At 39.7% G+C, this 288,358-nt stretch overlaps 3 protein-coding genes across 7 annotated transcripts in view; 1 reads left to right on the forward strand and 2 right to left on the reverse strand.

The window, feature by feature from the left end:
- Nucleotides 1–4,243: 4,243 nt before the first annotated feature.
- BRAF (B-Raf proto-oncogene, serine/threonine kinase) lies at nucleotides 4,244–171,037 on the reverse strand. 5 transcript variants are annotated; one of them, XM_042973734.1, is made up of 20 exons: nucleotides 170,837–171,037; nucleotides 93,442–93,543; nucleotides 78,576–78,839; nucleotides 72,255–72,358; nucleotides 71,311–71,413; nucleotides 66,427–66,575; nucleotides 65,352–65,471; nucleotides 59,267–59,426; nucleotides 51,994–52,030; nucleotides 50,463–50,582; nucleotides 48,197–48,333; nucleotides 47,832–47,949; nucleotides 45,759–45,843; nucleotides 44,734–44,910; nucleotides 26,384–26,430; nucleotides 25,442–25,560; nucleotides 21,731–21,862; nucleotides 14,732–14,866; nucleotides 10,668–10,821; nucleotides 4,244–4,364 (listed from the first exon to the last, which is right to left on the reverse strand). In XM_042973734.1, the coding sequence occupies exons 1-20, from the start codon at nucleotides 170,963–170,965 to the stop codon at nucleotides 4,342–4,344; spliced, it is 2,415 nt and encodes an 804-aa protein (XP_042829668.1). In that variant the 5' UTR covers nucleotides 170,966–171,037; the 3' UTR covers nucleotides 4,244–4,341. The 5 variants fall into 5 exon arrangements, with proteins under 5 accessions (XP_042829668.1, XP_042829647.1, XP_042829677.1 ...); XM_042973713.1 differs by lacking the exon at nucleotides 50,463–50,582 and having other exon boundaries at nucleotides 170,837–171,035; XM_042973743.1 differs by lacking the exon at nucleotides 4,244–4,364 and having other exon boundaries at nucleotides 10,330–10,821.
- A 54,185-nt stretch (nucleotides 171,038–225,222) lies between these two features.
- On the reverse strand, nucleotides 225,223–236,103 carry MRPS33 (mitochondrial ribosomal protein S33). The gene is made up of 3 exons (XM_007082616.2): nucleotides 236,064–236,103; nucleotides 230,069–230,310; nucleotides 225,223–226,238 (listed from the first exon to the last, which is right to left on the reverse strand). The coding sequence occupies exons 2-3, from the start codon at nucleotides 230,281–230,283 to the stop codon at nucleotides 226,133–226,135; spliced, it is 321 nt and encodes a 106-aa protein (XP_007082678.1). The 5' UTR covers nucleotides 230,284–230,310; nucleotides 236,064–236,103; the 3' UTR covers nucleotides 225,223–226,132.
- A 44,026-nt stretch (nucleotides 236,104–280,129) lies between these two features.
- Nucleotides 280,130–288,358, forward strand: part of TMEM178B (transmembrane protein 178B) — a 366,274-nt gene continuing 358,045 nt past the window's right edge. The window contains exon 1 of the mRNA XM_042973768.1: nucleotides 280,130–280,511. Within this exon, the coding sequence (XP_042829702.1) occupies nucleotides 280,130–280,511 (382 nt within the window). The remainder of the gene's footprint in view (nucleotides 280,512–288,358) is intronic.

Here is a 288,358-nt window from a genome sequence, read left to right on the forward strand (position 1 = left end):
TAATTTTCAACCTACTTGCTCTATGTGATAAATATATCTGACTCTACTAGGGATTACGTGCTTTAAAAAAATAATTTTGTTCACCGAAAATTTACCTGTGTGTTTTCTCATTTTTTAAATGTGATTTCGGCTATAAACCCGTGAGTGCACTGATCTTTGCGGTCTACGTTGCGCTCTACAAAATATTAACACAGCTGAGTTAGACCAGAGTGGCTGCTCTCTTCACATATCACTGATTTCTGCTAAAATTTTAGCTTTTTTATTGCATCGTGAAGGCACAGTAAAGATCATTTGGCAAATTGTCAAGGTATTTTTCTAGAGCCTCGTCTACACCGTTTCAGTGTATGACCCCTAAGCTATCTGCTGTCATACTCACAGTAAACTTTCCATGTCTGGTTACTGTTTTTGTTTTTTTGTTTTTTTAAATAGCCTTAATGGTGGGAATCTGCTAGTCCCAAGGTGCTGATATTCTAGTGCTAACGATGCCAACTCAGACAAAGAAGAGGATCAGGGGGCATCATTCCACCCTCTTCGCTGGGCAGTCTCTCTACAGGAGGATCTGTGCATGTGATGAAGCTGCGGCTAACTCTTTATGAAGATGTACTGTCTTGCCAAGCCTACTGAAAATTAAGTGTATCACTGTTAGTGAACTGTTACCGTAACTATCTAATTTCATGCAACTGACTTAAGGTTAAGATTCTGAAGCGTACCCCTAAACAGATTCTGGCACCACCTGCATTAACAATCAGAAACTCTGAGCTACATTTTTCAGTATTACTGCTGAAATGCATAATGCCCTTTAGGACAAAATGAGAGTGCTCAAATACAAGTACACATAAAAGTTAAAATCTTAAATCATCTTCATGTTCTAGAGCTCCCGACTTTTCATATTTTAAAATAAATAACTATTCATTACCTCATTCTAAGGAGGTAGTTTTTTGAAGAGGTCACCTGAACCCTGCAATGTGCTTCAAACTAAAGCTAGACGGGGTCCACACAAGGCTGGGGAGTGAGTGCACAGGAGGGGCAGTGGGGGCCTGGGAGGGGATCCAGCAGCCCCAGCACTGCCTGGTGACTCAAAGAGAACATCGTGTGCTAAGAGAGCTGGGACTGCACCAAAGGAGAATCTAGGAAATATTTACAGAGTTTCTGGTTGACAGTGTTGAAGCCTTGATTACCTCTTTAGAACTACATAATATGCTCTTTCTCTTCCAACAGCAACATAAATGTAACATACATGCTTTACATGGCATTTTATCTTCTAGGACGCTCCAGTACATCCTACAAGATCGTAAGTGCAATCAGGGACTGGATGTTCAGGAACCAGAATTTGACAGCTGGACAGAATCTTCTTTTAAGGTGCATATAAATACGAATGGTCACACTGGATTTTCTATTCACAAATCCCTTTTCTAAGTTTTTTGGTCAATTTATTTCAGTGGCAAAAGTCTAAACTCTACACTCTGGTTTGATGACAAAAAAGTCCATCAAGAATACTACATATTTTGAAACAATCTTTTACGTTTGCTCTCAAATTTTTCAGAAGGCTTCACCTTTCCTTACCCAAAATAAAATACACTATAGAAGGCACCGCAGCCACTTTACGGAAAAGACAGGTTAACTACAACCTTACAAGACAGTCAGTGAAGCAGCCACACACTATCTGTACAAAATTATTCATAAAGTGCTTTGCACAAACAAGGAGTTCTTCCTTGTATCTTCTTAGGAGCTCAACAAGTCTATCTGTAGTCTAAGCATCAAAAAGTAAGAGGAAACCCCTTTATCATGTCATTTGTAAACTAGAGATGGAAAAAAGGGAACAGAAATATTAAAATTTTATTTTTACTTTTTAAGGGCGCTATAAAAATCTCCCAAGAACACCCTGAGCCTGGCTTCTGGGCACAGCTTCATCTGAGATCAAGTCTGTTTCCTCTTTTCAAGTGAGACAGCAACCTATTCTAAATAGGATGGAAAGAAAAACGTGTATCACCTTGAATTTTATTTTGAAGATTCCAATGCTAAGCTTCCTCCATCACTAGTGCTGTGCTGGCTCCCGCCACCGGAGAGTCATGCGGCCAGGCCTCCTCCGGCGGGCTCTACCTGCTCAGCAGGACAGGCCTACTTTTCCAGCCCAGCTCTCTCCAATCTTGGTAAAGGGAACACACCAACCAGCTTAAGAGCATGGATGGGGACATATTTAAAAAGAAAAATAAACAATGCTTTTAGAAGAGAAGCAAAATTATGCACACAAGATGCTGTTCAGATCAACAAGAATCTTTGCCATTTCTGAATCTGTAAGATATTGCTCTGCTCATGTAGGACTTAAGATAAACGCATTGCTTTTCAAACTCATCAATAACTTCAGGATACTTTCCATTTTACTAGGACAACCTTCTACAAGTCTGCGGAGTTTTCAGTAGGCCTTCCCCTGAATACAGGTATTTTAGCAAAAAGCATCGAATGGCAGTGAGCTTAACAGGCTGAAAGATAGATAGTGGAGTGAGTTACAATTTGAAATGTTTAAATACCAATTTCTAATTCCCTGATTTATTTCATAAGTCCTAATTTCCGTAAGGTCCTTGGCTTCATAGCTTGGTTGTGCTAAGTATGTCTGATTTGATTTACATTCCTAAATGCTGACAAGAGATTCTAGGCTGGATTTGTCATTAATTTGCCATTAATAAATATATCCAGAATTACTTTCTTTGTTACTACTGCAATTATACCACCGTTTAGTAAAGGCCAAAGGAAGCTACGAGTAGATTATATTTTCCACTTATGCAAAGACAAAGGATGAGGTTCTTGGTACTACAGCAGCCCTTTCTATAAAAACAACTGCTGTTAGGCCTCATGCATCCTCCCCTCAGTCCCAATACACCTAAAATTGCTCTATTCTCTACTAAGGGAACTCAGCTGCCAAATTACCCGACCTTTTGAAGACCAGGCTTGGGAAAAAAAGGAAGAAGGAGAATGAATGGAGACACCACCATTTTTATTCTCGGTTGCATATTCCAGATAAAGACTGGAAAGAGGACGGAGCATGTAGTGTAGGCATAAGTTGGAGGAAAACATGAGATATTAGCAAAGATGTTAGTGTGGATCCAGCAAGTACCATTAATTTAAAAATTATAAATATCTGTCATTACGCTAAGACTCCCCATATTTAGGTAGAGAAAAGGATAACGATCTTTCTTTAAAAGTTGTTTCTATAACAAAAATACAATTTTCCAGGAATATAATTCTGGCGGGAAGTATTGTTTTATTCCGATTCAATTAAATCTGAAAATTATTTTCTTTTTAATAAAAATATAATAGAAGAAACTCAGAAATTAAAACTTGTACCTTACATTTAAATTACATAAATGTCTCACATTCAAAACCGTTATCAAGCAGTTTTGTAGGCTTTTAATTAGATAGATACCGCCATGGCATTTGTGCCCTGGACCAAGTAGCCACATAAGTACTTGATGACTGGAAGAGCTTAGGAGGAAGATATCAACTGTATTTTCCTGAGAATGTGCTACATTGTGGAGGAAAAAAAAAAAATCCTCAACACTTGTCTTCATTGCTGGACCCAGTGAGAAAAGAAGGCAATGTGTGCCAGCACGTCCCAGCCTGCGCGGTTAGGCAGACACCCTCAGTGAGCAAGGAAACAAAGGCCAGAAACCCAGTAGGTCAGGAAAAAGATGCAGCATCCCCTTTTCCTCTACACCAACACGGATCTCGTCCTCACCTCTCGTTCTCCATTTAAATAAAACAGCTTCACTTGATAAAAATGCGTCAAAGACTGGACATGCACCACACAGAAAGGCCATGCTGCATTTTTGTTCCATCCCTCAGAAATGAACGGTGGTGGCTAGGGGAAAGAGCTCCGCGACAAAATCCCAGAACAGGAAAGAGAACGATGCTTGGCGATTGCAAACTGCCCCGTCAGGTGACCAGCCACACGCGGATCTGGCGGTTAGAAGGGCAGAGCCGATCGGCAGGCTCTCCACAGCCAATCTCCCAAGCTGTAGCAGCAGCTCCTTTCCATCATGCCAGACCACCAAAAGGTCAGAACTCAGGCTCTCTCCTCTTCCTTCCTGGGAGTGGACAGACTTGTATGCACGTGGTATTTGTGTTGAAGAAGAAACACTGGCAGCAGAGAATTCTGGTTCCTAAAACATTCTTCCCTCTTTTGTTGGATGGGAAATTCCATTCTGTTCCACACCAGCTTATGCATTGAAAATTCTGTATCTTTAAAAAAAGAGTTGAGGAACAGAAGAACTGTGTTTTGATGTTAACAAACTGTACGAACACAAGACTTAAGAAATAAGAGTAGATGTTGCCATGATGGTGTGGCTACTTGAAGGCTGCAAATTCTCCTGTAGAGGGAGGACAAGAGCTAATTTTAAAAAAGTTATCTCAAATAACCTAGAGACCCAGAAAAGCCTCACTGAAAGGTGACTAGCTATCTAATACAAATCTAGCATCATCATAACTAATTTAAAAGCAAAAATGGCTGAAACCCATAAAAGAAGATAATTTACAGTATAGAGAGTAGGGTTCAGTTACATCAATTACATATCAAGTCTGCAAGTAACTTCCCAGCGGGGATGTACATGTTATGGTTCTAGTCACGCTGAAAAGCACTGCGACGAACAAAATTTCTCAGAAACTGACTGTAAAATAGTAAGTCTGATTTGTTGAATACTTTGCCCCCCAATTATCAACTCATTTCCATTTTTATAATGCCACTATTAGATTAGAAAGGAAGAAACAAGAATTCTCCCCATTTGGAAAAAAGATAAAATTAAGAGGTCAGCTGATTTGTCCACATGACACATTTGATTGAAGGAAAGAAAATCTAGACTGTCCATTTTCTAGTTCATTTCCTTTTAAACTACCAAAATATTACACATAGGCACGTGTGACTGAACATTACTGTCAGCACAAGGAATTCTTTAAACCACAAAGTCCCTTTGAGGTCCTATATTCTGTTAGCTTACCGACTTTGAGGGTTCATGCCATTATTTTTCATCTATCGTTTTGTTCATAGCTTCTACTTGTAACTAGAGTCTGGTTCTTCTTATTATATACACTGTGGTTAATTTTGGGGGGTTGGTTAATAACCGACAACCCTCGGAATTTAGCCAGCCTTAACATCGTTTCTCAGTAGTAACAGCTTGTGTGATGAGGATCCAAGCAATCACTAACATGAATACGCTATTTAATCTAGGAATAACCTATCCATCTTCTAATTGCTGTTAGATTCCAGCTGGTTACTAGAGAACACTGGTATATCCCAACAGACTGCTAATGACTGGATGGCAGAACCCTCAGACTGTAGGCTAGTAATATTAGTTGATTAGACTAATATGAGACTGTTTGAATGCCTGTTATATGCCAGGTGCATCAGTCAATACTTTACATACATTTGCATCTGAGCCTCACAATAATTATAAGGCAGGTGCTATTCCTTCTCTTAGTTTGTAGAGAAGCAAGCTGGGGGTTTAGAATAGTTAAGTAGTTTGCCTGCTATCTCACAGCTAGAAAATGGCAGAGTTAAAATGCAAGTCTGGTGGAAGAGAAGAGTCTTCACTATTAACACACCCCTAAACAATTTTCAATAATTAATCATTTGTTTTCCCATTCTGAATATTATTACTAATTGGACTGCACATAGTGAAACTGTCTTTCTATCTAAGGATTCCTTTCACCAAGGAAGTAACCACGGCATTGTGAGTCAAAAGGTCAAGGAAGGGTAAAAGAATTATTACCTCATATTTAAAGTTAAAAGGATTAGGGAGTATGGCACTAGTGAAAAAATTAGCCAAATTACTAAGACTTTGGAGAGCCAAATATAGCATAACCACAGGAGGCTGTTAACAGCGACTCTAGAAATGTATAAACATTCACACTACCTTTGCTGATAGCTTGAGTGCATTATGGTTTTAAGGTTGCTATTTTTTCCAGTATTTTAATACATTTCTTCAAAGCAATTTCCAACATTCTAATTAGTAATCACTGTATCTGGCAGAATCTAAATCTCATCGAAGGAAGCCAATGTGAAAATAGGATTTACTTAGAAATCTTTATTTTAAAAAATGGCTAAATTTTAATCTATTAAGTGAGAGAGTATCAAAAGTGACAAAATTCTAAGTTAAATCTTATATACTGCATTAAAAAATAACTTGAAAAAATCTTCAGATGTTGTCCATTAATTATGATTAGGCACTCCACTTTGTTGAAGTGTTTTACTCTACAAACTTAAAAATGTGAGCCATGAAAAAAAAAAATCACAAAACAACCGCCCAAGGACAAACTCTTACCAACAAACTGCAAATCATACGCCAGTAAAGGAAACAGTTAAGATCATTCTACCACTGTCTGCTGCTTCTAAAGGAATGGACTTCTTTACATCAACAGACTTCAGGTCCAGGAAAAAAAAAAAAAAAAAAAAAGACAAAAAGAACTCAAGAGTTTAGGGACCAATAAAACTCTTTCTATATATGACCCTGAAATCATGGAGAAATTTAAGAAAAATTGGGGGTAAGAGGCGATGGATCTGCTTTTGGGAAAAAAAAAGCATACTCCTTCTTGCGTATCTGGAAATCTCTATTATCCCATCCCCTACCCTATTTTATTTGAGGTAATAACAATTATTTGAAGTGAAACACCCAGAATACTATGTGGCTTTTTGAAATCTTGGTATATTAACTTAACTGTTGCCTGAAAAATCAGAGGCCAAAATGAAACTTTTTTTTTCATCTCTTTTCTGGCTAAGAATAACCTAAGTTCTATTTTCCATGTGACTTTAGTTAAGATTAGGGGAGAGAACACTTGGGAAGGCCCTGTGATTTTAGATACTCTAAACATCAAGATTTGTTTATTTGAAAGCTAAGGATTTTATTAACTAGTTTTAAGATATTACAAAATAATTATCTTTTAGTCCAGAATTGAATGTATTTCAGAGGCTCTCATACATATAATTTGATGTATACTTCTTAAAGATAAAATATGCTATGAAAAATATAGTGTTATTTTGCACACAAATTGATCACTGCTTTAGATGTGGGGACAGTCATCGGAAACTAAAGCAAGTCCCATTCTTTCTCTGTGGTGACCTTTAAGGAAGTTTCAAAAGTATAACATTCTGGCACGGACACACTGGACTTGTTAAATTCTTAAGAGAAATTATCACAGGAGAGATGAAGTATTTAATAAAATAAAAAGTGCTATAGAAATACTCGATAATTCTCAATCTAACAGACTGTAACTGATAAAATGTTTTAGCCATAAAGTACCCGTTTCATAATATTAAGCAACAAAGGCAGTTCATTTCCTTACATCGAGAGCGACTCACTTGAGTCAGAGGCCATTTAAGTTGCTGTGTTACATGGTCTGTATTTAAAGAGAATGATTTTTTAAGAAATATTTGTAATGTTTATTTATTTTTGAGAGAGAGAGAGAGAGAGAGAGAGAGAGAGCAAGCAGGGGAGGGGCAGAGAGAGAGGGAGACACAGAATCCGAAGCAGGCTCCAGGCTCTGAGCCGTCAGCACAGAGCCCAATGTGGGGCTCGAACCCACAAACTGTGAGATCATGACGTGAGCTGAAGTGGGACCTTTAGCCAACTGAGCCACCCAGGCGCCCCCAAGAGGATGATTTAACTAATGCTTTAGTATGTAAATGCCTAGTACAATATTAATATCTGAAAATAAACAACCTAAAGTATTTGATTAAATGTTGTGATCCCTCAACTACTTAAAAATCAAGATGAAAAATCTTAGTCCTCACCACTTGACTAGTAAAATGCCTAACATGTAAACCAAATTTTATAAAAAGGCTTGTCTGCTGAAAAAGGAAATCAACTTTAATAAAAATATCTGAGGGTTCAGGTTTTAAGAAAAAGAGCAGGTCATAAGAGAACGAATGTCCTTCTGTTTCAATTACCTAGTCAGAGAGGTGGACTCCACATACGGTTAGAAAAACGGTATTTTTCTTTATTTGGAGAAAGCATCTACAATACAGCATAAAAGAACAGAAAAGGAGACTACCATATGTCATTCTAATGCTCCCTACTCCTCTGCATCTACGCTTTCTAAACATCTCGCTCTGCCAGATTTTTCATGTTCTTCCACCACACGTCCAGGGGGCCGGGTTTGAAGACAGGAGAACTATCAGGTGACCCTTTGGAGGCACAATGGAGAGTGGGAGACAACGCTGTGGCTGGAAGAGCTCAGCAATGCCCTCTGGCAGAGGAGGCTGAATGGAGTCAAAGGCAGACAGTGGGGTTGCTGGGTAGTTTTCAGTGAAGGGGGTAGTCAGGGGTAAAAACGGTGAGCAAAGAAAAGAAAATATGAGTGAAGCAAGTATAGTGAAGAACTATAGAAAGAACTGTATCAATATAAAGATCATTTGACTCCTGTGCCTTAAAATGCTTTCCAAAGCTTTGAGCATTGAGCATTCCACAGACCAATGTAAAAACTTTATCAGCTACATTCTTGCTATTCAATTTGTGATAAATAAAACCCCATTTAGTAATTACTACTAATCACATCTTTTAAAAAAATTTTTTTTAATGTTTACTCATCATTTTTGAGAGAGAGCGAGAGAGAGCGAGCAGGGGAGGGGCTGAGAGAGGAAGACACAGATTCCGAAGCAGGCTCCAGGCTCTGAGCTGTCAGCACAGAACCCAACGTGATCATGACCTTGGCCGAAGTCGGACGCTTAACCAACAGAGCCACCCAGGCGCCCCACTACTAATCACATCTTTAATGTCACTAGAGGATTTGGAAATCCTACACTTTAATGTTTTCCAACATGCTCTATTCTTTTATGCCTTTCTCATTTTTATTTTTGAAAACGTGAGAAATGTTCTTTTCCACTACTCTTGCCTAAATTGAAAGGCATGAATCCATTTTGAATAACATGAATGGTATTACTTGTCTTAAACTGCCCAAATAAGGGGCCAAAGGTATGCCATGCTTCTCACTGGGTAGTTTTCCTGGACGAAATTTCATCCATTCAAATCAGAAAGTTATTTTATTTTAATTATTTATTTTGAGAGAGAGAGAGCGAGAGAGCACAAGTAGGGAAGGGGCAGGGGGGGGGGGGGAGAGAATCCCAAACAGGCTCCACACTGTCAGTGCAGAGCCTGACATGGGGCTCAAACTCCCGAACCGTGAGATCATGACCTGAGCCGAAATCAAGAGTCTGATGCTTAACTGACTGAGCTACCGAGGCGTCCCAAGAAAGTATTTTAAAAACTTATTTGTGGTACCTAAGAACTAAAATATCATTAAAGTCTTCCCAATTTTCTTCTTTATTGGCTTCAAAGGATGGTATTTACGCAGATGTTGTCTGTGTGCCTGCATAACCCTGAACTGTCCGTTATATTTAAAAATCATCACAGTTCCAAACCGAATAAATGAAAACGTATTTAAGAGGCTGGCTTTTGGCACTGACTCACAAGTAGAGATGGTAATCTCTTTGATAAGATGCCAGCAATACTGCCTCTTTCACTTTTGATTCCAGTAAGATTTTGGTTCACAATAAGAATATTAATGACTGCCACAATACAGCCATTTTTTACATAAGAAAATGTTAAGTATTAGCTCTAACAAATACTTCGTACCATGGGATTAAAAAAAGAATAGCATTCACTCATAAGAAGAAGAACCTTTCTGGGCAAAGAACATATGGAACACAAATTTTATGAGACACATGGATAAGGGGATTGTTAAAATAGGCATCATGAGAGGGAAGTGTAATCTGAAGTAACAATATTTAAGAAGTCTGTGACCTTGCTGTTTGGCAACTAAAGACATCTAAACAAACAAACCCAAAACTTTCACAGAATTCTGTTAAGCTTTTTTGGGGGAGGAGGAGGCAATGCATTTGTAAGGTAATTCACCTTCCATGTGTATATGACACCTTTAGTAATGAGGAAATACTACTTAGAAGGAACCTCAATTTATAACATTTGTCCACTAAAAATCCAAGCTTCAACCGTATTACTCATGTCAGACATCCACTCCTCAGCAATGTCTTTCGTTACCTGCACCCATAATTTATAAAAAGAAATTCAGTCTATTGCTAAGGTGTATAAAGGACATCCATATTTTCCAAGTTATAATAAAAAGTAGTTATAGAAAAAATACTAAGAATAAAAATAACTTATTCAACTCTCGTGGCTTCCTAAATGAGATCTGTTCGGACTGCCTTGCCTCACACGGGCGTTAAAACCTGTCATCCCCTTTCTACCTGCAAGCCCATACACGGGGGCAGTACTGCTCTTGCGAGTCCCTAAGGGACATGTGATAGCTCATAACAAAAGGTGCAGGAGAAAAGTTTAACTGAAGTTTAATAATTAGGATAAGCCAGTAAACAAAACCAATTTGTAACAGGAAGTAAAGCCTCCAGAAGAGGTACCGCAAATGTTCAGCAATGTCTGTGCATTTTGAAAACCCTTGGATATTTAAAATCCAAAGCTAAGTATACATTTTAGATCAGGAAATAATTATATCTAGTCTTTAAAAGCATACACATTCTTTGGTTCATCTTTTTTTTAAAAAAGAAGATGCTATCCAACTTAGTACAGAAGCACGCACATTTCCACCTCCTTGGCCCCGGCCCCCTGCACTCGCGCAGTCATCTAACTTATCTCAGTGGACGGGAAACGCACCATATCCCCCTGCCTGGATGGGTGTTTTTGGAGAAGCACAAGCATAGAGACTAAAATCCTCTGTCTGGAAGCCAGCCCGATTCAAGGAGGGTTCTGATGCACTGCGGTGAATTTTTGGCAATGAGCGGGCCAGCAGCTCAATAGAGGCAAGAATCTAAAAAAGGGAAAAAAAAAGAAAAAAAGAAAAAAAGAAAAAAGTAGAATGAAAATCTAGGTGGTGTTAATCTTTAATATCCGCATCATACTTAACAAGAAAGCACCTGAAATCTTACACTGTTTTGAGTATTATCCTAAACGCTTAAGAAATTGGTATTTTTTTCCTTACAAAGAAAAGATTATTACCAAACTCCATTGGCTTTAATCTCTGTAAAATAAATGGGGAAAGCAACCTATAGTTAGCTTTTATTTACATTTTAGATTATTTGCCAGCCTTGGAACAGTAAATAATACAAAATTTTAAACCAATTATATACCTATCCCACAGACCACAGTCCCTTTTGGGAAGAAGAAGGAGCATAAATCAGTAAAGCACTATATGGCTTCACAAACAGAATCATCAGAGCAACCCATTCTTTAAGAAACTCAGTAATAGGAAACGTCTTACACATACATGATTAAAAGGAGGGTCCCAATGACCCAGACTGCTAGTGGCACAGGAGTGAGAAGTGACAGGTGACAATCCAAGAGTGAAGGAGAAGACAGGAAAACAACAAATAGACACCAATCCACAAAATGTAGAAACTCAGCATATTTTAAGGTACAAAGAAACAGGTTATGACTTTGAAGGCGTACAGTACAATAACAGATGTTCATAATCATGAGACATATGTGTAAAAGGCTTGGCACAATGCCTAGAATATATAGTAAGTACTCAATAAAACTTTAGCAGCCAACACTATTATTTTTCTGAGCCACCAAAACTTTTTTAAAAGTTAAACTATAATCTGTATAATGATTAGTATAAGGCAAAGAAGCAATGTTACAAAACATTTTAAATTACAAGCATAACACACAAATAAAAATTCAAATAATACAGAAAAAGTATAAGTCCTACCTTCCAGGGGTAACCACTGTTAAAGAGTCTATACTTTCTTCTGGACCTTTCCTATGCATAAACATGCACATATGAAAACAGAGCCCATCCCCACCCTCATCACCATTTAAAGTGGTATCATTCTATACATACTTTTCTGCATTGCTTTCTTTTTTTTCCCCCTCCCTAACATCCATGCCATCTAGAGAGCTACCTTGATTTTTAATTTTTCCTAATGGTAAGCATTTTTGTCTATATCTGAACACTTGTGGAAGCAGGCTCTGTAGTATACCTTTTCAGGAGTGGAATTACCAGAGCACAAAGTATATATATTTTAAGTTTATGAATTCTAGCAAGTCCTTTCAAAAGGCCAAACCAATTTACATTCCCAACCACACTGTTAAAAAATTTACAAGGAAGGCTCTTCCTTACGTCCCAACATCGTTCCCAATGCTGGATATTGTCAATCTGAGAGAGAAAATCAAAATGTATTTCACCGTTACTCTACATTTTACTGACTGTCCCAGAACTTTTAACATCCTAAGTTCATTCGCCATTTGTATTTCTTTATGATTCACCAGTTCATATCCTTTGCTCATTTTCTATTATCTTTTACTTAACTGATTTGTAGGAGGCCTTTATATAATACCGGTATTTATACTTTATTATATACATGCTACAATTATTTTTCTATGTTTACCTTTCAATATTATTTTTATTATACAGAAGCATAAAAACTTTTATTGTAGTCAGACATGCTCATGTTTTCCTTTATAATTTCTGGATTTTGTCTCTTGCTTATAAGGAAAGCCTTTTATCTCAAGGTTATAAAAAATGACTTCCTATTTTAAGGTTTTGTTTTCTACATATAAATCTTTAGCCATTTAAAATTTATGTTTTTATATAGTGTGAAAAGAGATCCTGTAATGAAAAATTAAAAACAGTACTTAAGGTAGCCTTCAATAATCTGAAAAATTCAGATATGCATTTCATTTTCTGACATCATGCAAGGAATAAAATGTTACTTATATTCAGAAATATGAACATTTTGAAAGAAAAAAAAGAAATATGAACATTTTGTCCCTTTTAATACCACTCAGAAAGTGGGTCGGTCGCCTGGCTGGCTCAGTTGGTAGAGCATGCAACTTGATCTTGGGGTTGTTAAGTTCGAGCTCCATGTTGGGTGTAGAGGTTACTTAAAAAAAGAAAATCTTAAAAAAAAAGTGGTCCTATGGATATAATTTGCATTATTAATGTACACCAAGCAGGTTAAACAGGAAGCTCTGGCACCTGGAATATGAAATGAGAACATGGTACAGGGGGCCTGCTGACAATGGCCAACAGCACTGGTCCTTGTACTTTGATATCTTCAGCCAGTGGTTTTCCGGGTTAAAAAAAAAAAATAACTCTTCCTCAAAATAGTAACTTAGAATTCCAATACGTAAAACCTAGATCTACCCACGCTGAGGCAGCCCCTGAGAGATATGTTCAAATTATAAATTCTATCTTTAATTCTTTATTTAAAAAAAAAATTTTTTTTTAAATTTTAAGTAGGCTCCACACCCAACGTGGGGCTTGAACTAATGACCCTGAGATCAAGAGTCGCATGTTCCACCGAGACAGCCAGGTGCCCTGGTCTTTAATTCTTTTTTTTTTTTTTTAATGTTTGTTTATTTTTGAGAGGGAGACAGAGTGTGAGTGGGGAAGGAGCAGAGAGAGAGGGAGGGAGACACAGAATCCAAAGCAGGCTTCAGGCTCTGAGCTGTCAGCACAGAGCCCAACGTGGGGCCTGAACCCGCAAATTGCAAGATCATGATCCAAGCTGAAGTTGGGCACTCAACCAACTGAGTCACTCAGGTGCCCTGGGTCTTTAATTCTTTAGATGGGCATAAAAGATCCACTAGCTCCTGTAACAGTGACTTCTGTCTAAGAGACCCAGCTAGCGCTGTGCATTCAAGGGCAGAAGGTTCACAAAAGACCAACTCTGTGATTACAGTAGCTGGATAATTAAGGGAGTTAGCACTTCCCACTTGCAAACTGTATTGATTTATCAAGACCTATTTATGTGGTGCTATCAGGAACTTCCTAAGCATCATAAAAAACTCAATTTATATTATAATACCTAAACTTTCTAAGTTTGTTCAGGTACTTAGTTTCAGTTCATGAAGCTTAATGAAAGATTATGAACTTCAGGGCTGTAGCCTTATAACATGAAGAGACAAAAGTGATAATTCATTTTCTAAGAATCAGAGAAAGGCAGACAGTACGAACAGCTGCCTTTTCTTTTTGCTCCAGGTAGAAACGTTCTTCCAAAAGACCCAGTATGTAGGGAAGCTTGGAATGTGTTTATCTTACCACCAAGAAGAATTAAAGCAGTAGTTCTCAAAGTGCAGTCTGTGGGAAAACTATTTTCATAGTAACACTAAGGTATTATCTGCCTTTTTCACTGTCATTACTTTGCAAAAGTCAGCAGCGTTTTCAGAAGCTACACAGTGGAAGGTACTGCAGCATAATGGATGCAGAGAATCCAGATGTCTTCTTTTTGTAGAGATTTGCAAAAAAGGTAAAACAATGCCACTCGTCTAATTTTGTTGGTGGGGAAAATGTAGTTCTTTTTAATTTCATAAAAATGTTATTTAGCATGTAATGGTTTTATTATGCTTAAATAAACATCAACATTTTTAAAACTTAGTTTTAATTTCTAAAATGGCAATTACTACTTATATAAACAAAAGCTCTTTGGGGGGCCTTCAATAATTTTTAAGTGTGTGAGACCAAAAATTTTTGTTTGAAAACTGCTAGACCAAAGTCAAGTCTTTCTGAATACTCTGTCCTGGGATTCCAGGTTTCTAGATGTACCACTGTTCAACCTTTATAAAATCATCTCTGTGCAATTACTTCTCTGCTGCCTGCACACGATCACAAGGCATCCAAATCCATAAAACACAAAACTGTGTGCCCCTGAAAGTATTTAAAAATCTGCATCTGAGTATTAGTCTGTCCTCTTAGGTAACATCAAGCTTCTTCTTACTTGGGGAAACAGTGGCCTCTCATCTCTTTTCTTTTTTAGGCACTCTGCCATCAATCTCTTCATGGCTTTCGGACAGTTACTTCGTACCTTACTGAGATCTGGAGAAAGATATCCTCGTCCCACCATAAAAATTATCTGGGGAGGGAATAAAAAAAAAACAAATCAAACAACTGCACTGATAAACTGAATAATACTCCAACACTGAGAATTCAACAAGCTGCACATTTATGTGTACTTTTCTGCGTGTACATTTTCCCTTAATAAAAAGTTAAGAAACACAACGCTAGTAATCTGATTCTCACACATCTTATCGTGGGGACCCGACACTGCACGGGCCGTCAACTGAAAACTTCATGACCCATGGACTGTTGTAAAGGTCTCCTAATCGCTCCCCAGGTCTCTGGTCTCTCCTTCCCCAATCCGTTTCCCACTGCTAGGGTAATCAATCCTGAGACACAGATCAGGCTGTGCCTCTTTTCTACTTAAGTATTTTACTGAGTACTTCTTGGGCATCATACTGAGTCTTTTATATATATGTAGCTGGAACTAAAAATGTTAACCTTCTTAGGAGTTGTTTTGGCATCTGCGTTTTAAATTTGTTTGCTGAGGAAATGGGTGATATGGGGCGTTTAGTTATGTAGATACGAGAATCACAGCCTCCTCCAAAGAAAAGAAGGTAAACCATCTGGGAACTGAAGTTTTCTGTTTAATAAAGTAAAAAGGCTTGTCTTCCCTGGGTGCAGAGATTTATAATTTTTCCAACTTCTTAACTTTCTAATTCTCAGCTCTTTTGATAATGGGCAGAGACAGACATCAGAAGTCTTGGAGAGGGGGGGCGGGGGTTTGATCTTAGAGGGAACAGTTCCAACGGACAGCCTAGTGGCTAGGTGGACAGCCAGTAAGAGATCCCTTGTTACAGGCCGGAGCTTATCAACTTTAGAACAGTCGAGCCTGGTCTCTTAACTTGCTCTTAGTCCCTGTTCAGTGCTGTAAGAAACGGTGCTGACCCGAGAGCAGATGTGCTCGAGGACCACGTGGTGCAAGTGTGCAGCTACCCTTCCATCTCCCCTGGCAGAACTGCCCTACTCCTGCTTTGTAAAAAGCATACCTTTTTTACCCACATGAAATTTAACGATAGTACACATTGCACCAAGGTGTAAAACTGCTGGGGTACCAAAGGGACACTATTGGTATTTAACAGGGCTTTCATGAATGGGTAACAAATACCTTTGCAAGACAGCTAGTTTCCAAATCTTTGCTCTCGGTAAAATTAACTGAACCGTCAGCTGATTACAAAACTCAGTGACAAGCTATTATGCAATTTTTTGGTACATTATAGACATGAGTTTTGAGTGATATGGTGTACGGTAAAGAATTTATCTTGCCCAGAAAAAGGGATGGCCTTTGCCTTTGGTTCCTAGGAGATAATCCCTAAAAGTTTGGAATGTCCTGCCTGATGAGAGTATTTCTGTTTATTTACCTGGGGGCTTATAGAAGGGACTTTGAGTCATATAGTACCAGTTTGACTTCCAGAGGGCTTGAGAACTAAGGCCAGCCACAGAGGTAGTCAACCTTATCTACCTGACAGAGCCCCAGTGATAACTCTGGACTTAAGAGAGTCTCTGTGGTTGGCAGTGTTCTGCTGTCGGGAGAATTCAGTGCGGTCCACAGTTACACTGGGAGAAGACAACTGTGACCTCCACATGTGGAACTCTCCTGGATTCTGCCCTATGTGCCTCTTCCCTTGGCTGATTTTAATCTGTATCCTGCTGTTGCACTAAACCATAACTGTAAGCATTAACAACCTAGAGCGAGTTCTCAAACTTAATGAGCAATTGAGTCTGAGTGTGGTCTTGGGGACCAGTGAACTGTGCATGTGGGTACAACAAATTCCTGACTTTCCCATCTTTGTATCTACCTGAACAATACTGCTCAGTGCTTAATTCTTTCTCATTTCAGCAAAAGCCTATTTATCCACAAATACATGAATGAACTGAAAAGCCCCATATGTTCATTAAGACACACATTTCCAATAAAATTTTACCTTCTTTATTTCTATATACCAAAACTTACATTATTTTCATCAGTTATATATTAATACTCATTAATAGAAGCATAGTTCAGAATTTAAAAAATTAACCTTCAAAGACTAAAGTCACAGGAAAGATTTTTGTAATTCTAAATTTAAATACATATTTTTTGTTGCAGAGATGTTATTTGAATGATCAATAAAAGGCTTGAAAGTATAAAAGTATGTTTAAAAAAGAGCCATATCAAACTTTGAAAAAATATCATACAAAGGAAATCACATTCTTTGCAATTACTTAAACTTAAAGGGAAGACTCTCCAGGATATAATTCATGTACAGAAGATTTAAGTGGCACATAAAAGATAAAATCAGCAGTTCAATTTGAAATTCTGGAACTGACTGGTCATTTCCATTCTCAATCCACATTCAGCACTCCTGGCACCTCCACCCCTTGATTCATGCCTCTGTATTACTGGAGCACAATGTCTACTCGTTCTCATCACCCCCTCCCCTTGTACTGCTTCAACAGATTGGTAAACTCCACCAAAAGCATGGCCTGTGTATTATTCATCTTTGTATTCCTTTATATCCCATAGTGCTTTGCATATAGTAGGCTTTGAAAATTTCTTCTTGAAATAATTTGTGTGTAGGTAAGATACTGGTATTTATCATTTTGTATCTCTTGAGAGCTTGTGCTTAGAACCTAGCCACCAGGCTCTAACAAAGTCCACACTTTCTAGAAGACGTCCCCATAGAAAGGTCCATGTCGACAAGAACTAAAGCCCTTGGCCCTTGACCCTGACCAAGCTTCCAACAGACAGCTAGCACCACACCTTGTCAGAGGTATGAATGAGCCATTTTGGAAGTGGATCCTTTAACACCCAAATGAATGCACCCTAGGCAACACAATGTGACACAGACATAAATCTTCCTCACTGAAAGCAGTCCAAACTGCAGATTCATAATTTGCTTAAGCCACTATGTTTTGGGTGGTTTGTTATACACCAACAGTAACTGAAATAACAGACTTAAATAACAGTACTTAAAATAACAGATAAAAATTAGTTGTTATTTTCTTCTAAGATGACACAGCACTTCTACTCCAAGAAAAGAAAACCATGAGGACAGAGAGTCAATACACGTAGCCTAAATGAGCACATTATTAACCCCAACTCAGTAGAAAAGCTGCACTGGAAGAGGAAAGAGCAGGGTGATTAGAGAGCAAAATGGAAGGATAAAGAGGGGGAAAAAAATGACAGCAATGTCTTAGATTTCAGCACTAGAGTAAGGAAAGCAAAAGGCATGCTATACGATGGCCATCCCTTGAAGCGCTAAGAGAACTGCTCTAGGAAAGAATCTGATCTTTACAACCAGAATGAATTCTTTAGTGCAATTTCTTATTTTTATAACTGAAAAAAAAAAAAGACACCTGAAGAGGTAAAGTGACCAGGTCATGAGTCCAAGGTCGGCCATTACACTGAGTTTCTTAACCAGAGTCCTGCTTTAAATTTACAGGCAAAACCTGCCACCCAAGACTATGGGGGGAAGAGTACACAGGAACAGTTCCTACAGTGCGTAGTAAAGAAGGAGATGTCCTATCTCCCATGAGAAAGAAGAATATTCCTAAATTTTCAAACAGAAGTCCAATCTGAGAGCCATGGTGATGAAAGTTCTAGAGAAAAAGAAAAATCAAATCAAGGGGACAGACGGAGCAATAGCTGGGGTTACGTCACTGAAAATGACTAGAATTAGCAATTCCCAAAAGGGACTTCCATGGAAAGTCATTTGAAGAAAGCAGACAAGAAGTAATGAAATAGAATAGGGGCAAGGGATAGTGCATATATCATTCTTTGACCCCCTTTTTCTTTCTTTCTTTTAAAGTTTATTTATTTATTTTGAGGTGGGGGGCAGAGAGGGACAGACAGACAGAGAATATCCCAAGGAAGCTCCCTGCTGTCAGCAAAGAGCCCCAAGTGGGGCTCGATCTCACAAACTGCGAGATCATGACCTGAGCCGAGATCAAGAGTCAGACACTTAACTGACTGAGCCACCCAGGCGTCCTCCTTTTTCTTTATCAAATATTCAACCTGGTTTCAGACTGGCAAATTCCAGAAGGTTCTTACTACCAGACAGAATTAACCAGTAAAGGCCTTACCCTTCTGTTGGTCACTCACTTACTTCTCTTATGGAGAGTAAGCCCTTGCCACATCATTTATTATACTCCTGTGGAAGACAAAGCACCTAAAATGCCAAGAAGTGGACGAGTGCAAAACTCTGGGTTGCTTTTTATCCATATTTTGGAGATAATAATACCCATTTCCATAATGTATTATTTTATTAAAACAGAAGTATTCACTGGATTTCATCCAGATCTTAGATTCATAAATTTTTATTTGTTGTCTCTATGATAAATCAACTAAAACTAAAGTTCCCTTGTAAAGTGGATCCTTTAACACCCAAATGAATGCACCCTAGGCAACACAATGTGACACAGACATAAATCTTTTTTATGTAAATCCCTTTTCCCTTGTAGAAAAGTTATATGCAAAGGAAAAGTGAACATGGCACAGGGTATTATGTCTTATGGTTGAATTAATAGGACTGTAGGAGGCAGGGCACAGGAAGTTTGCAAATTAGAACCAACCTTGCTACTCAGATTGCCATCATCCAATCAATCATCTCAGTGATCTAGAATCTGTCACAAGTCCAATGAGTGCAATGGGTTGACTATGCTCCTTCGCTAGTAGTTTGGTCTATCTTGAATCTATGCTTCATGCAGGGCTTAAAATGTCAGGTAATTAGGAATCAGGTCACAGATTTTTTTTAACACTCAAAGGTAGTATTCAACATTCAAAAGCTATGTAGTAGTTAGAAAGACCAAACAGCAACTAACCAATTAGCTTTGTGCTGACCTTGGTAGAAACAGTCATTTAAATCACTTTTTTCATCTACATACAATCCAGAGCACTCTGGGTAAGGGGCCATCTGGTCACTCAGCAAGTATCCACAAAGTATAGGACAACTGAGACTACTTCTCTGAAATCACATACTAGCTGAAGTTCTTAGAGAGAAAGATACTCAGAGTTATTACCAAAAAGATGGAGAGTTGAACTGATGACCAACACACATACACACACACTACTTACATGAAGTTAACACATTTATAAATTAAAAACTATCATTTCACTAGATTGAGAGCTTATGATAAAACACATACCACATTCATACTGTTGGATTTTTTTTTTATTCTTTGGATTGGGGATTCTCAACTTCGGTATGTATAAAAATCACCTGGCAAACTTATTAAAAAAGCAGGTGCTTGGACTTCACTCCATGGAATCAGAATCTGCTCTAGTATCTCTATTTTTAAACAAATTACCCAGGTAATTCTTCTTCTTCTTCTTTTTAATGTTTATTTACTTATTTTGAGAGAGAGAGAGAGGTGGAGGGGGAAGGGGAAGAGAATCCCAAGCAGCTCCAAGCTGTCAGCGCAGAGCCCAATGTGGGGCTCAATCTCATGAACTGTGAGATCATGACCTGAGCTGAAATCAAGAGTTGGGTATTTAACCAATTGAAATACCCAGGAGCCCTTACTCAAGTAATACTGATGCAAACCACGGTACAAAGTATAAATATTATTTATAGTTTATATGGTCAACTATTGTTTTATTTTTATTTTTTATTTTTTTAAATGTTTATTTTTGAGAGAGAGAGAGAGAGAGAGAGAGAGAGAGAGAGAGAGAACGAGTGGGGGAGGGGCACAGAGAGAGGAAGACACAGAATGTGAAGCAGGCTCCAGGCTCTGAGTTGTCAGCACAGAGCCCTACACGGGGCTCGAACTCACGAACCGTGAGATCATGACCTGAGCTAAAGTCAAACGCTTAACTGACTGAGCCCCTGTTTTTTAATATATTAATGGTGGAACTGCTGCAATCTCTCTCTCTACACACACACACACACACACACACACACACACACACACTTTTTTACATACTGAGGTATACAAGATAATTTTAGTAAAGACAATTTCATTTTCTTGGTTAGTGTCAAAGTCCTGGTGAATTTCATGTGGCTGGGACAGAAAAGGCAAAGAGCTGCCTGAGGCTAAGTTGGGTACTGGGGGCGGGGCAGGGGTGGGGGAGGTAAAGGACAGAGAACAGGAACTTAGGAAGAAATAAGCACAAAAATTTCCTATTAGAATTCTCCTTCTAGAAAAATGGAAAGCATGAAATAAGTCTTTCCATTTACCTAGTTAACAAAAGGGAGAAACCGTACTAGTTTCACAAGAATCCGATATGAAGAACAGCACAGCCAGGCTGCTTAGCACAAGCGGTGACGGAACAGAGAGACGGCATAAAGCCCAGTTGCTGCAGCGGCAGCGCCTCCTTCTAGCCGAGCTCGGTCAAGAGATGTGACCAACACCCACCGCTGCAGCTCTAGCTTCTAGTCAGAACATCAGGAACTATACTCCATTACAACACTTAGCACTGAGCTTTCAAGGAGAGGCCTTACATGCAGCTACTATTGCTGAGAGTATACCAAAAGTTTCCAAAACTGGTAACAAAGATCAAGATATCTGTTTTTCATGCGTACCCGGACTCAACGCTTCTTTTCTTGCAAAAAACTGGAGTCTTTTTTTTTTTAATTAAAAAAATTTTTTTATTTAACTTAGAGAGAGAGAGAGAGAGAGAGAGAGAGAGAGAGAGAGAGAGAGAGAGAGAAAGAAAGAAGGTGCACAATCAGGGAAGGGGCAGAGAGAGAGAGAGGAGGAGACACAGAATCTGAAGCAGGCAGGCTCCAGACTTCAAAGCTGTCAGCACAAAGCCGGCTGCAGGGCTTGAACTCACAAACCTCCAGATCATGACCTGAGCCGAAGTCGGACACTTAACCGACTGAGCCACACAGTTGCTTCCAAACTGGACTCTTTATACATATAGTAAAATAAACCCCAAGAGATGGTAAAGATTTACCTGGTCCCTGTTGTTGATGTTTGAATAAGGTAACTGTCCAGTCATCAATTCATAGAGAACAATCCCAAATGCATATACATCTGACTGAAAGCTATATGGGTTTTTATCTTGCATTCGAATTACTTCTGGTGCCTGTCAGAACACAAAAAGACAAATATTCTTGTTTATTCTTCAACTTCAACTGAATAGACTGAAAAGCAGATTATTAAAATTCCCAGAACAATGCTTTTGTCATTAAATAATTCATCTAATATGCAATCAATTCTCTTATTAATGGGCAAAGAAGTAGAACTGATCAAGAAGAAAAATGCTTGGTAAACTCTGAAAGAGGTGGTATTACCCGAGATTCCATGTGCATTACTAAGATTTTATAATTTTATCAGCCATCCTCTTTCAGCACAAAATCCTGTCATTGCTATTTGAATCCTTCCCAGGACTAGTCCTATCAAGAATCAGTTCCCATTTCCCATTCTTGATTCAGTAAAGAAACATTAGAGCTGTGTTCATGTTTGGGAGTAGCACAACCACTATGGTAACTGCCTTAGAATTTTGGTTTTCCCCCTTGGTACAATGGTTTTCCTCGTCTCAGGGCACCTTAGAGAATACTGGTAAAACTCCTGCCTCCAAAAGCATTGTCAACATGCCGTGGATGCTTTATTAACAAAAGCAAGAGACAGCAGGTTGACTTAGAAGATGGTATAAAGAATCTTGGCTGCTTGCTTCTTGGGAAAAGCTATAGACCAAAGCATATTTGCTACATTTTTACACATTTCACTCACTGTACTCTAATACTTAATTTCTTCTTGGCTGTTTACATAAAATACAATAGATGGTCAGTTAAATATTAGCTTAAAGGAATTACTTCACCTTGCATCTTCTGTTCTGTTTCATTTGGAAGAATTGTCTCATTAGAGAAATTGCAGAGTATAAATAAAAACTCTTGTGAAAGCGTTACTTTGATACCAAAACCTGGACTGACTGCAAAAATGGCCGGAAGACCTGGAACAAGATTCCTGGTCACAGGTCAGGGTAAGGCCAGTCAGACTCTCTCAAAAGGCAGGCAATGACATTCAGCCTCACCCAAAAATCACAATCACCTGTATAGACTTTAACCTCTCAATGTCCAGACTACAATCTAGAACAGAATCTGGGGAGGGGATCCAAACACTGTTGTTTTTTTAAGTTCCCCAGATGATTTTAATGTCTAACCAAGGTTGAGAACCACTGATAGATGTGCGGAGGCCCTGATGGAAGGATGGGGGCGTAGAAGACTGTCTACTTCCTTTGGTCAAACATCTTACTAACTGCTTTTAGTAATATAGTACAAAATAAACCACATACAACTGTGCTATAGTGAACAAGCCAGAATACTGAGAGGCTGGTTATGACAGACACAATCTGAAAAGCCAGAACACAGTTTTGAGAGGAAGAGAGTAATAAATCAGTTGAGGAACTAAATGTCTTTTTAAAATTTAGTTTTACCTCACTGTTGTTGGTAGATGGCTTGATGTAAAGTTGTATGTCATCTATTTACAAGAAACGCATAATCAATCCTCAATTAATTTAGTGATTTAAGATCCTCAATTAATTTAATGATTTAATTTGTAAAAATTTTCACAAAGGTGTCTTTCCCCTCTAAGATAAATAAAACAAGGTTGAGAAGACTATTGTAAATAGTTCAGAGAATTACATAACCTTAGTCCTGACCCAACTCTTCTCTCTTGTCTACGGATGTTCCATATTTGCTTGTGAAGGCACTATCAACCCAAAAGGATTTATTCAATAATTAAGTGTACTATTGGCTACTCTTGTATTAGAACTCAGCTTGATGGAACAAAGGATGAACCAATCTACCTAGGTATCAACAGAAAAGAAATTAGAAGAAAATGTAACACTTCATGTATAATAATCTACTAACTGTATAAAACTACGGTTTTTGAAAAAAGGACAAACCTGGAGATTTAACTGAGCCTCTCTTCCACACTAGTTAAGATCAACACACCTTTAAAACATGTATTAATTGTTCCTTTTTAATATTAGGTTTTATAATTTCAGTACTTAATATCTGCCAGCCCACCCCTCCCTAGGATACACTGCCATCTTGTAACAAGGTGTATGACTTAAAGGTGCGTGAGATCCAGTTTACAATTATTAATTAGCCTCTGGTTTATAATGACTTATTAAACAATTAGAATAATCAAAGTCACAAACCTAGCTAGCTCTAATTACTGAATCTTAGACACAGAAAAGGTATTAGAAATCCACTAGTCCAACCAACATTAAAAACTGAGAGATGTGGAGGAGGTTAACAAACATGCAGGCTAAGAGTCAAATAGAGCACTTAAGTACCAATCTCCTAATTCTAAGTCCAGTGAGCTCCTTCCGCTTGCTACTTGGCCTTAACTCCAGTTATTATTACAAGAAATCATAGCCGAATTGAACCCTAAGTTTTCCTCACTGATTCAGACATCTATCTTGGAATTCCCTTCCTGGAGACTGCTATGGATAGTTCGGGGAATATACGCAAATGTGGCTTCAAGAGCCCTTGCAGCTTTTCTGTTTCCAGCATCGTGTCCCAAAGTCTTTGTGCAGATTCAATTATTTAAACCTTCAAATTGCACTAATGGCTTGGGGACATCCTATATTCAGCTGAGAGCAGCGGTTCTCAAACTTTTTTGTCTCAGGCCTCTTTTAGTCTTGAAAATTACTGAAGATCCCGAGGGCATACATAGGTATTTATCATTTTTAAACCTAAAGGGAAACTGTTAAAATAGTTAGTAATTCCATAAATAATAAAACAACAGCCATTAGATGTTAACACAGATGACCCATGTTTAATGAAAAGTGTATTTTCAAAACCAAAAACAGTTCAGCGAGAACAGTACTGCAATTCTCTTTGACTGGTTTAACAGAGTCAGCTACAGACACATATATGTTGCTGCATTCAATCTGTTGTGATGTGTCATTTCTGGTTGAAGAACATGAAACCAAATGTGGCTTTACACAGGGATGACCTTGAAGACCTCCAAAAGGGTCTCAGAGTCCCTTTTAAGAACGGCTAGCTTAGAGGTTGATTCCTATGCCTGCCCTTTTCCGAGCCTGCAGAAAGTAACTGAAGTTTTCATTCCCTTTTTTCCAACAAAGCAGAAATAGGAATAAAGCAAGAGCTATGCAGGGCAGCACATGGCTGACAGTGTTAAAAATCTACCTTTTTTTTTTTTTTTTTTTTTGTCTTTCCTCTCCCAGCTGCCCCATAATTATAGGTTCTTTCTAGTCTAACGGAAGTACTTGCCAATTTAGGCTTAAATAAGATTGTGAAACAGCCTCTCTCCCAAAAAAGAGGAGTTCTCTTAGCAAAACCTTAATAACTGCTGCAGATCATACCTGCTTAAATGGCATACTTGTTTTTTTCTTTTTGCAACAGGGTACACAGAACATTTTGAACACAAGATCTTTTAGAGAGCCAATTCTGGGTAAAATTTAAACAGTTTATAAAATACATATTTTTTGTTTGAAATGTACTGAAACTGGTATCATAATACTTTTTGTAAAGGTAAAGAAAAAGGTTAAAATCTATTTACATAAAAAATAAGATCAACATTGATTTTTGTGAATACTGGGCATTATGAAACCTTCAATGATTTTCTAGTAGTTCAGCAGCATCGCAGGGTCCACAAATTTCATTAATGGAGAAACAGCCTCAATTCTTACCATCCACAAAATGGATCCAGACAACTGTTCAAACTGATGGGACCCACTCCATCGAGATTTCACTGTGGCTAGACCAAAATCACCTATTTTTACTGTGAGGTCTTCATGAAGAAAAATATCTGAGGTGTAGTAAGTAAAGGAAAACAATAGATCTCATTTTCCTATCAAAGTAAGCATTATGAAAATTTTAGGTAAGAGATCTAATTTCTATAAGCCTGTAATAGGATTTTCTTTCCTTGGTAAAAATGATATTCCTTTAAAAAGTACAGTTCTTCCTATTTCCTCTTAAAGTTGACAAATATGTTTTAAAAAATAATTAGTTCTGTTTGGCCTATGTGGCCTGCTTTTAAGATTTTTGGGGCTTGAAATGTGGCAGGGTGAGGTGAGATGCTTTCCTGAGTTTCTGGGAAATCGTGAAAACTTTCCCATTAGATTTCAGTGACACAGATCCATTCTTTTGGCACTGCTGACAAAGACACAAAGGTTCTTCACTGGAATGAAGTTTAGTTGGCGGACAGGGTCTTGAGCTGGGTTTATGGAGGAAGAAGGAAAAATATGTCTTTCTCACCTCCTCGTTACGTAAGTTACAACTTTCAGTTACATCTGCACCACTGGGGGGCGGCGTCAGAGCACTGACAGAAATGAGTGGGCAGCTGCGCAACTCTCCGTTTTATGGAGCTGACAGAGTGGAAGCACGCAATCAAAAGAGTACTACTGTTAGGAAGACTTGGTAGATTTTTTTGATAATGTTCAAAAGTTCAGAAACCAAAAGCAGGTGGTAGTATCCTGCTTCAGTATGCTCTCATGCAAACCCGTTTATTAATTCTCTTTACAATATATTGAACTTAGCATGAAAATTGTTTTTACATAATGTGAAGACAAAATGCAGAAGAAAAAGTCAGGATGTTTTCAAACTTCGCAGACAAATTTCAGGAAGGATACTATTACTCTTGAGGTCTCTGTGGATGATTGACTTGGCGTGTAAGTAACTGAAAAACAAAACATTTCAACCTGAGTAGGGGTAAAGACTCTGGCCTCAAAATCTATAGAACATATTTAGGGGTGTAAATAAAGACTTATTCAAAATTATGATACAACTGCAAACTATACATTATGATAACCTCTTTACATAAGAATATTAAAATAAACGGTCAATGAATTTAGGATTATAGGAACATATTACTATTACGGTACAGCCAAAATCCTGTATTGTGTTAAAAGACTTTGCTTCATCTTTTACTATTTACCAATACAAACCTTTCACTCCAGCCAAGCCTATTTATCCGTGTCTTTTCAACAGACATTGATATTTAATCCCACCTCTGTGATCGATGCTCCCCTCCCAAACCCATCCCCAAATGAACTTTCATTCTATTCTCCCCCATTCATTCCTATCCTTTTAGACTGAACGTTCACTCTAACTTCTGAATGAAGCTTTCCCATGATTAACTCAACTGAAAGTGATCTTTCAGTGTTCACTCATGTAGTAATTATTTAACAGCTTGATTCGTGTATTTTTCCCTCTGTGCCTTTGGTTCACTTTCTTTTCAGAATGTAAATTCCACCAGAATATGAAGATTTGATTGATAAAACCATTTTAAAGGTAGTAGTATACATTACTAAAATACCTTTTTTTTTTTTTTTTGAAGATTTTATTTTTAAGTAATCTCCACACCCAACATGGGGCTTGAACTCATAACCTGAGATTAAGAGCCGCATGCTCCACCAACTGAACCAGCCAGGCATCCCTAAAGTACCTTCTTAAAAATACAGAGGAGCTTTACCAGACATGTTAATCTTAAATTAGCTACTAATGGCCACAGTAAATAATCCTATTGTTGATTAGTTTAAAATAGCATAGAATAAGAGAAAATTAAGTAATACAGAATAAATTTTCAAAACAGACAAAAATGGTGAGGAGGAAACGTGCTATATAACGTCCCCAGTGAGTCTATTTTAAAGCCGATGATAAATTTAAATTATCTGTTACCCCTAAAAACTGCTTGAGTTCACTGAGGGAAAGGGCTCTGCCTACTTTACTTCTGTTTAGTCTCCAGGGCCTAGCACAGTGCCTGGCATATGGTAAGTATTCAACATGTCTGTTGAGTGAACTACAATGAAATGCATATAATATTCTAGTCAAAGTTATTTTTCTTCATTTGATACTACAGAGAAAAGATACAGGAGACTTCTGAAATTTGACAATGACCATTAGGAAACAAATTTTGCCTTAAAATGACACTTTAAAGTCTAAATGGTATAATCAAAATTATGTAATAAACAGTTAAAAATGGAAGATTTACAATGATTAAGCTTTATTTATGCTTTTACATCTTCATTTAAACTTCCTCATTCTCCCAGAGATCAAGATTTTGAAACTTTCTTCTCAGACAAAATTTTCATTTCAAACTACTGTTTATACAAAGTAACCCCTTCTCTTCCAATTTCTCTCTCGTATCAGTTTACTTCCTGCATAGATTACTGCATTTTAAAGTTTTCTTGTTGTCATGACTTCTTAAACTCAATCTCACTATATCACCCGCTCTCTCTTATGTTGAAGGAAAACATGATGTCATTTATGGGTCTCATTTGCTTAAAAAGTTCTGCAGTGACAGAGAGAGGTACAGATGGAGAGAAAGGGGCCTCAATCAAATGCTTTTTCAAGATGGGGAGACCTTGTCTCCTCTTCAGAAAGAAAGGGGAACAAATGGTGATGGTGCTCAGTGGCGGAGCTTGGTGCTTTGGCCAGAGATCTGGTATTTAATGCACAGAAAAAGTGTTGGTCTTTGAAAAGAGATTGTTTTCTTTGAAATTAAAAACAACAACAAATGGGTGGTAGAAATGAACTATATGGCAGCATGATTAAGTTATAAGAGAAGATAAAGGTGTTCCTGATGTTGTCAATTTTTTCAACGAATCTGATACAAAGAAATATAGCAAGAATAAAGTAAACAGAAATGTAACCAGAGGGTTGAGGGGAGAAAAAAATTCTGACTGGGAAAGTACTAGATAATTAACAAGATATAAATACAAGTGCTGAGCTAGTGATATAACCCTAGTAGAAGGTGGACAATATAAATCTAACACAGGCCAAAGTCATATACAGCTGCAACCTGAAACAGCACCCCCTTATCCTTGGGTAATCCTTTACTGGTTGAGGGTAGGGAAGGGAACAAGAATAAATTAACTTTACTATAGATTATACAGAAGTCTATCCATTATTTAAAGCAGTCAAATTGGACTCCCTTCTTACCTTTTCAAAGATGTTAAAGAGAACCTTATAGGTTTATAAAAGTAGCAAGAAAGAAAAAACATGCTATAAACTAAATGAGTATCACATCTTCTTGATAGGTTTCCCTTGGGAGTTTCCTTCCTTGAAGCAAAAGTATCCACCTACAGAATCATTTAATCTGAAAGCTGGGCAAATCATCTAGTAAAATTTGTTCTCTATGCTACTTCTTTCAAGCTATTATCCAAGATTCAGGTTTTTAACATTCTTTTAAGAGCTTAATATGATGCCTCAAGAGTAAATACAATACTCTAGATTTGATCCGATCAACACAAACTAGAGCGACTCTCATCTTAATTTTCTCCTTGAACATAAGACCTGAAACCATAAAACTCCTAGGGAAAACAAAATAGGTAGCAAGGTCCTTGACATCAGTCTTGATAATCATTTTTTTTTTTTTATTTGACACCAAAAAACAAAGGCAACAAAAGCAAAAATAAACAACTGGGACTACGTCAAACAAAAAAGCTTCTGCACAGCAAAGGGCACAGACCACCAACAAAATGAAAAGGCAACCTACCAAATGGGAGAAAATATTTGCAAGTCATATATCTAATAAGGGGATATCCAAAAAATATAAAGAACTTGTAGAACTCAATAGCAAAAATCCCAAACTGATTAAAAAACAGACATTTTCCCAAAGAAAACATACAGATGGCCAACAGGTACATGAAAAGGTGTCCAGCATCATTCATCATCAGGGAAATGCAAATCAAAACCACAATGAGCTATCACCTCATACCTGTTAGCATGGCTATTATCAAAAAAACAAGAAACAGCATGTGGTGACAAGAATGCAGAAAAAAGGGAATTCTTTCAAGGGTACACTGTTGAAGAGAATGTAAACTGGTACAGCCACTATGGAAAACAGTATGCAAGTTCCTCAGAAAAACTTAAACATAGGATTATCATATGATCTAGTAATCCCATTTCTGGGTATATACCCAAAAGAATTTATTTTTTATTTTATTTTTTTTTTTTAATTTTTTTTTTTTTTAACGTTTATTTATTTTTGAGACAGAGAGAGACAGAGCATGAACGGGGGAGGGGCAGAGAGAGGGAGACACAGAATCTGAAACAGGCTCCAGGCTCTGAGCTGTCAGCACAGAGCCCGACGCGGGGCTTGAACTCACGGACCGCGAGGTCATGACCTGAGCCGAAGTCGGCCGCTTAACCGACTGAGCCACCCAGGCGCCCCAAGAATTTATTTAAAAAAAAAAATTTTTTTTTTTAACGCTTATTTATTTTTGAGACAGAGAGAGACACAGCATGAACGGGGAGGGCCACAGAGAGAGGGAGACACAGAATCTCAAACATGCGCCAGGCTCTGAGCTGTCAGCACAGAGCCCGACACGGGGCTCGAACCCACGGACCGTGAGACCATGACCTGAGCCGAAGTCGGACGCTTAACCGACCGAGCCACCCAGGCGCCCCGATACCCAAAAGAATTTAAACCAGGCTCTCAAAGAGACATCTGCACCCTCATGTTTACTGCAGCATTCTTCACAATAGCAAAGATACAGAAACAACTTGGTGTTCATGAGTGAATAAAGAAAATGTCACACATACACACTCACACATGAATATTATACAGCCACAAAAAAGGATATCCTGCTGTTTGCAACAACATGGATGGACCCTGAGGGCATTATCTGCAATGAAACAAGTCAGACAGGGCAATCCAAATACCATATGCTCTCACGTAGATGTGGAATCTAAAAAAACAAAACAAAATTTAATTCATCTTCATCTTCCTTATGTGGGCTAAAAAATTATATCAGCCATTATTGAGAGTGTTATGGCAGCCACAGTCACTCTACAGACTTCTATTAAAATTATATTCAGTTCCAACCCTACAGGGTTGTTCTTGCATTGCTCCTACACAACAGTTTCCCCATCCTATATTTGTATGTGTATCTTTCTTTTCTGACCTTGGGTAAGATGTCTTATCTTATAGACGTGGCCTATAATCTCAGCTGATTGAAATTTTAGTTTTCATTAAAAAATAAGTTTTAAAAGATCAGTGTGCTCTTGATGCCCTCACCTAAGTTATGTGTAAACATGCTAGTCATACTCAGGAGCTGAATGAAACAAAAGTCTCCTTCAGCTTAATAGCTTCAGGGATGATGATCGTCATACACTTATGAACCTAGTCCAATTCTCCATGCATTTACATCTCTTGATCCTCTCCTCAACGCCATCATGAGAATTATCACTCAAATGCCTTGCTGAAATGCAATCGCTAAGGCTACATCTGCTGTAGTATTTGCCTGATTTATCGGTGTTGCCTGTTTGTAACAGTCCCAAGTGTCTCTCACTGAAGTTCACTCTTCTTGTATTTTCAACTGTTTCTAAAACCAAAGAACTGGCTTCCAAGACATTAGCATTTGAATCCCGTTTCACCAAATGGTACACAATTTCAAAAATGTTCATTAGACTTCACGTAGCAAGCTGAATCTCTCCCCAGAAACCTAGGGAGGGTGCGGCAGCTGACGGGACTAATATGCATGAAGGTGGTGACAATATTTGATCCAAACAATTTCAATTACAGTGTCCCTTCTACTTCGATGCTCTCCACTCTCCTCATAACCACACTGTGCAAAGTGAGTAAGACTGAAGGGAATGAGACTCTGCTACTCCTCTGCAGTCAACAATCATTTATACTTTAAACAATCATTTATATTTTAAATAATTAAAATATCAGGCACCTGGGTGGCTCAGTCGGTTAAGCGTCTGACTTCGGCTCAGGTCATGATCTCACGGTCCGGTCCATGAGTTCGAGCCCCAAGCTGGGCTCTGTGCTGACAGCTCAGAGCCTGGAGCCTGCTTCAGATTCTATGTCTCCCTCTCTCTCTGCCCCTTCCCCACTCATACTCTGTCTCTCAAAAATGAATAAATGTTAAAAAAAATTAATAAAAAAATAAAATAATTAAAATACGTAAGAAGTGAAGTTCACACCTTTTCCAGCTGTGTTGTGCTCTGAGTGGCCTAAAATCCATTTTTATGTAGTTTTTGGTTTCTATCGCATTAAAAAAAATCAAACTTATTAAAGTATAACTTGTCTACAACACAGGATGCACCCAATTTTATGTACGGTTTGAGTTTTGCCAAATATATATATACTTGTATAATGACCAGCCACAATCAACATGAAGAATATCCATCACCCCCAAAACTTTCTTCAGGTATTTCTGCAATTAATAACACCCTCTTCAGCTCAGGCAACCACTGATAATGATTTCTGCCACTAGAGATTAGTTTTGCCTTTTCTAGAACATCACATAAACAAAATCTATGGCTTCTTTTGCTCAGCATAATGATTCTAAGATTCACACACTGGCTGCATGCAGTATTACAGAGTATGGACATACCACAACCTAACCATTTAGCCCTTGGGCATTTGGGTTGTTCCTGATTTTTGGCAATTATGAACAAGATACTATGAACATTCAAGTACAAGTCTCTGTTGTTGACTTATGCTTTCACTTCTTTTGGGTAAATAACTAAGACCAGGATTGCTCATGTGGTTTTTTTAACTTTAAAAGAAACTGCCAAAGTGGTTGTCCCATTTAAGATCCTTACCAGCAACATGTAAGAGCTCTAGCTGCTCTAGAAACCTTATCAATAATCGGAATGGCTGGTTTTGATGGTAAGAATTCTAGTGGGTGTGTAGTGAGTGGTGTCTTGGAGTTTTAATTTACCTCCCCTAATGTCTACTGATGTTGAACATCTTTGCACATGTTCATTTGCCATTCTTATGCCTTTTAAATAAAGTACTCCAATCTCTTGCCCACTTTTTTTGTTGGATACTTTGTCTTAACTACTGAGTTGTAAGAGTTCTTGTATGGTTTAGATACAAGTCTTTTAATCAGATAATGTATGTTACAAACATTTTCTTAAAATCTGTGGCTTATCTTTTCATTTTTAACAGTGTCTTCAAAAAGCAAAGGTTTAAATTTTGATGAAGTCCGATTTATGAATTTTTTCTTGTATGATCCTTACTTTTTGTATCCTAAGAAATCTTTGTCTTTCTTTAGGCTATAAAGATTTTCCCCAATGTTTCTTCTAGAACATCTAGATTTTCAACTTTTAGTCTTTAATCCATTTCAAGTTAATATTAATGTCTTGTGTTGCGTAAGGGTTAATCGTGTGTTTATTTGTTTATTTATTTATGGAAATTCATTTGTTCCAGCAATATTTGTTGACAGGACTACCTTTTCCACATGAATTGCCTTGACGTCTTGTTAAAAAAATCAACTGACCATAGACTTATGGATATATTTCTAGGCCTTCTATTCTGTTTTGTTGATTTATATGACCATTCTTATGCCAACATCACATGGCCTTGTGGCTTTATACAAAGTTCCGAAATCTGACACTAGAAGTCCTTCAACTTTGCAAAGATTTTCTTGACTATTCTAGCCATTGCATTTCCAAGTACATTTTATGATCAACTTGTTAATTTCTACAGAAAAGTCTGCTGATATTTTGACTGGGGTTAAAATGAAATCTACAGATCAATTTGGGAAGGAAGACATCTTAATAATATTGAATCTCCTAATCAATGAATATGATACTTCTATGTGTTTTTTGTTTCCTAGCTGGGACCTGCATTAGAGAGGGTATAATCCCCCTTGGAAAATCAAACCTTCTAAGTAAAACATTGGCCTAAAAATAATAAGTGGGAATGTTTTATAAACATGGAATATCATGGTACTGATGGAATAGCAAAAACCCTATTATTCTTTTTAAAAGTTCATTTCAAATACAAGTCCAAAATCAGAAGCATATTTATTTTTTTTTGTAAAAGCAAGGTAACTCAGTGGAGGAAAGGATAGTCATTTCAACAAATTCTGCTGGGATATCCATATGGAGAAAAAAAATCTTCAACCCTCATCTCATTCCAAACTCAAAAATCAATCTAAAGTGGATTTAAGACCTAAAACTAAAAGCAAAAACTGTAAAACTTCTATAAGAAAAAAATTTCTACCACCCTCATGTACACATACAGCCTTTTAAAGTTTTCAGGATATTTTTGCATCACTGCAAAAAAAACAACACTGTTTTTTGCATCACTGCAGAAAAAACAACACTTTTTTTGCATCACTGCAAAAAAAACAACACAACAAAAAAAAAACCACTTTGTGTTTCTTTGGGAGGCAAGCAAAACAGCAATAACTGCACTTATACTAATGGGAAAACCAGAGCCAAGAAGACGTAAGAGACATAACCAGAGGGACAGAGTGGAAAGGGCATGGGTTTTGAATTCCAACTGCATCACTTACTAGCCATATGACCTTGGGTACATTTACATAACCCCTTTTAGCTTTAGATTCCTAACCTAAAAAATGGAGGTAATAATGATTACCTTGAAGGGGTTCCTTCTAAAAAAAATTTGTTTATTTATTTTTGAGAGAGGGAGTATCAGTGGGGGAGGGACAGAAGGAGAGAGAGAGACAGAGAGAGAGAGAGAGAGAGAGGGAGAATCCAAAGCAGGCTCCATGCTGGCAGCACATAGTATGATGAGGGGCTTGAAACCAAGAACCGTGAGATCATGACCTGAGCCAAAGTAAGACACTTAACCAACTGAGCCAGCCAGGCACCTGTGAAGGGGTTTCTTCTTTCTTTTAACACGTGTTTATTGAAAGCCCACTATGTGCTAAGCAACAACTGTTCTAAGTCTTGAAGATAAAGCGGAAAAGCCCTACCTCAAGGTGCTTACATTTTAGTACAGAAGATGGAAAAGAAAAAAGATGTGTCAGTATTCTGTGAGTGGGGGGACAGGAAATGATGAGTTGGCAGGGGGTTGTGATTTTAGGGCAGGGAGGGCCTCTTTTCAAAGGACCTTTTGATGAAAGCCTGAAAGGAGGGGAGGGAGAGAGTCACGCAGATATGGAATAAGAGCATAGAAGGCAAAGGAACTAGCAAGGGCAAGGCCCTAAGGGAGGCATGCGCTTCCCAAATTCTAAGAGCGGCAAGAGGGCAAACTGGCTTGCAACAGAGGGAGCAAGAAGGAAGAGCAGTAAATGAATTGAGAGGTAATACGAAAGCAGAGAGATTGTGGTGGTGGTTACCTTGAGGAACTATTGTAAGGACTTTGGCTTTCTTTCTGAGTGAAATGTGAGACGCTGGGAGGCCAGAGGAGCAACATAACCTGAATTAAGTCTCAAGAAAGACTCTGGGTGCTGAACAATAATAAACTGAAGGTAGGTAAGGGTGGAAGAAGAGCACTAAGCCAGCCAAGAGTTAATGGTGGCTTGAATCAGAGTGGACGGCAGAATAGGAGATGAGAATTTGTCAGATTCTAGGTATACGTTTTTCTTTTAATTTTTCAATGTTTACTTATTTTTAAATGTTTATTTTTGACAGAGAGAGAGCGAGCGAGTGAATGCAACTGGGGGAGGGGCAGAGAGAGAGGGAGACACAGAATCCGAAGCAGGCTCCAGGCTCTGAGCTGTCAGCACAGAGCCCGACACAGGGCTTGAACTCACAGACCGCGAGATCATGACCTGAGCCGAAGTCAGACGCTCAACCGACTGAGCCACCCAGGCGCCCCTGTTTATTTCTGAGAGAGAGCACATGAGCAGGGAAGCAGCAGAGAGAGAGGGAGGCAGAGAATCCAAAACAGGCTCTGCGCTGTCAGTGCACAGCCCAACGTAGGGTCTGAACCCATGAATCGTGAGATCATGACCTGAGCTGAAGTCAGACGCTCAAATGACTGAGCCCCCCAGCTGCCCCAAAAATGAAAACAGGATTTAAAAAAAAAATTTTTTTTAATGCTTATCTTTGAGAGAGAGAGAGTGTGAGCACATGTGCGAGTAGGGGAGGGGCAGAGAGAAAGGCAGACAGGAGAATCGAAGTGGGCTCTGCGCTGAGAGCCCGATGCAGAGTTTGAATTCACGAACCATGATATCGAGACCTGAGCCAAAGTCAGACACTTAACTGACTAAGCCACCCAGGCACCCCTCTAGATATACTTTAAAGACAGAGTGAACAGGAGATAATAGGCTGGGTGTATTGTGTGCCAACAAGAGAGGAGTCAAAGATAACTACAAAATGTTGACATAAGCAGCTGACAGAACAGAGTTGCCAGTTACTGAGATGAAAGGACTGTAGGAAGAGCAGGCTTGAGGAAAAAGGTCAGGTCCTCAGTAGGAGACACGCTAAATATGAGATGTCCCTTAGACAGTCAAGCAATGTGGAGCAGACAGCTGGATAGGACAGTTTGGAGTTCGGAGGAAGTGAGTTGGATGGTGATGGGCATAGAAGTGGTAACTGAACAGTATTTTAAGCCATGAAACTGGATGAGATCACCAAGAGAATGGAGATTCCTGGAGAGTTCCAACATTCAGCGAGGTTCAAGCGTTGAGGAAGAACTAGCTACAAAGGAGAAGTAGAAGGAAAATCAGGAGAAGGGTGCTTCTCAAATTTTAATATGCATCCAAATCATTTAGGGACTTTGCTAAAATACAGTCTCTAATTCAGAAGATCTGGGGTAGCACCTAAAACTCAGCCTTTCTTTTTTTAAATGTCATTTCGCAGGGCACCTGGGTGGCTCAGTCGGTTGAGCCTCCGACTTCGGCTCAGGTCATGATCTCGTGGTTCGAGAGTTCGAGCCCCGCATCGGGCTCTGTGCTGACAGCTCAGAGCCTGGAGCCTGCTTCAGATTCTGTGTCTCCCCCTCTCTCTGACCCTCCCCCGTTCATGTTCTGTCTCTGTCTCAAGAATGAATAAACATTAAAAAAAATTTTTTTAAATGTCATTTTCACTAATACTTCTTAATGTTTATTTATTTTTAAGAGACAGAGAGAGAGACAGCATGTGAGGGGCAGCGAGGGAGACAGAATCCCAAGCAGGCTCTGCTCTGTCAGCACAGAGACTCATGGTGGGGCTTGAACTCACAACCTGTGAGATCATGACCTGAGCCTAAATCAAGAATCAGATGCTTAACTGACTGAGCCACCCAGGCACCCCTAAAGCTCAGCATTTCTAAAAGGCTCCCAAGTGGTACAGATGCTACTCAGACCAGATTCTGAGTAGCAAGGGATTAAGGATGGGTTTCATCGGAGAAGGGTATGATCAACTGCAGAATATGTTTCTGACAGTACAAACAGATGGAGACTGTAAATCTAACCACTGGACCCACTAAGAAGTAGTTCAGTGGAGTACTGGGACAAAATCCTGACCAGGTGGGATCCACAACAAAAGGGAAGAAGAGAAATTACAGAGGGAATATCAACAACTCTTTTGTCAAGTTTTACTGTAAACAGAAAAATGAGGTGATAACTTGAAGGGGAAGTAGAATCAAGGATGGGTCCTCCATAACTTTTTATTAAGAAATTTTTAAGAATTTTTAATTTTTTAATTAATTTTTTAATAAATTAAAATTTTTAATTTTAATAAATTATTAATTTAATAATTTAATAAATAATTAAATTAAATTTAAATTTAATTTTAAATTAAATTAATTTTAAATTAATTCTTAAAATTTAATTTTAAATTAAATTAATTTTTAAATTAATTTTTAAAATTTAATTTTAAATTAAATTTTAAATTAAATTTAATTTAATAAAATAAATAATTTTAACAAATTAAATTTTTAATAAAGTTGAAAGAATAGTACAATAATCACCCTACAATCTCCACCTAGATTCAACAATTGTCAACATTCTGCCAAATGTGCATTATAAGGAAGATCTTCTAAATGAAAGGAAATCCAGTAGAAAAGGCAAAGCTGAAGATGAATAGGGGAGATTTACTCCAAAGATGTCAGTGAGTAGGGGAAATAAGACGGGGATCTAGCATATGAAAAGGAAGGGCTGGCTTTCACTCCTAGTGATAAGGCAGAAAAATTGAGCACGAACACAGGCGGGTGGGCAGATGTGGTGGGTGCTTCTAATTTTCTCAATGAAATCACAGGCAAGGAAACCAGCTGACTGTTCTTGGAGGAGAGGTGTTGAAGGTTTGAGGATAGAGAAGGTAAGACACCCTCTGGGAGAAAGGAAGAACGAACAATCTTGAAAAAAAGTATGGCTGCTGTATTCCATTAAGAGCCCACTTGAGGTGTTGAAAAGACTAAGTTGGAGAAGCAGCAACGTGTAAAGGAATATACTCTGACACCAAAGTGTCAGCGCCAGGTTACTTGATCTCTCTAAACCCTAGTTTCTTTATAAGTAAATGGGGATAATAATAGGATATACCTCACAGGGCTATTGAGGATTACATGAGGTAGCATATGTAAGTACACAGAACAAAGTCTGGCACGTAGTAAGTACTTGCTAAACACATTACTGCATATATAAAAAACCAGAGAATGTAGCTGGTATAAAAAACAGAAGGAGAGGGTAAGTTACCAGTACGTAGCAGAGGTGGGGTCAAAACAGTATTTACTGATCAAGAAAGATATTTAAAATAAGAATGAAAAAAGGTAAAACCAGTGCGAGTCCATACTTGGAACAACAACATAACTCACTGTGTATACTATTAAGTACCAAATTCTGAAAGGACACACAATACACATCATAATATCAATGGTGATTATCTCTCGGCGGATTACTGGTGCTGATTTATGGTCACATTTCCTGGGTGTTCTCCAGTGACTATGTATTCCCTATAATAACTTTTATTTTGAAATTAAGAACTGCACCAAAGGCAATCACTGCAGCAATCACTCGTATTTCTCACCGTAATTAATTCTGTTAAAAATTTTCCACATTGGCCTCCCGGTTTTCACAGTTCATAAAACTTATGAAAGTAAAACACAACTATGGAGTCTTTTGTTTTAAATTAAAAGACAGAAATAATCAACGTGTTATAGATAAAACAACTGCTCTTCTCTCCCTGCTAGCTGTCCCCATGCTGATCCCTTCCACCATTCTTGCAAACCACTACTCAATTTGGTGTGTGTCTGCTAATCCTTATTTTAATACTTTTGCATACTTATGTACACCTCTCTTAAAAAAAAAAAAAAAAAACCCATATAAAAATGTTTTGTTTTTAAAATTTCAAGTGGTCTCGTGCTATAGCTTTTCTCACCTGATACTGTATCTTAAAGCTCATGCTGATACGTAATTCATTTCTGCTGTGTATTATTCTCCTGCACAGAGGTGCCAATATTCTATTTATCCAAGTCCTCTGATGGACATTTAAATTTATAATTTTTCACTGTTATATATTTTCCTGCAATACATCTCTTCCCATATAAACCTTTTATGGAACAAAAGCTGGCATCTCTTGGGGCAGGTCAGGTACTCTCCATTTTATCAGACCTTCTGGAGCACACCAGGGGTGGCCGGTTGCATCAGGTGCCAGTAAGCAATTCCCCTCATCTTTCTCAACACGCAATTCTGTCTGAATTCAGGTATTCTGCTAATCCCAGTGGGTGAAAAATAGTACTTGTTTTAGTTTTTATTTTTCTGATTACCAGTACCCTCTTTTGTATCATTGTTCTTATCCACTGGAAAATCATGCTCACTATAATTAAATATTCTTTGATCAACTGGAATTATTTTCAATCACTGATACACGTTCACCTCTTTTCAGCTTTAATTCATCCTTCCATCTTTTTTTTCAACTAGGTTTATTATCTTTTTTTAATTTTATTTTTTTAAATTTACATCCAAATTGGTTAGCATATAGTACACAACAGTGATTTCAGGAGCAGATGCCTTAGTGCCCCTCACCCATTTAGCCCATCCCCCCTCCCACAACCCCTCCAGTAACCCTGTTTGTTCTCCGTATTTATGAGTCTCTTCTGTTTTGTCCCCCTCCCTGTTTTTATATTATGTTTGTTTCCCTTCCCTTACGTTCATCTGTTTTGTCTCTTAAAGTCCTCATATGAGTGAAATCATATGCTTTTTGTCTTTCTCTGACTAATTTCACTTCGCATAATCCCCTCCAGTTCCATCCACGTAGTTGCAAATGGCAAGATTTCATTCTTTTTGATTGCTGAGTAATACTCTGTTGTACATATATATACCACATCTTCTTTATCCATCCACTGATGGACATCTGGGCTCTTGCCATACTTCGGCTATTGTTGACAGTGGTGCTATAAACTTGGGGGTGCATGTGTCCCTTCGAAACAGCACACCTGTATCCCATGGATAAATGCCTAGTAGTGCAATTGCTGGGTCGTAGGCTAGTTCTATTTTTAGTTTCTTGAGGAACCTCCACACTGTTCTCCAGAGTGGCTGCACCAGCTTGCATTCCCAAAACTAGGTTTGTTTTTAAGTAAAGAGGCATACTTTTCATTATTTTTTAAAAAAGTAAATCGTGAGGATTTACCCCCAAATTACTTTTAATTATCTTTATTCAGATTATCACACTTCTGTGGGTATAACAACAGACCACAACTTTCTCTTGATTTAACACCTAGTAAATTTTCTGATAAAGTTAAATGAAAAGTTATACAATAAATATTATACTGAAATTAAAAGTCCTGCAAAGAAATGGCATGACAGCTTGATCATTTGTGAAATTTTTTTAGTAACAACATTTTTAAAACACCTTGGCCCTAAGGTCAATGACTGTCAGGTGAGAAGATGATAAACATACTATACTAGCCCTGATTCGGGGGGAATGAGACTCTCCTTATCTACCATTACAACAACTCGGCTCTCTTCAGGTAAACCTAGCAATCAGAAATGATCCTTCACGGAGGAAAGGAGACAAAATCACACAGGAAAAATGTCACCCATCTGCTTATATTCTGTAATCCAATGAAGGGGACACATTTGAAAGTCCTAATGATTCAGTTTCCTAATTACTAACGGTTTTATCCTATGAATGACTACAGCCCCAGCACCTTGTATCCTTATTCTGCTTATACTCTCTGACTTCAAAATACATTTTGTGTGAGCAGTGGCTGACTGTATCCTTTCAAATTGGGAAGGAGTTAGGGGAAAATAATACGTTTCAGAAAGTATTCAGAAAAGATCAACAACATCTGGAAAACATTCAGGTGGCAGACTATTTTGAAACGGGGGCTTCGCAAAAGTACACTATCAATAGGGTGGCTCTTTAAACAGACTATGGACTTATCGGTTAGCTACATCTAGCTTGCTCTGTCCTTTGTGAAATGATGGTGGAGGACAGGAAAGGAGGAATCAGACATTTAAAAGTTTAAATAAGTACAAAGCATATAATTTGTGCTGGGCTACAATATCAACATTTTAACACTGCCGTTGTTGTTATTATCCAAATGTTCCTAACAAAGCATCTATTCTTGCTTCATGAATAAAAAATCTTCTTTCATCTCTGAGGAAACTGGTAGGTATTCGGGGGAGAGAGGTGTCTCTTCTCCTTGCCTTGTGTTTGTTTGTTTATTCCTTGTTGCCTCTTTAACTCCGTTTCTTTTGGTCTCTGTCATTGGCATCCCACCCTTTACCTCTGACATTTGATGATCCAGAGACAATTTGTCTTACTCAGACTAAATGAAGGTTCAAAAAACTGTCTGGAAGGTTTGAGCATATGGATGGGCTTCTTGTTTTTTAACTTCCCTGTGTAGTGATCTAAGTGGAATCCCTGATGTCCCTACCTTTGGGTCTTTTCTCTCGGTTGGTAAGATTCCTCAGAGAAGACTCTCCCAACTCCCGCCTAAAGGGGAAGGTTTGGCTGCCAGCATTTTGGCTGGGAATCTTTGAAAACAGAGTGCTGGAGAACTCTCCATTCATCCTTCCGAAAACAGTCACTCAACCCCCGTTTCTGACAAAATCTCCATGCCCATGTCCCCAGTCCAGATATAACTGATTTTCCTCTCTCCAGAGAATATAAAAGTCTACAGTAGGGCAGGGAGGGGGCAGTCACCCAGCGACCCAGAGCAGGACGCAGGATTTAGAGAAGATTTGCAGATATGCTCTCTCACTTACGTATCTCCCCTCTTCTGAAGGCAGCCGGCACTGCCAATTCCTGACACTTTTGAGGAACCTGTGGTGTCAGGTTGGCCTTTATTTCCCCATTGCCAACTAAGCCTTTAGCTTTTTTTAGGTACATGAATTCCATTACCACTTCATCTGCTTTCTGGTTTTCAAAATGTTGTTATTGTTTCCTTCCTCTCTGTTATCTCTGTCCTTATATGTTCATGCTTAAAAAAAAAAATTCCTTGATTGTAGTTTTAGTGGCGTTTCAAAACACAGCAAAACTTTGTCACCTTAACTTGAAACCCACATCTGCCAAAGCCGTTAGAAACTAAAGATGTGTTAATACATTTAACCGGGTGCATGTTACTGTCTTATAAAGAACAGAAAGAAAAAACAGGAACTGTATCTTCTTTGGTTCATTTAAAGCTGGTAATAAACTCTTGCTAGAGGGCTTAAAATTTACAGTTAAAACAAAGTTTATTTATTTTGAGAGAGAGAGAATCTCAAGCAAGCTTTGGGCTGTCACCCCTGATATGGAGCTCGATCGAACGACCCTGGGATCGTGACCTAATCCAAAATCAAGAGTCGGATGCTCAACCAACCGAGCTACCCAGGCACCCCTAAATTTTACTATTAATACTTTTTTAGTTATTAAAATCTATGATAAATTTATAGAATGATCTGAATTCATAACTAGGTATACTCATTATATAGTCAGAGTTACCTAAAAATATAACCAAAGTGTTTTGGAATAGACAGATGCAAAGGTTTATGCTTACAGAACCCAAACTGTAAAGTGATGGGATCATATTATGCCTCTTCACTGACTATTCCCCAGACTACAGAACTATTGCAATTTGATAATGTTCTCTCTACTGTACTTCTTGTCTTTATCAATAGTGGCATTCCACTGCCCCATCACTGTTCCTGCTTTTTTAATGTTTATTTATTTATTCTGAGAGAGAGAGCGAGGGAGAGAAAGACAGAGATAGAGCGCGCGGGCACGTGTGCACACGAGTAGGGGAGGGGCAGAGAGAGGGGGAGAAAGAGAATCCCAAGTAGGCTCTGCACCATCAGCACAATGCCTGATGCGGGGCTCAAACTCACAAACCGTGAGACCATGACCTGAGCTGAAACCAAGAGTCAGATGCTTAACTGACTGAGACACCCAGATGCCCTACCCATCACTGTTTCTAAAAACAATTTTTAGTACTATTCTTTGCTGCCTCTGTTTATAGCAAAAGCATTTCCCCTCTTATTCTTTTGTTATTCTCTTTGACCATTTTCTCTTTCCTTGACACTTGTTTTGATATGCTTCTCTCTCTTCCAAAAGGTAAACCAGCAATAATATGCAGTTATGTGTAATCATTCTTTCATTTTGTGTGTGTAACAGATATGTAGTGAGTACTTATCATAGGCCAGGCCCTGTTCTAGGCAATAGGGATAAAACAATGAACACAACAAAGCCCCTCATCTCATACAGCTTATATTCTAGTGGGGGTGACAGACGATAAACAAATATGTCCGATACAGCTGAGTCTCAAAAACAAAAGGACAGGGATACAAAAAGTATCATCGGTGGGGTAGGAATCTTAGTTACATAAGATGATGAGTGAGAGAAGCCTTCTTTTAAAAGGTAACATTTAAACAGAGACCTAAGGGAGAAGCTCTATGGATATTTGCGGAATGAGTATCCCAAAGAGAAAAATAACCAGTACAAAGGCTGAGGAGGGAAGATGCTTGGCTTGAAGAAACAGCAAAGACACTGGTGGGATGGGAGCAGAATAAGCTTTGTTTTGTTATCAATGTTTACTACTTTTGCCACCGTTTACTCTTTCCAAGAGTTTAATATACCTTTCAGATTTGAACAGATTCAGATTCTAACTTATATGAAAGGCTGACATTGTTTGAAGTCTAGTGGATAAGTGGGAATGTTACTGAAGAGGTAATCATTTGCTGCAATAAGCATTCTGGCTGACCACAGGCTTGTAAACAATGTAAATTACTTAAATTACTTAGATATATTACACAGTCTTGAGACAGGGAGGGTGATAGTTCAGTGGGAAGATTTAAGAGCCCAATCTGATTTTCAGTGCTGGTCCTACACTTACACACTAAGTGACCTTGAGTCAGAGCTCTAGGTACTGGTGCTTATATACACTTTTACTCTTTTATTCTAATTTTAAAATGTAAAAGTAGCATAGTGAATATGGGGAAAGAACAATGGCTTGGAAGTCAGATTCTGAGTCAAACACCTCTGCTGCTATTTATTAAATGTGCAGCTATAGACATCACTTAAAAGCCTGAGTTTCCTGACCTTTAAAAAAAAAAAAAAAAAAAAAAAAAATCTACTTTATAGCACTACAAAGATTAAATGACATAATAAAAGCCATTTGTATACTATAAAATATAAGATACATACATATTTTTAAACTACCCATAGAGCTTTTAAACTTGTATTCTACTAACTTAAAATTTTTCATCTAAGTACTTTCAAAATTCATTCTTAATTTTTACCTTTTGATTTCCTTCTTCATTTGTACTTAAGAGCTGCATGCAAAATTTATCCCTCCCAGTTGGTTCCCTATTGTGACCGATGATAAATTCTATTTAAGCAACATTTTATCTTTTAAATTACATAGCAAAATTCAACAGATATGAACAACTCAACTTGGAATCCTTAAAAAAGCATCAGAATGCAGATTTTCATTTTATTTTATTTCACTCAGATGACATTTTGTAATAAAAAATATGGGTACATGGAGAAAATAATTTGAAAGGATAACTTAATTATTTTGTATACTTCAGTAACTGTTAAAGACTTTTTTGTAGACTTTCTTGTTTTTTTGGCTTATTTTGTTTTGTTAACCTTCAATACTAAATCATTGCATGCTAAACATAAAATTGCAGTCACGTATTTGTTATCAAATATTTGATACATGTTTTTGAAGACTATACTAAAGATATACTAGAGAGACATTTTATTTCTTAATATCATATTTTTAGCCATTAGTTAAAAGTGTTCCTATGTTACTAGACAGTAATTCAAAAAGCAACCCAAAAGAATATTAGCTAAAACCTTTAAAATACCATCAGTGGTCTTCAAAAACAATTTACAAGAGATTTAACAGAATGGAACTTACTCCATGCCCTGCGCAGTCTGCCGAGCAATATCTATCAGCTTGATCATCTCGAATTTGGTCTCGATGATGTGGAGATGGTGGTATAAGCTGGAGCCCTCACACCACTGGGTGACAATAGCCAGCTGGGGCTTTGTTGAATAGCCCATGAAGAGCAGGATGTTCACATGCCGAGTTTTCCTGTAAAAGGAAGTATGTCAGTAAATAGTAAATGTCGATAAACTTCAGCAAATCTTAAAAAAGTGGACCAAAGCAGTCTGATTATCAGGAAGATGTTAGAACATAAGGAAGGATAAGTTTAGAAATTATTTTAGGAATTGTCTAGTCTAATATCCTACCCCTTGCAGAAAGATCTTAGGTTTTAATATACCTCACAACAGGCAACTGAAGTTGCTTAAATACCTTCAATTGTGCAAAGCTCTTCACTGAGACGGCAGCTTCTTTTTTCACCCTTACCCCCCTTTTGAAAGTGGTTCTAGTATTAAAAAGTTCTTTGGGGTTGAGAAAAAACTATTTCCCTACAACTTCCGCCACTGGCTGTCCTGTTCTGCTCTCTGGAATAAAACAAAGTCTGTACCTTCTTGAACATAATAGCCTTCTGTGGACCCAAATATACTCAGTTCTATCGACTGTTTTCCCCTTGTTACAGTTTCAGAATCCTCCTCATCTAAGTTGTCCCTGCCTGGATATTCTCTAGTTTGTTAATGTTCCTCAAGTCCCAGGGCTTGACACAATCTTTAAATGTGTTCTGATAAATTTAGAATTTTGAGAGTATTCTTTCCATAAGCGGAAATAGGATTTTTCATGATCAGAACATTGTATTTCCATTAATTCACCTTAGGACTAATTTTCCTATCAGTTATACCATATAATATTGTACACCACTTAAACAATACGGTTAAAGACATAGTATACTCAAACTCTGTCTTATCCACTTTTAGTAAACCTGTAAAGCCAACAGTGGCTATCAATGGAAAATAGAAGATAAAGATAACTTCTCTGGAAAACAGTAATGCACACAGGCTCACCTGAGTACTCCCACTTCATTTTTGAAGGCCTGTAACTGCTGAGGTGTGGGTGCTGTCACATTCAACATTTTCACTGCCACATCACCTAAAAAAAAAGTTGTCATTCCAAATGTCATTCCAATTTTTTAAACTTAAAAAAAAAAAAAAAAGATATATATATATATAAACCTCTTGGATATTTTCACTAATTGCCATGGCCTTAAATCCATACCATTATTAAATTGCAAATAAATGAGATCTTAACTTCTAAAATGTATTAATTTTCTAAGGATAAAAACTAAATGAACAATGACACTCCTATACTAGTATTTCAAAATACCACCTCCCCCCCAATAGCCAATGTTGTATTTCCCCTAGAAATGTAGTTTAACCAAGTAAGTACCCATGGTATTTTCCTGATTAATTAACAATACTAAACCAAATGCTTTTATTATCTGAATGTTAAAACAAACTATTGATGACAGGGCCAATGAAGCTTGGCTGAAATAGAAAACTGCAGAGCTTCTTTATCAGAGTAGTTAACATGGTTTTCAAATCCAAGGATCACTTGCTTTTGCTCAGGAAGATTAAAAAAATAATTTTATGTGAAACAGAATTCTTACACATCGCCAGTGGGTGTGTAAAATGGTGCAAGCACTTAAAACACTTTTGGCAGCATCTACTAAAACTGAACATATGTATATCCAGTGGTCCCACAATTCTTTCCTAAGTATATACCCAGCAAAAATGGAACATATGTTCTCCAAACAACATGTACTAAGAATATTCACAGCAGCAGCATTCGTAATAGCCCCAAACTGGACACTATTCAAATGTTCATCACACAGTAGAGATTGGAAAAGAAATCATGTTAGAGTCACACAATGAATTCTATTCAGAGAATGAATGACCTATAACCACATACAATAATACAGATGAATCTTGTACTTTTTTGCAGGTTTATTATACTTTGATATAATTATGGATTCTTCCTGATTATCGAAGTAATACAGTGCTCATAGTGAAAAACATTTTGAAAACAAAGAAAAAAAGTAAAATCTCCTATAATCATGCCACTCAGAAGTGATCATTGTTAACACACTGATATATAAACTTATTAGGCTTTTATATGTATGCAGTGTGAATATTTACGAATACATATGGAAAAAAATCACCTAAAAAGATACATACTAAAATGCTGACAGTCATTTTAAAAGTTTATGTTATATGTATATTTCTAGGCAGTACCATAGTATAGGATATTATACATGCTGTTCTGTAAAATTTAATATACCACACATACCTTTCTGTATCAATAAATATAGATCTACCACACTATCTCATGTCTATATAATCACATATGAAGGTTATCAATTTATCCAGTCCTCTGTTAACGAACACGTAACTTTATTTCCACTTTCTCATTAAGTCTCTAATGAATATACTTGCACACACATCTGTTTGTTTCTGCCCAATGAGTTGTAGTTCTACAAATGGAATTGTTGGCTCAACACACATATTGACAAACTGCCCCCCAGAAAATCTGTAGCAATTTATTCTCCCTCCAGCAGTGTTACAATCACAGCTCTAAACATGGCCAATTAAAAAAAAAAGCAAACAAACACAAAAACAAAAAAAAACCTATCTGTCCACTTGAGAGGCAAATAATGATTTCTAGCTTTTGAATTTGCAATTCTTTGATAATTAGTGAGGCTAAACATTTCTATATGTTCCCTGGTTGTTTCTTCCTTTGGTAAGTATAATTTTAATGTTTACCTGTGATTTATAACACAAATAAAACTATCAGCAAAAAGACTTCTAAAAGAAAAAAAAATCTTGGGGCGTAACTCACCCAGGGAATTGTCATCTTTAAAAATTATTACTGTAATGATAGGAGTCCTCCTTGCTGTGAATTGTTTTTATTTCCCATAATTTTTGTTAACCCTTTCTTTGGAGGACTCTTTAATCTGACCTATTTGCTATGATGCTATTTGCTTAGTGATTCAAACAGTGCATATTCCCTTTGATTTTTTTAAATCACAGTTATGACACGTATCCTATTATAACTTGTACGTCACTGTATTACACACGTACCATGCCACTTTCCCTTGTAGACTGTCCCAAATGACCCGGATCCAATTCTCTGTCCCACTGTGATCTGCCCATCAGGAATCTCCCAATCATCACTTGAATCCCTTCTACCAAGTGTTTTCTTCATAAAAATAGCACAGAAGTCAAGCCAAAACAAACAAAAAAGGAAGAGAGCAAAAATCAGTGTGTGGGAATGCTTTAAGCAAAAAACTATCAAGCTTTTAAATTTACTTTGTTAAGGGAATTCTGTGTCACATACTGACATCTCATACATCACTATATATCATATAATCTAAAAGGTGACATTACATTTAGCTAGCTTATAAAACAAAAGAGCTTAGAGGACAGAAGATCTCATATATTCTCACCATTCGATTCCTATCTTCTGAGGATGAAGATGATTTCCTTTCCCGCTGAGGCCCTGGAGATTTCTGTAATGCTTTTACATTAGTGAGAGAGCCCGGCAATGAGGCAGGGGGGGTGGCAGACAAGCCTGTGGTTGATCCTAAATTAGTGAAATGAAAAATGTATCTATTAAAGGAGGATTGAGTATGTTAATTTACTGGGGGAAGAGGGTGGGGAGAGATTTAGACTTCTTTTCAAAATGCAATGTATGTTTAAAGGCACATCTTTTGGAAATGATAGGACAAAAAAGGGCCTCATTTGGTGATCAGCACTGTAATTTCTTTTAGTTTTCTGGTCAATTTAATGACTTTTAAAACACCTGATTTCAGATACATACTTTGCTTATTGGTGTAGAGTCTGGAAGAAAAATAATCTTTCTAAAGTAAGAGATCAATACTAAAACAATACTCCCAAGTCTTTGTTTGGTTTAAAAAAGTAAAATCAATTTAAAAGCTTATAGAAAAAATAAACTTGTAACTATTTTATGTTACCTGAACAGCCAATCAATATAAAAACAGATGGAAACTCCCAAATGGGAACATATAATAATGGCCTTAATGTTAAAAATATCTGGCTCTATCATATTAGCCACGAGAACTTTAAAAATCCTATACTGTTTAAGAGTTAGAGATATCGGTCAGTTCAGTGGTTCCTGGATTCCTGTTCTACCAAAGACTACTTGTTACCTGTATAACAAAGTTAATACAAACAGAGCCAAACAGGTTTCTCAAGACTTTCTGAAAAATCTCTACAGGTATAAAGTGAGAGAAAAGTTAAGTGCTATGGCCTCTTGGCCAAGCTGCTACAAGTGGAAATATTCTATGAGTCAAGTGAGTCCAGTGGATACACTGAAAATAGACTCAGTAGGCAGGGCTGCATGCTTCTCTAAACACCGACTGAGCACAACTCCTAGATTCACCTAGCCGGTTTAGAGGGGTTCCGGGCAATGACTCCCAGTGGTGTCTGAATACAGTTAAGGAGAACTGAGATGTCCAGTAATATCTGCATATACAGAACAAAAAGACCTCGAAAGAATTTTTTCTTTTATAAGATTACTATTTGGGGGTAGGGAGAATAGCAATGTCTACATTTAAATGTTCAAACTGTATAGAATTTTATCATTACCACATCACACATGTCATCACATGGAGAATGTACCTGATCTGATATGCAATTTTCTAGAAGGAAATGGGGCCTGGGACGCCTGTAACTAGAGCATAATCCATTTTCTACCTTCCAACTGGTAATTTTCAACATCATAAAGCTTTAACTGCTTGCTCAGGCCTCATAGATTCTGATCTACTCAATAATGTACTGTATTACTTATTTCAGTGACACTACTCAGTACTGTAGGAATTCTAGCCCATCCTATGGTTTTTATGAGAAACAGCTGGGCTGAGACAGCAAAAATCTGAACCACCACCATCACTTTTAGAGTAAATAAGAGACACTAGCAAAAGCCAGTAAATATAATTCTTTAAAAATATTTGTAGTAAGATACCTGTCTGAATTTTGAGTTAAAACGTTAAGAGATCAGTTTAACTACAAAACAGAGTGAGATGAACTGAGAGAGTGGAACCACACTGCTATAGTGCTTCCTTCATATTAGGGTGTAAGTGAGGGTAGCAATCCTCAAATTTTCTGAAGTATGCTAAAAGTACTCCAAATATATTAAAAACCTTTCTTAAGGCTCCCTACCTCTGATATAAAATGTACATGTCCTGCATTAAAAAAAAGGACAGTGCTATTATAGAAAAATAAAGCCAAAAATCTGGCAAAATCTCCTAATTGGGGTTTCTATTTTTACTTTATTAAAAACCACAAGAGTTGATCACAAATATTAATAGTCATGAAGGCTATTATGTAAATAGATTAAGATAAAAGTTATTCTGATTGAGGCACCCCCCCATATACATTATTTATTGCCACCCACCGAGTTTAAGAAATTATCAAGACCAAAAAGTAAGTAATAGAACAAAATACAAGATGGATATCTTAGCTCAGAATTTTCTTGCTTTTAAAAATTTATGACAGACAGCATACAGAAAGCTTGTGGTAGTGAGTATGTGTGAGAAGCACATTCAGAGCATTCCAGCCAGGCCAAGCAGAAATTTAGTACTGAAAACTCTCACACTTACAAACACACGCTGTGAAGGTGAGGCACAAACAGTATCTGTAGTTTATATTGAGTTTGCTTTGGGTGAAAACAAGAAAGAAGAGCCCAACTACCTCTGAACACTGGGCCAGGCTCAAAATCAAACACTATTTCACTGGGGACAGAATGTAGGAGGGGACTGGGAGTCCGGGATTGGTATTTCCGAAGACCACGCATCAGCTGGTTCAAAGGGGCTGTTAGAAGAGAAAGAGAGGGGCAGGCAAACACAAGAAGACAGACACACAGAAGAAATGAAAGAAGTCATGGGAATAAATGAGTTGAAGCCTGCTTCACAAAATATTCTGGATGTCTAAAAAATCTGCTTGTTTTCATCAAATCCCAATGACTTTTTATAAAGTGACTCATAAAAAGGATAAGAAGTGCCATTTGATTTTTGGAACTAAGCAGGCAGTTTTTAAGATTAACTTAACTTTGTGATGCTAATATGATGGCAACACTTAAATGCTGGATGTACTGGGCAAAATTATCAGAAGCCACAGTCATTAAGACATATGAAAGTCAAACTGGCAGCAACATTAATTGGTGGATTCATGGAATAACAAATGGAAAACAACCACAACTTTTTAAACTACATGCTATAATGAATAGTAAGTCCAAGATACAATGCAGGGTTTTCACTGAGGCAGATTCACAGGTATAGAGAAACATAACACAAGATGACTTACACAATGTTTATTCAACATAAAATATCTTTGAAGTCTGGGTTTAGGTATTTTGAAGATAAAGCAGTTCACAGTGAGGAGACCAACTCTCAAAAAGGTCAACAGGTATTACAGGTCCTCTTTTTTAGAGAGAAAATACTTGAAAAAGTAAGCACTAAGGACCACCTGGAAGAAATCTTCAAGACAGTTTCAAATACCATTTCATGGAAAACATTGTATAGGGATAAAATCTTAGTTAAAAAGTAAGCAATGTTTTCATATGTCCCCAATTTTTAGAGTGCTAGAGTGAACATCTGATGAAGCGATCTCCATTCAATTTCTCATTTACTTCTTTTATTTACTGGACTAATAAGAGGACGACATGCTTTCTTTCTATAAGGGTCCATTTTGTATAAGGTACATTCCAAACCCTTCTAGAAAGCTGAAGAGGCTGACAATGTCCAACAAACGGAGATGTTGTGACAGGCAATCTAAGGGATTCTTCACAAGAATGACTTAGGAAAATCAAGTGTTAACTGACCCTAAGCTCAATCATTAAGTATGAGTGGTACTAGTTAGAGTTCCCTCCCAAAGGGAAGTTAGCACCTCTAGTTTTAGAGATAGTTAGGAATCAGTAAGGTGGGTAAGATAGTTGATGATCTGTCTTTGAGGATAACAACATTTTAAAATTGTAGATAGTACATTTAAGATTCCATTTTATGTCTTCTCTTTTTATCTACTCATCTTATAAATCAGTTAAAATTTTACCAGAGATGAATGATAAATAATAAAGAAAACTAAAAAAAAATTGGGGGGTTTTCCCTACGCATTTTTCTCTGTGTCTGTGTTTCATGAAAGAAGCAAATATAAAGGAGACAAGCAGCAAAGCAATTGCATTTTTCCCTGATTTTTTTTTTTTTTTTTAATTGAAATCACTACTTACCTCCATCACTACGAAACCCCTGGTCTCTAATCAAGTCCTACAAATAAACAGTAATGGATATTTATTCAAAGCATATGGTAAGAAAGTAATAACAACACTGAACTTTCCACTAACCATTAACAGAAAGGTTAATTCAACATAATACCTGCCATACAATTACTTCACAAAAGAATATGAAATTAGGGAACATAAGACAAACATTTTGAAGCACTTGTCAACCTAACCCCTATACTGAAGGGATTATTAGTCCTAATCAAATGTTGAAATCCCTTCCAGGCCATTCAAAACCAATGGTTACATCAATTTTTTCTTTTTTTTTTTTTAAACGTTTATTTATTTTTGAGAGAGAGGGAGACACAGAATCTGAAGCAGGCTCCAGGCTCTAAGCTGTCAGCACAGAGCCCAATGAGGGGCTCAAACTCACGAATCATGAGATCATGACCTGAGCTGAAGTCAGATGCTTAACCGACTGAGCCACCCAGGTGCCCCTGGCTATATCAATCTTAAAAAAAATTCTACTGGCACATATTAGCCATAAAATGTTCATACCCTTTGATCTTGTAATTCCACTTTTGGGAATTTTTCCTAAGGAAACAATTCAGAAGAAAAAAATGTATGCATAAAGATATGCAGTGCAGCATTATCCATCATACTAAAAAATCAGAAATAATTATTTCCCTATTATAGACATATGACATTTTAGTTAAGTAAATTATGGTGCATCAGTTTAGTAAGTATTATGCAGCTACTGAAATAAGTATGAATCTTGTATCGTGAAACATGTTTACAATATAAAAAAATATTAAATGTACACCGATTACAATCAAAATACAGATGCGTAAGGAAACACTAGAGGGGAAAAAAATCAAAATGGCTCTAACAGGGTTTTGTTAAAGTTTGTCTTTATTATTAAAACATATCTTTCTACAACAGACAATGCTGGGTGATGGGGAGGGAAAAGTCTACTGGCAATGCGATGCACTTTGGACAATGATAGGTGGAGCTTAGTATGTTTACCCAGTTTAAATAGGAGGGCCTGAACGGCCCCAAATGTCTCTAAACAGGCTCAAAGACTCTTTGCAAACAGGCAGCTTTTTGTTTCTAGTCTAGAATAAATTCTTTACAAATGCATTCCTATCATGTGTAATGTATTATATAAAGCCTTTGCCATCTTCTACAGAATAACCAACAAATATACATCTGCCAACAATGTGCTAGGTGTTAGGGGCTGCATGGCTACCAATAAATACAAAATCCTCGTGGTCTCACTAACTTTCTCTGTGTTCTTGAGGACTTGTAAACTAAGTGGAAGAAAGATGTACAAACATGGAAATGAAATGATAAAAGAGTAATAGCTTAAGAAAACAATAAAAGAGGTGCCAAAGTTGCTTAGTTAACTGCCAGACAAATAGTATGGGAGAAAAGACTCCTGGTGCCACATGAGTTCAAGGGATAAAGAACTGTAAGACCTGACTGTGGAAGCATTTCAAGAGAAGAGCTAGGAGTTGGGGGTAGATAGGAAAGCAGGGGTGGAAAGAAGCAGAGGACCACCTACATTTTTAAAGTAGGCTCCACACCCAGCTTGGAGCACAACCGCGGGGCTTGAATTCACGATCCCGCGGTCCAGACCTGAGCTGAGATCAAGAGTCTGACGCTTAACCGACTGAGCCACCCAGGTGTCCCAGAGAGGAACTTCTAGACACAAAGAACCGCAAGACAAAGGCAAACATGCCACATCCCTTTCCTTTTTGCTTCACCAACCTTGTGACTCCCCACAACCAGGGATCAGCCACCTCTGGCTTTCTCCGCTCTTACTGCTAATTAACACCATAAACTTCTATTTTTCAATCTGTTCCTAAAGCTCTTTGACAATCTTTTCACTTATTTATTCTAGGTTAAAGAGGATCTTCTAGTATTCCAATACTGGCTATTTGCAACTCTCCTTCATCTCCTGTAGCTCCTTTTGTTACTTATATCTCTTCCCTTTAGCATGATAGAGGAAACAGAAACCTGTCCCTATATTAACAAGTACTTGCACAGTAGCGTTAGCTATAATTTCTGAATTCTTACTATGTGCATAATAAACATTTTAAAACCAACAAAAGAGGTAGACACGGCTAGCTTCAAGGTTAAGGCATTTGCCCAAGGTCATACAGCCTGTAAAGAGCTGCAGAGAGAGCTATGTCCATCTCTAATTCCTCACAGCCTCTGAGGAATATCGTTTCCACATTTAGGAACTGGACTATATCCATTATCCCCTCTCTTGTTATTTTCAACCTCTCTCTTCACTTGCTTCTTCCCCTCAAGTTACAAACACGCTGAAGACTCTCACATTAAAAACAACTGTCCTTCAACCCTGTTTTAATCTATGGCCCTTACATTATTCCTTTACAGCCAATCTTCTCAAAAGTGACACTTACCCCCACACCTTCACCAGCCTTGCTCTCCTCCACTGGCCCTCTAAAACAGCTCTCAGTGAAGTCAAAGTGACATTTTAATTGTTCAGTAGTCATTTTCAGTCCTTATCACATGTGAGTCTCAGTGGCAACTAACATCAACTACTTCAGCATTCTTCAATTCCCTTTCTGCCCTTTGGGGTGACACTACTCTCTCTTACTTATGTAAAGTTAGACTTGGGAAGAGGAGCCCATAAAAGGCACAGAAAGGGACAGTCTTTGCCCGGACCTCAAAATGTTAATAATATTCAGTGGGGTTGCATATTCTACCTTCTTTTCAATTTACATGTAGTCTTTGAGTAGTATCATTTACACCCATGGTTTTAATTGAGAAATATGCTAATTATTCCAAAATCTGTTATCTCTACTCAAGGTCCTTATATTCAACTGCCACTGGACTTCTAAACCAGTGAAGTCCCTCAGACAACTTAATGTCAGTATGTCCAAAATAAAAGTTACCATTTTCATTTCTATAAGACCTGTTCTTCTTCCTTTGGTATTTCCTAGACTACTGAATGGAATGAACACTATTTACCCAAGCCAGACAAGTGTGGACATTATCTTCTAGATCTCATCTCTTTCACTTCTTTCTACTACTCTACAGAACAGTAGTTAAACATAAGCAAGAAAGACCAGGTTTTACCCCATTTCAATCATTTATCAGCAATGTGATCTTGGGTAAGTTTCTTAACCTCTTCAAATAGAATTTTCTCAACAGTAAAATAAGGATAAAAATAGTACTTAATCCATGAGTGTTTATGAGGACAGACTAAGAAAATTTATGTAGGGGAGCCTGGGTAGCTCAGTCGGTGAAGCATCCGATTCTTTGTTTCAGCGCACGTCATAATCTTATGGTTCTGTGAGTTCGAGCCCTGTGTCAGGCCCTGCACTGACAGTGTGGAGCCAGCTTGGGATTCTCTGTTTCTCTCTCTCTCTGCCCCTCCCCACTCACGCTAGCTCTGTCTCTCTCAAAATAAACAAACTTAAAAAAAAAAGAAAATTTATGTAAAGCACTCAGTATAGTACTTGGCATATAGTAAGCATTCATAAACAGTAGCCATTTTTGATACCATTCCTAACAATCTTGCCTTCTAAATCTCTCGTGAACTCAAAATACTCTTCCAAAATACAGAGCTGAGCACTTCCTCTCCCACTCAAAAGTTTTCCAGACTCCCTACTACCAGCAACCACAGAAACCTTAAAGACTTGACAATGCCTTTAGGTATGGACTCTACCTACCTAGTTTTGTCTTCTTTTTCCTACTCTTCTCCTGAACCAGAAACTCCTACAATGTGCATTATTAATTACATCCTAAGTAAAGGTACTTCCATATTTTTTGCATGTGCTATTTCCTTAACAAATGCCCTTTCTTCTTAAAACCTCCACCTAGTGAATTTAATGAACTCCTAGGCATTCATCTTTTATAATGTGGCTTAAATGTTGTCCTTTCTCTGTTAAATACAGTGATAAACTCTACCCTGTGGCATATAGGATTATCACCCTCTTCTATAAACTACCCCTATATATTTTTGCATCTATTTATATGTCTGATTCATCCATTAGACTGTGACCTCTTTGAGATCACAGACTATGTGCTAATTCATCTTTAATTCCCTATTCTGACAGTGCCTATCCCAGAGTCAGCATTGCCAAGTATGTCAAAAACAAGTTAAAAAAAACTTATTTACTAGAATAATAAATGATAAATAATGATTGGATCTGAATGACTGAAATTGAATGAAAATGCTAAAGCATTTATATATTATCTTATAATCGATGGAAGTCAATGAAAGTTTTGGAACAAGGAAACAGATGATGGCAGAGGTATAAAAAAATTATTCTGACGCTAACATAAAGAATGGAAATGGATAGAGAGAAACCAATGGCAGGAAATCCATTTAGGAGATTAATTAATTCAAATAAAGAAATATGGGCTCAGAGGGTGGTAGTAATGAGAACAAATTTGGGATGCATTACCAAAAGGAAAAGTTGACACCTTATGACTATTTGGTTAAAAGGAAGGAAGAAAAGGCAAGATATAAAGATAATACCCCAAATATTCAAGCCTCAGAGAATAGAACAGTAACACTAAGAGGAAAAGTCTAGAGGGAAACAGTCTAAAATGATGTTAGTACTGAAAGGAAAACTGGATATAACTTTTTTTTTTTTTTAATTATTTATTTTGGGGTACCTGGGTGGCTCAGTCGGTTAAGCATCCGACTTCAGCTCAGGACATCATCTTACACTTCGTGGGTTCGAGGCCAGTGTCGGGCTCTGTGCTGACAGCTCAGAGCCTGGAGCCTGCTTTGGATTCGGTGTCTCCCTCTCTCTCTGCCCCTCCCCTGCTCGTGCTCTGTCTCTCAAAAATAAACAAATGTTTAAAAAAATCGTTTAAAAATTTTTTTAAATTTATTTTGAGAGAGGGTAGGGGCAGAAAGAGGGAAGGAGGGAGAAAGAATTCCAAGCAGGGTCCATGCTGACAGCAAGCACAGAGCCTGACAGGGGGCTTGAACTCACAAACTGTGAGATCATGACCTGAGCCAAAATCCAGAGTCAAAAGCTTAACTGGACTGAGCCACCCAGGCACCCCAAGATAGCTACAATTTTGAACATAATGAGAATAGACCTAATTTAGAAATAAGATTTGGTTTCTTATTTCACAATCTCATTATTCCCATATTTCCCTCTCCTACTATTTTCTTCCTTTGTATTCAGGCCTACCTAGACCTTATTAGTTGAGAAAAATTAATATTAGGCAAAGGCCACTTAAAATAAATCCAATAAAAATAGAGAAAAAAATCTCATAGTAAAAAGTGGGAAGGATGTCTGGAATTTGGAAGTTCGTCTTGAAAAATGAAATTAAAATTTATAATAAAGATTTTCTTTTATATTTAATAAATTTTAAGTTACAATTTCAATATGCTAATTATCAGAACACAGGAATCAAGTTTTTGTTGTTCATAATATGAAAGCTATAGCACCAACTGAAATCCTCGTTTTCATATTCATCTTTTACATAGCAAGCATAATCATTTTTATAAAAATTTTAGAGGGTTTCATCAATTCCCTGAAGGGCCTCTAACAATCCTTTGATATTTAAATCATTTTCATTTGAAGAACCTATTATATTGTCATCTCTAAGGATCTTTTCTCTTCTATTGTTACCTGGACTAATTTAATTCTACTGTATCCTTATTTTTCAATGGCTTTTTATAATTTCAGTAGTTCTCCAAAGTCATCTTTCACTATCTTTATAAAATCTTTAAATCTTTTCTTTCTTTCTTTTTTTTGCCAGATTTGCAATCAATGTGCATTATATTTTCATTGAAATGTTGGATAATGATGTATGGGGGTTGGAATGCAAACTGGTATTAGATGGGGAAGGATATCTGAGTGGGGACTAATATTAAAGTAGCCTGTTAATAAGTGAATATTTTCCTGTTAGGAAAATTTTTGCTTCTCTACTCAACTTTATATAACTAGGAAGACTCACATAAGGAATGCTTGTATAATGAGAACAACTCCTATCTTCTAACACACACACAAAACCACCTCACTAATTTTAGTACCCTGTTTATGTGGGGAAATAGTTTTTTAACTTCCGTTTTAAATATAATTAGTTTCCAAGGCAAACAAGGTTGGCAGCTTTTCTGTTTTGTTGCTTATTACAGAGATTAGGAATAACTTACACTCTTTATCTGAAAGCACAAATTCTGGGAGAAATGACACCTAATTCCAAGATCAGGACCCCCATCCCACGACAGCTCAGGTAGTAAGAGCACATTATTGTCTTCTGTAACTCAATTACTGGATTATTTTGTAAATAAAGTTTTATGAGAATAAAGCCATTTGTTTATAAGGTATTATCTCTGCTTTCACACTACAATGACAAAGTTCAACAGCTGTCATCAGAAATCATATGACCCATGAGACTAAAATATTTACTTTAAGAAAAGTCTGTTGGGGCGCGTTGGTGGCTCAGTCGGTTGAGCGTCTGACTTCAGCTCAGGTTATGATCTCGTGGTTCACGAGTTCAGGTGTCTCACGAGTTTGAGCCCTGCATTGGGCTCTGTGCTAACAGCTCGAAGTCTGATCCTGCTTCGGATTGTGTGTCTCCCTCTCTCTTTGCCCCCTCCCCTGCTCACACTCTGTCTCTTTCTGTCTCTCAAAAATAAATAAATGTTTTTTTAAAAAAAAAAAAGAAAAGAAAAGAAAATAAAAGAAAAGAAAAGAAAAGAAAAGAAAAGAAAAGAGAGTTGGAGTGCCACACTGGGCTCTGCACTGACAGCATGGAGCCTGCTTAGATCCTCTGTCTCTATTTGTCTGCCCCTCCTCCACTTACCCTCTCTCTCAAAAATAAACATTTAAAAAAAAAAAGTAAGGAAGGTAAAAAGTAGCTTTGCATATCTTGTACATAAAGTAATGATTAGTCCTAAAGGGTTATTTAACTTAAAACTGTACTTTTAGAAATTTAGATACAGATTTCAAATTGATCCAAATAGAAAATCTGCAATGGTACCCTTATTTCTTTACCATGAAATGGCCAAGGGATTATCTATTAAATAAATGAAGATAAGACTTTTGCAGAAACAGTATCATAAGGCCACAAATCCGAACAACTCCACAATTTGGCATCAGTTAAGTATTAGTACCATCAGAGAAGATGACATGGTTCTTCTGATCACTAATTCATGAAGTCAATCACCTAATGACTGTGACACTTGAAAGATGGCACTTATTTCTGATCTATATTATAAATGTAGCAGAAAAAGAAATATAATTGAATTTTTTTAATTCTAATAATGCTGGATACTTACATCAATATTGACAGGTTCTATTGTATTTATATGCACATTTGGAGCTGATGAGGACCGGTCTCGCTGTCCAAATTGATTTCGATGATCTTCATCTGCTGGTCGGAAAGGCTGTGGAATTGGAATGGATTTTGAAGGAGACGGACTGGTGAGAATTTGGGGCCTGGAAAAATCAAGTCATTGAAAGATAAGATTCAGAGCAACTCTAAAGAGATAAAAACAAAAAATGGGTGATCTAAAGATTTCCTTGTTTTCGTATTCTCCAATAAAATCTTTAAAGCATTAAAAACCCAGCAGTAACGGTGTTTAAAAAACTAATATATGCCTATAATTAATACTGAAGAGCTGCTTTTGCTGAAGCAGACCCTCTAGGGACGATTAATGACAAGAACACTGATTCTTATCCAAGAACTCCAGGGAAATCTAAAAATGGCTAGAAATTACCTGTAGTTAATCAGCTAAAGAAACTCTTTAAAGTTACACAAAAATCTCTAAATACTAGAGACTGACTGAATAAAATCTATTTTTTTCTACCTTTGCCATTTCTAGATCCTAAAATGGAATTTTTATGCAAAGTATTAGGAAATTATATTTTGAAAATACACCTGTGGATTCCAGGACCTGAAAGATGTATCTGTTGCTTTACACAGAGTTAAATTAAAATCTTGAACAACAGCAAAAGACCATTTGCATATCCAAAAGATGATCCTTATAGTGTCAGCCTCTCATATTTTATCATTCTTACCGTGTCCAATAATTAAGAGATGCAAGAGAATCAAGTATTAAGCATTAAAGCAAATCTTCTTTAAAACTGCTTTTGATGAAATCATCAAAATAGGTGACAGTGATCTATTTTGTTACTGTAGATAAATAACAAATTCTACGATCTCTCATTGCCCTGAAATGAACCTCACACTCACAAAGCACACTCAAGTTTTGTGAACAGACTGTAAATACCTGTGAGTAGTCTAGGCTCCTCAGAAAGAATATCCAAGGGAGCTGGGAAGGGAGTATCGCGTGAAAGAAAAGGTATGGCTGTCCTGATGAGCTCCACCAAGACCAACGAATGATGCAGTGCTCACAGCCCCTCTACAAAGACTGGTATCATTTCACCCCATTTATTTTTTATTTTTATTTTTTTAAATGTTTGTTTATTTTTGAGAGACAGAGCACGAGTGGGGGACAGGCAGAGAGAGAGGGAGACAGAGAATCCGAAGCAGGCTCCAGGCTCTGAGCTGTCAGCACAAAGTCCAACGCAGGGCTCGAACCCACATACTGCAAGATCATGACCTGAGACAAAGTCGGATGCTTAACCGACTGAGCCATCCAGGTGCCCTCATTCCACCCCATTTAATGCAAACTCTATAACTAATCATCATTTTTTATTGTTATTAAGACACAGCCAAAATGAAAACGTGGAGGGGATAAAAAGACATTTTGTGAGGAGACAGGTTTAGGAAGGTACGGGAAGAAAAAATAGTAGAAAAGCTCTGAAAAGCCAAAGAAGCCAAATAGTGACAAAAAGATTTTTTTTCCCTAAGGTTCTGAATAAAGCATTTTAACAAAATCTGAACCCCACCCATTTATTGTTTTACTCTTTGAAGTACGCTATCAAAGGTAGGGAAAGAAATTTTGAGCTTATTTGTTCATACTCAGTCCACTTATAACTGAAATAAAAATAATAAAATATTATGTAGTTTAAAGACCTGGTTATCACCCACTGAAAATTACAGGTTAAGACTGATGGACCTGGCCTTAAGAAGATTTTTATTGTCATTATTGAGAAATTTTTAATTTGTGACAGAGCTTTCTTTAATTTTGCCTTAGGCAGCCAATATATGGCTTTTGCTAAGGGATTTTGAGAACAGGTAAAAGAATGTAAAAATGACAAATGGTTTTTAAAAAAAGTTTTGGAAAGTGTACCTACTTTTAAAAAACTATAGTCTAATTTAAAGTCTCAAGGCAATTGCATACTTTAAGTTAGGACTTAAATGTGGAAAAAGCCTGAATTAACTACAGTTGTACAGGGCATTCTAATTAACCTAATATAATGGATCAATCTAATATAATTGATCTGATGCAGGCATTAAGTGACAGCAAGTCATTTTTGAAAGTTACTGAATTAAGACTATGACTGCAACATGTAGTCTATAACAAAGCAGAAACATGTATTCAAAGGGCATTGGTTCAGAAGTAGGAGAAACGAAAACCAGGATTTAATCTGATAAATTTTATTATCTAAAAAAATGGATACATAAGAAAGTGACGATATCTGTCTATTCACAAAATGAGAAAGACTATAGTTGGCAGCTGGTATCTAACATCACCCAGTGGAGGGCATATGGTGGTCCATGAAATCAATTTACCTAGCATTGATGCCCAGTGTATTATACATAAGAAAGTGACGATCTCTGTCTATTCACAAAATGAGAAAGACTATAGTTGGCAGCTGGTATCTAACATCACCCAGTGGAGGGCATATGGTGGTCCATGAAATCAATTTACCTAGCATTGATGCCCAGTGTATTATAATTTTGTGAGAAACTTCAAGTTATTATATCTTAATGTCATTAAACATCTGAGCCATGTCCTTTTTTTTTTTTTTTTTTTTTTTAAGTTTATTTGGAGAAAAAGAAAGAGAGCACAAACGGAGAATGGGCAAAGAGAGAGAATACCAAGCAGTCTCTGCTCTGTTAGTGCAGAGCCCGAAATGGGGCTTGGTCTGACGAACTGCAAGACCGTGACCTGAGCCGAAATCAAGAGTTGGATGATTAATCAACTGAGCCACCCAGGTGCCCCTGAGCCATATGCTAATCCCATGCTTAACAAAAGCAATCTTGGATTATAATTTGGTTTCTCAAAAATATCTTCCAACAGTGGAGTGCTGGTCCATCCAACACAAGAACTCTGGTCTATACAACAGCTATATTTCTCAAAGAAATGAATTACCTAGAATTTTGATTCAGTCTTTTCTAATTCTGGTTACTGTAAACCAGTGTATCTCTAACTCTCATCATTTCTGGGGACTGATAAAATTGAATTTCCACACTAGGGCATCTTTACCCGGACCAACACAATTTATACCCAGTGAAGTATGTTGGCAGCCAGTAACTGGCTTTCTCCTAATGACACCTCTACCTATCTTGTTGCAAACCTCTTTAAAGCAGTATCAGATTAAAAATAAAAAAATTTTACCTCTAACACTCTTCAGCAAATTACCACTTAGTTTAGATCTTATTTTCAATCTGGAATATTAAAAGTTGTGGGGGGGGGGGGGGGGCGCCTGAGTGGCTCAGTGGGTTGAGCGTCCGACTTCGGCTCAGATCATGATCTCACGGTTCACAAGTTTGAGCCCCGTGTCGGGCTCTGTGCCGACGGTGTGGAGCCTGGAGCCTGCTTCAGATTCTGTCTCCCTCTCTCTCTGCCCCTCCCCTGCTCACACTCTGTCTCTCTCTCAAACATAAACAAACATTAAAAAAAAAAAAAGAATATTCAAAGTTTTGGGGCGCCTGGGTGGCTCAGTTGGTTAAATGACTGACTTCAGCTCAGGTCATGATCTCACAGTTCCTGAGCTTGAATCCAGTATCAGGCTCTCTGCTGTCAGTATAGAACATGCTTCGGATCCTCGGTCTCCTCTCTCTGCCTCCCCCAACCCCTCTCAAAAATAAACAAACGGTAAAAAAAAAAAAAAAAAAAAAAAGAATATTAAAAGTTTTGAAGCAATGTGACTCCTTCTGTTCAGCAATATGTAAATTTTATTTTTTAAAGTTTATTTATTTATTTTAAGAGAGAAAGAGTACGACCAGGGGAGAAGCAGACAGAGAGAATCCCAAGCAGGCCTCATGCTGCCAGTGCAGAGCCTGATGTGGGGCTCGACCCCACAAATTGTGAGATCATGACCTGAGCCAAAACCAAGAGTTGGTCACTTAACTGACTGAGCCACCCAGGGGCCCCAGCAATATGTAAATTTTAAAATGATGACTTTTTATACATTCACACATTCCACGGCATTTTTAAAAAGCAGAAAAGGAGGTACCTCTAACTTTTAATTCAAAACTGGGCAATGTATCACTTCTCCAATATGTCTTGGTTACATCCATTATTCTATGCGCTTCATGACCACTAGAATTATTATAAAGACTATTAACAAAATGCAAAGGAGCAGCAATACAGAAGAGGATTGGCTTCTATCTTTTCACAGGCATACACAGACACTTGTGACATAAAAGCATCAGGGAAACAAAAGTCTGAATATCTTTTTTATCATTTGCTCAAGACCAGAAGGTACTACAGTTTAGTTATACAGAAAATACTCATGGCATAGGCAAATGGTTTCTCAATTTTAAGACAGCATCCCTTCACTGAAAGGCACCTGCCCTGGATCATTACCATTATAAACCTTCAGAGAAACCAAGTTAATTTCATTATGGTGTTCTGTAACTCTGCTCATAGAACTAGGACCTGCCACTGGAAAGGCATCATGGTCTACAGAACTGTCAGGAGTAAATACCATAGCCAGAAGGTTAATTAAAAATCAAAACAAACAATAACACTTAGATCTCCTAAGGAAGACACAGGTGCAAAGAACTAATGACAGAGACAGCAGGAATAAAATGACTCCACTAGAGCAGGTAACTGTTATGACCTGACTAAATAAATAAATGGTTGCATTTTCTAGTGTTTCTAAGTAGATAAAAAATACAGTCCTTAATACAAGTCTTTAGTAAATTTTCTAGCCTATGAAACCTCTAGAAAGGTTGGCTTTGTAAAATTACAGGTCTCTTAGGATTATCCACTTACTGTCTTCTCTCTCTAGGCAGAAAAAATAGCATTACCTTGTGAAGAGAGGAAGGAAGTAGGGTTCAAACTGACAATAAATATTTCTGATCTTAACTATCTCTGGAATATTATAAGAGAGAATGCCATGTGAGGACTTTATTTTTTTTTAACCATATGCTTCCAAATATAGCATAATTTATTCTGCCTCAAACCCAACAGAGAAAGAGTATGCAGACATGTGTAAGAAATTCTCCAACAAAATACAAGTATCTATTAAACTCATCATCTTTTTTCTTTTTTTTCCTACTATGAAGCTTGAATATATGATGCCTTTATATTATCTTTAAAGTCAGTTTTTTCATTTATCCTCCACAACTAACAATACTATTAATTTTTTTCCTTACACTTTGTGCATATCCATCCCTTCTCCATACAGCCCACTTCAGGTCTTTATTGCCACTCGTTGTCTCCACTATGAACAGCATCTGAGTTGGCCTTCTTCACCCTAGACATTTCTCCATCAACCTATCTCTCCTTGCTACGTGGTGATCCTTTCCCTAAAATCATTTTGACCAGCCAGTTCTCTGCTCGAAAACTACCTTTCCCCCCTCTTGTGTTAAGTCTTAAGCCTAACTTCTAGTCTGAATTTCAGCACTCTTCATTATTTGGGTTTACGCATGTTACTTACCAACTTGATTAGCCTCTGTTCACGGTCTCTCAAATCTACCATCCCACCACCCATCACCATGCTTTTTATTCCCTGGGCTCATCCAGATTCTGGAATCCACATCCCATTTCTTCACTCAATGTTCTTGCCTATACTCACTACTCTCTCTTCTATGGTAAACATGGTAATATTTATGTCCTTCTCACATCATTTAAAATATTACGTCATAAATTGCAGACTATTTTTAAATTGTTTGCCATTGTCTCATTGGTTTAATGCTGCTTTTCTAAATGGGAATCACAGACTTCTATATTTGATATTACCTAGTAAAGTGATGAGCACAAGGCAGGAACTCTAAATGATCTGCTGCTTGATTTTTTTCCCAGGCTGGTCCTGAAAGAGTCTAAGTCAGTTTTAATCCCACGTACCTTTACCGAATTCATGTGCATTTGCCTGATGTGATAAAATTGTGTACATTTGCCTGTGTGATCATTCATTTGTCTGATGTGATAAAATAAGTTACTTGGAGAAAAATCCTTAATTTAACAGTCCAAGTGTTGGAAAGGTTTATAATTAACCAAAAGATCCAAAAGAAACCAGATCAAGTAGCATTGTTATTGAACAGCAGGAGTCAAGTCATACCCAGGAGAATCGGAGGGGGGGGCAGAAGGGGACGATCCAGACGTTAGGGCAGTCTCTGCTATGGAGGCCTCCTCCTGTGGTATTGGGTGGTGTTCAAAGAACTTGGAGACAAACAGCAAACTGTGAGGCAAAAACAAAAACAAAACAAAACAAACCTAACTTGTGCAAAACCCAGAAGCTTCACACACCAGAATACATTATAGAGTTAACAGAAATATTTGAGATCAAATTCCACTTTCAGAAATGACTGTTAAATTCAATTAGTCGTTTTTTGCCTAAAGGCTTATTTAAAAAGAATTATATTGCACTTTGAAAGGCAAGCTTATAATCTAGAACTAATTGTTCTATCCAGCAAATTTCTATATATTAGAGGGGAAAAATCATGCTTTATGGTTAAAGAATTAGAAGAAAATGTATCAACTGCTAAGTTAGATTACATCAAATGTACTTTAAAGTACAGAGTTGAATTCTCTTTGCTCAAGTGATCAAGCAAAGTAATAAGACCTTAACGGTAGTAGCAGCAGCAGCAACAACAAAAGATTACAATAGACTCAGTCTAATCTATTAGAGAAACTGTGGCATAAAGCAAATAGAAGTTTTAGAAAGATACACTGGATACAAAGATTTTATATCTTACTTTCAAATAAACTGGGCGGGGGAGGTTGAAGGAGAGAGAGAGAGACACCGAAAGAAAGAGAGAGAGAACACACATAATTTACAAAATAGTGATAGGATCAGAATCTCTGATCTGTGATCCAAAAATATAATGGTTAACTTAGTTTAAATCACACCACTGTCCTCCCAAAAACCATCTATCAGTGATGTCTATGGGCAAGGGAACTTTATTCATTAGAAGAGAATGTAACACATAAATGAAATGTACGGCTGAATCAGGATTAAATTTGGGGGAGCAGTATTGGCTACACTACATTGTATTCCCTAGCCACCTTTTTTTAATTCCCTGTAACTCTATTGGAAAGAAAATTCCCAGATTCTAAGATACTCTAGTTTCACATTAAGAAAAGTTAAATGTAAAATGGTAGATAGAAAAGAGACTTTTTTTTTTATTACTTACTCAAGTTGGTCATAATTAACACACATCAGTGGAACCTCTGTACTACAACGCTGGTGAAATTTATAACCACACGTTTGACAGCGAAAACCTTGGAAAAGCAGCTTTCGACAAAAGTCACAAAATGCTAAGGTGAAAAACGTTTTCCGTACCTGCAAAGTAAAAACATCAGAGAGCATTTTAAAAACTTGCAAGAATCTTTTTAGAAATCAGCTTATTCACTCTCTTGCTTAAAATAACAAATCTTTAATATGTTCATATCATGAGAACTGCCTTACACACAAAGATATTAAAATGAAGACCAGGGGGTTCAAGGCAATAGATGAACCATATGTACTTATCTCCCACTCAATATCCAATTTAGAAAACTCAGAAGTCAAGAAGATGGAAAGTGAATAAAAGACTGGAAACTATTTTCAACCTGACTCCATGAAAGTAAAAGTAGAGATAACAAGTACAAAGAGGGAACAGGCGTGAAAGGAAGGGTGAGGGCACACTGTAACAACTGTACCACGAAAGGAGTTAAGTGATGCTTGCTGCTGCTGACAGAACAAGAAACAATGGCATTCTATCTATCTATCTATCTATCTATCTATCTATCTATCTATCTATTTATTTATTTATTTTTACATGGTGGGGTGGGATGGTATATTATTTAAAGGGAAAGAAAAAGGTAAGGTTGTAACACTACAAATGAGCTAATTCCCTATAAAATCAGTGATCAGTAAATGATGGCCGAGGTTGATAAAGCAAGGAACTCTGGCTTAAAGTTACTGCTTAGTAATAAGAAAAAGAAAACCACCCAAAGAGCTTTAAAACAGAAACGGACTAAGATAAGGGATAGGAAAATCACCTAAAAGACAGTAAGAACCACGTTTAACAAATTATCAGTTAGAGGATTAGAACACCTAAATGGGTTTGTGAACATTCCTCTATGGGAAACTTAAGAACTCCATGTCAGAAGGCAAATGATCTACAACATGGGTCACATAATAAGAACTGCGTCAGGGAGGCTCTATCCTGATAACTACTGAAGCCAGAAATTATTTTTAGAGCATTTGTTTTACATATAGAATAAGCAGAAAATATAAGAAAGATAAATACCGAAATGTTAACAGAGGCTATTTCAGAGTGGTGAAAGCATTTTGTGCTTTCAAAGGACTCTATTTTGTCCTTTGTCTTTCCTATATACCCTTAATTCATCTCAGTGTCTCAGACAGTTTTAATCACAAACAATAGTAAGAAGTATATTTTACATCATGACCCAGGACATACCTTTATTCATGTAACAGTATTTATCCTGACCATATATAATGTACATCAGAACTTTCTATTCCATGCAAATGCTTTTCATGAGCCAGTACGTTTATTTCAATACCCACGGTATACCAAACTCTTTTCAACAAACATACATTTAGCAGGATAAAAAGATATTTAACAATAATGTCTCATCAGGAAAATGATATCTTGGCACATGATACATTCCAGCTTTTTGAGAACATTCAGGTGATTTCAAGAGTGGCTCTTGTTTTCTTCACCTAAAAAGGTCTACGTATCACTTTCTAGAGAATATAAAAGGCAACTACTTGTTTTTAGCTTTGTTACTTTTCCATTAGAAAACCTTTAACATTTATGTGGCCATTACTCGCCAACGTGAGGACTTTTTGTATTTCTCGCAGGATCTCAGAAGATAGAGCACAGAAAAATACAAAACGTGTTCACAGGAATTATTTTATAGTCACCTGATCCTCTTTGCTAACCATTTCTCACTCATCTGATAATCTGTTCAGTTTCATGAAGCCCTAATTTCTTTTTTCATTAATCTACTCACTTGCAGTCTTTCTTCCTGTTACTGACTTCTACTTGAAACCTACGTGTACCAGGCTGTTTGTGTATGTACAGAAGAAAAAAACACACAAGGCAAGAGGGGAGGAGGAAGGGAAGCAGAGAGGAATGGAAACGAGAAGCAAACGTGGGTACGCAGGAGTATAAATTGTGACATGCACTTGAAGATATGAGTACACTCTTGTCAATAAAAGTGGGCACGGGAAGGCAGATTTTCTACCTTTCCTGCCACTTCCACCGTGTCAGTTCCCAGGGATTTCTGGAACCCAGACAAATACCAAAGGAACTGCTTTTATAACGGATTCTATGGAACCAGGAGGCATAAACAGCTATCCTCCAGTAGCCAGCAAGATCCAGCAGAGAGAAGCAAAGAGAGGAATTCTTTCCCTTTCTTAAACGGAACGCAGGCTTTTCCTCTGCCTCTACATGGCACTCACAGCAACTGTTCTAAAACACAAATCCATTCCCAGGTCTCCCCTGTTTACAAGCATTCAATTTCCAATTATTTTGGAGAGAAGTCCAAGTCTTTAACATGCCTTACAAAGACTCCCACGAGCTGGACTCTTCTTACTCTAGCCCTAACTCTTGCTGCACTGTAACCACCCCCTCTCCAATTTGATTCCATACCCCCTGAACTTCTTTCAGAGCTGGTAAGTACCATGCTTTTACACTGTTCCTTCTGTTGAGAGTATTCTTCCCTCATCCATTGGGCCTTAGCTTAGATAGTTCTTCCTTTGGGAAACTTTCCTGATCCTCCAAGGCCTGGTTAGGAGTCTCTACTCTGTGCATCTACTGTACTTTATACATACACGGTAATTAAGAGTGTTTATGAAATGTTCTTATCGAATCATCTGTCTCTCTACTCTAAGGCAAGGATATTGTTTTTCTCATTCATTGTTATATCCCCAGATCAGAAACAGTGTTGGTAAATGGAAAGTTCTCAATAAATATTTACTGGCAAGTCTCCAACTGTGTTGTGAGGATTTTTATACTCTGCAGTTTGTTTTCATTATTCTCTTGTGGCAAGGACCTTCCCGAGGCACTACTTTAACATTAGATTTTTCACCTCCTCTTAACTAATTTCTAGCTAAGAAGAATAATTAAGAAAAAGAGTAGTAATCATTGTGAAATGTAAGCTCTACTGTTTTGGGATCCTAAAAACTTAAAATTATCTTCAGATTTATCCACTCCAAATTCTACAAATTAAAAAAATAATAAATAGTAATGAACTTGCTAGGTCATCATTACAAAACTACTTGCTACATAGTAAATCTGACTGACAACATTCATCAAAAAGATGCCTTATTTATTGGGGCACCTGGGTGGTTTAGTGGGTTAAGCCTCTGACTTCAGCTCAGGTCATGATCTCGTGGTCCATGAGTTCAAGCCCCACGTTGGGCTCTGAGTTGACAGCTTAGAGCCTGGAGCCTACTTCAGATTCTGTCTCTCTCTCTCTCTCTCTGCCCCTTCCCTGCTCACTGTCTGTCTGTCTGTCTCTCTCTCTCAAAAATAAGTAAACATTTGGGGTGCTTGAGTGGCTCAGTCAGTTAAAGCATCTGACTTCGGCTCTGATCATGTTCTCACGGTTTTGTGAGTTCAAGCCCCACGTCAGGCTCTGTGCTTACAGCTCAGAGCCTGGAGCCTGCTTCACATCTTGTGTCTCCCTTTCTCTCTGTCCCTCCTCCACTTGTGCGCTGTCACACTCTCTCTCTCTCTCAAGAATAAACAAGCATAAAAAAATTTTAAAATAAACATAAAAAAAAGATGTCTTATTTACTGAAGCACAAATTATTCACCACTAATGGAGCCCAGAAAGCACAAACCCCCAAGGAAATCAGCTCATCATTCATCTGTTTTAGGAGTCCGGCTGTACTGATCACCAAAGCACACGAGAAAGCACTGGATGCCCAAAGGTGAGCAATAACTATCCATCTAGAAAAAATAAACTATTGTCAAAACTCCATATACAATACAAAGTAAGAAGTGCATTCCTGCCTTACAGATCATTCTACTCTAGGCTTCTGCCTATCCTTTAGAGGGTAAGTTCTCAAACTCTGGGCACTATACCCTCATCACTAAGGTGGAGATGTCCCACATTCCAGGTCTCATGCTGGTGACACTTAGCTTTAGGCTAGGTTCCAGCAAATGCAAACCCCAGATGAAGGGAGAGGTCCTCAAGGAGCACTACTCCACTTCCATTAACTCATCCTTCAGAAACATTTACACAAGTGTATCAAGCTGTATGCAAAAATTCTGTTTAGCCCTGTACAAAATAGATTTTAAAACCCCTTATATGTCTATTAATAGAGGAGGGTTAAATATGGGCTATTATGCAATCACTATAAACACAAACCTAGGTGTACTGATGTGGCAAGGGATCTATGATACACTGTTGAATTTTTTTTTTCTTTAAGGTGAAGAATATCATACAGAATATGACTCCATCTTTCGTTTAAGGAAAGAACGGGAAGGGAAGGAAGGAAAAAAGAGAAAGGAAAAAACTTTGGGCTCACAGGTATAAGCACACATTTGTATATACAGAAAGAGTTTAGAAGAATACAAAATAACAAATGTTTACCCTCTTATTTTCATTTTTTTACTTGATATACTTCTGTACCATTCAAATTTTCTTTTTAGTTCTTTTTAAAAAAAAAATTTTTTTTTTTGAGAGAAAGAACATGCACGCGGGGGATGGGCAGAGAGGGAGGGAGAAAGCGCATCTTAAGCAGGCTCTACCTCACGACTGTGACATCATGACCGAGCTGGAATCAAGAGGTGGACGCTTAACTTACAGTCACCCAGGTGCCCCTTCTTTTTAGTTCCTTTTAAGGAAAGTCATCTATTGCTTTTTCAAGTTAAAAAGAAAGTATATGATGAAAATAAAACTCTAGTTTAAATACAAAGTTTTTAAAGAACTGATTTTAACCTAGGCCAAATATCAATCCCTAACTTACTCATCCATATTGCATATTCCTTAAATAAAAATTCATGCACAAGAACCTGAACGGTTTTGACACTCAGAAAAAATGTACAAGTACATACAAAGTTGTGAGTTGTAAGCGGAACATTTTCCAACACTTCTACATGCAATTCCTCTCCGGTGAGCCAGGAGATATCAGTGTCCCAGCCAATTGGTTTCTTCTCTCTGCAAAGTGTAGACACAGCCTTTCTTGGTTAGCGTACCTAAAAATCTTCACGTACCTCATGCTGAAGATATGAAAATTGGTTATTGAGGGGCTAGTAATGGTGAGGGAGGTTTGGCTCCCTGGTCTTCCATCGTTAGAAATTTAAATGGCAATAAATTAATTTTTAAGTTTACCCCAAATAAATGTATCACTCTTGGACAAACAGCAGGGTAAAGAGATGTACTCTTTTCTTCAAGTCAGCTCCAGAAAAGACCTACAACAGCAGAAAATTGATTGTTCCTAGGGTCCCCCCTCCAAAAAAAAAAAAAAAAAATCACAGGTACGGATTTATCTATCCATTTAAAAAAAAGTAAAAACTAAAAAAATAAAAACAGCACTCAAGGGACAACATGCCCCAAAAAGGATATTTTTTAAAAAACAGGATTCAAAATTTGGGGGATCTTGGCACAATTTTAGACACTTTTTTGAAAGAAAAACAGTTTAATATAAAATGTTAATTGTGATAAGCCTTTTGTGAAACTATGAATTTATATTAAAAATGGGCGTGGGGTAGAGTCCGTTATTCAAATAAGTCACACTCTAAATGGTTCAAAAATTTTAAGATTCTCCAACTCCAAATAAAGTCATTTGATCAGAATAACAAAATACTATAATCACACAAAATTGTCTAATGTTAACTCCTCAAAAGGCTGGCAAATTTTCTTTAGGTTTTTTTTTTTTTCTAAACTTACATTTTAACACCCTAGGTTTGGGTAAAGATGCTACAGAACACCCCAAAGTTCAATGTCTGAGGTTTTTTTGCCTTTTTAAACAAAGTTTCACATCACATACAAACCATACCCATCCTGAATTCTGTAAACAGCACAGCACTCAGGGATTAGACCTCTCATCATCAGAGCTTTCTTTAGACTGTCCCGGACTGTAACTCCACATCTTGCAGGTACCTATAGTATCAGAAATATATAGTATGAGGTAAAAGGAATAAATTATATATTTTTTCGCATCATTTCATAAAGCTCAATACCTTACCTTTATAATACCTTTAAAATGTCATACGGATTACTATGTTAGATACAACATCATTTATAGAGCTAACTTAGTATTAAAGGAAAATCATGACTCAAGTATCTATTATTCACCAACTGAAAGCAAAACTGATTTTGTTTTTTATTAAGATTATGAAATATTTTGTACATATAGAAACAGAAAGTATAACAGATTCCTATATACCCACCACTGAGAAACAAGTCAACATTTAAAGCAAAATCATTTAAAAACATTTTTTTAATTTGAATATAGCTGACACACATTACCTCAGTTTCAAGTGTACAACATAGTGATTCAACTTCTCTATACATTATGCTGTGCTCCCAAGTATAGCTTACTATCTGTCCCCATACAACATCAGAATAGTAATATTCCCTATGTCTTTCACCCCCATGACTTACTAATTCCATCAACTGGAAGTATGTCCCCCCACTTCCCTTCACCCATTTTGCCTATCCTTCTATTCTCTGGCCCTCTGGCAGCCATCAGTGTGTTCTTTGTAGTTACCGGTCTGATTATGCTTTGTGTTTATTCCTGTTTTATTTTGTAGATTCCACATGCAAGTAAAATCATATGGTATATGTCTTTCTCAGTCTGATTTATTTCTTAGCATAATACCCTCTTTGGCAAGAGCTCATCCTTTTTTTTTTTTTTTTTTTTTGTTTATTTATTTTTGAGAGAGAGAAACAGACTGCGAGCGGGAGAGGGGCAGAGAGAGAGGGAAACACAGAATCTGAAGCTGGCTCCAGGCTCCGAGCTGTCAGCACAGAGCCCGACGCAGGGCTCGAACTCAGGGACTGCAAGATTATGACACGAGCTGAAATCAGATGCTTAACCGACTGAGTCACCCAGGCACCTCAGCTCATCCATTTTTATGGTTTTGTAATATTCCTCTGTGTGTGTGTGTGTGTGTGTGTGTGTGTGTGTGTGTGTGTGTGTGTGTGTCTGCTGTGTCTAGGACTTCTACTACTACTTTGAATAAAACATGTTATTCATCCTTTCTTTCCCTTTCTTTTTTGCTTTCTTTCTTCCTTTCTTTTTTTGATAACAGCCATTCTAATGGGTGTGAGGTGGTAGCTCCTTGTAGCTTTGATTTGCACATTCCTAATGATTACTGTTGAGCATCTTTTCCCGTGTTTGTTGGCTATTTGTATATCTTCTTTGGAGAAATGTCTATTTAAGTCCTTTCCCCTTTTCTTAATCGGGTTGTTTACAGGTTTTTTGTTGTTGAGTTGTAGGAGTTTTTAAAAATACGTTCTGAATATTAACCCCTTATCATATATATGATTTGTAAATATGAAAAGAAGTTGTCTTATTCCATAAGTTGTCTTTTCACTTAGATGACTGTGTTCTGATTCACATAGTTTTGTGGGGTTTTTTAATTTAAATTCATGTTAGTTAACAGTGTAGTATTTGTTTCAGGAGTAGAATTTAGTGATTCATCACTTACATGTAACACCCAGTGCTCATCCCAATAAGTGCCCTCCTTAATGCCCATCACCTATCTAGCCCCCCCCCCCCCCACTGGCCTCCCCTCAACCTTCAGTTTGTTCTCTATAGTTAAGAGTCTCTTATGCTTTGCCTCCCTCTCTGTTATTTTATTTTTCCTTCCCTTCTCCTATGTTCATCTGTTTTGTTTCTTAAATTCCACACGAGTAAAATCATATTTGTCTTTCTCTGATTGACTTATTTCATATAGCCTAATAATCTAGTTCCATCCACATTGTTGCAAAATGGCAAGATGTCATTCTTTCTGAATGCCAAGTAATATTCCATTGTATATAAATACATCTTCTTTATCCATTCATCAGTTGACAGACATTTGGGCTCTTTCCATAATTTGGCTATTGTTAATATTACTGCTATAAACACTGGCCCCTTCAAATCAGCATTTTTGTATTCTTCAGCTAAAAATGTAGTAGTACAATTGCTGGGTCATAGGGTAGTTCTATTTTCAACTTTTGGAGAAACCTCCATACTATTTTTCAGAGTGGCTGCATCAAAGCTTCTGATTCATATAGTTTTTAATTTTGATATAGTCCTATTTCTCTATTTTTACATGTTGCCTGTACTTTTGGTGTCTTACCTAAAAAACTACTGCCAAGTCCAGTATTGTGAAGCTTTTCCTGTATGTTTTCTTCTAAGGGGTTTTATAGTTGCAGCTCTTATGTTTATGCCTTTGATCTATTTTGAGATAATCTGCATATAGTGTAAGGTAAGGGTCCAACCTCATTGTTTTGCACGTGCATATCTAGTTTTCCCAGTACCATTGTGGAAGGGTTTTTCCTCCCCGCCTCCCCCCGCAGAGGGGGCTGTGGCACCCTTGTCAAAGATCCTTTGACCACATACACGATCATTTATTTCTGGACTCTTTATTTCCTTGATCTGTATGTCTGATGTCTATGCCACTCAGTAGGCATGTAAAAAGTTCAAAGATCAGGAAGTGTGAGACCTCCAACTTTGCTCTTTCTCAAGAATGCTTGGTTATTCAGGATTCACTGAGCCTCCACATGAATTTCAGGATGGATTTTTCTTATGTCTGCAAAAAACACTGTTGGGATTTTAAAGGAACTGAATTAAATAAAACTGCCAAATTGTTTTCCAAGGTGACTGTACCATTATACATTGCCACCAGCAGTGTATAAAAATTTGTTATTCCACATAATAGCTGCCAATAGTTGGTATGACCACTCTTTCATTCCAGCCATTCTAGTAGGCGTGTAGTGACATCTTGTGCCTTTAGTTTGCATTCCCCCAATGACCAATGATGTTGAGTATATTTGCATGTGTTTATTTACTGTCTACATATCTTCTTTTGTGAAGCATCTGCTCAAATCTTTTGCCTATTTTTTGAGTTGTTTGCTTTCTTACTATTGAGTTCAAAGAGCTCTTTCTAATGCTGTGGATACATGTCTTTGATCAAATAGATGTTCTGCAAAGATTAGTCTGTGTGGTTTGTCTTTTTACTCTCTTAACACTGTGTTTCAAAGAGCAATAGGTTTTTAATTTTGATGAAGTCCAATTTATGAATATGTTCATTATGGATTTTTCTTTTGGTGTCATATTTATGCAATCATTGCCACAAATTCGAGGTCACTAAGATTTTCTCCTATGTTTTCTTCTATAAATTTGATAGTTTTAGGTTTAATTTTTACTTTTCATTCCTTCATCTGTATTCAACTTTCTAAAGTAATTTTTGAGTAGTTCCTTCAAGCAGAGCATGGGAAAGGTAAATTCCCCATCTGGAAAGGCCTTTATTAGTGAATGTACCTTCAACTCATACTTTAGCTAAGCAACTTAACAGGCACCTCTCAGCATTCTTGGTACAATATTTTATTGTCTTCTGGCTTCTCCAGCTGCTACAATCAATATTTTTTAATAATCCAATTGTAGTTTTTTATTATAGATAATTCTTTCCCTGAATGGTTTTAAAATAGTATTCTTTCATTTTGTTATGTTTAATAATTATGGACTAAAATTTGCTTATACAATTCAGGGCCTGTTTTCCCCAAATCTTTAGATTCATGTCTTTCACAAACATTAGCCATCATTTCTTTGAATTCTGCTCTACTCCTTTATTTCTATTTTCACTTTCTGGAACTCCTCTCAGGCATATAATGAAACTGTTCATTTCATCTTTCATACCTCTTATCCCCTCTTTTATATTTTCTTTGACTCTCTTTCCTTGCTTTCCACAGTTTACTAATTTTCCCTCCCTTCACTTGGCTTTAATCTACTTTTAATCTCATCCATTTAGTTTTTTAAAACAAATATTCTAATTTTTATTTAGCATTTTGACAGCTGTTCTGTAATACGCTGTAACTACTAGAGATACTGAAATTATATTTCAAGTTGCCTTGCTACTTCATCAAATCAAATGTTCATTATTTCTTTTTTTCCTTAGTGACAACTGTTTCTTTTGAACTTTCTATTTTTCCTTTGGTATATGTTTTTGCATTTTTCCAACTCTATTATGAAAATTTTCAAACACGGAAAATGAGAACGATACAATTAACATCCAAATTCTCTCTACATAGATTCTAACATTTAATATTTATTTTCTCTGACATTTGTTTTCGATCTTATCATTTGAAACTATGTTCTAAATTGATTGATTGAGATAGAAGTCAGAATAGTGGTTACTCTGGAAAATGATGACCAAATTGCAGGGGGCTTGGGAGAACCTCTTCCCAAGCATTAGAAATGGTCTGTATCTTCATCTGCATGGCAGTTACATATGCACAAAGTTACATATACATACTCAGCTGTACACCTGAGATTTGTATACTTTACTGTGCCTAAGTTTTATTTAAAAAAAGAAGGTGGACAAAGTTGTAGGTGTCATGACGATTTACCCCTAAATATTAAAAAATGTATTTCCTAAGAATAAAGATATTCTCCTACATAACTACATTCCTATTATCACACATAGGAAAATTAGTAACTCCATAATAACATATTTAATCAGCATTCACCATTTCCCATCTCAAGAATGCCTTTGATAGCTCTTCCCCATCCTAGTCCCAAACTAGGATCACACACTGCAATTGTTTACATCTCTTTAGTCTTGTTTAGTTGTAGAATAATCCCTAATCTTTTTTATCTTCTGTGACATTGAATCCAGGCCATTTGTCTTATACAATGTCCACATTCTGAATTTATCATTTCCTCATGGCACTTAACTTTTTCTTCTATTCCTCGTGTTTCTTGTAAAATGGAAGGTGTGGAAGCTTAACATTCAATAAAATCATCTTTAGCAAGAATACTTCATAGATGGGAACTGTCATCCACTGAGTTTAAAATATTAAGACCACTTAGAAGTCCTATTTGGTTCCTTCTTAGGAATCCTGCTGTTTTTAAGTCTTCTAATGTGCTGATAGGCTCTTTCCTTGTATATTTTACGACATGGGATTTTGAACTTGTCAGTGGGCATTATCTATATGAATTACATGAGACCTAGATCGGCCAAAGAGGGTTTGCATTTGCTTCTACCCAGTGCCTGAGCGCTATTATCTCTCTAGGACCATTTGTTGCGTTGACAGTTCCTGGACAGGACCCATAAGTACAAATATGAATCCCACACCATGATGAGAACAGGCCTATAATTAGGAATTCACAAGGGAAGCTTTAAACTTTATCTGGACCACTGGTGAAGACAGACAAGTTTCATTGTTATTTATGTATGCTGAGTAAGTAGATTTTCTTCTAGTTCACCCTTTTGCTGAAGATAAAGCTCCTCAAAGACTCAGCTTTATGCAAGGACCTGAGTTCCAACTACCTTTGTGACACTGGCTGAAGGCCTAGTCTTGCATCCCCACACACTGACACTCACATCTCTTTGTTGCACAAGGTGACAAATTAACCTCACTGGAGGCCACCATAGCCTCCAGGCTATAGCCTCCAAGCAACAGCCTAGTCATCAAACTTTTTCTATGAAAATCTAGCATTACTACTAATGCTGTGTGAGGGAAAAAAAACTACTTTGACTTCAGTTGTATTTGGAAATGAAAAGGTTTTTTATTAACCTCAAAAGTAACCACATGCATTTTTAAAAAGTCACGATGCATATAGATGCATTATTTAAGGCAATGACAGTACTTGTACTCAAGGATTATAGACCACCCATAAAATTGTGCAGATTTCCATTCTTTAAATGTTACTTACAGAATACTTGTTCCAATGGTAATGCTAATGATCAACAAAAGTTACACAGAGGAAAAATATCAAGCACACTAAAAATCCAACATTTGATAAGTCCAAATAGGGATTTCTCAAGGGCAAAGAACAAAGCTTACCTGACATGTGTTAGACAACAAACAAGCTCAAGTCTGGACATTCTTTTTGATTCTGAACTAGTACTTAGGCTTGAGTCTGATTCAAGTTCGGCAGATAGGTTAAAATGTCAAATCTGACACTAAACACAATACAATTTGTTCCAGTTAAGGGACACAGACATTGGCACCAATTAATTATGTCTTTTCCACTCCTTTTTGAAATGGATGCTTCCATTTGCATGACCACAGAATATGGAGTGATAACGTATTTCATTTTCAACAACTACTCTTTCTGAAAAACACAAAGAAAAAGCAATGATGATATTAAAAGTTGACTCACCACTGTCCTCTGTTTATTAGGCAGGAAGACTCTAACGATAGGTTTCTGTGGTGACTTGGGATTGCTCCGTGATACATCTGTGGGGTTTTGAAAAACTGAAAGAGATGAAGGTAGCACTGAAAGGCTAGAAGAGGAGGAAGATGTAACGGTGTCCGTGGATGCAGAGCTAGAAACAGAAAAATCAGTTCCATTCCCCAGGGATTCCAATAACTGTTGTTCTCTCTGTTGGAGGGCATCTAGCTTGCTGGTGTATTCTTCATAGGCCTATAAAATAAAGTAAACATACACTGAATCTGGACTTTTTCCTGACAGTAACAAAAGGAAATATGAAATTTAAATCTTTGATTGTAATCTCTTTATAATCTAGCTAATAGGGTTTTAAGTACAAGTTACAAAATAAGTGCTGAAAGTACTGTAAATTAATACTTCTACTTTTAAATTGATCATTTTTGTGTGTATGTGATAAGACAGTACATTGCACTGAGAAATCAACAAACATATAAATGTCTAGAATAACCCACGAATGTTAATTTTAAAATGTATTTACAATGTTCTGGTCATACTGCAATTTAAAAACAAAAATATTTTTTAATGTTTACTTATTTTAGAGACAGAGTGCAAGCAAGGGAGGGGCAGAGAGAGAGGGAGACACAGAATCTGAAGCAGGCTCCAGGTTCTGAGCTGTCAGCTCAGAGCCCGATGCAAGGCTTGAACCCACGAACCGTGAAATCATGACCTGAGCTGAAGTCGGATGCTTAACCTACTGAGCCACCCAGGCGCCCCTGGTCATATTGCAATTTAACTTCCAAAGTGCATATCCAACATAAGATAAAATACTATATGAAATCAAGGATAAGTACCCTCTCTATTAAAAAAAATTTTTTTTGAGGAAATTGTAGGCATATAAAGTTTCATACCTTTCTGCCCTCCAAAGAACAGAAAGAGAAGTTGAAAAGGAGATGCGGGGTTAAAAGAGATTTGTCAAAAAATAAGACTCAGGTACAGGGTCAGATCTCGCCATTACCACCAAAATCTTCTCAATAGGGCTTAGAAGTTATATAACTGCCACCTTCTTTCTGAAACAGGTATTAGTTAAAATACTTTATTCTCTTCACTATGGATCTCTGACGATCCCATCAAATACTGCTTAAAGAATAAAATTTTATTTGAAAAGGTGGTTTATGCCCTGCAGTCAAGAAATTCTGGTCCCATTATCTACTAGGGTGGAAACTTCTAGAAGTTTCATTTGATTAAAGCTATAAAGTCAAATGACCACATAAGATGTCATATTCTAAAAATAACAAGAATTTTGAAAACAGAGTGATATTGAGAGTAAAGGGATGGAATAAATTGGAATATATATGTCCATGGTTCTTTAGGGCAATGGAAATCACCCTCCCCCACACTATGGTCCACCATTTCTCTCTACCATCATACATAGATGTAATACCACAAACATTTATAAAAGGCTACAAGGGAGAATCAAAGATTTTAAAACTTCTCATCACTCAAGGAGTTTATTATTGGGCTGCAGAGAAGCAGGTGGATGTATTTTAGTATGCTTAAGTGTTATACATGAGAAATAAAGGACATTCTTGATATAAGGTGAGAATGAGGTAGGATTATGTTAGCATTTAGATAGACGGAGTTAAGTGGAGGAGAAGAGAGAGCTGTGTACAGGAGAAATTCTGCAACAAATAGAGAGGTAGGAAACTTTAAGGCATAGAGGGAAAACTACAGACTAGTATAGCTGCATGCAATTCAGTATCTGGGACACAACAAGGGATCAATATATGTTTGCGGAATTAAATGAAGAATAGCAATACAGGGAAACAAGTAATACAACTGGAAAAGTGGGTAAGGCACCAGCTTGTAGAGGGTGTCTATACCATGCTATGAAGCCTGAACTTCATTCTATAAGCAAAGGAGAATGATCAAAGATAGAGGAGAATGAAGAAGAAATTTCATTTCAGTAAAGACCACTGACTGTACTTGCTATGCTGGTTCTTAAAATATAATTCTGAAGATGAAAAAAAGGAAAAATAGTAAAATGAGCCATTGGGGTAAAGGGCATAAACTGCATCTAAAAGCCCTCTCCTGGGGTGCCTGGGCAGCTCCATCGGTTAAGTGTCCAACTTTGGCTCGGGTCATGATTTCATGGTTCATGGGCTCGAGCCCCGCGTCAGGCTTTGTGCTGACAGCTCAGAGCCTGGAGCCTGCTTCGGATTCTGTGTCTCCCTCTCTCTCTGTCCCTTCCCCGTTCTCGCTCTGTCTCTCTCTCTCTCTCTTTCAAAAGTAAATAAATATTTTTAAAAAATTTTTAAAAAGCCCTCTCCTTTATAACCTACTAGCTACCATACCCTGATTCTGGAAATGTTTCATAACATTTTGAGGCATTACAATCAAATCACTTCAAAATTATCTGAACTGTGTTTCGTGTTAGCTTTCAGTTCCAAGAGCTAATTACTTATGGGCATCTCTTTTAATATGATCCATTTATCCAGCCTTTAATCCGTCAGTTAGTATATACTGAGCATACATGTGTCTGGCACTGTTTGGGACTCAAACTAAAAAAATAAAGACTGACGCAATTCCTACCCTAGGAAGATCACATACATGCAGTCTGGGAGATAAAAATTCCCCCTTGCATATATCAAATCTTATTTACTATCATCTGGACAAGTACACAAAGTAAGCCTTAGGGAAATGGAATGCACTTAAACAATAAATTTTCAGAATGTTATTTCTTTATCAAAATGTTAGTCTTAATTTTTGAAAATATACTGTTCCCTCCATTGTGGATTACAAGCTATTATTTCACTGCACTTATCAATAGCTCTTTTCTTTTATTAAGTACAAAGCAGTTATTCCACCTCTCTCCATCCTCACAGCTGCAATCAAGGCTCTTGCCTGCCTTTTGTCCCTGGATTGACTCATTTCATCCCACTATCCTTGATGCATTCAGTGTGGATTACTCTTTTAACATTCCTGCCGTAAAGTTCTCTAAACTTATTTCTAAAGGTATTAATTTTCATTCTACCTTCAAGATCCAGGAGTTCCAAATGATGACAAGACCTCAATGTGGAGCCTCCCCTGTCCCTGAACACACCTTCTCAAGTTTCCATCTTACTACATTAATCTGTTTATGATATCAACATTAATCCCTTGAAGTTTCTTAGATTTGGGCCTTGACTGCCTTATTGCCCCTACTTTGCGGCTCACCATTTCAACAATACCACTAGTAACATCTCTGATTCTCTAATTCTTATTCTTTTACCAACTTGTTTGTCAAATACAAATTTGGAGTAAATTCTAACCACTCAAGTATTCCATTCTTTCTCTCAGATTACCATACACTGCTGGAGAAGATAGTAAGGTAGGTCAATTAGTTAAGGTCAGTTAATTAAGTCAAGAAGATAGAAGGAGGTCAATTAGTCCCATTATCAATTCGTGGAAATTAGTCCTTTAGGGTACTACCCAAAAATTTTTACTTATTTTTAACATATTACATTTTTCACAATACTTACTCCAACCTTTTCTATGCTTGTCTGCCTCCTTACCTTCATCACCCAATCTTCAACTCACTCAGAAAACAGCATTACATTACCTTCAAATTTACTCTGGAGGTCAAAGCCATCAAATAAAAGCTTCCTCTTCTTTCTTTGTCTAAGCAATTCTCCATGCCTTTCCCTATCTCTCTTTTCTTTTAATTCATGTTAGAGAGAGAGTGAGAGAGCACACACGAGTGGGGGAAAGGGGCAGATGGAGAGGGAAAATCTTAACCAGACTCCATGCTCAGTACGGAGCCCAATGTGGGGCTTGATCCCATGAACCCAGTATCATGACCTGCGCCAAAATCAACAGTGGGATGCTCAACCGACTGAGCTACCCAGGGGCCCGCCCCATCTCTCTTCTGTTCTCAATTTAGTAATGGCACTGAATGTTTAGGGCCTCTACAGAGGCCTTGGTACACTGTTATCCCCAATTTCTCTTATATCTTCCAACTTTTCCTCTGCTTCCTTAGTCAGCAAATATGGACAAGTCCTCCCACAAAAATGCACACCTCAGCCACCACCAGTTATCATCAACAAAATTCTTGTGGTTCGTTCTTCCAGATACTACAGATACCAGATACTTCTTCAGGATGAAGCTTTCCCAAAACCTTATTCTTTCGCATCAAAATCCTACTTATTTTTCAAAGTCCATTTAAAGCTCTGCTTGATAAAACCCCAAAGAAGTATTCTTTCTCTTCACCTCCTTTAGACTATTATCATGTTCTTCTTTATAGGACTATGTTTTTCTCATTATGAAAAAATTTCGTGAGGATTAAATGAGATAATACAAGTAAAAGAAGTTATTACAGAGGCTACCACATAGCAAAAACCCAATAAATATTCTTACTAGCAGGAATAAGTAGTACTAGCAATTCTTATGTTTATTACTGTCATCCCTGTATTACTTAGCTGAGTTCTTTAAAAAAATTTTTTTTTAACGTTTTTATTTATTTTTGAGACAGAGAGAGACAGAGCATGAACGGGGAGGGGCAGAGAGAGAGGGAGACACAGAATCGGAAGCAGGCTCCAGGCCCTGAGCCGTCAGTCAGCACAGAGCCCGACGCGGGGCTCGAACCCACAGACCGCGAGATCGTGACCTGAGCTGAAGTTGGACGCTTAACCGACTGAGCCACCCAGGCGCCCCTACTTAGCTGAGTTCTTAACATGACTCTACTAAACTGTAAACTAGTTGAAGGCACAGATCATGTCGGATGTTTTTGAATTAAATAATACAAAAACACTTAATATTATTAAGATGACAATTTTCCCTAAACTGACCTACCAATTCACTATAATCCTTCAAAATCCCAATGGCTTTTTTATAGAAATGGGCAAGCGGATGTTAAAATTCATATGGAAGCGTAATGTACTCAGAAAACCAAAATAATCTTGAACAAACTTGGAGGCTTCACATTTCTTCATTTCAAAAATTACTATAAAGGTACAGTAATCAAGACATTGGAATAAGGATACATATATAGAACATCACAGAAGACTTGAGAATCCAGAAATAAAGCCTTACATTTACAGCCAACTGATTTTTGACAATGGTGCTGGTACCACTGAATATCTACAGGCAGAAGAATGAAGTTGGAGTACTACCTAAGATTACAATAAAAAAGTAACTCAAAACGGATCATACACCTAAAACTAAGAGCTTAAACTACACAGTTCTTAGCAGAGGGGCGCCTGGGTAGCTCAGTTAACCACTTAACCAGTGTCTGACTTTGGCTCAGGTCATGATATTGCGGTTGGTGGGTTCAAGTCCCGCGTTGGGCTCTGTGCTGACGGTTCACAGCCTTGAGTCCGCTTCAGATTCTGTGTCTCCCTCTCTCTCTCTGTCCCTACTCCGCTCATGCTCTGTCTCTCTCTCTCAAAAATAAACATTAAAAAAAATTTTTAAATTCAAAGTTCTTAGAAGAAAACATAGGAGTAAATCATCATGAACCTAGATTAGGCAGTAATTTCTTAGGTATGACACGCTAAATCACACCAACCAAAGAAAAAAACAGATAAACTGCACTTCTCAAAATTAAAACTTTTATACTTCAAAAGACACTACTGGGGCGCCTGGGTGGCTCAGTCGGTCGAGCGGCCGACTTCGGCTCAGGTCATGATCTCACAGCCCGTGAGTTCGAGCCCCGCGTCGGGCTCTGTGCTGACAGCTGAGCCTGGAGCCTGTTTCGGATTCTGTGTCTCCCTCTCTCTGGCCCTCCCCCGTTTCATGCTCTGTCTCTGTCTCAAAAATAAATAAACGTTAAAAAAAAAAAATTCAAAAGACACTACCAAAAGAATCAAAAATAAATCCCACAGATTAGGAGAAAATACTTAAAAATATATATATATATCTCATAAGGATCTACTATCTAGAATATGCAAAGAATTCTCACAACTGAACAATAACCCAGCTTAAAATGTGGGCAAAAGATTTGAATTAGTATTCTCCCCAAGAATATAAACAGTTAATAAGCACATGAAAAAGATGCTTTACCATTTTTAGGTCAAAACTACAAGCATGACTGTTTAAAAAACAAACAAGAGAGTAAGTGTTGGTAACGATGGGGAGAAATGAAAACCCTCATGCATTTCTGGTGGGAATTTAAAATGGAGCAGCTAACATTGGAAAACAGTCTGGTAGTTCCTCAAAAAGTTAAAACATCAAGTTACCATACATTGGACACAGCAATTCCATCCCAAGGCATAGAACCGAGACAAGTGAAAACAGATGTTACACAGAAACTTATATATGAATGTTCATAATAGCTTTATTCATGATTGTCAAAAAGTGGAAACCCAAATGTCAACTGATAAATTGGCAAACAAAATATGATATATCTACATGAGGGAATAAAAAGGAATGAACGCTACATGCTACAACATGGATGAATTTTGAAAACATTACGCCAAATGAAAGCAGCCCGTCACAAAATGCCGTATCATGTATGATTCCATTTACACAGAGTGCCCCAAAAGGCAAATGTATAGAAATACAAAGCAGATCAGTGGTTGCCAATGGCTTATGGCAATGACTGTTAATGAGTAAAGGGTTTCTCTTTAGGGTGATGAAAATGTTTTGGAATTAAGATAGTGGTGATGACTGCACAACTTTGTGCATATACTAAAAAAACCCCACTGAATAGCACACTTTAAAAAAGTGAATCTCACGGTATGTGAATCATTTCTCAAGTAAAAGTGGGAGGGATGTCTGGCTGGCTGGGTCAGCGGGGTGTGCAACTCCATCTCAGGGTTGTGGGTTCAAGCCCCACAATGGGTGGAGAGATTACTTAAAAATAAAATTTTGGGGAAAAGTGGGAGGAAAATTATCTAAGGATCTACTTTAAACAAATGGGAAAAAGCAGTGAAATAAGCATTTTTTATCATTAGTCCATTAAATTTATTGTTAAACTTCATTTCACAAGATACAATGAAATCTTACAGATTGCCCAAAGATGGTATCTAATGGACTGCTCTGTACTCCACACGAAGGACCTTGCTGCTAGTATTCTTTTCACTTGTTTTAATAAACTATCTCTGCATCATCCTGGGTTCTACACAGATTAAAGACCAAAAAGGCTGTCAGTATCATAATAATGATATAGCAGTTAAGAGCAGATGCTGAATTCAGAATGTGTGGATTCAAACTTTGGCTACATTATTTACTAATTTTGTAGCATTAGCCATGTTATTACTAAACTCCTCTGTGCCTTAGTTTTTTCATCTATAAAATGAAAATGAGAATAGGAAGTGTAACTCAAAGGATAGGTTGAGGATTAAACGATCGACTATCTGCTTGGAACAGTGCCTGGTATATAGCAAATAATAAATGTCAGGAGCTACTACCGTTACCATGCCTCTGTCTGCAGGGCACTCTGGCATACATGTCAATTCTATGGTAGCTAGGACTCAGTGTGTAACACCAGTATGTATCACCAGCACAGTGATTCCAGAAACACTATTCCTTCTCTTCTGGAATCTAATATGTCAGGTCCAAAAAGAAGAACCTACTACTAGAGAAGCATCTACCATTTTATCTTACACACAGAAGGCATTCAAATAACTTGTTGGATGTATGGAGGGAGAAAAATTGGGTAAAAAAAAGATTTCCTGGGAAATGACTCTTCAAGGCAAACTTATCTTTTCCTCCTTTGGATGAAGATTTATGGGGCGCCTGGGTGGCTCAGGCAGTTAAACATCTGACTTCAGCTCAGGTCATGATCTCATGGTTCATGGGTTCAAGCCCCACATCGGGCTCTGTGCTGACAGCTCAGAGCCTGGCGCTTGCTTTGGATTCTCTCCCTCCCTCTCTCTCTGCCCCTCCCCCTTGTGCTCTATCTCTGTCTCTCAAAAATAAATAAATGTTAAAATAATAATAATAAATAAAAAGGGAACCAAAGACTAAAAAGCCAAATTTGAAATTCCTTAAGAGTACTATAGTTCATTTCACTGAAGTTATCATCAAGAGAATCAATATAATTTTAATTATTATTCACGTCAGTAGGAAAAAATCTAGAACAACTTAAAAGCTAGTTTTTAAATAAATTAGTACAAGGACATAAGATTTTGATGGTGACAGAACTGATTTCACTCTGTTCTGCTACAAGGAAGAGATGCAGGGATAGGTAAAGTTTTATCTTCCTGTGGAAATACCAAAAATATCAAACATAGAAAACATTATTTCCTATCTTGAAATGTTTGGAACGAAATAACTATAGCATAACTTCTAGTCACCAATGCTCAAGCTTATCTTAAAGCCAAACAGTGAACACTGGAAAAACTTCACATTTTAGCCTCTTACTTCAAGAAATATAAACATAGTCCCGGTGTAGGGATACATGTGACCCCATTCTGGTCAATGAGATATAAAGGAAAAGACGTGTAGGGGATTTGAAGGGAAAAATTTCCTCCTTGAAAGCGCGTAGGATACAAGAGAGCGTGTGTGATCCCAGCTTCCTGCTTTGAGGTGTCCTATGATGGCATACAGATCTGTGGCACTCATGACAGAAGGCCTAAAGGACTGTAGAGATCCACCCCAGCATCTGACAACTCTGAGCTGTGGAATCAATCTTAAAATAATTTACCTCCATGCTTCTTGTTACAGGAGGGGAAAATAAAACTCTTATTTGTTTGGGCAACTTGTGATTAGGTGTTTTTGATTTTCTGTAGCTAAAAGCATTTGGTATTTTTATAGCTCTCCTAGATTTATTCTCTAATTCTTATCTTTCTTCTAATACTTTCCATCTTTATTTTTATTCTGCTTTCTAGAGATTTCCTTAACTTTATCTTACAACAATTGTTTATGTATATGCACACAGACACACATACACATATGTATTTACATTTTCTGCTTACTATTTTAATTATTTTAATACCAAGAGCTCTTTCTTGTTCTCTATTAAGACTTTTGTTTCTTTAGTACAGCCATGAAATAAGAACAGATTGTCTTCTCTTATCTCTGATGTTAATTATAGTTATTTTCAGGTTCTCATCTGTTCTGTGCACTATTTCTGAGTTGCTTTGACCATTTTTGCTATTGTTTTCCTGCTATAAGCTTTCTTCCAATATTTGGTTATTCTTAGCTGTCCATTCATATTTAAGACTTATGAGCTCTAAAGATGTCAATACTACACAAAGCAATCTATGGATTCAATGCAATCCCTACCAAAATCCCCATGTGTTTCAGAAATAGCAAAATCCACCCTCAAATTCATATGAAATCTCAAAAGATAGTGAAATGCCAAAGCAATCCTTAAAAGGAAAACAAAGTTGAACATCTCATACTTCCTGACTTTAAAATCCTTACACGGCTACAGTAATCCAATCAGTACAGTGTAAACTGGCATAAAGTTGGACTATAAATGCCAACGGAAAACAAAAGAGAGCCCGCAAATAAATTCTCACATACATGGTCAAATGATTTTTGACAAGGGCATGTGTCAAAGTTTCTATTCAATGGGAAAGGACAACCTTTTCTTTTTTTTTCTTTTTTTTTATTATTTAAAAAAAAAATTTTTTTTTTAACGTTTTATTTATTTTTGAGACAGAGAGAGACAGAGCATGAACGGGGGAGGGGCAGAGAGAGAGGGAGACACAGAATCGGAAGCAGGCTCCAGGCTCTGAGCCATCAGCCCAGAGCCCGATGCGGGGCTTGAACTCACAGACTGCGAGATTGTGACCTGAGCCGAATTCGGACACCCAACCGACTGAGCCACCCAGGCGCCCCAAGGACAACCTTTTCAATAAATGGGGCTGGGAAAACTGGATATACACATGCAAAAGAATGAAGTTGAACACTTAGCTTACATCATACAGAAAAATTAACTGAAAATGGATCAAGGACCTCAACGTTAGGGCTAAAACTGTAATTACAAATCTTAGAAGAAAACAGAAAAAAAAAGGTTCATGACACTGGGTCTGGTAATGATTTCTTGGATGTGACACCAAAGGCACAGGCAACATGAGGAAAACAGGTAAATGAGACATCATCAAAATAAAAAAAAAACTTTCGCATAAAGAATATAATCAACAGAGAGAAAAGGGAACCCATGGAATGGAAGAAAATATCTGCAAATCATATATCTAATTAGGAATGATACTCAGAATATATAAAGAACTCCTACCACTCAACAAAAAACCAACCCAATTAAAAAATGTGTAGAAGACTTGAAAAGACATTTCTCCACAGAAGAATGAATGTCCAATAAATGCATGAAAAGATGTTCAACATCATAAGTCATCAGGGAAATGCAAATCAAAACCATGAGATACCATGTCACACTCATTAGGATGGCTATTAGACACACACACACACACACACACACGCGCGCGCGCACGCGCAAAGTAAGTGTTGGCAAGGATATGGAGTAACTGGAACTCCTGTATATTACTAACAGAAATGTAAAAGGCAGCTAATGTGGAAAACAGTATGGCATTTCCTTAAAAAATTAAATACACTTTCTTAAACTATTCACAAAAATAAACTCAAAATGGATGAAAGACCAAAATGTAAGACAGAAAGTCATCAAGAGCCTAGAGGAGAAAGCAGGCAAAAACCTCTTTGACCTCGGCCACAGCAACTTCTTACTCAACACGGCTCTGGAGGCAAGCAAAATAAAAGCAAAAATGAACTATTGGGACCTCATCAAAATAAAAAGCTTCTGCACAGCAAAGGAAACAATCAGCAAAACTAAAAGGCAACCGACAGAAGGGGAGAAGATATTTGCAACTACATATCAGATAAAGGGTTAGTATCCAAAATCTATAAAGAGCTTATCAAACTCAACACCCAAAAAAACAAATAATCCAGTGAAGAAATGGGCAAGACATGAATAGACACTTTTCCTAAGAAGACAACCAGATGGCTAACAGACACATGAAAAAATGCTCAACATCACTCATCATCAGGAATGAAAACCACGATGAGATACCACCTCACACCAGTCAGAATGGCTAAAATTAACAACTCAGCCAACAGATGTTGGCGAGGATGCGGAGAAAGAGGATCTCTTTTGCACTGCTGGTGGAAATGTAAACTGGTGCAGCCACTCTGGAAAACAGTATGGAGGTTCCTCAAAAAATTAAAAACAGAACTACCCTATGACCTAGCAATTGTACGAGTAGGTATTTATCCAAGGGATACAGGTGTGCTGTTTCGAGGGGCACATGCCCCCCAATGTTTCTAGCGGCGCTATCGACAATAGCCAAAGTATGGAAAGAGCCCAAAAGCCCACCAACAGATGAATGGGTAAAGAAGATGTGGTGTGTATATATATGTGTGTGTGTGTGTATACACACACACACACATATATATATGTATGTATATATGTGTGTATGTGTGTATATGTGTACATATATATGTGTACATACACACACACAATGGAGTATTACTTGGGGATCAAAAAGAATGAAATCTTGCCATCTGCAACTACGTGGATGGGACTAGAAGGGATCATGCTAGTGGATCCTGAGAAACTTAACAGAAACCCATTGGGGAGGGGAAGGGAAAAAAAAAAGAGGTTAGAGTGGGAGAGAGCGAAAGCATAAGAGACTCTTAAAAACTGAGAACAAACTGAGGGTCGATGGGGGGTGGGAGGGAGGGGAGGGTGGGGGATGGGTATTGAGGAGGGCACCTTTTGGGATGAGCACTGGGTGTTGTATGGAAACCAATTTGACAATAAATTTCTATATTGAAAAAAAAAAGAAAAAAAATATTTAGAAAAAATAAAAACTTTATTAATTAATTAATTAACTAATTTAAAAAAAAAAGAAGGGATTATGCTAGGCAACATCAGTTAGTCAGAGAAAGACAAATACCACATGACTTCACTCATATGAGGACTTTAAGATACAAAACAGATGAACATAAGGGAAGGAAAGCAAAAATAATATAGAAACAGGGAGGGGGACAAAACATAAGAGACTCTTAAACATAAAAGAACAAACAGGGTTGTTGGAGGGGTTGTGGGAGGGGGGATGGGCTAAATGGGTAAGGGGCATTAAGGAATCTACTCTTGAAATCATTGTTGCACTATGTGCTAACTTGGATGTAAATTAAAGAGAAATTAGTTAATTAAAAAAAATTAAATACAGAATTACCACATAATTCAGTAATTCCACTTCTGGTATACAGTCAAAAGGAGTAAAATCAGCATTATTCGTGGTAATGAAAAGATAGAAATGACCAACCATCAATGGTACACTGATAGATGAATGGATAAACAAAATGTGGAAACATTATTCAGCCTTAATTAGCAAGGAAATTTTGACCCATGCTACAACATGGATGGACCTTGAAGACATATGCTAAATGATATAAGCTGTCACAAAAGGCCAAATATTGTACAATTCCATTTGTTTGAGGTTCCTAGAGTAGTCAAATATGTAGGGACAGAAAGCAGAATGATGGGTCTCAGTGGCTAACCAACAAACTTGGTTTTTCACTGAAGGGCCTTCAAATATCAGTACCCAAAGGTCTTCCCACTGGCCCTCATCAACTTTCCCCAGGGAAGAATACTGTCATCTCCAGGTAGGCTCCTCTTCATAGTTTATCCAATGTTTATGTAGGTTTATTGTTTATTGCCTGTAATTCCCTCCTCTGATAAAACTATAAGCTGCTTAAAGGCACAGTTGTGTGGTTTTTTTTTTTTTTTGTGCTATATCCCCAGAGCCTAGAAAAGCATAAATGCATAAATATAAACAGGCACTTAATAAATATCTGCTGAATGAATGAATCAAAAATTTATGGGTAATCAATATGTGTGACGAATGATGCTATTTCCTAATTATAAACTTAATTAAACCTTAAGTTACTACATGTGTGACAGTATTCTCATTTTACCAATGAGGTCACGTATAATGAGATTAGGTAACCTATTTGCAGAAGCTAAGTCACAGCTAAGATTCAAACATAGGGCCTATGTGACATCAAAGTTCATCTTAATCACTATATTATATCGCCTTCTACAGAGAAATTCTGTAGTGTGTCCCTAAGAATACGAATCTACCTGCATGGGGTGCCTGGGTGGATTAGCTGGTTAAGCATCAGACTTCAGCTCAGGTCATCATCTCGTGGTTCGTGAGTTTGAGCCCCACGTCGAGCTCTGTGCTGACAGCTCAGAACCCGGAGCCTGTTTCACATTCTGTGTCTCCCTCTCTCTCTCTCTGCCTCTCCTCTGCTCACAATGTCTCTCTTTCTCTCTCTCTCTCAAAAATAAATAAACATTAAAAATTTTTTTTAAAAAAAGAATCTACATGCTAATGATATAATCTATGAGGTATGGTCTGCTTTATATTGTCCTAGTTAGATGTAATATGAACAGTGAAGAACGTGAAGAATTTCAGTGTGTGGAGGGGGCACTGAATCCCTACTATAGTCAAAAACGGTTATTGATGCAAATGTATTACGACTAAGGGTGGGGGAGAGTCTCACAAGACACAGAAATGGTTGGCAAAAACTGTTGGTTAAACTGTCTAATTCTAATTAATAAAGAATCACTATTTTCACCAGGACTCTTTGCCTCCTATGACTCCTGCACTTGCCCTCCTCAGACAGAAAAGTAAAACAGCATGGGATATTGGAAAGCACACTAACTAGTATTCAGAGGTATGAACTGTGGTCCTACTACTGGTATCTGGCAGTGTGCTCTGAGAGAAGCCATATGAAGAAGCCAACAGTTTATCAGTGGTTATTTCCAAACTTCTAAATTTATTTTAGAAATGCAAACTTACTTTCTCATGAAAATACTTGAAAGATTTAACGTCCTTTAAGTGCAACCAGATTACTGAACTAGAAATTTAGTTTAGGAGTCTACCAATCCATGCCTAAAAATGTAAGGCATTTGAAGGCACATGATCATTTGTAATTTATGGTTATATTTCTATATGATTAGTGATTACAGCTGGACCAGCTTTTACAGCGACAGGCAGTGTAGTGCAGCGGGAAGCAGTGTGGACCGTGAAGCCTGACTGCCTGGATTCCCTAACAGCTTGCTCGTCATGGAACCCGAGTGACTTACATCAGGAAACCAACAGCAAGAAAGGTTATCTGCGATTACAACAGAAACTACTACACCACAGGATTAAGAACAATGACTATAAATTTATGATGCTCAAGTCTTGATACAAAAGTCTCAAACACTAAAGCTAAGCAATTCTGAGCTATTTAAATATTATAAATTTTACCTATTAAGAAAGCAAACACCAATTTGGGGGGATTTGCTGGAAAAAAAGATATTTCACAAGGAAAAAAGATACTTCACAAAATTTGGCCCCACTTTCTAACACAGCAACTAGTTTTCTAACCTCCACAACTGAATGCTTTCTCTTTCTCTCTTTTTAAATAAGTTTTTTAACAGAGTAATATTTTGAGGTTTATACATGACTTCTCCTTTTCCAAACTACAAAATACTCTATGTTATTGTAACAAATGAAGTAAGATTAAGAAGTATAATATAATAAAGACGAAGGTAATCCACCTTCCCATATCTATTTCTCATCTTACCCCCTAGGGTAAACATTATTACTAGTACAAATGCTTTTTGTAAGTTCTTGTTTTTATTTTCCAAATCACTACAGGTGCACCTGGTGGCTCAGTCGGTTGAGCATCCAATTCTCGGTTTCAGCTAGGGTCATGATCCCAGGGTCATGGGATTGAGACCTGCACGGGGCTCCGTGCTAAGTGTGAAGCCTGCTTAAGATTCTCTCTCTCTCCTTTCTCCCCCTCTGTCCCTTTCCCCCACTTGTGTTCTCTCGCTGTCTCTAAAATAACAAAAATCAAAAATCAAAAATCACTACAGATATGATACTCAAAAGCTTACCTCTAGATATATTGATGGCGGATTATGCTCCCCACCAAATTTGTCCAATAGGGCCTCTATATGTTCCTGTGTCAACTTAATCATTTGTTTGATATTCCACACCTGAAAAATAATTTAAAAGAATGTAAATAAGAATCATTTAGGATATGAATTAGAGATATTTTAAAATTTGAAATTTAGAGCTGAGAACTGTGAGACCATTTAGCATAGCAGTTTTTCCCATCTTTTATTAAACACCTAAAAACTCTTTTCTACACTAGTAGTACAAATATTCTCAACTGTAAAAGATTCAAATAATACATGAGTATTCAGGGGCGCCATACATGACAGGGGCGCCTGATGGCTCAGTAGGTTAAGCGTCCGACTTCTGCTCAGATCATGATCTCACGGTTTGTGAGTTCGAGCCCCGCGTTGGGCTCTGGGCTGACCGCTCAGAGCCTGGACCCTGCTTCAGATTCTGTGTCTCCCTGTCTCTCTGCCCTTCCCCTGCTCGCACTCTGTCTCTCAAAAATTGTCTCAAAACTAAATAAACATTAAAAAAAAATTAAAAAAAAAAAGAATGACGAAAGTCTCTTTTCACACTTCCCCACATTCCTGGACCCTTTGCCCAAAACTCAACTGCCGTTTACAATTTGTTATACATCCTTTCCACATCTCCTTTTTATTAAAGTAAATATAATAATACATATACAAAGTATACAAATACATATAAATATTATATTTAAAAAACATTTTTAATACTTGCTTTTTTCCCTGAACAACATTCCTCAAAGTTGTTTCCATATCAATACATATGTATTTTACTGTTTTTAAATGGTGGTGTTAAGGATAGAAACATTTATTTCATAATATTGTTATGACACTGCTTATTGTCAATGGTCTTCAAACTTCAAGAGCAACCTAACAGTGGATGGTCACGGATAATTTTAGGACAATTTTCAGCTCCTTGATGTTTTTGTGTACTCCTAATTGAACTGCTTGAGAACTAGTCTCCTTTCCTCCTCTCCCTTTAAAATCACCACATTGTAATTCTCCGTTCTATACAAGAAAGGCAAAATTCTTCTCCATCTCAGATCCTACTAATGTGCAGTGTTCTAAGATGTATAAATTTTAAAGTACGGAGTCAACACGAGGGAAAAACCCCTTGAGAGAAAAGGGGTAGGGGTTAAAACCAAGACCTTATTTTATCAGTGAAATAAATTCTTGGCAGGGTTCCAAGCCTCATTCATTTATCCAGCTGGCCAGCCTAGAATTCAGAAGTTGGGTGGTTATAGTATAGGCATATATTATGTGTTTATTTTTTAAAAAGTCATTTTTTCCTTGATGAAGAATGAGTCCAATTTATCTGAGTGGTTAGAGAATGTGCTTGCAAATTACACTGTATACTAGATACTCCATAAACTGCATGATCTAAACCTGGAATTCTAAGGTGTGACCAAAAATGAACAGCATAAATATAATACACACTAGAGATTAAGGCCTTTTAAACTACTGAAAGTTGTAATTTAAAAATGTGTGGTAATTAAAAAATGTACAAGAGGGTATATAGATAGATGAACAAGGAGGGGGCTTCAGGACCCTTGGTTTATTTAATAATTCTCTTCCTAGAGGATATTCAGATTATTCCATTTTTCTCAACTTCAAACAATGCTTCAATGAATAGTTCTGAACTGCCTTTCTGGGCACAGGTTTAAGTTTCCCTTTTAGATATCAATGCATAGAATTCCTGAATTGAATGTTATGTGCACTTAAAAATTTAATAAATGTGTCAAATGGTTTTCCAATAGAAAAAAAGTCCCAAGTCATATTCCTACTAGGAGGGTATGAGTCCATGCTTTTCCCTATAATCCCACCAACACTGGGTCTTATCAAACTTTGAAACGTTTGCCAATCTGAAGGGGGAAAGGTGATCTTGTTGTTTCAATCTGTATTTCCCAGAAAACCATTTTTCATGTTTACTGGACATTTACATTTCTTTTTGGAAAATTCCCTATCCATATTCTTTCTTTCATTCTATTTTTTTTCTTGTTGATTTATAGACAGCCTATGTTCTAGATATTTTATATATTAACCCTATTCTCCTCCAAATGTTGTGGTTTTTTCATGTTTTTCACTTTATGCCTCGTTTGTCAGACAAAGTCCTGCTACTCAAAAGTGGTCCATAGACTAGCAGCAGCATAATCTTCCAGAAGCATGTTATACATGCAAAATCTCAGAATTTGAGAAGCAATGACAGAAGTTTCCTTTTCTTTCTATTGTCAGATATAGTATTATTTTCCTTTACGACTCCTTGGCTAATTTTTCATATCCCCCAAAAAGCACTGGATGTCTTTTTTCTCTAGCTATACTTATTCTCCAGGTGATCTTATCCAATCTTGTGGCTTTATATGCCAAATATGGACTGATGAAGCCCAAATTTTAAAATCCAGCTCTGTCCTCTCAACTCCAGACTTTTTGTCCAACTGCCTACTGAACATCTCCACTAAAATAACTAATAGACATTGCAAACTTAACATGTTCAAAGACTTAACTTCTGGTCTAGCCCACAATCCCCCCAAAACTTCTTTTTCCTATAGTCTCTTCATCTCAGAAAATGATAACCTCCCTCTATGTTGACTTCATTGACCACTCAGGCAGAAGTGCTTTATAGTCAGAATTTGATATCCTAAAATTGATTATGTTTTTCATGTCTATTAGGTGCTCTGAGATCAGAAACATGTTTTATTTATCTTTCGTTTCCCCATCACTTATCTTGGTGTCTTAGTCATAACAGGTATTCAATCAGTGATGAAACTAAGATTCAGGCTGTCTTTAGAATAGGGGAAGAGAGGAAAAATTAGGCCTAGTTCGGGGATTCTTTCCACTTCAGTAAATAAATGAAGATGTTATTATCCAAAGCCTTTTTTGTTGTTGTTGTTGTTGTTTTGTTTTTTTTAAAGCTCCACAGATAAAACTCATGTACAGTTAGGGTAAAGAACCACCCCCCAAGGAATGAGAGAGAGAAAGGAAAAAATTAGATTAGAAAAGGAAAATGAACATGAGGGAAATTATGGAACTGAGCTGATTAAAACTGATTAGAATAAAATTTTTGTACTGGGGAGTAGAAAATGACAGGTTTGGTGAGGTAGGGCAGGGCCAGACCATGAATGTTCTGGAATAAGATTTCTTAATTCCCGAAACAAAAGTATTTTATATCCAAAGAATGAAGAAAAATCACTATGAGCCGTCACTGAAATTAGGGAAGATGAGTCTGGTAGAAAAAATTTGCTCAGATTTCCCAGAAGAGTAAGAGAAAGAACTTTGATGATAATTATTAAATATAAATAGTTTAAAAAATAGAATAAGATATTGTAAAACTAAGAGAAGATATATAGTTTTGGCCTTAAAATGCCTTCTTGGAAAAAATGAAGAAAATCTGTTTCAACAATCCTGAAAGGGAAATGAAAGAATTACAAACAGAAGCAAAAAAATTCAAGAAAGGTACTAGATTTCCTGTCCTGTTTTGATCTCTTCAGTGGACCACAGCAATTAAAATCAGGCAATCTTAGTAAACAATCGATCATTTCTAGTGACTTTACAGATGGCAAAATTCCCTCCCCCACAAAAATGAATTTTTTTAACACCCACCTCAGAAGACGCCTATGTTAAAATATAAATTAATAAAATATAAATTCAGACCAACTGCTATGGAAGAACTGCAGGGCAGTAATGGCACAGAAAACTACAGCCACTGCCTCCCTTCCTCCCAATAAAAAGGCATCAAGTCCGGATTATTATAGGATTGGCTTCTATCAAACCTTTAAAGAAAATACAGTAAGTCATTAATATGTGAAAGCATATAAAAAAGGAAAATCTTCCAAGTTCATTTCATAAAATTAGCAAAATCCAGATATCCAAACTTGACAAAAAGAATACAAAATGAAAAAAAAAAAAAAAAAACACACACACACAGACACACACAAATAATCCAAGCTGTGGGGATAGAAAACCTCTTAAATTCTATTTTCCCTCTTCCTTTCAGTTCCCTCTCCCTCTCTCACTCTTGTTCTTTCCCTCAAATTAATGTTAGTCATTCATCAGGAATCCAGTAAAATAATACTTAACAGGTCAAAGGAGAAAATTACACGCTAGTCTAACAGATGCCCAAACAACAAATAACTATTACCAAAGGTAAAACAAATTTATGTAAACAAATTTATTTAAAATAAATAATTCAAAAAGAGAGACATGGTCCTAAAATTTCAGAAGAATTGCTAAAATAATCATGGCAGTGGAAGCATGAAGGCTAGACAATCAGTCAGTGGAAAAGATTCTGAAAAACTCCTCTAAAATAAAAAACAAATACAATCAGCTTGAGAAAGAAATCAAAGTTTATAAATTGCCAACCAAAATATCAAAGTTTCTTTTGAGATAATTCTAGAATATCTCCAAGCTTAAAGACAATACATATAAAAGGGGAGCATGAGAAAATGATAAATCACAGTCATTAAAATAAAACCTCAGCTGAAGTAAACAGATTAGAGCTAAAGAAAGAATTAAAGAACTAGAAGAGGATTCAGAGAAAATTGGCCAAAAGGCAGAGAAAAATGAAGGGAAAACAGGAAAGGCAAAGAATGGAATTAGTAAATTCAGAAGGTAAACAGACAATGGGAGACATATTTGAACAGAAGATGGGTGTAATTTTCTAAAACAATTGAAAATAAAAAATTCTCAAGAGTAGCACAAGGAGTCCTGTGTCCTGTCCATGACAGAAAAAACTAAATCCACAGCCATATAGGTCGAAGTACAAGTTCATAAAAGTTCTTAAAGTCAACCAGAGAGAAAAAAAAAAAAAATTACACTGACAGCATATTTCTTAACAACAGTATAAGAAGCCAGAGGATAATGAAATGACTTCAAGAAACAAAAGAAAATAGCTAACAACCTAAAAGGAAACAGAACCCAGAATAATGTAAAAGACAGAGCAGCATGGTAGGCTGATTAACAGCCCCCCAAATATCTACACTGTAGACCCCAGAACCTATGTTACCTTATATGACAAAAAGAATTTTGCAGATGTGATTAAGTATTCTGAATTAAGGAGATTATCTTGGATGGGCCCGAAATGTTATTCCAAGCATCCTTATAAAATGGGGAGATTTTATTACAGAGGATTAGGTAAGTGAAGACCTACCAGAGAGATCTGAAGATGCTACACTGCTGGCCTGGGTAGCTGAAAGAAGGGACCATGAATCAAGGAATTCAAGGAATGCAGTTCTACAAGCTGGGAAAGGCAAGGAAATGTGCTCTAGAGGGAGAACAGTCTTTCTGACACCTCGATTGGCCTAGTGTGAACCCCATTTTGGATCTCAGACCTTCAGAATTATTAAGGGAATACATTTGCGGTAAAACCCCAGGTTTGTGGTAATTTGATACAGCAGCCACAGGAAACTAATACAAATGGGGAACCTGGAAACTAATAAACACAAGGGTAAATCTAAATAAGCAGACTATACAAAATAACAACAAAAACAATGACAACAGTTGCTGGGGGCAAATGGGCAGCAGTAAAGCATTCTAAGACCCACTTATTATTCAAGAGGGATCCTGGAACATCTTCATGTGCCAGACAGATGTCAAAACAACACAGGAGCCAGCTTGAAGGGACTCCTACTAGCCAAACTTGGGAGATTTTCAGCAAAAAGAGTAAAAACTATAATTAATTACAACAGGTTGCATACATAAAAGATAAATAAAAACTCACTAGTCCATAAAAGTAAGAAGTTTGTTGGGAGACACTTGCCACCACTGTAGGTGACTGTTACATCTTTAGAAAAATTAAACATTAGTGGAAAAGAATTATGTATTTTATATTCTACCTTCTTGGAAAAAATTCTAGTTATTCCCATTTGATGTGGGAAGCTCTTTCTAAAAGAATGCCAGCTAATATAAAATCACTGATTCAAGAAAGGATCACAGGAGGTTGAAGCTGTTAGGTGAAAAGCTGATGAAGAACAGAATACTCCTATAGGGTCCAAGCATTTCCACACAGATTAAAGACAGAGGGAAAAACACACATCTTTATAAGGAGATGTAGCTTAGAATCATTAATAGAGGGACAACCAGACAAGTACCTCTTAATGTGATACAACATAAATGACACATTATCTATCACCCATGAAGTTTACCTGCAAAACATTAATACAGAATCTAATCAAACATTTTTTTAATTTTTTAAGTTTATTCATTTGTGTGGGGGGGGGGGGGGGGTGGTGGTGGAGAAAGAGACACCAGAGCACAAGTGGAGGAGGGCACAGAGAGAGAACAAGACACAGAATCTCCAGCCGGCTCCGGACTCTGAGCTGTCAGCCCAGAGCCCAATGTGGGGTTTGAACCCATGAACCATGAAATCATGACTTGAGTCAAAAGTCGGGCACTTGGGGCGCCTGGGTGGCTTGGTCGGTTGAGCGTCCGACTTCGGCTCAGGTCATGATCTCACGGTCCGTGAGTTCAAGCCCTGCGTCGGGCTCTGTACTGACAGCTCAGAGCCTGGAGCCTGTTTCGGATTCTTTGTCTCCCTCTCTCTCTGCTCCTCCCCTGTTCATGCTCTGTCTCTCTCTGTCTCAAAAATAAATAAACGTTAAAAAAAAAAAAATTAAAAAAAAAATTTTAAAAAAAGTCGGGCACTTAACCGACTGAGCCACCCGGGCACCCTTTAATCAAACTTTTACACTTAGCTTCAAGTTGAGAAGAAATATACAGGGTAAAAAAAAATAATGAAATAATCAGACATATACAGAATATGGGACATTCTATAAGACATTTATCTTTCTCTTTAAAAGTCAAAGCCATGACGATCCAAAATGTGGGACATTCCAGGACAAGTATCCTAGTCTCTTTAATAAATCATGTCATGGGAAACAAAACGGTGGGTGGTCTGTTCAAGACTCTAAGACAAGAACTATTAAAAGACAACAACTAATTCAACACATGCACACAAAGAAGATCTTAGTTTAGGGATGGAGAACAGCTATAAAAGACATTCTTAGGATAACTGTGGAAATTTAAACATGTACTACACATATGATTACGGAATTGTTAATCTCCCTAGACATAATTTTAGACAAGTGAAATAATTTTTCAGGACCTATTAATCTAACAAAATGTTAACAATTGTTGAAGCTATGTGGTGTAAGTGATATCAATGCAAACGTTTGTTGTACTGTTACTTCAACTTCTATGTAGGATTGAGTTTTTCTCCAAACTTTTTATCTCTTTTTCCTTTAACTCTCCCCAACAATGCTTTTTCTCTTAAAGTCTATTTTATGATACAAACCTACTTACACCAGCATTTGCCTGATATGTCTTTTCTCATCTTTGTGTTGCCTATAAATGAACTATGCAAAGTTTTTTTTTCCTTTTGCTAGCATGTTTTGTTTTAAACATATTTATGTTTTAATCAGAGAATTTAGTTCATTTACATTTTTGTACCTGATTTATTTCTAGTCTTATTGTGTGCTTTCTACTTACACTGCTTTTTTCTTGATTTTCTGACTTCTACGGAACTGATCAAGTTTTGTTATTGTTCCTTTTTTCCTCTATGTACCAGTCACATTCAAGGCCACAAAACATGTTTCATAAACACAGAAAACTGTTGTCATACAAACCCTATTTCTTTATCACGATGCAATTAATTTAAAAATCAGTAACAAAATTCGAGTGTATTTTGAAAAATTCAACATTTACTTATTTTAAAAATCTTGGAATATTAGAAATAGTGATCTTTTAACTTAATAAAGTATATCTACAGAAACCTGCAGCAAAATATCACAGTGAAAGGTCAAGCATAAGACAAGGGTGCCTGTTACCACTGATATTATATACAGGAGGTTATAGTATGGAAGGGTTATAGCATGGAGGGGTGCCTGGGTGGTTCAGTCGGTTGAGCATCTGACTGCAGCTCAGGTCGTGATCTTACAGTTTGTGAGTTTGAGGCCTGCATCTGGCTTGCAGCAGTCAGCCTGTAAGCAAGGTGCCCGCTTCAGGTCCTCTATCCTCCTCTCTTGTGCCCACCCCCCACATTCCCACTCTCTCAAAAAATAAATAAAACATTAAAACAAAAATTTTTTAAGAGTATGAAAATATAAAAACAGACATAAATAAATAATGCAAGATGGGTGGATAGAATAGTAATCCAGTGCATCAGCCAGAGCCAATTTTAAAAATATGCCCTTCAAAAATAGCAACAAAAACTATAAAGAATCTAGAAAAAGATCTTTAAGATTTTAAATTTATTTTTAAGTAATCTCTACATTCAACATGGAGCTCGAACTCACAACCCTGAGATCAAGAGTCGCATGCTCTACTTACTGAGCCAGCCAGGCGCCCCTAGGAATAAATCTAATAAAAGATTTGCAAGATCTTTGTGAAGGGAACAACAAAATAATATGCAAAGGCATAAAGGAAGACTGAGAAGAGAAACTCAAATGACTCTGGAGGTTTATTTCCTCTTCTCTTTTAGTAGCCTATCAACAAGCTGACTTAGGAGGTCTGAGTTTGCTCAATGCAAGAAAAGGCTGATGACAGCCACAGAGCTCTCCGTTCTAATAAGGCCATTCCAGCAACCTCAAAGTTCCAATTATTACTTAGGAGCCCCTTCTCTGGTATATTAGTTCTAGTTAGGTCTACCCTAAGTATATATCTGTGTGAAGATAACAGAACTCAGGGGATTCTGTGTGCTCTGGTACTTACTGTTTTCCACTAAATCTTACTTCACATTTCTGCCATGTGATGCATGTGTGTATGTGCATGTTCCACCCCTTCACTTGACAAAGACTAACATAAATGCTCTTTTATGTGAAGATTCAATATTGTAATAATCTCAAATTTTCCCCAAATTAATTCAGTGTAGTACAATAAACAAAATCCTGAGATTTTTTTTTCCCCATGGATTTGGCAAACTGATTCTAAAATTCTTACAAAAGTACTATAAAATGATACAGTCTTTTAGCTATTTTAAATAATGAGAGTAAGACTGTTATTACTATAGAGCAAGATTTATAAAGCAATAGGATAGCACAGCAATAAACAGAGCAAAGAGAACGGATATAGTTTGTGTTGGCATTATAATTTAGTGGGGGACATCATGGACCATATAATAAATAATGCTAGGGTGCCTGGGTGGCTCAGTCAGTTAAACAGCTGACTTCAGCTCAGGTCAGATCTCACAGTTCGTGGGTTCGAGCCTTGGATCGGGCTCTCTGCTGTCAGTTCATAGACTGCTTTGGATTCTGTGTCTCCTGCTCTCTGTGCCCCTCCCTTGAATGCTCACGCGCGCGCTCTCTCTCTCTCTCAAAAATAAACATTAAAAAAATAAATAAATAATGCTGGGGTAACTGGCTATCCTTTTGGAAAATGTCAAATAATCCAAAAGATAAATGGGCAAAGGATTTATGAACAAGTAGTAGATTTAAAGAGAATTCAGACTATCCAACAGATACATGATAACATGAATGACCTCATTAGCAATCAAAGAAATGCAAATTAAAATGAAAAATCATTTCACACCCATGAGACTGGCAAAAACTTTAGGTCTAACTATGTACGGCAATAGGTGCTTTTCTATTCTACATGTGGGTATGATACAGATGCATAAGAGTAAACTGAAAATATCTAGCAAAGCTGATGGTGGGCATTATACTATCATGCAGCTATTACAACATTAACATACGTACAAGAAGTATTCATTGCAGCACTGTTTTAATAGCAAAATACTAGAACCAACTAAAATACTCCCTAAGAGAAAAGGGGCAAAAAAAAAAAAAAAAAAAAAAAATTGTAAAATGGAATACTATACATAAGTCAAAATGAAGAACTAGAGCTACATTTATCATTGAGGATACGTCTCCAACACACAATATTGAATGAAACAACCAAGTTCTAAGATATATACAGCTTTAAAACATGCCATTGATATTGTTTATAGATATACACCCATGTCAAAAGTTTAGAAGCGTGAATGGTATGATGAACATTAAATTCAGGATAATGGGTACCTCTGAAGATGAACAGAGCAGGGAACAGATACAAAGGATACACTCTGATTATCTTTGATTAGCTAGAAGGTGCTTTATCTGTGTCTGTAATGTTTTGTTTAAAATATCTGAAGCAAATATGATAAAAGACATGATTCAACAACATAGGGTTATAGGTGCATGGATGATCAATATTATTCTCTGTACTTTTTTATATGCTTGGGAAAGGAAGGAAGGAGAGAATGAAGAAGGAAATGAAGGTTGTGAGTTGGTTAGCTCCCTCCATACTTTTGCTGACCTTACATTTATAATTAGGGTGGCCCTAAACCTGCCTACTCCAATCCCTGTGCCCTAGAAAAAAACAACCAATGAATACACAAAGTTCAAGAGAACCCACAATCAGACTTCCCATTTAGAACAAAGGTCTATATTTGTATAACTGCAAAGCTCTCTACCATAATCAACTTGGTCCTTTATTCATGAATATGAATCAAATACGAGGGTAAATGAAAACTTTTGTGGACATGTGAAGTCTCAAAAACTCACCTCAATAGGACTCATAGGTCTGAAAACTTTCCTATCATTTGACTTAGCAATTCCACTTCTAAGAATTTTATAAATCTCCCACAAAACTGGAAAAACACAGTAGAACCCTGGTCCTAGCACTTAAAAAGATAAGTCACCAGGTTAAAAAAAAAAAAAAATCAACTAATTTTTTTAAATGGCACTATCTTTATATACAACAAAACAAACACAAAACAAGAATGCTAATAAACTGGTCTAGAAAGCAAGCAAGCAAGCAAGCATACCCCACCAAAAGCTATGTTTGCAAGTAAAGAGCTAAAAGATACTAAAGTGTGGGTTTAGTAAGGTAAACAAGGAGAACATGAAAACAAGAGGTCAGGAACATTAAGCAAAAAGCCATGGTAAGTAGTTTGGATTTTATTCTTAGTGCAGTGAGAATCCAAACTTTCAAAACCAGGTATGTGCGTGTGTGTGACATAATCTGATTGATATTTTATTATTTCTGACAATTACCATCCCATTTTCTAGATGAGAATATCTGTGGCACAGAGGTTGTATTTCGCTCAAAGCCACAGAACTGGCAAACAACAGAGTCAGGATTTAACTCTAGATAATGGAAATCCAGAGCATAAATATTATAATGCCTCTAAATATCACTCCAGTGAAGAATGGATTATAGGGGGCAAGAGTGGATGCAAAGAAGACCAGTTGAGACTACGGTTGTAGGCTAAGCAAGAGATGACTGCCTGGACTAAGGTGGAGGCAGTGGAGGTGGAGAAAAATTGGTGCATCTGGGATATATTTTAGAGGTGGAGAAGATAAGACTTACTAATGGATTAGACATGGGGAAGGGGTGAGAAAGAAAAATAAGAGTCCAGAGCCAAAATGTCGGCGTAAGCAACAGTATGGACGGTCAAGTCATTTACTGAAGTGGGGAATCAAGAGGGAAAGAAAGCAAGCATTGTGTCCCCAACAGGTGAGGTCAATTACATGATCAAGGAGGGAAGCTGGTTATGAACTCAGGAGGAGAGAGAAGGCAGGAGACATTTAGGTGTCACAGCATACTAATGAGCAGACCTCCAAGGGAGTGTAGGCAAAGACTCAACCTTAAGGCCCACCAACATTTAGAGGACTAGTAAAACAAAACAAGACAAAACAAAAACCAGAGTCCACAAAAATGGTTGAGAAGAAACAGACACTAGGGTAAGAGAAAAACTATTCAGAGAAGAAAATTTATTGGTTAAAAAGTGGGAAAAGAATAGCAGACAGAAGACACTAAGAAGGATGTGTCTTCTATATATCTGATTACAATATCTGCATATATTTGTATATACAGCAGGGCTGGGAGATAACAGCATGTTTGGAGGCTAAAAGGAAAATCCAAAAGAGAGGGAGACATTGAGGATGTGGAAGAGAGACACGAACTGCAGGAAAGAAGCCCTAGAGACAGTAAAAAGAAGATGGAACCTGAGTCACAAGAAGAGGAATGAGACCATCAGGGAAGGTCTCTGATAATGAGTGAAAGGAAGGTAGAGAACACCAAGACCAACGCAGACAGGTTTGTAGATTCGGTGGTGAGATCAGAGCTGCATCTAACTTCTCAATGAAGACTTTGAGGTGAAGTCCAGAGATGAAAGCGGGAGCTGTGAGAAGTTCGCAGTGAGTGGACAGACAGTCTTCACCGGAAGACAGAAGGAGCAGCACTGCCAGCAGCCATTGCTGAAGACAGAGATGGAAGAGAGATGGTGTGCAGTTGCTATTTTGTTAGACTCACAAAATGAAAGGGGAGACAGACTAAAGAGTCAAGGAAATTAGTAACTGTTACAGTCATTCCTTGGTCCCGGAGTCCACGGGTTGTGAAATGAGTTTCTCTCGAGAAGGCTGAAGAAGCACAATGATCAGGGGCCAGACAGGTGTCTGGAATCTTTTTAAGGTTAAAAAAGAGGTTGAGGATTTAAGAGTTTGTTGATAATAGCTTCACAATTACTTTGTTCAAGGAGAGAGTGAGATATACAAATAGGGAAGTGGTGTTCATGAAATCAATATGCGAAAAATATCCTGACTTTTGAGTCAAACTTGGAAATTAATTTAAAATTATCCAAAATGGAAGTAAGAGGAAGAAAAAATTTTTTTCTGGCTGACAGCAGGTAAACCTTATCATTTCACGGATCCTGGAAAAACAAAACAGCATCAAAAATGAACTATTTTAAACTGTCCATAAGGTCATCCACTAAGTTTATGTAACTTTATTTTTTAATTTTTTTAAATGTTTTATTATTTATTTTTTTGAGAGAGAGATAGAACAGAGCATGAGCAGGGGAGGAGCAGAGAGAAAGGGACACACAGAATCCGAAGCAGGCTCCAGGCTCTGAGCTGTCAGCATAGAGCCCAACGCGGGGGAGGGGGGGGGGGGGCTCGAACCCACGAACCGCGAGATCATGACCTGAGCCGAGGTCGGATGCTTAACTGATTGAGTCACCCAGGCGCCCCTATGTAACTTTATTATTATTATTTTTTAACGTTTTATTTATTTTTGAGACAGAGAGAGAGACAGAGCATGAACGGGGGAGGGGCAGAAAGAGAGGGAGACACAGAATCAGAAGCAGGCTCCAGGCTCTGAGCCATCAGCCCAGAGCCCGACGCGGGGCTCCAACTCACGGACCGCGAGATCGTGACCTCAGCCGAGGTCGGACGCCCAACCGACTGAGCCACCCAGGCGCCCCAACCCCCATGTAACTTTAAAAACAAGCCACCCTCAGTTCTCCAAAGCCCTGGCACACCATTCCAGAGCACGTGTCCCATGACTCTAAAATAAAAGATGTGTGGGAAACAGAAATAAATAACTGGGGTATAATGGCCTATTAGGGCTGTAAACTCAGTGAAGTTAAGATCTATAGCACACTGATCACTGCTTTATTCCTAGCACCTAACTAAGTACACTAGTATGAAGTAGGTAGTTTACCAGTCAATGAAGCAGGAGCCACCCTAGTCAAGGTATTTTTTTCCTTCTTTTTCAAATGGAGTTCCAGGACAGAATTAAACCCTAATGCACCCAGTGTGAGTCCAAGGCATTCTCTCTGATGTATCGAGAATGATGCTTATATGACTCTCAAAAGAGACAGAGTTAAAATATGCGCTCACTAATTTAGGTATTTTTATTTTTTATTTATATTTTAAAAAGTGTATTTATTTTAAGAGAGACAGAGACAGTGTGAGTGGGGAAGGGACACAGAAAGAGCAGAGAGAGAATCCTAAGCAGGCTCCATGCTGCCAGCACAGAGCCCGACATGGGGCTCAAACCCACAAAACCGAGAGATCATGACAGAAGGCAAAACCAAGAGTCGGATGCTCAACTGACTGAGCCACCCAAGTGCCCCAATTTTAGGTATTTTTAGTAAATTCTAAAATAAAGAATATTTTGTAAAGAGCACTTCATGGTATGTGAATGTTTTCAGAATACAATGTTCCTATACACACACTGGAAAAACATCACCTATTTCCTTTGCTTTGTGGGCTTTTCCCTTCCAAAAAAGTATAGTCAAGTTTTCAACAATTTTCTCCATCAGTATAAGACCTCTCTAGCTTCTAATTCCATTTACCCTGTGCCATGTACTCGAATAACAAGTGGGTGATAGAAACATTAGACAATAATTGTACCAATCTTTTATAGTGCTTACTTTGTACCAGGCATTGTTTTCACACTTTATACATATTAAACTCGTTCAATTCTCCCAACAGCTCAAGCAGTTTGAAACTATTATTATCCTTACTTTATAGAACAGGAAACAGGTGAAAAAATAAACTTGGCCCAGGTCAGAGAGTTAATGAGTGGCAGAACGATTCTTATACACCACATGGTCTGTGTGTCTGTAAGAAGTGCAGTAGTTCCCCTGATCTACCATTTCACTTTCCACAGTTTCAGTTACCTGTGGTCAACCACAGTCTGGAATCCTAGATAATCCTCCTTCTGATATATTGTTGGAAAGTCAATAGTAGCCTAATGTTACATCACGGTGCCTACATCATCCTTCACCCCACTTCATCTCACATGTAGGCATTTTATCATCTCCCATCATCACAAGGATAAGTACAGTACAATAAGATATTCTGGGGGGGGGGGGAGGAAAAAACACATTTACAAAATTTTTATTACAGTATGTTGTTATAATTGAACTATTTTTATTATTATATTGTTATATCTCTTCCTGTACCTATAAACTAAACTTTATCACAGGTATATATGCACAGGAAAAAAAACAGAGTATATCTAGGGTTCAGTACTACCTACAGTTCCAGGCATGCGCTGGGTGTCTTGGAATGTATCCCCCAGAAAGTAGGGGTGGGGTGGGGGGTACTATTACTGACGAAAAAAAATCATCACATATTCTAACCAAGAGCAGCTGACACTTTACACAGTCCACAGTGTAACACAGGTGAGAACTTTGAGATAATTAGAATTTAAGAAAAAGTGGATCAATGTAGATTCGTTCCTTCATTTAACAACTATTTAATGAGAGTCCTGTGCCAGGGTTCTAGGCATTGACAGTGCATTTAACCAGAATCCTTGACCTCACAGAAGCTGAGGGAAGTCAAGCATAAAACAAAATACATATGTCAGACGGAGATAAAAAGTTATAAAGAAGGGGCACTTGGGTGGCTCAGGTGGTTGAGCATCCAACTTCAGCTTGGGTCATGATCTCACAGTCTGTGAGTCTGAGCCCCATGTCAGGCTGGCTGCTATTGGCGTGGAGCCCACTTTGGATCCTCTGTCTCACTCTCTTCGCCCCTCCCCGACTTGGGCGCACACGCGTGTACTCTCTCAAGAAAATGATAAATAAGCTCTTAAAACAAAGATATAAAGAAAAATCTAGCTGTAAAGCAGGAAGGAGGGGAGTGGCTATTAATTCTGTAAAGTAGTCAGAGTTGAAGGGCTCACTGATAAGATGATAAATGAACAGAGACCTGAGGGAATGAAGGAGCAAACTCACCATGCAGGTATATAAAAAGAAAACCAGATGGAAAACAAATACAAGGTATTAAGATACAAGAAGAAAGGAGGTGGTAACAGGCTGGCTGCATTCATGACCCCAATTAATGGCTTCCCTGTAGGCATACCTTCTGTTTTCTAATTTGTAGTCCCTTTCCATTCTAATCCTAGGCTTCTCCTAGTGACTTGCTTTAGGCAACAGGATATTAGCAAATATGACCCAAGGAGAAGCTTAAAATGCAAACACAAGCTTCTTCTTGCTTTCCTGCACAACTGAACTTGATTGCTAATATACTTGTGCCTTGCTAAAACACATGTTTGGGCTAGCCTCCTAGAACCAAGTTGTGTCATTCAAGGCCATCCGAGACCAGATAGCCTACCTAGAACCACCAGTTTGGTTACAGAAAAATAAGAAAGCCTAGCCAAGGCGAGCTCAGTCCAGAATAGCCTGTTCACAGACTCGCAATGGTTGTTTTAAGCACTAAGCTTTGGGGTGGTTTGTTACACCATAGATAATTAATACACTGTGTTACAAGAACAGCACAACAACATACAACAGAACATCCAAAAACTTGTACACAAGTCTTCATAGATGCATTATGCACAATAACCAAGAAGGGGAAACAATCCCAACCATTCATCAGCTAATGAATAAATAAAATGTGGTATATCCATATTCAATGGAATGTTACTTGGCAATAAAAAGAAATAAAATACTGATATATGCTAAAACATGAATAAATTTTGAAATTATACTTCGTGAAGGAAGACTGTCACAAAGGACCACATATTGCATGATTCCACTTACAGGAAATGTCCAAATTAGTGAAATCTATAGAGACAGAAATTACTGGTTGCCTGGGACTGAGGAGAATTAAGTGAATAAAGAGACTGAGGGCTGATGGCTACGGGGTGTGGGGTTTCTTTTTTGGAGTGATGAAGATATTCTAAAATTGATTTTGGTGATGATTGTTGCACAACTCTGAACCTAGGAAAAGCCAATGAACTGCACACTTTAAATGGGTAATTTGTATGGTATGTGAACTCTATCTTAATAATGATTTAAAAAAATTTTTTTTAATGTTAATTTTTGAGAGAGACAGAGTGTGAGCGGGGGTGGTGCAGAAAGAGAGGGAGACACAGAATCCGAAGCAGGCTCCAGGCTCCGAGCTGTCAGCACAGAGCCTGACACGGGGCTTGAACCCACGAATCGTGAGATCATGACCTGAGCCGAAGTCGGACGCTCAACCGACTGAGCCACTCAGGTGCCCCAATAATGATTTTTTTTTTTTTTAGAGTAACATGTTCACTCAGATCTTTTTAATAGCTGCTATACCGAAAATGAACCATAGTGGGAACAAGAGTTGATGCCAAGAACCAAGTGGGAAATGACTGACAAATGAAATAAGATGTTGCCTTTTACCACACTGACACAGGCAAAGGTGGGAAGATTCATCACAGCCTGGATATACTACAGAGTCAATAGGTTTGCTGATGAAATGAATGCAGGGTATGATAGAGGGGAGTCATCTTGGACTCTACAGTTTTTAACCTAAGTCAATTGAAGACGAAAGAGCCCCAAATCCAAAAGACTGCACAAGAAATACTGGAGGTGGGACTGAGAGACACAGCATAAAGAAATAAAAAATTTCTATTTTAAACATCCTGAGAGGCCTTTAAACAAACAGAGTAGAGAGCTGAAATAGGAGCTACATATCTTTATCTGGAATTAAATTAAGAGGTCTATGTTGGAGATATAAATTTGGAAGTTGAAAAGTAACATGTTTTTCACTCATTCTAAAAGACACCTAATTTCTTTTGCATTGTAACAGAATTTTTTCCTTCTGGTTGATTTCTAGTTTCATAGCGTTGTGGTCAGAAAAGACGCGTGGTATAACTTCAATCTTTTCGAATTTGTTGGGACTTGTTTTGTGGCCAAAATGTGATCTATTCTGAGAATATTCTGTGTGCACCCAAAAAGATTAAGCATACCTCTGTTTAAGGATAGAATGTTCTGAGTATGTTTGTTAAACCCATCTGGTCCAGTGTGTCATTCAAAGCTTCTGTTTTCTGGCTGATTTTCTGTTTGGATGATCTGCCCATTGATGTAAGCAGGGTGTTAACGTCCTCTATTATTATTGCATTACTATCAATTACTTCCTTCATGTTTGTTACTAGCTGCTCTTTGTATTTGGATGCTCTCATGTTGGATACGTAAACATTTACAATTGTTATCTTTTTGTTGGATCATCCCCTTTATTATTATGCAGTACCCCTTCTTTGTCTCTTGTTACAGTCTTGGTTTTAATGTCTATTTTGTCTAATACAAATATTGCCACCCTGGTTTTCATTTGACATCCATTTGCACGATAAATGTTTCTCCATCCCTTCAATCTGTATGTGTCTTTAGGTCTGAAATGAGTCTCTTGCAGGCAGCATATAGAAGGGTCTTGTTTTTTATTCATTCTATCACCCTATGACTTTTGGTGGGAGCTTTTAGTCCATTTACATTCCAAGTAATTATTGATAGATATGTACTTATTGCCATTTTTATACTTGTTTTGTGGTTGTTTTTGTTGTTCTTCTCTTGCCCTCTTTCATGGTTTGCTGGCTTTCTTTAGTGATAACTTTAGATTCCTTTCTCTTTACTTTTTGCATATATATTACTAGTTTTTGATTTGTGATCACCATTCGGTTTATATACAACACCTTCTGCATATAGCAGTCTATATTAAATTGACGTTTGCCTAACTTTGAATCCATTCTTTACTCTTCATCCTCGCCCCCCACCACCACACACACACCTTTTAGGTATATGGTGTCTTATTTTACATCCTTTTACTTTGTGAATCCCTTGACTGATTTTTTATTTTTACACATATACTTATTTTTACTGCTTTTGCATTCTTAGTGTTCTTACTCTTACTCATAGTCTTTCCTTTCTACTCAAAGAGTCCCCTTTAGTGTTTCTTATAGGGCTGGTTTAGTCGTCATGACTACTTTAGCTTTTGTTGTCTGAGAAACACTCTCTCTCCTCCTATTCTGAATGAAAGCCTTACTGGGTACAGCATTCTTGGCTTCAGATTTTTTTTCCTTTCAACACTTTGAATACATCAGGCCACTCCCCTGTGGCCTGCAGAGTTTCTGCTGAAAAGTCCAGGGATACCCTTATGGTGTTTCTCTTACATGTAACTGTCTTTTCTCCTGCTGCTTTTAAAATTCTCTTTATCACTGTTTTTTGTCATTTTAATTACTATGCATCTTGGTGTGGACATCCCTGGAATGACTTTGTTAGGGGAACCTCTGTGCCCCCCTGGATCTGGATATCCATTTTTGTCCCCATATTAGAGAAGTTTTCAGCATTATTTCTTCAAGTAAATTTTCTGACCCTTTTCTCTCTCTCCTTCTTCTTCTTCTGAGATCCCTATAATGTGAATGTTATTACACTTGATGGAGTCGCTCAGTTCCTTAAGTCTATCTGCATTTTGCATATTTTTTTCTCTCACCTGCTCAGCTTGATTGCTTTCCATTACTCTGTTTTTTGGTCGCTAATTTGCTCCTCTGTCTCCTCTAGCTTGCTATTTATTCCATCTGGTGTATTTTTTATTTCATTGTGTTCTTCATCTCTGCCTAGTTCTTTTTTGATCTCTGTTAAGGTTCTTACTGATGTCCTCCACTCTTTTCTCAAGTCTAGTACCTTTATGATCATTACTTCGAATTCTTTATTAGGCGTATTACTTATATCTGTTTTGTTTATTAGCTCTTTTGTTTTGATTTTGTCCTATTCTTTCATCTGGGACACAGTCTACTGTCTCCTCACTTCATCTAACTCTGTGTCTGTCTCTGTGTGTTAGAAAATCAGCTGTGTCTCCTGCTCTTGAAAGTAATGGCCTTCTGAAGAAGAGATCCTCTAGTGCCCTGCAGTACAATGTCGCCCGTTCACCAGAAACTGGCACTTCAGGGGGTGTGCTATGTGTGTTGCCCAGGCCCTTTTATGCTGGCCACTTTTTTCTTCAGTTGTCTGCAGATGTTCTCTTTGCCTGCTGCGAGCAGTGTCTGAGCCCCAGCTGAGGTGGTGAGTAGTGTTAACAAGGTGTGCACTGGTGTGTGTGGAATGAGACCTGCTGTGGCTGCCGCCTCCACCAGGACCAGGGGCTGGCCAGGGCAGATATGCAAAGCATGCCAAGCAGGTAGGGGCACAATTTTAACAAGGCGCACCCGGGGCTTCTGCATGGCCCACCACCACCACCTGCCGAGACCGAGGCCCCATAAGACATGTGGGCTGGAAGACATGGTGTTGGCAAGGTCTGGGGGAAGGGACCCGCAGTGCCAGGAATGAGGTAAGGGGACTGACATAAGCATGATTGAAAAGGGCAGATCCACTGAAAGCATGGGGTGGAGCCTGGTGTAAGCATGTTAGGTAGTGAATGTGGGAGCAATGCTGGTTCCCACAGGTGGCTGTGTGTTTATGCTGGGGGTGAGGGGAAGGAGATGGCGCCCGCCAGCTCCTCTCTCCCTAGAGAGGTCCCTCAGTGATCTTTGCCCCTTGGGGACACACTCCACGATGAGTAGCGTACTTTCCCTCCCAGTATGTCCTAGGTGTTTTTCGAACTGCTGCTTCTATGCTATAAGTCTGTGGGCTCTTTGTCTTGCTATCTCTTTAAGAGCAGGGACTCAGCTTCCAATCACCCTCTAGGCTCCCGGGGAGCCAAGCCTACTGATATTAACATTTCAGGCTTTAAGTCCTGCTGGTTTTAAGAACTCATTAATTCAGCCCCTGGTTTTCAGCACCAAATATTATGGGCATTCGTCCTCCCTCTGCAGGCTCGCTGATATTCTGCTTCTCTCCATTCCCTTAGCTGTCAGCTCCCCGGCCCTGTGGGTGGTCCAAGTTCATTTAGCTCCCCACTGCATCTCCACCCTTCCTACCCTCTTCAATGTGGCCTGTTCTCTACTTACAGTTGAGGAGATTGTTCTACTCCTCCTCAGGTCACTTTCTGGGTTATTGATTTTGATGTGTTATCTAGTTGTATCCATGGCACAAGGTGAGCTTAGGGCCCTCTTACTCTTCCACCCTCCCAGCCATCTCTGCATACTGTAGACTTTCTTCCTGTAAGTTTTTATTTAAACACCAGTTAGTTAAAAGACAGTGTAATATTAGCTTCAAGTGTACAATATAGTGATTCAATATAAACTTTTTTTTTTTTTCAACGTTTATTTATTTTTGGGACAGAGAGAGACAGAGCATGAACGGGGGAGGGGCAGAGAGAGAGGGAGACACAGAATCGGAAACAGGCTCCAGGCTCTGAGCCATCAGCCCAGAGCCTGACGCGGGGCTCGAACTCACGTACCGCGAGATCGTGACCTGGCTGAAGTTGGACGCTTAACCGACTGCGCCACCCAGGCGCCCCTCAATATAAACTTTTAAGATAACTTTATTTGATTAAAAAATTAAATTAATAATTCTTTCCTCTACATACCTAAGGTATCTATTGTGATATTCAAAAAATAACATGCTCTGTGGTCACTTCAGTAGCACATATACTACTAAAAAAACAATATGCCCTTTTCTGTGAGCTACAACATGAGAATATAAATCCTTATATTAACGTTTAAGAAAATTTAAAATAGAAACAGATTTCAAAAATACCATTCAAAACTACATTTCAAAATTGTATGCTAAATCCTTAAGGAAAAAAGCAATTCTATACTGTCTCATTAATGTTACTAATTTTAGTTTATTTTTGAGAGTCTTTAACTTTTCTTAATACTGAAAAGGCCTACCTGAAGAGAATACACAGCTCTAAGGTTCCAGATAATCTTAACACTGTAAGTCCTTACAGGCAGCTCTCTTTACTTCTGAGTCTCTGGTGAGCTTATCCTTCTGACTTGGATAACTAAAGTAAAGACTTTGGCCTATTTTTCAACTTGCCTGCTCTAAGTTTCTGCTTTCCTGAACACAGCCAAAACAAAAAAAGGAGAGATAACTGCAAAGAGCATTTCTATGCCTCAGTATGAACCTGTAAGTCTCATGTCTTAGATTAATTCTCTTAACACAATATTAAAAACACCAGGAAACAATTCAAAATTACTCTGCACAAAGAACCAGGAAAGTCCCCAACCTGCATGGAAAAGACAACCAAATGATACTAACCCCAAGATGACCCAGATGTCAAAGTCATCTAACAACTGTAATAAATATGCTTCAACAAGTGATCAAAAAATATTCTTGGGGCACTAGCTGCTCAGTTGGTACAGCAAAGACTCTTGATCTCAAGGTTGTAAGTCTGAGCCCCACATTGGGTATAGAGATTACTTAAAAATAAAATCTTAAAAGAAATAAGACTAGAGAGCCTCCACACAGTGAAGACAGAAGAATCAACAGAAACTTTACAACTGAACATTTAAATAACAGAAAATTTGAAAACTCATGGTTGGATTCCACACCAGAATGAAAATAGAAGAGTCAGTGAACATGAAGATAGATCAACAGAAATTATCCAATCTTAACAGCAGAGGGGAAAAAAAGAATTGAAAATTAAAAAAACAGAACTTCAAAGTTCTGTGAGACAACAGTAAGATCTAACAGATGTGTCACTGAACTCCAAATGGAGAGGAAAGTGAAGCAAAAAACAAAAACAAAAACAAAAAAAATTGAAGAAATAATGGTTGAAATCTTCCCAAATTTGACAAAACGTGTAAGATTCTGAAATGACAGTAAATCCCAAAATGGATAAATACACAGAAATAAACATATACTTCATTAAATGTTGAAAACCAAGACAAATTATCTTGCAAGCAGACAAATAAAAATTACCCATAAACTATAAGAAAACAACATTTCACGGGGCGCCTGGATGGCTCAGTCAGTTAAGCCTCTAACTTCAGCTCAGGTCACAATCTTGTGGTTTGTGAGTTCAAGCCCTGTGTCGTGCTCTGTGCTGACAGCTCAGAGCCTGGAGCCTGCTTCGGATTCTGTGTCTCCCTCTCACTTTGCCCCTCCCCAGCTCATGCTCTGTCTCTATGTCTTTCTCAAAAATAAAATAAAACATCAACAAAAAATTTAAAAAAAACAACAACAGAAAACAACATTTCAGATGACTACAGATTTCTCATCAGAAGTAAGTAGCATAACACTTTCAAGGGCTGAAAGAAAAGAACTGACAACCTAGAATTCTATATCCGGTAAAAATATCTTTCAGGATTAAGTAAAACAAAGATATTTTCAGATAAATGAAAACTAAGAGTATTTGTTGTCAACAGACCTGCTCTATAAGAATTGCTACCAGAAATGGCAAATGTCTAGGTAAATATAATACATGGGGACACCTGTGTGGCTCAGTCAGTTAAGCGTCTGACTTCAGCTCAGGTCATGATCTCACAGTTCATGGGTTCGAGCCCCATGTCGGACTCTGCGCTGACAGCTCAGAGGCTGGAGCCTGCTTCAGATTCTGTCTCCCCCTCTCTCTGCCACTCCCCCACTCATGCTCTCTCTCATAAACATATTTATATATATATATATATACACACACACACACACACACGCACATATATATACGTGGATTTATTATATATATATAAATATAAATACATGAATCCTCTAGTCTTACATTCTGTTTTTTTTTAAGTTTATTTACTTATTTTGAGAGAGAGAGAGGGAAGGAGAGAGAGACTCCCAAGCAGGCTTTGTGCTGTCAGCACAGAGCCTGATGTGGGGCTTGAACCCACAAAACCGTGAGATCATGACCTGAACCGAAACCAAGAGTCAGACACTTAACCGAGTGAGTCACCCAGGCACCCCGTCTTACATTCTTTAAATATGTTTAATAGTTGAAAGGAAAATTGATAACATTGCCTAATGGGGCTTTGTATGAAAACAAAGGTAACATGAAAGTTGACAGTAACAAAAGGGAGGCAGAAGGATAAAAACAGCTATATAGTGGTAACATTTCCATAATCCATCTAAGGGGATACAAAATTTATTCTAAGCAGACACTGAAAACTTTAGTATGTATATTATAATCTCCAGAGTAATCACTAAAGAAAAACTATATATAAACACAGGATTACCACACTAAGGAAATTTAAAATAGAATACTAAAAAATATACACAGAATCCAAAAGAAAGCAGGAGAGGAGAAAGAGAATAATTAAAAACAGAGAAAACTAACATAAAACAAATTACTAAACTGGTAAACCTAGATCCAAACATATCAATAATTACATTAAATGTTAATGGGTCTACAGATACAAATTAGGAGATGATGATTGTCAGAAGAGATTACAAAATATCCAACTATATGATGTCTACAAACAACTCAGGTAGGATAAAAGGATGGGGAAATATATATATCATACAAACTATTATCAAAAGAAAGCTTGGGATGTCCATTCTCGCCACTGTTATTCAACATAGTATTGGAAGTCTTAGCCTCTGCAATCAGACAACACAAAAAAATAAAAGGCATCCAAATCGGCCAGGAGGCGGTCAAACTTTCACTCTTCACAGATGACATGATACTCTATATGGAAAACCCAAAAGATTCCACCAAAAAACTGCTAGAACTTATTCTTGAATTCTACCTGCAAAGTTGCAGGATATAAAATCAATGCACAGAAATCGTTTGCATTCCTATACACCACCAATGAAGCGACAGAAAGAGAAATCAAGGAATCAATCCCATTTACAATTGCACCAAAAACCATAAAATACCTAGGAATAAATCTAACCAAAGAGGTGAAAAATCTATACACTGAAAACTATAGAAAGCTGATGAAAGAAATTGAAGAAGACATAAAGAAATGGAAAAAGATTCCATGCTCCTGGATAGGAAGAACAAATATTGTTAAAATGTTGATACTACCCAAAGCAATCTCCATATTCAACACGATCCCTATCAAAGTAACACCAGCATTCTTCACACAGCTGGAACAAATAATCCTAAAATTTGTATGCAACCAGAAAAGACCCCGAATAGCCAAAGCAATCTTGAAAAAGAAAACCAAAGCAGGAGCAAACCAAAGCACAATCCTGGACTACGGGCTATACTACAAAGCTGTAATCATCAAGACAGTATGGTACTGGCAGAACAGACACTCAGATCAAGGGAATAGAATAGAGAACCCAGAAATGGACCCACAAACGTGTGGCCAACTAATCTTTGACAAAGCAGGAAAGAGTATCCAATGGAATAAAGACAGTCTCTTCAGCAAGTGGTACTGGGAAAACTGGACAGCGACATGCAGAAGAACGAACCTGGACCACTTTCTTACACCATACACAAAAATAAACTCAAAGTGGATGAAAGACCTCAATGTAAGACAGGAAGCCATCAAAATCCTTGAGGACAAAGCAGGCAAAAACCTCTTTGATCTTGCCCGCAGCAATTTCTTACTCAACACGTCTCTGGAGGCAAGGGAAGTAAAAGCAAAAATGAACTATTGGGACCTCATCAAAATAAAAAGTTTCTGCACAGCGAAGGAAACAATCAGCAAAACTAAAAGGCAACCAACAGAATGGGAGAAGATATTTGCAAATGACATATCAGATAAAGGGTTAGTATACAAAATCTACAAAGAACTTATCAAACTCAACACCCAGAAAACAAATAATCCAGTGAAGAAATGGCAAAAGACATGAATGGACACTTCTCCAAAGAAGACATCCAGATGGCCAACCGACACATGAAAAAATGCTCAACATCACTCATCATCAGGGAAATACAAATCAAAACCACAATAAGATACCACCTTACACCTGTCAGAATGGCTAACATTAACAACTCAGGCAACAACAGATGCTGGCAAAGATGCGGAGAAAGAGGATCTCTTTTGCATTGTTGGTGGGAATGCAAGCTGGTGCAGCCACTCTGGAAAACAGTAGGGAGGTTCCTCAAAAAACTAAAAATAGAACTACCCTACAACCCAGAAATTGCACTACTAGGCATTTATCCAAGGGATACAGGTGTGCTGTTTCGAAGGGACACATGCACCCCCACGTTTATAGCAGCACTATCAACAATAGCCAAAGTATGGAAAGAGCCCAAATGTCCATCGATGGATGAATGGATAAAGAAGATGTGGTGTATATATATACAATGGATAAAGAAGATGTGGTGTATATATATATACAATTACTCAGCAATAAAAAAAAAATGAAATCTTGCCATTTGCAACCACATGGATGGAACTGGAGGGTATTAGGCTAAGTGAAATTAGTCAGAGAAAGACAAAAATCATATGACTTCACTCATATGAGGACTTTAAGAGACAAAACAGATGAACATAAGGGAAGGGAAACAAAAATAATATAAAAACAGGGAGGGGGACAAAACAAAAGAGACTCATAAATATGGAGAACAAACTGAGGATTGCTGGAGGATTGTGGGAGGGGGGATGGGCTAAATGGGTAAGGGGCATTAAGGAATCTACTGACATCATTGCTTCACTATATACTAATTTGGATGTAAATTTTAAAAAATAAAAAAAAGTTAAATCAAAAAAAAAAAGAAAGCTTTACTATGTTAATATCAGATAAAATAGACTACAAGGAAAAAAAAGGACAAAAAGTGACATCACATAGTGATAAAAGGGTCAATTCACTAAGAGACAAGTATTCCCACTAACAAAGCTTTAAAAAACATAGGGGTGCTGGGTGGCTCAGTCGGTTAAGCATCCGACTTCAGCTCAGGTCATGATCTCACAGTTCGTGAGTTCGAGTCCCGCATTGGGCTCTGTGCTGACAGCTCAAAGCCTGAAGCCTGCTTCAGGTGCTGTGTCTCCCTCTCTCTCTGCCCCTCCTCCACCCATGCTCGCTCTCTCTCTCTCAAAAATAAACATTAAAAAATTTTTTTTAAACATTAAATAAAAACTTAGAACATGAAATGAAAACAGACAAATTCACAATTGTACTTGACTTCAACACTCCTCTTTCAGCAACAGAACTAGCAGAAAGATCAGTAAGGATATAGAAAAAAATAAACAACTTCTTCAGCCCACTGGATCAAATTATCTTAAAAACATAACACTCGACTTAACAATAGCAGAATACAAATTTTTGTTAAATGCACACAGAATATTTACCAAGATACATGATATTATTCTAAATCATAAAACAAACCTTCAAAGTTTTAAAAAATACAAACTATATCTCTAACCATAACAGAATTAAACTAGAAACATAAAGATAATCAGAAAATCTCCAAACACTTGGAAATAAAACAACACACTTCTTAACAATGCCTGGGTCAAAGAGGAGGCCTCAAAACCACAAAGGAACAGCCTTCAAAAGCACAGACGCAAAAATCATTAACAATATTTTGATGAACAATCCAGTAATTATAAAAAGAAGTAAAAATGAAAATGCAACATACTGAATTTGTAAATTGCAGCTAAAGTATGACTTAAAGGTGACTTTATGCCATTAAAATTATATCATTTATTAGAAAATAAAAATGGTCTCAAATTCACCTCAAGGAACTAGAGAAAAAGCAAAATAAACCCAAAGAAAAGGAAGACAGATACAGAGGAGAAATCAGTTAAATCGTAAACAGGGAAGGAAATACTTTTAACAAATTACACTGTTAAGTAAGACAACAGGCTAAAAATGGAGTCCCTTGTGCTAAGCCCACATCCCCAAACCAAGACTTAATATCTGACATTAACTGTAGTTTTGGTCTTTCCCAGGAATGTAACCTTACCCAGTCAGCCTGGAATACCCAGTCACTAATTTGTAGACCCCTGCTGTCTCCCACAAAGAAAGTGACCTTGCCTGGAAAAAAATTAGCTCTTTGCTAGAATAGCTTCTTTGTCCTACCTCCTTCCGCCTATAAAAGTCTTCCATTGTGCATAGCTCTTTGTAGCTCCTTTCTATCTGCTAGATGCAACGCTGCCCAATTCATGAATTGTTGAATAAGGCTAATAAAATATTTCTTTATTTATTTACTTAGAGAAAGTAAGCAAGCATAAGCAGGGGAGAAGGAGTTGGGGGGGGGGGGGCGATGGAGAGGAGGAGGAGGGAGGAGGGAATCTTAAGCAGGCTCCAGGCTCAGGGTGGAACCTGACACAGGGCTTGATCCCAAAACCCTGGGATCCTCACCTGAGCTGAAATCAAGAGTCGAACACTCAACCAAGCTACCCAGATGTCCTGGCTAATAAAATCTTTAAAATGTACTCAATTGGTTTTTGCTTTTTAACAAACCAAAGCTAGTTCTTTGAAAACATAAATTTATAGATCTCTAATGAGAATGAAAAAGAAAAAGGAGAAGATATAAATTACCGGCATTAGTAATGAAAGAAAAATAAACTATAGACCCTCAAAGATATTTAGACGTTGATAATAAGAGAATACTATGAAAAATTCAAGATGTACATAAATTCCAAATCTTAGAAGAAGTCAACCAATTCCTCAAAAACCATACACACACACACACACAATATCTCCCACAAGGTGGGAGAGATCATCTTAATGTTCCTCAAACCATGAAGGAAACTAAAAAAATATTTTATAAACCTTCCTAAAAAGAAATTTCTAGATTCAAATGATTTCAGTGACAAACCCTACAAAATGTTTTAAAAAATAAAAAATGAGACTAATTCTATACAATGTTCTTCAAAAAATAGGAGGAAACCTTTTCCAACTCACTTTTTGAGGCCAGCATTACCCTTATACCATCATGAAAGACCATACTAAAAAAAAAAAAAAAAAAAAATTAACTACACACCCATATCCCTTTTGAATATAGATGTAAAGTCAAAGAAATCACAAGGCATATTAGAAAATACTTTCAGATGGGGAGCCTGGGTGGCTCAGTCGGTTAAGCATCGACTTCAGCTCAGGTCATGATCTCACGGTTTGTGAGTTCGAGCCCCATGTCGGGCTCTGTGCTGTCAGCTCAGAGCCTGGAGGCTGCTTCGGATTCTGTGTCTCCCTCTCTCTCTGCCTTTCCCCTGCTCGCTCCCTCTCTCTCTCTCTCTCTCTCTCTCAAAAATAAATAAAAAACATTAAAAAAACTCTTTAAAAAAAAAGAAAATACTTTCAGAGAAATGAAAATGAAAACAGAACATATTAATAAACCTGATGGGATACAGCAAAAGCAGTGACTCGTAGCAAATTTATACTATAAATGCCGACGCCTACCTCACATGATAGATGAAAATTAACTCAAAATGGATAAATGACCTAAACATGAGAGCTAAAACTATAAATTCTTAGAATAAAACAGGGGTAAATCTTAATGACCTTGGATTTGACAATGGATTCTTACTTATGACACCAAAGCACAAAAGAAAAACACTGGATTTCAACAAAATAAAAAATATTTGTGTAGAGGACATTATCCAGAAAGTAAAAAGACAATCTACAGAAGGGAAGAAGATATTTGCACATCTTGTGTCTGATAAAGGTCTGGTATCCAGAAGATAGAAAGAATTCAAAAACAAAGACTACTCAATTAAAAAATGGGGAAACTACTTTAAAAGATATTTCTTCAAAGATATACAAAAAAAGCCAACAAATCCATAAAAAGATGGTCAAAATCATGAATCAATAGGGAAATGCAAATCAAAATCACAATGTGTTTTCATCTCACATCTACTAGAATGCTTATTATTTAAAAGCACACACACACATAAAACAAGTGTTGGTGAGAATATGAAGAAACTGGAACCCTCATGCACTGCTGATGGGAATGTAAAATGATGCAGCTGCTGTACCAAGTTTGCTGGTTCCTCAAAACAACAACAAAAAAACAACACAGAATTACCGTGTGACCCAGCAATTCCACTCCTAGGTATACACCTACAATAAGTGAAAACAGGTACCCAAATACAAGTACACCAATATTCATAGCAGCGCTATTCACAATACCCAAAAGCTGTAAGTAATCCCCAAACATCCATCAATGGATGAATGGAAAAACAAATTGTGGTATAGGACAATGGAATGTTATTCACCCATAAAAAGGAAAGTACAATGTAGATAATCCTGGAAAACATTATGCTAAGTGAAAGAAACCAGACACAAAAGGTCATATATTTTATGATTCCATTTGTATAAAATATTAAGAATAGAGACATCCATGGTAACAGAAAGCAAACTGGTGACCTTCGGAGGTTGGGAGAGAGAAGAATGGAGAAAAATTGCTTAGTTGGTACATGGTTTTATTTTAGTGATGAATGTATTTTGAACTAGACATCAGTGGTGGTTGTACAACATGGTGAATATACTAAATGCCACTGAATTTTTCACTTTAAAGTAGCTTATGTTATGTGTATTTCACCTCAATTTACAAAAAAAAAGGGAATGGAGGACTGACACATGTGACAACATAAATGAACTTTCAAAGTATTATGTTAAGTAACTGAAGACAGACATTAAAGGGCACATATTGTATGATTCCTTTTATAGGAAATACCCAGAACAGGCAAATCTATAGACACAGAAAGAATGGTGGATGCCAGGGGACTGAAAAAGAGAGAGAACTGGAACTGACAGCTAATGGGAATAGGGGCTTTTTCTGGAGTAGCAAAAATGTTCTGGACTTAGATACTGATGATGGTTACACAACCTTGTGAGTATACTAAAATCTACTGACTTGCATACTTTAGAAGGACAATTTTTATGGCATGTGAATTACATCTCACTTAAAATAACCTTAGAATGGGGGAGGGGAGAAAGCTAAGGATCAGTAGTTAGAAAACTAATTATGTATTAGAACATATAGGAAATCTCAGGAGTGCCAATATGTAGATACTTATAGCCTTCTTCTCTAACCATAAGATAGCCAAACTGTAAATTAAGAATAAAATTACAGCAGGGGCACCTGGCTGGTTCAGTCAATAGAGCATCTGACTCTTGATCCCAGAGTCATGAATTCAAGGCCCATGCTGGGTGTGGAGCCTACTTGAAAAAAAAAAAAAAGACTGAAATTATAGCTAAAAAATAAAAATCAATCAGTCAGTCAAACAAACCTATGAATCCAGGCACTGGGAAGTTTTTTAAAAACTCAACTTCCAGGGGCGCCTGAGTGGCTCTGTCAGTTGAGCGTGAGACTTTGGCTTAGGTCATGATCTCATGGCTCATGAGTTCGAGTCCTGCATTGGGCTCTGTGCTGACAGCTCAGAACCTGAAGCCTACTTCAGATTCTGTCTCCCTCTCTCTCTGCCCATGCCCACTCACGGGCACGCGCTCTCTCTCTCTCTCTCTCTCTCTCGCGCGCGCGCGCGCGCGCACTCTCTCTCTCTGTCAAATATAAACATTAAAAATAAATAAAAAATAATATAAAACAACCAAGAGAAAACATTCAACTTCCAAATACCTCCTGACTTAAAGAAAAATCCACAACTGAAAGTACAATATTCAGAACTGATTGATAATTAAACACTGCATATCAACACTTATGGGATGGAGCCAAAGCAATATTTAAAAGAGAAAATCAATAGCCTCAAATGTACTTATTAGGGAAAAAAAAAATCAATCTGAAAATAAACTGATGTAAGATAGAACAATAATCACAACAAAAAACCCTGAGAAAAAATAAATTTAGTAACAGGAATTAACAAAAGAGCAAACAAAAATTAAGGGCATTAAGTTAAATAAACTAAGAATTCGTTGAAGAAATTAATAATATTGATCAATACCCTGAAAATCTCAAAAAGAAAATAAAATACATTAAGAATCAGAAAGGTAAAACACGTGGAGATAAAGATTAAAGACACTGAGGGCAGTATTATAAACAATCTCAATAAATTGAAAATTTGGTTGAAATAGACATTTATATAAAAATCTAAATTGCCAAAATCAACTCAAAAAGCCTTATAAAACCTAATTAGGACAGTAAGCCCGCAGAGAATCTAAAAGGTTGTCCAAGTTCTATCCAAAAGAAATACCAGGGCGCAAGGATGACAGGTGCCATCGTAACCTCCTCCAAGGTCTGCAGGTGCCAAGCAACTGGAGTTCTCTAACTTTAGTAAACAATTGGCACATATATTCAGGTAGTTTTGTACCAAACTCAGACTTAAATCCCTCTTTTGACTAAGGGAGTTAGTAAAATACCTGTATTCAGGTATTTCCTATCATACATACACACAATAACACAGAAAACAATAAACAGATGAATGAACAGATTGAGATGCCACATTTATGATTATGCCAGACTGAAAACCGTCCAACAACTTTCTCTTACTACCTGATAGAAGAGGACAAGTGTCAATGTCTCTAATAATTCAAAATATTGAAAGGGAAGGTAAATTTTTTGCTTTTTCTACTATTTATCTAGTTATTATTAAAAGTTAAAGTCAAGTGGGAATGCAAGCTGGTGCAGCCACTCTGGAAACAGTATGGAGGTTCCTCAAAAAACTATAAATAGAACTACCCTCCGACCCAGCAACTGCACTACTAGGTATTTATCCAAGGGATACAGGTGTGCTGTTTCGAAGGGACACATGCACCCCCACGTTTATAGCAGCACTATCAACAATAGCCAAAGTATGGAAAGAGCCCAAATGTCCATCGATGGATGAATGGATAAAGAAGATGTGGGGTATGTATGTATGTATACACACACACACACACACACACACACACACACACACACACTGGGGTATTACTCAGCAATCAAAAAGAATGAAACCTTACCATTTGCAACTACGTGGATGGAACTGGAGGGGATTATGCTGAGTGAAATTAGTCAGAAAAAGACAAAAATCATATGACTTCACTCATATGAGGGCTTTAAGAGACAAAACAGATGAACATAAGGGAAGGGAAACAAAAATAATATAAAAACAGGGAGGGGGACAAAACATAAGAGACTCATAAACATGGAGAACATCAGAGGGTTACTAGAGGGGGTATGGGAGGGGGAATGGGCTAAATGGGTAAGGGGCACTAGGGAATCTATCTACTCCTGAAATCATTGTTGCACTATATGCTAACTAATTTGGGTGTAAATTAAAAAAAAAAATTAAATTAAAAAAATTAAAAAAGTTTTTAAAAAGTTAAAGTCAAGGGTGCCTGGGTGGCTCAGTTGGTTAAGCATCCAACTCTTGGCTTTGGTTGAGGTCATCATCTCATGGTTCATGAGTTCAAGCCCCACATCAGGCTCTCTGCTGTCAGCACAGAGCCTGCTTCTGATCCTCTGTTCCCCCCCTTCTGCGCCTCCCACATTTGAGCTGTCTCTCTCAAAATGAATAAATAAACTTAAAAAAAAAAGTAAGTTAAATTCAAAAGTTTTCCCTAGATCAAAAATATTCTGGGCATTGATTAAATAAATGTTCTTTATTTTTTTCCAATATAAAGAATATATAATTTACATTATCAGTATAGCAAAAATATATACAATTTAAAAAGTTGACAGCAGGGTGCTTGGGTGGCTCAGTAGATTAAGCAGCTGACTCTTGGTTTCGGCTCAGGTCATGATTTCACAGTTTATGAATTCAAGCCCCACACTGGGCTCTGTGCTGACAGTGCAGAGCCTGCTTTGGATTCTCTCTCTCCCTCTGTCTCTGCCCCTCTCCTGCTCTTTCTCTCTCTCTCTCAAAACAAAAAACAAAAAACAAAAAAAAACCAAACAACTAAAAAAGGGGGCGGCAGCGGGAGGTGTCTGGGGGCTCAGTTGGTTGTGCATTCGACTCTTGATTTTTGGTTCAAGGGATCCCAAGGGATCAAGCCCGAGCTAGGCTCCATGCTCAGCATTGAGCTTGCTTAAGATTCTCTCCCCCTCTCTCCCTCTAACTCTCACATACATGCACTCTCTCTAAAATCATCATCATCATCATCAAAGTCCACCAACAGTTGGCTTTATACAGACAAACTCAGAAATAACACACAGAAACTACTGACAGTGGTTACATGTGAGAGGTAAGACTAGAGCTCTGTCAGAATGGAAATTAAAGTTGCCCTTCGGTGCATATGCTTTTGTATTTTTTTTAATTTTTTGGCAATTTTCAATAAAATACTAGCTACAAAATTTTTAAAGCGGTAATGAATCAGTACAGTCAACTCTATTAACAGTTTTTGTGGGGTTTTTTTGTTTTGTTTTTTGCATTTCAAGACCAAGTTTTATTTTTTTTTTATTTTTTATTTTTAAAAATTTTTTTTTCAACGTTTTTAATTTATTTTTGGGACAGAGAGAGACAGAGCATGAACGGGGGAGGGGCAAAGAGAGAGGGAGACACAGAATCGGAAACAGGCTCCAGGCTCCGAGCCGTCAGCCCAGAGCCTGACGCGGGGCTCGAACTCACGGACCGCGAGATCGTGACCTAGCTGAAGTCGGACGCTCAACCGACTGCGCCACCCAGGCGCCCCTCAAGACCAAGTTTTAAACTGATAAGAACAGATACTAATCAAGACCAAGTTTTAATCAGGTAAAGAATTTATCTAATTAAAGCTAAGTTTAAAATATATTCAAATGTAAAGGTTAATGATAAAATCTGCTTAACTACTGAAATTTAGTTAATTAAATAAGTAAAATTCCTAAAGTAATATTCACACATCAGATAAATCTGATTCTTACAGAACATTTTGGGGTTATTTTTGGTGGGTCCAGTGTATGTCATCCTACTTTAACATTTAAGGAGAATTTTCATTCTTTTTTTAAACTTTCACTATTTTTTAAAAATTTTCATTTATTTATTTATTTTTATTTTTGAGTGTGAGCAACCAAGTGGGGGCAGGGGGAAGGGTGAGAGGGAAGGAGGGAGAGAGAATGAATCTTAAGCAGCCTCCATGCTCTCAGCACAGAGCCTGACACAGGGCTCCATCTCATGACCTGAGATGAAATCAAGAGTCAGGTGCTCAACCAACAGAGTCACCCAGGTGCCCCTAAGGAGAATTTTCAATACTAATACACATTCATGAGTATTTTATGATCTTACACGTATTTTAGAAATAAGCCACCTAACTATGGATCACACAACAAAAAAGTAGTCCAAAATGAAGACATTTCGACATTTCTAAAGATACATCCATCAGTCTACATCTAACATTCTAAACTGGAAAGTTTTTATATTTGGCAAGCAAAACACCAATCCATTCCCATTTCGTCTACAGACTTAACAGACAGACACACAGACACACACACACCCCTTGTTCCACAAAAATCAAATAAGGACATTAAAAAAAAAATCAGTTTGTAATTTTCCCTTCCACCTTCACCCCAATCCTATGACTCTGAAGTAATCAATGTTAACACTTTGAGTCATACTCTTCCATATTTTTCTCTCTGCCTTTCTTCTGTTCTTTTTAAAAACAAAACCAAGATTATACTTTATATATTATTACTTGGCAACTATCATTGTTCTGGTAATTTTGTGTTCAAGTTTACTCAACCATGTATTGAGACATTCACATTCTGGTTGTTGGCACACTTTGCTGAGTAATGCTGCAATACACAATAGTTATACAGTTATCCATTTACCAGGGCTTTTATTTCTGTGGGATAGATTCCCTAAAGGGCAATTAATTGCTGGATCAAAGGATGGACACACATGCACACAGCTTTTCAAATCTGTAACAGACATTAACATGTACTTTTGCAAAAGGTTTTAGAAATTCTCAATCCTTATCAGTACCCGTATCTCAATCCTATCAGCACCTCAGCCCTATCATACCCAAACAGGTGCTGATAGGATGCTGAGAGATACTGAAAGGATTTTCCTATATTCCAGCTAGTACCTGATGTCATTTTTTTTTTTTTTTTGCTACCACACAGATGGAAAAACAATAATCTTGCTGTTAATACCAACTTCCTTTTCTACTACTAATGAGATTTGAGTATCTACTCAGATATTATGAAATCTGCATGTCTTCTTTTATTAATTATATAGGTTTGTATCTTTTGTCCATTTTTAATGTAGTCATTTTCTTAACAATTTGTGAGAGCTCTCTGTATAGCAGAACTGTTAATCCTGTGTTACGTGTCAGTTTTGCCATTGTATATCACATCTTTTTCTTTTATGTGCATACTATTTTCTTATAAAAATCTTAAATTTTTATATATTCAGGTGTGTCAATCTTCTCCTTTATACTTCTTGGATTTCCTAACTTGCTTAGTTCTGCTCCATCCCCCAAATTGAAGAAAGCACTAGGGCTCTGTAGCGGCTAAAAGCATGGGCTTTGTAGTCATAATACTTTGATTTAAATCTTAATTCACCACTGGGGCACCTGAGTGGATCAGTTGGTTAAGCATCTGACTTCAACTCAGGTCACGATTTCATGGTTCGTGGGTTCGAGCGCCACATCAGGCTTTGCGCTGACAGTGTGGAGCCTGTTTGGGATTCTTGCTCTCTCCTCTCTCTCTCTGTCCCTCCGCTGCTTGTGCTTTTTCTCTCTCAAAATAATTTTTTAAAAAGAGATAATTACCTCCTAAAAAAAAAATCTTAATTCACCACTAACCAGTCCTGAATACTTGGCCAAGTTTCTAAATTTCTCAACTACAAAATGGAAATAATGAGAGTACCTACTTCATAAGGTAGTTAGGGGAGAAATTAAATTAATATATGTCAAAACCTTAGAGTAAAACATACAGAATTACTTAAAATGCTTGTGTTTATTATTTTAAGTTGGATCTAGGATTAGCAATGGTCTTCAAAGTCTACCATGTACAAAATCACTAGAACAGCTGGTTAGAATATACCTTGCAGAGCCTCATGCCCAGAGTTTCTGTTTCAGTAGGTCTGCAATAGGGCCTACATTTTTTTAAAAAGACATTTCCAGGTAATGCTGCTGCCACTGGTATAGGCACCTCACTTTCAGAATCACTTATTTAGAATTAAAATAATATTTTTTAATTTCTAAAAAGTTAACATTACAGTATATTACAGTAAATTTCCACTTTTAATCATGTCTCTTTAGTGTACAGATAGTGTATATGGGGGATGTATATACTTTGGTTCCATTCTTGTCTGAAAATATCTTGGCCAGATATGGGATTCTTAAACACACTTTCTTCTCTCAGTGTTGTCAATGTTGACTTATCTTCCCTTTCTGTTCTGTCTACAAGCTTATGATCATCTCTTTTCCTGATATTCAGGAATCTCAACTGGAAATGTAACTTTTGCTTGTTATCCTATCTTTCCACATACAGATTCAAGTCTTTCTACAGCTCAGAGATACAGTCTTCTATTACTTAACTAATTTTTACTTCTCTGCTTTTTTCCTTCTAGAAATCCTTTAATTCATGTATTAGATTTCCAGAGTATGTATTCTATATTACTCACATTTTTACTCATGGATTCTGTTTCTGTGTATTTTTACTTTTTTCATTGTCAAAAACCGATTAATCACTCACGTACCCAACACTGTTCAAGGCTCTCGCCTCATAGCAGTGAACAAAATCCCCACCCTCACAGAGTATATATTCAGGTAGGAGGCCAAAACAGGAAAACAAACATATCACTTAATTTCCAACAGTGACAAGTGCTTGGAGGAAAATTCGGTCTAAGTAAGGGACAGGGGGTAGGGAAGAAACTCTTAGAAAGAGCAGTTTGCTGTTAAGAAAGGTCTCATCAAAGAGGTGGTGACATATGAACATTTGAATGAAGTGAGGAAGCTTGGAAGAATACCCTTCAGCCATAGGAAAAAATACCAGCTGCTGAAAAAAGCCCTAGGTTAGAAGGGTGCTTGGAGATTACAAAGAACAAGAAAGCCAATGTAGCTGGTGTTAAGAAAATGCTGATAGTGCAAAACAACAGTTCTCAAACTTTTTGGTCTCAGGATTGCTTTAAACTTTTTTTTTTTTTTAAGTTTATGTATTTATTTTTTGAGAGTGAGAGTGAGCAGAGGAGGGGCAGAGACAGAGGGAAAGAGAGAGAATCCCAAGCAGGCCCCATACTGTCAGCGCAGAGCCTGATGCGGGGCTCAAACTCATGAACCGTGAGATCCTGACCTGAACCAAAATCAAGAGTCAGATGCTTAACCGATATGCCCCACCCAGGCACCCCAGGATCGCTTTACACTCTTAACAATTATTGAGGATCTCTAAAAGCTTTGGTTATGTGGGCTATATCTATTAATATTTGCCACACTGGAAAATAAGACTGAGAAATTGTAAAAATATTAATTTAGTAGGAAATCCATCATGTAACACAAATTATTTTTAAAGTCCACAACAAAAAAGATTTAGTGAGAAGGATGTCAGTGTTTTACATCTTTGCAATTCTTTTTAATGACTAGCTTAATAAAAGATAGCTGGATTCTCATATGACTTTGCATTAATCTGTAGCAATAAAACACATTAATGAACAACTGGAAACTCTGAAAAATTAACATATTAGTATTTTTATAAAAAGTTTTTACAAAATATCATAATTATTTTATAAAAATAGTTTTGGCCTTGTGGATCCTCCAAAAGAGCCTTGGCGGCCTCTAGCTGTCCCTGGACTACATTTTGAGAATCACTAGTTATTTTATTTTATTAATGATATTTTTAATGTTTACTTTTGAGACAGAGAGAGAGAGCAGGGGAGGGACACAGAGAGGAGAGAGAGTATCCAAAGCAGGCTCTGCGCTGACAACACAGAACACCATGTGGGGCTCGAACTCACAAACCATGACCTGAGCTGATGTTGGATGTTTAACCAACTGAGCCACCCAGGCGCCCCGAGAATCACTAGTTTAGAAGATGAAGTGACAGAGGCTGGCAAGAGTCAGATTATATAGATCTTGAAAACCATACAAAGTCTAGGTTCCATTTTAAGTGTAGTTTCGTGAGCAAAGAAATAACATAAATTACGTTTTAAGTGATCACTCCCATTGCCATGTAGAGACCACAATGCAAGGGGGCAAGACCACTTATATATAGGTTATTGTTATTGGACAGAGGAAAGTAGCTGAGACTGACATGGTAGCAACGAAAGCAGTGAGAAATGGTATGGTTCCAGATATATTTCAAAAGTAGTGCCAATGGAATTCACTAGAAGGTTGGATCCTGGATATGAAGAAAAAAATATCTTACTCGATCTTGTAGAACAAAAATTTGGTTCGTAGCAGTGATTTCTCTTGTTCAGTTCGTCTCTGAAATTTATGCACTTGGAAATTAGTTCAAGAGAAAATTCTCTTGGATCTATGGCTGAAATATATCATGTATCAGATTACTTTGTATCACTTCCCCTGTTATCACTCTAGTCTAAGTCATCTTCATCCTTTCCCTAGAATCTCTCATGATTTGTTCACTCAACTCACAGATGATTAGAGTAAAAAGAAAACAGGTGGTTATGGATAATGCATCATAAGTATTGTTGAGACATGAAAAAACACATGGAATTCCACTCAGAGCACATTAATCAAACATTATATCAAAATATAGGTATAGGAGAATACATTTATATGTTTTAAATTAAAATGTGGGGTTTATATTTTAATATCCTTAAAATTTTTCCAGTTAAACTATCTTCAATTAACAACCAACTGCTGGCACTGACTGCATAATATAAGCATCTACTTAAATACCAAGTGTGAATAGCAACATACTTTTCACTTGCTCTTACTACAAATGACATCTCAATTTAGTCGCCTATAAATTCAAAGATCACAGCTATCGAGATAATACACATTAATAATCTATGAAAATTCAAACCTTAAGTTGATAAAAATCTTCAAACGAGAAAGAAGTTTTATGAGATAATTACACAGGTAGTTTCTGTAAAGCTTTCTAGTTGTAAAAAGAACAGAAAATCTACAGCCCTTTCTGTTTAAAATGTAAGCAAATTTGGGGCCCCTGGGTGGCTCAGTCAGTTGAGTGTCCGACTCTTGGTTTCGGCTCAGGTCATGACCTCACAGTTTCGAGGGGTCGAGCCCCACATTGGGCCCTCCGCTAGCAACACAGAACCTGCTCGGCATTCTCTTTTTCCCTCTGTCTCTCTGCCCCTCTCCTGCTCACACGTTATCTCTGTCTCTCTCAAAAAATAAGTAAATAAACTTAAAAAAATTTTTTTTAATGTAAGCAAGCTCTAGATCCAGACCTCTGTGTTGCTCTAGCCAACTTTTGTTGATTTAAAAAAAAAAATTTTTTTTCATGTTTATTCATTTTTGAGAGAGAGACAGAGCATTAGCAGGGGAGGGGCAGAGATAGAGGGAGACACAGAATCTGAAGCAGGCTCCAGGCTCTGAGCTGTCAGCAGAGCCCGACACAGGGCTCAAACTCACGGACCGTGAGATCATAACCTGAGCCGAAGTCGAAGTCGGACGCGTAACCGACTGAGTCACTCAGGCGCCCCCAACTTCTGTTGATTTTTATCTCAAATGAGGAATAACAATATTACTTTTTCTTTAATTTTTGTATTTGAGTATAGTTGACACACAATGTTACATTAGTTGCCAAGTGTACAACACAGCCATTTGACAAGTTTATACATTATGCTATATTCACAAGTGTAGCTACCATCTGTCACCACACTCTTTTTTCTTTCTTTTCAGCACAACTGAACTACCTGCTTCAAAAGAGAATATATAAAAGGATAATTTTCCTATAGCTCTCTGCCATGAAAAGCAAAGCAAAGCAGTCACTTGATCTTCCTAGCTATTTTCTTGTCATCCCTTGGCACTGTGATCATTCTGCACTGTGATCTCAAGGAGTCTACCTCTAATATAGTTAAGATTTTAATTGCTAAATTTGGAATCCACCGCAAGATGCCCTACTCTGTCCTATCTTATTAGATCCTGTTTAGTCACACTTTATAACACTTCATGTTATCCCCCAGGGCAATTCTGTTTTTCTTCCAGGTTCCTTTATTTACTTCTCCAGTTAGCCATGTGGGATATTTTGAGACCTGACCTTTAAACTATAGTACACATTTTTGCAAGGTTTCTAAAAATGTTTTTTAGTATTTCTAGCTATTTAACATTGTTTAAATATTCAGTAAATGTGAGGCACTGTTGGGGTACCAGACATATAAAACTCTGTCCCTATCCTTACAACGTACTTGGAGTTATTTTTATTTCAACTATTCTAAGCCTACATTTTGTTTCAGTTCCCTCTTCTAAAGATGAGTAACCATGCAATGGATTATTTTGGCTTTCTCTCCCTTCCTAATAAACTATTAGATGTACTCAAATGATGATTATTTAATTATATACTAATTCACCCACAGACCTCTCTGTCCACTAACTAGAACTAAGCTCAATATGCTATGTATGTAAAATAAAAAGTTACCATTTTATTGCATGTTCTGTGCCTGTCAGGTTATATACATTGGCTCATTTAATCATTACAATACAGTAATATGTACTCTATCTTACAGACGAGTGGCAAGGTTCATCAAGGTTAAGCAACTTCACACCAAGAAGGATTTGAACTCAGATCTATCTCCCACAGTAATCAGAAATAAAGATGGTATCTTCAATAAAGGCTTCAAACCAAATTCAAGAAATGAGGACCACGTACAGTAGACCTTGGCAATAAAACATTATTTAACCAACATACCCATTATATGCAAAGAAGTACAGGCTTTGGAGATATGGAGATAACCAGACTTTACTTTTTAGGTAAGAGCTTAAAATGAGACATAAGCGATCTTTTAATTCTCTAGAAGACCCCAATTTAAGTCAGGTCCCCACCACAGAGGTTCTTAAACTTGCTAGTTTCTTCTTTTGTTTTTTAAAGATTTTATTTTTACGTAATCTCTACACCCAACATAGGGCTCAAACCTGCAAAGGCAAGATCCAGTCGCATGCTCCACCGACCCAGCCGGCCAGGTGCCCCTTAAACTTCCAGGTTTCAGAATCTCTTTATAATCTTAAAAATTATTGAGGACCCCTCATAGCTCTTATTCATGCAGGTTGGAGCTTTCAATGTTTACCATATTAAAAATTATAACCAAGAAATCTGTATATTTAATTCATTTAAAAATTACACTAACCTAATTTTTATGAAAAAATAACTACATTTTCCAAAACAAAAATAATGAAAAGAGAAAGTAATATTTTTTATATTTTTTACAGTGTCATTAACATCCACCTTAACAGAAGACATCCGGATTTTCATATCATCTTCTACATTCAATCTGCTACACTATCACACATTTTATCACTGAATCCTCATGAGAGAATGAGAGTGAAAGGCAAACAATGTCTTAGTATTATTACAAAAATAGTTTTGAACTCAAGGCCCCTCCAAGGCAATCAGTCCTGTACTATTTACTAAGAACCCACAGGCATCCTTTACTATTCCTTCAGAGCACTTTTCAAGATTTATAATTACATTGGTATGCACAGATTCTGTTTACAAGGTCTGTGTTGTCTCTAGACTATAGGTTCCATAGTGACGCTCTATTTTTGTACATGAATATATCCACAATGTCTACACAAAGTGCCCAACACATATCTATGGAATTAACACACCATGACATAAAGAAACTACTGTGGTTAAAAGAGGGAAAATGGACAATGTGTGTCTGGAGACAAAGTTGGAAGGCTTCCTCTTTGATCTGGATCCTAATGTTAACTATGTAAGAGTATTCCAGCCACAGTAAACAATCATCAGTGGCATCTAGGTACAAGTTAGGTTCATAATAACTATTGTAATAGTATGGTTTAGCTACAGCATAGGTAAATAAGAGTTTAGGAGGAGATAAAGGTAATAAAGGTAGGCTAAAAAATCTTCGCTGAAGTTTGTTTTTTGTTTCAGAGACAAAAGCCAAATGGTCAACATCCATGGTTTCAATTCCTTATACCACTATTTACTGGATGGGCTTGGATATGTTCATTCCAAATCTTATTCTGCTCATACTTCACAAGGCTATGATAATGGTTTTTTGAGAGAATAATTTTATGTGTTAACTTGTTTACTGTCATTACTCTAAACTATTATCCTTTCTCCTTGAATTACTACTTACAAAGGTATCTTAACTGGTTTTCCCGTTTCTTTTGCCCTACTCCCACTCCTCTCTGATCCATTCTCCATAATCAGAGTGAATCCCTAAAACACAAATCTGATCACATCACTCTCCCTGCTTAAACCCTTTACTGGCTCCCCAGTGACTCAAAAATAAAACCTAAACTTCTTAGCACAGATTACAAGATCCTAAATGATTCTACCCCAGCCAACTTCTTGCCTTATCAGGCACTATTCTGTCTATCCCTTACTCAATAAACTCAACCACCAACGACCTTCCAGCAGGAAAGCCTTTACCCAACCTATTTTTTCTTCTTGTAAAACTCTGCCCAGTGCTTTTCCAAACAAGCACAGCTTCTCCAGGTAGAAGAGATCTTTAGGTCTCACTTCAGCGAGGCCTTTCTTGATCACTCTCCCCCAGTCTATACTAGACTCACATTCAACTCCACAGTACCTGCTATTTTTTCCTTTGGGCACATACAATTCAGAATTTATGTGTGTAATGTATTTTTTTAAATAATTTGTTTAATGGACATCTCCTGATTACAGAGACCACATCTAAGCCAGCATATATAGTAATTTTTTAAAAATTGCAGTTCTTATTGTTATAAATGGCTTTTGATCTGTTTAGACATATATTTTAGATGTTTACTCTGGCAACAATGTTCAGGTTAACTAACAAGCCAGAGAGGCACTAAAGGCCAAGAGTACCATTAAAAGCATGCCACAATTATAGGCAAGAAGTAATGAGAGTCTGAACGACTGTTGATAGATTTAATATCCTCGCAATAATCCTGTAAATTAGCAAGAAGGAAGCCAGGGTTGTTTTGAGAGAGCAAATAGCCATTCCAGAAGACAAAGTTTGAAGACTTTTTGTATAATAACGCAGCTGTGAGTTTAGATGACGAGAGAAGTAGGGTGCTGAGAGAAACTGTAATCCCAACTCCACAAAGTAAATCATCACAATTGTAATACCTAAGTGGGTGCAAAAGAAAGCCCTTTATTCAATGTAATAAAGTCTGGTGGTTGGTTAAGAGAAAAGGTTCGCTAAATCAGGGAATCATAAGCAACGGTAAAACCATAAAGATTTTATTTTACCTTAAAACTGTAACATGAACACTCATTCTCCAAACCTTGATGTAGGGTGAGGAATCTTCCTTTAAATATAACCCACATCTAATCGGACAGCATATATTTTTTTAAGTTTATTATTTTGAGAGAGAGTATACACGTGTGCAAGTTGGGGAGGGGCAGAGACAAAGGGAAAGAGAATATCCCAAGCAGTCTCGGCACTATCAGCAGAGAGCCCAATGCAGGGCTCGAATTCACGAACCACAGACCGTGACCAGAGCCAAAGCCAGATGTTTTAACCAACTGAGCCACCCAGGTGCCCTTGACAGCAAATATTTTTTTTAACAGGAACTATCAGTTAACCTGATGAGTTGGGTAGGTAGAAGTCAGTTAAGAGAACTTAAATTGTTTTCCCCTTTTGAGTTCTATAGTTGAAATGATGCCAACTCTACAGCAGTTGACAATGTGATGGCCGAACACATGATTTACACCTATAAAGGGCAAGCAAGAGACTCTTTATTAGGGCTGTAGGCAGACATTATTTAGTCATGTATTCATCTAGAAAACTAAGAAAACTTCAGGTTTTTCACTTACAGATTTTTCAGATTTACTATTTACAAAGCCACCCTCACTCAGGATTAATAGACAGGTGTGTCACACGTGGTTAAGAGGTATGCCAAAGCCCTGGCATTCCACACTGCACAGCACTTAACTAAGGGAGGAGTTCTCCCTCTTCTTTGCACATCTGTCTTACTGTGACATGCTACAGCTTAAATACACTGAGTGAAGTGAATGTACGGTTATTATCCAGCTTTACTAAATAAACCTCACAAAATAGACATGAGGCTTGAAAGGAACTCATACCAAAAAATCTCAAACCTCATACTGAAGGTAACACTACTGCTGCTAGAGAAAAAGGCAAAGCTGACACATTGCCTGCTCCTAGCACAAGCTGTTTGACAGGCACAATACAGGATTAAAACAACACTCTAACCCAGTGGTTCTCAACCAGGGGTGATTCTGCCCCCAGGAGACACTTGGCAGTGTCTTAAGTATTCTGATTGTTAGAACCGAGGGGAGGATACCTTGGCACCTAGGGGGTAGAGACCAGGGATGCTACTTAACGTCCTACAACGGAAAGGACAACATCCCCCTCCCCCCGCCAAGCCAAGAATTATCCAGGCCAAAATGCAGACAGTGTCCAATTTGAGAAATCCTGACCTAATCAGATCTGATAAGAAACTAGCCAGTTTTTAAGAATTATCCAGATTATTCAAAATATAGATTTGTACCCACTATCGTTAATGATGAACCTTGCCATAAGGGTGTAATGGCCTGAGATACTAGCTGCAGACAAAGAAAACCATCACAAGTTGTTTCATTTTTGGCTTAGCTTTTAAAAATTTATTTTCGTACAGCAGTACACACATAATTTACAAATAAAACAGACGTGCAGTGACGTTAATAAACTCAAATTTTACTGGTAAGAGTACAGAATTTTTTAAAGGCTGAAGATTCAGACAATGAAAGCTAATAGATATCAGTACACTGACATAAGCAGAGTTTATCAAAATTCTAACTTAAATTCCTAGGTAAAAGAACACAACTAAGTAAAGAAACATTTTATTCTTTAGCACAAGCAAACTCAGAGTACTAAACAGATTCAAGATAATAATCCAGGCTGAAAAACATCAGTAGAAAGCCAGTGAAGGTGCCAAAAGGTGTAACATGAGCTATCAATTGTGGTTAACAAACTCAAAAAGTATAACTGATTGTGATACAATAGGAAGTGGGGAGGCTCCAAGAGCAAGGTGGTTAAGAGCCTCTGGAATCACAAGGTCTGTGTCCAAATCCCCAGATCTTCTACTTAGGCAATGTATCCCTAGGCAAGTTGCATAACTTTTCTAAACCTACTTCTTCATCTACAAAATGGGGATTACAGTATCTAATTCTTACAACTCTTGTAAAAATTTATGGTACAGAATAGTAGAGCACAAGCTTTAAAATCAAAGAATTTCAGCCGACACTTATTTGCTCTGTAATCTTGGGCAAAGTATTTACCCTCCAAGTGTCAGTTTCTTCATCTATAAAATATCTACTTAAAGTAAATTTTATTATAGAAGTATGTAGAGAAGAGTTTATAAAATATATCTACAGTTTAAAGCATAACGGTAAAGTTAAGAAACAGCATTGCCAGTACCTTAAAACCTTCCCACATGTCCCTCCTCAATTCCATCCACTGTTTGCCATCCCTGGGGTAAACACATCACTCTTCACCTTTGTGATAATTATTCTCTTTTTTTTTTTAATTTTTTTTAAAAATTTATTTATTTTTGAGAGACAGAGAGAGCACAAGCAGGGGAGGAGCAGAGAGAGAGGGAGACACAGAATCCAAAGCAGGCTCTTGGCTCTGAGCTGCCAGCACAGAGCCCAACACGGGGCTTGAACTCGTGGACCTGAGCCGAAGTGGGCCACTCAACCAACTGAGCCACCCAGGCACCCCTGTGATAATTATTCTTGATTTTCCTTTAATTCTGTACTTCTGTTTGCATTCCTGAACAATATAGTTAACCCCATGTTTGGAACTTTTTATAAATAGCATCACGTTGCATTGAATTTTTTTGTGACTTATCTAATGTTTGACTAATATTAAGTTTATGGGACCACACATATTGGTGCAGGAGCTGTGGGTTTTTTTCCTGGTCCATTTATACTAAGTTTTTATCAAACTGGTAAGAACAGATTTTAGCCGTAAGACCGAGAAGCGATAAACTAAGTTTTTATTCCATAAGTGAATATACCATAATTTACCTATCTAATCCACTGCTGATGGACATTTGAATTTTTTTCTTTGTACTTTGGAGTTAAAATAAATAATAGTGCTATGAACAGTCTTACATTCACACGCTTCCTATTCCCCATATTCACAAATTTCGCTAGGGCAATGGTTGGTTCTCAAATTATGATTCTTGGACTAGCAGCACCAACATCACCTGGGAACTTATTAGACACACAACCTGTCAGGCTCCACCCCATTCCTACTGAATCAGAAACTTTGAGGGTGGGGCCCAGCAGTCTGTTTTAACAATCCCTCAGGGGATTTTGATGCACAATCAAGTTCGACAACCACCAGTCTAGGTTAAATGCCCAGGAGTGGTACTGCAGGTTGTAGAACACACTATTATTTTCCAAAGTGGTTCTTCTAATTTATACTCCCACCAGCAGTGGAAGAGCATATCCCTCACCAATGCTGGATGCTGTTCAAATGTTTCGTTTCTGCCAATTTAGTTTGTATAAAATGGACTCCTATGGTTTTCATTTCTATTCCTAATTGTTGATGAGGTTAATGACCTTTGCACATGTTTATTGGTCTTTTTTTTTTTTTTTTTTTTTTTTTTTTTTTTTTAACTCAAATGCCTGCTTTTTCTATTTGGTGTTCTGTCTTTGTCCTAGTGATTCATACCTGTTCTTTTTAATGTTTATTTTTGAGACAGAAAGAGAGAGAGGGCACGCATACACATGTACACAGGAATAAGCGGGGGGGGGGGGGGGGGGAGGGGCAGAAAGAAAGAGGGAGACAGAATCTGAAGCAGGCTCCAGGCTCTGAACTGTCAGCACAGAGCCGGACATGGGGCTTGAACCCACAAACCATGAAATCATGACCTGAGCCAAAGTCAGACGCTTAACCCCCAGGCGCCCCTGTGATTCATACTTCTTTACATATACACTTTGTACTAGTTGTCCATTCATTGTGATAGGTTACAAGATTAAGTTATTTGTGGCCTACATGCTGTGAACTCTCTCTCACTCTCTCCTGGATCTTTCACTCTGGAAAAAGCCAGTTGCCACTCCGTGAGGTAAGCCCTGTAAAGAGGCCCAAGTGGCTGAATTTGGAAGTGGATCTTCTGAGGCCCCTGCCACAACCCATGGGAAAGCACAAAAGGAGATCTTCTCTCAGTCCAACCTTGAGATAACTACAGGCCAGGCTGACACTTGACTTCAACCTCATGAGAGACCATAAGCCAGAGTCACCCAGCTAAGCTGCTCTCAGATTTCTGACCCACAGAAACTGTAAAATAAATGTTTACTGTTTTCAGCTGCTAAATTTTGGGATAACTTATTACACAGCAATAGGTAACTAATACATGTACGTTACAAATATCTACTATTCTGCACTTCGGTCTTTTCAGTCTCTTAAGGGGGGTCTTAATAAATCGAAGTTCCTATTTTTAGTGTAGTCAAATTTATCAATTTTTTAAAAAAGGTTTATTTATTTTGAGAGAGAGAAAGAGAGAGAGAGAGAGAGCACATGCAAGCAGGGAAGGAGCAGAGAGAATCCCAAGCAGGCTCGGCACAGAGCCCAACGCAGAGCTCAATCTCAGGGAGATCATGACCTAAGGGGAAATCAAGAGTTGGATGTTTAACCTACTGAGCCACCCAGGCATCCCAAATTTGTCAATTTTTATGATGTTTTCAGTCTTCAGAAATCATTCCCTGCTTTGAGCTCATAAAAGTATGCTGCTTTTTAGAAAAAGCTGAGTTTGTCTTTTTGTATTTAACCTTCAATCTACCAGGAATTGATTTCTGTGCACAGTAAGAGGGGGTTCAACTTTATTTAACAGGGTAAGCAAGGGGCCCCTGGGTGACCCAGTTGGTGAGGCATCAACTTTTGGTTTCAGCTCAGGTCATGATCTCATGGTTCGTGAGATCAAGCCCCATTTTGGGCTCTGTGCTAACAGTGCTGAACCTGCTTGGGATTCTCTCTCTCCCTCTCTCTCTCTCTCTGCTCCTCTCCCATGTGCAGGCACTCTCTCTCAAAATAAATAAATAAACATTAAAAAAGTAATATTACAGGGGCGCCTGGGTGGCTCGGTTGGTTGAACATCCGAATTTGGCTCAGGTCATGATTTCAGCTCGTGCGTTCGAGCCCTACATTCAAGCCTGCCTTCACATTCTGTGTCTCCCGTTTTCTCTGCTCCTCCCCTGCTCACACTCTTTCAACAATAAATAAATGTTTAAAAAAAATAATAAAAAATAATAATAACAATAATACAGTAAGCAAGTGTTCCAAACAAGTGTATCCTTTCCCAACTAATTTAGCAGCATGTATTCACCCACGTACTTCCATACAGGCATATAAAATTCATTAGCAACCTCTACCTACTTAAGTTCACCTGTCATTTTGTTATTCATCTTGCCTTTTCTTTTGTAAGTTCCCCAGACACCTGACACACAGGCTAGGCCTCGAAACCTATGCGTGTGGGACCCTCAAAGTCACCCTCCCTCGCTAACTCCCCAAGGTCGCATAATTGCTTGATACATCATTCAGCAGCAGAACCTCCCTTTCTAACAAGGCTGTAATCCAATTGACATTCTTAAGGATCTATTTAAGGTAAAACCTGCCTACTTCTGGCATCCTACAGTTAAAAGAAATTAAAACTAATAAAATGTAAAGAAAAATCTTACACAACCAGGAAAAATTTTAAATATAAAAACCATGTAATAAAATTACAGTGATAAGTTTGTTGGTAGTCCTGGCACTCACCTGATATTTCATGAAGTGGTTTATTTAAAAACCTCAGATAGGCTCTCTGCTGACAGCTCAGAGCCTGGAGCCTGTTTCAGATTCTGTGTCTCCCTCTCTCTGACCCTCCCCCATTCATGCTCTGTCTCTGTCTCAAAAATAAATAAACATTAAAAAAAAAAATTAAAAAAAAAAAAAAAAAGGGGGTGCCTGGGTGGCTCAGTCTGTTAAGTGTCCGACTTCGGCTCAGGTCATGATCTCACGGTCCATGAGTTCGAGCCCCGCGTCAGGCTCTGGGCTGATGGCTCAGAGCCTGGAGCCTGCTTCCGATTCTGTGTCTCCCTCTCTCTCTGCCCCTCCCCCATTCATGCTCTGTCTCTCTCTATCTCAAAAAATAAATAAATGTTAAAAAAAAAAAAATTAAAAAAAAAAATTAAAAAAAATTAAAAAAAAAAAAAAAAAAAAACCCTCAGATATCACCAGAAGTGAATCTGAATGTGCTTTGGGTAGGAGACATGTCTCGTGTTCACTAAGGTAATAACAAGGGTCTCACACGTAGCAAGCATTCAAATTTGTTGACTGAAAAAACAGATTAAGGAAGTCTTTTCTTACTGTTCTTTAATAGTAACTTGTCAATTCTTGCCTCTTTTTACTTCCATAGAAACTGTTAATCAAGTTGTCAAGTTCCACAGAAAAACCTACAGGCATTTGGATTTAAATACATCTACTAGTCAATTTGCAAAAAAACTGACATCTTTACCATACTCAGTCTTCAACTCATTCTCAGTACACAGTATGTACCTCCATTTATTAAGGTCTTCTTTTATGTCTCTAAATAAAGCATAATTATCCTTCTTTAAAAAGGTTTGTACATTTTAAATATTTAAAATTCACTTCATCTCCTTTGGGAAATCTTTCATCCTCCCTCCCTTAAACCCATGTTGCATTACGTGCTCCTCTTCTGTGATTTCTCTGCACCTGGAGCACACTTTGAACATAGTACACTGTCCTTAATTCTTGATTTATTTGGTTCTACCACTAGATTGTAACCTCCTTGAGGACAGAGATAATCATGTCTGTATCAAAGCACCTAGCTAACACACAACCAGCACAGAGGAGTTCAGTATTTATTCTTAAACTTTAAGCCAATGAATGAATAAATGTAATCAATGAATGTAAAGTACAAACTATTTTATAAGGAAAAGGACTACCATTTACGTGTACCTTGTATGTGTTGGGCACAATGCTACACTGAATGCTTACATGCTGTATCTAATTCTAAAAGTAAATCATCCTTTTGACACATATTTTGTAAAAGCCTAGTATTAGTATCACATGATGTACTAGGCATTAGAAATACCGTAGTGATAGTCCTTACTGACCGGGAGGTCAGAGTCTCATAAACCTCAGTAAGAACAGCAGCTGTCTTCATTTGTGTGGGCTGTTGTAAAAATAATACCATGTGGGTGTGTGGATGACTCAGTTGGTTAAACGTTCTACTCTTGATTTTGGCTCAGGTCATAATCTCATGGTCATGAGATGGAGCCTCATGTCAGGCTCCGCACCGGGTATAGAGCCTGCTTAAGCTTTCTCCTCCCCTCTCCCTCTGTCCCTCCCCTGCTCATGCCCCTTCTCTCTCTCAAAAACAAAACAAAAAACTGGGTGGCTTACAAACAAAAGAATTTTGTCACAGTTCTGGAAACTGGCAAGTCCAAGATCAAGGTGCCAGCAGATATGGTGTCTGGACCCACTTTGTGGTTCACAGACGGTGTTTCTAGCTGTAATCTTATATGCAGGAAGGGAGGAGTTGGCTCTTTGAGGTCTCGTATAAGAGCACACAAATCCCAATCATGAGGGCTTTGCTGACTGCACAGGAAAAATAAGGAGACAGGAGAAATGAAAGATGCTCTGGGGTTTCAAGAATAAACTATAATAAGTAGAGAATATTACAAGAGGGGAAGAAGTAATTTAAAGGGAAAGAGAACTGATTCAGTTTAGGACTTGCTGAACTTTGTGATGTCAGTGAGACATTAAAAGATAAAATACTCAAGACACCACCGGAAATGCAGGACTGATACACTAAATCAGAGGGTAACTTGATTGTTAAGGTTACAGAGTAGCCTCGGAAAGAATACATTCAGTTGTGCAATAAGAAATGAAAGACGGACTTTCAAGAGGTTAGGTTTAAGTGAGTACTAACACAGCCAGTGACCAGAAAGAAAAACAAATGCTCAAGGGGGTACCAGAGTCGGGGAAGGTATTTTTGGTTTTGGATAGGATGACCTGGATACAAGGGAAAGGACAGAGCAAGTAACCAGTGTCGAAGAAACGTCTAAAGGAGTGTGTATGTGCGTATCAAATAGTGAGAGAGTGGGGACGTGAGATAAAAGAGACAGCTTGTCCTGTGCTTTTCCAAAGGACTAAACTAGGATGATGTTACAACTTAGAGACAGAAGTTCAAGAAGGTATATTTGAGATTCACATTATTAGATATCTTTATTAACAATAAAGATATTTAGGGAGCCTGGGTGGCTTAGTCAGTTGAGTGTCCAACTCTTCATTTTGGCTCAGGTCATGATCCCAGAGTCATGGGACTGAACCCCATGTTGAGCTCCACACTGAGCGTGGAGCCTGCTTAAGATTCTCTCTCTTTCCCTCTGCCCCTCTTCCCTACTAATTCGCTCTCTCTTTAAAAATAAAAATAATGATAAAGATATTTAACAAAGGAAAAAACTGCCTTACTATTATGGATATTCAATTGAATGCTTAATCATTTGTCAGGGATGCTACAGAAGAAATTTTGTATTATATGAGAGTTAAGCCTAGGTTCCATCTGATACTAAATTCTGACCTTTCTCATATTAAGCAGTAACTTCCGTTCCCTCTCCTCCCAGCCCCTGTTAAGCTCTATTCTACTTCCTGTCTCTATGTACTTGCCTCTTCTAGATATTTTATATAATGACACAATAGTTGCCCTTTTGTGTCTGGCTTATTTCACTTACCATAATGTTTTTAAGGTTTCCACACGTTGTATCATGTATCAGAACTTCTTTCCTTTTTCAAATTTTTAAGTAGGCTCCCTGCCCAACTTGGGGCTTGAACTCACAACCCAGAGATCAAGAGGAGCATGCTCTACCGACTGAGCCAGCCAGACACCCCAGAACATCTTTCCTTTTTATGACTAATATTCAATCGTATGTATATACTACATTTTATACATTCATCTGTCAATGGACACTTAGGATGTTTCCACCTTTTGTTTATCATAAATAATGCTGCAATGAACATCAGTGTACGAGTATCTATTCAAGTCTGTTTTCAATTCTTATGGGTATGTACACTTGGAAGCGGAATTGTTGGGTCATATGGTAATTTTATGTTTGATTCTTGAGAAAACTCCACTAAGAATTACATAATACAAAGTCACAATGGATACCAATTCATGCCCATTAGGATAGCTAAAATCCAAAAAAAGGAAGAAAAAGAACAATAACAAGTGTTGGCAAGGATGTGCAGAAACTGGAATCCTCATGATCGCTGGAGGGAATGTAGATGGAATACTCGTGAGAAAACAGTTTGGCAGTTATTTTGATATATGTCACTTTTGATATATGGACTTTGAAAACATATCTTAGTGAAATAAGGTACAGAATGACAAATATTATACCATTTCACTTATTCAATGTACCTAAGAATAGGCAAATTCATAAAGACAGGAGGTAGAATAAAAATTACCAGGGGTTGGGAAAAGGAGAAAGAAGGAATTATTTTTTAATGGGTAGAGTTTTTGCAGGAGAGGTCAAAAAAATTAGGGATACAGATAGTAGTAATGGTTATGCAACATTCTGAATGTATGTAATGCCACTGAATTATATACTTAATAAATGGTTAAAACATGAATATAATTTACCACAATGTTTAAAAAATTTTTTTAAATGCCAAATGATTCCTTGAGCCAATAAAAATTTATCAGGACCCAATGCAGAAAAGAAAATGATATATATCACATATTTCAACCAGACAGGTATTTAATACAAGGACTAAGATGGGGGTACCTGGGTGGCTCAGCTGGCTAAGCATCAGACTTCGGCTCAGGTCATGATTTCACGGCTTGTGGGTTCGAGCCCCTAGTCGGGCTCTGTGCTGATAGCTCAATGCCTGGAGCCTGTTTCAGATTCTGTGTCTCCCCCTCTCTCTCTCTTTGTCTCTTCCTTGCTTTATTTATTTTTCAGAGAGACCGAATACAAGCAAGGGAGGGGTAGAAAGAAAGGGCAACACAGAATCCGAAGCAGACTCCAGGTTCTGAGCTGTCAGCACAGAGCCCGACGTGGGGCTTGAACCCACAAGCCGTGAGATCATGACCTGAGCTGAAGTCAGATGCCCAACCAACTGAGCCACCCAGGCGCCCTGAAAAAAAAAAAAAAATTTTTTTTTTGATTCTCAAAATTTTATTGCCTGTCACAAAACGTACTTGTGCAACACCATGGGAGTCTCTCAGGATCACACCGATTTGTGAGGGAGACAGGCCCTTCTTGGCCAGTTTGTAGATATGCTCCTTCACATCGTCGGACATCAACTTCAGCCAGGTGGGCACACTGCGGCAGTAAGGCAGAGCCGACTGGGACTGGTCCTTCCCAGGAGCGTGCATGCAACCCATGATGGCGGCCATAAGAAAAACTTTTTTAAATACAAGGACTAAGATGGTTATCATTCAAAATATGTAAGGATTAAGAATCAGGAGTAGCTACTGGAATGAGGAGATAAAGGCTACATTGCAAACCAGAGGTCTAAAAGCTACTGCCACTCCTGCCTGGAGTTGTATTAAACTGGTATTAAACACTGGAATCTCAGTCCAGACACCTCAACTGCTTCTATTCATTCAAATCCCACAACTGTGCTAACCACCCAAAGCAGCAGCAAAAACAAGTTTCCTTGTCCTCTTTGCCTTCCAAATTTTGGGATTTCATCCAGTGGAGAGAACCTAAGCTGCATCCACATTTGATGGAAGGAAGTTCAGGAAGTGCACTGTATTTCATCACTTGTGTAAGATTAAAAAAGTGAAAACTGAGTGCATTTATTTTACAGTCAATAGCATATCATGGTTATCTGGCAATATTTTATTTTAGAAATATAAAATAATGGTGAATCTTAGAATTCATGGCATCTTATATTTAACAAAAAATGTTAATTTTCACTAATAAATTCTAAAAGCTCTCTAAATAAAAATATGTTTTCATATTGTCTTCTAAAAGCTTTATATTTTTGCATTTCACATCCAGACATTTGATGTAGCCAGAATTTGTGATCACTGTGAGGTTAAGGTCCAAATTAATTTTTCCAGCCATTTATTGAAAAGGGCACTCTTCTCACTGATTACCCAGCATGTATCTGTCATATATTAAGAAACCTATATCTGTCATTCATCAAGTAACCCATAATTATAGACCTTCTTCTGTTCCACTGGTCCATCCATCTATCACTAGACAACTTATGACAATGTCTTAATTATTATTCTTTATAGTAAGTCTCAATAACTGGTAAAGTAAATCCTCCCCTACTGTCCTCTTTGAGAACATCTCAACTACTTCGGCCCTTTATTTGTTTTCCAGAGAATTTTAGAATCTGCTTTTTAAGTTCCACCTAAACAACAAAACCAAAAAAAAAAAATTAAAAAAACAACTAATGCTTTGATTGGAATTATATTAAATATCTATAACTATAAAATACTGATAGAATTATATCTACATAATATTGAGTGTTTCAATCCATGTACATGGTATTTTGCCCCATTAGGTCTTCTTTCATTTACTTCAACAAGGCTCTTTACTCTTCATTTTACCTCATACCTCAGACCTTTATCTGGAATTTTCTGCCTAAAGTACATCCTTCATAATTTCCTTTATAAAGGACTGATGCAGTTTGTCAAACTAAACTTTTAGTTTACCCTCATCCTTAAGAGTTACTTTTGCTAAGTGTAGAATTTATAAATACAAATTAGCAATTATTTTGAAAATACATATGCCGTTCTGTTGAGAAGTTAGCTGTCAGTCGATAGCTGCTCCTTTGAAAGAAATCTTTTTTTTCCTCCGGCTGCTCTTAAGATTTTTCTCTTTGTATTTGGGTTTATGCCATTTCACTGATTTGCCTGGGTGCAAATTTCTTTTCACTTATACTACTTGAAATTTACTGAGCTTCTGAAAGTCTATCAACTGGTTTCTCATTAAAACTAGAAAATGTGCAGTCAGAAATATCTTTTCAAATATTACCTCTGCATCATTCTTTCCTCTCTTTCTGGAGCTCTGATTAAAATTTGATAGATCTCATTCTATCTTCCTCATCATGTAAGCTCTCTTCAATATTTTCATTGTTTTCACTCTCTAGGTGCGGCTGGGAAAGTTTCTCCCACCTTATCCTCCAGGTAACTAATTCTTCTTCAGTTAGGTATGATATGTTCAATCTCTCCCTTAGGTATATTTGGCATAGTTTCATTTCTGCATTTTCCATGTGTGTGTGTGTGTGTATGTGTGTGTGTGTGTGTGTGTGTTTTCAAGTCTACTAAGTGTCATAGTCTCTTGTTCTCTGCTTGTCTTCAAATATGTCTTTCATTCTTGGGGTACCTGGGTGGCTCAGTTGGTTGAGTGTCCAACTTCGGCTCAGTTCATGATCTCAGTTCGTGAGTTCAAGCCCCACATCAGGCTCTCTGTGGACAGCTCAGAGCCTGGAGACTGCTTCAAGTTCTGTGTCTCCCTCTCTCTCTGCCCCTCCCCACTCACACTCTGTGTCTGTCTCTCAAAAACGAGTATTTTTTAAAAATTTAAAAATATATATGTCTTTCATTCTTTAAACATTAAGAAACAGCAATTGTTTTAAATCCATCTGATATTTGAGAATTACGTGGATCTGTTTCTTATTCACAGTGCCATTTCCAAGTAGGTTATATATTTTTTTAAAAACTTATTTTGAGGTATATGTATATAAATCAAACTACACAGTTGTCAATTATACCTCAATAAAAAAACTACACAAATCTTAAATTATATTGCTTAAAGAATTTTACATACATATATCATGTGATTTTATGTGTGGGTGTGTATATTTTTACTATGCTTGGTTACTTGTGATAGTGTACTATTAACTGCTCTTGAAAAATTATTGGTGGCAATCCTCTTCAGAATGAAGGGCCTCTCTCCAACGATAATTTGCCTTTCCTTCTGCCAAGCCTTCTGAGTACTACCAGTCTGAAACCAGGAACTAAGATAAATGGCTTGAGGGTCCCTGGACCACCCAGGCAAGAGAAATCTAAACTGCTAATTAGTGTGAGAGCTAAAACTGTGGTCACAACTTGAAGGATTTATTTTTCTTAATTTCTTTTCTCTTCCCCTGCTCCAATCAAATCCACAATCCCCTAGATATGGGAACGGGTAGACAGTCTAGTTCTGTTTCACTCTTAACCTAATGATGGAGTCCTTGGGATATCATCTTAAGAGGGAGTTATTCTTCTTTTTGACTGTCATTTTGGAAGAACTCCAGGCTTTGACTTCGAACTTCTTCATCCCATGAAGTACCCCAAAACCAAAGCTCAAATCTGAATAGGTTGGCAATTGCCCTTAGAGCAAAAGCTACTTCATTCTCCACTTTATTTTTTTGGGTTCCTATTTTTTTCCTAGTATTTGGCCTTGTAGCTCTCTACTAGCTCTTCAGCTCTTTAATTCCTCAAAAAAATGTTGAAATATTGTTTCCAAGATTTGTAGTTGTTTTCATCAAAAGGGCTGGTCTGAAATAACCCAATCCACCATTAATGAAAACAGAAATCAATTTCCTCTTTTTATGACTACTATTTTGTAACACCCCCTGTACTATCCTAAAATTAAATTCAGAGATAGCCTAAGTGAAATTTTAAAAGTCAACAATACTCTAATTGTATTTTCAAGCATATGAAAGAAATAAATTTGTAATAATATTACAAAATGTGCAGGCAATTATTAAAATAAACATAATGAGAGTATCTGATGCTTAGATCTATATGGAGAATCACTCCAACTGTGGTGGTTACCACTGTAGACTGAAAGGAAAAGTATCTGAGTCACCCAATACTGTGCAGGTGGCACTGCTATCAATCGTGTGATTTTCTGAAGTAGTGAACTCCCGATAAAGTTCTGATCAAAATTTTTAATATTCAGGGGCGCCTGGGTGGCTCAGTCAGCTGAGTGTCTAACTTTGGCTCAGGTCATGATCTCAGGGTTCATGAATTTGAGCCCCGCATCAGGTTCTCTACTGTCAGTGCAGAGCCTGCTTCAGATCCTGTCTCCCTCTCTCTCTGCCCCTCCCATGTTCTCTCTCTCTCAAAAATAAACTTAAAAAAAATTTTAACATTGCTCCGATTTATGTGATAACTAAATTCTTGAAACTTTTGGTGTATATTAATACAATGCCTCATACCTAAAACAAAGTTAGTTTCTAAGCTCAGATTATCATTACCACTTTTTCACCTACAAAGTCCAACAACAACCATTCAAAGTCATGTAGTAACTCAAACAGTTCTTTTTTTTTTTATTTTTTTTTTATTTTTGGGACAGAGAGAGACAGAGCATGAACGGGGGAGGGGCAGAGAGAGAGGGAGACACAGAATCGGAAACAGGCTCCAGGCTCCGAGCCATCAGCCCAGAGCCTGACGCGGGGCTCGAACTCACGGACCGCGAGATCGTGACCTGGCTGAAGTCGGACGCTTAACCGACTGCGCCACCCAGGCGCCCCACTCAAACAGTTCTTAAACGTGCAGACTGTCCTGAACACTGTGAGAGGGCTGACTTTCCCTCTCCTTGCTCATTAAAGGCTAATACCACCCTCTTCCCCGACGTTTGAAAAACCAAAATACCTCCAACTATTTCAAAACTGCCCTCTGGGGAAGAAGTGCGCACACTCAGACCCACTGTCTATGGAAGACGTAGAGATGTGCGACCAAGCTCCCCCTTCGTGGAAGGAACTGCTGACCAGCTATGAGAACAGCCAGAAGACAGAGCTTCCAAATGTCACCTCCCTCAAAGTCCGCTTCAACTTCGGCCCACATCCAGTGACCAAGCAAGGAGGGGTACAAAGGCCCAGCCATTTGGCTCAACTCCCTCTGACAGGCAATCCTCACTCCGGAGCCCCACGCTAAAATAAAAGGCAAGGGTTTTAGGAGGCCCGCATCACAATACAACTTCATCCTGTGCCCAGTCTTCCTTTCACAGGTGTTAATTCCTAATAAATACCGCACACTACAGTGTCTCAGTATCTACTGTCAATGAATGCAACCTTCAACAGTGACACGAACAACACCTTACTGCTTTTGTCTCTAAATATTTAATGTTTGACCTCTTCCCATCTGAAATCCACCGTACAAACCCTTATCAATTCAATCATCCTGAAACACTGCTTTTATCATTTTAAATCCCCACTTTCGTCCCGCTGCATATAATATAAAGTTAAAAATTTTCCATTTGTAACTATTTTACACAATGACGTCCTGTCTAACGTAGCCAAATTTTATTTCATGCAATTCACTCAACTATTATCATGGTGATCCTGTTCCTTAAACAAAACTACCATATGTATTTCTAACTCTAGTTCTTTGCAAAGTCTATACCCACCACCTATTACATCTTTTTTTCCCTCCTTCTTCCTGCCTAGGTTAAACACTAACTTCCATCAAGACCTCATTAGCCTCTAATAACCTTCCATTTCTGAACTCCTCCATCATCCACTCTGGCACTTAATCACATACTGCCATGTGCATGCCCTGTTTCCTCCAACAGGAGTGTTCTCTTTTAGAAGCGTTTTTTCCCTCCAAGTGAAATCTCAAGCACAATTCCAATATAGTAACTTACAAAGTGGAGCTACTTTGGTTGAAGCGGAAATTGCCTCCCTACCCTCCACAAGCCCACTAAACCTCTTCCTTGCCGCTCCTTAACCCTCAGAAATTCCTTGAGGTAGCCTCACAGTACCCAGTTTTTCAGTCCAAAAGAGAAAAACAACAGCAACACAACAACAAAAACCCTAGCTTACAGGATGGAAGAACTTACCGCCGCATAAATCAACGTAATCTGAAAACAAGCTGGAAAGCTAAGGTTAAGAATGGAAGTAGAGAAGAAAACTGCCATGTTCCAGGTGACAACTATTTGGACTAAGATTATTGAGAAAGAATGCAGTAATTTAAGTAGCAGTAAGTATTGCTAAGCAATGAAAAATAAATATGAATCCCACACAAGCCTTGACTTTCAAAGGGTCTAGAGTGGCACTGATCACAGTACTGGTCAGCAGCCACATGTGACTATTTAAATTTAATCAGATAAAATTTAAAATCCAACTCTTCAGTCCTACTATACACGTTTTGAGTGCACGGTAGCCACATGTGGACACACAAGACAGCAGAGAACATTTCCATCATGACAGAAAGCTTGACTGAACGACATTGGTCTGGAGGGAAGGGATGGATATCAACAAAAACTATAATATAGTAAGTCAAATGATACAAGTATACCCTGAGATACACTATGAAAGCACAAAGTAGAAGCACCTAAGCAGGCCTTGGAAAGAGGTTAAGGAATGCTTCCTGAGATAAGTGAGCTAAGTCTAAAAGGTATAGATGGGTTGAGGACAAGGGAAAGAATTCCTAATTCAGGCAGCAGGAAAAGAATGAGCAAAAAGACAAGTCAAACTTGGAAAATGTTTGAAAGAAAGTAACAGGACAGCAACTGCTTCACTGTACGGTATAAAAAATTAGACTGCAACGATGAGGATGCTATTCTACACAGACAAAATAAATATTCAATAAAACTTCAATACAGAAAGAATGAATTCTTTTTAAAAACAACCTTAGTAACCAGACCTCTCCAAATTTAGCTTAAATTCCACAGGATAATGGCATATACTTCACGAAGAAGTAATAATTCATGTTCTATTTCACAACGATTCCATGTCTGAGTCAAAATGAGAATGACTCATATCAATTATTAAATTGCCTTCAGCAAGTTACACTTAACTTTGATCTGAGGACCTGCACCAAAAAGCCAGAAGTCACAATGCTGTTTGGACAACTGGTCAACTAATTTAATATTGCTTATCAATTTTATATTTGCCCCTTATCCATTCACCCTCATGTGTTCCCAAACAACTTTAAGACATTCACCTCTCTCCTTAATGCACCTATCCCTAAGATTCACTTTTAGCTTATAACCTTATCACATGGACCTATCAACATTTGCATTTATATACTCTGCCTTACCACCTATTACCATAGAATATCCATGCTCCTATTGAGAGCCAATCCTTCCACATATAACTACATCTCTTTCCCTCTTGCCTCTTCAGAGGCAATGTCCCTCTCTCTCTCTCCTTCTCCCTCCCTCTTCCTCCTCCTCTCCCTGTCTCTCTCCAGAAACCATTAATGATTTACTAAGGATTCATTCCTATCACCATATGTCCTTATAATTTTTTTTAATCACTAAAAAAAAAAATTCTTTGACCCCACTTCCCAATCACTACCTACCTATTGCCCCATTTCTCTGTTCCCCTTTATAGGAAAATTCTTCACTATCCCCACTTCTTCTATTCTCCCTTAAAATCACTCCATCAGAATATCTCCATTGGAATCTCATCTCAATGCTCTATTCTTGTCTATATCACAATAGCTCTACTTTGTTAACTCCAATGATAAATTGTTAGTCTTTATTTTTCTTGACCTAGCAGTATACACAACTGACCACTCTCTATTAAATTTTCTTCAAAAAAAAATAATAAATAAAATAAAAATAAATAAAAAATAAACTTTCTTCATCTGATTTCCTACCCCACTGGTTGCTCCTTCTCAGGCTCCTCCTCTTTTCTCCAACCTTGGCTCACTGTTTTCCTATCTCCACTCATTCCCTTGATGACCACATCAGTTTCATAGCTTCAAATACCATCCAAATCCCAAATTCAGGGCTGGGTAACTGCTATAATACACCCAAAAGGTATAAGAACTCAAATACAATGTAAACTTATTTCTTATCCATCTAATAATACTAGGTTGTTGAACAGGTTAGCAAAGTGGTCCTTATCCATACAGTATTCAGACACCCAGGCTAATCGACAACCTACCATTTACAATATATGGCTTCCAACTTACCCTTAGGATCATCTCAGTGCAGCCAACCAGAAGGGAAAAAACAGGATGGAGGGTGTTTGTATGGACCAGACCTAGAATTAGTGTATATCACATGTGTTCATATTACATTAGCCAGAACTTAATCATATAACCACACCTAACTACAAGGGAGAAATGTCTAAGTACATATTCATACTCAAGAAGAAAGTAAGACATAGATACAGTGAACAGTCTCTGTCACTGGGCCTCACTCCCAAACTCCAGACTCATAACTGCATACTCAACATCTTTGACATCTAATAGGTATTTCAAACATGCCCCAAACTGAATTTTTATTTATTTATTATTTTTATTTTTAGGAGAGAGAGAGTACACGAGCAGGGGAGAAGGGGAGGAGAGAGAGAATCCCAAGCAGGCTCCATGTTCAGCGCAGAGCCCGAGACCGGGCTCCATCCCATGACCCCAGGATCATGACTGGAACTGAAATCAAGAGTCGAATGTTCAACCAACTGAGCCACCGAGGCGCCCCTGGGTGGCTGAATTCTTAATCTGTGCCCTCCCCTTCCCCCTTGACAGCTCTCTTGCACACCTCACATTCAACCTATCAATAAATCCTGTTGGCTCTACTTTAAAAACATCTAAAATTTGGGGCACCTGGGTGGCTCAGTCAGTTAAGCATCCAACTTCGGCTCAGGTCATGATGTCACGGTTTGTGAGTTTGAGCCTCATGTCAGGCTCTGTGTTGACAGCTCAGAGCCTGGAACCTGCTTGGGATTCTGTGTCTCCCTCTCTGTCTGCCCCTCCCCCACTCTCACACTCTGTTCTCAAAAGTGAATAAACGTTAAAAAAATTTTTTTAATAAATAAAAATAAAAACATCTAAAGTCTGATCATTTCTATATACCTCTACTGCTACCATTCTGGTCTAGACCATTGTCTAGATAATTCCAAGAGCCTCCTCCCTGGTTTCCCTACATCTACCCTTGCCTCTTTACAGTCTATTCTCTACATAGCAACCAGAACCTTTTTGTTAAAAACACGTGGCTCAGTTTTGACTGCTTAAACTTTGAATGGCTACCCATTTCACCTAAAGCAAAAATCAATGGCTTTTGGTCATGCTTCTGTTCCCACTCTTACCCCAACACCTCTTAGATTCCACCTCCTACTACTTGCCTCCCTTCTTTAAATTTAAAAAATTTCTTTAGAGATAGATCACATGGGCAAACAGTAGAGATGGGAAGAGGGAAGAGGAAAAGAGAAAGAATCTCAAGCAGGCTTCACACCTAGTGTGCAGCCCCATATGGGGTTCAATCCCACGAGCCTGGGATCACTACCTGAGCCGAAATGAAGAGTCCAACGCTCAACTGACTGCGCTACCCAGGCACCCCTCAGCTCCCTTCTTTAAGCCACTCCAGCAACTTTGACCCTCTTGCTATTTCTCAAATAGGCAAGGCACATCCTGACTCAGAACCTTTGAATTTGGTTCTTCTGTCTGAAATGCTTTTCTTTTACCTCTTGAAATCTTTGCTCAATGTCAACCCTCTCAACTAAGGCCCTAACCTAATTTCCCTATTTGATTTTTATTTTTTTAAGATATTTATTTATTTATTTATTTTGAGAGAGAATGCAAAACAGAGTAAGAAAGAAAGAGAAAGACAGAGAGAGAGTGAGCGGGACAGGGGCAGAGAGGGAGGGAGAGAGAACCCCAAGCAGGCTCCCCACCATCAGTGCAGAGCCCAATATGGGGCTCAAACTCACAAACCATGAGACCGTGACATGAGCTGAAGCTGGACGCTTACTCAACTGAGCCATCCAGGTGCCCCTAATTTGTCTATTTTAAATTGCAACCTACCCCCCAAAATTTGCCCTGTTCTGATTTTTCCACACAACTTATTACCTTCAAACATACTATGTAATTTTCTTTTTGTGTGTCTATCTGTCCCTCCCCCACTATATACACATACCTCCACCAGAATGTAAGCTAGATGAGGGCAGAGATCTTTGTTTTGTTTTCTAATGTACTCCTAAGCACCTAGATTACTACCCGGCATATTGTAAGCACTCAAATATTTATTTACTGAATACTTGAATAATGGCCTATGAAACGACTTACTACCAGTCATCAATGTAGTTTTAAAAAGATGACAAGTAAGGTGCACCTGGGTGGCTTAGTCAGATAAGCGTCCGACTTCGGCTCAGGTCATGATCTCACACTTCACGGGGTTGAGCCCCAAATTGGGCTCTGACAGCTCAGAGTCCTGGAGCCTGCTTCAAATTCTGTCTGTCTGTCTCTCTCTGCCCCTCCCCGACTTGCACCCTGTCTCTCAAAAATAAATAAGCGTTAAAAAAATTGTTTTTAGGGGCGCCTGGGTGGCTCAGGCGCTGGCTATAGCTTGCTGGCTATTGTGAATAATACTAGCATCTCATTTATGTATTGTCTTATTCCATAGGAAATGGGGCTAACATTAATATTCCAGTGGTTAGAACATGTGTGAAAACCAGCAAGTGCCATTTCATGGGTCTGAAGCAAATGGCTGCTTCATAAGAACAAATATAAATAAGCCACACTGCAGGGATTAGGCAGTGAAGGCAGAGACCTCATTCAGGTTCAAGGCAAAGCCAGGACAGGGTTAGGAATGAGGAATTCACCAAGAGAACTGTCAAGGCCAGTGTTGGGCCACCTCGCAGGACCCAGAGTGTGCAGGTGTGCAAAGATGTGGCAGGGCAGTGTCCTAACAGTCTGCAGAGCCGAGGGGCCGGGGCCCAGGCCCGCCGCGAGGAGACCTGGAGAATGAGCCACCTTCCTCCATTGGCGGTCCAGCACTCCGGCTTGTGGAGAGGAGCTGCTGAGCTGCTTTAGGGACTGGGACAGAGGGACGGAGGGCAGAGATGGGGATTGGCAACAGCTAACCCACTGTGCCCACCTGCATGCCCATCACCCAGTTCATCATAGCACATCCTCTCTCCAGTTCTTCCAGTGCAAAAAAGAATATAAAACTTTTCAAGGCAGCTTATAAACACAGCTCCCCTTTAAAATCACCAGTCAGGGGGGCGCCTGGGTGGCTCAGCCGGTTGACCGTCCGACTTCGTCTCAGGGCATGATCTCACGGTTTGTGAGTTCGAGCCCCGCGTTGGGCTCTGTGCTGACAGCTCAGAGCCTGGAGCCTGTTTCAGATTCTGTGTCTCCCTCTCTCTGTCTGACCTTCCCCCATTCATGCTCTGTCTCTCTCTCGGTCTCAAAAATGAATAAACCTTAAAAAAATTTTTTTTTAAATAATAAATTGTTTTTAAAAGAAAGAGGACAAGGAATATGGTGGACCATAGCTTTAAAAATGTTAAAACACAAGTCCTAATGCTTACCATTTTTCCAATAAAGTCATGAGACACAGTCTGTGTACTATCATATTAACACATTTTACCTCTTTCCTAAGACATGCTTACCAAAAAATATAAGTATTTTGTCACTGTGTGTGTCTTTAACTCAGTGGTGGTTTAAAGATAACACTGAATGTAATCAACATTGAAACAGTCCTATTAGGTCAATCAGCAACCTTATATTAAGAATTGCCAAAAGTCTGTAACATCTAAAGCCCTGAGCTGTATCACTGAACATCCTAAAAAATGCCATAAGTATTTCTGAAAGGAAAAATCTGAATATATTTATTTTTAATCTTGAAAATGAACAGAAAAATAACATGACTATAATTTTGTGAGGGGTTTTACATGTTCACAATCTCATTTTATTCTCATACCACTATGATCCACTTACAAGTTCAGTGGCTATCACAGGGGACGGAGGGAAAAAGCAAATGCCGCCATTGATAAGCAAGCTGCATAGGAATGGCTATGACACAGAACAGTTGCTAGAACTATTTAAACCTTCCTCTCAAAGAGTCATCCATGATAACCAATAACCAAAGTTTCCTTCATAAATATATACAGAAACTTAAGTGTCAAACTCAAAGGCAGAAAAATCCTCTACAACAGAGTTATCACAAAGTTACACTGAACTAAATGTTCATGCATAGTGAAACTAACTTCATATTGTGTAACTTAATATTAATATGAGAAGACACCTGCAGAAAGAAAATATGGGTGGAATATTTCAAATGTTAAAAGCGTTAAAAGTGTACAAAAACTAAGGGGAAATGAACACTTTCAGTGGTTGTACAATAGGAACGTAACGACTACAACGAATTGTAACCTCTTCCCTGTCTGAAGTTCTGACACCATTCCCATGGACATACAGTTATACAATTGTGTAAAAATGCAATTTTGAGGTATTTAGGAATAATTAATAGTACTTTACCTTTTTATATTAAAAAATTATAAAGGCAATAATTGTTTGGTATTGATAGGATACTTTTATAATGAATGGGAATGAAATTACCTTCATATAACATTACCAGAAATTATGCTAATAAGAACTCTAAAAAAACAATACCTACATAAGACTTAAATTACAGGGGCGCCTGGATGGCTCAGTGAGTTAAGTGTCCACCCTTGGTTCAGATCATGATCTCACGGTTCATGAGTTCGAGCCCTGCGTCAGGCTCTGTGCTGACAGGTCAGAGCCTGGAGCCTGCTTCAGAATCTGTGTCTCCTGTCTCTGCCCCTCTCCCACTCACACTCTGACTCTCTCTCTCTCTCAAAAATAAATAAACATTTAAAAAAATTTAAGACTCTTACATTAGTAATTGTTATGCTTTTCTTCCTTTAAGTTACAGAGAGATTTCTAAGTAGATGGTATAACTTTAAAGACAGAGAAAAAGGGGGCGCCTGGGTGGCTCAGTCAGTTAAACATCTGACTCTTGGTTTAGGCTCAGATCATGATCTCATGGTTCGTGAAACTGAGCCCCGCATCGAGATCTGTACTGACTGAGCATGGAGCCTGCCTGAGATTCTTGCTCTCTCTCTTTATGTGCCGCCACCCCACTGTCTTCTTCTCTCAAAATAAATAAACTTCTCTGGTCTCTGTCTTCTCTCAAAATAAATAAACTTTTTAAAAAGAAAACAAAAATAAAAAAAATAAAACAGAGGAAAAGAGATTAGACCCAGGCTGAGAATACAAAAAATTCAGGTTCTAATAAATATTTACAATATTACTGCTGGAGCTATTAATCCCCTTTAATGTTAAAAGTCCATCTATGAGACCAAACAAATTTATTTTGCAAAATAAATGTGATAATATAGAAAATGCAGTTTAGAAATTCTAACAGAGGAACGAACAAACCTAAGCAGCATTTTTAACTGTTTATTTTTGGGGGCGCCTGGGTGGCTCCAGTCAGTTAGGTGTCTGACTTTGGCTCAGGTCATGATCTCACAGTTTAGTCAGTTTCAGCTCCAAGTTGGGTTCCGTGCTGACAGACTGGAGCCTGGAGTCTACTTAGGATTCTCGATCTCCCTCTCTCTCTCTCTGCCCTTCCTCTGCCCTTGCGCTCTCTCTCTCTCTCTCTCTCTCTCTCTAAGATAAAAAAATAAACATTTTTAGAAAATAAACTATTTCTTTTTAAAAAATTTTTTTAATGTTTATTTTTTGAAAGAGAGAGACAGACAGACAGAGAGAGCATGAATAGGTAAGGGGAAGAAAGAGATGGAGAATCTGAAGCCGGCTCCAGGCTCTGAGCTGTCAGCACAGAGCTGGATGCGGGTCTCGAATTCGCAAGCATTGAGATCGTGACCTGAGCCAAAGTCAGACACTTAACCAACTGAGCCACCCAGGCGCCCCTTAAACTATTTCAAAATTAAAAGCATCCTAAAATTTCATTTAATTTAAGCTATTCTAAAAATAGAAAGTCTTTTTTTGATGTTATTAATTTAATGGTTATATATTTTAAAATATAAAATATAAAACACGAGTAGAGTATTTCTCAATGTAAACACAAAGTATCTTTTACAAAGGAAAAGCATTTTTTAAACACACTAATTTTGAAACAACAGTTGAAAATGGTCTGCCAAAATGTTGAGCTTCTCTCTCCCTAGAAGAGCATTTTCCAAATTTGCAAGGTAGCCAGATACAACTGGAATAACACTCCTTACAATGTGAACAAAAGCCTGGATACTATCTACCTTCCCACACAGCCCTGTACGAGTCAGGTATCCAAGACTTATGCTCTATGAACATGTTTGCTGATTTTTTGTTTAATACCTAGACGAAAAACATGACCAGAAATAGTTTATCTTGTAGGGACTTCCCCTAAGCTAAGCAATCACCAGTGTAATTAAAAAAAGATGAAGGGGGGCGCCTGGGTGGCTCGGTCGGTTAAGCGTCCGACATCGGCTCAGGTCATGATCTCGCGGTCTGTGAGTTCGAGCCCCGCGTCAGGCTCTGTGCTGACTGCTCAGAGCCTGGAGCCTGTTTCAGATTCTGTGTCTCCCTCTCTCTCTGCCCCTCCCCTGTTCATGCTCTGCCTCTCTCTGTCTCAAAAATAAATAAAGGTTAAAAAAAAAAAAAAAGATGAAGGATCATATGAGCCACAATGAGAAAGGTAGAAATATGACCAACAATCACCAAATGCTTATCCTTAGTAAAAACAATTTAATGATGCCTTGAAGATTAATAAAGGTGCTAATTCTGGAACATCACAGAACATGACATAGGTTTCAAATAGAAGAACTATTACAATGAAGATGGAGAATAACATAGTAGAAACTAATATCTTCCACCAGCTGACATTTTCAGTGACTTTTGTAGTGAATAAACATCTTAATATACTTTCACCCACACATATCTTCTTTACAGTTAATATTTTTGCAATATGGTAAAAAGGACATTATTGACTGCTTTGTGCAACCCACTGAAACATCTCCTTCATTTCTTATAAAGAAATGAACTTTGAATGAAAGTTTTTCTTTACCTGCCATTTTTCATGAACCTCACCACCAAATAATTCAAGATAGGGGTGCGCTAATTATAAATAGCAGTGAGTCTTTGGCTTTTGGGGGTAGAAAATACTTTTCAGAATAAGAAAATTATGGACCTTTTCCTTCTAAAAGTATAGTTAACACAGGAAATTCAAAAATCAAATTTTAAAGTTCTAAAAATCCAAAGAATTGGTTCTACCTAATTTTAAGACTTAACTATAAAGCTATAGTCATCAAGATAGTGTGATATTGGCCAAAGAAAAGACATATAGGTCAATAAAACAGAGTTTAAAACTCACATATATGATCAATTGATTTCAATAAAGACGCTAAAGTAACTTGACAGAAAAAAGTTTCTTCAACAACTATGAAACAGGACATCCATATGAAAAAGAATGAACTTTAACCTCTACTTCACAACATACACAAAAATTAACTCCAAATGGATCACAGACCTATGATGTGTAACAGGTGAAACTGTAACATTTCTAGAACAAAAACATAGGAGAAAGTACCATGATCTTAAATTAGGCAAAAATTGACTAAATAGGGGTTCCTGGGTGGCTCAGTGAGTTAGGCATCAGACTTTGGCTCAGGTCATGATCTCACGGTTTGTGAATTCAAGCCCTGCACTAACGTTGCAGAGCCTGCTTGGGATTCTCTCTCTCTCCCTCTCCCCACTCGCATGTGTGTGCACGCACTCTCTCTCTCTCTCCAAATAAACAGATAAACTTTAAAAAAAAAGGATTTACTGAATAGGACACAAAAAGCAGAAATCATAAGAGAAAAGATGATAAATTGAACTTCATCAAAAATAAAACCTCTACTCTTCAAAAGACAATTAGGAAAATATAAAGAGAAGCCAGACTGGGAGGCATGTGCGAAACAGATATCTGACATAAAGGACTTGAATCCAGAATATAAATATAGCACTCTTACAACTCCACAAGAAGATAAATAACTAAATAGAAAGATTTAAATGGGAGACTTCACTAAATATGTGGATAGTAAATAAGCACATAAACAGATACCCAACAACATTAGTTATTAGGAAAATACAAATTAGAACCACAATGGGCAACTACTATATATCTATCAGAATGGCTAAAACTAAGAAGACTGACAATACCAAATGCTGGCAAGGATACAGAATAACTGGAATGCTCATTCACTGTGGGCAGCAATACAAAACGGTATGGCTAGTTTAGAAAATTTTGGCAGTTTCCTTTCTTTTGTTTTGTTTTGTTTTAATTCCAGTGTAGTTAACATACATTGTTGTTATTAGTTTCCAGTGTATAATATAGTGATTCAACAGTTCCATATATCACCCAGTGCTCACCAAAGTAAGTGTACTCTTAATCCCCTTCACCCATTTCACCCATCCCCCTACCTCCCTCCCTCCTGATAACCATTTTATCTGTAGTTACAAGTCTATTTTTTGGTCTCTTTTTTCCCCTCCTTTGTTCATTTGTTTTATTTCTTAAATGCCACATAAGAGTGAAATCATATGGTGTTTGTCTTTGACTTATTTCATTTAGCACTATACTGTCTAGATCCATACATCATTGCAAATGGCAAGCTTTCATTCTTTTTATGGCTGAATAATGTTCCATTTTACACACACACACACACACACACACACCACTTCTTTATCCATTCATCAGTGTATGGACACTTGGGCTGCTTCCATAATTTGGCTATTGTAAATAATGTTGCAATAAACACAGGGGTGTATATATCCCTTCAAATTAGTGTTTTTATATTCTTTGAGTAAATACCAGTAGTGTGATGACTGGATCGTAGGGTAGTTCTATTTTTAATTTTTTGAGAAACCTCTATACTGTTTTCCATCAGTGGCTGCACCAGTTTGCATTCCCACCAGCAGTGCACATCCTCACCAACACCTGGTTTTTCTTGAGTTTTTTATTTTAGCCATTCTGACAGGTGTGATATGATATCTGATTGGCTTCGATTTGCATTTCCCTGATGATGAGTGACATTGAGCATCTTTTCATGTGTCTGTTGGCCATCTGGATGTCTTCTTTGGAGATATGTCTGTTCATGTCCTCTGCCCATTTTTTAACTGAATTGGTAGTTTCTTATAAAGTTAAATGTATACTTACCATACAACCCATCAACCCTGCTTCTAGGTCCTTACTCAAGAAAAATGAAAACCCACGTCCACACAAAAACCTGAACCCAAATATTTATGGCAACCTTTACTGCAATTGCTGAAAACCAAAAACAACCCTACTACCCCATCAACTGGTAAATGCAGAAGTTGTGGCATATCCACACAATAGACTACTACTAAATAATAAGCAAAAACTAATTGCTGATACATACAACCTGGGTGAATCTCAGATGTATCAAACTAAATCATAGAAGCCAAATACATAAAACCACATACTTTATCATTTCATTTATATAACTTTCCGGGAAAGTATATAGCTTTCTGGGAAAATAAGACTAGAGACCAGACCAGTGTCTGCCAGGAACTGAGGGTCAGCGAAGGGGACTAAATACAGAGGAACTAGGGAACTTTTTGAGATGATGGAAACGTTCCTTATCTTGATTGTGGCAGTGGTTACATGACTATATACATTTGTCAAAACTCATCAAACTATATAGTTAAAATGGCACATTACAGTATAGTAAACTATATCCCAATAAACCCGACATTTTGTCAAAAAGCAATGATCAACTTCCTATAGACCTCTAACCCACACCTTCATTTCAGAACTTTTAATAGGATATAGTCAGTCTCCCCTAGACCAGTAATCTGAAAACTCTGGCCCATGAACTAAATCTGGGCTATCATCTATTTTAATACAGCCCACAAGAATAGTTTTACATTTTTAAATGTTGAAAAAACTTATAAGAATATTTCATGACACATGAAAATTATATGAAATTCAAATTCCATTGTCCGTAAGTTTTATTGGAACACAGGCTAATTCACTTACAGAGTCTATTAGCTGCTTTTGTGCTACAATGCCACTGTTGAATCTGTTGAGTTGTTTTGACTGAGACAGAGTAGTTAGGCCCACAGTGCATAAAATTTTACCATTTGACTCTTTACAAAAAATGTTTGCTGACCACTATCTTAGATACAAGTTGTTGAAATTTTCTACACAGATTATTACAATTGGGAAGATTTATGCCAGTACACATCTCTAAAATTTTCACAGCCATAAAAGCCTCTTTTTCAAGGAAACCAACATGCAAAGCAGATAACTGAAGAGCTTCAAGAGTTAAAGTGTAGAACTAAACAGAGCCTTTTCGTAACTGCTGAAGTTATACCACCCTTCAAAATGCCTGTTACAACCAATTTGTTATCAATCTAGTAAACTGATTTATGCATAGCATAAAAAAAGAGAACTGAGGGACGCCTGGGTGGCTTGACTGGATAAGCATCCGACTTCAGCTCAGGTCATCATCTGGTGGTTCCTGGGTTCAAGCCCTGTGTCAGGCTCTGTGCTGACAGCTCAGAGCCTGGATCCTACTTCGGATTCTGTGTGTGTGTGTGTGTGTGTGTGTGTGTGTGTGTGTGTCTCTCTCTCTCTGCCCCTCTCTCACCTGTACTCTGTCCCTCTCTTTCAAAAATAAACATTAAAAACAATTTTAAAAAAAGGAGAACTGAAAAGTACAGAAAAACAGAGTGCATCATATCTAATAAGGTTCCATTCACTATTTCTTTCATGAAGTATTTGAGTACTTATGTGCCACATATTGTTGCAAAACACAAAGATTAAAAAAAAAACTGTACAAAACAGGGATACCTAGGTGGCTCAGTCAGTTAAGCATCTTGATTTCAGCTCAGGTCATGATCTCAGGGTTGTAAGATCAAGCCTCATGTTGGGCTCCACACTGGGCATGGATCCTGCTTGAAATTCTCTCTCTCTCCCTCTCTCTGCCCCTCCCCCACACATTCTTTCTCTTTAAAAAAAAAAAAAGTTTAAAAAATGTACAAAACAGACAAAAACTGTTTCTCTCCTATGTATGTATTAGGGTAACTGAAAACTTGAATTTCTTACAGTGGTAGTTTTTTAAAAATTGTCTAGTGCTCTACAGTAATTTAAAAACTACCATCCTATGGTATATTTTTCCCAAAAGTGCTGTCAGTAACTGCAGCTATATTACAAGAATGAAAATGATGTTTCATTTGATGTTACAGAGCTTCCCAAAGACATAAAGTTAATTGAGTTCAGAGTAATTTTTATACTCTGTATCAAGTACATTCCCAGGACCCCGAAAGGAATGTTAAGTTATTGGGCATCAATTTCCCTCCATATGCATAGTCTTGATGGAAGAAACAAGACTAATAGTTTTTTAAGCCCAAGAGAAAACATGGAAACCAAAATAATCTCAGAGGGTAGAGGGTAGAAAAAAAATAATTGCTTAATGTTAGGGTGTAGGCTGTATTAAGAGTTTCTTCTACCACGCTAATTATGTATGATAGTAAATTAGGTTGGTAGCCAAAAGAAACTAAAAAATAAAAACTACCTCCCAGAACACATCAATGCCTCCAGCAAATATTTAACGAAGGAACGATACAAATGAGACTACCTTTTTGGTTCTTTTATTATCTGTAACATTATGTCTACAAAAGCAGTAGACATAATTGAGAAGTCAGTTCTCTAACTATTGCTGATCCTAACCTCACAGAATAACCAATGTGGAACAGACGAAGGGAATGAGTAAAGGACTTAATTCAACTTCTGAGGAAGATGAAATCCAGTAAGAGCTACTGACAATAAAAGCTTATTTTTTAAAAAATTTAATGTTTATTTTATTCATTTCTGAGACAGAGAGCATGAGCGGGGGAGGGGCAGAGAGACAGGGAGACACAGAATCTGAAGCAGGCCCCAGGCTCTGAGCTGTCAGCACAGAGCCTAATGCAGGGCCTGAACTCACGAACCGTGAGATCATGACCTGAGCCGAAGTCGGTGGCTCAACCGACTGAGCCACCCAGGCGCGCCAATAAAAGCTTATTTTAATGACAATTTAAGGCAGAAATATAGGAAGCATAGCAACATACTGCATTTCCTAGAACAAGGGAATTGTGACACAAAATGTTCACACTAAGAACTCAGCTAAATTAATACCAAGATGTCAAAGGAAATATGCACTTTTCAATTCTAAAGGAGAATACAATTTTATGATTGGGAGAAAAGGAAAAAGGAAGAATTCTAAGCAGGTGCCACATTTAACAAAGTAAGCATCAGGTCACAGAAAAGCCTAAAAAAAACAATATAGCCTGCTCCTTCCCTCTCTCCCCCACCACTCAGAGAAAATAGGTTTCCAGGTGTTAGATCAGCTTCCTATTCATCCTTATCAGGAAAGCAAAGGACAGGGAATTGAAAAAAAGTCAAACCTCTCTCTAGCTTGTTATCCTAATATAATTCTTCTGGCCTATTATCCAAACAAGATTAAATCAAGTTTGCTTCGAGTTTACTACATTCAAAGATTCAAGCATCCAGAACCAACATTCCTTTCTTATCGGTTTACTGACAAATGATTCCTTTAACAGCCAGCATATATAAGTGACTGATTATCAGATAGTTTTCTAAATAAAAGTAGATGCCTAAAGGAGGGAAGGAGAGAAAGAGTACAGAAAGGGACCAGTAAAAATATTAAAGACAAAAACAGCTATCTTATAGTTATGCCTAACAGGCATGTTTTGACCACCTTCAAAAATACCTAGACAAGTATTAGCAGCAATACCAGAACTATACAAGCACGCTAAGTACCCTAATGGGACTATCTCTGGTTTTTCATGGTTTATAAGTATGTGTTTTAATACAGTGAACCACATTATAAAGATTCCATCCCAGAATACTGCTTAGTCAATGCATTATTATAATTACATAGCTTAACTAAGGCAGGCAATAAGAAATCATGAAAACAATATAATTTTAATTGTAATGAATTATAAGAAGCTCCTTCTACAGAAACACTACAGAAGAACTGTTAACAAATATCATACCCTAATATAACACGTTTTTCAAATAAATGTATTCATTATACTATTTAGTCACAATATCCCAATATTATACCATATAGTCATAGAAAGAAACATCAGGGGAATATAAATGGTCAGAAATAAAGGTTTAATACCACAAGTATAAGCACATTCATTTCATAAATATTTAATAAGATCCTGTTATTTCTAGAATATTCTACTTTGAGGTCTACAAATACAAATACAGGACAAAAAAATTTGTTCACTTCCCAACATACATCAAAAACTAAAATCCACATTCTGTGTTCAAGATGTTTGATAACAAGTAGTAAAAAAAATCTTTAATATCCAAAAAAAATTATTATTTTTTTTAAAAAAATCACAGTATTACCTAATGAAATGTAAAACATTTTGCTACATTAAGTTTAAAATATTAAAACCACATATACTATATCATACAAGCATTAAAAAAGTTCTGGATATACACCAAAATGTTTATACTTTTATATCCTAGTGACATAATTAGATTTTTTTTTTTTTTTTTACTTACAGCTTTGTAATTTTTCAATAATGAATGTGTTTTCCCTCTGTAGTCAGAAATTTTTTAATGCACCTGAAAGCTGAAATTTCCCTCTAAGAAACTTAAAAAAAAAAAAAAAAAACCCTCTATTTTAATGTCAGGCAAGGGAATTCTTTAGAATGTGTCATTTTACACAAGCACAACTTTTCATTTCTTTCCATGCACTTGGCAAGTCTACCTCTTTAAGTGCACATAAGGAAGACAGTTCAATTAAAAGACCACACACAGTACCTTTCAGTTTTCGCTGAATTAACAATACCAACTTCAAATTTTAAAGTATTTCTTAGAGGAATTTATTCTGCCATCCATAACATTGATATCTATACTCAAAAGAGATTCACTTTTAATCATTTATTCTCCATTCAAATACCTTTTATATCAGCTCTTGTAAGAAATTATAGAGATAAAACTATTCATCAATAAACATTAAAACCTGAGTGGAGGACGCAGCACACAACACTTCTAACTAATTAAATTTAGTTACGAGAGTTAGAGGAGTATCCTCGTAGTTTTAGGAGATACCAATACGTTTTCTAATTATTGGCGACTTAAACTTAAATTCATTAGCCTAGTGATTCTCAATCATTAACACATGAGAACGGCACAGGAAGTGTGCCAAATACAGAAACTTATGGCGCTAGCTCTCACCTACAGAATCAGAATCTTCAGAGGGTAGAGCTCAAACAATCCGGCCCTTTCCAATTAGATGGCGGAGATTATACATAACAAAAGACTTCTCTATATCATTGCAAACTGTTCTACTAAGTCTTAAAGTTCTCAGTATAAACAATGTTATGGTCAGAGAATTACAATTTCATGACCCATACCCAATAATTTGTCCATTCTTCCATTCTGTAATAGTCTTCAAAGTTAGAATTCAACAAAACCACACATACACTACAGAGTAAAGGGAGCCTGGAGGCACCTGTGCCTGGTAAGACAAAGGCATATCCGATTCATGGAAAAAAATAGACAGCAGATGTGACCCCTAGTATTTATCCATTAAAAACAATGTATCCTAAAAATAAATTTCCATGTCAACGGAACAAAGCTGTTTATAAATAAGAAGGAATGTGGAGGTGCAGGGAAGACAAGAGGAAGCTTCAGAGAGTTAAGAACCAAAAGTCAGGAAACAAGGCCGAATGAATGGTTAACTGGGGACAAGGAAATCAGAATAAACTAGGAAATGGAAGAAGGAAAAGAGCTATCCTTAGAATACAAGAAGTTGGTGAAAATGAACAGATGTTAGAGGAAACTGATCTGAGCAAAAATGCAAAGTAAAAATTAAGTGGAAAAAGGTGCAATTTAATGAAGAAGAAAACATACGAGAACTTTAGACCAGATGATGGCATAGAACACATCATGGGCATAGATGGAGGTGGTATAGGAGACTGAGAAACAATTATAATTGTGAACAAACTAATACTAGAGCAAGCATATGGGGTGAATTTCCAAAGTAAAGATGATGAAGCAGGAAAGAAGCATTGCATACATAGAAGAAAGAGTGAGACATTATGAGAATTGGGAAACAAAATGTAAACAGTACGGAAGGAAAGAGAACTTTGAGCAAAGTCAACAGAATTAAATCACATAATCTAATCAATAACTACAAAGCACAGTTATTATACTAATATCTTATTATCTGCAAAGTATAATAAAGTGTATTACTCTATATAATACAACACCAGATAGTAAATGGAGTAAGTTTTCCTTAAAAACCAAATGTAAATAATTTGACAAGGTGATAACAGGCTCAATAATGCAAAAAACAGGCTGAGAGAAGCAGAAGCCAAGCAGGAAAAAAGGAAAGGAAAAAACTGGGACAAAAAGGAGGACAACAGAAAGAAATCAATCAAATCTATTTAAAAACGGGTAGGAAAAAATAAAGAGGTATGAACGCACAATGGAAGACTAGCCAAAAAGTGCCAGTAGTTCAAGTGAAACCTGATGGAATCCTGACAGCTTCAGGATTCAGAAGGGAAGGAGCTCCAAAGCGTCCAAACGGATTTATGAAGATAATAGATAACAATGCTAGGGAGCAGGAGAATGATCCAGAGGGCCTAAAGAGAACTAGGGTAAGAGAAGTGCAAAAATGGTCTTAAGTAGATACTGAGGCTACAAGGCTGGCAGGTCCGACAACCGGCAAAAGAGCGGAGCGGCCGATGGGAATGGGATGGGGGGGGTGGAAGGGTTACCACTCAGCGACAGAGCACAGGCAAACCTAAGAACCGGGGCCCTGACGCCGGGATGGAGAGGAGAGCGGAAACAGTGGGATTTAAGATTGAAAAAAGTAAAAATTAAATCAAAACCATCTGCTGGGTAAAACAGGTGAAAAGAAATCCCCAAACAAGTAGAAAAGTGGAGGGGAGGGCAGAGGCCTGAAAAGGGAGACATCAGGGAGAGTGGAAGGGAACGATGCGCCCCATCACCACCACCACCCCCCCCCCGACCGTGTAGTAATTACAATGGTAACTCAGGCTGGGGTCCCGGCCCCGGCTACTAACCTACATCTATCCACCTGGATGCCGCCCCCCTTCGCCGCCCCCCCACCCCAAAATAACGAAAACATCGAAGAGATGAGAGCCTGGCTACCTTCAGCCAGCCGTGACCTTCTCGGACCAACCCTGAGTCTCGCCCCCTACTGATAGCCTCCCGCTCAGCCAATGCCGCCTGAATCCCCCAGACTGGGGTGCGAGCCAGGGAACCCCCCCCCGGGCCACTGTGTGTGTTTACGTAGCGAGGAGCTGCATGACGGAGAGGGACACGGCGGGGATGCCCATCTCCCACCCCGCAGAACCCAAAGGAGAAGGTGGCTCAGGGCACCAGAGCCCCCACCGTCACCTCTTTCCCCCCAAAAACACCAGCCAGCCGAGCCCAGAGACCTGAGGGGTGTAGGGTGCGCCGGCACTCACCTCCTCGGGAATGGCAGGGTCCGCAGCCGAAGAGGCCGCGGCGCCGGCTTCGGGCTCCATGTCCCCGTTGAACAGAGCCTGGCCCTGCTCCGCGCCACCGCCGCCGCCGCCGCCGCTCAGCGCCGCCATCTTATAACCGAGAGCCGGGGCCCGAGCGACCGCTGCTGGGCGGGGAGGGGGAAGAGAGGCGGAGGGCGGGGGGAGGCGGAGGCGGAGGGCGGGGGGCGGCGGGGAGGGACGGCCCGGGCGGCGCCGGCGGCGGGAGGGCCCCTGGGCCACCTCAGGAACCGGCCCGCGGCCCCCGGCGCAGCCGAGCCTGAGGGGATTGGGGGAAGGATGCTAGGCGGGGGGCGGGGGAAGGGGGCGGAGACGACTAGAAGTCGCCGCGGCAACGGCGTCACCCGCGTCACCCGCGTGTCACGGCCGTGACGTCACCGGGGTGCGTGACGTAATCCTAGGAGCGCCCTCGCGCAGTCTTCTGGGGAGGGTTCTTTCCTTTCGTGCCCACCCTCGCGCGTGCACGTTTCCTCCGCTCTGCCGTTTCCATGGCTCCGATTTCCTACTTCGTTCTCTTCCCTGTGCTAAACCTGTGCCGTAATGTGGGATTTACTAGAAGAGCATGGGTGGTGTTCGAGAAGTTGAAATCCTAGAGGGAGAAAGATGGGGAAGCCCATACTGCTTGTGTTTTTTCCATTACAGCGAGTGTCTCTGTCGTTAAAATAAGACTTGAAACCTCAAGGGGGAAACATCTGAGCGAATTTGATAGAAATATATTTAGGAACAGCTAAATTATCAGAATGATTTTTGTATCCGTTTCATTAAAGGATCTGGCCTGCTAAAGTAGGTCTAAATGGAAGTCTAAAAGCTTTTCCCCATTATTGAGGAATAAAACGTTTTCTTTAAGTGTGTTTTTCGTTTTGCAGATTCATTCAGCAAATGTAAGTGGAAAACTTGTCGTGTGCAAGGGCCTGCACAAGGCACAGCATTCCAGTCATCTGAAGCATCAAAACTTAAATGATTTTTATTTTCAAGAAAATCAATGAAAACATTTTAAATGCTTCGTGCCTTTCGTGAATAGAATATTCTAAGACATTATCTGTAAAAAGTATGCATGAAAATAAGAGTTAAATTCCCTTTGTGAGGCCCAATTACAGAATGAAATTAAAGACACCCAATCCGTTACTAAAAGTACATTTATTTTAAAGGAAAGGGAATATGTCCGGGGGGGGGGGGGGCGGGGCGGGGGGGGGGGGTGCGGAATAAAGAATGGAGAAATAGGAGTGAGAAACACAGTGGAAGATACTGTGGCCCTACTGATGCTGTACAGTTTTAATCACCAAAGTAACCAAACCATCAAGTTATGAGAAGCATTGAGTGAACTACATTTCTTTACTTCCCATGAGGAGGAAATTCACCAGTGACCTCCTTATAGTATTCACCATGATTAAAGAGATGGAAAGCTGTCCTACTGACTTGTGAAGCTGAATGTCTGCATACCGATAGAGTCACTATGAGCCCAGGAACTGATCCTTAGTCTAAAGGTAAGGCGTTGTGTGTGAGGCTGCTTGATTAATCAGAATACTAACATTCCTTTACAATGAAAAATGCAAAATGCAGCCTATCAAGTGAGTGTGGTAGGTTTGTTAGCTTCCTTGTGCTTTCCCTTCCAAGTGGAAAAGTCTGCTTGAGGAACTAAATTTAAATCAAAAGTGGCTTGGCAAAAGTAGAGTAAATGAAGACTGTCCTAAGAGATTATGTCATCAAGCTATACTAGTCTGAAGTGCCCTTCTTTACTCTAAGGACATACTCCTAAACAGACTAAAATTGCACCATTAGCCAGTCATGGCACTTTTTACCCTTAGTTTTATCAAAAACACAACTTGCAGCATTTTTTATTCTTTAACAGTGCTATTTCATTTTCTAATCAGACCCTTAAAAAAATATATCATTATAACACTTCCTCATAACATTCAAAGTTCTAAGATTTGTTTTCATTGGTTCTATTTTAAATTATAGCCTTCTTTATCAGCAACAACCTGTAGATCATCTCTTACATAGTTATTTCTTCACAGGATGATTGATCTCATCCATTTAATATTGATTCTTGTTAGCCTCTATTCACTCAACATTTTCTGACTTTGTCTTTAAATCTGGATATATCTTATTTGATTTCCCTAGGCCATTCTAAAGCCCCACAGGATCCAGATGGGAGAATATAGAGGAAGCATAAACTTTGTAGAGTACAAAGATCAGTATCAGCATGCCATATCTTAACTATATATAATCTCAAAGAAGGTAAGCTCACTCGAACCCCTATTGTTATTTTAATGTGTAAAATGATGGTGGTAATAATGCCAACCCAACCCGCCTAACTATATCATTGTGAGGATCAAACATAGTTTTGCCCTTAACAAAATGTAAAGTTACCTCCTCAGTCATAATGCAGACAAGGCACAGCAGAGATGGCTTGCCTCTGTCCCATGATATCTGGGACCCTCAGGTGGGAAGACTCAATACCTAGAAGTGTCTCAATGGGTGGGGACTGGAATAATCTGGAGGCATGTTTCCTCATATACCTGGTGATTGAAGCTGGTACCTCAGCTGGGGGCAATCAGCCAGAATACCCAAACATACTTTCCTCATGTGGCGTGAGCTTCCTCGTAGCATGGCTGTTTCAGGGTAGTCAGCTTTCTTACAAGGTGGCTGGGGGCTCCAAATGCTAGGCTTCCTATAAGCAAGGTGAAACCTGTATTGTATTTTATGACCTAGCCTCCGGAGTCACCCAGTGTCACTTCTGTTGAATTTTTATTTTATTTTATTTTATTTTATTTTATTTTATTTTTATTTTATTTTGTTCTACTGCATTTTATTGGATATAGGTAAGTCATTAAGTCTAGCCCAAATTCAAGGAAAGGGAAGGGAAGGAAAACTTCAGTGGAAGAAGTGTCAAAGAATTTACAGTTACTTAATTTACAGACAAGTTGTGTTTAGAATAATGAGCTATAGGGGCACCTGGGTGGCTCAGTGGGTTAAGCGTCCGACTTTGGCAGGTCACGATCTCCCGGTTTGTGGGTTCGAGCCCCGCATTGGGCTCTGCGCTGACAGCTTAGAGCCTGGAGCCTGCTTCAAATTCTGTGTCCCTCTCTTGTTCTGCCCTTCCCCCGCTCATGTCCTGTCTCTCTCTCTCTCAAGAATAAATAAACATTAAGAGAAAAAAATTTAGAATACTGAGCCAGCTTTTCTAGAAATGGTTACTTACCTTCACCTTCTGCCCAGGGGACTCTATACTCGAATCCTCCCCCTTTTATTACTGGGAATCACCAAGACATATCTCAGTATACTAATGAAGAAGCCCTTACCTTCTTTCTCTAGCTTCTTACCACTGCATGCAAAAATAAATGCAGGTCCTTGGCCGTAGGACACAGCCTAACTGTCTCCTCTTGGGCACTTCCCCCGGCCAAATCCGGATACTGCCATAGACACTATGCTGTGTTGAAACTCTCTACCCAAAACTATGACACTGTGTTCTTGGAGCCTGCAATAAATCAAGCCAGTTTGTGTTCTGGACAGAAACAGAAAGACACCTCCCTCCTGTGCTGTGGTATGTCATATGGGCATCAAAGCAATATTATCTTGCATTTAGTCAATGCAGTTCTTTTAGGTGTTGTTCCCAGTCCCCTTTTCCCCTAAGGCATTTGTGTATTCACAGGAAGTTGGAAAACACATCCAGGTGAGGAGCATTCCTCAGATCTTTGCTCTAGTTCGTGTCTGAGACACTAAGAAGCCTTGCTGATATATCTGACCCTCTCTTCCATTACTTTTCAACTGGAAATTCTATCTCGAATCCTGCATTTTAATAGACACTGGGTAGTCTCACCCATAAGCTGGACCTGACCAGCTGGGTCTGATCCATGTTAATGTAGTCAACTACTGGAAAACAAGTAAGCAGTTTCTAGGAAGCTTCTACAGCTCCAACAAGATTCAATGATGTATAGCTGATTACAGTTTAATATTTTCTTTATGAATCAAGGTCATCATTGTGAATAACACGTCTTGTATTAATAGAAAGCTCCTCTCTTGGGGCGCCTGAGTGGCTTGGTCAATTATGTGTCTGACTTTTGATTTTGACTCTGGTCATGATCTCACTTGATCATGAGATCAAGCCCTGTGTTGGGCTCTGCACTGACAGTGTGGAACCTGCTTGGGATTCTTTCTCTCCCTCGCTCTCTGCCCCTCCCCCACTCATGCTCTCTCTGAAAATAAATAAATAAACATCAAAATAAAAAGTAGAAAGCTACTCTCAGAAGCTATTTAGGTGTGGATAGAAGATAGAATCATAGAGTTGATTCAGGGCAGCCTTCCTGTAGAGAGATACTTGGAATCTTCACAGTGGAATCCCAGACTCTATACAAATGTGATGGGGACCTCACTAATACAGTGCCTTCAAGGGGAACTTCTTTGTTTTCTGAAGTTGAATTAAAACCCTCCTCTTTATGACATCTATGTTGTGGTCTGTTTTGCCTTCTAGAGGAACACAGGATGAGTCTATATGTTATTCTGTCAAGTGCTTTCAAGTATTTGAAGGGACTTCTGTTTCCTCTAGTTCTCTCCTTGAAGTATTTTCCCATCTTTCTGCTATTCTTTTCAATTTTCCTCTTAGAACATGGTCCAGTTGAACACTTTTCCAGATTTCGTGCAACTAACAAAGAATAGAACTGCTGATTGCAATAACCTAGGATCCGTGCTTTTGGTAATACAGTAAAAAATCAGGGGTGCCTGGGTGGCTCAGTTGGTTAAGCATCTGACTTTGGCTTAGATCATGACCTCACAGTTCATGAGTTCGAGCCCCATGCCGGGCTCTGTGTGGACGGCTCAGAGCCTGGAGCCTGCTATGGATGCTATGTCTCCCTCTCTCTCTGCCCTCCCCCGCTCACACTCTCTTTCTCTCTCAAAAATAAATAAACATTTAAAAAAAGAGAGAAAACTAAATATTAAAAAAAATACAATCAAAAATCATATAAGCAACCCCACCTCATTACTGGTACCTATGAAACTGGAAGTCAATAAAAACTTTTGTTTTTTGTTTCTTGTTTTTTTTAAAAACTCATATCAAGTCTAGGATTTCTGTCTTTTCAGCACAGTTGTCATCTCCTCTTCTGAACTCACATTTCTCAGGCTTTTAATTCTTGAAGGAAGACTTTGCTTTTAGATTGATGAAATGTATTAGAAGGTGGCTCAGTCGGTTGAGCATCTGACTTTGGCTCAGGTCATGATCTCACGGTTTGTGAGTTCAAGCCCCACATCGGGCTCTGCGCTGACAGCTCAGAGCCTGGAGCCTGCTTCAAATTCTGTGTGTCCCTCTTTCTCTGCCCCTCCCCCACTTGTGCTCTGTCTCTCTCTCTCTCTCTCTCTCTCTCTCAAAAATAAACATAAAAAAAACAAAATATAATTTAAAAAAATGTATTAGATATTATATTTCTCTCTTTTTTTGAGTTTTTAAAATAACAGCTTTATTGAAATATAATCCATATATCATATAACTCACCTCTTTAAAGTATACAATTTGGGGTGCGTGGGTGGCTCAGTTAGTTAAGCCTCTGACTCTTCTTCCAGCTCAGATCACGATCTCAGGGTTTGTAGGATCGAGCCCCACATCAGTGCAGAGCCTGCTTGGGAATCTCTCTCACCCTCTCTCTCTGCCCCTCCCCTGCTCATGCTCTCTCTCTCAAAATAAATAAATAAACATTTAAAAAAGATAATAAAGTATACAAGTCAGTGATTTTTAATATATCCATAGATTCAGGCAGCCATCATCACAGTCAGTTCCAGAACATCTTCATCACTCTAAAAAGTGATTTTTCAACATTTTTTAACATTTACCAAAGGATATTTGTATGATTATTTCATTTTGTAACATCTTGCTTATACTAACCCTTTGATGTGTTAATAAGATACACTGTTCTTTTCACTATTCTTTGTGAATTTGGTAATTTGGAGCATTCAAATTTTTTTTAATGTTTATTTATTTATTTTGAGAGAGAGAAAGAAAGCATTAGCAGGGGAGGGGAAGAGAGAGAGGGAGAATTCCAAGCAGGTTCCATGCGGTCAGCAGAAATCCCATGTGGCGCTCGAACTCATGAAACCGTGAGATCTCAAGAGTCAGACACTTAACCTACTGAGCCACCCAGGTGCCCATGAAGTGTTCAACTATTTTTAAATTTGTTTGTATTTCATGGTGCAGTAGACTACATATAGTATGCTACCTTTTTGGCAAGAAGTGAGGGGAAACTATATATGTATATATACATAATGAAAATGGCACCTGGTAAGGGAGGAGTAAGAACAGGGTGAAGGGGATAGGGTAAGAGTGAGACTTCTCTGAGTATATCTTTTAATATACTTTTACTTTATGGATGTAAATAAATGAAAAAGAGTAAAATCTAACCAAATGAACCTAATCATATATCAAATTCATAGCATAATCACACAGAGAGAGTGATTAATTCCAGTAGCTTTTACATGTCACTTTCTGACTGTAGACTATAGTGGACTTACATTGTGTTAAATTAGCTAAACTGGAACTATTTCCCAGAATCCTCTTCCATCATTTAAGACCTGCTCACCCACTTCTGAAATATATCCCCTGAGAGTGTCCAGAGCAAACTCTTTCCACCAAGGCTGTGAGAAATGCATTTGTGAGCATAATTCTTAGAGTTCTTTGCTGGCTCTCTTCTGAGAGAAGAAATGACAAGTGCTACATTTGTATGGGATGCATGTCTAACTCTGTGATGATGGGCTTCTCCCGCAGGAGCCCCATCACTGGCATTGTCACAAGAGCCCAAGGTAGTGACAATCTGACTTGTATTACAGTCTTTCCTCCTAGCTTCCAGCTCAGCCTCATAGATTTCATTTTTTCCTGCTTTTCCCAGTTCACCTCTGACTTTTATTCCTGACTGTCTGGCTGAGGATTTTAGGTTCCAGCAGCAGACCCAGAAACACCATCCCCACCTAGACTGTTTAACCAGCTCGACAGTTGCCTAAGACCAAATCTCTGCAGTACATTCCTGTTATTTACGTTTCTTAAGTACTGACTGGATTACATTCAAAGAACAAAATGAACTACGAATAAATCTTTAATTTTTTTTAGAAGGCTTCTTATGGGTAGTGATATTGGTTTTGTAATTCCAAAACAATTTGTATTTATTGTGGATAGAGAAATGAGTATATATGATGATGTTGGGAATCAAGAGTCTTACTGTGGAAAAAGTAAGAAACATGTTATGAACAGGAGAAGTCGAAGAAGAACCCTGTGATACTGGATTTGAATTGGAATAACTGTATTAATGTAGGACTTAGACAAAATTAATGTGTCTATGAACATGTATGTATGTATAATTTTAGAAGAATGTATGCTAGTTATTACACAGAGAAGAAATGATAGAATTAGGAAAGTACATATGCTGTGTAATATTTGTATTATATAGTATATGTATAATATGTAATGTATGTATTATACAACATATGTACACTTATAAATCCTCATATAATTCTTATCTGTATGTACATTTATATGTACATATAGTATACATAAGTATTTATATGTGTATATACCTATATATAGTATGTGTGCATATGTATATATATAAATGTATAAGTATAGACGTACATGTAGATTCGTGTATTCTTAGCTCTGGGCACTGAAAGGAGTGCCGAGGTATACCTGATACCTGATAACCTGAATCTTGATTTTGAAATACCATTCTCCCCCAAAAGTCACGAGGGCTCCTTTGAGAAACGGCTGATTCCAGATCTAGGACAGAAATGTATAAATTGAGCTTGCACAGGATGCACTTTGGTATACTCCAGAGCAAGGGCATGATAGAATTAGAAAAATCACCATTTTGCAACTGCCAGTGTGATAATTACTCCAGGTCAGGACCATTAATAGTTGCTGAAATTCTTATTTGGGTAAAAGACTGTTGGGGACGAGGGCAGTCCTTTGGCTTCTTATTGCCACCACACAGACCTCTCACTAATTATAAAGGGGGAAGTATACATTTACAATAGCAGTTTAATAGCCATGCTAGTAAACTCAGCATCCCCAATAGGGGAATACATCAACATTACGTAATGAGTCCCGATGTGGTACATCATCTATGTAGTATTGGGTCCAAAAAATGTTTAACCTGAACACAACCATGAGAAAACTATCAAATCCAGAATGTGGACGATTATAAGACAAACAACCCTAACTCCTCAAAAATTCAATATTACGAATAACAAAAAAAAGTCGAGGACAGGAAGTTAAAGAGACTATTCTACATTAAAGAAGTTAAAGAGCTTTAACAACCGAATGTAATACATGAAATTTCACTGAACCCTAGATAGGAAAATAAACTATAAGACACATTCTTGGGACAACTGGGGAAACTTAAAGGAGAGCTATATATTAAGTAGTAATTGTGAATTAATGTTAATATCTGTATTTTCATAAGATGATCGATGAAGTGTTTAAGGTGAAATACCATTATGTCTGCAACTTTAAAATGGCTCAGGAAAAAATGGAGATAGAGATAAAGAAAAGGTAACAATTTATTAGAATCTAGATAAAGGATATATGGTAATTTGTAGTAATATTTCAACTTTGTTGTATATTTGAGATTTTTCAAAAAATGTTGGAGGGGGATGCCTGGCTGTCTCAGTCAGTGGGGCATGCAGCTTTTGATCTCAGGGTTGTGGGTTCAAGCCCTGTTTGGGTATGGAGATTACTTAAAAATAAAATCTTTTTTTTTTTTAATGTTTTTTATTCATTTTTGAGACAGAGAGAGACAGAGCATGAGCAGGGGAGGGGCAGAGAGAGAGGGAGACACAGAATCCACAGCAGGCTCCAGGCTCTGAGCTGTCAGCACAGAGCCCGACACGGGACTCGAACTCACAGACTGTGAGATCATGACCTGAACTGAAGCCGGACACTTAACCGACTGAGCCACCCAGGCGCCCCAAAAATAAAATCTTTAAAAAAATGTTGGAGAACATTTTTCTTTCATTGTATACAAAGAGCACATACTTATGATAATAAGACATTGTCATAAGTTTCTGAAGGAAAGTGTTTTCAGGCACTTAAAAACTTGCTAGTTGGGGCCCTTGGGTGGCTCAGTTGGTTAAACGTCTGACTTTGGCTCAGGTCATGATCTTGTGGTTCCTGGGTTCGTGCCCCACTTCAGGCTCTGTGCTGACAGCTCAGAGCCTGGAGCCTATTTCAGATTCTGTGTCTCCCTCTCTCTCTGCCCCTCCCCTGCTTGTGCTTTGTCTCTCTCTGTCTCAAACAAAATAAAACAAAACAAAACTTGCAGTCATACACTATTAATATTGCATTAAGTTTTACCTTCTTACATAGGATCAATTTCTGGATAAAACTAGATAAATCTAGTTTTATGATGCTTTTTATTTTTTGGTATATTGGATTTACACCTTTTGTCATGGACATTAAGAGTCTGTGAGACAAAGTTTTTGTTGTGTTGCACTCAGGTTTTAATAAGACCCTGTAATGTATCTCTACATATTAAATAGGGATCTTCTCTTAAATGTTGTTGTGTTATTCTTTTTTTTTTTTTTTTAATGTTTATTTATTTTTGAGACAGAGAGAGACAGAGCATGAACAGGGGAGGGTCAGAGAGAGAGGGAGACACAGAATCTGAAACAGGCTCCAGGCTCCGAGCTGTCAGCCCAGAGCCTGACGCGGGGCTCGAACTCACGGACTGCGAGATCACGACCTGAGCCGAAGTCGGCCGCTTAACCGACTGAGCCACCCAGGCGTCCCATTGTGTTATTCTAAGTATGTATTTGTAATGCACTTTTATGATAAACATTTGTAGCAACACCTGTCCTGGTTATCTTTTTGTTCTTAAGATAGATTTATGAGGTCTCATGGTTCATTTCTTTCATTCATTCAACAAATATTTATTGCATATCTACTGAGTGCCAGGAACTGTGCTAGGCTTTTATGTAATCTGAACAATAATGACAGTCTTGGGTTTTTTGTTTTTTTGTTTTAACATGTACCATTGCTCTGGGAGAGCCTGTCAAAGAGCAAATATCTAACAGTACCCAACTTTTATACACATCACAACTACTGCTGTGCTTCATGTTTAATGTCTCTAAATGCTGATTTTTACATCTATGTTTTGCTTCTGTCTTTTTCCGAGATACAGAAACCTTTCTGTGAGATCTTGCTTCCTACATCACCAAGAAAATAAAGGCTTTAGGACAGGAACTTTCTAGCTTCTAACTCCCCCAAGTACAAATTTCTATGCATTTTTTTAAAATTTATTTTTATTAAAAAATTTTTTTTAATATTTATTCATTTTTGAGAGAGAGAGAGAGAGCAGGGAGGGACAAAGAGAGAGGGAGACAGAATCCAAAGCAGGTTCCAGGCTCCGAGCTGTCAGCACACAGCCAGATGTGGGGCTTGCACCCATGAACTGGACCCAGGAACTGTGAGATCATGACCTGAGCTGAAGTCAAATGCTTAACGGACTGAGCCACCCTGTGCCCCATGCATTTTTTTTTTTTTTAACCATTCTTATTTCCTTGCCTACCTCACAGTATGGGGTCTTGCTCCTCTTTTTGTATTTGTAACAACTGTTAGCTGTTTTCTTTTTCTTGAAAATCTCTTATTACCTTAGATTTCATGATTCCACACACTACTGGTCTTCTCAAAAAAAAGGTCAGTTCTTTCTTGGCTTCCTTTTTGGGGTCAGTTTTCACCATTGGCAGTTTAACCGTCAATATAACCCAGAGAAAGAGGACTCCACCCTTTCCCTGTTTCTTTCCTATTGGAACTCCTTTCACCCTTGTACTCATCTCATGGTTTTGTTTACAATGATGGCTTCTAAATGTGTATCACAGTGTAGATATCTCCACCTGGACTCAGACTCAGCCTTTAGTATCCAACTTCCTGCTACATGTCTGTACCTGAATGTGTCACAGACACTGCCAACTCCCCAAGTCCAAACTGAGCCCTACATTCCCTACTTGATGCTATAACAGCTGTTCAACCTGTATTTGTTTTTTAATTAACTGATGTTATTGCATTTTGACTCTCTTTTGTAAAGATAAATACTAGTTCCCCTCAAAAAGCAAGAGGACAAGAAATCTTTCGGAGGTGATGGATATGTTTATTACTTTGTTTGCAATGATGGCATCACAGGTATATGCCTATGTCCAAATTCATCAAAATGTACATATTAAATACATGCACCTTCTTTTGTATATTAAGTTTACTTCAATAAACTTTTTTTAAGTTTATTTATTTATTTTGAGACAGTGTGAGGGAGCAGGGGAGGGGCAGAGGGAGAAAGAGAGAGAGAGGAGAGGGAGAGAGAGGGAGAGAGAGAGAGAGGAGAGAGAGAGAGAGAGAAAGAGAGAGAGAATCCCAAGCAGGCTTCACTTGCTGACAATGTGGAGCCCAACGCAGGGCTCAATCCAACAACAACCCTGGCTGGGATCACAACTTGAGCCAAAATCAAGAGTTGGATGCTTAACTAACTGAGCCACCCCAGTGCCCCTACTTCAATAAACTTTTTAAAAAATTAAAGATAGGGGCGCCTGGGTGGCGCAGTCGGTTAAGCGTCCGACTTCAGCCAGGTCACGATCTCGCGGTCTGTGAGTTCGAGCCCCGCGTCAGGCTCTGGGCTGATGGCTCGGAGCCTGGAGCCTGTTTCCGATTCTGTGTCTCCCTCTCTCTCTGCCCCTCCCCCGTTCATGCTCTGTCTCTCTCTGTCCCAAAAATAAATAAAAAACGTTGAAAGAAAATTAAAAAAAAAAAATTAAAGATAAATGCTAATTCCTTATTCTCTGTTACTGATGTAACAAAAAATCTTTGAGTTAATCCCTGGAATCTTTTTTAATATTTGAATTCAGTTAGTTTAGAAGTTTTTCAACAACAGATTGTTAAATGTATGTCTTTCCACCTTCACATCTTTTCCATACTGGGTGTCCTCCTATGAAGGAAAATCTGGATTTTTCCCTTTTAAAACCCTTTTATTTATTATTTTGATATGTCTTTTTTCCTCCTGAATCTGAGTTTCTGGTTTTGGCATCTGCCGGGATCACTTCCCGGCTCTATTCTTATAAAGACTCAATATTGGGCCTAACCAAATGTTAATTTCACGGTGTTATAAATATGTTTGACTTAGATCGCTAGTATATTTATTGATCACAGTTTATGTATTTAAAAAAGTTTTTTTTTAAGTTTATTTATTTTGAGAGAGATAGAGACAGCGTGAGTAGGGGAGGGGCAGAGAGAGAGGGAGAGAGAGAATCCCAACCAGACTGCACGCTCAGTGCACAGTCTGATGTGGGGCTTGAACCCACAAAACCGCGAGATCATGACCTGAGCCAAAACCGAGAGTCAGACACTTAACCAAGTGAGCCACCCAGGCTCCCCATAGTTTATGTATTTTATATTTTAAACTAACAATAGCTTTGGCAGGCAAATATGCTAATTATGCAGATCCTTCAGTCTCTGTATTAGCATCTCTCTTAACACCATTTAAAATTAGCATGGTTTTCTGGGTGGCGCTTTTCACATAAGAACTTTTCTTACATGAATATAAACATATTTTCCCTCATTCTGTACAGGACAGTAATTCACTCTCTAGGAAATGTTATTAGTTGTTAGAATGATAAAAGAAGTTAGATGTTGGGAAATTAAGGGGCCAAAAACTCTGTTATTTTAATGAGAAGATTGAACATTTTATCATGTTTACATTTCATATTACTTAATACATTCCAAACATATTATAAGTGCAATGGATTGTTTTGGATGAGAGTAGGACCAAAGATTTTTGAAACGCTGAAGAGAAGCTGTAGCTAACACTGCCATTTAAAAGTTATAAGCAGAAGATTGTGGGTGAGAGCAGGGCTATAGTGGTGGCAGACAGCCAGGCTGGACTCAACCAGAAGCTGAATATTATTGCTACTAATTTACAGAAGACTGATAAACGCAGAGGCAGCTTCATAATATTACTGTACCTTTAGAAGTTTTTCAATATATAGATCAAGACTGAAACTCAGTCTTGGTGACTCAGTTTGTTGAGCATCCTCCTTCAGCTCAGGTTATGATCACTCGGTTTGGGAGTTCAAGCCCCTCATTGGGCTTGCTGCTTTCAGCACAGAGCCCACTTCAGATCTTCTGTCCCCCTCTTTCTCTGCCCCTCCCCTGTGCTCTCTCTCTCTCAAAAATAAATAGACATTAAAAAAAAAAGACTGAAACTCCCAACCTTATATGGAAATGTGCTTAGAGACATCTCTAGCCAAAAATGAGCAAGTTAAAGGCAAAATTGACACAATGAAAAATGTAAAACCCTTTTGCTTTAAGAACTGGTGGCTAAGCATTGAAGTATACAAGGTGAGGATCACCGTCTTCTTAACTAGCTTATTTTTACTGAGTCTGAAAGTAACTATTCCCTTCATTGAATTAACATGCCTATTACAGTGTGTTAGGGACCAATAAACAATATTAAAGGTTTCTTAATAACGTAGAGCTGGAACAATTACTCCAAGGCCATTATAATTTCCTCAAGACACTTGCCCTTGTAATTTGACCTTGCAGGATGTTGGAAACTTGAAGTTATCGGAGGTATAAAACCAGCGTTCCCTTCTTTTCCTGAAGATTTATTTCATTGTCAAGTTTACAGCATATAGCTAATCGCACATCTTTGGGCCCGAGCCCAAGTCAGATGCTTAACCGACTGAGCCACCCAGACACCCTTCCATACATACATATATAAAGTTACAATTAAAATAACCACATGTGTTAAGTGTTCTGGTTTAGATATATGCTTCTTTGTCCTCTTGGATGGAGGTTGGAGAAAACATATGGAGATGTTGGTACATTATGCATTGAGACAATTTATACCTACCAGTTACTTATTTCTGTGGCAAAAAAAGGTTTTGTTGGTGGGGGATAGTGTTGAGAGTTGCTTTCAGGAGATGAAGAATGAATGGAAAGTAGCCGCTGATGGAACACTTAAGTGAGAGACTTTGTAAGGTCCTGGGCTTGAGTACTTGGGAAGCAAATTGCCGTAGAAAGCACACCTTTCTCCCCAGTCTGCACAGAATGTAGCCTGTTTTGCCAATGTGCAGACAGTGGCTCTGGGATTATCAGGGGGCTGCATCTTTGGTATGAGTAGTAGAGAGCCTGCAAAGGTCACCTTCAACATTAGCATCAGTGGTTCTCCTTCAGGCAATGTCAAGGACAGTGGACAATGGCCAAGGCAACTGAAACAGAAGAGGAAGAACAGTAGATCTGGAGTGGGAATTGGTTTGTGAACACCTGAAAGGTGCAGGGTCACTGTTACATTATTCCAGGGACACCATTCACATTTTATGCAGTGTGAATCTCAGGTGTGCGCCAGAGAGTGACATTCACCTGGGACGCAATATCAGTCACACCTCCTGGAATTGGGCAAAGTGGCTGCCTGGTCCTGAGAAGCCACAGGAGACTGTAAGAAATAATTATAGCCTGCTTTACTTGGGCTGTTGAGGTTCAAACTACCAAATTGGTAGATACTTAAGCCATTGTGATTTTGAGTTTTCAGTTAATATATCTTCATTTTATTCATATGGTCTGATAACATCTGGGAACCCTGGCTGCTTAGTTTTATACTATTCTTGTCAGATATTGTTGTGTTCTCTTATAATAGGGGCCCAGCTGGAGTCTAAACTGTGTTCCAGATTTAAGTGTATTTGGAAGCCTGGTGGCACATGCCTGCCAGCAGCCCATTTATATGACAGCTTGGAATGCCTTGTAGGTGGGTCAAGGACGATGAGCCAGTGTTGAATACAGTGATTCTCATAATAATATATTATCTATTATTTAGATTATTCTCCATTCTTGCAGCTCTCACTCACACCTGAGTTTTGAGGTAAATCTACAAAAATGTCACATTTAATTTAAATCTGTTCAGTACGGGGGGAACCTGGGTGGCTCAGTTGGTTAAGCAGCTGACGATGGCTCAGGTCACGATCTCACAGTTCGTGAGTTCGAGGCCCGCGTCGGGCTCTGTGCTGACAGCTCAGAGCCTGGAGCCTGCTTCAGATTCTGTGTCTCCCTCTCTCTTTGCCCCTACCCCACTTGTGCTCTGTCTCTCTCTCTCTCTCTCTCTCTCAAAAATGAATAAACATTTTTTAAAAAATCTTCAATCTGTTCAGTATGGAGTTGATAGCAAACTCCAGTGGGAGAATCACACAGTGCAGACCATTCTCTGTGCGGCCATGCCATCTGAAGAAGAGAATCAGACACCTTTGAGAAACATTTCTTGGTGCGTTACTGGGCCATGATGGAGACAGAATATTTGACCGTGAAGAACCAAGGGACTGTGAGTCCAGATGCCCATTAAGGATTTTGTCCGTCCTTGCCAACTTATAAAGTCAGACGGGCCCAGCAGCAGTCAAAAGACTGAAATGGTATACTTGGTATCAGGCTTAAACAGGAAGACCCTCCTGTCAACCACCACAATTGCACAGTACCTCCCTCACTCGCTCATGCCTCTGGCTATGTCGTGAGAGGAGGTCCTGTAAAACCAGCTAAGGGAGGAGGGAAAAGCCCAAATTTGACTCATAGATGGGTCAGCTAAGTACATGAGTGAACACTGAATATGTGTATGGCTGCATAATATCCACATTTAGGGAGGGCCTTAAACAGTTGTCGGCATGGAAAATCTTCCCAAAAGGTAGTACCTGCTTTGTGGAGAAGGAGACGTGGGCCAAGATGAAAATATATGCATATTCCCGGGCAGTGGTCAGTGATCAGGGCCCTGGAAGGGACAGGCTGACAGACTGGATATGAGGAAATCTAGGGGCGGGCCTTATGAATAGACCTAGGAGAGTTGGCACAAAGTGTACACAGATCGGCATATCACGTGTTCGTGTCTACCAGAGAGCACGCACGACGGATGAGACATTAACAACCACAGGGACCAAATGATTAGGCCGGTTGATGTCAGCCAGTCTACATCACAAAATCTCCCAGTGCCGACACAGTGGGCACATGAGCAAATTGGCCGTGGTGGCAGAGACTGAGGTTAGGCATAGCCCCAAAGCCTGGCCCCCCACTTGCCAACGCTGCTCCAGCTACTGCTGCCAACCTGCCAGCTACAGAAACCAGCACTGAGCCCCTGATAAGGCGTCATTTATTGAGGAGACCAAACGGTTACTTGGTGGCAAATTGACCATCTTGCACATCTTGCTTTCTCAAGAATGCCAAAAATACATGGTAATCTCTCAAATCTCTCAACTAACCGAGTTCTACTTTATTTTATTTTGTTTTTTACTATGAAGAAAGCTGAAGAAAATATCCCTTTACGTGTCATCTTACCACTTGATGCTTTTACTACCAAGGGGTATAAAGCTGCTATGGCATTACTTGAAAAAGGTACAAATAACTGTAATTTAAATAGCTATTGCCAATTGTTTATAAAAAAGGCTCCAACGCTTCCTATTTCCACCAACAGTATATGAGACCGTCCTTCTCTGCACATTCTTGCTAACAATAGGCATTTTCACTTTACAAAAATTTTGACAAATAGATTTAAAGCGATAACTTCTTGTTATTTTAATGTACATTTCCCTGACTACTGGTGAATTTCGTGTATTTTTATGTGCTTATTGGTCATTAGGTTTTTTTTCTCTTCTATGAATTGTCTTCATATCTTTTCTCAGTTTGTAAGAGCTTATTGATTATTGTTATTGAATATCTCTCCTCTTTATTATAAATATTTTCTCTGAATCTACTATGTATTAGCTTAAATTATAATATCTCTTCCACATTTATTCATACAAAAGTTGAGGGGCACCTGGTTGGCTCAGTTGGTTAAGCGTCCAACTGTGGATCTCCACTCAGGTCATGATCTCATGGTTCATGACATCGAGCCCTGCATCAGGCTGTTGACAGCGCGGAGCCTGCTTGGGATTCTCTCTCTCCCTCTCTCTCTGCCCCTCCCCCACTCGTGTGAGAGCTCTCTCCCTCTCTCAAAATCAATAAATAAACTTTTTTTAAAAAGTCGATAGTATTTATAGAGTCATATATGTCTTGTGTTTTATATGTTCTGGATTTCCAATGTCTTTTACCTGTTGGTAAAATACATTATTTTCCTGTATTCCCCCCAAGGATTTTGTTTATTTGTTTGCTTTTTAAGTAGTTTATCCATTTCTTTTTATATCTGGCACAAGATAGAGATCTAAATGTAGTTTCTTTCAAATACACAGCTAGTTGTGCTATCCCCATTTATTAAATAATTCGTCTTTCCCACAATGACTTCAACCACCACATTTATCACATATTACTTGTATATATCTGCTGAGATCCCTTTGTGGATTCCTATTCCATTTCACCAATATAAAAGGTTTGTCTAACCTTTTAGAATTCTGTAATCATTTCATAGCAGTGACTTTCTAATCTGTTCTAATATCTGCTATGTCTCCCTTCACTGTTTATGTTGCTATACTCGTCATTTATTTTTCCGTATAACTTTTAAAAGTATTTTACCCAGGGGCGCCTGGGTGGCTCAGTCCGTTAAGCGTCCGACTTCAGCTCAGCTTAGGTCATGATCTCGCAGTCTGTGAGTTCGAGACCCCGGGCTCTGTGCTGACAGCTCAGAGCCTGGAACCTGCTTTGGATTCTGTGTCTCCCTCTCTCTCTGCCCCTCCCCTGCTCATGCTCTGTTTCTCTCTGTCGCAAAAATAAATAAAAACATTAAAAAATATTTTTTGTTAAAATAAATAAAAGTATTTTATCCAATTCCAACCTGTACCCATACTCTATTAATTAATTGGAATTTTACTAAATGTATACATTGTTTTGGGAAAATTGACTTTTTTTTAAATGTTTATCTGTTTTTGAGAGAGAGGGAGAGAGACAGAAACAAAGACAGAGCACAAGCAGGGGAGGGGCAGAGAGAGAGGGAGACACAGAATCCAAAGCAAGCTCCAGTCTCTGAGCTGTCAACACAGAGCCCGACTCAGGGCTCAAACTCACGGACTGAGATCATGACCCGAGGTGAAGTCAGATGCTTAACCAAGTGAGCCACCCAGGCACCCCGAAAAATTGCCTTTTTAATATTAATGTTCTCATATAATGACAGGAATGCTTTTCCTTTTGTCCAAAACTTGTTTTATATTCTGAAAAAAGACATTATTATGTTTCTCATTTAAGTTCTGTGCTTTTCCTGTCAAATTTAACTTTGGGTGATTTAGATGTTTTTCTCTTATTGTTAGTGGAGTATTTTCCCTCACTACCTTTTCTAAATGTTTATTAAAAGAATAGAGAATAACTCTTAAATAATGAGAACAAACTGAGGGTTGATGGGGGTTGGGGAAGAGGGGAAAGTGGGTGATGGGCATTGAGGAGGGAACCTGTTAGGATGAGCGCTGGGTGTTGTATGGAAACCAATCTGACAATAAATTATATTTAATATAAAAAAAGAATGAAGAATAGCCATTAACTCCAATATATTTATATTGTCTTCAATCATCTTACCAAATTCTCTTAATTAATTCTAGTCTCTTTTTACCTGAATTTCTTCAATTTTATCTGCTTTTCCCTTAAAATTTATGCCATTTTTCCTATCTTACTGAATGTACTACACTGTCCAAGGCACTGTTAAATAATACTGATATAGCATCCCTGACTAGTTATCGATTTTCATGAAATGGTTTTGGTGTTTTGCTACATAGGATATTTCCTGTTGGCTTTTGGTAAGCGGTCCTATTAAGAGGTTCCTTCTGTTTTATGTAGAGTTTTTAAAATTAGGAATGGCCAGTGGATTTTATCAAACGTCTTTTCAGCACTTATTGACATGATGATATAGTTTTTCTCCTTAAATTTGTTGATATAATGGATTATATTGATAGAATTCCTATTATTGAACCATCTAAAAAAAAAAAGCTTGATTACATTACTGTATTTTTTAAATATTTTTTTCATGTTTATTCATTTTTGAGAGAGAGACAGAGCATTAGCAGGGGAGATGTAGAATGAGGGGGACACAGAATCTGAAGCAGGCTCCAGCCTCTGAGCTGTCAGCACAGAGCCCACAGACGTGGGGCTTGAACTCACAAACCGTGAGATCATGACCTGAGCCAAAGTCAGATGCTTAACCAACTGAGCCATCCAAGTGCCCCTATTACATTACTGTATCAAATGTAACTGTTTGGGTCATGCATCTATATTCATAAGCTAGGAGATGTGTATCTATACTCACAAATGAGACTGGTCTACAATATTCTGCTGTTTGTATGGTCTTTATTTAGTTTTAATGTTAAAGTTGGCTGACTTCATAAAATGAATTAGTGGCTTTTCTATCTTTTCATTAATATCCTGAAATCACTTAACACACACTGAAATTTTATGCTTTTTAAAGAACAAATAGGGGCACCTGAGTGGCTCAGTCAGTTAAGTATCTGACTTTGGCTCGAGTCATGGTCTCATGGTTTGTGGGCTTGAGCCACGTGTTGGGCTCTGTGCTGACAGCTCAGAGCCTGGAGCCTGTTTCGGATTCTGTGTCTCCCTCTTCTCTCCACCCCTCCCTCCCTCTCAAAAATAAATAAAACATTAAAAAAATTTTAAGAACAAATAAAAATCATGGGGCACCTGGCTGGCCATGTCGGTAGAACATGCAACTCTTTTTTTTCTTTAATTTTTTTTAACGTTTATTTATTATTGAGAGACAGAGCATGAGCATGGGAGGGACAGAGAGAGGAGGAGACACAGAATACAAAACAGGCTCCAGGCTATGAGCCGTCAGCACAGACCCCGATGCGGGGCTCGAACTCACAAAGCCGCGAGATCATGACTCGAGTCGAAGTCGGATGCTTAGCCAACTGAGCCACCCAGGGGCCCCTAGAGCATGCAACTCTTGATCTTGGGGTCATGAGTTCGAGTTTCACATTGGGTATAGAGTTTACCAAAATAAAGAGAGAAAGGAAGGAAGGAAAGAAGGAAGGGAGGGAGGAAGGAAGCAAGGAAAGAAGGAAGGATGAAGAGATAAAAATTAGGTAAATAAGTTTGGTGCATTTTACAAGGCTAGAGTTTAATACTTTCTCAGTTCCATCCTACAATTACTATAGATGGAGCTATTTATGCTTACCATCTTTCATGGGTCAGTTTTGTTTATAAAGGAGATCATCTATTTATCCTAGTTTTCAAATTGATTGACATTAAGCTGCATGTAGTATTCTCTTAGAATTCTTTTAATCACTCTGTCTGTGAGACATCTCCTTTTCCATTCTAAATCCTGTATATTTTTATCCCCCCTATTTCTCCCTAATTGAACTAATGATGTTTTATTATTCTTTTTTTTAATCTAAGTTAGTTAAGATTTATTATTCTTTTAAAAAAAAATTTTGTAATGTTTATTTATTTTTGAGAGACAGAGACAGAACACAAGCAGGGGAGGGGCACAGAGAGGGAGACACAGAATCTGAAGCAGGCTCCAGGCTCTGAGCCGTCAGCACAGAGCCCGAGTCGGGGCTTGAACTCATGAACTGAGAGATCATGATCTGAGCTGAAGTTGGACGCTTAACCGACTGAGCCACCCAGGTGTCCCAAGGTTTATTATTCTTTATGAAGAATGTGTTTTATGTTATTAAAGAGAATAATTGAAGTTATAAGACCTCATATATTTCTCAGTTGTTTTTGATGATGAAGAGAGGTGATGTATTTCCCCCAAAAAAAATATTAAAGAAATTTTTTTTAAGATTTTATTTTTTTATTTTTTATTAAAAAAAATTTTTTTTAATGTTTATTTATTTCTGAGACAGAGCATGAGCAGGGGAGGGGCAGAGAGAGAGGGAGACACAGAATCCAAAGCAGGCTCCAGGCTCTGAGCTGTCAGCATAGAGCCCGACGCGGGGCTCAAACTCACAAACCATGTGAGATCATGACCTGAGCTGAAGTCAGTCGCTCAACCGACTGAGCCACCCAGGCGCCCCATTTTAAGATTTTGTTTTTAAGTAATCTTTACAGGCAACATGGGGCTAGAACTCATGATCCCGAGATCGTGTGGCATGTTTCACCAACTGAGCCGGGCAGGTACCCCTTAAAGAAACTTTTTTTTTTTAACGTTTATTTATTTTTGAGACAGAGACAGAGCATGAACAGGGGAGGAGCAGAGAGAGAGGGAGACACAGAATCTGAAACAGGCTCCAGGCTCTGAGCTGTCAGCACAGAGCCTGACGTGGGGCTCGAACTCACGGACCGTGAGATCATGACCTGAGCCGAACTCGGACACTTAACCGACCAAGCCACCCAGGCGCCCCAAAGAAACTTTTTTAAAAAGCCACAAAATAGGGGTGCCTAGGTGGTTCAGTTGGTTGAGCATCTGACTTTGGCTCAGGTCATGATCTCACAGTTTGTGAGTTCGAGCCCTACATCCTGCTCTGTGCTGACAGCTCAGAGCCTGGAGCCTGCTTCGGATTCTCCCTCTCTGCCCCTCCCTGGCTGGCGCTTGCTCTCTCTCTCTCTCTCTCTTTCTCAAAAATAAACATAACAAAAGCCACAAAATAAGCAAGGTAGACATTTATATGGTAGACAGAAAATAATGGGGAGAAAAGTGAGAAATGAATATAAATTAAGTGTAATTATCTTCATTGTCATTAACGAACTCAAAGTAAACCTTTAGAAGTAAATGCCTGTCCCCTTTAACAAGGAGATGTGTACACTTAAGCATGTGCACCTTGTGAGGAGTACTCTTTCCCATGGGGGAAATGTGCAGCCAAGCTTCTACTGAGAAAGAAAATGTTCCCTCAGTTATCAAGGTGTCTTGTCTCCATGTATTGTGGGGAGTAGCGTTTGGTTCTTATTTTGCTGTCAAAGACTGTTTTTAAATTGAAATACTTCTTATCAGCAGGTAAGTAGATTGCCTTCGTTAATACCTTTGTTTGAAACCAAGTAACAAATCTATAAAATTTCTAATAAGATTGAAAACATCAAAAAGAAGAAAGAATGGGGGCACCTGGATGGCTCAGTTGGTTAAGCATCGACTCTTTTTTTTTTTCAATTTTTTTTTTTTTTTTTTTTTACTGTTTATTAATTTTTGAGGGAGAGACAGCATGAACGGGGGAGGAGGCAGAGAGCAAGGGAGACACAGAATCCAAAGCAGGCTCCAGGCTCTGAGCTGTCAGCACTGAGCCCGATGCAGGGCTTGAACCCAGAAGCCTTGAGATCAGGACCTGAACAGAAGTCGGATGCTTAACCAACTGAGCCACCCAGGCGTCCCTAGCATCAACTCTTAATTTCGCCTCAGGTCATGATCTCATGGTTGGAAATCAAACCCTGTGTTGGGCTTTGTGCTGACAGTGCAGAGCCTGCTTGGGATTTTCTCTCTCTTTCTTTCTTCCCCTCCCTGGCTTGCGTGCTCTCTCTCTCTCAAAATAAATAAATAAATATTTTTTAAAAAACAAGAAAGAATGTAGAAGAAATGGAAACCAGGAGTAATTCAGATGAAGGCAATGCTTGTTTGGCGTCCTTAGGGTTTATCTTGTTTTTTATTTTGTTTCTGTTTCTGTCTCTGTTAATTGAAGAGTATTAAAAAGTATTATGTATGACAGTTCCTATAATAATTATGTTTGGGATACTAAAATTTAAAGTATCACTGATTAAAATAATTCCATTTTGGGGCGCCTGGCTGGCTTAGTAGGTGGATTATGCCACTCCTGCTCTTGATGTTGTGAGTTCAAGCCCCGCATGGAGTATGGAGATTATTTGAAAAATAAAATAAAATCTTAAAATAAGTCCATTTCATTTAACTACCGTTTTCTCATAAATAACACCACAAGCTGCTAGTCTTTAAGGAATCCGGCATTATTCATTGCTGCAAGCTTGTGAGATAAAAGTAAGAATGCAAGGAAAAAACATCACATATATACACACAATAAACTAAAATTATATTTGTGTGTGTGTAGAATACCAATTTTGTAGAAAAGGAACTGAGAGAACAGGATTTCAAAATAATTAAATGCACCTCCTAACATATTGCTGTCATCACCATTGTTTATGCTAATTCTGATCTGGTATTTTTGACATTTAATAATATTATTATCACTTATTAATAGATTAACTATATGCCAAACAGTAAAATACATGATTATAATCTTATTTAATCTTCCCACCAACACTGTAAACATGTTTTCTAAGCATTTATTTATATCATTAATTAGAATACCTATAATGTTTCTCAGGACCCACTGGATTAGTAGAACAAATTTAGTGTCTCTTCCCATTCAAAATGTATCATTTGTTCCTGAAGAGTAGCTTAATTATGCAATGCACCAATGAGCTTTCACAGTATCCCTAATGCAGAATTGAAAAGTACATAATTCTTTCTATATACACACACATAGCATACCACCTCCTCTACCTTTGACACATCCTCCCTGCCCCTCAGCTCCTGCCCCCCCCAACTTGTCCACCTCCTCTTTTTCTCCCAACCCTAGAAGGCTTTCTCTCATCCTTGAAGTTATCCTTTGTTTACCTTCTCAGCGTGAGAGTCACGTATCTTGTTTATCAACATACAAGACACATCTGAACACATTCAACTTAATTACAACTATGATGACTTCTCCTGTGCAGTTCAGGGTCTAGGCCTGTTCTCCCCATGAATTTCCAGTCAGCTCACCCAACTCCCCAAACTGGTTCCTCTCCTCTCCTAGCTTTAAACATCTCAGCAAAGGAAGGGATGTAATTGAGCAATCATCCACTCAGTTTTTCTAAACATAACTTAAGAAATCATCCTTGATCCCTCTTTTTACTTCTCCACAGCACCCCAACCATTACATTTACCTTCATATCTGTATCCCCAAAATATATCCTGAATTTACCTCTCCCCTTTGTCACTTGGGCCATACTTGTCTAAATGATCATCATCTCTTACTTAGATCCTAATAACATTCTAAAAATCTTCCTGCTTCCACTCTTGCCGCTTTATGCTCCAGAGTTTACCTGGCATTCAGATGATCTTCTAAAAATGTAAATTATTTGATCTCACTTTCCTGCTCAAAACTATCCAGTAGCTTCTTAACACATTTAGAATAAAACCCAAATCATATACCCTGGCCTCAAAGGCCGTATATGGACCAGATCTGCATCTATCTCCAATCTCATCTTCTCCTCTTCTATTCCATTCTCTAGTGTGTTTTCTCAATAGCTTTTTTTTCCACTTGTTTGCTTGTGCTAATGTGTGTGGGCTTTATGATCTGTATACCTTCTAATGAACCAGACCAGTACATACCTATTTCAGAGAGGGAAACCTCTTTGGACAGTTGACATATTAAAAATCGAGAGGAAACCCATCCATCTGTAGTCAACTCATTTTGGACAAAGATATCAAGACCATTCAGTTGGGAAAGAATGGTCTTTTCAACAAATGGTGCTGAGACAGCTAGATACCTACATGCAAAAGTATGAATTTGAGGGGCGTCTGGGTGGCTCAGTCGGTTAAGCAGCTGACTTTGGCTCAGGTCATGATCTCGCGGTCTGTGAGTTCCAGCCCTGCGTCGGGCTCTGTGCTGACAGCTCAGAGCCTGGAGCCTGTTTCAGATTCTGTGTCTTCCTCTCTCTGACCCTCCCTTGTTCATGCTCTGTCTCTCCCTGTCTCAAAAATAAAAAATAAAACATTAAAAAAAAAAAAAAAAAAGTATGAGTTTGGACCCCTAAGTGCATGGGTTCAAGCCCCACATTGGGCTCTGCTCTCATAGCTCAGAGCCTGCTTGGGATTCTCTTTCCCTCTCTCTCTGTCCCTCCCCTGCTCTCTCTCTCAAAATAAATAAATACATGAACTTAAAAAAATTAAATGCTTTAAACAAAAAAGCAAAATCCGTAAAGCATCTGAAAAGACAGGAAAATATCTTTGTGACTTGTAGGTAAGCAAAATTAAAACACAGGCCCACCCAACCATAGAAGAATAGATTATAAAAGGAGAGATATTGAACAAAGGGTACAAACTTTTAGTTATAAAATGAATAAGTTTTGGAGATGTAATGTAGAGCATGCTGACTATGGCTAATTATCATGTATAAGTAGAAATTCTGGAGATGAAAAACACACTAACTGAAATGCAAATTTCAAATCTGAGGTTGAGCTCCTCAGATTTGAGCAAACAGAAGAAAGAACAATGAACTTTAAAGTTAGCTAAATTGAGATTATTCAATTCAGTATGAGGAATAGGAAAAAAAAATGAACTGAGCCTCAGAAACTACTCCACTGAACAAACAGGAGTGTGTGAAACTGAATTGAACGTGTCAATGAAATTTTTTGCTTGTAGGTCTGTGGAGTCCTGTACTCTCAGATCTAACGATGCCTGGTACATTGCAAGGTGGTTAAGAATGAGGCCTCTTCTGGGCGCCCAGGTAGCTCAGTCAGTTAAGCGACTGACTTCGACTCAAGTCATGATCTCGTGGTTCATGAGTTCGAGCCCCACATCGGGCTCTGTGGCCTGTGGAAGCACCTACTTAGGTTTGCCTCATAGCCCCACCACACTCTAGCCTGTGACTAGCCTTGGTTTCCTCATTTGTAATATAGGGGATGATACTACTGCCTACCACATAGGGGTGTTAAGAGTGCAATGAGATAAACCATATAAAGTCCTGAACATAGTACCTGGAACATAGTAAGCACAAAGTAAATGTTAGTTATTATCAAGTTTGTTGAATGAAGACTTGCATCTGAAAATCTTCCCCTGGGTATATTCATACCCCAAGTACTCTGGGGCTCAAGCAAGTTCAGCATCAAAAGGCCTTTCTTCTTCTCTCTGACCTGGCACATCACAGAAATAGATGGGAATAATTAAGTGGACCGCAAGCAGTGGTTTGCAGCACTTGTACAGCATTTGAAGCAACAGCATTTGAAATCTGATTGTTCTTTTCCCAACCAGCGTGTTTCTCTCCATCTGCCTCCCTGTGATCTATTTTTCTTTTTGAGGATACCTTGCTCTTGTTCTGGTATTTGCCTTGAATCTCTTTCTTTTCCTTTCTCTCCCCAACCCCACCTTTTAAAATCGTGAAATACTACCAACACAGAGAAAAATAGAATAATAAATCATGAGGGGACCCATGACCAAGTTTTATCAAATACTGCGATTTTACCCATTTGCTTCAAATTTACATTAAAAAAAAAAAAAGGCAGAACTGAACCCTTGAACCCCTTAGGCTGCTACCCTCCCTCCTCCAGAGGTGACCACTGTCCTGAATTCATTTTTATTCTCATGGATTCTTTTAATACCCATTTATTTATTTTGAGAGGGTTGAGAGGCAGAGAGAGAATCCCAAGTAGGGTTCACACTGTCAGCACAGAGCCCAACACAGGGCTCAGTCTCACGAACCAGGATCTCATGACCTGAGCTGAAATCAAGAGTCAGACACTCAACTGACTTGAGCCACCCAGGCACCCCTCTCATGCATTTTTATACTTGTATTATATATGTTACATATATGTATGTGTATACACACACACACACACACACGCCTGTACATATATACACACATATACATACACACATATATCTATGAATAAGATAATTATTTTGCGGATTAAAAAATTTATATAAATGATATCATACTGCACTTATTATTTTGTAACTTGCTTTTTTAGGTCAACATTATGTTTTTGAGATTTATACTTGTTGATTTATGAAACTCTAGTTCATCCATTTTCATTCTCATATGTATATAATAACATTTATCTATTTATCCTTTTGTTGATGAGCATTTAAGTCTCCCCTCTCCTTTTTTTCTTCTATTGCAAACAAAGTTGCAGTGAATACTGTTATCTGCATGTCCTATGCACAAGTACAAGGGATTCTTGGACTACACGAACCATATGTTAAATAGCAAGGGTCAGGGCACCTGGGTGGCTCAGTCAGTTAAGTGTCCAACTTTGGTTCAGGTCGTGATCTCACAGCTTGTGAGTTCGAACCCCACGTCGGGCTCTGTGCTGACAGCTCAGAGCTGGGAGCCTGCTTTGGATTCTGTGTCTCCCTCTGTCTCTCTCTACCTCTCCCCTGCTCATGCTCTGACTCTCTCTCTCTCTCTCTCAAAAATAAATAAACATTAAAAAAATTTTAAATAGCAAGGGTCAAGCATTTGTATCTAGAAGTGGAATTGTTATGTCCATCCTCACCTACCCTAGCAGTTTCCAAGTTGGTCTTCCAAGTGGTTGCACCAATTCACCCTTCACCAGCAGTGTATAAAAATACATGTTTTTCTGCCTCCTTGACAATAATTCATAAGGTCAGGTGTTATAATTTCTGCCCATTTGATGAGCATAGAAGGGTAACTCACTATTTTCATGTACATTTCCTTGTTATTAGTGTTAAACATATGGATTTACGAGGCTTAAACATGTAGATTTATTGTTGTGTTTTCATACAACAAATTCCAGGGTAAGTTTTCCTGGGCTGGTGCTTAATAGCTACTTAATAATTCCATCTAGGACTCCGGTTTAGCTTGCCCTTTTTCTTTTCTTTCTTTCTTCCTTTCTCTTTCTTTCTTCCTTTCTCTTTCTTCTTTCTTTCTCTCTTTTCTTTTTTCTTCCTTTCTCTTTCTCTCTTTCCTCTTTTTCTTTCTTTTTTCTTTCTTTCTCTTTCTTTCTTCTTTCTCTCTTTCTTCCTTTCTTTTTCTTCCTTTCTCTTTCTTCTTTCTTTCTCTCTTTTCTTTTTTCTTCCTTTCTCTTTCTCTTTCCTCTTTTTCTTTTTTCTTTCTTTCTCTTTCTTTCTTCTTTCTTTCTTCCTTTCTCTTTCTTCTTTCTTTCTTTCTCCCTTTCTCTCCCCTTCCCTCCCTCCCTTCCTTGCTTTTTCTCCTGCGTTTCCTTCCCCCTGTTCCTTCTCCACCATTGCTGGCCTGTTGGCTTTTATCCTCACCTGGTTGCACTCGTTGGGAGACAGCTTCTCCACCTCCAGCTTCAAGTCTGGGCTCCAAGGTGGAGGAAAGAGGAACAGGAAGCATGCATCAAAAAGCAAAATCTTTTCTCAAGTTGCCAGCAGATTTCTGCTTATATCTTAGTCAGATCTCAGTTACATGTTATAGGGGTTCAGAATATGTCACCCCAAAGTATGGGACTTTGGCATATTGACTATTTTGAATTAAAGGCACTTGAGAAACAGTTGTTGCAGGAAGGTGACTCTGACCCTCGTCTGTCTCCTTGAAAGTAGGAGATAAAGCTTCCATGTGAAAGGTACCATCCTTGTGCCAGGATGGTTCAAAGCAACCTATCATTGGATACAGGGAATTTAGGGCCAAAAGACTGTATAAAAAAATCAAAACAGGGGCACCTGGGTGGCTCAGTCGGTTAAGCATCCGACTTCAGCTAGGTCATGATCTCACAGTCTGTGAGTTCGAGCCCCGCGTCGGGCTCTGTGCTGACGGCTCAGAGCCTGGAGCCTGCTTCGGATTCTGTGTCTCCCGCTCTCTCTGCCCCTCCCCTGCTTATGCTTTGTCTCTCTCTGTCTCAAAAATAAATAAAAACATTAAAAACAAAACAAAACAAAAAATGAACTCGTTACTTCTTCACCATTTTACTATCCCTAGCCCAAACTCCTTTGTCTTGTCAATTTGTCACAAATTTCTTGTTTCTTTATCTAAAAAATATAAAAGCTTCATGCTTCTGATGAGACTTCTTTGAGTCTCATCTTTGTGGGGCTCCTGTATGTATGTACATAATTTGATTTGTTTTTTATCGTGCTAATCTTCTTTTACAGGGGTTTTATGAGAACCTAGAAGGGTAAAGGGAAAATTATTTTCCTCCCCTGCAATGGTCACCTTAGTATCAAAGATGATCAGAAATAGCTTTACAACTTCTGTAGTACAACCGGCAAAAGATAAAGTGGTCAGCAGCACCTGGGTGGCTCAGTTGGCTAAGCGTCCAATTTCAGCTCAGGTCATGATCTTGCAGTTCATGAGTTCGAGCCCCGCATCGAGCTCTGAGCTGTCAGTACAGAGGGAGCCTGCTTCGGATTCTGTGTCTCCCTCTCTCTCCCTCCCCTGCTTGCGCTCTATCTCTCTCTCTCAAAAATAAAATAAAATATTTAAAAAAAAAAAGAGTGGTTAGAGGTTGAGACTGGGTCACACTACCTGCCATTGCTACTCACATCATTCTGTACACTCCCTTCTTTCCTTTACATGAAGCACATCTGCCTCATCTAAGAGACAACCACCAAGTTTAATCCACAGACCTTGCCCAGCTTGACATCCCAGACAGGTACTCTGGAGGAGTACCACCCTCTCCGTTAGGTATGAACTTGGCTTATACTCCTGCAACTCATAAGCTTAATTTTTTCTTTTTCAAGAGAGAAGGTGCAAATGAGTGAGGGGCAGAGAGAGAGAGAGAGGAAATCTCAGGAGGGGCAGAGGGAGAAAGAGAAAGAGGGAGAAAAGCGGGGCTTACCTGAAGTGGGCCTCGTGCTCGCAGATGTAGGACTCAAACTCATGAACTGTGAGATCATGACCTGAGTTGAAGTCAGATGCTTAACAACTGAGCCACCCAGGCACCCCCAACCCATAAGCTTAAAGACAACTTGCTAGTGATCCAAATACCTAATATACAATGGTGGGGAAGACCAGGAGAACTACATCGAAAAATCCCGCTCAGAAAAGCAGGAGAATGGAAAATTACAGCAGTTACTGATCTTTAGAAATTGTTAAATCCTCCTAGACAATTACTAAGGCAGGAACAGCAAGAACTCCTGCCCTGGTAGGAAAAAAAAAAGTTTCTTGAGGAGCCAATCCGCAGCCACCAGTCTTCTCCATGGGATAAACCTGTGCTCAGTATCCCTCCCATCATTGGAGATTAAGCCCTTCTAGTCTTGCTAGTACTCTCTGGGGGCCCAGAGATTGCTTTAGGGTTTAATAGCCACAGGCTGTGGCTAACAGCCTGTGGGTTTTGTTTGGTTTTTGTTTGTTTTCTTTTCTGTTTTTCAATAAACACAGTTGTCTCTTAAACCTAGTAGTGGTTTGGTTTTTTGGGTTTTGTTTTTGGATTATTTTTTTCCAGTTAATTCTGTGTGCAAGTAAACAAGGCCAATATTTTTTCTGGTCTTTGAATCTGAGAATCTTTGGCTCTTGGACTGGCCTTAGTGCTCTGCCAATCCCCCACTCCCAGAAATTAATGGCCCCAGCCTCGAGGCAATTTTTAAGAATAGGCAGGAAGACAACACCCTTAATCCCATCTTCTTCCACTGCATTCCTTCTGTGTCAGGCAAAGAATTCTAAAAGTGAAGGTATTGACTAAAGTTCTGGACAACTGGTCTTCTGTTTCGCTGGGCGTATTGCTTCACAGACCCCTTGCTGGACCTCAGGGTGGGGATCAGATGGAAGCAGTTGACTTTCAGGCTCACCAGGCTCCCTAGTCAGGACTCCAGGCTTCTGCAGAGAGAGCCTGTCCTGGTCCTGCAGTCGTGCACATTCCCTTCCCTTTCTGCATGCCTTCTGGCTTGCTTGAGTCTCAGATTGCATCTCTCTACTCCAAGTGGCAAGACCTAGGGCTTCCCAGCACAGAGTAAAAGCCATGGTCTTTACAGTGCCCCAAAGGCCCGCATGCACTCGTTCCCCTCCCCAACACACATTTTTCTGTCACTTTTTACAATCCTCCTCTTTTTGTCTCCTTATTCTTTCATGAACCCTCCAAGGATGCTCCTGCTTGGGCAGTGTTATTCAAGTAGCCTCATGGTTCCCTCTCTCACTTCCTTTGGGTCCTTGCTTACCTGTCACGTTCGTTATCAGAGTAGCCTTTCTGACTGCCTCATATAAAAGCAAAGCCCCGGGTGCCCGGGGAGCTTCGGTCTGTTAGGTCTCCGACCCTTGGTTTTAGCTCAGGTCATGATATCACGGTTGGCGGGTTTGAACCTCGCATCGAACCCCGCATGGGGCTCTGCATTGACTCAACTTGCGTGTGTACACACACGCTCTCTCTCTCAATATAAATAAATAAAAGTAAAATAATAAAGCACGAGTGAAGAAGTACCTTTTCTTTTCTTTTTTTTAAAAAAGCAATACCCATCCTTGGAAATCCCTGTCTCTCTTACTCTTACTCTCTTAAACTTGCTATTTTGCTCCCATAGTCCTTTATAGGTCATGCATTGTATATTTACTCACTTATGTTTCCCCTACTAGAATACAAATTACTTAAAGGCAGTAATTCACTTTTACTCACATGTTTCTAGAATAAAACCTGGCATGTAGTAGTGGTAGCACATGATAGAAACTCAAATACTAACCTAAAAAAAACAAAAACCCAAACAAAACCCCAAGGAAAAACTTCAGCGTGGCTGTTCGTTAGATGGAGATTATTTGTCTCAAGCCACGAGAAGTTTGGAGATAGGTGGGTAATCCAGGTCTGCTACAATGGATTCTCTGGGTCCAGGCTTCTTCCATGTTCCCACACTTTTCTCAGTATTTAGACCAGTTCAGCGTCCACATTATTGTGCTACCATCAACACCACCCATCCGTGGAACTCCTTCAGTCTTGCAAAATGGAAACTTGGTACCTATTAAACAGTAACTCTCCATGAATTCATCATTCATTAAAAAAAAAAAAATTAATGTTTATTTTGGTGAGACAGAGGGAGACAGAGTGCAAGCAGAGGAGGGGCAGAAAGAGAGGGAGATACAGAATCCAAAGCAGGCTTCAGGCTCTGGGCTGTCAGCACAGAGCCCTACGCGGGGTTCACACTCACGAGCTGTGAGATCATGACCTGAGCCGAAGTCAGACGCTTAACCAACTGAGCCATCCAAGCCCCCCTATCATTCATTCATTCTTACATTCATTCACTGGAATTAGAAAGCCATTTGTTACCACAGCACTGCATAGGCTATCCTGACTAACATGAGTGGCAAGAGTAAAAGCAAAGAGACCAGATAGAAAGCTGTATTCATAGTTGAGATGATGGCTGGAAGAAGCTAGAAAAATGGGATTTATGGTAAGTCCTGAGCTCCTCAGAGATTGGATCTGGGGTTCACTGATGGTGACTCACAGGACTTCGGCTTGAACTGGCGGTATCATTAGCTGAGAGAGGACACAATAACTGTGGAGGAGACTCTTGGTTGCCTGATCCAAGGAGAAAGGATTCTTTCTCCTTAGTAACTGAATCCTGTGTTTTCACCAGGTGTGTGACTGTCCAGAATAAAAGATTGCAGTAGGTCAGCCTTCCATGCAACTAGTTGCATGTGACTAAGGCCAGTGAAAGCTAAGTGAACATATTTTGTGGAATTTCTAGTTCTCTAAATGGAGGGGAACATGACCCTCTCATGTCCTTTCTTCTTCCCGCTTTGTAAACCTTGAGCAGTCATCTTGGACCAAGGGACCATGCATACAAACAGCAAAACACCAAGAGAGAAGGGGCTGTGGAACCAGGATATGAGTGAGAAATAAACCTCAGTGGGCCACCTGGGTGGCTCAGTCGGTTAAGCACCTGACTTCAGCTCAGTTCATGATCTCACTGTTTGTGAGTTCAAGCCCCACATCAGGCTCTGTGCTGACAGCTCAGAGTCTGGAGCCTGCTTCAGATTCTGTCTCCCTGTCTCTGCCCCTCCCCTGCTCACACTCTGTCTCTTTGTCTCTCAAAAATAAACAAACAAAAAAAAAAGAGAAATAAACCTCAGTGTTGCTTCAACCACTTGCATAGCTGAAAGTTTGTGCCCCTTGCCCAGCCTCTCCCCATTCTCCTCCTCCCCTACCCCTGGCAACCACCGTTGGTTCTATGAGTTTGGCTATTTTAGATTCCATTCTCCTCCTGCTTTTACCACAGTTCCCTCTGGCTGAAGCATTCTTTTACTGCAGCTTCACATGACTCAACTCTATTATTTCCTGCCCCCACTTAGGTCTGCTGTCACCTTCCTAAGCTCCGTACTTGAGGGGATTGCTTTCCTCCTGGGCTCCGTGGCAGTAACACCCTGCAGGTATCTCTACCGTGAGTCTTATTGGCTGTTTGCCTCTGTCTCCCCCTAAATATGTAATCATGTCTTCCTAGCATATTGGAAGTATTCAGTAATATTCCCTGAGTTTATGGATGAGGTACTGAGGCTAACAGAGTATTCTCACAAGCATAGTGTGTGGAGAAGCCAGGAGTAGAACCCTGGCCTTTGACCTCCAATCCCAAATTCTTTCACTAGATATTACGCTGGAGGTTTCTGTCTATCCCCAGCGCAAGTCCCCACTGCCGGGCCTTTGTGTGATTTTGTTTTGAAGCTCTTGTGTAACTTCAGGTGGCCAGTACATTGAACGAGCAACTCTTATGGGAATGTGACTGGAGAAGGCATCTTTATTTTTGCTTCCCACTGTCCCTGTTCTCCAGCTGAGACCATCTGCAGATGCGAAAAACTTTCTTCATCTTGTACTTCCACCTCTCCCCTCCGTCTTGCTAGACCAAGGGTCCTGGGTTCTCTGACTTTGAAGGTAGTGAAAAATGAAGGAGAAACTGAGCTGAAAAACAGGGCTGGCAGGAAGGCACTTGCCTCAAGTGCAAAAGTGAAAGGGGCTCAGTAAACAAGATCCATATTAATGCAGTATTTTTTTTAAGTCTCATGCAAAAAATTCAGGATGAACAACACACCAAAAACGTAAATAAAGACAGGCTGTCATATTTTGTTTGTTTTATGACCTTGAGGTATTGTGCAACGGGAACAGTATTTCTAATCAGCCTGTAGTTCAAGGGCCACCGGGTCATTGTGTCCCTCGATGGGTGTGTTTATGAGGCTTTACAATGGTGTGAGAAACAGATTGGGAAACACAGGACTTCATATGTAATCATGTTTTTTGATTGTAGAGCTTTTATTAACTTTTCCACTCGTTAACATAGGAGAAGGTATATATTTTTTAAATGTTTACTTATTTATTTTGACAGGATCCCAAGCAGGCGCCTTGCACGGAGCCGGACGCAGGGCTCAAAGTCACAAACTGTGGGCTCATGATCTGAGTGCTCAGGAATGAGATGCTTAACCCGCTGAACGACCCAGGCGCCCCTAGGAGAAGATATTTTGACAAGTGTATGTGGGGGTACAGATACTTTCCTGTGGCCTCAGGCTCCAGTATGGCCTGGCACAGCCCTGCAGGAAATTCTTAATTTGCTGGTGCTTGGAAGAGGGCTTTACGATTCTGGGTCTGCCAGGTGTTTAAAGGTGCCTTTTTTTAATGTTTTCACCGACTCTTCTGGGGTTCCTCGGAGGCAGCCCCTGGGCATGTTTGGCTGCCCTTCCTGTGATACGGGACAAGTGTCTTCCATGGGCTGGCCGCTGTTTTCTCTGGTTTTTCTGAGTTGGTTCTACACAGATTCTTGCCTTCTGCTGTTGTTCATTCCTTCGTGTGGTCCTCTGGGCAGGATTTTATTTTATTTTTAATTTGTTTACATTTGTTTATTTTTGAGAAACAGAGTGAGACAAAGCGTGAGCAGGGGGCGGGCAGAGAGAGGAGACACAGAATCCGAAGCAGGCTCCAGGCTCTGAGCAAGCGGTCAGCACAGAGCCTGATGTGGGGCTCGAACCCATGAACTGTGAGATCATGACCTGAGCCGAAGTCGGGCACTCAACCGACTGAGCCACCCAGGCGCCCCGTGGGCAGGATTTTAAAAAGCTCCAGGCTGTCTCTCCACTGAGAGGGCCACCATGGGCTTAAAAATGCTCACACAGGGGCGAGCCAGCCTGGCTGGCTCAGTCTGTGGAGCATGTGACTCTTGATCTCGGGGTTATGAGTCCACGCCCCACACTGGATGTGGAGCCCAACAAATAAAATAAAAATTAAAAATTAAAAAATGCTCAAGCACCTTTTCCTCTGACACACTCTGGGAACACAGGCCACCCAGAGCGGCCACCCCGTCTTTGCTCCCACCCCCTTTATCCAGTTTCTGGATCTAATGCCAGCCTGTCTCTGGCTTTGGGACTTTCCAGGTGGGAGTCAGGCACTAGTGCATCATGTGCCTTCTTTCCTCACCTGATACAAAACGAGAAGAACCTTCCACCATTGCCCCGAGAGGGCGGGAGACTCACAGCACCGTTTCCTGCCAGTTAATTTTGGCACAAATTCTTTTCATTTCTCAACAAGTTGCTCCCTTTATATTCCCGACGTGGGCAAAGAGATTTTAAGAGCCATGCCACCGACTTTGAGACATCTCCTGAAAAACTCCGTCAGGCTAGTCTGTCTTGAAACTGCCTTTGGTGTCAGATACCTATGGCCTTGGGGGCTCGGCTGAAAATTCCATTGAACATTCTGCTACTCTTCCAACGAAAAGGCATTCTCTCTGGAGACTTAGACATGGTGACAGAAAAGAAGTGGTAAATTAAGATTCCACAGCTCTACTCTTTCACACAGGAGTCTGCATGAAAAACAAAACAAAACAAAACAAAACAACACATCATGTTTCAAACTGGACCCCGTGGAGTCCTTGCAAATGTTGTGACAACGGAGTCAACACCTGGACCATCACCTGAAGTTTGCTTGACGCATGGCCCAATTGTTCATTTCAGATAGGATAGTGAGTCATCAAACCTCGTTTCCTCTCATACATCCTACTGAGAATGGCTACGATCCAACAGGTAAAGATCCCGAAAGTAGAAATAACTACAGTCTCATTATCAGATCAGATGTTATACATGAAAGACTTAAAATTTTTGAAGAGCTATTTAAAGGCTTGTTGTTATTATTAATTCTCTCTGGAAATCTAATTCTCTATATGCAGTGTCAACGTAGAGGCCAGCCAAGTTTCTAAGTGAGTAATTCACAGATTCAAAATTAGCAGAATTCAATTAAATGAGGTTTGGCAGTGACTGTCTCTATTCTATAAAATGAATAGAATGCCAGTCTTTTTAGGTGTTGCTATGGAAGTTAGCAGCCAGGGTCAGGCCAATTTGTCTGTGTTGTCTCTGGTAGCACTCCTTATAAAATTTACCTTATCTGAGAAAACCCTAATCCTTGTGTTTGTCCTTGAGTCTATTATCCATTGAGGTGGGACAATGCTGCAGAATAGGAAGTTATTTATATTATGTCTGACCAATCTGACACTCATTCATCATGTTAAATATCATTTCTTCCAAGAAGCTTTTGGAGTGTCAATGTGCCTTAATATAATATAAAATTCGTGAAGGCAGGGACCACGTGAAGCTCATCCACTGCTGTGTCTCCATGACCTAGCATAGTGCTAGAAGTAAGTAGATCCTCAGAAATCAGTCATTTGATGAAGGGATTCTTGACGCAATAGTATGTGACCGGCCCACTGTTTGGTAGTGGGATATAAAGAAGAAAAATGAGGTCCCTGTCCTCAAACAGCTTATGGTCCCTGTAGGGAGACTGACCATCGCCGCGCAGTATGAAAAACACTTTGCTAGAGTATGTCTGAGTTGTGTGGTCGCACAGGGGTGGGGGATGTAGCCTAGTCTGGGTGAGGGCAGAGAGAAGGTGGGAGGGCTCAGAGAAAGCATCCCAAAGTAGTGTGGTTTGAGTGTTTAAGGACAAGTAAAATTTAGCCAGATCAGAATAATAAAGAAGAAATTGCACATTCAAAAGGAAAGAGGCCAAAGTATGTGTTTGTGTGTCAGCACTGCACTAAGGCAGAGTCTAAGAGGTGCCCTGATGTATGTGTGTACGTGTGCATGTGAGTCAGTCTGTCTGTGAGTCTGTGGTGAAAAGGCTAACTGGTTCTCACTCACTTCCCTCCCCAGGGTTCTTCCAAAGACCCACGATCCTATTTCCAAATAATGCATAGGGCTGAAACAGTTTTTGTTTTTGTTTTTAATATTTATTTATTTATTTTGAGAGAGAGCAAACGGGGAGGGGCAGAGAGAGAGGAGAAAAAGAATCCTAAGCAGGCTCCGCACTGACACGGGTCTCAATCCCGTGAACGGTGAGATCATGACCTGAACTGAAATCAAGACTGGGACACTTAACCAACTGTGCCACCCAGGAGCACCTGAAACACTTCTTTTTACATCTGCTTATCCTTTGCCTTGCACCCACTTCCATCCTTCTCTCCCAAGTTTTTTGATTGTCCTTGAGGCCTAGTCTACCTGGCCAAGGCTCTTTCTCTTTCTTGCCCCTGTGTAGGTGTAAAGCTCCTCAAGCTGCTCGCCAAGGCGAGCAGTACTTGGCACAAAAACCATCTTTGCGTCAGCCCCAGGATGGTCATCCCAGGACAGCGAGACTCTCTGACATCGCAAAGGGTGATGATTTTACCCCCTGCAGAATTATTTAATTAATTGTCTTAATCTTGTATTTTTCTTTGCATTCAAAGATAAAGTCTTGATATGCAAATCTTAGTTTTCTCTCTGGGAAAATCAGTCGAGGATATCATACTGCTAAAGCAATGGAACAATAACAACGGAATACAAGTTCAGAGAACTGGGCTCCCGTAAACACCAGTACCACTAATTAGCTGTATAACCTTGGAAAAGTGGGTTTCTTGTGCTTAAAACAGTAGGTGGGCTAGTACTAGATGCACCCTAAGACAGTCCCATTTGGATTCCTGTCAAGCAGAGAAAAAATATTTGGCCTTACAAAGAAGACGAGCAGAAGCATGCTATTGATATTGTTGAGCAGAAACAGTAGTAATTGCAACTCTTTCCCTTTCTCTCTCTCTCTCTCTCTCTCTCTCTCTCTCTCGATGGGAACATTTCAGTTAAAGGAAATCAGTTTAACAGAAACCCAGCAGTGGGTGTAAGGTCAGCGTTCTCCATAAATGTTTTGATGATTGTACAGTTGTAATTAAGTTCTGCTTGAGAAAATTGGTTCTCACGGTGCAACTTGAGAACTTCCTTCATTGCTTATTCAACTCCAAAGCTGTGGGTCTGTAACATCTTACAGGCCACCAATTTACGTTGTTGTCCTAAGGTCCAAAGCACTATGATACCGCTGATAGATGGTATCATCTACCTGACTTTAACTAATTTGTGGTGGAGATTGGTGATCTATATTTTTTAAGAAAAAAAAAAAGTACAATCTGTTTATATTTAGATTTTGAAGACTATCTTCCCATCTAAAGGAGACCTAATTACTCTGTTTTTCTTCAAGAGGGTAGTTGTTTCTGAATTTCCAGCATTGTGTGTGCGTGCATATGTGTGTGTGCCTGCCTCGAATAAAGTAATAATTCCAGTTTGGCCACCCCCTAATTGCAGGGATTGCTAAAAAGATTATTATGCATGTTATTGCAGAGAACTCAGCACCCTATAAAGTCATGTGGCAGGAACTAGGCCGTTTCTCAATTGACCACATTAACACTGCAATAAACCAACTCCTCTCTGTAAACATCAGGTTAAGAGCACTACCTGGAGGGTGGGTTTTCAGGGTCTTCTCAGGAGACTTTTTTGTTGCTGTGGGAGGGTGGGGAAATCATAGTCATTTTGTTAATTAATCTTGTGCTTTAGCTTTTCTCCTTTTATGTCTCTTTTTTTCTTATTAGAAAAGTAATCCATGCTGAATGTAGAATGTTTGTAAAACACACAGAAGTATAAAGAAGCAGAAATAAAATGAACTGAGATCCCATCTCTTAGTTACAACCACTGTTAACCTTTCTCCCTTCCAGTCTTTATACTCCTGCGTTAAAACAACAGTTATGCCTTGCCTTTTACACTTACTATCGCAGGCATTTTTCTTGCTTAAAAAAATTATTTCTGGGGCACCTGGGTGGCTTAGTTGGTCAAGCATCTGACTCTGGATTTCAGCTCAGGTCACCATCTCACGGATCACAAGATTGAGCCCCTCTTGTCAGGCTCTGTGCTGGCAGTGTGGAGCCTGCTTGGGATTCTCTCTCTCCCCCTCTCTCTCTCCGCCCCTCCCCCACTTGCACTCACTCAAAATAAATAAAAGAAAAATTTTAGAATTAAAAAAAAATTATTTCTAACCATAGTTCTTAATGGCTGCCTAGTATGCTATTTATGGAATTTGCCATAACAGACCTCTATCATTAGATTTTAAGTGTCAATTTTTCACTTGCATACAAAATGCTGCAATGATCTTCTTAATTTCAAAATATTTGTGCATATTTTGGATTACTTCTTTAATACAAGTCACTAAAAGTGGAATTACAGGGTCAAAACTTAGAATATTTTAAAGCCTCTTTAAATTCATGGTGAAATTGCTATTCAGAAGATGTGTATTAATTTTTATCCTTACTGCCAACAGTATGTGAAAGGACCCATTTCACCACAACTGTATCAGTTGGGACATTCATATTTCAATACATCTTTGCTAAGTTGTTGGGTAGGCAATATATCATGTTTGTAGTTTTAATTCTGTTATTTGATTTCAGTGAAGTTGATCATATTACCAAATGTTTATCATCTAACTGCATGTGCCTTGTCTATTCATGTTCTGTTTCCATTGTTTACTGGAAATTTAGAGGGATTTTGTTTTCCCTATTTGTAGGAGCTCATTGAATCCTTAGTTCATAATATTGCAGTTTTTCTCTTAAGTGATTAGCTTGTATTTCAAACCTACTCGTAACTTTCTGATGTACAGAGGTTTAAATATTTGATGCACTTCACCTTTTTAATCTTTTATTTTTTTAAGTTTATTTATTTTGAGATCGTGTGTACACATGCACGTGTGCACGCACACACGCACGCACACGCGGCCAGGGGAAGGGCAGAGAGAGAGGCACAGATAGAGAATCCCACGCAGGCTCAGCACTGCCAGCACAGAGCCCGATGTGGGGCTTGAACTCAAAAACCTCAAGATCACCTGAGCCAAAACCGAGAGTCAGACGCTCACCCAACTGAGTCACCCAGGTGCCTTTTCTTTTCTTTTTAAACTTGGAAAGTTACCTCCAGTCCAAGGATTTGATAAAGTTTTCCTTCTCTTTTATTGTATGTACATAAACTTTTTTTTTAAGGTGTTTTTTTTTTGTTTTTGTTTTTGTTTTTTTTTAAGTAGGCTGCATGCCCATCGTGGAGCCCAATGCGGGGCTTGAACCCACCACCCTGAGATCAAGACCTGAGCTGACATCGAAAGTCAGATGCTTAACTGACTGAGCCACCCAGGCACCCCAAGATTTTTCATTTTTGAGTAATCTCTATATCCAACATGGGGCTCAAACTCACAACCCTGAGATTAAGGGTCCTATGTTCCACCGACAGAACCAGCCAGGCGCCCCTACATAAACTATTTTGAATGCAAAACACATGCACACCCCAAAGTCTGGGATATATCCAACAGCTCAAAGAAAGCATAATTAATAATTCAGTACGAAGTTAAAGCTGGCCTCTGTTGGGCACCTGGGACTGTCCCTGAGCTGCTGACCATGAAGAGTGAAGGTGCATGGGAGGAAGCTGAGGAAACTTCTCACTGGAAAGATGGACTTTCACACTGACCTTGAGGTCTCTTCATGTTCTCCATTCACTTCTTTTTCTGACTTTCTAGAAGAAATTTGTAGCAGTTGTGGATTCAAGGAACAGACTTGAGACCTCTCCTAAGGCTGATAGATAGCTGTGGGTTGCAGAACGCACAGTTCCTCATTTTCAAGGGAACTGACAGCAATGACAGAGTTAGACAACTAGAGGAGAGCTGAGTGGGAGTGCCCGGGAGTCTCCCCAGCCTCCCTGTGAGGCACAGAAGCAGGTGGGTAAACGTAAAACCTGAGTCCCAGGGCACCCAAGGTGAGCTATGCAGCAACGTGAAGCCTAAGTAAGAGGAAGCTGGGAGGTCCCCTTTTGAAATAAGGAAGATCAGAATTAGATTAGCATTCATACAATTTGAAATCATATGTGTGAGAAAGGCAGATATTTGTACTTCATAAACTTTTTAAAAGTTTTTTTTTTTTTTAAGTTTATTTATTGAAAAAGAGAGAGAGCGCGCGTGAGAGCAGGGGAGGGGCAGAGAGAGAAGGAGAGAGAGAATCCCAAGCAGGGATTTCAAGACAGGCTTCGTGCTGTCAGCACAGAGCCCAGCACGGGACTCCATCTCCTGAGCTGTGAGATCCTGACCCGAGCCAAAATTGAGAATTGGACGCTTGACCAACTGAGCCACCCAGGTGCCCCTGTACTTCATAAAATTTTAGTCTACACTGTAAACCCGCTTCTCTTACTGTTGTGGAGTAAATGTTTGTATTGGTTAGCAATTCCGCAAGCACATTTATTTTTTAGTTGTAATTATAATGTCTGTCTTCATAATCCTTCCTACTTGCAAAAAACCTAAGTGACTGGTCTAACAGCTGGTAATTGGAGTGTGTTCTTTAACCTGTCTGAACTGCAAGAATAGTGACTAAGAGGAACTACTTGGTCTACACAGAGCTAGCTTGGGGGCGCCTGACTGGGCGCAGTTGGAGGAGCATACAACTCTTGATCTCAGGGTTGGAAGTTCAAGCCCTAAGTTGGGGTGTAGAGATTACTTACATAAAAAAAAAAAAAAAAAAGAAAAAAAGAACTGGCTTGGTATGGGCACCTGGCTGGCTCAATCTATATAGTGTCTGACTCTTGATCTCAGGGAAGTGGGTTCAAGCCCCACGTTGGGCATGGAAACTATTTAAAATTAAAAAAAAAAAAAAAATTATTTTTATTTTTTATTTTTTTAAAACATTTATTTATTTTGGAGACAGAGAGAGAGACACAGCATGAATGGGGGAGGGTCAGAGAGAGAGGGAGACACAGAATCCGAAACAGGCTCCAGGCTCTGAGCTGTCAGCACAGAGCCCGATGCGGGGCTCAAACTCACAGACGGCGAGATCATGACCTGAGCCGAAGTCGGACGTTTAACCGACTGAGCCACCCAGGCGCCCCCAACAATTTTTTTTTTTTAACTGGGTTGGTAAACCTAGCCTTATAAAGTGACTGTAAATTTCACAAATTGACATTCGTATCCTGTTTGAGCACATTTGTCAAGGGTCCCTATGTAACCTGGGATCTAGTTCTGTGTCTCCAAAGGATCTTGGGTAAAACATCTGCCTCTTGAGATGCCAATTTCTTCTGCTGTAAAATGTGGGCTTTCCCTAAATTTCTAAGGTGGCTCCCTGCTCAAAAAGTAGGATTTTTAAAATCCTGCACTTAGGGTAAATCTAACAAGGATTGCTTTTCTTTCTGTTCCTTTGTAGCAATATGAAAAAGACATTTCAGGAGAGTCATAGGAAGCAGCCCAGAACTTTCTAGCTGATTAGGAATACTAGAAAGACAGACTAATATTAATCTTTTATGTAACTCTGATTGTCTAAGCAGTGTGACTGGGCTGTCTCTTTTACTGGAATGTTTCTTTTTTTCTTTTAATCTTTCTTTTTTTCTGTTTTATTTTCTTTCCAATCTTGATATAAAAGAAATATCTAGTATATTCAATTAAATTCAAATATTTTAATGAAGAATTAAAACATTACAAAGTAGGGGTGCCTGGGTGGCTCAGTCGGTTAAGCGTCCGACTTCGGCTTAGGTCATGATCTCGCAGTCCGTGAGTTCGAGCCCCGCATCGGGCTCTGTGCTGACAGCTCAGAGCCTGGAGCCTGCTTCAGATTCCGTGTCTCCCTCTCTCTCTGACCCTCCCCCGTTCATGCTCTGTCTCTGTCTCAAAAATAAATAAACATTAAAAAAAATTAAAAAAAAACACACACAAAAAAACATTACAAAGTATAAAACCATACATCTCTCAACATATTATAACACCTTGCAGCAAAATCCTTACTCTTCAGATAATGAGGCCATGACTGAGGCACTACTGCCACCTGGTGGCATATCATCTAATTACAGGAAAAATATCTAAAGAAGAGAAATTGTTTGAATGAGTGAAATTAAAGTGACAACAGGGGTGCCTGGGGGCTCAGTCAGTTAAGCATTGGACTCTTGATTTTGGCTCAGGTCATGATTGGGCTCCAAGTCCCACCCCGCACCGGGCTCTGCACTAACAGTGTGGAGCCTGCTTGGGATTCTGTCCCACTCTCTCTCTCTTTCTCTCTCTCACAATAAAAAAAATAATAATAAAATGATAAAAAGTGATAACAAATATTATAAGCAAATCTCTGAAGTTTATATTTAATAAAGCAATCACTACATAAATACATTATAATGTACTAGTGACCGGGTCAGTTCTGTTGAACCTAAAGTTATACATCATTGGCTATTAAATTTTTGCATTTGTGCCCTTGGGAAGGAAAAACCCACATTTTTTTCAGTTGTTCCAGTAACATTCATTTATTATTCTTTAAAAATGTTTAGGGGCACCTGGGTGGCTCAGTGAATTAAGCGTCCGACTCTTAATTGCAGCTTTGGTCATGATCTCAGGGTTTGTGAGATGCAGCCCCAAGTTGCACTCTGCACTCTCAGTGCGGATTCTCTGTCTTCCTCTCTTTCTGTCCCTCCCACATGCATGCTCTCTCTCTCTTTCTCTCAAAATAAATAAACTTTAAAACAACAATAACAAAATCCAGTGAAAATGTTTGTGCATTTGTATCTGTATTTCTTTCTTTTTAAAAAAAAAAAAACACTTATTTTGAGAGGGGGGAGGGGCAGAGAGAGAGGGAGAGAGAGAATCCCAAGCAGGCTTCACCCTGTCAGCGCAGACCCTGATGCAGGGCTAGATCTCACAATCGTGAGATCATGACCTGCGTAAAAATCAAGAGTCATTCGCTCAACCGCCTGAGCCACCCAGGCACCCCTGTATCTGTATTTCTGTGCTCTAGACCTGCGGGACACTGGAGTCAGAGGCTCATATTTAATCTCTTGATAAATATTGCTTGGGCCACTTTAGAAAGCGAAAGTTCACCTAAATAGTGTCTCTTATTTACCACTGCCAGAACCATACGTTCAGAAATAAACGTGAACAATGACTAAGACCATCTGGATGAATCTTATGGATGATGAGCAGTTTATAGCTGTGCACTGCTGACTAGCACGGAGCAGTGATAATTGCTCATTGTATATTCCCAGTGAACATCTCAGGCTGTGTGTTATCTCGTGCAGGCTGGTGCATGACTACATACAGCCTTTCAAGAGTTCATTGTTAACCTGAGGGGTTATGCCAACTCTGTAAATGCCCCATAATTACCTGCATGTTTTCTGGTGTGTTTGTCTTAACACAGCTATTAATTATTGGGACTCTTGGATCACTACTTATTTTCTACTTTCTTTACCGTTTTCTTGCCTTTCACTCACAACTGATTTATTTAATATTATCAGTTATATATTTGCAAGAAAATATTAGAGCTACCAAGACAGGCTTAATAGAAATGAGGAAATAAAATAATTCCTTTTATTATACCACCTCCCATCCCCACTAAAAATATCTGCTCTAAGTTGGCTTTTCAACAACGGGTATGTTACCTTGTGGGAGAGGGGTGTGTGCAAGGGAAAGGGGGCAGAAATCATTGTCCCAATGAAATGTAGGCTCAGAGGTTGTTTCCAGGCCAATGGAAATGTTTTTGAATAGTCACTGTAAATCAGCTATCAAAGATATAAGAAAGGTTTTTATTTATTTTTTATTTATTTTTTCAATATATGAAATTTATTGTCAAATTGGTTTCCATACAACACCCAGTGCTCATCCCAAAAGGTGCCCTCCTCAATACCCATCACCCACCCTCCCCTCCCTCCCACCCCCCATCAACCCTCAGTTTGTTCTCAGTTTTTAAGAGTCTCTTATGCTTTGGCTCTCTCCCACTCTAACCTCTTTTTTTTTTTTTTTTTTTTTTTTCCTTCCCCTCCCCCATGGTCTTCTGTTAAGTTTCTCAGGATCCACATAAGAGTGAAAACATATGGTATCTGTCTTTCTCTGTATGGCTCATTTCACTTAGCATTACACTCTCCAGTTCCATCCACGTTGCTACAAAGGGCCATATTTCATTCTTTCTCATTGCCATGTAGTACTCCATTGTGTATATAAACCACAATTTCTTTATCCATTCATCAGTTGATGGACATTTAGGCTCTTTCCATAATTTGGCTATTGTTGAGAGTGCTGCTATAAACATTGGGGTACAAGTGCCCCTATGCATCAGTACTCCTGTATCCCTTGGGTAAATTCCTAACAGTGCTATTGCTGGGTCATAGGGTAGGTCTATTTTTAATTTTCTGAGGAACCTCCACACTGCTTTCCAGAGTGGCTGCACCAATTTGCATTCCCGCCAACAGTGCAAGAGGGTTCCCGTTTCTCCACATCCTCTCCAGCATCTATAGTCTCCTGATTTGTTCATTTTGGCCACTCTGACTGGCGTGAGGTATCTGAGAGTGGTTTTGATTTGTATTTCCCTGATAAGGAGCAACGTTGAACATCTTTTCATGTGCCTGTTGGCCATCCGGATGTCTTCTTTAGAGAAGTGTCTATTCATGTTTTCTGCCCATTTCTTCACTGGGTTATTTGTTTTTCGGGTGTGGAGTTTGGTGAGCTCTTTATAGATTTTGGATACTAGCCCTTTGTCTGATATGTCATTTGCAAATATCTTTTCCCATTCCGTTGGTTGCCTTTTAGTTTTGTTGGTTGTTTCCTTTGCTGTGCAGAAGCTTTTTATCTTCATAAGGTCCCAGTAATTCAGTTTTGCTTTTAATTCCCTTGCCTTTGGGGATGTGTCGAGTAAGAGATTGCTACGGCTGAGGTCAGAGAGGTCTTTTCCTGCTTTCTCCTCTAGGGTTTTGATGGTTTCCTGTCTCACATTCAGGTCCTTTATCCATTTTGAGTTTATTTTTGTGAATGGTGTGAGAAAGTGGTCTAGTTTCAACCTTCTGCATGTTGCTGTCCAGTTCTCCCAGCACCATTTGTTAAAGAGACTGTCTTTTTTCCATTGGATGTTCTTTCCTGCTTTGTCAAAGATGAGTTGGCCATACGTTTGTGGGTCTAGTTCTGGGGTTTCTATTCTATTCCATTGGTCTATGTGTCTGTTTTTGTGCCAATACCATGCTGTCTTGATGATGACAGCTTTGTAGTAGAGGCTAAAGTCTGGGATTGTGATGCCTCCTGCTTTGGTCTTCTTCTTCAAAATTACTTTGGCTATTTGGGGCCTTTTGTGGTTCCATATGAATTTTAGAATTGCTTGTTCTAGTTTCGAGAAGAATGCTGGTGCAATTTTGATTGGGATTGCATTGAATGTGTAGATAGCTTTGGGTAGTGTTGACATTTTGACAATATTTATTCAAGAAAGGTTTTTAAAGGATACAAAATTATAATGGGAAAATTTTCAAGTAGCGGAGTAAGATTTTACTATTACCTGACTCAATGAAAGAAAAGATCAGACGGTAGTGTGTGTGTGTTTTTTTAATTTGGTAGTTAGAGCTATTTTTCTTTTCTTTTTTAAAATTTATTTTGAGAGAATGGGGGGCGGGCAGAGAGGGAGATAGAGAATCCTAAGCAGGCTCCGGCTGTCAGCCAGAGCCCGATGCAGGGCTCGATCTCATGAACCATAAGATCGTGACTTGAGCCAAGACCAAGTGTCGGATGCTCAACCATCTGAGCCACGCAGATGCCCCCAAAGGTAGTTTTCATGACACCTTTACTGAGACTCTGTTTCAAGCCCTGGGCTGGGTGCTAGGGAACATAGATGAATAAAGTGTGTTCTTTGTCCTTACGTAACTCACATTCTTATGGGGGACACGGACATGTGAGCATATAAATATAATATGGCATGAAAACTCGATAATATTAGTATACACTGAATATAAGAGATGTAATATATCAAGGAAACACAGAAGAGGGAATGATTAGTTTTGACTCCCTCCGGGTATCAGGAGGGTTTCAGTGGGGATGTGATCTTTGGGTTGGGCCTTGAAAAATGAGTAGGAGTTGGCCAGGATGATAAACTGCTATGGAAGACATTTCCAGGCAGAGAGGATGGACTGCATGAGTAAAGGCAGGAAGACTGTATTTGGGTCCCTGGGACCGCTGAAAACTCTGAAGGTTAATACAAGTCTAAACCTTAAAGCTTCTCCAGCTTTCAGGTGCATACAAACCACCTGGGGATCTTGTTAACATGCAGATCCTGATTCAGAAGGTTTGGGGAGGGCCTGCAGTTGTGCATTTCTAACAAGCTCCCAGGGGGTCCTGGCAGCACACTTCCAGTAAAAAGGCTCAGACACTGTAAACTGTTGTCTATTTCGGCTGAGCCCGCCAGTTGGCACAACCTTAGAGCAAGCTGGCAAGCACAAATTTGTCTCTTGCCAGGAGCAGTTAATAAAAAGTATTAGAAGCCTCTCTTTTTGAGACTTTGGCATTTCAGAAACAGATTCTTCATTGTACCTGAACCAGCCAGGGGTGTAAATGAGGGTGACTCATCCTGGAGGTCACCTGTTCAGGTGACGCAGGAGCAAGCACTGCAGGAAAGGGAAGAGAGGGGTTCAGGCAGGCCTGGTCAGTTGCTGTGGATCAAGGCAGCAGGGCCGTGGGGAACTCCTTAGTCTGAGGGTCTTTGGTGGGAGATAAACAGGAAGGCAGGACTCATGGGGTTTGCACACATTTTTCAATTGATTTGGGTTCCTGAAGAATAATAACAATTAGAAAAACATAACTCAAATGACCATTTTGAGTTAGTTTGATGCTTTCTCAGGTGCTTCCTTTTTAGTAAGAAAAAAGCTGCATCAGTTGGCAAGCTGTTAGGATCTCATGACAATGTTCTTTCTAAAAAATAACGTGGTTTTTTGTGTTTTTTTTGTCATCGAAATAATACTTGTTCTTTGCAAAACACTTGACAATGAATCATGTTTTAGGGTGGTCTTAATTTTCTTTTTTTCCTATTTCGCATCACCCAGTCACCCTTCCCTCCTTGGGGAGCTGGTGCCTGCCTGGTTTTGCGATGTGGCAAAAACACTGGAGGCCCACCTGTTGTGCTAACTAGACAGACTGTGATCTCCAAATGAGATCACTGAGCTTCTCTTCGCTTTAATCTTCCCTGCTCTTTATGCTGGTTGTGAAATGCAGTGGGAGACTTTATAAGACCTATAAAAGAGGAGGAGAGATCAAGTGATTATTTTTCACAAGAAGAATAATTCTGATTATGCTTTCCTTTCTGTGATGAAGTTTACAACCTGCACAGATGGTCTGGAAGAGCCCACAAGCCTGGAATTGAGCATCCAGGGATTGCAGTATCCTTGCTACCTCTGTAACCTTGAACATGCCCCCGCAAAGACCACTGTAGAGATAAGATCATCCTAGATCATTATAGAATGATAAGCAATTATTAGCGCCAAGGACTCACTAAGAATAAAATCAGACATGTGAGCTTGCTGGAGAGAATTATAAAATCAGAAACCGAAGGAGGTTGGTGGTGAGGATATTACAATTCACGGTTGATTCAAGACATGTGTTGCTACATTGACAAGCACAAGGTCATCTGGATGCCTCCATCTTGTGGCTCACTAGGTTGTCGTGGAACCAGGTTTTATCTTCTGGTTTTCAAGGGTACCATCAGAATTTAGATTGCATATTAATCACCTGGAAGGACTTGTTGGAAATGCAGATGCCTAGGCTGCATCCCTGCCTGCTGACTCAGAGAAGTCTCTGGTGATGATTCAGCTGCAGGCCGGCTGAGCCCATCCTCTGAGCCTTACTGTCTTAATGGAGTCACACTGACTGACAAGTGTAGGTCTTGTGTCACTGGGAAAGACAGTCATGTATTTACTCCCGCCTAGTCTCCTGCCAAAAGCTAAGAGTAAAGGCTAAAGAAAGGGAAAGCGTGCAAAGAAAACACTGAATAGACGATCCCAATTTTTACATTCTACGTGTATTTCTAAACGGCTGCGTACAGAGTTACGTGAGTTAATTTTTACTTCCCCTTTACTGAATCCTAACAGGTTATATCTACTTTTCATTTTCACATGGCAGTGACTTTGCCACCCTGACTTTATTTTCAGCTCCAACTAGCCTTTCCACCAAGAATGTAACTGCCTGTGAATGCAGTGTGGTAAGCAAGGGTTGTTACCTGGCCTCTGTAGCCACAGAACTCATTCCCCCGGAGCTCCCCTCACCGCACTGACGGCTGCTGTCGGCCTTTCTCTCTCAGGGGGTCACATTGCTCCTGGTTTCCTGCATACGGTGTGGTACCTGCTCTCTGCCTGAGGACCTGGCTTTCCCTGCACTATGCCCACCAGCCCCCCTCAGTGGTCCCTGGCTGACCTATCAAGTGGCCGAAGTCCCAGGGTGACCTAGCCCTTCCTACTCCTTCAGGACTCACCACCTGTCAAACCAGTCACCCAGGCCCCCAGTCTGGCTTCATTCTGGGTCAGTACCACCTACTGACCAGAGGACCCAGAAGTCCTTCCTGGCTGGAGCTCATGCTAAGCAGCCAGCAATTTCAACCTGTGTTTGCTACCAGAGTAGGCAAAATGCACACACGCAGAAAGAGACGACTTTAAACGAATGGTTCTCAAAGCGTGACCCTAGACCAGTAGCACCTGGGAACTTATTACAAATGCAAATTCTTGGGCCCCACTGAGGCCTCCTGAAAAAGGAACTCTGGGGGTGGGGCCCAGCCCTCCGTGTTTAACAAGCCCTCTGGATTACTGCTAAATACCAAAGCTTGAGAAACACTGCTTTAAACCAGGGATTCTTAACCTCCATCGCACAGTAGAGCCACCTGAGGAGCTTTTCAAAATTATCAAAGCTGAACTTACTTTTCTCCCTCCCCCGCCTTAGGTTGGTCTGGAGTGGAACCAGGCACAGCGTTCTAACCTCCCCCAGGTGATTCGGATGCACAGCCACAGTTGAGAACCACGGTGCTAAACTTAAGTTCACCTACAAAACGGGAAAGGTAATACTTACCTCAAAGGGTTGTTGGAGGAATTAAGTGGTATAGCTTACAGAGCTACGCACAGTTCCCAGCAAATAGGGAAGCGCTGGACAAATGGTAGTTATTGTTACAATACCGTTCAGACTCAGAGAGGTCAGTGCTGCATTGTTGGGTCATAAAAGGACACGGGGAACTTCAGGGCTCATGAAGTCATGGCTCTGAAGTTGCAAGGCCACGCTCATTATGGCTCTTGCCAACTAGAATTCTGTCTGTGGGTCTTCGCACACGCTATTTGCCGTAGCCCCCTCTCTGCGTGGGATGATCCTACTTGCAACAGTGTGGTGATTGGTGGTGTAGGCTTTGAAGTCAGGTGGCTTGGATTTAAACCTCAGTCTAGACACTTAGAACTGTGTGATCCTGGGCACAAGATCTAAGCCTCAGTTTCCTCAGCTGTAAAATGGGACTACTTATGCTGGAGTTACATAAGGCCTATAAAATGCAAAGCCAGGTGTGGGGTAAGTGCTCCAAAAATGTTGACATAACTTGCATTCATTGCTTTCACTGCTTGTGAAGTCATTCTGGATGATTGGACTGCATTGATCTCTATCTTTAACTTTAATTTGTTTGGTGCTTAATGAACTGGTCAGTTCTCATGCTAGATATACTCAGTCTTTTAGATTTGACATGTGTCCTAAGACTTTTCATTTGTTTAGAATGCTGTTTTTATGCTAAACTCAGTGGGTCGGTTAGTCGTTTTGTGGCTCTTTTGGGAAGATATTTTGCACTTAGCAGCAGTTTAGATTGTCAATAAGGAGCTCATATTTTCTGTAATAGACACAGAGAGTTCTCCAAAAATGAATCTATTCTCTGTCTCAAAAAACACGTTTAAGTGGAATGAAAAAGGCCTTAGGATCTACACTGGTTTAGTTTTGGTTTCTACTTTGACATGAACTTATATCACCAGACGTCCAATTAAGTTAAAAAACTGCATCTGGGTAGTTTCTTTGACAAGTACTCACCCTAGTTTCATGATCCTCCTCTTTTGCTGTCATGGTATCATTTAAAAAACATTTCAGGGGCACCTGGATGATTCGGTTGGTTAAGCATCTGACTCTTGATTTTTAGCTCAGGTCATGATCTCACAGTCATGAGATCGAGCCCTGCATTGGGCTCATCGTGAACCCTGCTTGCAATTCTTTCTCTCTCTCCCTCCCTCTCTTCCTGCCCCTCCCCTGCTTGTGTTCTCTCTTTCTCTCTCTCTCAAAAAAGAAAAAAAGCCAAAGAAAAACATTTCGGTTTTAAGTTCAGCATGATGTTTTACTGGTTTCTAGTTCTTAATACCCAGGGCTTTACTGTATTTCCCTGTTTTTCTAAGTCTTCTTGAGTGTTTTACTGTTTATTGATTCTTTTTTTTAAAAAAATGCTTTCTTTTGAACTTAAAATGAGTACTTAAGAAAAAGGACAATGAAGACAGAGTTGGCAGTTTAAGAGACATTTCCCTCTATTTCCTTTGAAGTTTGTTCCTGCCTGTAAATCTCTAAAATTAGGCACTTAGAAGCTTTGGGGGACATGTGTGAGGAAAAAAGGAAAGGGTGAACAGGGCGGAATTTTTAATTTTGACTTCTTCTTTTTCAGAAGGTGCTTAACAAGTAAAAGCATCCTGTTTATACGCTTATGCACGTTTAGATATACATACACACATCTACATGATGCTTTTTAAAAAATGAGTTTCATGATCACATAAATAATAAAATGCATCTCCCACCTACTGCTTCCTGAACCTATCGTGTTGCATGTAAATGTAGAGAATTTTATATTTTTAGCATATATTTGTCAACACTACCTCGGAAAAATTTATTGGGAAGATGTAATAATTCTCAGTAGTCACACAAAGAGCTGTATGTGAAAACATTGGATTCCTCTTTTACAACTCACATGGTGCTTTTCACAAATCTTAATATTTCATGAATGTAGTGAAGCATCACTATGATTTTAGAGATGGAAGGAGGCTCAGAGAATGTGACTTAAGGTCACAAAGCCTGTAAGGAGGACTGCATCCACAATCCGTGACTTCTGAATCCCAAGCCCCGTCTGGTTTACTGTGCCATAGTGAAATCAAGGGCAAGACCCTCCATGCACACAGAATACCAAACATTGGAGGGAAAACACAAAAGTCTTGGTCTTGGCCAGAGAGGTCCAGTTAAACATCTGTCTAGCCTACACCTGCAGTTAAAGAGTTTTTTCCGATTGCACTTTGTCCTTGTCTTAAACCACAGTCGCCGGTGTCCTGAAAGGTGTTGTTTTTATGGCACCAAGAATTACCCCTTCCCTTTTATCCTCTACGTCCTGTCTGTCCACCATGTTCAGCACAGGCTGTTTTAAGTCAGGTAGCATTTACTGTGTCAGATGGGTTTCAGGGTACAGCTTATGTACAAGTAAATTTTAGGTATAGTTTTGGATTTTCAGCATGGAGCAGTGGCATACTAGCCTACTGCTGAGTCACTTACAAACCTATCAACCACTGCTAAGGCTCTTTGTAGGTTCAGGGGCCATCAGCAAACCAACACCCAGATCCTTTGCTTGTTTCCGACTCAGGTCAGCTATTGGTATCTGATGTGGTCTCTCTTTAAAATACCATGCTGGGGCGCCTGGGTGGCTCAGTCGGTTGGGCGTCCGACTTCGGCTCAGGTCATGATCTCGCGGTCCGTGGGTTCGAGCCCCGCGTCGGGCTCTGTGCTGACAGCTCAGAGCCTGGAGCCTGCTTCAGACCCTGTGTCTCCCTCTCTCTGTGACCCTCCCCTGTTCATGCTCTGTCTCTCTCTGTCTCAAAAATAAATAAACGTTAAAAAAAAAAAATTTATAAAATACCATGCTAACTCTTTTAAGCTCCTCTTACATTCAGGCCTTCTCCACAAGTTGGAGATGAACTCATTCGAAACATCCACTGGGTTGTTCTACACCGTGTTCAGGCTGAGAGCCTGTTTCTCAGCCTGACATCCTGGGGTAATCTTCCACCCACCTGGCTCAGCTGCACTGGCCGAGAATAACAGATAGTGTACACTTTTCTGAGCAAATCCCTGGGATCACACAACTGTCATTCATACAACCTTAGGGACTGAGTCTGTGTCCTCCACAACTAGCACGTGGCAGGCACAGGGCAAGTGCTCAGAGAATTCTAAATGAATAGATTCTCAGTCCCCTGATGAAATGAGACACAAATTACCCAACTTGAAGTAGTTTTTAAAGCTAATATAATGGCCCCAGCCATACCATCTGGATCATGTATCTTTAAAAATATAATTTATCTGAGACATGGGATGGGATTCTTACTGATTCAGGAATTATTTGCAGGGCAGTTATTGCCAGGACTTCTAATGCTGCAGGGAAAGAAAGTCATAGCTTCAGTAGCTGCTATATGTACTCTTGTGGGTACTTTGCTCTTTTCCAGAGAGAGGCAGAAACGCCCTTAAAAAGTCTTTTAGCTGGACAGTGTGCATCCAGTTAAAGCTACTGTATTATATACTTAAAAGTGGTTAATATGGGGGGTGCCTGGGTGGCTCAGTCGGTTAGGCTTCCAACTTTGGCTCAGGTCATGATCTCACAGTTCGTGAGTTCAAGCCCCGTGTCGGGCTCTGTGCTGACAGCTCGGAGCCTGGAGCCTGCTTCGGATTCTGTGTCTCCCTCTCTCTACCCCTCCTCCACTCACACTCTGTCTCTGTCATTCAAAAATAAACATTAAAACAAATTTTTAAAAAGTGGTTAATATGGTAAATTTTACAACAGAAAAGAAAAAGTACTTCAAAAAATTTACTAGACGTTAGATTTTTGGAACTTGAAAAAAAAATCAGAGAGGCCTCACCACCTCTTTGGAACCTCACTGCTAGAATACAGTAAAATGAGCAGCTAGCTACTCCTTTCTCAAAGAAATAACACCTTACACACTCACTGCATTGGTTAACTCCAAGCTTTTGCACAGAACTTGCAAAGCCCTTCATGGTGTGGCCTCTTGTTTCCTTATGAAACCTATAGTCTGTGATCTTTTTTCCACTCCGTGAATAGGACACTTTCTTCCTACCTTAGGGATTTGCAATAGAGTTCTCTGTGCCTCACACACTTTTCCCATCATTTTTTCTTTTTAAATTAAAAAATATTTTTTTGTAGTGTTTATTCATTTTTGATAGAGAGACAGAGCGTGAGTGGGGGAGGGGCAGAGAGAGAGTGAGACACAGAATCTGAAGCAGGCTCCAGGCCCTGAGCTGTCAGCATAGAGCTTGAACCACAAACCGTGAGATCATGACCTGAGCCAAAGTCGGATGCTCAACCGAGCCACCCAGGCGCCCCATAAAATTTTTCAATTTTAGAGTGAGACATAGCATGCAGGGAGGGGCAGAGAGAAAAAGGGAGAGAGAGAATCTTAAGAAGGCTCCATGGTCAGCACAGAGCCCAACATGGGGCTTGATCCCATGACCCTGGAATCATGACCTAAGCCAAAATCAAGAGTCGGACATTCAACCGAGCCACCCAGGCATCCCATTTTTTTTTAAGTAAACTCTACACCACAGGTGGGGCTTGAACTCATGACCCCAAGATCAAGGCTTCTTTAAGGAGGCAGTTTTTTTTTTTAAGTTTATTTATTTATTTTGAGAGAGAGATGGGGGGAGGGGCAGAGAGAGAGGGAGAGAGAGAATCTCAAGCAGGCTCTGTACTGTCAGCATGGAGCCCGATGTGGAGCTCAAACTCATGAACCATGACCCGAGCCGAAATCAGGAGTTAGATGCTTGAACAACTGAGCCACCCAGGAGTGCCTAGAGAGGCCTTCTTGAAACTACCTGAAGTTTGGGCCTCTTGCTATCTCTGGATTGAGCCATCCATTGATCCACCCAGGAGTGCCTAGAGAGGCCTTCTTGAAACTACCTGAAGTTTGGGCCTCTTGCTATCTCTGGATTGAGCCATCCATTGATCCACACTGTCGCAGAAGTCTGAATTTTTCCTTTGTAGCGTTTAATACAATTTCATTTGTGTAATGATACAATATTTAGTCTTCCCCACAAGCCTGAAAGTTCCACAAGGAAGGGACTGTTTTCTATTGCTAACCATGGTATTACCAGGGCCCCAGTACATTGTATACAGCAGGTACTCAGTACTCTCTCAGCAGGTACAGCCGTGTCCCACAAATCTATCTTATTAGATAGTCTCCAAGGAATAGGTAGAGAGGTACCTAAAGTTGATGAGCTTGGTGGTGGAGACGGTGGCTGAGCGGTCAGAGGGGTGGAGGAGTTCAGGGCTGGTGCAGTGAGGGAAGCAAGAAGGGATACTGAGGACACTAAAGGATGCTCACCGAATGAGTTTGTCCCCGTGCTCTCAACATCCCATTTCCACCCCAAATGAGTCCTTCTTCAATCGTTTCTTTAGAGAAAGAGGTAAACATCTGAGTAAAAAACCAAGGCCAAAACAGCTTTGCAGAATTATAACATGTCCCAGAAACCAGTCACGATTCAACTGGATTGGACTTCAACACAGAAATGATTGTGTTCCTCCAAATCTTCAGTTTAGGAAGCTCCCACTCCTCCAAGATGTGGAAAGATGAATACACCTTCTTCTGCTGCCAGTTGCTGAGAAAGAAGTTTTTTCTCCTGATGGACCGACACTATTTCTTTTTTGCTGCTCTTTTCCCTTCTCCTTTCCTTGGTTTCCCTTTGCCACGAAGCTTCTTTAGACGCATCTGCTCATCCTTGAAGTCCTGATGCTCATCTCTGAGTGGAGAAAGAAAAAGAGCCAGTATTTGTACCTGAGTGGAAAAGCACACCAATGTAGCACTCTTCCCTTAGGCTGTTGTGGTGATCGGTCCTTGACTTCTACAGGGCACATGCTCAGCCTGGTGAACAGAAAGGACAGGGAGTCCCCAGTGTATACATGAGTTGTGTTCCAGAAGTTCACTTCTGAGTCACAGTGTCCCCACGAGCGACAGTTAAATTCCCAGGCCAGCCCATATAAACCTATGCAACTATGATACAGTGCTAACAATTACCCCAAATTTCCCTGTAACACTAAGACTGAACAGAGGGAAGCAGAAAGTGGGTATGAGCTTCAATAGCTACACAGAGACCCTGAGGGCCGCAGGAACCAGTACGTCCTACAAGGAGAAGAGGTCTGGAGGAAGCTGCCTTCATGGCCATGGATGATTCACACAAAAAGGCTGCTGGGGAAAGGCTCAGGCAGAAGGAAGCCAAGTCAACAGACAGATTTAGAGATCAAGAAGCCAGGGCTGTTTGGACATGTGGATGGGGTGTAAGACGGCCTATACTCCAGAAAAATGTCTGCATTCTAAGATCAAATACCTTTTAACATGTAAGTTCTAGAACCCATTTCTTTTCTTTTCTTTATAAAGTTTATTTATTGAGAGAGAGAGCATGCGTGAGCTTGTGCGCCTAAGTCGGAAAGGGGTTGAGAGAGAGGAGAGAGAGAATCCCAAGCAGCTCGATCCCATGAACTGTGGGATCATGACCTGAGCCAAAATCAAGAGTTGGACAATCAACTGACTGAGTCACCCAGGTGCCCCTGGAATCCATTTCAACCTGGGTTTAAATCACAGCTCCATCTAACATTTAGTAGCTGTATGCCTTTGGATAAGTGACTTTTCCCTCTCTGTAGCACATCTGTAAAGAGTGGATAATAATGGCATATGAATTAAATATGGGGGGGAGGGGTTGCTGGGCCCAATTTTTCACTCCTTAGGTGGTTTTAAAATAGACTGGTTTTCTAGGGTACACAGTTTTATTCCATGAACAGGATGGACACAACTGAGCTATTTGGAATTCACTATGATTGCCCTCAAATAATCTATTCTCAACAGAGCAGCCAGGGTAATTCTTCAAAACTCTAAAACTCAAAAGTTTTCTTAAAACTTCATTCCTCTGTTCACAGGCCTATGAACGGTTCCCCATTTCACCCAGAGTAAAAGCCAAGACCTTGTCATGGCCCTCAGAACCCTTCATGATCTGCCTGTGGCCCTACCGCTCTCTCCATAGCCCGTGCTACCCCTGGAACATACCAGGTACACTCCAACCTCAGGGCCTTTGCTCTGCCTGGAAAGTTCTTTCCTAGGTCCCACTTGACTTACTCACTACCTTTAAGTCTCTGCTTAGACCTCATCTTCTCAAAGAGGCTGACCTTGACTGTCCTGTTTAATACTGTGACCCATCCTTTCCCCACCCACCACGTGCCCTTCAGCATTCTTGATCCTGCTCAGGCGGCTTTACTATTTTTTCCCCCACGGCACACTCAGCTGTGTAGCGTATCCGCTACATCTGTTCTCCTCTTCTTCCCTCCCTGCTCCACTCCCGCCAACCCTCAGCCAGAAGGAAGGCTCCAAAGGCAGGGGTCTTTGTCTCTGTGATGCTACAGCCCAAGCACCTGTATCACTGAATGAGTCAGTGTTTATGAGAACCTGTGCGTCCCTCCCTCGTTTGTAGGCCTTTGAGCAATATTTTCTTTATTGAAGATCGTCTAGTTTCATCCTGCCCGATGCCACAGGAGGTCTTCCATTAGAGGCACCATTTACCATAACCAGTGACCAAATACATGAAAAGAATTGTGCTTTTCCACGGATAACTAACCACTAAGTATTTTTTCCCTATCCCCAAAGATAGTCAAGGTTTTATTTTTCAAACAAATTACAGTGGCACCAAACAGGTAAATTAAAATAGCTGAATATGACTTTGTTATGGGTTATAATTTTCTACTCAGGAGATCTGCCTTCCAGTGATATTTTATTTTGGGTCACAATACAATTTTTATTTTCTGAGCCCAGACTAATAGCAAGGGAGAAAGCCCCAGAGCAATTCCAGAAATTCAGAATGTGTCATGGATTATAATCTCTCTTAATATATTAACTAAGAAAATCTATTCTGTTTTGTTCACTGCTGTTCCTCTAGTGCCCATCTTAGTGTCTATACATGGAAGATACTTAAAAATATTTCTGTTGTATAGATGAGTGTACCAATTTTTAGTTACCTGGAATGAATTATTAATTTTATTGCATTAAATAGTCCCAAATTAACTTTTGTACTGCTGCCCTAAGACATGTGCAATTAAAACATACTAAATTTTCTTAAAGAGTAGATTTATTTATTTTTAAAAGATTTTACTTTTAGGTAATCTCTACACCCAACATGGGGCTCAAACTTATGACCCCCAAGATCAAGAATCACATGCTCTGACTGAGCCAGCCAGGCACTCCAAAAAGTAGATTTATTTTACATTAAAAAAAATGTGTGTGGGGGGGTGCTGGGTGACTTAGTTAAGCATCTGACTCTTGATTTCAGCTTAGGTCATGATCTCACGATTCATGAGATCAAGCTCCGAGTAGGTGTGCTGTTAGCACAGAGCATGCTTGGGATTCATATTCTCTCTCTCTCTCTCCCTCTCTCCCTCTCTCTCTCTCTCTCTCTCTCTCTCCCTCCCTCCCTCCCTCCCTCCCTCTCCCCCCCCCCCCCGCCCCTCCCCTGCTCCGTGTCTCTCAAAATAAATAAATAAGCATGAAAAAAAGGTAGATTTTAACTTTACACAATTACACACTGTTTGAATTCTTTTATAATGAGCATGTATTAGCTTGGTAATTAAGGCTCTCTTTTAAAGAAAATGATCACATAGGCATTTGATCTCTTTTCTTTCTGGAGCAATACATAGTCCCAAGTACCTATACATACACAAATATGGAACACATGGTATTAAGAGCCTGTGCAATCCACATATTACTCTTAAAGGTGAACTACAACTTTTTTTTAGATCAAATTAATATATCAAAAAGGGTACAAACTAAAAATGCCAAAAATAAATAAACATTAGAAAAGGGGGCACCTGGGTGGCTCTGTCACTTAAGCATCTGACGTCAGCTCAGGTCATGATCTTGCAGTTTGTGGGTTCGAGCCCTGCATCGGGCTCTGTGGTCCAAAGAAGCCCGCTTTAGATCCTGTCTCCCTCTCCCTGCCCTTCCCCCACTCATGCGTGCTCTCTCCCTCTCTCAAAAATAAACACTAAAAAAATTTTTTTAAATGCCAGAAGAAGGTAGAAGCAAATAAGAACTGCAAAAAAACTGTCACTAGGAAAGAAAGAAGGCTCCCATAAACTCGCTAGAAGGGGATGGGCTGCAGGCAGGGCCTCTCTTCATCTGACCAATCAGAACCTGCAGCTCTGGCGGCCTGCGGGGGCGGGGGCGGGGACGGGGGGGGGGGGGGGGGGGGGGGTTCTTCTGCAGAATTTGCATCGGTTTTCCTCTGCATCCCTTTAAAGTGCTTTTAAATTAATAATTAAACATCTGTGTAGCTCAATATCCAGTCAGTTTGTCCAGGTTTAGACATAATTAAAATCTGTCTTCCACTAAGTGCATGTTTCCTTTTTTTTTTTTTCTGGTGTGACCATTGTTGAGTATTTTAAAATCCTTTCCCCCCAAAACTATGCCTTTTTAACAACCTGGGCACTTTTATAAGAGCCAAAAAACTATTAGGATAAAAAAACTAACTTTTTCCTTTTCTGATCTAGAATAATCTCTTACAAGTTACTCTTTGTGCTTTTTTGCCATTACCTATAGAGGCCAAGACAACGTAGCGTCCCCATGAGTGCGAAGTAAGTGTTGTGATTTGGATACCAGTCGTAAGTCTCCTTCCTCTTGGCTAACGGTTGCTCACTGAAGAGCTTCACCACTTTCATGGATTTGGAATCAGTGGGCCTGGCAACTTCACCAAAGAGCCGGGCACTGAGACGACTCATGCGCAAGGCATATTCTGAAAGTGAGGACATTTCCTGAGCAGCAAGGAGCAAGGGTCCCTACAGAAAATGAGAAGAAACATCAACAGGTTAGTGTATGAAATTCTAAGATTAACCAGTGAGCACTTTAGAAAATGAAACCAGCAGGCCACACGTGCATGTCATGTGGCCGACAGGACATGCCTTGGAGTTGGGAAATGTCCACAGTCCGAATGGTGGTTTCCTTTGCACGCTTTATTTACATTTCTAATTTTTACATTTGGGATTTCCATACTATTACCTTGCTGTAGTGAACTTTTTACAGTGAACTGTTTTGTTATTTACTGACAGCTTACCTGTTTGTAGGCTAGATGAGGACAGGCAAATGAGTTATCCTACCACAGCATTGTTATTATACCTTCAGAAAACACCCACCTCAGCAATCTGCAGAATAAAAATGCTGACTGCTTGCCATCGAAAGGTTTAATCATGGCAGAGAAATAATTATCCTGTTGTCTTTATTATCAGCCCTTTGAACACTGTTCTCCTCAAGGGCTCCAGATGGCTCTGAGAACTGCTAATGAGTTATGAGGTCATTTAGCCTCTAGGTTGCTGGATTGAATTCTGCCTAGAGACTGAGAGCCATTCGGGGAAAAAAACAAAACAGAGACAGTAGTCTTATAAATAAACCCAACGGCTCTTAAGATTCATTTTATTTCTGAAAGGAAGGACTTACGGGTTATAAGGTTATCTGTCTTTTCTTCCGTCTTATATACTCTGCCTCAGTGCACGCCAGTTAACTTCTTATTAACTGAAAACAGTACATTGAATGTTGAAAGAGGTAGGAGGATGCTATCCGTAATATGAAGAAATTTCAGCTAATATATATCAAAAATTAATAGGCGATACCTAAGAATCAAGAACATTGCTGGTAGAATAGCCGTCCCATCCCATCCCAGGCCAGATGCAGAGCTTCCTGGTGGCTGATGGTGCTAGTTACTGTGAAATTTGGAGAGGAGAATCTTTGCTAAGAAACTGTCCTGGGGGACAGTCTGGTGGGGGTGAAAAGGAGTTGATATCCAAACAGAAAAAAGGCATAAACCTATCTTGAAAAACCAATTGGGAAAAAATATAGAAAACAAAAATATTTCCTAGAGGGCCTGGCTGGCTCAGTCAATGAAGCATGTGGAGTTTATTTAAAATATAAAGTAAAATCTTAAAAAAAAAAAAAAAAAACACCCTCTAAACAAGAATAGTGCCCAGTAAATTTCAAAATAACTTGCAAGAAAAGAAAAAAAACCCCAAAACCAGTTTAAATTAAGGAATTTTTCTTGTCCATTTCAAGACCCATTGAAAGAACAGAGGCTGACCTCAAAACAATTGCAGAATGTGGATCTCAAACCAGTTACCCATCGTTTAACACCAACCAAGCAAACCTGGGCCAATAGTGCCATCTGAAGGCCAGCAATGGGAGAACTATTGGATCTAGGGTCTCTTCTCTGCCCCTCCAACCTGGGGATCCCATGCAAACCTTGCTTTTTCCATTTCCTGTCAGCACTCCTGTTCTCAGATTCACTTCTCTCTCAACTCTTAGAGTTGTGTGGATGGGAGTGGGTTGGGTTGGGTTGGCTTGTTAGGGGTAAAGTTATATTTTCATCAGTGAGAAAAAAAGGCATTAACAGTTCAATGTATAAATACGAAATCGTAATAAATCAGTGCTGTAAACCTCTAACGGCCTTGCAGACTCCATAGTGGTCTTCAGAGGCTACAAAGTTTCTTTGCATGCTTTACCTTTCCTCTTTAAAGTTATCTTTTTCTGAACATCAGATTAAAAAAAAAAACTAAAACAAACGGTTTCTTAATCACCTTTGCTTTGTTTTGCTTAACTGCTATTATGGCATTAGAATTAATTTCTTCTGCAAGTGCACAGTATTTCCACAACCAATTATTTGATGGCCAGGGAACTATTGTTTTGTTACAATGTTTTCAGACAGATAATGTTCCAAATTCCATTGCTTTTTTTCTTTTTTTCAAGAGTTCTTTTTTTTTTAATGTTTATTTCGGAGAGAGGGTGAGCAGGGGAGGGGCAGAGAGAGAGGGAGACAGAGAATCCCAAGCAAGCTCCACACTGTCAGCAAACAGCCGTATGTGGAGCTCAATCTCACCAACCACGCGATCATGACCTGAGCCTAAATCAAGAGTCTGGTATGTAACCGACAGCTGTCCAGGCGCCCCCCCCCATCGCTTTATTTTTAAATGAAGATAGAGCATGGAGTCCTGAGGCCTAGGTTTGCATCCTGGCTCTACCATTTATTAGCTGGGTTATTTTAACAGTTACTTATTTTCTAAATCTGAGTTTCCTTTTTGGAAAACAAAGCTTGCGGGGCTACTGTGAGAAATAACTAAGACTGTGACAGTAAATAGTTACTTAAAAAAAGATAAAAAATCTAAATGTGTTTTTAAGTTTGGTGCTCGTATGATCTAATCAGACACAATTATTTATTCTTTGTCCTTATTTAATGCTTATCTTTGAAACACTGTGTGTGAACAGGGGAGGGGCAGAGAGAGAGAGAAGGGAGGAGGGGGAGAGGGAGAGGGGAGAGGGGAGAGGGGAGGGAGGGAGGGAGGGAGGGAGAGGGAGAGGGAGAGGGTGAGGGGGAGAGAGAGAGAGAGAGACAGAGAGAGAGAGAGAATGAATGAATATCCTAAGCAGGCTTCTCGCTGTCAGTGCAGAGCCCCATGTGGGGCTGGAATTCACGAACCGTGAGATCATGACCTGAGCCGAAGTTGGATGCTTAACCAACTGAGCCACCCAGGTGCCCCTATTTATTTTTTAAGGTTTTATTTTTAGGTAATCTTTACACCTGATGTGGGACTCATGCTCATGACGCCAAGACCAAGAGTCACATGGTCTGACTGAGCCAGCCAGGTGCTCCTATTCCTTGTCCTCATTTAACCATGCAAAAAAGGAGATACCTTAGGAAAAGAGCTACACACTTCATGCAGTTAAACCGCTATCTCCCTGGAATGACATCCTCACTTACAAAAACTGACAGCCAGAGAAATGCAGGGGAGGGGACCAGCAGCTCAGTAACTTGAAAGGCAGCAAGGAGGAAGGGACCCCTAAGGAGAGTGATCACTGAAGCCATCATAGGATACTAAGTTATCTCCAGGCCCACTTTGTAATGTAGGAAATTACTGGGAGACATAAATGGCAAAGAAGTCTCATTAGAATCCATTGGGACACGGCTATACCACAAAATCCAAGTCCTAAAACTTTTATGATGGAGAAAGGGAATAAGCCTCTTCAAACCTGAATCCCTTACTAGAAATAAAGATCCATTTGCTAAAAAGAAGAAAACGGAAAATGATTGTAACAATTATCAATTACTGCTCTGTAGTCTCCTTCCACAGAGCAGACATACGTCTCTGATGAAGAATGGCATAGGAGCTTGGTACGCTCTGTTTTGTTTTAACTTTATTTATTTATGGGCGCCTGGTGGCTCAGTCCTTAAGCATCAGACTTCGGCTCAGGTCATGATCTCATGGTTCATGGGTTAGAGTTCCACAATGGGTGAGCTCGAGACCCACTCTGGGTAAAACAAAACAAAACAAAACAACACAAGCCTTGCTTTGGGTGAGCCCCACTTCTCTCTCCTCAACCCCCCTCTCTTTGCCCCTCATGGGATTCTATCTGCCCCTCACTCACTTGTGCCCTCTCTCTCTCAAAAGTTTATTTATTTACTTTGACCGTGAAAGCGAGCGAGCCGGGGGGCGTGTGAGAAGCAGAGAGAGGGAGAGAGAATCCCAAGTAGGCTCCATATTGTCAGCACAGAACCCAATGTGGGGTTCGAACTCCTGAACCATGAGATCATGACCTGAGCCAAAATAGTCAGAGGCTTAACTGACTGAGCCACCCAGGTGACCTCGTATGCTGTTCTTTTTTTTAACATAGGCTAAAACAGCTACACAGTTCTGTTGTCCATAAATACTGGTTCTAGGACTGGTAAATTGTCACTTTTTACTGGCTTTAAATTTTCTTTCTTTTTTTTTAACTGAAAAGCCTTACTTAGGATTTTTTAGGATCCTAGTATGCCTCCTTACAGAATCTTTCAATTTTATGTTACAAATAAAAAGATTATTTTAAAGACAGTAAAGGAAAAGACAAATAACTTACAGGTCAAGATTTTTATTTGCATGAAGCCATTCCAGCAAGTATAAAATAGTCACTTAAAAACTTAAAAACATCATTTTTCCTTAAATGAAATCTAAAGTAAACAGTACCATGAAGAAAAATTAACTGGAGTGGAAAATGCTAAGGAAAAAAATATATATACATATATATGTTCAAATGTACTGCAGCAAGACATGTTAAGCCCACACAAGAAAATTCCCATATTTTTACTCTAGCATAAAGGGGCAAGTTTCATTGATCTTTTTGACAGGTTTGATGCATTTAAAAGTTCAGGTTTTGGGGGCACCCTGGGTGGCTCAGTAGGTTAAGCGTCCCACTTCAGCTCAGGTCGCGATCTCAGGGCTAGTAGGTTCGATCTCAGGGCTAGTAGGTTCGAGCCCCACATCAGGCTCTGTGCTACTAACAGAGCCTGGAGCCTGCTTCAGATTCAGTCTCCTCTCTCTGCCCCTTCCTTGATTGCCTACGGTCTCTCTCAAATATAAATAAACACTAAAAAAAATTTATAAAAAAATAAATTAAGGTCAATAACTGGCTTGGGATTAGGTTTGCTTTTTTTTTTTTCTTTGAAAAGGGCAGATGAAGTACAGGAGTTCTTAACCTGGGTATCCCTTAGCGGGGTGAATCCCGTCGAACTTTAAAACTGTATGTTGAATGTGTGTGTGTGTAAATTCTGCTGGGGAGAGTTTTCATCATTTTCTCAAAACCACTGGTTACTGGAGAGCACCAGCTTTGCAGTAGAAAAACCATTTGGAATCTTGCCTCTGCGCTTTGATGGCCATTTCGTGTCTGCAGAAGTAGGTATCCTTTGCCTCCGTTTTCTCATCTACCACTTGAGTAAGTTACTACCTCATGTGTTTTGAGGCTGACACGCATAACTCGTGGCACAGTGGTTGCCCTAATAATCATCAGGTCTCAGGGAACCCACACACGTTCTTCACACGTGTTTCACAAAACTAAATACGATGCTTTATTATTTTTAAAACCTGGTACAGACTGTCACTGGGTCGTAGGGACACGAACGCTCTGAACGTCAGTCCGCTTTATTCAGTTCAACAAAAACGCCACCAACCCCCTGCAAATGACTGGATCACGCCTGCTTGTGATGGAAGCAGGTGTCAAGTCAGCGGACGCTTGTATCCTTAGGGTATTCCCCAATTTGTTTTTTTAAGTTTGTTTGTTTGTTTTTTAATAATCTTCATACCCAAGGTGGGGCTGGAACTCAAGACGCCCAAGATCAAGAGTCGCATGCTCTTCGGAATGAGCCAGCCAGGCGTCCCGCAAATATTTTTCTTTCAACTGGCAACAAAATTAATCTGCATCCCCACACAAAGTGACGGTACAGAATACCGCCGGATGAGCTGACAAACCGAGCCTTGCACGCTACCTAATCAGAAAGAGAGTAACTGTGTCAGAGAGGCAACTACGCTAGAGTCCTTCGTTTGGTAAATTCCCCCATTTACGCAGGAAAAGGCCAACTTGTCTGTTGGACGGTGTGAAACCACCGAGCTGGTTAATAATGAAATCGAATCGTCTTATTCTTGGCAACTCTACAAGGCTGAAGACCCTCGCAGAACCTCTTCCACGATCGCCGGAATCGCACACTTACGGAACCCCCCCCAAAGCTCCCGGACAGCCTTACCTACACGCGACCTTCCTCTCCCGCGGGCCCCTCTCCCGGAAGGCCCTCCCTTCTCCCGGAAGGCCCGCCCCCGGCCGGGCTCTAAGCTCGGAAGCCACTCTACAACGGAGAGCAGTGGAGAAACAGAAGCTTGCGGCTAGAGGGGAGACCTAGTGAAACCCGGAACTACTAGCGCTCTCTCTTGGAGGCCTCAGAGGTCCTACTTGGCACCTGCGCAGTGAGGGCAGTGCTTCGGGTGTGTGGACTGGAGGTGGTGGTTTAGGGAGGAAGATTGGCTTTGCTGAAAAGTCTTGCAAGGTTCGCTAACCGTATTTTGTTGGAAAAGAGCTACAAACCCTCCAAACCTCTAAAGTAATGGTCGTGCGCGTGCCGCGTGGTGGAGGATAAAATGCACTTTCTTTTTTCCGTTCCTCTTTTTTTTCATCCAGCTTAGGCCTTGATGTGCTCCAAGGGCATTGCTTGACTAGGGGCTGAAGGGTTTTCTGGCCCATCGGCGATGCCATTCCCCTCTCCTTGCACTTACCTACTCATTTTCTAATAGTGGAGTAGTAACACCTCTAAGAGGGCCGTTCTTGATACCTTTTGCTGGATCAGGGCGCCATTTGGAGCTGCCTGTTTATCTCCCCCAGTGGCCCTTCAGGCAGGAGGGATGGGATATTTATCTGACTTTTTAGTAGTTACCTAGATAGGCTTGGGAAATAGTGGAAATACTGTATTTCCCTCCATGCTAAATCTGCTCTCAAGCACGGCACACCTCAGGCATTGTATGAAGTCTTTATTGACTGATAGTAAGGCTGAAGACATTATTTTCTAAGCATTATTCGAAGCCATTCACAAATACTCCAAAACGTATCCCGGAAACCAGGTGCATCAGCAGTATGCCATATACCGGGAAGGTATTCTGTGGACACTCTCTTCCCTCCTATAGAATCATGTTATTTTTTGACGTTGTTTTAAAAAGGGAAAAAGAAGCCCCAAATGGTATCCTTCCTCTGCACCCATACCCACCACAGCAAACCAAAACTTAATCACAGTTTCAGCCTCTCTCAAGAACTTAACCTTTTAACAGTCAATCTGAAATTTCTTGATCTGCACTAGTGAGGTAATCTGCATGATAAAAACCCCCGTCTTCCCACCCCCCACACAAAAAATGTCCTGAGTTGAAACAATTCTTTCCTTTATTTTGCTAATAATTTTCTTGCGCCACCCTACTACCATTTTGTACAACTCAGCTCGTTTCTACTTGCTAGATGGGATGCTTTCTGATTCATAACTCGCTTAATAAAGCCTAATGGATCTTTAGTTTTATTCTGTTGAATTTTGGTTTTTAGCAACATCTTATCAATCTATAGAATTTGCTCTTATCAAGTTAAGTTTTGACAGTTTATCAATCTATGATATTTACCATATCAGCCTTAGAAACTTGGTCTGGTGTGAGTTTACTGCAGTTACATTTACACACAATGTAATGAGCATCCCTCATCCTTTTTTGCATAGCTCAGTCCAAAAATAATGGTCTGGGTAGAATTTTCACCTTGTCTTTTGTGTTTTTGTGCAGTTGCCTGTTTTATCTAATGGCCACTGAATCATGTAAACAAGAAGGCTCCCTTTGCATGTTGGGCTGTTGGAAAGTTTAAGGCTAAATTTGCAGTAGACTCATGGCAATGAATATTATGATGTATATTTGCATAAACCTTGTCACTGGCTCCATTTATATATCTATTTTTGGCATTTCCCTTTTCACCTATCACCTGTGTTATCAGTATGTTTTGTGAATATCTCTATAAGATACCATGACTCTCGAAACTACCAAGGTGTAAAGAGTTATAAATGGCTATTACTCTTGAAACTGCCTCTGTCCTTAAGCCTTAGCAACCACCCATAGCCCAGTACATATACAAACCTTTTTGAGAGATCGTGCATTCTTTCCAAGAAAAGAATAGAGCCCTTCTGCACATCTCGAAACAGAAACCAGACCCTCTTGCACATACCCCCGCCCCTAATGCCTAGGACTAAGGAACCATACTCCCTTGCACAATCTTTGAGCACTGTGAAAACGTCTGTAGCTGGCACTATTAAGTCTGCACAGTAATCAAGAAATATTACAGACCACTGCACTCCCTTTACTGATTAACTGCCCTAAACTCCTTTAAAAATCTGTGAGCAAGGCAGAAAGCTCAGAGTTGGCCTTTGGTCAAGAGTCTGTTTCCTCCAGGTGGCTGGCCTCCTGAATAAAGCTCATATTCCTTTCCAATCAAAACTTTGGGGCACCTCAGTGGCTCAGTTGGCTGGGCATCTAACTCTGTTTTAGCTCATGTCATGATCTCATAGTTTATGGGATTGAGCCCTGCATGGGGAGGGGGGGCGGTCTGTGCTGATAGTACATTCTTTCCCTCTCAAAAATGAATAAATAAACTTAAAAAAACCTTAAACCCCACACCTCATCTCTTCAGTATTGGCTTTTCAATGGGGTGCTTGGGCGGCTCAGTCGGTAAGTGTCCAACTTGGGCTCAGGTCATGATCTCACGGTCCGTGAGTTCGAGCCCCGTGTCGGGCTCTGTGTTGACAGCTCAGAGCCTGGAGCCTGCTTCAGATTCTATGTCTCCCTCTCTCTCTGCCCCTCCCCTTCTCATGCTCTGTTTCTCTCTGTCTCAAAAATAAAAACATTAAAAAAATTTTTTTTAAATATTGGCTTTTCAAGCTATCAGTAGCTGAACTGGGGTCTTAGTAACATTCTAGGCACTTTACAATATGGCTCTCATTAAGTCAAGCTTATGGGGTTCCTATTAATTTCCTGAGCCTGCTATAACAAAATACTGCAAATTTGGTGGCTTGGAACATCAAAACTTTATTCTCTCACAGTTCCGGAGGCCAGAAGTCTGAAGTCAGTATCACTGGGCCAAAATCAAAGTGGTGACAGAGCCACACTCCCTCCAGAGGCTCTATCTAGATTGGAATCCGTTTTTTGACTCTCCCAACTTCTGGTGGTTACTGGCATTCATTGACTTGCGGCCACATCAATCTTCAAGGCCAGTATCTTCAACTGTCTCTCTGCCTCTTCTTCACATCACCTCTTTCTCTATGTGTATCAGATCTCCTAATGCCTCCTTCTCACAGGGATACATGTAATTGCATTTAGGGTACATTTAGATAATTCAGAATAGTGTCCCCACCTCAGGGTCAAAATTTAACCTCTCACAGACATTGACTTCCAGGCTTTGGTTTTCCCACTTGTACTTTCAAGTTAAGGCTTCTTTAGAGACACTTCTTATAATCAGAGATTGCGTTACCAATTTCCATCTCTGTAGCTCAGTGTTTCAAAACTGTGGGGTATGAATCATAAGTTAGTCGTGAAATCAATTTAGCAGGTTGTGACCAGCATTAAAAGACATTAGTATAGGGAATATCAGAGCGCTTCACGTATAATGAGGGTAATTACTGTTTCATGAAACAATATGTGTATATTGGATCATAATGTAAAATCTATGTCTTACTCTAAGTTGTGGTGAAGTGGAAAGCCTCTGCTGTACGGTTTCATTACTGATCATACTCTGTGGCAAATATTCCTTGTTGTTAGAGAAAGAATTAAAGCTCACATCAGTTTCAGGTTCTTGCTGTGTGGCATAGTCCAAGAGGCAGGTGGATACTTATTCCTTTAAATTAACGTGCAGATGCCCTATTTCCGTAAGTACTCATTGCTAGCATTATACAGGTTCTTCTCTCCTGCCTCTGCATTTACAGTAGTTCTTTTTCACTTTCTGAAACAAAGGTATATCCCTCGCCCAGGGTATAAAACCCTCCGGCAATTTAACATGTTTTGGGGGAAGCTTCCTTTAATGAGCGATCGAGGCACCCTAAACCCACCCTTCTTATGCTTCCTGTCTTTTCCTGTGTGACATATATTCCAGGTGAGGGTGAAGTGAGGCTGTTAGAAATAAGGTAACTGGGGGGCGCCTGGGTGGCTCAGTTGGCTGAGTGTCTGGCTTCGGCTCAGGTCATGATCTCACGGTTCGTGAGTTTGAGCCCCGCATCAGGCTCTGTGCTCACAGCTCAGAGCCTGGAGCCTGCTTCGGATTCTGTGTCTCCCTCTCTCTGCACCTCCCCCACTCATGCTCTGTCTCTCTCTGTCTCAAAAATAAATTTAAAAAAACATTAAAAAAATAAAGAAATAAGGTAATAGGATACTTGTGATTTTCTGAAGCCAGATACACTGTGTGAGTGTGAGTGAGTGGTAAGGGTGATAGTAAATCTCCTTTAATCATAATGTGTCCCCCATCTTCTGCAGCTAAGAAGTGCATTGTTATTGAAACAGAGTCCGGTGAAAGCCAGGCCAAGCCAGCGCCGAATATGTCTTCCCACATATTTAAACATAAGCAGTTCTTTTCAGCTCTTCTTAATTCTCATCCGTAGGATTTGTCATTACCTGGAAAGGAAAGCAAACTTAGAAGCTGAAGTAATAGAGGTTAGAGACATTGATTATTTTATTGCTTATTTTAAATAAAAAATGGATTATTTTAAGGGACCTTCGTATTTTTCACATTACTCTGGAATAGTCTGCAAAAAAGTCATACATAATTTTATTTTAGATTTGGTATGTGTTATTCAGTAAAGGTGAAATACTGAGGGGGGCCTGGCTGGTTCAGTTGGTGGAGCATGCAACTCTTGATCTCAGGGTTGTGAGTTCAAGCCGGGTGTTGCCCTAGAGCTTACTTAAAACAAATAAACGTACTATGCAATCACTGATACAATGTACCCAAATATTTACCATTCTTCCCCTTTCAGGGCCTAAGGTTGGAGTGCATTTCATGGCAGTTTTGGGATTAGGTAAAGCCATATGTCTCTTTCTGGCCAATGCGTTGTTAACAGAAGTGAAGCATTACCTTCACCCATATGAAACTCTCCAGAGCTCTTGTCCCTCTGGCAGAGGGTCACTGCTCTGCCGGTCTAAGCCCCTGAATGGGTATAAGGAGAGGATCCTGCTCTGTCAGTCACAGTGTGCACAAAGCTTAGGTGAGTTTGGTGTTTTAAGTCACATGTCTTTGTTGTTTTTAGGCATACAATTTCGTTATTTGTTACTGCATCCTGACCTAGCCTAGCCTATCTGATACACGTATTCTATAAAATTCTATCATGGAAGTGAGGTGGGGCCTGAGGGAATGGTCAAGAAAGAATTCTTGATACATTTTCAGTGCCAAGAATGCTTTTCTTATAGCATGGGGACAGGACCCTTGGGCAGAAAGAGCTCCCCTTTTGCCGTATGAGGCTGGTGGTTATATGCTTAGTGTTCAAGGGGGGAAGGGATGTGCAGGGAGTTTAGATCTGAAGTATCTTCTTCGAATTTCTATGGGTAAAAACTACTTTTGAAAGATTTCTCTGGTCCTTTTCATTCAGCTTGATATTAAATATTGGTGAGATGTACAGGCAGTCATGAGACCCTTTAAGAATGTAGCAACCAGTATGTATTTGATCCTTATCAGAACTATGCAGGCTCTATAGGTCAAACTTCTGGGCTAAAGGTGAACATTTTTCTGCTTTTATCTCTCATCAGACGTATATAAATACTTCAATCTTGACCTTTCGTCACCAGTTAACATGTTTAATATTGTCGGCCTCCTGTTAACAAAAAATGAAATTATGCGATAGTTGCTGGAGTAATTTTTAACAGCATATACTTTTATTTTTCATTAAATACATAGGAAAACATTTTTATTGTGATTTCAAAGGAACTGATTATGAAACAGGACTTCGGGGCACCTGGGTGGCTCAGTCGGTTAAGCATCCGACTCCTGATTTTGGCTCGGGTCATGGTGTCGAGGTATGTGAGCAAGCCCCACATGAAGCCCTGTACTGACGGCTCAGAACCTGCAGCCTGCTTCGGATTCTGTCTCTCCCTCTCTCTCTGCCCCTCCCCAGCTCTCACTCTGTCTCTCTCTCAAAAATAAATAAGCATAAAAAAAAAGGAAAGAAAGAGGACTTCAACTACCTACTTCAAGTACCTACCGTCTTGTACTTTTTTAAAAAAAGTATTTATTTAAGTAATCTCCACATCCAACGTGGGGCTCAAATGTACAGCCTGAGATCAAAAGTCGCATGTTCCTCTGATCAAGCCAGCCAGGTGCCCCAGTCTGTACTTTCTTTTTTTTAATTAACTTTTCAATAAATTTTTTTATAAATTTAACAAAATTCTTTTTTTTTATGAATTAAAAAAAATTTTTTACATTTATTTATTTTTGAGAGACAGAGAGAGACAGAGCACAAGCAGGGGAGGGGCAGAAAGAGGAGACACAGAATCAGAAGCAGGTTCCAGGCTCTGAGCTGTCAGCACAGAGCCCGATGCGGGGCTTGAACCCATAAGCCGTGATATGACCTGAGCTGAAGTCAGACGCTCAACTGACTGAGCCACCCAGGCACCCCCCCATCTGTACTCTCTAAGTGATTAAGTTCTTAAGTGATAAAATTCTTCTTTCCAGCATGTGACTGTTGATCTCAGGGTCTTGAGTTCAAGCCCTACTTTGGGTGTAGAGTTTACTTAATTTAAAAACAAAAAATGGGCCCCTGGGTGGCTCAGTCAGTTAAGTGTCAGACTCCTGGTTTTGGCTCAGGTCATGATCTCACGGTTGGTGAGTTTGAGCCCCATGTTGGGCTCCATGCTGACAGCCTGGTAGCCTGCCTGGGATTCTCTCTCTCTCTCTCTCTCTCTCTCTCTCTCTCTGCCCCTCCTTGCCCTAAAAAAATAAAAAAAAAAGACCCTGCAGGCAAAGCATCCCCTATGGGAACCAAAACCACCCCCTCAAGCAACAAGAACCGCCCCGAGCCGGCAAGACCATGTGCGATTGACCTAGACACTGATGGACCTGACCTGTCCTGCCCACCTGCCTGTACCCAGCGACCTTTGTCCCACATTTTCCTTACATACACCTGCACGTATTTTTGTTAACTTTGGAGACAGTCTTTGAAATGCTAGTCTGCTGTCTGCCTGATGTCAGTCTCACAGAAATAAACCCCTTTCTTCTTTTACCACCCCTCATCTCTCTGCCTTTGGATTCTGTCCGTGGCGAGGGGCCGAGCCTGGCCTGTTTGGGACACCGGAGCCAGGTGCTCGTACACCCCTATGCCCTGGTTACAATTTGAGCTGTTACAGAATTTTTATCTGTGATTCTTACTTAGTTATTTCCGAAAGGTGAAAACCAAAGTTCAGTACACCTAGATACACTCATTAAAGGAATACTATGCATTTTATCATACTCTAATTCATGAATAATATTTATTTATTATGTTTTACTCTTATGAATTAAGGAGTGAGAAAAACCCTATAGCTTTATTCTTGGTTTTATGACATTATACAAATGTATAAGCTAATTTTATTAGTTCCTACAAAATTTTAAGCTTTTTCAAAAAAAATGTTTTAATGTTTCGTTTTGAGAGAGAGAGAGACAGAAAGAGAGCAGGGGAGGGGCAGAGTGAGAGAGAGAGACACACAGGATCCAAAGTACGCTTCAGGGTGTGAGCTGTCAGCACAGTGCCCAATGCGGGGATCGAACTCATGAATCATGAGATCATGACCTGAGCCGAAGTCAGGCACTTTAACTGACTGAGCCACCCAGGCGCCCCTCTTAGTTTTTAGAAAATACACATCAAAGTATATATGTTAACACACTTACTTGAATTGAAAATTGTCAGACTTTTTGTTAAAGTTAATTTTATTTAGATGACTGGTTTGACAATGACGATTGACTTTTATTAGATTATTAGACTTTTATTAGGCATAATTAGATTATGTGGCCAACAGCACATTTTCTATAAATTGAGTATGTTATATCTGTAGCTCCAAGGTTTGCCAAAAATATAGAAAGCACATGATGAAATAAAAGTGTTTCATCAAAAATGTTTTGTATTAAATTAACAATGTTTCCATTTTGCTAATCCTTTAAAAGTCATTTCAGGTAAAGCAAGGTGCTTCTAAATGAAAACAAAATACAGATTTGGTAAATCTTAGTATTGCTGTTTTGGTATATTTTGCAACCATCCTGAAAATAATAATAAGTAGCAGAATAATAATGATACTTTTTTAACTTTTTTTTTGAGATTTGGGGAAGGGCAGAGAGAGAGAAGAAGAGAGAGAATCCTAAGCAGGCTGTATGCTCAGTGTAGAGCCCAACTTGGGGCTCAATCTCATGAGCTGGAGATCATGACCTGAGCTGAAATTAAGAGGCAGGTGTTTGGGGCGCTTGGGTGGCACAGTTGATTAAGCGTCTGGCTTGGGTTCAGGTCATGATCTCACGGCTCATGGGTTTGAACCCCGTGTCAGGCTCTGTGCTGACAGCTCAGAGCCTCCAGCCTGCTTCAGATGTGGTCTCCCACTTGCAGTCTGCCTCTCTCTCTCTTTTACAAATAAATAAACATCAAAAAAAAAAGTGAGGGGCGCCTGGGTGGCTCAGTCTGTTGAGTGTCCGACTTTAGCTCAGGTCATGATCTCACGGCTCGTGAGTTTGAGCCCCTCGTTGGGCTCTGTGTTGACAGCTAGGAGCCTGGAGCCTGCTTTGGATTCTGTGTCCCTCTCTCTCTCTGCCCCTCCCTCGCTCATGCTTTGTTTCTCTCTCTCTCTCTCTCAAGAATAAATAAAACATTAAAAAAAATAAGTGAGTCAGACGCTTAATTGACTGAGCCACCCAGGTGCCCCAATAATGACAATTTTTTTGAACTCAAATTTTAGATAAATTTTTTGGAATAAAGCTGCCTCTTCACAGTTTGCAGGATTATTTTTGAGTTGCAAAAATTCTGTTTTCCCGTTTTTTTTTTTTTTTTTCTCCTATACTCCCCCATCCAATCTTGGCTACTGCAATCATACAGACAGAAGGCATGAGGACACTTTCTTCTTGCGTCGGGAGACTGAAGGGGCGTGGGTGGCGTAGTCAGTTAAACGTCCAACTCTTGATTTTGGTTCAGGTCATGATATCACCATTCGTGGGATCAAGTCCTGCATCTGGGCTGTGCTGACAGTGTGGAGCCTGCTTGGGATTCTCTCTCTCTCTCTCTCTCTCTGCCCTTCCCTCACATTCTGTCTCTCTCTCTCACCCCCCAAATGAATAAACATTAAAAGAAATAAAAGTCAGGTTGAAAACAATTGAATATTTTCAGAAAAATTGAAGATGAAACTGGTGAAGGTATCAGCTGATACAGCATCACAAGTCATTTTTATGGTCGATTTCTATGTAATTTTTTTTTTTTTAAGATTTTAGTTTTAAGTAATCTCCACACCCAACATGAAGGCTTCAATTTATAATCCTGAGATCAAGATTTGCATGCTCCACCCATGGAGCCGTCCAGAGACCCCACTATTTTTTTTTTTTTTAATGTTTGTTTATTTTTGAGAGAGCACGAGAGAGACAGAGCACGAGTCGGGGAGGGGCAGAGAGAGAGAGGGAGACACAGAATGAGAAGCAGGCTCCAGGCTCTGAGCTGTCAGCACAGAGCCCAACTTGGGGCTCGAACTCCCAGACCGTGAGATCACGACCTGAGCTGAAGTTACACGCTTAACCAACTGAGCCACCCAGGTGCCCCAAGATCTCACTATTTTTTGCTTAAAAACTACATAGATGGGAGGCCTGGGTGGCTCAGTTAGTTGAGTGTCTGACTCTTGATTTTAGCTCAGGTTATGGTCTCAGGGTAATGAGATCGAGCCCCACGTCTGGCTCTGTGCTGGGCGTGGAGCCTGCTTGGGATTCTCTCTCTCTCTCTCTCTCTCTCTCTCTCTCTCTGTCTCTCTCTCTGCCTCTCTCTGTCTCTCTCTCTGTCTCTCTCTCTCTCTCTGCCTCTCTCTCTCTCTCTCTCTGCCTCTCTCTCTCTCTGCCTTTCTCTCTCTCATTCCCTCTGCCCCTTTCCCCTGCTTGGGTGTGTTCTCTCACTCTCTCTCTAAAATTAAAAAAAGAAAAAAATTACATGGTAAAAAATTAGATAGTATTATTCTGTGTGTGTCTTTTGCAGCTTGCTGTATCACTTGGAATTGTGTTTTTGAGATTTATCCTTGTTAATATATACACATCTAATTCATTCATTTAAATTTATATAACGCACTGCACTGTATGAAGAAATTACAGTTATGTAACCATTTTACACTAAGGGACAGTTGTTTCAAGTTTTTTATTTTTTGTTATCAGAAACAATGATCCAGTGAATATCCTTGTACAGGTCACCTTCAGCACGTGTATAAGAATCTCTTTAAATGAAGCACCTGGGGGGCCCCTGGGTGGCTCAGTGGGTTGAGCGTCTGACTTCGGCTCCGGTCACAATCTCATGGTGTATGAGTTTGGGCCCCGCGTCAGGCTCTGTGCTGACAGCTCAGAGCCTGGAGCCTGCTTCGGATTCTGTGTCTCCCTCTCTCTTTACCCCTCCCCGCTTATGCTCTGTCTCTCTCTGTCTCTCAAAAAATGAATAAATGTTTAAAAAAAATTAAAAAACAAATAAAATAAATGAGGCACCCGGAGATGTTATTGCTGGTTTGCAGGGTTTGGCTTTCAACTTTATCGGACGTCATTAAACTGATCTTGAAAAAGGCTTGTATCAATCATATTCCACTAGTAATATAGAAATGGTCCTATTTCCCCGCATCTACTATTTCATATAATCAAATGTATTAATCTGGGGAGAAATAACACGTACCGCACGTACATTACATCACTAGTAAGGTTGTGCCTCACTTATCTCTATAACTCTTCTCCCCTTTTTCACCCTAAGCCGTTCCTTCTTCCATATTATTTATCTGAGTAAATGACACCGTTATTATTCCAGATGTTCAAGCCAGAAATCTGGATGGCATCACTGATGTTTCATCCCTCTTCTCCCACACCCACTCTCTAAGTCCCCTTTGCCTTTATTTCCTGCCCACAATATTATGACCTCCTAACTAGCCTCCCTTCCTCCAGGGTACCCCTTTCCAGCTGGTTCTCCTCACTGAGGCAAGAAGCATCTTTCTGAAGCACAAATCTGATGGTGTCACTGTCCACCCCCTCCCTAGCACCCCGCTACAGTTTCCGGTTGGCCAGACTCTGGCAGGCTTCCAAGTCTCTCAGCTGGCCTCTGTGCCTGCGGCCTCACACCCTTCGGCTCCTGGCCTTACGGTCCCTATTCCTGTCTCCCCGAGCTGCTTCAGATTGCAGGCGTCTCTTTGCTCTGAAAACTCTTTTTCCTCGAGTTAATTCCACCTTGTCTTCAGCAGAGATACCATTTCCTTCAGGGAAGCCTTTCCTGATGCTCTCGGGCTGTGTTTGGTGACGTGTGTGTGTGTGTGTGTGTGTGTACTTAAGGACAGTGTAGCTTAAAGGGAACGACTGTGTGCTCTGGAGTCAGAGGTCCTGGGTTAGAATCCTGGCTCTGCCGTTTCTGTAACTCTGTCATTCTGGGCAAGCTCATATCTTCGTGACCCCGTTTTGTTACCTGGAAAATGGCAATAATAATAGTACTTCCCTCACAGAGATTGCTGTGAGAATCGAATAGTTAATATGCATGACAGCGTAGTACAGGGACTGTCACGGAGTAAGCACTTAATGAACAGTAGCTATATACAAAACAGCACTCTTTCCTTTATATTACGATCATTTGTTACTTGTTTATATTCTGCACTTTAGGCTCCATAGGGGAGAACTTGTGTGCGTTGTATCTTTCACTGTATCCTTTAAGGCTAGTAGGCTAGCCTTAGAAACTGTAGTAAAAATTTGATTTTATAAATATAAAAATTTATAAGTTCTTCATATATTTTGGATACTGACCCTTTATTGGATAAGTTATTTGCGTGTAACGTCTCTCACTTAGGAGGCTGTCTTTTAGTTTTGTTGCTTGTTTCTTTTGCTGTGCAGAAGCTTTTTGTTTTGATGTAGTCCCACTAGTTTATTTTTGCTTTTGTTGCCTTTGCCTCAGGAGATGTATCTAGAAAAACGTTGCTATGGCCAATGTCAGAGAAATGGCTGCCTGTACTCTCTTCTAGGATTTTTATGGTTTCAGATCTCGCATTTAGGTCCTTGTGTTTTTTGTTCTTAATGATGTCCCTTCCCTCTACATTCATATGGTGGTACATGTAATGTGACCCACATTATTTAACCCAACTAGGTATTAAAGCCTGTTAGCCTCCCCCTCCCCCAGCTGCTGAGTAACTTCTTTGAGAGCAGGAAGTGTGTCTTGTTTGAGTTCTCTTTGAGTCCCAGTCTCATGTCTTTAGGGGGAATTTCTGCTTGAGTGTCCTACCACTGCCTCCAAGACCATGTGCTGGGCATTCCCGTTTGTGCCTCTCTATGCACCATCCATGCTTCTCCACCCTGCTCTGTGCTCTAGGAGGTTGACCTCCTTGGAGTGTATTTCATTGGGCCCAGGCATTGGGAGACACCAGCAAGAGATTGGAGGTTGGAGGGGAGAGGGCTTGCAGTATTTATCCCCTGGGCTCCCTCCAGCCTGGGCGACTGCATCCCTCCCCACGAAGCCACAGCTGCTGGGCCTTGCTCTCCTACAGACATACTCTTACTGAGTTCTGCTAACTCCTGTACCCCCCTCTGCAGCCTCCACGTCAAGGGGTGATAACAGCTTTGTGCTTTGTCATTTGGGGTGCTTCATCACCCCTTGTGAGTTTCCTTCATAGCCTGTACTTTTGTGCCTTCATTTACACCTCTTTCAGTTCTCTTCAGTTCTCTCCGTTGGTAAAACCTGAACCCAGTTTCTTCTCCTATATTTCTCTAATTTCTGTCAGTGATATTAGCATCGCCTTCCTTATGTAGGCATGAAATTTTATTTTATTTCATTTTATTTATTTAAGGCTTTTTTTAGAGAGAGAGAGAGAGAGAGCGAGCATGTGTATGCATGCACATGCAAGCAGGGCAGAGGCAGGGGGAGAGACTCTGAAGCAGGCTCCATGTTCAGCATGGACACCTACACAGGGCTTGATCTCAGGACTGTGAGATCATGACCTGAGCTGAAATCAAGAGTCGGATGCTTAAGCGACTGAGCCACCCCAGGTGCCCCTTTTTCTGACTTATTAATGTGGATGCTTCCCACATTGATTTTTCAGCCTTTTTTTTTCTTTTCCAATATGTTTTTTAAAATAAATGATGACTTTGGGGGCACTTGGCTGGCTCAGCTGGTGGAGTATGTAACTCTTGATCTCAGGGTTGTGAGTTCAAGCCCCGCACTGGGTGAAGAAATTACTTAAAAATAAAATCTTTAAAGTAAAGAAAGAAATGATGATTTTTGAGGAAGGTGAGGATACCTGTGGGCTGGAGTAGCTAGAGAAAGGGTCACAGAGAAGATGGGAAACTGAATTTTCAAAATGAAAAAGCATAGTCCATAGCAGGCTGATAGAACATTATAAACAAAAACTTAGTGGCAAAAATATACTTAAAATGTTATTGTAGAAAATTTCAAACATATACACAAATAGAGAGGGTGATATAATAAACCTGTGTGTATTTCCACCCCAGCCCGTTTCAACTAATATTGCCTGATGGCCCATCTTTCCCTCCAATATTATTTTGAATCAAATCATTGACATCACATAATTCGTGTGCAAATATTTCAGTATATATGTCTAAAAGATTGGGACTCATTTTTATTTGTTTAAAATAAAACCAGCCTGTTTGGGACTTTGCACGAGGTGCTAATAAGCAGTGACAGCATCTTGGTAGTTTGGCCAGAGGATTCATGAATGTCTAAATCTGTGGTGACATGGCTTTCTTACTCCTAAATCCAAACTCAAATCTTGGAATTTATACTCCAATAGAACAAAAGAGTCACAGTTGTCAATGACACAGAAAAGGATCCAGATATGTTGAGGTCATTGAAACGATGTCCTCATGAATGTCCAGCAATCTTATTTAGATAGTTGGGTAGGAGGCCATACTCCAGAAATCAACATAGCCTAGGATAGCCACCAGACCATTTAGAAGGGCTTTATTTTTGTAATGTTTATTTATTTTTGAGAGAGAGACACAAAGCACGAGCAGGGGAGGGGCAGAGAGAGAGGGAGACACAGAATTTGAAGCAGGCTCCAGGCTCTGAGCTGTCAGCCCAGAGCCCGACGCGGGGCTCGAACTCACAGACCGTGAGATCATGACCTGAGCCGAAGTCGGACGCTTAACCGACTGAGCCACCCAGGCGCCCCTCTTTTTAGAAAGAACATTAAAAAAAAAAAGGTGGCGCACGATGCCTTGTGTAGATTATGGATACACCCTCTCGTGGTAGGCTGGCCCAGTCTCTTCTGTCTTAACTGATTCCTTCTTTCACCCTGGCTTTTGGTAGTTCATCTTTGTATCCCACAATTGGTGTAGGTTTTGTGATCCCAAGAGAGGCAAGCTGTCTTTCTGCTTTGGGGGTAAGCATGGTTAAAAAAAAGAGGGGCTCCTGGGTGGCTCAGTGGGTTAAGCATCTGACTTCGGCTCAGGTCATGATCTCACAGTCTGTGGGTTGGCTCAGGTCATGATCTCACGGTCTGTGAGTCCAAGCCCCGCGTCAGGCTCTGTGCTGACAGCTCAGAGCCCGGAGCCTGCTTCGGATTTTGTGTCGCCTTCTGTCTCTGCCCCTCCCCCGCTTGTGCTCTCTCTCTTTCTCTCTCTCTCTCTGTCTCTCTAAAATAAACATAAAAAGGGGCACCTGGGTGGCTCAGTCGGTTAAGCGTCCGACTTCAGCTCAGGTCATGATCTCGCGGTCCGTGAGTTTGAGCCCCGAGTCGGGCTCTGGGCTGATGGCTCAGAGCCTGGAGCCTGCTTCGGATTCTGTGTTTCCCTCTCTCTCTGCCCCTCCCCCGTTCATGCTCTGTCTCTGTCTCAAAAATAAATAAACATTAAAAAAAAAATAAGAACATATCTCTGAGAGCCCTAAACTTAAAAAAATAAATAAATAAATAAAAAATAAAATAAAATAAAATAAACATAAAAAAAACCTAAAAAAAAACGCGTGGTCTTTGGAGTCACATAGAACTAGGTGTGAATCCTATCCCTGTTACTCCTTTAGCCATTTTTCTCGATGGTAAAACAGGTTGGTAATGGCTACTTAGCAGGGCAATTGTGAAAACTAACAATTAGAATATGTCCACTCCATGGAGTTTGCTATTAGTCAGTCCTATCAGGTTGAGGTCAAATGTATCCTCTTCGGAGTTACCTTAACCTTAATATCACTGGACTTGGTGACTAGGAATTCCACAAATTAACCTCTGTTTTAGACAATGATTACCATTAGAGCAGACTCCCTGAGTTGTCTACTCTTAAAATGTTTTCTGTATTTTATTTTTATTTGTTTATTTTATTAAAAAATTTTTAATGTTTATTTATTTCAAGAGAGAGAGAGAGAGAGAGAGTGTGTATGCTCAAGTGGGGTAGGGGCAGAGAGAGAGGGAGACACAAAATCCAAAGCAGGCTCCAGGCTCCGAGCTGTCAGCACAGAGTTGGACGTGGGGCTCGAACTCACAGACTGCGAGATCATGACCTGAGCCAAAGTGGGACACTTAACTGACTGAGCCACCCAGGTGCCCCCAATTTTTATTTATTTATTTATTTAAAAATATTTATTTATTTTTGAGAGAGAGAGAGGAAGAGAGCACAAGCGGGGGAGGGACAGAGAGAGAGGGTCAGAGGATCTGAAGCAGGCTCAGCTGACAGCAGCAAGCCTGACATGGGACTCGAACTCATGAACTGGAAGATCATGACTTGAGCCAAAGTGGGACACCCAACTGACTGAGCCAGGCAGGTGCCCCTATTTTTATTTATTTTTTTTATGATTTTTTAAAAGTCCTCTCCACACCCAGCGTAGAGCTTGAACTCACAACCCTGAGATCAAGGGTCATGTGCTCCACTGACTGAGCCAGCCAGGTGCCCCAAAATGTTGTCTATATTTTAAAATTTCTGGATCCAAAAGTTCTCTCAAAGTTCCAGTTTCTCCTCTTCTGCTCTGGGTGGCAGGAGTTCATCCTCGGCTCCACATCAGAACGTTGGAAATTCTTATTTAACTGAAACGTCCTGCCTTTGATCTGCCTACCGCCAGCATTAGCATTCTTAGAACTCCACATTTATATTTCATCATATCCTCTCCAACCCATTTTGAGTTTTTAACTGAGTTGTGATCATTTGGAGAGAATATATTATTTTCCAATAGCACCATGGGGAATCTGCGTTACTAGGATGAGAGAAAAGCGTTTGCAAGAGAGTCTGGAAACCCCAAAGGAAGTATGCATTTGCTTCACAAATTCGCGTGTAGTTAGCTTTCCCAGTAAGTACACCGAGCCTCTTCACTGGGGCAGCCTAGGACCCATTTGGTCTGTGGCTTCATTTTCCCATCTTCAAAGTGATAGGTAATGGTATCAGTGGTCAGTATCCACTGAATGGATTTTGAATAAATATTTATATGATTTATTAATAATAATAGCAACATAATGCCTGTGCCACAGAGTTAGGGAGATTGGAAAGTATTGTGGTTAAACACAAGTGTTTTAGAGTCAGGCAACCTGAGTTGGAAGCCCAGCTTCTCTACTTACTACCCACACGATATTTGGCAAGTTACTTAAGCTTTTAAAACATCACTTCCTCCGTCTGTAAAATGGCAATAATAGTAGCATCTACTTTGTAGGGCTGCTAGGGGACTAAATGAAGTAATTTCTGGTATTCACTTGCTCTATAAAAATCTTTTTATGATTGTTCTTAAAAAGTACTAATGGTGGTTAAAGTATTGAAATAAGTATGCGTGAAAGCCCCAGCACCGTAGGTGCTTAATAAATGTGAGAAGTTGATAATTATTTTTCTCTTTTTTAACATGTCCTTCTCTATCAACCGAACAGCAAAGATGGACATCAAACATCAGGGGCACCTGGCTGACGCAGTCAGTAGAGCGTAAGACTCTTAATCTTGGGGTCCTGAGTTTGAGCCCCATGTTGGGGGTAGAGTTTCCTAAAAAGAATCAAATGGTAAAGTGGTTAAGGGCTTGGACCCTAGAATCAGACTCTCAGGATTCAAACCCTAAATCTAATATTTATTAGCTGTACAACCTTAGGCAAGTTCCTGAACTTCTCTGTGCCTCCCTTTCTTCTTCTATGACATTAGGATAATGATAGAACCTACCTCATAAAATTATCATGAGGATAATTTAAAGGAGTTGGTATCAGTAAAGTTAGTAAATAGTAAATTAGTAAATCCTTTAAAGGAGTTGGTATTAGTAAAGTTATTTAATAACAACCTCCATTCACAAGGCCATATACATTGTATTAAATAAAAGATATTTTGTTAATTTTTAATCCCAAGTTCCAGGTGCATAAGTCCTTATGATGTCAAAACATATGGTGGGTGATTGACACATTGGGGCTGGGTGAGCTGTGGTTTAGTTATATTTTAACAACTAGAGTTTGAAAACTAAGGAAGGAGAAACATAGAAACCAAGTATGTACAGAGTGTCTCTGACTTAGGACTTACAATTTTTTGATTTTATGATAGTGGGAAAGTGACACCCATTTAGCGGACTGTCTTGAAATTTTGAATTTGGGTCTTTTTCTGGGTTGCTGATATGTGGGATGATCCTCTTGGATGCTGGGCACGTGTAGCTCCCAGTTAGCCTCGTCATCACAAGGGCCAACAACTGATAGACTCAAAACCATTCCATACCCATACAGCCTTTCTGTTTTTTACTTCAGCATAGTACTCAATAAATTATATGACACATTAAACAACTTTATTATAAACTAGGCTGTGTTAAGCTAAAAGGCAACCTATGGAATGGGAGAAGATATTTGCAAATGACATATCTGATAAAGAGTTAATATCCAAAATATATCAAGAACTGACACAACTCAACACCCCCAAAATGAATAATGCAATTAAGAAATGGGCAGACGACATGAAATAGACATTTTTTTTCCAGAGAAGGCATACAGATGGTTAACAGGCACACAAAAAGATGCTCAACATCATTCATCATTAGGGAAGTGCAAATCGACACTGCAATGAGATACCACATCGCACCTGTCGGAATGGCTAAAATAAACAACACAAGAAACAACAGGTGTTGGCGAGGATGTGGAGAAAGGGGAACCCTATTACATTGTTGGGAATGCAAACTGGTGCAGCCAATGTGGAAGACGGCATGGATATTCCTCAAAAAGTCAAAAATAGAACTACCCTGTGATCCAGCAATTACACTATTAGGTATTTTTCCAAAGAATAGAAAAATACTAATTCAAAGGGACATAGAGACGCCCAGTGTTTATAGCAGTATTATCTACAATAGCCAAATAATGGAAACAGCCCAAGTGTCCATCGACTGATGAATGGGTAAAGAAGAAGTGGTATATATATACAATGAAATGTTATTCAGCCATAAAAAAATATGAAATCTAGTCATTTGCGGTGACATGGCTGGAGGTAGAGAGTATTATGCTAAGTGAAACAAGTCAACCAGAGAAAGAAAAATACCATGTGATTTCACTTATATGTGGAACTTAAGAAACAAAACAAACAGGCAAAGGGTAAAAGAGAGAGAGAGGCAAACCAAGAAACAGACTCTTGACTATAGAGAGCAAAGTGATGGTTGCTAGAAAGGGAGGTGGGCGGGGGATGGGTGAAAGAGGTGATGGGGATTAAGGAACGCACTTGTGATGAGCACCTGATGACGTATGGAAGTGTTGAACCAGTGTGTTGGATGCCTGAAACTAATATGACACTGTATGTTAACTGGGATTTTTAAATTTTAAAAAATAGTCTTGAGTTTGATGATTTTGCCCAACTGTAGGCTAATGTAGGTGTTCTAAGCATGTTTGAGGCAGGCTAGGCTAAGCTGTGATGTTCAGTAGGGTTTATAGGGATGTAACACCACCCTAAACTGAAGATCTGTACAGGTATAATATTAATAAGTATTCAACACTTACTACACATGTCACTGATTTATATACTTGACATGAATGATCTTGTTTAACTGTTTCCACAGTCCTTTGAGGTAGTGGTTATTTTATCCCTATGAGATGAGAGAAATGAGGCACAGAGAAAGTATGTAACTTGCCGAAAGTCACGGAGTAGAGCCGGGTTACTTCTGAGTCTGTATCCACAGCCCTTGCGTATCACCAGCTTGCACTATGGCCTTTCCAGTGAAATGGGTAACATGGTTCCCTGGAGCCCATGGGGTTAGGCCAGTGGGTCTTCACACTTTGAGTCACTGACCCCTCTGAGATACAAATGGACTCCCAGAAAAACACGCATACACCGGGTTAAGTTTTCCCGGCCAAGGAAGGGACGTTGAAAACATAGTGCCAGGCTTCTACATAGTCTAAGGCTAGTTTTCAATTCAAATAATACAAAACAGTTTTTTCCCCTAAAATTTATTTGGCTGTTTATAGAGCATAAAAATAAACACATAATAAACATAGGCACTCCTGGGTCTTGCTATTAATACAAAAGTAAGTGCATTAATGAATAAATTTGGAAGCACTTAAGGCTGGCAGTCATCACTTCAGACACACAATGCTGGACTGGCAGTAATTATAATAATAGTTAAGTCTCTGCACAGAGAGAGGCAACAGAGACCGAGGAGCATTAGGACGTTTTTCCCGAGGAAGTCATGGAACAGCTACACTTGGCCACAGTACCCAGAACACCCGCCTTTGCAGAGCACTCCGCCCTCCCTTGCTTTCCAGATAGAGTTTCGTACCGAAACTACAGTTGTTTAGGACCTAGCTGTCACACACGGAAGCCACAGGGGACTTCAGTTTTATCTTAAACATCTACTGTTTTGGTCACGCTTCATACATCTACCGTTCTGGGTCAGAGCTCCCTGACTTTCCTTTGGTGAACCATTTTTCCTTGACTCAACCGTGTGGCTTGTGGACAGAGAGGGGGTGCTCCTTTCTTTCTCCAGAGGTGGAACATGTGACCCAGGCCTGACGAAGCAGGAGCGGGCGGTGACCCAAATTGATTCAATCAGTGTGGGTCCGGGGACTCCTACGGAGGTGTTAGAAAAAGGTGCTTTCTTCTGTGCTGGAATCCTCCATGGGAGGATGAGGGCTCAGAGAGCCTCTGAGGGGCTGGTGAGAGCAGAGCTTAGGGAGAGAGGGGAAGGAACCGCGTCCCGATAACATCACCTGGGCTCTTGGATCAAGTCATGCCTGAAAATCATCCTGAGACTTTTCTTTCTTTTTTAAAAATTTTATTTGAGAGAGAGGGGTGGACAGAGGGAGAGAGAGAGTCTCCAGAAGCTCCACACTCAGCATGGAGCTGGACGCGGGGCTGTATCCCATGACTCAGATCATGACTTGAGTGGAAATCAAGAGTCGGACTCTCAACCAACTGAGCCACCCAGGCGCCCCCTGAGATTTTTCAATGACAAACCAAAACCCTTGTCTGATGCCCGTTTGAATTGGGTTTCTGTCAGTTGGCACGGGGAGTCTTAACTGACGTTGAATCTAACAGACTGTAGAACTTTGTATTATCTATGGTAACTCGTGCAACTGTTTTTAAACATTCCTTTTTATCTTAAAAAAATCTAGTTCTTCTTTTAAAAAATACAGTAAATATTTTTAATGGGTTTCTGAAATTTTGTTAAATTTTAAGTAGGCTTCATACCCAACATGGAGCTTCAACTCATGACCCTGAGACTAAGTCACATGTTCTACCAACTGGGCCAGCTAGGTGCCCCTAAAATATAGTAAATCTTAATGATTTTTGAGCACTTCGAGAGACCCCCACAGATCCCTAGCTGTTAATTGCCATAGTTGCATATATTGCTTTCCCAAATACAGCACAGTTCTTATGAGTGCGCACATGTCCATAGCAACCAGGCAAAGACAGAAGAAGGTGCCATAGAATTTAGATGCCAGGATCATGCACCAGCCGCCTGGGGCATCGGATTCTGAAAATGAATGTTTTAGCAAAATTATCTGTTATTACACGATGCAGACTTCAGAATCGTTGAAAAGTAGACAGAACCTTGAATGCTAAATCCCCAATACCAAGGACTAACGATATTACCTGACTGTGTTAATTTGTCCAACTGCCATTTATTTCATTCTCCTTCCATCTCATCAAGTCAGATTTTTTTCTTCAAAAGCCTTCATATCTAATATCCATGCTCCTGAGTGAATTTTGGGTCCAAATACATTTGGTAGCCACCAAAGAAAAATGAAGATATTGGAAACATTTCGGCTCCTTGTTTACTTTAAAAGAAACACCTAATCTTTCCTTAAAGTCCACAGTTTATTGAGCTTGACATTTTATAATTTTTGTACTTTACCGAAACGGGAAAAGCAGAGACATTTAAATGGGTTTCGCTTTAAGAGAAGTTGGTATTTGAGAAGCAAGATTTATGAAATGGCTATTTGAGGGAGTGATTATGTATGTTTAAAAAAGATTTTTCACTTTAAACAAAGCTTCTTCTATGTTTCCTAATTAATAGTCACCGTACCAAGTAAGCTACTTGACTTAATGTATAAAACTTTACTTAGAATTCTAGAATTTCAGAGCAGGAATAATGCTTGAAGATGATTTCACATTTGTATAAGCCAAGGAAAGGTTGGGTTAGATAATTTATCCCGTCAGTGGTTGGTTGGTTAATAGCAGTTGGAAATTTGTTGCCAATAGACCCATCCTGTTGCCAGTAGACCCACCTTCTTCTTTTTTTTTTTTTTAATTAAAACATTTTTAAAAATGTTTATTTTTTTTGAGAGAGAAACAGAGCATGAGCGGGGGGAGGGAGACAGAATCCGAAGCAGGCTCCAGGCCCTGAGCTGTCAGCACAGAGCCCGATGCAGGGCTCCAACCCACAAACTGTGAGATCATGACCTCAGCTGAAGTCAGATGCTTAGCTGACTGAGCCACCCAGGTGCCCCCACCTTCTTCTTCTTTTTTTTAATGTTTATTTTTTAGTTTTGAGAGCTGAGAGAGAGAGAGAGTGCACTAGTCAGGGAGGGACAGAGTGAGAGGGAAACACAAAACGGAAGCAGTCTCCAGGCTCTGAGCTGTCAGCACAGAGTCTGATGTGGGGCTTGAACCCACAAACCGTAAGATCATGATCCAAGCCAAAGTCGGATGCTTAACCGACTGAGCCATCCAGGTGCCCCCATTCCACCTTCTTTTTGGAAGAAGTTCTTCATGGGTTGCCTGGCTTGGTCAGTCAGTGGGGCATGTGACTCTTGATCTCTGGGTTGTGAGTTCGAGTTCCATGTTCAGTGTAGAGATTACTTAAGAATATAAGTAATCTATTTTTGGGGGGGCGCCTGGGTGGCTCAGTCGGTTGACCATTGGACTCTTGATCTGAACTCAGGTCATGATCCCAGGATTGTGGGGTCGAGCCCCATGTCAGTCTCTGCCCTGAGCATGGAGCCTGCTTGGGATTCTCTTTCTCTCTCCCTCTGCCCCTCCTCTGCTTGCATGTGTGTGAGTGCGGGCTCTCTCTCTCTCTCTCTCTCAAATTAAAATAATCCTTTAAAAAAAAAAGAAAAATAAAAGAGGTTCTTCAGGAACTACCCCCCAAAAGAAGTTCTTTTTTTTAATTATTTTCAAAAAGTAATCTCTGCACTCATCATGGAGTTCAAACTTAGGACCCTGAGATCAAGAGTCATATGCTGTTCTGATGGAGCCAGCCAGATACCCCAAAAAGTTCTTTAGAAGAAGAAAAATGATATAGGTTAGAAACTCAGGTCTACATGAAGAAAGAAAGAGCATTCGAGAAGGAATAAAGAGTGATAAAGTAAATCCTTTATTTTCTTATTCTTTAAAATACAATTTTTTTACATTTATTTATTTTTGAGAAACGGAGTGAGACAAAGTGTGAGCGGGGGAGGGGCAGAGAGAGAAGGAGACACAGAATCTGAAGCAGGCTCCAGGCTCTGAGTAAGCGGTCAACACAGAGCCCGACGTGGGGCTCAAACTCACAAACCACAAGATCATGACCTGAGCTGAAGTCGGCACTCAACCAACGGAGCCACCCAGGCACCCCCTTATTTTCTTATTCTTAATCAACCTATCAGATAACAGTTACTCAAAATAATTAGAAACAATGCATTAGTTGATTATAATTTACGGCTAAGAAAATGAGTGCCAGTAATATTATATGGAATGGGAAGGAGGGATTGTGAGTACCCTATTATAATGCCTGCATTAGGGATATCTGGGTGGCTCAGTAGGTAGAGCATCCAAGTCCTGATTTTGGCTCAGCTCATGATCTCATGTTTCATGAGTTCAAGCCCTGAGTTGGGCTCTGTGCTGACAGTGCGGAGCCTGCTTGGGATTCTTTCTCTCTCCCTCTCTTTCTGCCCCTCCCCTGCTTGTGCTCACTCTCTCTGACAAAATAAATGAATAAACACTAAAAAAATGCCTGCATTACCCATGCAGTAGGATAGTGTAATTTGGAAGGGGACCTGGGTTAGTTATAAATATTTATGATATACTCTAGGACAACCACTAAAAACAAAAGTTAAAAAAAAACATGTATAATTGATATGCTAAGTAACTGGAGAAAATGGAATCTTAGATGCTCAGATAAAAACACAAAAGACAGAAAAGAGTGGAAGAAAAAAAAAGAAACAAAGAATAAGGGCAATGAGCAGAACACAGTAACAAATATGGTCAATATTAATCTGATTATATCAATAATCACTTTATTTTTTATTTTTCAAGAGGGAGATATGGGGTCACAAATAGAGGGAGAGAGAGAATCTTAAGCAGAAGCCATGCCCAACATGGAGTCCCATGCAAGCTCGATCTTGTTACCATGAATGAGATCATGACCTGAGCTGAAATCAAGAATCAGATGCTTAACTGACTGAGCCACCCAGGCACCCCCAATAATCACTTTAGATGTCAGTGGTCTAAATGCACCAATTAAAAAACAGAGATAGTCTGAGTAGATCAAAAAACCAAACTAAACCAAACTCAAGACCCAACTATATGTTGTTTGTAAGAAACCCGCTTTAAATATTAAGTGGATAGAGGAAAAGATACACTAAAAGGAAAGACAGATTAAAAGAGATGGAAAAAGATATACCATACTAACACTAATCAAAAGAAACTTGGAATAGTAATATTAATTTCACACAAGTAGACTTCAGAACAAGGAAAATTAACAGGGATAATAAGAGACATACCCCAAAACAGAGCATCAAAATATGTGCAGCAAAAACGGACAGAGCTGCAAAAGTAGAAACAGATGAATATACTGTTATGCTTGGAGATTTCAACACCCGTCTATCAGTAATTGGCAGAAAATCAGTCAGGACGTCATTGCAATGAATAGCATAATCAGTCAACATGATATAATTGACATTTATAGACTACTTCATCTAACCACGGAAGAATACACTTTTTTCTCAAGGTCACACAGAACATTCACCACGATAGACCACATTCTGGGCCACAGAACACGTGTTAACACATTAAAAAACCAGACATCAGAGTGTCTGCTCTCAGTCCACAAAGGAATTAAACTAGAAATCAATAATAGAAAGAGAGCTGGAAAATCCTGAAATGCTTGGAGGTTAAATGACACACTTCTCAATAAGACATGGGTCAAAGAGGAAGTCTTACAAAAAATTAAAAAATCTTTTGAACGAAATGAAACTGAAAGTAAAACTTTTCGAAATTTGTGGCATGTAGGAGAAGCATGACTTAGAAGAAAATTTATAGTATTGAATGCTTATGTTAGAAAAGCAAAGTAATCTAAAATCAACAATCTAAGCTTCTATTTTAGGAAACTAAGAAAAAAGGAAGGACAAAGTAAATCTCAAGTAAGCAGAAGAAAAATCAAATTAGAGCAGAAATCAGTGAAATTGAAAACAGGAAATGAATGAAGTAAAAAAAATAGTTCTTTGGAAAGATCGATACAAATGAAAAAAAAATTTTTTTTAATTTATTTTTGCGAGAGGGAGACAGAGCACGAGCTGGGGAGAGGCAGAGAGAGAGGGAGACGGAATCCCAAGCAGGTTCCAGGCTCTGAGCTGTCAGCACAGAGCCCGACGTGGGGCTTCAACTCATGAACCATGAGATCATGACCAGAGCAGAAGTCAGGCGTTCAACTGACTGAGCCAGCCAGGTGTTCACCGTTTTTTTTTTTTTTTTTAAAGATCAATAAAAGTTGATAAGCTTCTATCCAAGCTAACTAAGAGAAAAAGAGAGAAGACAGAAATTACTAGTATTGAAAATCAAAGAGGGGCCATCACTACTCATCCTATGCATATTAAAAGGAGAATAAAGGAATATTTCGAGTAACTTCATGTTTATAAATTTGATAATCTAGATGAAGTGGACCGCATCCTCGAATCTATCAAAACTCATACAAGAAGAGATAATCTGATTTTGCCTTTATCTATGAAAGAAATTGAATCAGTAATATATAACCTTCCAAATTAAAAAGCACCAGATGGATTCACTGGTGAATTCTCCCAAACATTTAAGAAAGGGATGATGTCAATTCTCTACAATTTCTTTGAGACAGTAGAGGCAGAGGGAACACTTGCTAATTAATTCTGAGGCCAATATTACCCTAATACCAAGACCAGGGAAAGACTTTTGAGACAAGAAAACTACAGACCAATATCTCTCATGAACATTGATACAAAAATCCTCAACAAAATATTAACAAATCAAATCTGACAATGTATAAAACAAAGTGCACACCACAGTCAAGTGGGATTTATTCCGTGTGAATAATCATCTGATTATATCAGTAGATGTAGAGAAAGCATTTGACAACATAGTGCATTGAGAATGATTTTTGTATATATGTATTTGTAAGTGTCTATTTTTGTACATCTATCTAAAGTCTATATAGCAAAATTCTGACAGATGAGTTTTATTTTCTTCTTTTTGCTTTGAATTTTCTAAGTTTTCTGTAAAATTTTCTAGAAAAGAGTACTAAACATGACTTTAAAAACCTTTATTGGTTTGGCTAGGGTCCACTACTAGAAATGCTTGTTAAAGGATCACAGCTAAAGGGGATAAGGTCACAAGTCTTCTAGTGCCCTGTTGATGGGGGCAAAATTGGGAAGTGGGAGGAGCTTCCCCTGGTAGAGTGCTCAAGTGGCCGATTGTGGACAGGCAAAATGCAGACAACAGAGCAACGCAGAAACGGGTCCCCATCTCTTCCCTCTAGTCTCATTTTGTATAAACCTTGGTAATTGCTGTTATCAATGGAGAGAGATCAGTTTCTCTCTTTTTTAAAAAAAAATTTTAATGCTTATTTTTGAGAGGGGGGGTGGGGGGGGGCAGAGCAGGGGAGGGGCAGAGAGAGAGAGGGAGACATAATATCTGAAGCAGGCTCCAGGCTCTGAGCTGTTAGCATAGAGCCTGACGGGGTGGGGCAGGGTGGCTCGAACTCACGAACCTTGAGATCATGACCTGAGTCAAAGTCAGAAGCTTAACTGACTGAGCCACCCAGGCCCCGAGATCAGTTTCATTTTGAGATCAATCTCTAATGTCAGCCTAAACAAGTGAATCTGTACAAGTTAGTCATAAACATGAGCACGTGCAAACACACACACACACACACACACACACACACAATCTTTACTACAATGCCGAAAATTCAAAATATAGGTGTTTGTAATATTGACTCTTACCAATCTAGATTTTTTTCAAATTTACAAACAGTGCTTGCTGTATGGTTTTGTTAAAGCCTAAACCAGCTTCATTTTCAGTGAGCTGTCAACCCCATCTGGTCTCTGGAAAGGTGTTTTTCAATTTGGGTTCTAAACTAACTACTTTCACTTCAGATAGACTCATTGTCATATTCTGTACACAGTCATGCATCTTACCTCAGATTATTTCCTCTTGGGGTTGGTTGACCTTCAGGGATATTATAGGCACACTCTCACCATGCATCTCTACCTCTGACCCTAGGAAGTCACCTTTCTTTCCATTGTCTCTTCTAGGGTCTGTGGCAGATTCACAGTGCCAAGAGGTGGCATTTAGAGTTAGCTATATCTAGATTTAAATCCCTGCCCCAATATTTACCAGCTGGATGAACTTTGGCAAATCACTCTCTGAGTGGCTCCCTTCACCTGATAAATGTGGACAGTATTGGTTTATAAAATTCTCATGATGATTAAGTCAAAAGTCATCTATGCAATGCCCGGACTGAGTAGGCAACCAACAAATGGGGGCCTGATGCACATAGCCTTCCCTTCCAGTTATCTGAGTTTATTCTAGAGGTTTTCCTGATAGGACTATCCTGGCCCTGGCCCACAATCCTTGCTTCTTCTCTGGCTCTTGGTCCTCTCTCATTTTGTGGACGTTTTGGGTCCCGTTATCTTGATTTTACATTCTGTTGTTGTGATTCTAGTTCTGGTGGGTGACTCACCCTATCCCTACCATTCCCGCTCAGCTCAGGTTAGAGCCCCACCTGTTAGGTCCTCTCATAGCCAGCCTTGTGAACTTGGCAAAACCATTTAAGGTCCTGAGCCACACCTGTGCTTCTTTATAGCCCATGCCTGTCAGATCAAAACATAATGATCCAGTTGAGGGAAGAGATGGCGTTTTGCTTGCACATGTCATAAAAAGATGGAAAATTTAAAGCAATGAACAGAGAAACCTGGGAAAACCATGGCTTTTTTTTTCTCCCAAAGAGAATCTTCACTGTCAAAAAGAGTAAGGCAAAAATATACAATTCAAAGCCCTTAGAGGCAGAATTATCTCTAAGGAGAACACTTTTTTTTTTTAATTTATTTTTGAGACAGAGACAGAGCATGAATGGGGGAGGGGCAGAGAGAGAGGGAGACACAGAATCGGAAGCAGGCTCCAGGCTCTGAGCCATCAGCCCAGAGCCCAATGCGGGGCTTGAACTCACAGACCGTGAGATCGTGACCTGAGCCGAAGTCGGACGCTTAACCGACTGAGCCACCCAGGCGCCCCTCTAAGAAGAACACTTTTAATTTTGGATGTCAGTAATTCTTTCATAGATTTTGGGCTTTTGAATGAATTTGTTCATTTGGAACCTAGGGAAACGTGGCTGTATGAGAAATTAATTATACACATAAAAGTTCGAGTATGAGTAACTTTATTATCTTAATATAGCTATTGTTTTTAGACAATTAAGTAACACATGTTTATTGTACAAAATGTAGAAAATATCGGGGCACCTGGCTGGCTCAATCGGTAGAGCATGCGACACTTGATCTCGTGGTCGTGAGTTTGAGCCCCATGTTGGGTGTAGAGATTACTTACAAATAAAATCTTTAAAAAAATCTAGAAAATATAAACCCTCTAAAGAGAAAAATATCCAGGAAAAATCCTAACATTTTGATGTATTTCCTTGTGATTGATTTTTCTTTATAAAGTTTAGACCATATTTCATCCACAGTTTTATATTCTACTCTTTGCACCTAACAGCATCTCTTGAGTGTTTTTCTACATCCTAAAGACTCCTTTATTTTTTCCTTTATTTTTTTAAAGTTTCATTTATTTAGGTAATTTCTACACCCTATGTGGGGTTTGAACTCATGATCCCGAGATCAAGTGTCGCATGTTCTTCTGGCTGAGCTAGCCAGGCATCCCTAAAATTTTATCTATCATCTATCCATCTGTCTGTCTGTCTGTCTATCTACCTATGTATCTATCTGTCATCTATCCAATGTCTACATCCAGTGTGTGTCTCGAACTCACTACCCTGAGGTCAAAAGTCACATGCTCTTCCTACTGACCAGCCAGGCACCCCCTTAAATACTCCTTTAAAATGTTATTTTAGGGGCACCTGGGTGGCTCAGTCGGTTAAGCGTCCGACTTCGGCTCAGGTCACGATCTCACGGTCTGTGAGTTCGAGCCCCGCGTCAGGCTCTGGGCTGATGGCTCGGAGCCTGGAGCCTGCTTCCGATTCTGTGTCTCCCTCTCTCTCTGCCCCTCCCCCATTCATGCTCTGTCTCTCTCTGTCTCAAAAATAAATAAAAACGTTAAAAAAAAAATTAAAAAAAGTGTTACTTTAATGGCTTCTTATCATTCCATTGAATGACTATGTTATGATTTATTCATCTAACCCCTGTTGTTGGACATTTGTGAATCCCGTTACAAGTAGTACTTCAATGTAAATATTTGAACCTTCATATTTGAGCATGGATCCAATTAGATTCTCTTTTGAGCATGTTACATTCCCAAGGTCCTCTGGCTACTTGTGGAGCTCTGATTGCTGTTCATGCTGCACCACTGGGGTCGACTGCAGTGGGGCTAAATGACCACAGATGCTTTGGGTGGATGGTTCTCCCTGGCAGAACTATTCTTATTCCCTTCTAGGAGGGGGTGCCTCCCAGGGAATTTAACTGCTTGGCACACGTGAAATGGTAACTTGACAAAGGCTTGCTGCTTGTTATGAATGAGCTTCTTTCTGTGTGTCAGCTCCTGCAGGCTGTGGCCGTGGGAGCTCCCTGTAATGAAGTGCCCCGGGGCAGTGCCCCCAAGTCCCACGTAGGTCTTTGTTGGCAAGTAATTCCCTTTCTGAGGCGAGGTGCTTGCAAGGCCTGTGGGAAATGGAGGAGGAGTGGAAATTGGCACACCTAAGGCTCTCTCTGGTGAGACTGCTCTGCGATGCCAAGTTGGAGTCTGGGGTTGGCTGGGGGAGCCCTGGCCATGCTGTGGGGAGCCAGGGTGTGTGTGTGTGTGTGTGTGTGTGTGTGTGTGTGTGAGAGAGAGAGAGAGAGAGAGAGAGAGAGAAGGAGGGAGAGAGAGAGAGAGAGAGAGAGAGAGAGAGAAGGAGGGAGAGAGAGAGAGAGAGAGAGAGAGAGAGAGAGAGAGATGGGTAAATAAGGTCTTCAACCCCTGAAATTCTCTGGTGCTTTCCAAAGATTATATACATTTTTCTTTTTAATGCTATGATTCCTCTTTGCAGTAGTCTGCTCAGGTGCCAGAGCAAAATACCACAGCCTGGGGGGCTTCAACAACAAAAGTCTATTTTCTCACTGTTCTGGAGGCTGGAAGTCCCAGATCAAAGTGCTGGTCATTTAGGTTCCTGATAAGGGCTCTCTTCCTTGTTTATAGATGGCTTTGTCCTCAAATGGCTTTTCCTCTGGGCCAAGAGAAAAGAGAGATCAAGAGAAAGATTAAGACATTGAGAGAGACAGAGGAAGGGAGGGAGACAGAGACCTCTTCCTTTTTATTTTTTTAATTATTATTTTTTTTATGAAGCTACCAGTTCTACCAGGCCTAATCCTTATGACTTTATTTAAACTCTGTTACCTCCTGAAGACCCTATCTATAAATACAGTCACACTGAAGGTTAGGGTTTCAACTTATGAATTTTGGGGGTGTGCAAACATTCAGTCCATAACATTGTTACCCACTGCTCTATTTTTTTCCTATAACATTTATCATCTTCTACAATACTACATGACTTATTTTTTTATTAAGTTGGTTATTATTTGTCTCTCACTACTAGAATATAAGCTCTATGAGGTCAGGAATCTTTCCTGGTTTTTCACTTCTGTTTCTTCAAGAACCCAGGAGAGTGCTTGCACATGCAAATGTGGAAGAAATGAATGAGGTCAGCAACCATAGCTGTCAAGGTGGGAAGAGAGAGAGAGAGCTAGAACTACTGGTTCTCCAGTAGTTCAGAAAACTACTGGAAATAAACAGAAAACTCCAGGAAATAGCAATATCTAGGAAGGGAAATTGGGGCCTGGCCTGTCCTGTCCTATCCCAGAACTACTAATGCCCTGTCCAGCAACATGTGGACAATCGCACTTGATCAGGAAGATGGGGAGGAGACACTCCACATCATGGTCCAAACTTGGGTTCTGTTAAATTGTTACGGGGATGGTGCTGTCTTAATCTGCTTGGGCTGCCACCAAAAATCCCATCAACCGTGTGGCTTAAAAAATAGAAATTTAATTTCTCACAGTTCTGTAGGCGAAGCCCAAGATCATTGTGCTGGAATGATTGAGTTCTGATGAGAACTATCTTCCTGGCTTAAGGGTGACCACTTTCTCTTTGTCCTCATGTGGCAGAGACAGAGAGAGGAAGGCGAGCTTTGTGATGTCTAATCCCATCACGGGGACACCACCCTTATGACCTCATCTAAACCTAAATACCTCTCCAAGGCCCGTCTCCAAATACTATCACATTGGGTTTAGAACTTCAACATGTGAATTTTGAGGGGACATAAACAGTCCCTAACAGATGATGGAACTGGTGATCAAACACTTACAGGATCCAGAGATGAGATGTCAGGTCAGGGAGTAGAACAAGATACCATCCACATAGACCATGACTCCTCAGTCCAGGAGGTGAACGTCTAGAAAGCATCAGAGTATCTCATTAGCCAGATGCCATCACAGTGCACCCATACTGGTCAAATCCTACTGGCATTATAGTGTACCCAGAATGGTCAAAGCCTGCCTGGGAAGCTGTTAGTCACTCATGGTATTTCCAGATCTTGTGGAATTGTAGTCCTTAAGAGGTCTAAATTGATACAATTACGTGTGCCACGATTTTGGGTGAATGATTAGATTGGGTTTCTTTTTCTTTTCACTTATGAAAATATCCGGGAGCTTTTGGAGAACAAGTGCAGAGTCTGAGAAGTGGATATCATGCTGTTTAAAATGTTGTGGCTTTAAAAAGTAGTTTAATACTTATGAGAGAGAAATTATCACGTAAAAATATCTTCGCTATTCCCACTAGTAGCTTTTTGCAGATGCGCTTTGGAATTATTTTCCAGGGGCGCCTGGGTGGCTCAGTCGGTTGAATGTCCGACTTCGGCTCAGGTCATGATCTTGTGGTAAGTTCAAGCCCTGTGTCGGGCTCTGTGCTGACAGCTCAGAGCCTGGAGCCTGCTTCGGATTCTGTGCCTCCCTCTCTCTCTGCCCCTCCCCTGCTCATGCTCTCTCTCTCTCTCTCTCTGTCAAAAATAAATAAGCATTAAACAATTATAAAAAAAGAATTATTTTCCAAGTTGCAATGAAAGATTGAGATTTTGATAGGAACTGTTTTAAATCTATGAATGACTTTGTAAAGCATTGACATTTTTATAGAATTGAATTGTTTCATTCAGGAATATGGTGGGTTTCTCTATCTTTTCAGGTCATTTGTGTCTCTCGATAAAGTTTTGTAGTTTTCTTCATATAAAGCCTTCACTTTCTTTGTAACTAATCTGTTAACTGCTATTCTATCGGAATGTATTGATTCTTACCTATTTTTAGTTTATTAAGTTTTCAGTCCTACTATCCACATATAATATTCATTTTGCATTCTCCTTTGCAATTGTTGTAACTTAAAATTTTTTTTTTATTTTTAAAGTTTATTTATTTTGAGAGAGATAGAGACAGAGTAAGTGGGGGAAGGGCAGAGAGAGAGAGGGAGAGAGGGAATCCAGGCAGGCTCTGTGCTGCCGGCGCTGAGCCCGACATGGGGCTCAAACCCATGAAACTGCGAGATCGTGACCTGAGCTGAAACCAAGAGTCGGGTGCTTAACCAACTGAGCCAGCCAGGCACCCCCGCACTTGTTGTGACTCTTAATTTCTGGTGCCTACTCTACTCTTGCCCCTCAACGTATTAACCTGTGGTGGTAGAGAGAGCACATTTGTTTTGGTCCTGACTTTATGAGAATATGTATTGTGTGCCAGTCCATCCTGGCCTGTTTGCCCTCAGATTTGTGCTTTGACTTTCCTTGCTCTGTTGTACTGCCGGGGACTGACATTTGCAGGCTGCGTATCCCCAGGCCCCCGTGTCAGCTGGTGTCCATCTGGGTTCCACCAGTGGGAGTTTCTAGCAAAAGACTGGTGAGCCGAAGACAGGGTATTTCTCCTCTGTTCTCTGCCATGGGTAGCAACTCCAGCAGCAGTGACGTCTGGTTTCATGGCTCCAGCTCTGGCCAGAAAGATGTCTCCATAGTTTTAGCTTCTGCTGGGTGAACCAGGTCCCCAGGCTCAGGGAATACTCTTTGCTCTTTTTTTTTTTTTTTTTTTTTTAAATTTTTTTTTTTTTCAACGTTTTTTATTTATTTATTTTTTTTGAGACAGAGAGAGACAGAGCATGAACGGGGGAGGGTCAGAGAGAGAGGGAGACACAGAATCCGAAACAGGCTCCAGGCTCCGAGCCATCAGCCCAGAGCCTGACGCGGGGCTCGAACTCACGGACCGCGAGATCGTGACCTGGCTGAAGTCGGACGCTTAACCGACTGCGCCACCCAGGCGCCCCTCTTTGCTCTTTTTATTCTACCAGGGAGGCTGCCTTCCGTCCCCAGTAGGAGAGCCCCTGTCCTAGACCCTATGTTTTATAGGGCCCAAGTATCACAAACACAAAACGTAACTGTCCTGGAGAACGCATGGTTGCCCTTCTGTCGGGATCTGGCGGCCATCAGTGCTGGCACAGCGTGGCCCAAACAGCTGCTCTTCTGGTTAACACAGTTCAGGCCCCAAGGACATGCTTTTCTGAGACTCTTGCCCTCAGAACAAAAAACATCTGCATCTAAATGCCTTTAAGTTATGTGGGTTGTGTTGCTGCTAATACCGTGTTAGCTACTGCTTTGGAGCACAGATAGGGTGTGAGGGTGGAGGCACTTTGATAAAAGAAAAGATGAAATGATTAACTTGTCAAATCCTTCCTCCCAGGTAGCACACACGCAGTAGATTTTTGAATAAGGAAGCGTCACTTCCCAGCAGCGATGGGCATCCATTTTCCTGCTTCCTTTTGTGTTCCAGTTCATGGTTCTGGAGTTACGTATGAATTAGGGTGGTATTTTGAACAGTTGCACACAGTAACTGAGGCACGTTTTGCAAGATTATGTTCTTGCAATTCATATTCCTCTTAAACCATAAGTGTATTTCTAGACCTAACCTAGATTTTGGCCTAAAATCCAGAAACATTCTTTATAGCACATATATAACATAGTTTGAATTTGTTGCTAGAGATGTGGCCTCAACTGAGCCAATAGTCATGAAGTTCTTTGGAGGAATTGAAAGATTATTTATATATCTTGAATCTATCCATAGACAAGACACATTTAAATTTGGCCTTACAGCCACTTAAGACACACAATATGGGGCATGTGGTGGCTCAGTCAGCTAAGCTTCTGACTCTTGATTGCGGCTCAGGTCATGATCTCACAGTTCATGAGTTCAGACCCCGTGTCACCACAGAGCCTGCTTGGGATTCTCTCTCTCTCGTCTCTCTCTGCCCTTCCCTGGCTCTCGTGTGCGCGTTCTCTCTCTCTTTCTCTCAAAATAAATAAATAAACGTTAAAAAAAGGCACACAATGGAAATGCTGACTAAAGCCATTAAATTTAATGTAGAAAGGATGTAAGATATATTAGGAAAGCTAAATGAAACAATAGAATGTCCTCAAATCTAGAGCAAGAATGTGGTCTTTGTGGAAGATAAAATTAATTTAGGACTTGTGCTGTCCACAATTTTTTGATACAAACTATTACTTGCTATTAATGGTATAAGCAAAAGAAAACCTAAGTTTGGTGATTTCTCACTTAAAGGGATTAAAAATACTTTTAAATTTTAAAGAAAATGGTTTTCTAAATAAAAATAGAGTGCATATGCAATCAAATGTGATATCCTAATAAAATATAAGAGAATCAGAACAAGGAAATGCAAATGTTTTCATGACTTGAAAGAAGAGGCTTCATGTACAAATAAGCCAAAGTAATGTCTGTAGTAACTATTTTCCGACTGTTATAGATCAAGATATGGTCTTGACTGTGGAGAGATTTGAACAAATTAAGCAATGGACTGCAATTTTTGGTATTTTTCTTTCTAACACTGGAATATTTGAAAGAAGAACTGAATAGGTATTGTGGATCTACATATTACTTTGACAGTAAAAATCATGACATATATGATAATATTTTACATGATAAAAGTAATATTTTTGCATTTTTTGCACTAACAATAACTTGTCATAGGTGATCGTTACAATGCTTGAATATAACATACAAAATCCCAAATATAAGTATTGTTTTAAGAATTTGTGGGGCACCTGGGTGACTCAGTTGGTTGAGCTTCCGACTTCGGCTCAGGTCATGATCTCATGGTCCGTGAGTTCAAGCCCCGTGTCGGGCTCCTTCCTGACAGCTTGGAGCCTGGAACCTGCTTCGGATTCTGTGTCTTCCTCTCTCTCTGCCCCTCCCCCATTCATGCTCTGCCTCTCTCTGTCTCAAAAATAAATAAACATTAAAAAAATTAAAAAAAGAGAATTTTATTGACATTCCAATAGAAGTGTTACTGCTTCAGTAGGGTGAAGTTTCTCCAAATTGGAAATAATTAAAAAAAAAACAAACCCAAAACTATCCTGGGTGGCTCAGTCGGTTAAGTGTCTGACTTCAGCTCAGGTCATGATCTTGCCTTTTGTGAGTTTGAGCCCCGTATCAGGCTCTCTGCTGTCAGCATGGAGCCCACTTTGGCTCTCTCTCTCCCTCTCTCTCTGCCCCTTCCTCGCTGGTTCTCTCTCTCTCTCTCCAAGTAAATAAATAAGCTAAAAAAAAAAAAAAGAACTATTTAAAAACTACAGGGAATCAAAAGCAGTTGTCAAAAACATTTGACATTACCATCAATAGAATATAAAGTTATGTGAAAATCTTGATTATAACAACAGAATGATTTTTCTGAAATAAAAGTCAAGAAAAATAACTCTTATGATACGTATTTTGTTGTAAATTATAAGTGCCTCTATTTTATTACTCATCTGTGCATTGCCGATCCATCAACACATGAGCAGTCATAATTTGGTTGTCTTTGATATTTTGCCAAATTGTATTCATACTCAAATATAACTTTACACATATTTGAAAATTGGTCATCACAAAGGTATGTGTAAGGTAGGAGGTTGGAACATCGTTGTTTAACAATTCATCATTTGACTTACACCTATAAACATTCAGGTACATGAGAGGTGGGCTGCGTTTGTAAGCTTGCCCTGGGCTCTTTGTTGGGGCCGAGCCTGCCTCATGGTGGTAGTGGCTTCCTGCTGCCAGCTTCCTGTTGTCTGCTTGGCTCCTTGGTTCTTCTATCACTCTTTAATTTTGCACAAATAAACAGATACATATATATTAGCTTATGACCCCTTTTTTCCTTTATTTTTTTCAAGATTTTATTTTTATTTTTTTATTAAAAAAATCTTAAAATCTTTATTTATTTTTGAGAGGGAGAGAGAGAGAGAGACAGAGTGTGAGTGGGGAGAGCAGAGAGAGAGGGAGACACAGAATCCGAAGCAGCCTCCACGCTCTGAGGGTCCTCGTAGAGCCCAAAGTGGGGCTTGAACTCGCGAACCATGAGATCATGACCTGAGCTGAACTTGGACGCTTAGCCAACTGAGCTACCCAGGCGCCCCAAGATTTTATTTTTAAGTGATTTCTGCACCCACCGTGGGGCCCCAACCCATGACCCTGAGATCAAGAGTCACTCACCCCATTGACTAGCTAGGTGCCCCGTCCCCTTCTATTTTACATGAAAGGTAGAATTGTAGGTTGAAGAGTGTCCTCCCAGAACCTCTGTTGAAGTCCTAACCCCTATGACTTTGAAATGTGACCTTATTTAGAAATAGTGTCATAGTAGAGGTAATTGATTCAGATGAGGTCAGGCTGGAATAGGGTAGGCTTATGTTCCAGTATGACTGGTGTTCTTATAAGAAGAGAGACATTTGGCAACAGAGGAAGGATGTTGTGAGAAAAGACAGTCATGTGATGACAGAGGCAGAGATCAGAGTAAGCCAAGGAATGTCAGGGATTTCTAGCAGATACTAGAAGCTAGAAGCTCCTTCTAGAAGCTAGAAGAGGCAAGGAAGGATTCTCCCCTCCAGGTTTCAAAGGGAGCATGGTCCTGACAACACCTTGATGTTGTACTCCCAGTCTCTAGAACTGTGTGACAATAAATTTCTGACACTTTAGGATAGCTGATTTGCGGTGCTTTGTCATAGAAGCCCTAGGAGATGGGCAGCATACCAAAACTGCTCTTTGCCCCATGTGCCAGTGTTTCTCCAGGCTAGATACCTACAAGTAGAGCTGCTGGATCGAAACAAACATCTCTCGTCTTCACAGCTACTCCAAGTTGCCCTCCTGAGTGGCGGTATCAGTTGAGGCTCCCACCAGCAGAGCACGACAGCTTGTTTCCTTATGCCCTGGCCAACACTTGACATTAACAGACACATAAACACTTTTTCCAATGGATGGGTAAAAAAGAAGCACTTCAAAAAAATTGCATTCTCTGATTACTAGAGGGGTTGAATGGTTTTTTTTTTTTTGTATGTTAATATTCCATTTGAATTTTTCTTCTGTAAATTTTCTTAAAAAAATTTTTTTTAACGTTTATTCATTTTTGAGAGACAGAGACAGCATGAACGGGGGAGGGGCAGAGAGAGAGGGAGACACAGAATCTGAAGCAGTCTCCAGGCTCTGAGCTGTCAGCACAGAGCCTGACACGGGGCTTGAACTCGTGAATGGCGAGATCATGACCTGAGCCTAAGTCGGACGCTTAACCGACTGAGCCACCCAGGTGCCCCTATAAATTTTCTTTTTAAGACCTTTGATCATTTTTCTGTTGTGTCATTTAAAACAGCTTTTTAAAAAATGTTTATTCATTTTCAAGAGACAGAGACAGAGCATGAGTGGGGAAGGGGCGGGGAGAAAGGGGGAGACACAGAATCCGAAGCAGGCTCCAGGCTCTGAGCTGTTAGCACAGAGCCTGAGGTGGGGGCTGAACCTACCACCTGTGAGATCATGACCTGAGCTGAAACCAAGAGTCAGTCACTTAACTGACTAAGCCACCGAGGCGCCCCTAGGAAGAGGTTTTAAATATCCAGGATGTTTGTTGGCTTTAACTGGTTGTCTTTTTAGCTTCTAGTGAGAGGATCAAATGACATTTATTTGGCTTATTGATATGAGGCACCTGTAATTGTACGGACTTTCAAAAGCAGAGCAGTTAAGTATTTTATGGACAAGAGGAAGAATGCCAATGGGGAGAGGGGCTTTTTAAAACAAGTTTAGAGGGCTGCTTGGTTAGAACAGAGGGCCTAAGGGAGTGTAATCGCCAGTTTTAGAAAATAGGCTGAAGGGCACCTGGCTGGCTCAGTCTGTTGAGGACCTGACTCACTTTTGGCTCAGGTTATGATCCCAGGGTTGTGGGATTGAGACCCACAATGGGCTCTGCACTGAGCGTGGAGCCTCCTTAAGATTCTCTCTCCCTCTCTCCCTCTCTCTCTCCCTCTCTCTCTCTCTCTCTCCCTGCCCTTAACTCCCCGCCTGAACTCCCTCCCCTACCTCAACTCCCTCCCCTCCCTCAGTGTGCACATACTCTCTCTCTTAAAAAAAAAAAAGGTGTGCCTGGGTGACAGTCAGTTGTGTCTGACTTTGGCTCAGGTCATGATCTCATGGCTTGTGGGTTTGAGCCCCATGTCGGGCTCTGTGCTGACAGCTCAGAGTCTGGAACCTGCTTCAGATTCTGTGTCTCCTTCTCTCTCTGCCCCTTCCCCGCTTGCACTCTGTCTCTCTGTTTCTCTCTCCAAAATAAACATTAAAAAAATAAATAAAATAAAAAATGAAAAAAAAATAGGTTGAAGCCTTTGTGACACCTTGTATGGGGGTGTAACTCTTTACACCTTGTAAAGAGTTTGAGCTTCACTGTAGAGGCAAGATGAAATTCCTGCAGGGGCACCTGGGTGGCTCAGTGGGTTAAGTGTCTGATTTCAGCTCAGGTCACGATCTCATGGTCCATGGGTTCAAGCCCTGAGTCGGGCTCTATGATGACAGCTCGGAGCCTGCAGCCTGTTTCAGATTCTGTCTCCGGCTCTCAGCCCCTCCCCCGCTTGTACTCTGTCTCTCTGTCTCTAAAATAAATAAACATTAAACAAAAATAAAGAAAGATGAAATTCCTGCAGAATTTTGGGTAAAGGATAACTGTAGAATAGAAGAAGATCAACATGGTGGTGTGGTGGAGGAAGAAGACTATAAAGTAAGGAGAGGACTTAGATGGCTAGGGGTGAGACAAAAATGGCCTTTTGCTATAATGACCCTACTAAGGAAGAAAAGAAGGAAAGTTGCTAAACACACAAATGTGGCTCTGTGATGAGTGGAGATATAGGGAGAAGAGCAGCGATTCAAGCATAAATACTAGCATGTGACACACTGGAGGAATTGTGTCAGGAGGGCTGAAGTGGAAGATAACTCGTGGGTTTCAAGTAATGTCCAAGTTGTGCAAAGTTAATTAGGAAAACAGGAGTAAGTGTATATAGCAAATGATGGCATCTTGATAGCTGGCATGAGAAAGCACACCTCATCAACTTGTATTTTGCTTCCAATAGACGAGGTCAAGGAGAGTGATTTTTAGACGGAAGGTAGGGTTTAGGGTAGATCAAATATGATAACTGAAGACAGCTCCGGATGGGTGAAGAAATTATAGGAAAGCAGCTATCTGCTTTGGGTGAACTGTAACCCAGGAAAGAGAACTTTTCGTGATATCTCTGTATCTCTGTTGTTGACCTTAGAGAAAGCTTGGAGAATGTGAACGCCGGTTAGCGAAAGGGGGGAGGTTGTGTGTGAGCAAATGAAATTCCAAATTTCAACCATGTGGATTTCACAAACTGCAAACCAATGATTTTAATGTTATTTTGGGGCAAGATCCTAGAATAGCATTCAGAAAGGATGAGTTGTAGAAGAGATCCTGGAAGAGAAAGTGAGGATGATTAGAACTTTATATGGGTCATGTGGAAACATGACTGACCGTGTTTTTTCTTTATCGGTTGACTTCACGGTTAGATCAAGGAGCCCTGCTGGATACAAGAAGCACTAATAATCAGGAAGCATCAGAAAGCCTGGAGCAGTAAGCTCAAGGAGAAAAAAAAAAAAAAACAAAAAAACAAGGGGGTATTTAGTCTGGAGGGAAGAAGGCTTAGGGAGAACATGATGGCCAAGGTCAAGTATGAGAAGGACCATTAAATGGGAGAGGAATCAGGTATCTGTGGGCTTCCCAAAGGCCAATGGGTAGGATTACAGGGATCTAGGATGAGACTCAGTATAAGGAAGGACTGTCTAACCATTTATACCACCTGAGAGTAAAACAGGGTACTTGCCAAGAGAGTGATTTCCCTATCACTGCAAGTATGCAGGCAGAAGCTGGCCAATTACTTTTTTGGGAAATGTTCTAGGAGAGATTCATGCATTTTTGTGTGGTAAACTCTAAAGTCCCTTCCAATTTTGGGATTCTCTGATCCTGGGACAGTGTAGGTTCGAATCGGAAGGACGAGGTTGGAAACAGTGATGCCACAGCTAACAGGGTGGAAGGAACTGGAAGAAGGCAGAGGGAAGAAACATAGATCACTCAATTAAGAAAAGAAGGTCAAGTGGTTATATAGTCTGGAGGAGGAATCCTCCCTCCTTTTAGCACCAAAGACCAGGCTCTTCCCCAAATGGAGTAGTGCTGTCCAGGAAAACCGCATGTCAAAGGAGGCCTCAAAACGACATCTTTAAAAGGCTTTGGGGATGTCACCGAGGCCAAAGTTTTCAAGATAGAATTTTAATGACGTTGGGAAAAGAGGAGGACAGTGTTCCATTTAGGGCCCTTCCCACAGCAGGGCCCTAATCACAGGACGGCCCAGGAGGGCCATGGGAGAAGGGACAAGGCACATCAGTGGAAGCAGGCCTAAGGCACAGGCCTGGAGAAAAGTTGCCAAAGGAAGAACAAGAAAGGGACGGAATAATGGAAGAGGGAGGACAGATACAGAGAAAAGGAACAGGTACCTTCATTGCCAGATGGGTAACCTCCTGGGTTTCCAGGGGGCTCCAGGGCACCTCTTGGAACTGGTTCTCCGGGGAGGGGAGAGCTGGTAATCAGGAGAGTGAGGCTCTAATGTGGACGTGCCCCTACTTGCTGAGTGACCTTGTAGGTATCAGTTCACCTTTCTGCCTCCTCCCTGTGGTCAGACACAGATATCCTGTTAGGCTGGAAGTGCTCTGGGCTTTCCAGAATGAAGTAGCTCCGGGAATTTCAGACTGCAAGTCTGCAAGTGTGCGAAGTGTTTGCGCTTGTTTCCAGATTTTCATGGCTGGGGGAGAGGGAACTGGTGAGGGTAGACAGGAAAGGTGAGACCACATTGTGGCCAAGTCGCTGGGCTCCGCCTCACCGTCCTAGGGAACCCAGGGGACCGGGAGGCGGCCAACGGCATGTGCCTGATAGCCCCTCGGCCAGCCGGGCCCCCTAGAACCCGGGGGACATCCTCAGGCTCTGCTGTCCCTTTCAGCAAAACCCATTGCCGCATCCAGGGACCGAAGGCGAGGCACGCCCCTCCCCCACTAGATGGCACTGAAACGCCTCGTTCCCGATTTTCAAACTGCAGGGAGGATGAAAAAAGACAAAAAGAATATGGTGGAGGTGGGCTCTTTCTGGCTCGCAGGCCGCGTTGTGCAAAGCAGGGTGCCGGACACTTTTCCCCCCCGCAGGGCAGCTCTTTACCCCGCGGTGCGGGCCCCCAGCTTTGGAGTAAGGGTGAAAATGAGGGGCGAGCATTGCAAAGAAAAAACCAGGCTTTTAACCTGGGAGGGAGGCTCCCAGCCTTTGCGGCGCGGTCTCACGTGAGCCGGGCGGTGGGGGTGGCGGGCGTTTCTGGGATGAACTGGGGCTCCCTTGGGGCCCACCCGCCCACGGTCTGGGGTCCCGCACTGCTTCCCAGCGCCCCCGCTAAGCCTAAATCCAGCAGCCACCCAGATGAGGACAGACCCGCACCGAGGTTTCTTTTAACCCCACCTCCCCTCCTCAAAGAGAGCCCCCCAGCGTTTTCAAAATATCTATTAAGCATCCCCCCCCTCCCCCCACCCATTAAAATTCTCTTCCTCTGGTCCTGAAAGGATCAGTCAGTTTCCTTTTTTTCTTTCCTGCTGGGGAGGGAGGTGGTGGCAGGTGGAGGTGGGTGTGTGTCGGGGGGTCTGGCGCTGGCGTGGGGCTAGACTGGGGTTGGCCGTGGCAACCCCAGCGACGCGCCCGGCCCCGGGGGGTGGGGGGGGGGGAATGGCTGGAGCTAGCAAGGTAGCGCCTGTGGCTTTCTGGGGAAAACAAAGATCTAATGTGATCCTAGATTCCAGCGACAAAACTGGGGACGCAGGAACTTCCTCAGCCCCTCTGAACGCCGACTCCGCAATAAGCAGTCTTTAAAGAACTGGAGTCGATGTGAGGGAATTTTCCACCACCAAAACGAGATAAACAGGAGAAGGGGGCAACATCCCTAAATTTATAATAATGCACGGAAACATGCTACATGCCACATGTATGTATATGTGCATAAATATGGATATGGTTGGGCACATACCTATCCAGACACCATTGACTTGCCTGGTCAGAGACTCAGGCTTAGACATCTCGTGCCTGGGAAATGGTGCAGTTTATCTTTAAGGATGCTAGAAAAATAAGAGATGAGGCTCACGTTGCACGGATGACATCACTAGCTTTTGGCTGCGCGCTCCGTGTTCTCGTCTGTGGGTTTTAGCCAAAGCTGCAGCGCCCGGCGCCCGAGCGAGCGAGCGCGGCAGCGGCTTCCTCCGGCGCCCGCACCCGGGCGATGCGATTTCCCGAGCACCCCGGGCGCAGCCTGGGCTCTGGCTCCCCACCACCCGCCGAGCCCGCGAGGCCCCGGAGCCGCCGCGGCTAGAGGAGGAGGCAGGGAGGGGAAGCCCAGCGCCCCAGCCTCCCTCCCCCACCCTCGCCCCATTCACCTCGGCGGCCGCCGCGCGCTGGGAGCCTGATCGCGGGACGCCGAGGCCCGGACGGGATTCTCCGCGCGCCGCCAAGTGAGCCGGCGCCTCGGCTCCTGGGTGGGCTGCGAAGAAAATGGTGCAGTCTGAGAGCGGCTGACCCCAGTTGGGCAGAGCAGACAGCTCCAGTGCCGGGCTGTGGCGGGAGAAGGGGGCGGATTGTTTTGAAGCGCCGGGACCGCTGTTTTCCTCGGTGCCTGCAGCATTTTCTTTGCACCTGAGCAGCAGGTTCCTGGGGCTACTTGGGAGCCAGATGAAGTGAGGCAGAGGCATCGCGGGAGAGGCGGGTCTGGAACCTCTCGGGTGGATACTCAGGAAGGAGACTGCGCTGGGGAGACCGGCATGACGCCCCCGGGGCTGGCTGCGGGGCTGGTGGTGAGCCCCGATCGCGCGACCTGTCCATGGTGTTGAAGGCACCGCGCGCCGAGCTCCGCGCGCGCCGCGCCGTGCGCCCTGCCGGGTGCATCCTCCTCGGCGCATCCTGTCTCTCGAGCCCGCCGGCTGCCGCCCATTCACCCCTAACCGCGGGCCGAGGCTCGTCCGGTTACGCCGTCCGGGTGACCGCGCCGTCGGCCCGAGGGGCCTCCTGAATGGCGAGGCCAGAAGCAGAACACCCGGGAGCTCGCGCGGGAAGGTTGGCCGCGACCGTGCGCCCACGGGAAGCCCGCCTCTGAGCACAGCGCGCTGGCCAGACAGCAAAGGACCTACTGGTGACCAGAGGACGGAGCTTTTCCAAAGAGCCGACCCAGAGAGGAAGAACATTTCTTGGTTTGCAGATCGGAAGGGGGACAGTCGCTGAGTGGGAGACCCAGGCGGGACTCAGGGCAGCCGGCCCTGGCATCTGGAGGTTTTCCTTCGTTGGCCGGTCTCGTCGCGGGTGCTGGAGTTCCTTCTGTCGTCGCGCAGCAACTCGTGATAGCCCCCACCCCCTCACCCCAAGAAAAGGCCAGGCGAGCGGGTCCCGTCGCCACCCTGCACAAAGAAAGCCCAACAGTCTCACTGCAGCCGAGGGCACTGGGTGGTTAGTTTCTGGCCCGAGGGCAGCGGCGCCTGAAGTCCGGCTGTGTGCCGACGCGGCCGGTTCGGGGCAGTAGCTTCCTGCTGGGCAGGGAGGGGGCGGGAGGCGGTCTTGTCCGCTCGCCGCCGCCGGAGGCTGCACCTGCCCCCCCGGAGGATGCCCAGAAGCCAGCCGGAGCCTCCCCGGATCAGAACTTTTTAGGCTGTCCGCCCCCATCCCCGCAGTCCCTGGGCCGCGCACCGGCAGGCGGGGGCGAGGGGGCGCCGCCGCGCGAGTCCCCCTCCGGTCCCCCCTCCCCCTTGGCTCGGCCGCCCGCCCGCCGCTTTGTTCCGGGCGCGCGGAGGGAAGGCGAGGCTGCGGCGGATCATGCCCATGGTGTAGCCGCCAAGCGGAGGCATGGCTGCCGGAAGGTTACTGCTCTACACGGGCCTCTCGCTAGCGCTCTGCGCCCTCGGCATGCTGGCCGTGGCCATCTGCTCGGACCACTGGTACGAGACGGACGCCAGGAAGCACAGGGACAGGTGCAAGGCCTTCAACACCCGCCGGGTCGACCCCGGCTTCATTTACAACAACAACAACAACTTGCCGCTCCGGGCGAGCCGCTCCCGCCTGGACCGCTGGGAGGGCAAACTCCTCCGGGCCCGGAATCGCAGGCAGCTCTTCGCCATGAGCCCGGTTGACGAGTGCAGCCGGCAGTACAACTCCACCAACATGGGCCTCTGGAGGAAATGCCACCGGCAGGGCTTCGACCCCGAGATCGCAGCCCTCATTCGGAAAGGTAAGCGCGAGGCGCGAGGCGTGGCGCTGCGGAGAGCCCGGCGCCTCTAGGCCCGGCAGCCCTCTCCTCCCTTCGCCCGGCAGCCCTCTGCTCCCTTCGCCTGGCCACGGTCTCTCCGGCCTCCTGCGAACGGGAGGTCAGGTTGTCCAGGCCCTGCTGAGCCTCGGAGCGGCCAGAACTTGCCTCCCGATAGCCGGTAATGGAGGCTTACCTCTCTCTGCCCGGCCTCTTGTCTTGCGTTTGTGTGATGGGATTCCCGTGGAATATCGTGGTCCAGGGTTTTTATCCAGGATAATGCTTCATCAGTCTCTGAAAAGGGAGGGAATCTGTCGCGTTGTGTTCTTTGCAGAGGAAGCCCCTTTGAGAATGATGTGTCCGGCAGACAGCCTCCTAGTTTTAATCTTTGTTTTAGATGTTGAACCGATTCAGGAGAAACATCTCACTGAGAAGGCCATATTCACGCCACAAACGTTTGCTAAGTGCCAGTCTATACCCGGCGTGGTGCAGGCATTGGTCGGTCATAAAAACATGGATAAATCACAGCCCCTGCCCCATTGTAGCTCCAGGCCTGTTGACCAGATTCTTGGTTTCTCCTTTTGGGGAAATGGTCGACAAAAGTGACTTGTGTGCTTTGAATTTTAACAGGGCCTAATAAACACATAAAAAGTAGTTCCTCACTTTAGAGAAAAAAATTTACCATTTTCAGAAGATTTATATCAAAAATACCTAAAGTACTCCAAAACACAAAACAGACCATATTTACTAATGATAAAAATTTCTTTCATACTTTCTTTCGTATGATCACATACATTTTTAAAAGTCTGTTCATCTCATGCAATTTGTAAATCTTGTGTGATTTATACTTTGGGGACCACCCTGTTCTATTAGTCCACTGAACAGTTGTTTGGATGTATTATTAATATTGCTCTGAAGAAGAGAATACGTTCTCTCCTATGGTAGTTGCATTCTGGAAGATGTGGTGTGATTTTATGAGTGTTGTTCTCCCCCCCTCCCTCCCCCCCCCGCTGTGTTTCATTCTCTTCAACTATTAAATGCTGATGCCAAGGTGAAAATGATGTTGTTACCTGCAAAGTCTTTGAGTCAAAGATAGAAAACAGTTCTTTGTGTCTCTTAATATTATAACACAGGTTTGCTTCTGTTTTAAAATATTATTTGTGAGAGCTGATGTTCTTTGATTTATAAAAATATTGAAATTGATCAGAAAAAAGTGGTAATTTGGAAAAAGCCAATTGTTGAAGAATGACAAGCAGTGGGTATGATCTAGGTGGCAAGTCAGATTTAGAAAAGTCCAGAAAGAGAATCCATCTGAATGTTTATTTTGTAGTTTCTGTAGGATGACTAGGGATTTTAGCCGATCCAGTTTTCAGTGTCTTAATATTACAAACATCACAACTGCTTCGTGGTTAGTCTCCTATATGAAGCAGGTGGACCCATTCGGAGCTCTACAACTTTGTAACGATGTACAGAATATTAGAGAATTCCAGAAGAGAGTAACTTGGCTTGGATTTAAAAGTAGGAAAACAAGAGAAACCAGACTCGTTTTTGACAATGGGTGACTTCGTAACAGTTTGCAGGCTCTCAGATTCGTGAAGTGTTACTTCGTTCGTTGTTTTCCACTTTCATCAAAATTGAGACGGTAGGAAGTTGGCTGAAACGGGAGGGAGAATTCATGTTAATAATAATGCCTGATAAGCAGTGGTAGGGCTTGCTGAGGGACATTCTTGAATTTCCTTTCTTAAATGTCTCTTGCAACAAGATGGGTATCCTTCTGCCTGGTATTGGTTAACACCACTTAGAAAAAGGGGGATGGAGTCCGTATCTTCTGGTGGTTCTATAGAGGGCTTTGATTCCATGTTGCTTTGCCTGGCAATCCGGCTAGAAAGGTTAACTTGGTCTGTGCACCAGAGAGATTGGTTACCATAGTGACATGTTCTTCCGGTGAAGCTGGAAACACAGTGACAGGGAAAGGGATAGGGGAAGAGTGTACAACATTTTGACTTTGTATCGACTGATTTTTAATTGCAGCAACAGAAAATGGACACGGCACAGCAGGGGGATTGAATACACTGATACCTAGAGTTGGCAGGCATTGTATTTCACTTGGACTAATGGAGATGCTGTTCCCCATCACCCAAAATACAGCAATCAATGTCAGCTGCAAGCACCCGCTTACCATGGCCGTTTCTGTCCATTTGACATTCTTGTTAGGTATTATTGAGATAGATGGCATGCCAGCCTTACAAATCTTGAGAGACTTAAGGTCACTATCTTCATTTTTAACCTCGGAGCATAATATTTGAGAGCTAGATCTTCCTTTTCTAAGCAACAATAGACACATTTTGGAAATAAGGGTATCTTCTGTTAGTAGAATTCACAAGCAACTCCGATAACATAGAACATAATTTCTAGACTTAATCCGTGCTCTTTCTAGATCGGCAGATTTTAGAAGGAAGTAAAAAAAAAACACACACACACCCAGAAATTGATATTCCTCTATTTAAATTTAGGGCAGGCATCTTAGGGAAAGATATTTATCTCACAGTATTCATTAGCAGCCTCAAAAGATATGGTAGGCCTTTGTCTTTTGGGGGAACATCTCAGATTAAAATGCTGGGAGATATGTGTTGGGCAAGGGGGAAGGGACACCAGAGAAAAAGACTGTAAAATCTGTCAATATTAGGGGAAAATTAGAGATCTATCTAAAAGATCATACAGCTCCACATAACTCAGTCATTTGTTAAATCAGTGTTCATTACATTAGAAAGTTGCCGTCTGTGCATTTTAAAACACAACCAAACCGCATAATTAATAAGAAGACAAAAGTCAAATCTATATCTGATTCGAAGACAAAGTCCTTTAGATTCATGTTCTTTCTGAAATCCATTTCTTCGATGCCCTGTTGCCATGTGTGTACCAATAACAAATATGCATTTTTGGTCACGGTATATTTATTCGTTCGTCTTATTGAACTGTTAAGTTCCTGAAGGGCAGGAAAGATATAATTTGTAAAATACATTCACCAGATGCTTGGTACTTGGGAAATATCTCATACAAATTAGGTTCCCAGAAACGTATCCATCAAGAGCTTATTCTAATTGTAGGAACACTTGTGTGGGAATCCAAATAAAGGATTAGTCAGAAAATTGTGATGAAAAAAAAATGAGCCAGCATGGCTCTCAGGGTAGGTTAATATTGCAACAGATGCTGAATAATTTAACAGGGAAGGTTTTTTTGAGCAAAAAAGTTTTGCTACGGAATAAGGGGAACAGTACTTTTTTGGACAGCCGATGTCACTGAACAGACATTTATCACCCACAATCATTATTTTTCACATTAGATGAGATTTTAATGACTTCCTTCTTGGAGGTGGGATTGGGTAGAGGGTGCAGCAAGGATAGATCACCCTTGAATCCCCATACGACTGTGACCATAATCAAGTCCTCTTGTCTTGCTTTTCAACCATGTCAACGTCTCCCTAGTAAGTCACTGCAAGCACGGGGGACAGATCAATGACAGGATCAGTTTCTGAAATCCAAGAGACTTCCAGACCCTTAGGAGGAATAGCTACAGGTAGGATTTTGTTCCAGGGAACATTTACATTCTTTGATTTCTACTGGCATGTTATATTGATATGGCTTAAAATAAGTAGACCTTCACCTGAGACTCTGAGAACTTTTTTTATTATTTGAAAATAGGCCTTCTAGTAGAATTTGATCTATATGATCATAGACTGGTTGTCTCTGTATTGAGGCTTATTTGAACAAAACACTGCACATATTCACAAATTAATAATGTGCTCAGCAAATATTTACTGCACATGTATTATGTGATGGACACACATCCCTGGAATGAAGTGATGGATGATACCTGGGCCTTAAAATTCCCATAGTCTGTTAGCGTCACAGGGGATAAATGACAACGACAGAGCAGCAGCTACAGATGCGGAGAAGCACCGAGCAGGCAGTGATGGATGGTGTTGGCAGTGGGGCAGGGGGATGGGGGTAAGCCGGGAGGGGTGGGGTGGGGAAAGTTGCCTGGAGGAAATGAGATCGGAACACAATTTTCATGAACTTGGAGGTGGATGGTGAGGAAGGGCATTTCAGGCCAAGAGAGCCATCTGCATAGCCACGGAGCTGTGAAACAGCAGCTTGGCCTCGTGAGTGGTGATTGCTGGAGTGAGTGAGAGGGGCAGGGAGTGGAGCTGGAGAGCCGGGAAGAGCCAAGTCAAGGAGCCTGTATACTCACGTCCCTGGTAGCTGTAACGCCCAGTAGGGTAGCTGCTAACCACAGGTGGCTCCTTAAATTTAAACTAACCAATATAAAATGAAATTAAAAATTCATTTCCTTAGTCACGTTGGCCACATTCAAGGGCTCAAGAGCCGTGTGTGGCTCGTGGCTGTCATATTGGACAGTGCAGGTTAGAGAACATTCCTGTCATCCCAGAAGGCTCCATTGGACAGAGCTGCGTGGAACCCAGCGCCTCAAAAGAGCAAGCATGTACTTGGTTTCAGATGAGGAATTAAATTAATTAAACATGATAACTTGACCTCAAATTTAAGTATATTATTCTACACTTGAAGAAACTTTGCTACTTGAATGTTTTGGGCAGAAGGTTTGAGTTCATGGTCAATTATACCAAGTCTATGTTTTATTAACTTCCCATCTTTAAGATTCCATTAAAATTCCATCAGAATTCTCACATGCTTCTCTATTCTCTCCTTGCCCTCTCTCCACTCCATTCAGAGAAACTTGCCTTGTTGTCTGGATGGAAAGGGTTAATAATAATAATTGTCAAACATGATGCCAGGTACTCCTCTAAGAGTTTTCCATATACTTGCTAATTTATTCTTCATAATAACGCTCGAGGTGGGCATTATTATTTTTTTCATCCCTGTGCTACAGTTGAGGAAACTGAGGCATATAAATGTCCATTAACTTGCCAAGTCTCACGATAAGGAAGCGAAGGTGCCAAGATTCGAATTCTGGCTCCAGGTTTGGTGACTCATGCACTGCCCTCTCTTGTCACCATAGGGTCTGCTGGGTGGGGGGTGTAGGGTGGAGAAGAGGCTGGGGTATTGATTCCTCAAACTGGAAAAGAAACGAGAAGCAATTGTAGAATGTCACCAAGGGGAGACCTGCTTGAGAACTCCCGCTTAGGCCTGCAGGGGAAGGTCATGTTAAAGTAGTTCACACACTTTGCTTTGAAACCCACCGACAGAAGCCCTTCCACACTTTGGTACGTGATTTAAAAAAAAAAATTATGTTTATTTATTTCTGAGAGAGAGACTGCGAGCAGGAGAGGGAGACACATAATCGGAAGGAGGCTCCAGGCTCCGAGATGTCAGCACAGAGACTGAGGTGGGGCTCGAACCCATGAGCTGTGAGTTCATGACCTGAGTGGAAGTCAGACGTTTAACCGACTGAGCCACCCAGGTGCCAGATACATGATTTTCAAGTATTTATTTTGCTCACTGTGGTGGATGCTGAGGTTATGGCCACCCTCATTCATTCTGCAAATATTAACTGAGGGCCTAGGGGCTGGGCATCATGGATAAGCTTACATTCCAGTGGGGAGAGACAGACAATAAATAAATACATGTGGAATAAAAACAAGGGGTGCCTGGCTGTCTCAGCAGAGTGTGCAACTCTTAACCTCAGGGTTGTGAGTTCAAGCCCCATGTTGGGTATAGAGCTTCCTACCAAAAAAAAAAAAAAAGGTACTACCTTAAAAACATACCAATTAGAATAAAAATGATCCCTAATGAACTAATCAGTATATAATATAATGTGAAGTAGTGAAGAGTATGAAGTGTCTTTGCTTTTAGGAAGCATAAAGAAGAAGGGTACACCTGGGTGGCTCAGTTGGTTAAGCGTCTGACTCTTGGTTTTGGCTCAAGTCATGATATCACCGTTCGTGGGCTCAAGCCTTGCATAAGGCTCTGTGCTCACAGTGAGCCTGCTTGGGATTCTCTCTCTCTCTCTCTCTCTCTCTCTCTCTCTCTCAAAATAAATAAACAAACTTAAAAAGAAAAGGAAGCATAAAGGGGAAGCTGGGCAACTAAGTGAAAAATTAACAGTTCCATTAGTTTTGGTTTTGAGATATAGGGAGGCTTTACCGGCTCACAAGGAAACACACGGCGTTTGTATATAGTGTGTGCCCCATGCATACACATTTTGTGTGTGGCCAAATGCGCAAGTGAGTGCGGTCACATCATCCTCCCTCTTGACTCTGAAATACAATGAACCAGTGAGAGGTAACATTTAGGAGCCCTGTGACTCAGTGGGCAGGTGCACGGATGGGAAGAGAGAGAGGGTCGGTGTGATGTGTTTTGCACACCTGCTGTGTACCAAGCGCTCCGCTAGGTGCTGGGGGGCAAAACGAAGAGGCATCACATGGTGCCTGACCTGAGGGAACTTACACTCTAGCTCACGGTTTCCCAAATTCATTGTCATGTGTGGCTGGATCAGGCTCTTCCTCAGAAGACCACATCTGTGTCAACCGGATCAGGAGTCAACTGGTCAGGAGACTCGGGTCGGGGGAGTGAGTTCTTTTTATTGAGTCAACAAAGCCAAGAGCCATGTTTCTTTTCCAGAAGGTCAGCTTATTTCTTCTTGTACTGTAGGGTTGGTAAGGATCAATTACAAGATCGATTCTGTATATTCCACTTGGGGTTGTCGGTTACAAATATTTTTTCCCTCTCTGCTGTTACTAGGTGGTCCTAGGCCTTCAGGCAGAATTCTGAACCCACTGTGGGCTAGTCTGACCCTTCACGTGCAGGCACATAAACATCTAGGAATGAAGGAGAGTGAAGTCACAAACATGTATTCAGATGCAGATACTTTTATAACTACGTACTCCAAACAATACGCAGAAAGAGGAGGGAGCGGGTGACCTGGGGGATGAGTGGACAGAAAATTGATTTGAACATCTGGATTGGACATCTGCTGTTTCTGAGAAAATGCATACGTTTTTTTCCCAAAGGACATTGTTTTGTCAAATGTAAAATAGTGAGTTTGGATTATATAAACTTCAAGACCTTTCACACTCTAACGTTTGATGAGAAAGTTAAATTTAGGTGATAGAGTGTAGATAATAGATGGTTGAGAAAAGGTGAACCCGGAGAGAAGGGAAAGGAGGGGAGAAAGGAGAGAGAAAGGGGCCACTTCTTTTTTTTAAAATGTATTTATTTTGAGAGAAACAGAGACAGTGCAAGTGGAGGAGGGACAGAGAGAGAGAGAGAGAGAGAGAGAGAGAGAGAGAGAGAGTGTCCCAAGCAGACTCCACCCTGTCAGTACGGAGCCCCACAGGACAGGGCGTTGGGGGGGGGGCGTTTGAACTCATGAAAGAGTGAGATCATCACCTGAGCTGAAACCAGGAGTTGGTCGCTTAAGCAACTGAGCCACCCAGGTGTCCTAAAAGAGCCCACTTCTGAAGGGAGCATCCCAGGGTGCTAAAAGTGTGGAAGGAAGAGGTGAGAAACAAAGCAGCTAATTTCATACCCGCACACAATCATGTAACACAACTTCGCTGCTTCTCTTTGGAATGATTTGAAATGTCTTGTTGCAGATTGGAGTTAAACACTGAGACAGTTCATGGAGAAACGTGGGGATGGCTGCCCAACAACGTGAATACACTTAAGGCCACCGAACTGCATACACTTAAAACTGGCTGAGATGATCAGTTTTGTGTTGCGTGTGTTTTACCGTAATTAAAATACATAAATTAATTAATGAAAAGAAATGGTAAAACTTAATAGAGAAAGGAACTGTATTACTGGTCAGTGTGTAGGATACTTTATAGCCAAAGATCTTCATTCTTTCAACAC

This window comes from Panthera tigris, chromosome A2 (assembly GCF_018350195.1).
Source record: "Panthera tigris isolate Pti1 chromosome A2, P.tigris_Pti1_mat1.1, whole genome shotgun sequence".
In the NCBI taxonomy this organism is placed as follows: Eukaryota; Metazoa; Chordata; class Mammalia; order Carnivora; family Felidae; genus Panthera; species Panthera tigris.

What these genes read in the sequence shown, in the direction of transcription:
- BRAF (XM_042973734.1), bottom strand. Translation starts at nt 170,965, where the DNA reads ATGGCGGCGCTGAGCGGCGGCGGCGGCGGCGGTGGCGCGGAGCAGGGC. An exon ending in CTAATAAACAGAGGACAGTG is followed by an intron (nt 72,359 to 78,575) that starts GTGAGTCAACTT and finishes CTGATACTATAG; the next exon opens with GTACCTGCAAGATGTGGAGT. An exon ending in AGAGGCCACTGTTTCCCCAA is followed by an intron (nt 10,822 to 14,731) that starts GTAAGAAGAAGC and finishes TCCCTTTTTTAG; the next exon opens with ATTCTTGCCTCTATTGAGCT.
- MRPS33 (XM_007082616.2), bottom strand. Translation starts at nt 230,283, where the DNA reads ATGTCCTCACTTTCAGAATATGCCTTGCGCATGAGTCGTCTCAGTGCC. An exon ending in CGTTGTCTTGGCCTCTATAG is followed by an intron (nt 226,239 to 230,068) that starts GTAATGGCAAAA and finishes TTCTCCACTCAG; the next exon opens with AGATGAGCATCAGGACTTCA.